The sequence below is a fragment of the Pleurodeles waltl genome, chromosome 8 (genome assembly GCF_031143425.1).
Source record: "Pleurodeles waltl isolate 20211129_DDA chromosome 8, aPleWal1.hap1.20221129, whole genome shotgun sequence".
NCBI classification, from domain to species: Eukaryota; Metazoa; Chordata; class Amphibia; order Caudata; family Salamandridae; genus Pleurodeles; species Pleurodeles waltl.
Genome location: NC_090447.1, coordinates 921,832,946 through 922,121,303, shown reverse-complemented (window position 1 = coordinate 922,121,303; position 288,358 = coordinate 921,832,946).

Here is a 288,358-nt window from a genome sequence, read left to right as displayed (position 1 = left end):
CAAATTTCCTTCTACCCAGCGTTCCCCCAAGTCTCCCGATAAAAATGATACCTCACTTGTGTGGGTAGGACTAGCGCCCACAAAAGGAAAGGGCCCAAAACACAACGTGGACACATCACATTTTTTTATAAAAAGCAGTGCCTACCTGTGGATTTTGGCCTGTAGCTCAGCCGACACCTGAGGAAACCTAGCAAACCAGTGCATTTTTGAAAACTAGAAACCCAGGGGAATCCAAGATGGGGTGACTTGCGGGGCTCTGACCAGGTTATGTTACCCAGAATCCTTTGCAAACATCAAAATTTGGCCCAAAAAACACTTTTTCCTCTCATTTTGGTGACAGAAAGTTCTGGAATCTGAGAGGAGCCACAAATTTCCTTCCACCCAGCGTTCCCCTAAGTCTCTCGATAAAAATGGTACATCACTTCTGTGGGTAGGCCTAGCGCCCACAAAAGGAAATGGCCCAAAACACAACGTGGACACAACATATTTTTTCACAGAAAACAGAGGTGTTTTTTGCAAGGTGCCTACCTGTGGTGTTTGGCCTGTAGCTCAGCCGGCCCCAGGGGGGGGGGGGCAGAAATGCCCTAAAATAAATTTGCCCCCCCAACCCCCACCCTCCCCCGCCGGGAGCGACCCTTGCCTACGGGGTCGCTCCCCCTGCGTGACATTGGCACCAAAAAACAAATCCCCGGTGCCTAGTGGTTTCTGCCCCCTTGGGGGCAGGTTGACCTAAGCTCAGCCAATCTGCCCCCAAGGGGGGCAGAAATGGCCTAAATACAATTTGTCCCCCAGGGGAGCGACTTTTGCCTGATGGGTCGCTCCCCATCTCTAAAAAAAAAACAAAGAAAAAAAAAAAAAAATCCCCTGGTGCCTAGAATTTTCTGCCCCCACCCCCCGACTTGGGGGGGGAAGGGGGGTGCACGGGGGCGCGCTAGCGCGCCCCCAAGTTCCCCTGTGCCATGGACGAGATGATCTCGTCCAAGGCACAGGGGAACTGTAGCCTTGGACGAGATCATCTCGTCCAAGGCACCCAAGAGGTTAAGGATTGGCAAGTACTTTTAAATGCCAAGTCGATTTGGCAGTTAAACTGAACACACAGGCCCTGCAATGGCAGGCCTGAGACATGGTTATGGGGCTACTTAAGTGGACGGCACAATTAGTGCTGCAAGCCCACTAGTAGCATTTAATTTACAGGCCCTGGGCACATGAGTGCACTTAACTAAGGACTTACAAGTAAATCAAATATGCCAATTGGGAATGAACCAATTGTACCATGTTTAGGGGAGAGAGCATATGCAGTTTAGCACTGGTTAGCAGTTTAAAGTGTTCAGAGTCCTAAAAGCAGCAAAACAGTGTCAGAAAAGTGGAGGGAGGCAGGTGAAAAGTAGGGGGATTATCACCCTAAGGTTGTCAGGTCTAACATATACAAATTAGAAGAATTCATGGCATTTGCCATCATATGTACATGTCAAAGTAATTTGTTTATCAATACTACTTATCTTCAGCCTACTAAAGGACATGATTGACAATGTTTAAGTCAACATACTATGATTTGTTAAACCAATTACATCAATTGACATTTTCATAGATAGCATAAAATGGTGATTGTCAAATGCATGACACTTTGACTTATGTGTATTTAGGGAAGCAAAGAGAGAATGACTAACATCTCAGAGCAATATTATTTTCCGAAGACAAAACCAGGGCACCATGGTAGTTGTAGTCATTTCTATTCATTATTAACAACATTTTAAAAATATGAATTATACAAACATAGTGCAATATCTGCAATGCCAATGAACATACATTTACATCATGTACACATGCATGAGAATAATGTAATTAGGTGAAATGACACTTATGAGCACTATTTATTCATGTGGAAATGAAAGAGATGATCCACGGAGAACAACACACATTATGATAACACATATTGATCATTGTTGAAAAGAGAAATACAACATCAATGCTACTAATCTTTTGATAATATATTGTTTAATGTATATGTTTTAATGATGATCTAAAAACATTTTCAACAGCTAACTTAAGGCCAAAATGTACATTTCTCATTAGTGAGACATACTTAAATTACCAGTCTCCACTCAACCACGGATTCCTGTGAAGCCTTCAGGGTGTAGGATCTACAAGACCTTCTCCTTCCAAGGAAAAGTTTGTAATGGGGGCTGGGTGATCCACCACCAGTCCTCTGGGCCTCAAGGTGATGCTTGGAGGCCAGGGTACACACTCTCCACTTCAGGTCATTCCACCTCTTCATAATTTCCTCCTGTGTGTGCAGAGTATTTGCTACAGCATTCACTCTGTCAACTATTCTGGCTCCCAATTGCGTTTTCTGAGATATGGTTATATTTTACTCCAAACAATTGCGTGTCAATTCTAATTATTTCACCTACCATGACTGACAATTCTCCGTCTGTAAAACATGGATTCTTTCTCCCTGTCATAGTGAGTAATTTAAAAAAAATTGTGTCCCACAAGTGGATGTAAAATTTGAAAAATCTCAGAAATGGAAAATGAACAGAGGGAGGAAAAACCATAATTTAGCCTGACTCCTGAGTGGCAAAATAGGCAGCAAAATGGTGTCCTACAGTGGAATGGCAAATTATCATGGTCTGTACTGGAGTGTGTTTTATGGTGTGGTTTGCAGGTGTTCACAATTGGCCAATAGACATCAGGTGTATGCAGCTAGCATTTATCCAATAGCCACAGCCATAGTACAATGTTGAGCAGGTCCTGCAATGGACTCCTGTCATCAGGAATCCAGTACCAGAACAATGACAGCATGAACATGAAACCTAAATATGCTCAGCACAATCAGCCCACCCCCACGGCAACAAAGTACTGTTAGCCAGCATTGGAGTCTGGCCATCGGCAGCAAGAGCCCACTTATATGGGGTCCTCCACCATGTCAATAGGGATAAAGGTTCAGCTGCCCTAGATCGAAATACTGTAGTTGGAACTCCATCTGCTTGACAGAGTACTTGAAACTCCCATCACAGATGGACGATGAAACGCCCAACATGATCTAAATCAGGCCCTTAGTACATATGGTACAATTTATTTCTCTGTTTGAAGCAAAGACTGCACAGAAGCTTTTTTGGCTGCACTTCCTTGTGTCACATTTTAATAAATCCGGGCCATAAATCCAGTATTGTTTATCCAGTTCCACTTAGCCACAGACCTTTACAATTTGCGCATAAGCTTAATACATATTAATTTTTTAGTTTCTATTAAAGAATGTGAACTATAGATTTCTTTGAGATAGGGAAAAGATGCTGCTCCTATATTGACAATTGCTGAGAGGCCTTTTTAATCAAAGAGGGATTGGGACATGTAGGAAGGCAGTACTGTAAGTCTAAATGGCACGGCCCCTATCCTAAACTGTTGCTATTGGAAATTCCTAAGGCTCGCTGGGAAAAAGCTGTCCGCCACTAACGTCCCTAACATTGCTTTCCACCATTTTGGTATTTTTACTGCATGTTTTGCACTCCGTGATAACATGCACTCTGCTTCAAGGATTCTTGTGTCTGCTAGGCAGACCAAGCTGTAAAGTGGTACTTAAGAAGATAACACGTTTTTTATTATATTGTCTATAATATAATACTATCATAATGTACCAGAATCAAATTTTAAGCTATGCTGTATGATTCTAGAATGTATAGTACCAATACGTTTTTATGAATATGTTTATTGTTAACATTTTAATTAACTGCACAATAAACTAACTGTAACTATATGTTGTAATATTAAAAATGTAGCTCTTAAAGACAGACACAGACACCCTCAGGTTTAAAATATTTTTGATCTTCAGGTTGACCATTGAGCATCATCATTTGTGTTCTTTAATGCTAAATTTAGATGTATGTAAACTAATGCTTGGTAAGAAATAGCGGGTAAAGTATATACTTTAGAGGAATGTATTCATTGTAAATCGGTTTCCTTATATGGTCAGTAGTTATCCTAAGTCATATCATGCTCCTGTGTCCTTTGCGCCACTGTTCGGAAACACTGCATTTTATCTGTTATTTAAAATCGAGAGATTATTTTATACAATTGTTCTATAAAATGAAACAAGAAGTCATAAGAACTTGCTGATAAAATATTATTGTAACCAAAGAACTATTATTTCTTCACCTTTCTAATTGCATGCCATGGGTAAGAATTGACCACAAACACACAGGTAAAAGCACCTATACAAATAATAATGCTTTCTGTTTACTAGTCATTATGTGGAGAGCAATTGTTGTGTTTCTGGAGTTGTGTAATCACCCTTCCAATTAAGAAAAGGAAATATTATTTCAATGTAGTTTTAGTATGTATAATGTAACTCTAAAAGAATTTGAGAGTATGAAAAAGGTCTTATATGACTATTTCAGAACAGGTAGTATTTGCTGGCAAGGAGAATTCACTTTCCGGATTGAACCAGTACATCTGCAAACGGCGACTTTTCTAGGTATTTTTGCAACCAAAAACAGGTAACCTTGAAGAACGCTTTAAAACATAATTTAATGAAATACAGTTCTTCATGCTTTTTGCATGCCTTAGGAAACAATAATATTCTGGCCTGTTTTTTTGTTTTTTTAATTTCACAGTCGCTCTTTATGTATTCCGTTCCATGATTTCTCGTTTGTCTGTTCCCCTTTTCAATAAAGCCAAATCAGTAACGACATTGCCCAAATGCCGCTCTTCAGACCGATATCTACTCGTTTGTGAAAGTTTCTGCTTTCGCAGTGAAAATATTCCCGTCAACAGTCGGATTGTTTATAATTTGTTTACTAAATAAAACACCCTATCTTTCAGTGGGCCACAATGATGGAAATGAGGACTACTGGGTCTGTATGTCAGTGGAAAAGCCGGAAATTAAATCATAACAGTGATTGATGAATTATACCGAGTGCAGAAGTGAACATGGACATTCTAATCACTTTCATCTGCAATATTAGATATATTGGAAGGCAGGTTTCACATCAGAGGATATGCTTGGCAGGTCTACTTTTGTACTGAGAGCTGTGTATCGTAATTAATATTTAGAACAAATAACCATATCCCTAGATCGAAAAACAACAAACCTAACCACGCTCAGTTTGAAACAGCTCTTCGTGCTGTTCTACAGTGTGCAGGCAAGTACTGCATACTAACAGAGATCAAGTGCAGTATTTCTCAGTCGGTTTTCATTCATGGCTTAGAATTCCAAAGTAGTCTATAAAAACAAACATTTATCTGAACAGCTAAACTGCGTCGCAGACCTGGCATCAGCTGCTTTCATAAAATGAATCATAATGGTGAAAAAGGATAAGCTATCATGAAAAAGATAAAAGAAAATGAGACTGAATCCCGTAAAGCGTGAAGAGAAGAGTATAGTTACAGGAATCTAAGTTTATTACATCTGTTCGTCTAGTGATAAAGTTAGGCATTTTATAGTGCGTGCATTCGATTTGGAGACGCTGCTAAAATACTTACGTTCTGTATTTCTGAGAGAACATAAGAGCTAGACCTGCACAATACTTGCTACAACAACCTTCCCACGGGTAATTTTGGGAGAGTAGAGCAATGCACAAGGTGAGTGGTAGTTTCATTATGCCTGTTTCCTAGCCTCAGAATCACAGCACAGGGAAGAGAGATAGATACATGAGTGTAGAAAAGAACAATCGGAAAGCAATCAGCAGAAAAACATTCACAAGCACACTAGAATAAAGTATATTTCCAAATCAATTTACATTTTTTTTAATTTAGTGTAAGTGTACAAAAATTGTCAAATGAACATCATAATAAAATACCACAACGTGTGAAAGAAAGTTAGTTTTGGAATACTCCCTTAAATGCAAACAATTGTACATTGTGAGGAGAGTCTGTACTCTTAGATCCAGCAAGGCTCTCCTATAATCTTGAAGGTATATGTTCGAAAACATCTACTGGGTAAGATATTTGGCAGAGAACATCCATGACTACGAATTCTCTTTATTTTTTGGATGAATCATGTATATATAGAAATAGTTGACCTGTGTTTCACTTCGGCGCATCTGCTGTAGAGCTCCTTGGACCACAAGCTGTTGGACTGCAACAGTGCGTGCACTCAACTTAAGGTACCTATGCGACAATGTGCACTGTGAATGAATACTGACATCACACAGGTTTTAAAATTATTACCTTAAAGAGGCTTTACGGCAGGTTTGCAGGAGTGAATGACAAAACATGAGAACAATGAATGAGGCATTGTTTAAAGAATCTGGAATGCCAGGATGAAGTTTGCATGTTATCGCATCTTTCATGGGAAACAACTAACCCAAATCAATAAGCATTTATCACCTGCTTGGAGTAGGTGATAGATGCTCCGGGGCCCTTTATTCTTGCTTTAGGTGGTGGATGGTGGGAATGTCTTCCTTTTATTCAGCTAGGGGATGCTTATTTGTGTACCCCATGCTGAAATGTGTGGGAGTCAAGGGGATGGCGCAGCAACTGTTTGTGGCCCCTACAGTGCCACTGATAGTTAAATGTTGGTGTCTCCAGGTTAATTATTGCCTGGTCTAGAGTTTGAGGACCTAACAATTACTGACCTGGAAATACCATAGAACTTGTAGTTGCCTGAAGTGGTATGCCACCCAGGTTGGTCCTAGCGAGTGTAGGAAAGTGGGTGAGATAAAAACGAGACCAATGTATGCTCTAATTTTTATGGTAGCTTGGTCGAGCAGTTAAGCAAATCTTGGAGAATGCAAAGCATTTGTTGTACTCACAGCATCAATAAATGACACCACACCCTCAAAAGAATAACTCCAGACCAAATAGTTCAGATTTAAAAAAAATGTTTAAGACCAAGATCATCAAAATCGAGTAAGTACTTTTTAAGTCATGAATTTATAAAGTTTAGAAAATATAGCGGTTCTGTGCGAAATTATGCACCGGAGAAAACAATGGAGGAAATACTTTAAAAATGCATATAAAATCATGCAATGCATTACCAATGTCTCCTTTTGCAAATAGGTTGAGGTTGTTGTTGGGCACTGTGGATCAGCGGGAGAAGTTCGGGTGGCTCCTGGTTTCTTCGGAATCAGCTGTGGAAAATCGTTGGAGTTGATGCAAGGCCACTGCGGGGGACCCCATGGAAAAGTTCTGCCCAGGTGGATCTTTGGTGCAGGGTACAAAGCAGCTTGGTGCAGAGCGAATCAGTGAGCCAGGAGCTGTGCACAAAGGTACCCTTGGAAGCAGGAGGTAAATCACTTTGGGGGTCACTTGCAGGTCAGCAGGGGCACTCTGGTGGGAGGTCCTCGTGTTTTGTGAAGTCCCTCAATTGGGGCTTCTTCATAGTCCTTTTTTAGTCCAAAGAGGACTGGCTTCTGGGTCTCTGATGTTGAGTGACCAGAATGTGGTGCTATTGTATGGTTCAGCCACTGGAGGATGCAGTGCCACTAAACTTGGCACACTGGTAGATTTTGTGCTTACAATTCATTGGGTCAAATTTGGTCCAGCTGTGCCGTCTGGTTCCTTGGTAAGCAGACGGTCAGTGAACTAGACTTCACTGGTCTTTTGGTCTTTGTTGAGGAAGAGTGATGCCTTCACTTTGGAGGAAGTTCTTAAGTGATTTTTAGAAGAGTAGAGGTTCTCTGGGGGTTTGTAGAGTCAGTCCGATGTCCAAGCAACCCGCAGTGTTGATTGTCAAGTCCTGGGTGCAGCAGGCAGGGTTTGGCACACTCTTCTGGGTGCAGCAGGACTTCAGTTTTCAAGCCTTTGGTTTTATTTGTTGCTGGTCTTTTTCTGTCCATGGAATCTGAAACTCTGGTCTACGGGTGCCCACTCAATACTGTATTTAGTGGACGCTCAGGGGAGTACTTAGTAGTGACCAATGGGCCATCTACCTTAGGGTGACTACATCCACTATATGACCACTTCCTGTGGGGAGAGGTCACTTCCCTACACCTGATCGGCTATTTTCCTTTCATGAAAGATGGAAGAATATAAAATGGAGGGGTCACCTAGCATGCAACACCTTATGGGTGGTGCATGCTTAGGCTGACCATTCCTCTTGTCCTTGGTGTGTTTTCCTGCCGTTACTTCCACCAAAAGTGGGTATTGCAACAGGGGCAGCCGTCTGCTGCTAGCAGCAGGCTTGGGGGTCGAGTTTTAAAGGTGTTAAGCCCTTTGAAGCTCACTAGCAGTGAAGTGCACATTCCTGAGGAGGAAGGTGGTACACCTCCACTCAGGAAGTGCTTAGTTCTGGGACCCAGAGAGCAGGAGCTCTCACTTCAGGGTTTATGAATCTTGTCTGGTGGTGGCAGGCTGGTTGTGACAGGCCAGCAACCATGCCAAGATAGTTAGCTTTTGCAGGGGGCTCCTCTAAGTTGACCACTGGGTGACCACTTTGGAATAAACCCAATGCTGGTACCAGTTTGGCTTTATCACTCTGAGTTGTTTGAGACTAAACAACCCAGAGTTCAGGGTAGCCATCAAATAGCTGTGGAACTTGTACAGCACATGCATTTAAAATGGCTGCCCTGTCCACTTACTATATCCCAGGTTTGGCAAGGACACAGTAGGGGCATATTGTTCATGCATCTATGCCCACACATACCTGTATAGTGCATTTTGCCGTAGAGCTGGAAGGCCTGCCTGAGAGGTGCCTTACCCATATTGCATGCAGTGTATGGTGGACAGAGCACACAGGCTGAGTGCCATGTCAAATTTACATTTTAGGATTACCCCAAGACAGTCAGCCTGCAATGGCAGTGCTAGGTTCATCTGGATACATGACCCTAAAGGGTGGCACAATCTGTGCTGCTGCCCTTAGGAGTCTATCCTTAGTACCCCATGCCCTGGGTGCCTATGTACCATTTACTAGGGACTTCTAGTGGCAGCTAAAGGTGTTGCCAATTGCAGCGGCGGCCGCCACATATGTCAAGGGGGGGGGGAGGGGTGACGAAGGGGACAGGGGAAACAGAAAGGAAAAAAGTAATACACTCACCGGTTCTCCTTGTCGTTGCCACCGCTGCATCATGCTGCCTCGCTCATTGTCCTCTTTGTCAGCACAGGCTCCCCATCCATCCTGGCGCTGCTTACATGATAAACATAGCATGTAAGCATCGTCGCGATTGGTCTGAGCGGCAGTGACTGCTACTCAGACACAAACCTTGGGTTAAACACAGCCGGGCTGGAAAAACCTAAGTGTGCATGTGTGTTTGGCCGGCCTGAGACGGCCGGCCAAACAAACATGCGCACTTAGTACATTCTCCCCTCCTCCCACCTCCCGTGGCCCAGTCCCTCCCCTCCCTGCCCTTGCTGGCTAAATCAGCAGACGAAAAATGAAAAATAAAACAATAGCAAGCTATTGTTTTATCTTTCAAATGCTGGCTTAGCCAGCGGGGCGACACCTCTCCACCACTGCGGAGGGGCCGCCCCTGGTAAATTGTGCTAATGCATCACAACAGCTTGGAAAAAGAGATCTCACAGGAAACCTAGGGCCAGATGTAGCAAAGGTTTTTACCCATTCTGTGTCTATGGGAAAAAGTGTTCGTACATATGGCCCCTAATTAGCAAGGGTCCTGGGCACTACCAACTTTAAGATCACATCAAATACCAGGCAAAAAGAGGGGGCTAACCAGGACAAAAGAGGCGTTTTCTCACTCCTTCAGCTAGTAATAATATCACAATCACTAATAAGATCCAGTCAGCCCTTAATAATTTAATCCTTGCTCATCCCTTGGTATTCTGGCAGTGAGCACACAGACTTAACTCAAAGATAAGTCAGTGTAGAGTGCAAAGCAATGTAAAGCATTCAATATCAGTCAAACAGTGAATAAGTAATGGACACAACACAATACAAATCCAGCACCAATTTATAAAAATAGGAAATATTGTGAGCTCTAAAAAGACACCAAAACAACAATAATCCAATGTAGGGAAAAGGAGGCATGCATTTTATTTCGGATTAGAATGTCAGATAGTGTCTAAAAGCATAAAGTGGAAACTGAGGCTATCTGGTCACTCTGGACTGGGTCCAGGAGCAGCATGCTAGCTGGAGTGGTCCTCTCATATGGCTTGCAGGTGACTTCTTCTAGCACTTTTCTTCCTTTTTCTGATGACGGAGTCCAATTATTTTCCTTTTAAGACAGGCACTGTCCTTTTCTTGTGGAGCTTTGAGAGCGGAGCAGGTTCAGTACTCATGAGTGCAGTCCTTCAGTGGGACAGTCCAGGTGTCCAGACGGACCGTCCTTCTTCTTCTGATGTTCCAGGAAGTGATCTAAAGAGCTCCTGCAACTCAGCCATATTTATCCTCCATTCTGGGCTGGTTGTGGGGTGGCTTAATCAACAGGGGTGAAGTCACCTCTCCCTACTATGACTACTTCTTGCAAAGTGTGGCATATTTTTGACCAGAAATGCACAATTCTCCAAAATCAAAAATTGACAAATTCTCTCCTTGAAGTGTGTGTCTGCGCAACCCAGCCAGAGGTGTGGTTAATATCTGACTATGGCCCTCATTCTGACCTTGGCGGTCTTTTCGCAAGACCGCCGAGTTACCGCCGCGGTAAAGACTGCCGACCGCGGCGGTATGCCGCTGCGCGTATTCCGACCGCTGGGAGCGTTCCGCCGGAATACCGCCAGCAGCCACACTGGCGGTCGGCGGGAAAGTGGAGACTGGTCAACCTCCACCGCCACGCCAGCAGAACACCGCCCCCAGAATTACGACCCACATTTCTGTGTGGCGGTCTTCTGTTGGCGGTCTTCTGTTGGCGGTCACGTCCCTATGGCTCCCGTCGCCTCCCGGAGGACCAACACACAAGGTAAGTTGATCGTCCGTGAGGGGAGGGGGTGGGGGGGTGTTGTGTGATGTGTGCGTGCATGGGGGTGTGCGTGTGAGTGTGTAGAGGGGGTGTGTGAGTGCGTGCATGCGGGCGGGGAGTGCTGCTGTGCCTATGGGCGATGTGTGTAGTTCGGCGGGTGCGCATGTCGGCATGTATGTGTGCGGGTATGTGTCCCCGTTGTGTATTTGTGTGTGTAGGGGGTGTGTATATGTGTATGTTGGGGGTGTGTGCATGTCGGGGTGCGTGTATGTGCATGTCGGGGTGGGGGTGGGGAGGGGGTTCGTACCACCTCTGGGGGGTGGCAGGGGGGTGGAGGGTGTGGGGGGAGGACTCGGGGGGGCAGTGGGGGGTGGGGGAGACCCCTATCAGTGCCAGGGAAGGAATTCCCTGGCCCCGATAGTGCCTACCGCCATGGTTCGCATGGCGGTTCCCGAACGCCAGAAACCGCGGCGGTAAGCAGGGTCATGATACCGTTGGCGGTCTTGGGTCGACCGCCGGACCGGAGTGCGCAGACTCCAGCCCGTCGGTCATGACCGCCGTGGCTGTCGGAGTGGGGAAGTGGCGGTCGGTCGCGGCGGTGACCGCCGCGGTCAGAATGCCATTTTTAATACCGCCGGTCTGTTCGCGGTCCGACCGCCGCCTCTCCGCCGACCGCCAAGGTCAGAATGAGGGCCTATATTTCCTTTCCAGACCTTCTTCTAATCTAATCGGGAGGTACCATCTGGCTGGAGTTCAAGGTAGTGGAGATTGACCTGCATTCTATGACCACTGGACTGGTGCCTTTGAGGTCCAGCTTACCTCCTCAGCCCTTTTCCTCTCTCTGGCTTCTCCCGGAAGCAAAGCTCCTCCACCAAATGGTGGTCTGGTTTCAGCCCCTTACCAGGGCATATAAAACATATTTTATATTGTTCCTGCTTTTAAAAACTAGGCATTCTATCCTTGTGGTAGCTAGGACAGACCTTAGAGGTGACTCATATGTAATAAAAAAGGTAGTTTTAGACATTTTAATTACTTTTAATCCCAAAGTCAAATTTCAACAGTTTTAATGTAAAACAAGCTTTCAAGGTAGGTCTGGCTTTAAAATGACACTAGACACCACAGTAGTGCATACTTAAGTGCATTAGATCCACTGGTGTTAGACCTGACAGCCTTAGGGTGGTCACTCCTAACTTTTTGCCTGCATCCCTCCACTTTTTAGCTACTGTTTTTGCTGGTTTTCAGACTCTGTGAACTTTAGCACTGTTAACCAGTGCTAAAGTGCTTATGCTCTCTCCCTTTAATCATGGTAACATTGGATCATGCCCAATTGGACTATTTAATTTACTTATAAGTCCCTAGTACAGTGCACTATATGTGCCCAGGGCCTGTTGAATAAATGCTACTAGTGGGCCTGTAGCACTGATTGTGCCACCCACTTCAGTAGCCCCTTAACCTTGTCTCAGGCCTGCCATTGCAAGGCCTGTGTGTGCAGTTACACTGCAGATTCAACTTGGCATTGAAAAGTACTTGCCAAGCCTAAATCACCCCTATTTATACATAAAGGACACACCTAAGGTATGCCCTAGGTAACCTATAGGGCAGGGTGCTGTGTAGGCAAAAAGCAGGACATGTACCTATGTAGTTTACGTGTCCTGGTAGTGTAAAACTCCTAATTTTGTTTTTACACTGCTGTGAGGCCTGCTCCCTTCATAGGCTAACATTGGGGCTGCCCTCATACATTGTTTGAGTGGTAGCTGCTGATCTGAAAGGAGTAGGAAGGTCATATATTATTATGGCCAAAAGGGCGATGTGAAATCCTGCTGACTGGTGAAGTTGGATTTCATATTACTATTTTAGAAATGCCATTTTTAGAAAGTGAGCATTTCTCTGCACTTAAATCTTTCTGTGCCTTACAATCCACATCTGGCTAGGTGTAGTTGACAGCTCCTTGTGCATTCACTCAGCCACATCCCAAACACAGGATACTCAGCCTCATTTGCATACATCTGCATTTTGAATGGGTCTTCCTGGGCTGGGAGGGTGGAAGGCCTGCCCACAAACAAAGGACTGCCGAACCCCCTACTGGGACCCTGGCAGACAGGATTGAACTGAAATGGGACCTGGTGCACTTCTAAGCCACTCTTTGAAGTCTCCCCCAGTTCAAAGGCACATTTGGGTATATAAACAGGGCCTCTGCCCCTACCAACTCAGACACTTCCTGGAGAAGAAACTTGAACTAGAACCTGCATCCTGCCAAGAAGAAATGCATGGCTGCCCAAAGGACTCACCTGACTGCTTTCTGTGAAGGACTGCTGCCTTGCTGTTGCCCTGCTGCCTTGCTGCTCTCTGGCTGTGGTGAAGAAGTGCTCTCCAAGGGCTTGGATAGAGCTTGCCACTTGTCCCCTGAAGTCTCAGGACCAAAAAGACGTCATCTCTTAAAGAAGGACTCCTTATGCAGCGAAATTCGACGCACATTCTGCCAGAAACGATGCACAGCCTGCACAGTGAAAATTTAACTGTATGCCGTACCACTGTAGTGACCGTAAATTCGCCGTACAGCCCAGTGGATCGACGCACAGCCGAGCCGGAACGCCGCAGCCCAAATTCCAGCGTCTGCCATGCAGTAGAAAATTTGACGCAGCGCCCAATAGATTGATGCAGCTCCTGTGATTTCGTCCTGCCAGCACAGGAAATCCACGCACCGTCCCCGGGGCGTCCGAAAACCCCTCAACCCGAAGAGGATTCACGACCAAGCGCTGGAAATTGATACACATCCGTCCCTGCGTGGAAACTAAACAACACATCGCCGTGTGCGGTCCAAGAAATTGACGCACACCTCTTTATTTACATGCTTCTCCTCCTCTGCGTTTTTTGTGGATATTTTTCACGCGAACCAAGGGGCATATTTATACTCTGTTTGCACCGAATTAGTGTCATTTTTTTTTTACTCTTATTCGGTGCAAAACGAACTCCATATTTATACTTTGGTGCTAGACCCGTCAAGCACCAAGGCCCTGATTTATACTTTTTTGTAGGGCATTAACGTCATTTTTTGATGCAAAAGTGGCGCAAACTTACAAAATATTGCCCCTTATTTATACTTTTTAGTGCAAAACTGCACTAACTCAGTTTTGCACCAAAAAGTTTAGCACAGGCTTGCACCAATTCTGTGCACCAGCCGGGCACCATATTTATGGAATGGTGCAAGGCGGTGCAAAGGGTAGGCTAGAGTAGGCTGGTGGTATAGAAGAAGGGGGTTTAGCACCCAAAAAAGATTTTAGGCAGGTTAGAGTAAAAAAAAAATACTCTAACCAGATTAGCATCATTTTATACTGCTAAACCTACCATGCCACATGACTCCTGCCTTTGAAAAGGCAGGAGTCATGTCCACCACCCTAATGGCCAGCACAGAGGACAAGGGTCCTCTGGGCATGGCTATTGCACCCTGTGCCATGATGTGGCCCCATTTCTGGGCCCCCTATGGCACTTTCAAGAATAAAATGCAACCTTACTTGTACTTACCTGGGATGGGGTCCCCCATCCTCCGCAGTCCCTCTGGTGTGGTGGGGGTGCCCCTGGGGCCTGGGGTGGGCACCTTTGGGCTTATTCCATGGTGTTCCACCATGGAAATAGGCCCTCAGGTCCCCTAACGCCTGCTCTGACCCAGGCTTTAAAATATGGGGCAAAGCAAGCTTTGCCCCATTTTTTGACCCCTCCTCCCTCCTTTGCACCATTTTTGCATGGGAGCATAAATATGGCGTTAAGGCCATAGAGTCATTTTTTGCACGGGAACGCCTACCTTGCATCTCATTAAGGCAAGGTAGGTTTCTACTTCCAAAAAATGACTTTAACTCCATTGACAGGTCTAGCACCCAAGTATAAATATGGAGTTATTTTTACGCCGAATTAGAGTAAAAAATAAATGACGCTAATTCAGTGCAAACAGAGTATAAATATGCCCCTTAGCGTCAAAAAATGACTCTAACCTGCCTAACGTCATTTTTTTTACGCTAGCCTACCCTTTGCACCGGCTTGCACCATTGCATAAATATGGTGCCCAGCTGGTGCTAAAAAACAGTGCAAGCCGGTGCAAAACATTTTGGTGCAAAACTGCGTTAGTGCAGTTTTGCACCAAAAAGTATAAATAAGGCCCAAAGTACTTTGTGCTTGAAAGAGACTTTGTTTTCTTTTAAAAGATTTAAGACACTTTTTATCACTTTTCAGTGATATCTCAACATTTACTTATTGCATCTTTAATCATTTTGACCTGCCTTTATCCAGATAAATATTATATATTTTTCTAAAGACTGTGTGGTGTATTTTTGTGGTGCTTTATTGTGTTATTTTATGATTTATTGCACAAATACTTTAAACATTGCCTTCTAAGTTAAGCCTGACTGCTCAATGCCAAGCTACCAGAGGGTGGGCACAGGATAATTTGGATTCTGTGTGACTTACCCTGACTAGAGTGAGGGTCCTTGCTTGGACAGGAAGTAACCTGACTGCCAACCAAAGACCCCACTTCTAACAACTGGGATATTTAAACCTCCCTGCCCTATTATACACTAGGGACTTACAGTAGGGTGTCTTGGCCTATTATAATCATAGCAAACACTGGCCCTGGGCCTGGTTAGCAGAGCCCGGGGCACGGTCAGAGTCAGTAACCACCAGTATCAGTCAAACAATGGGGATAATCAGGGCAAAAAGGAAGACTTTCATACAGCAACTTATATAATGGTCCTAAATGTCTCTTGAAAGATCAGTGATGTATTGCCAATGACAGGACTTGGGGGAATCACTCTATATGTAACATGAGAATACAAATCTTTAAAACAATAAAGAGCTGTAAAAGTCCCTGAAATAGAAACAAGGTAATAGAGAGGCTCCCCAAATAATAGACATTGAAGTGCAAGAACATGAGTAATCAAACAAGAACATTAACACAACCAGAGTAAAGGAAACATTTGCCTTTTATGACAGAATTAACTGTAGCATTTTATAAGCATGTGAATGGTGGAATAACAGCAATAACTGCAAACTGTCAATGCAATTAGTCAATGGAATAGGAATTAAAAATAGTTCCCATATATGTTCAAAAACAGTTATTTGGTATTCCTCTTTGTAGAATATTCCCTTTTAAGAGGTCAATTGTATCAAATTTGATGCCATTCACCCTGGGATGAGGCAAAGTTGGCCCTTCAGAGCGTAAGGATGCAAACTTTTTCTACAGCGTGTGAGGTAGCAATGTATTTATGTCAGTGCTGGATAACCTCTTTTCATGTCCAAAACATCATCTAAGATATGTAAACTTGCTGAGGATTGAAAACTGAAGCTGCTGTACACACCCATTTTTCACAATATGAGATACTTTTTCATTTTGTCACTATATGAATCATGTTTTAATATACTCAATCTAAGATGTGAAAAGTGAATTGAGATCAAACTTTCTCTTTTCTAATTTTCACAAAAATTGAGCGGCGAGGTGACTGTTGAAATTCAAGGTCAGGACTTTGTTTGAGTGTTCTTGGGGTGACATTTCATCTAGCCAATACTGGTTATCCAAACAACATGCCTTGAACACACTAAGGGGTGTATTTATAGGCCTGTAGCACCACAGGGGCGTCACTTTTTGTGATGGTCCTGTGGCGCTAAGCACGCCGTCGTATTTACAAGGTGGCGTTAAGCCACTTCTTGTGGCTTAACGCCACCTTGTAAATACGGCACCTTCCCACTCAGCACTGTGCGCGGAAAGGGTGTGCAATGGGTTTTGCGATGGATGTGCCACAGCAACACCCATTGCATTGTGACAATGCCTCAGACTTATGAAATTTCGTGAACCTCAGGCAGTGCCAAAATCTAATGCCAACCCCAGGGGTGGTATTAGGAGGGCGCAACAAGGAGGAATACCTTTATTCCTCCTCGGTTTTTGCTTTTTCTATGCATGCTGCATTTTGCACCATTAGTTATTGTTTATGTGCAGGAAGGAACACCTTCCTGCACATAACCAATCACACCCCTCAACGTAGACATCCTTGCACAATAGTGCAAAGATGTTTAGGTTGGCGCTGGCAGCTAAATTTAGCGCCAGTACAGGGGAAACACAGGGGTGCACCTTATTCAGTTAAATACAGTGGATTCCTGAATTTCTAAAGTGATGCAGCGCGGCGCTGCCAATTTTGGCACAGCACCATGCTGCATCACTTTTCCATAAATCTGGCCCCATGGGGCATATTTATACTTGTTTTGCACTGAATGTGCGTCATTTTTTAATGCAAATTTGTTGCAAAACTAACTCCATATTTATACTTTGGTACTAGACCGGTCTAGAGCCAAAGTTATGGAGTTAAAGTAATTTTTTGGACGTGGAAACCTACCTTGCATCAATAAGATGCAAGGTAGGCATTCCCTTGCAAAAAATGATTCTATGGCCTTAGCGCCATTTTCACCCCTGTTTGATAAATTTACGCATGGGGAGGAGGGTTCAAATAATGGTGCCAAGCTTGCTTTGCACCATTATTTAGCACCTGGGTCAGGGCAGGCATTAGGGGACCTGTGGGCCTATTTCCAGGTGCCATCCCGAGTGACACCCATACCAGAGGGAGAGCAGAGGATGGTGGACCCCATCCCAGGTAAGTATAGGTAAGTACAGGTAAGTATTTTATTTTATTTTTTAAAGTGCCATTGGAGGCGCTGAAATGGGCCCCCTACATTGCACTGGGTGGAATGGCCATGCCCAGGGTACACTGATCCCCTGTGCTGGCCATTGGTGTGGTGGGCATGGCTCCTATCTTTTATAAGACAGGAGTCACATGGTATGGATGGTTTTACATCAGAAAATGACGCTAGACTATTTAGAGGCATTTTTTGCCTCTAACCAGCCTAACGTCGTTTTTCGGTGCAAAACCCTCTTCTCCCAAACGTTCAACCCCACCCGGCTAATGTAATTTTTTTCACGCTAGCCCACCCTTTGCACCAGCTTGTGCCATTCCATAATTATGGCACCGAGCTGGTGCTCAGGAATGGGGCAAGCCGGTGCTAAACTTTTTGGTGCTAAACTGCGTTGGTGCAGTTTTGCATCAAAAGTATAAACATGCCTGTGAAAGCATATTTATTAGCCCCTACCACGACCTTGCTGCACATTTGCGACATTTATTTCAACGCAAATGTGGCATTAAGGTGGCAGTTCCCACATGCTATATTTACAAAGTGGTGCAATGCTTGCATTGTGCCACTTTTTAAACCCTTGTGCCACATTATTCCTGCGCCAGGCATAATGTATGTAAGGGGGCGTTCCCCCATTATGGGGACTGAAAAAATGGTGCAAGGAAATCTGTGAGAATTCCTTTTATCACTTTTTCAGCACTTGTAACGCCTGCTCAGAGCAGGCGTTAAAAGGGGGCTTCCGTTATTAAGAATGGGCCCCTATGTACTCTGCAGGAGGAGCGCCAACATTTTGGTCCTACTCCTGCAGAGTACATCAATAGAGTCACATGGAATGACACCGTTGTCCCCTACCCTGCGCCATGGTGCACCGTATTTTAAATATGGTGCACACATGGTGGTGGTAGTGGGGTGCTAAGGGGTGCAAGTAAAGTGGCGCTGCACTCAGTGGAGCACCACTTTCCATAAATCTGTCCCTAAGCCTTTTTTCTGGTCACTGAATGAACACATTTGTGACCTGGGACTTTTTCAGCAGGCCTTTTAAACGCTGAGTTCTTCACTCACCAACATTTTTCCAGAGGGCATATGTTGCTCAGATTGAGTCTGAGCAGATTTTTTTCCGGATCAATATATTTTTTTCACATTGATAGAGAAGGCATCCATTAATAAAGCGATAAAAAAGATTTTAACATGGAACAAGAATAATGTACACATAGGACATAGCGTACTCCTTGACTACAATGTGGCAATGGGGTACAGGTCTACTAGTCCATAGTTGATACCACACGCTATTGGTGTGTCATTAGTGTGGCCCTGTCAAAACCACCAGCCTTGCCCAAGGGAGGTTAGAGGGCCTTGTTCCAGTCACATTCTTTGAAGCTGTTTGAGGACCACATTTTTAACCAAGTCAAACAACATCAGGTTCCAAACAATCTAGTAGAGAACTATTTTCTTGCTAAGATCATTTATTTATCCACGTTGCTGTCCCCCTTCATCACAGGCCTCACAAGTTGCACATAGAATCAAGACAATAAACAAGAACATTAGTAACACAATAGTTTCTATTAATTGTAGGATACCCAATGTATCTATTAGGCAACAATTTCTCACCTGATCTTCCTTTGCTCTTGCTAATAGAGATTGAGGCTTCTACAGGGTAGAGGGACTTAAACAGAACTAGCTCTGGGCCTGGATCAATTAAAATGTATTGGGCATCATGGTGACTCGGGCATACTCATGTTGTTAAATTTGGTCATAGCATTTGACGCCATGGACCATAATAAATGCCAATAAAACTGTGATTCTAGTAGTTGGAAGTAATATTGAGAGCTGGCAGAGGTCTTATTGGCCTATGTCTGTGGGTAACACCTCATTCCCAGTGGCCAAGGTGAAATCATTAGGGATCTGGTTAATTGCTCAGATATCCATAGTCTCCAAGTTTAAATCTGGTGCAACTGATTTTCTTTTATCTGAGAAATCCGTTCCTCCCATTCAATATTACCCACAGGTGATAGCAGTTTGTATCTCATTTAAATTGGATTATTATGATATCTTCTATCTAGGTTTACCAGATTATGAATTAAGTCAACTTTAGAAAACAGAATATGCTTCTGTTTGTGTTACTTGGGGATTAAAGAAACTTGAATATGTCTATGTCACAGAAGCTTGTAGAGCACTGCATTCACTTCCTGTCAAGCAAAAAGTGAAATTTAAAGTATTAAATCTCATGTATAAAGTGCTCTTTGATATGGAGAATTCTCTACTTGCTGCCTCTTTTTATCTTCACAAATCTTGAAAATCTTTACCATTTTCTTTTCTATTATGGCTCTTGATCCTTCTAATAAGTACATTATAAAAGGAGGTAGATCTCTTCCATATTCTGGCTAAAGATTCTGAAATAATCTTCCACAGTAAGTACGTGGAGGAAAATTGATTCGCTGTCATTACTCATTTAAAAAGGTTCTGAAGTCCTGCCTGTTCTGTTAAGCAACCTTTGTGTTTCATAAAGTCCCAACATTCACGGCCTCATTATGAGTTTGGTGGTCCGAGGACTGCCATCATTGTGGTGGCAATCAGTGTGCCAGCAGGCTGGCAGAGAGGACTGCCAGATAATGAGTATTGCGGTGATGCCAACCGAATACATCCAAATCACCACCGGCACCACCAGTGAATTCAGGCGGCTGCAGACGATCGGAGCGACCAACAGGCTGGTGGAGAGCATGTTTCCATCAGACTCATTATGACATTGCACACCGCCAACCTTTCCACTGCTGTCCAACCACCACATAGACCCAGGAGGAAATTAATTGGATTAAAGGAGACACCTCCAAGAAATCATACTGGTCCGGAGCCAGAATCACAACAAGACATCATCCCACTGCTCCTGCTCGTGGAAAGGCAACGGAATCATCACCAACAAGGACAACAGCAACCATAAGTACACACATTCACCTGTTATATTTGTATATTGGCACATTTTGTATAGACACGTAATATACCATAGGGAGGGGGTGCAAGGACTATACTCACACGTAACAGTAAAGTGACACGCACACTCATGTACAGCAACAATACACCCACACATACACAGCACGCACACTCGAGCCAGCACACCCACACACACCACATGTCAAGAACACACAGTTATGAACCGTAACACAGTATAGGCCTAGTCTCACACAATCCCATACAACATACCAAGATGTCACAACTACACCAAAACTGCACAATCAATAACACATTTTCAAGCAATCACAAACGACATATGGTCAGGGACTCATTACACATACAACACGATGTACAACCAACTGGGAACGAACATTTACAATTACACCATCATGCAACTTAGCAATCGGCACACACATCACACACACACACAGCGCATCGTACCTATCTGAACATGCACAATAAATGCATATTCAAAGAACACAAATCCAAACACTATAATAAACACATGTCAACACAAACACAATACAGCACCATGACAACATGTCAGCAATATACAAATGCCCAACACACAACACACAACCTATCCCTGGGGACCAAAAGTACTGCACACAGCCTCACATACTGCTCAATCTACACAGGAAGCACAAGCACCACACACAAACAAACACTGGGACACAACCAATGTCATCCAGGAACAACTCAACCCTAGGAAATGACATGCAGGACAGAAAACCAACAACTGGTTGGTTATAATATATTATTCTTATTTTAAAATAAAATAAAACTCCAGGGCCATTGGCCAGTCCATATAAATAAATGTCCATTGCACCAAAGGCACAAAGTGGTGCCCCAACTTGACTCCTGACTGCCTTGTAACCTCCACAGGACTGGTCAGGGAGGGGCGGTTTGGGCTTAGGCTGGGAAGAGAGGGTTTAGGCTTAAGCTTGGGAGGGGGGCTTTTGGTTTTGGCTTGGGGAGGGTTTTTTTTTTTGAGAGGGGTTGACTTCTTGGCGAGGAGGGACATGGGTACTGGTGCGGAGGTAGGGAAGGATTTGGAGGAAAAAGGGATTTCCTTGGGAGGGAAATTTATCTTTTAGGGGTGTCACGGGGGGAGAGCAGTAGGGAAAAGATCAAACTCTGAGAGGAAAGCTTTTTTACACATACTGGGGCGGTCATAACAAAAGGGTTTGGGTGTGGAGGTAGAGGGAGTGGTTGTAAAACGTGTTGGTGTGAAAGTCTTGGGTGCATGTTTGCCGGAGGTATGCTGGTGGGTGGTGAGTGTATGTTGGGTGGGTGAGTGAAGGCATTTATGTGTCTTTGGCTGAGGGAGTGGAGGTGCTGGGGGATGACGTGGTGGGTGGGTGACTGTCTGTTGGGGTGGTGACTGCAGGTATGGTTGTGGATGCACTGCATATAGGTATGTCCGTGGTTGTGGTGTCTGCGGGTGTGGTGACTGGGCGGGATGTCCAAGGGTCTGCTGTGGTGGTGTCTGTCAGTAGGATAGGTGTGATGGCTGTAGCATTGAATGTTGGTTGGTTGTCTGCAGGTATGTTATGTGTAGTGTCTGTGATGCTGGGAGTGGTGGGGTTGTAAGGGCAGGTAGTGACTGTTGCTGTGTACGCGGATGGATATTGCTTGTGTGTATGCTGGTAGCATGTCTTGTGTTTCTTATATTTGTCTATCCTACCCTTGGAAGTTGAGGTGAATGCGTGCTTATCTGTCTGTGTGGTTTGGCTGGGTCGGGTAAGGGGGGCATTGGATTGGAAAGAGGAAAGTGGAGGGGGAGGGTAAGAAAAGGGTGACTGGGGCTGTCAGTGTGGAGGCCAGAGCCTAAAAAGATATCTGTAGGCCAGCCTTTGCACCGTAAGTGCCCTCCAGGAATACATTACTCTGTTGTATCTGAGTTGCCAGAGCATGGATGGCATTCACTATGGTCGACTGACCCATAGAGATCGACCTCAGGAAGTCAATAGCCTCCTCACTGAGGGCAGTGGGGCTAACAGGGGCTGGGGGCAGAGGTGCCTGCGGTGAAAAAGAATCACACCCTCTTGGATGGGTGGGCACTGACAACTGGGTGGGGAGCTACAGGGATGTCAGTGATGGACAGAGATGGTGTTGGGGTGGATCCAGAAGGGGACAAGGGAGTGGGCACGGACAAGTATGATGTACAGGATCTGGTCTCCCCATGGCACTCCCCTCGCCCTCCAGGCCACTGAGTCCCTTGGTTTTGGTGTTCTCATGACTGGAGGTCCTGTGACCAGTAGCTTCCCCACTCAGTTGTGCCCCATCTTCTTCACCTTACAATGCTGATGCTGCAAAAAGAAAGTGAGGTATGTTCATCACATTCTCCAAATAACACTTCTATCACACTTTACACATCAGTAACATTACATCCAGTTGAAGAACACCCCCAGGTAAGACCAGTTAAGTGCCGACCTCATGGCACAACAAGATACAATGGCCCATATTTATGAAAAATGGCACACAGCTGCGCTAACGCAGCTGTGCGTCATTTTTTAAAATTCTTGCTAGCACCATTCCTTAAAGCCATCCGTGTGCCATATTTATAAAATTATGGCCTACAGCGCTAAGGAATGGCAAGCATCACAAAAAAAGACGCTAGCCCGTGGGAGATGGCATTAGGTAAAATGGCGCTAGTGGGTCAGAAATGACGTTAATTTCTAATCAGCCTAACATAATTTTTTGACACAGAAGAAGCCAAAAAAGAACTCCTGTCTAAGTATAGACAGGAGTCATTACCCCTACCCCAATGCCGACCACAGGGGACCATTGTTCCATGGGCAAGCCCTACATACACAGTGCCAGTCAGGGGGCCCCATGTAAGGGGCCCCCATTGGCACTGAAATAAAATATAAAATATACTCACCTACTTTTACCTGGAATGGAGTCCACCCTCCTCTAGTGTCCCTGTGGTGTGGGTGGTGGTGTTGCTGAGCTTGGGGTTGGCATCTTTGTGCCCATTTCATGGTGTTTCCCAATGGAAATGGGCCTACTTGCACTTTAACGCCTGGTCTGACCAGGCGCTAAATAGTGGTGCTAACCCGGCTTAGCACCATTTTTTAGGTGCACCTCCCACCCATGTGTTGTTTTTGCACCGGGAGTTAAATATGGTGGTGTAAATAGATTGTGGATCAAGGAAGCTAAGTCATTGTCCTCCTGAAAACATGCACATCAGCCGTATAAGGGCCTAATAATCTCAGAGCATGTACCAACAGACAACACAAGCATATCTTCTATTTTGAGTCAATGAACCACTGCCATGTGCATAAAGTTGACATTCAGAATTACCTACATATGCAATTATTCCATCATTAGCCAAATGTCTGACTGGCTGGCAACATCACAATCCACACATCAGACATGACTACCCTTCTATCTGTGAAAAAATTAATTCTGAGAGACAAACCACAACTGATTCTATCATGACATGTGCACCCACCATGATGCAAGATAAATGTCTGAATACACATATCACACCACTCACATGTGTATGTGAACCACCACACCTGCACCAGATTGGTGTCAGTGCAAACAATATGTTTCCATACAGCCAGGACTCAGTAAACATAACCTATTTAGCAACAGAAAATATGCATATAACTCTTTACAATGTGTAATCATGACATGACCTTTTAATTTACACATGATGTTGGCAAAAAGAGTGTTAAGTAAATAAGATATCTTTGACTATTTATCATCCCTACAATAGTATGGATAAGTAAAAGGGTAGGTAGCCACTTACCACCTACTGAACATGAACACGATACTAACATTCATTTTCCTGACACAAATGAATGTAATCCAATAAGAGTCTAGCAATATCTCCATGGTTCCCAACACGTAGGTTGTTCACTCAGAAGAGTCACTACAAAGGTTTATGTACATCCCTCTTTTACCAAGGGGGTTCACCTTGTAACATATCTGAACAAGTGAAACTAGTATGTCATGTGAAATGTCAGATGGTCATCACAACCTCACATGATACTGTCACTCATGTGTAACCTTTTGAAAGGTAAGAATGACTTCAAATTGTCTGACTTAATGTTGCGCATTGACATAGATCAAGGGACATTGCAATGAACAGAGAGCAAGGACCTGGACAACTTGCCATTATGCTACTGGGAGTATTGATTTGTTGTTGGGAATGATCAACCACCACGGTATTAAAAGCTGTATGGTGGAACACATATGACACTGTCACATGTGTGTCATCATATGGTTTTGTACAGAATGGACAACGTAAGTGAGTAATATGTCCCCATCATATTAGAATGTGCACACCTGTGTAACATTGTTGGGGACTGTCCATCAATGTGTTGACTGGAGATCTTTGATCCTTTGCACTTCACACTTGCATTGTCAGAGCTAGCAATCAGTCTTTAGGACCCAGCATCTCAAGGCCTTCCACCTCTTCCTACTGTGGGTGCTCCGCTAGCTGTGGACCCCCAGGGTCCTCACTTTCTTTGTGATGGCACACCATATCCCCTTCTTCTGATGGGCGTTCACCTGCATGGATGACACAGACAAGAATAGAATGTCAAGTTCACATGCACCATACCAAAACAAGCAGGGTGAATAACAAGTTAGTGCAAACAGCCATAGTATGTCTTCAACATCCACTACAATGATAGATGACCATATGCAGTCAAGCCATGGTGATGTTGAACAGGCATACAATGTGCATATCCAACAACAGGTGTCAGCTTGTTACATATGACTAGACCACATGCATATCTATAATCATGGTATTCCTGGCAAAGTTTGTCATACCACCTTCAGTGATCAAGTATTACAGTCAGTAGGTGGGTCAGGGAAAACACATCACACACTCCCTAATATGTTTAAGTACTCAAAATCTATCTAAACACATGTACACATACCCATCTACCCACACATATCACAACAACCCTTCATGTTTCCACATTTCCTGAACATCATCACAGACTTTACCCATCATCCATTGCTTGTCATTACAAAGGATATATGGGGAAATATACATATATGCACATGGTGTACTTACATGTTCCTCTGGTGCACCATAGAGCTGGTCATACAGGGGTAGGACCTCCTCCTCAAGCTTATCAAGCTCCTCTGGGAGAGGGCAGGGGCCCAAACACCTGCAGGAAGTGACATGATTGCTCCCAGGGACAGTACACAGCAGCTCAGGTTGTAGAGGTCTTGCTGTCAGGAGTCAAGTGAGAGATGAAGTGTGAGATGGCGGACACATCTGCCACGTAAGACACCTTTACCACTGGCAGACAAGACTGCAAAAGACAGCAATGTGTTCCAATGGCAATGTTCATCGCAGTTGTATCGACCTACCACCATGATGACTTCCTCCGGCGGAATTAGGTCATTTGCTAATGTGCAGTACAGAAGGTCGGGCAGCTGCCATTTTAAGGCTCGTGGCTGATCTGTAAAGTAAGATAAACATTTATGTTATGACTAACATAATTTTAGTGGCATAGTCAGCACACCAATGGCAATCTGAAATATGGCATTTTTGTCTGATTAATGTGAAATATGGTAAGATTGTCATTATCACAGAGACTTTGAATGAAACCCTTCTCCATTTCTAAATTATGACTGAGGAACGGGAATGTGATTGCAGTAAGAAGCCATTACTGCCTAGGCATGTGCTGTGTACAATGTTTCCACATTTTCATGTGGCATATGTATTTTAACACTTACAATGGACAGAATGAGTGAAACATATACATCTTGGTTTTATCACACACAGTTACCCTGGCATGAGAAGAGTGAGAAAACCTTCAGTGTACCGTCCACTAGCAGACCTGCAGACCATGGAGAATCAACATATTATCCAAATATACCACCTGGCAAGGCAGACAATCATGGATCTCTGTCCTCAGTTGGAGCCAGATCTGATGCCTGCCATTCATAATCCCTGTAGCATACCACCCATTGTACAAGTCAGGTCAGTCATGCACTTCTTGGGCACAGGCTCTTTTCAAAAAAACTATGGTCCCAATTGCTGGGGTGCCTCAGCCTATGTTCAGTCTAGTTTTGAAGGCTGTACTGTCTGCATTGTTGAAAAACCAGGACAGCTACATCAAATTTCCACAACGTGCAGATTTGGCCAATGTGAGGGCTGATTTTTATGCTTTGGCACACATCTCATAAGTGGCACCCATGTAGACTTGGTTAACCCTGAAGCTAATGGACAGGTGTGTAGGAACAAGAACAGCTTCCACTTCATTAATGTCCAAGTAGTCTGTTTGGCAGACCTTTTGTGAGAGAACAGGGCTGATTGCAGAGGCCTCTTAACTTTTTGCCCCCATTTTCCACTTTTTGCTGGTGTTTTCCTGACCCTGATGGTGCCCTGGGCATTGCTAACCAGTCCCAGGGCCTGTGCTCTGTATAAAATCAGTATGCAAATTAGGCTAATTATAATTGGCAAAATTAACCTACCTATAAGTCCCTAGTATATGGTAGGACATGGAGGTTTAGGGACCCCAGCATAAGTAGTGCCCCCATAGGTGCTCTGCTGAGGTGCCATTGTCATTTTAAAGGCAGGCCTGCCTTGCTGGTTGCTTTTAAATTAGAGTTTAATGCAAATCTGACTTTAGAATTAAAAGTAGTTCCAAAGTCTTAAACTACCTTATTTTTACATATAAGTCACCCCTAAGGTGTGCCCTATGTGCCCCTAGGGCTGGGTGCCATATAACTACAAGCAGGGACCTTATAAACATAGTTTTATAAGCCCTGGTGAGGTAAAACAGCCAAATTCGTTTTCCCCTCATTGTAGTGAATGGCCTCCATAGGCTAGAATGGGGAGACTTTATTTTAATTTTAAAAGTCCCTAAAGTAACAGATACCAGAAGTTTGGTATCAAATTCATTGTTATAATAAATCCCACAACTTCCAGTTGTTGGATTTAATATAACTTGTTCAGGTAATGAGTTTTAAACTTTACCTGAAAAGTTACCAACTTCAGCCCTGCAGTGTTTTTGCTGCTGTGCTCTGATTGACCAGCCTCTGGCAGCCAGGCCAGGCTGCACTGTTGAGGTGTGAAGTAGCCTGGCTTCACACAAAGAAAGGTGCCTGTGGGAGGAGATCTCCCCTCAGCAGATGGTGAAGCAGGAAGGGGGAGGGCTGCCAAACTGGTCTTCAAAGGCAGAGAAGGACATTTGGAGCAACCCAGCAACACCCGCACATCTTGCAACCCCAGACAATTAGGTGCCCCCTTGATTAGATTAGGAGAGGTCAGGAGAGGGGTGTGTTTAGAATTTTTAGCCACACCAGTGGGTGGGCTCAGCCAGATGTAACCTCCAAAAATCACTTTCAGCCATGATGGATGTTTGAGGAATGTTGCTCCCTGGGATTGATTTTTGCCACACTTTCCAGGAAGTGGTCATCACAGGGAGAAGGACCCTGCCCCTGATTGGAGAACCGGGACCCCCCTGTTTTTCACCCAGGAGGAAGGACAACATTGGCAGACCTGCATCCACACCTCAGATCCCTATCAGATTCCAACAAGGAAGAACTACAGGAGAAGAAGGACTGCCCTGCTGGACCCCTGACCTGCACCTGGACACTGCACTCTGGAGGACTCCACCAGCTGCACACTTGGGCTTCACCACTCAAAGGACTTTACCTGTCTTCGACTGCTTCAAGAAGGGAGTTCCTGTTTGCTACAGGTACAAAGGAGCTGCCCAGAGTCCCCTGCATCAAGTCATGCAAGCAGAGCCCAGCTGACCAGCGTCCAGTGGCCATTTGAGGATTCTGACCAGGTGCATTCTGGGAATTGTAGTCCCAACTCCCAAGGAGCAACTCAGAGCTTCTGGAACCTTGGATCAAATTGTGGGCACTTCAAGGACACAGAAAGGACCTCTGGAAGAAGAGCCAGAAGTTTGGAGACATTTGGAGCAACTCCATAAGTTGAAGAGGTGCATTGTAGGAGTTGTAGTCCCAGACCCCAAGAGGCACACCAGAGCCTCTGAACCCGTGGCTGGTGCTGTGGACCACTTTCCTGAATCAAACACTTCTGAAAGTAAGTGTGACAGTGTTACCTCATGGGTGGCCTGAACTCTGGACTTTGTTCCTTTCCAGTGTGACCTTTTTTAACCCTTTGAGCACTTGTTGCTTCTACGCGCTAGAAAGCATTAATTCTTTAGAAATTCATATTTCCGGTTCCCATTATCCGATTCTATTCATTTCGGTGTCATTTTATAGATACAAATATAATCTATTTTTATAAATTGATTGTGGATTTTTCTACTGTTTCCTGTGTTTCATTTAATTACTATTTTGTGATATTTGAATGCTTCACGCTTTGTCTCCTAAGTTAAGCCTTGTCTCTCGTTGCCAAGCTACCAAGGGTTGAGCTAGGTTTAATTTACTGAGATATGACTGGACCTAATTGGAGGTTAGTAGCCTATTGCTAAGTGTAGGTACTTACCTGCCCTTACCAATAACCCATTTTCCAACACCTTTACATTTCACCAGTTTGTGCAAGGTACTGGAGGTCAGTCCATGATGCCTTCATCATGCGGAACAGCAATTTCCCACTGCTGATGACACAACAGTACACAGAGAGGGCTTGGCTGGTTGGTAAGTTATATATGTCATGTGTGTCTGTAACATTTATCTGCCTCCAAATGTGTGGATGGTCAAGATTTAAGTTTGCCTCTTTGTAACTATTCCTTACAGGAACTGAGGCTGCACAAACCGTCCTTGGTTGTTGACACCTGTGACGTACCCAACCACGCCAGGGGATGTCTGCTTCATTGAGGCCCACAGAAGGACAAGGCATGTCATGGAGTTGACTTTTGGACTCATGAAGGCAATATTCTGTAACATTGATAAATCTGGTAGAGCCCTCCTCTACTCACCCACCAAAGTATGTCAAATTATTGTTGTCTGCTGCATGCTCCACAACTTCGCCTTGAGACGTCAAATTCCATTTATACTAGAATAGGGGGAGCCAGCATTCCAGCGGGTGAGAATGTAGATGTGCCAAGTGAGGATGACTATGATGAGGATGAAGCTGGAGACATTTGAGCAGATCACATCAATTAGTACTTCACCTGACTTTAGCTATATCGTGTCCTGTAATTTTACTAACTCAGTGGGGTATGGGGGGTTGGGATGCTTGATAAGGGTATTTGTATGACCATCAGACAGGCCATAACAGGCATCACAGCACATTACTCAGATGTGCATGCAGAATACTACATTGAGTAGTGTGGAGCTTTTTGACCCCCATAGTCTACGTTTGTCACAATGCACAATCAGACTTACTGTTGTGTATAGGACATAGTTGTGTGATGCTTTACAATCAATTCCTGCTTATACCTACTATTTTTATTTTGCAGAGTACTTCACAAGGTCCTCATCATTTGGCAATATCTGTGAGTGTCACAGGAAGGTGGGATTTGCAGACTGACATTTGTAGTGAAAATGGATGGAACCAGGGGACATATTTATACTCTGTTTGCGCCGGAATTGCGTCATTTTTTTTTACGCAATTCCGACGCAAAACTAACTCCATATTTATACTTTGGCGTTAGACGCGTCTAGCACCAAAGTCCATGGAGTTTGCGTAATTTTTTAGCGTGGACACCTACTTTGCGTTAATGAGATGCAAGGTAGGCGTTCACGTCTAAAAAATCGACTCCGAGGCATGTGCGTCGTATTTATACTCCCGGGCAAAATTCACGCCCGGGAGTGGGCGGGTCAAAAAAAATGACGTACGCCGCTTTTGCGCCGTTTTTTAACGCCTGCAAAAGGCAGGCGTTAAGGGACCTGTGGGCTCTGAAGGAGCCCAGAGGTGCCCTCCCATGCCCCCAGGGACACCCCCTGTCAGCCTTGCCCACCCCAGGAGGACACCCAAGGCTGGAGGGACCCATCCCAGGGACATTAAGGTAAGTTCAGGTAAGTGTTTTTTTGTTTTTTTTTGTTGTGGCATAGGGGGGCCTGATTTGTGCCCCCCTACATGCCACTATGCCCAATGACCATGCCCAGGGGACATAAGTCCCCTGGGCATGACCATTGGGCAAGGGGGCATGACTCCTGTCTTTGCTAAGACAGGAGTCATTTCTATGGGGGTTGGGAGTCGAAAAAAATGGCGCAAATCGGGTTGAGGCGAAAAATTTGCCTCAACCTGACTTGCCCCATTTCTTGACGCCCAAGCCCCATATCCCCCTACGCCGGCGCTGCCTGGTGTACGTCATTTTTTTCCATGCACACCAGGCAGCGCCGGCGGCTAACGCCGGCTAACGTCATTGATTAAATACGGCGCCCGCATGGCGCTTCAGAATGGCGTTAGCCGGCGCTAATTTTTTTGACGCAAAACTGCGTTAGCGCAGTTTTGCGTCAAAAAGTATAAATATGGCCCCAGGTGCTTTAAGGCATGAGATGTGCCAGGCATGAGTTCCATGCACAAGCTATCAGATCAGTCGGATGCTAGTGTCCTATTCCAAACCATAGACCTGTTTACCATAGTAGGTGGGTCAAATGGTGTCATGCATGTGGTTTTGTGTCTCTGGCACGTCATCCTGCACAATCTAACCTCTCAACCATCATAATGGCTTGAATTTGGTTATACCTTATTTGTATGTAACTGTCACTGTGTTTCTTCATTTCAGTCCACAGTGCATGTGTATCAAGACTGACATAGGTGAGTAGGATGCCTACTGACACCTGCCCATGGTAAGTGAAAGGCTCCATGACTGGGGTTATTTGTACAGACCTCTGTCTGTATTATGGGGTATTGTAATTATGGAGGTATGGTATGGGCATTTGATAAGGCTTTAGCTAATGATAGAGTGAACCAGTCATTTTGCCCATTCGTATAGTGAAACACTGACATGTCTCTAACTTCTTTGGTCTGTGTTGTGCCAGTTAGTGTCACCTATGCTGAGTCATTAAAGTGAGCAGCAGTACTTTAGCATGTGAACATTTGCATTTTCACCAACCTATATGTAGGAAATTGCAATGAAAGTGACAATAAGTTTGTTCACCAGTATCATCAAATGGAAAATGTATCCTGATTAAACAGTACATGTGAGATGGGACTTCAAAAAGTTGGTACATATTTGTGCATATCATTTATGTGCAAGATGTATTACAGTTAACAGTTAAAATAAAGCTGAAAAATCACTCTCACACATGATCTGTGGTTAGTTGTGTTTAATAAGGAGTGCACATTCATCTGTGTGAATTAAATCAAATCAAATGCTTATAAGCAATGACGGGTTCAGTAATGCTGGAGGAATTCATCAAGGTAGCTGCAACAACATTTGGAGTTTCAAGTCCAGTGTTCTTGTACCATTGGAAAATGGAGATTGGTTGTAGGACAGTCAACATGGTCTATCATTGACAAACAAGGGGAAACAAACAGTAGAGGTTCACTTCCTGGCAGTGGTTGAAGTCTTGGCGCCTGCTCCTCCTGGATGTTTAGGTGGATGTCCACATTTGTGAGGGGGTTTGCTAGCTACTGAGGCAGGAGTGTCTGAGGCATGTCCTTCCCCTGTCAGCGCCTCCATTCCACTGGTTGCCACAGATGTTGAAGGGGCAGATGTCACATTGCTAGTGGAAGGGGCCAGCTGTTGTGGACAGAACCTATTCAGGGTGGTTTTCATTTCTCTCAGCATCCCTGCAATGGCAGCCAAATAAGCATGTTGGACCTCCCACTGCTGTATCACTTAGTGGTGGTTGTCCCTCTGCAACTGCATGATCTCCCCCATCATGATGAGTACCTGGCCCATCATGCCTTGGGATTGTTGGTAAGTTCCCAAGACTTGGGAGACGCTGTCCTGGGCATTGGCCCACACCATCCCTCCCATGCACTCTACCCCCACATGCCAGTGCCCCTGGTACTGTTTGCCCACTCCCACTGGTTCCAGGTCCATCATTGTCTGGGTTTATGACTGGTGTACTGTACTGTACTGTGGGGCACATGATGGTTGACACTGTCCTTGGAACACAGGATTGGGGGCAAATTGTTGCCTGTTATGTGGTAGCAACAGGGCTGGGAGAAGCCGATGTAGGCAGGGTGAGGCTGACATTTGTTGACTGACCGGGTGTCCCAGATTGGCCAGAGTTGTCCTCAATGTCCACATATCCATGGGTGATTTCCTCATTGAGGGCTTCATCCGGAGGGGAAGTGGCTGTCTCAAGTGTCTTTTCCATAGTCACAATGGGTAGGTTACCTGTAGAAGTGGAAAACAGAGTTGCTGTAGGAAAGTACCATCTTGTCTGGCATGTTACCCCCATTTTTACTTGTGTGTCAGCTTGATTTTGCCTGTCTCACTGGGATCCTGCTAGCCAGGACCCCAGTGCTCATAGTTGTGGCCTGAATATGTGTTCCCTGTGCAGTGCCTAACTGTGTCACTGAGGCTCTGCTAATCAGAACATCAGTGCTTATGCTCTCTCTGCCTTTAAAATTGTCACTGCAGGATAGTGACAATTTTCAGCAATTCTATTTGGCATACTGGAACACCCTTATGAATCCCTAGTATATGGTACCCGGGTACCCAGGGCATTGGGGTTCCAGGAGATCCCTCTGAGCTGCAACATTTCTTTTGCCACCCATAGGGAGCTCAGACCAATATTACACAGGACTGCCATTGCTGCCTGGGTGAAATAATGTCCACGTTATTTCACAGCCATTTTCCACTGCACTTAAGTAACTTATAAGACACCTATATGTCTAACCCTCACTTAGTGAAGGTTAGGTGCAAAGTTACTGAGTGTGAGGTACCCTGGCACTAGCCAAGGTGCCCCCACATAGTTCAGGGCAATTTCCCCAAACTTTGTGAGTGCAGGGACACCATTGCACGCATGCACTACATATAGGTCAATACCTACATGTAACTTCACAATGGTAACTCCGTATATGGCCATGTAACATTTTTAAGATCATGGAATTGTCCCCCCATGTCAAATCTGGTATTGGGGTGCCAATCCCATGTATCCCCGGGGCTCCAACATGGACCCTGGGTACTGCCAAACCAGCTCTCTGGGGTTTTCACTGCAGCTACCGCTGCTGCCAACCCACAGACAGGCTTCTGCCCTCCTGGGGTCTGGGCAGCCCAGTCCCAGGAAGGCAGAACAGAGGATTTCCTCTGAGAGAGGGTGTTACACCCTCTCCCTTTGGAAATAGGTGTTACGGGCCTGAGAGGAGTAGCCTCTCCTGGCTTCTGGAAATGCTTTGAAGTGCACAGATGGTCATCTCCTTGCATAAACCAGTCTACACTGGTTCAGGGAACCCCAGCTCTGCTCTGGCATGAAACTGGACAAAGGAAAGGGGAGTGACCACTCCCCTGTCCATCACCAACCCAGGGGTGGTGCCAAGAGCTCCTCCAGTGTCACCCAGACCTTTGACATCCTGTATCCAGAGGTGTGAGGGTACAATGGAGGCCTCTGAGTAGGCAGGGCCAGCAGGTGATGTCAGAGACCCCTCCTGATAGGTGCTTACCTGACTAGGTGGCCAATCCTCCTCTGAGGGATATTTAGGGTCTTTCCTGTGGGTTTCTCTTCAGACAACGAATGCAAGAGCTCACCAGAGTTCTTCTGCATCTCCCTCTTCAACTTCTGCCAAGGATCGACAGCTGACTGCTCCAGGACGCCTGCAAAACTGCAACAAAGTAGCAAAAAGACTACCCGCGACATTGTAGCACCTAATCCTGCTGGCTTTCTTGACTGATTCATGGTGGTGCATGCTCTGGGGGCTATTTACCTTCATCCTGCACTGGAAGCCAAGAAGAAATCTACCGCAGGTCGACAGAATCTTCCCCCTGATAAAGCAGGCACCAAACTTCTGCTTCACCCGTTTACTGGGTCCCCTCTCATCATGACGAGCATGGTCCCTGTAACACAGGAGCTGGATCCAAGTGACCCCGACAGTCCAGTGGTCCATCTGTCCAAATTTGGCGGAGGTAAATTCTTGCCTCCCCTCACCAGACAGTAATCCTGTGTACTGCATGAACTGCAGCTTCTAGGGCTTCTGTACACTTTTGCAAGGAATCCTTCACGCACAGCACAGCCCAGGTCCCCAGCACTCCGCCCTGCATTGCTCAACTTGCTGAGTTCAACACCGGCTTCGTGGGACCCTCCTTTGTAGTGTTGAGATGACTGACATGCTCAGTTTTCTTGAACCCATGTTCAAGTACTTCTGTGGGTGCTGTCTTTTTGTGCTGGAGCGCACTGTATTGTTGAGGGCCCCCTCTGTCTCCTCTTCCACGTGGCGACCTCCTGGTCCTTCCTGGGACCAGACAGAACCCATTTTCTTCAACCGAGACCTTTGCAGCTAGCAAGGCTTGTTTGCAGTCTTTCTGCAAGGAAACAACTCTGCATCCTCCAGCATTCCGTGGGACATCTTCTATGCAAAGGAGAAGTTCCTGACGTCTTCCGTTGTTGCAGAATCTTCAGCTTCTTCCACCTGGAGGCAGCCATTTTGTACCTTCATCCGGGGTTTAGTGGGCTCCTGCCCCCCTGGACACTTTTGTGACTCTTGGACTTGGTCCCCTTCCTTTACAGGTCCTCAGGTCCAGGAATCCATCTTCAGTGCTTTGCAGTCAGTTGTGGTCTTTGCAGAATCTCCTATCACAACTTTAGTTTGTTTCTGGGGAAGTAGTGTCACTTTACTCCTACTTTTCAGGGTCTTGGGGTGAGGTATCTTGGATACCCTTAGTGTTTTCTTATACTCCCAGTGACCCTCTACACACTACACTAGGCCACGGTCCCTAAGTGATTTGCATTCCACTTTCTTAATATATGGTTTTGTTGCCCCTAGGCCTATTGCATCCTATTGTATTCTAGAGTGTCTGCACAACTTTTCTGACTGTTTACTTACCTGATGTTGGTTTGTATGTATATTTTGTGTATTTTACTTACCTTCTAAGGGAGTATATCCTCTGAGATATTTTTGGCACACTGTCACTAAAATAAAGTACCTTTATTTTTAGTAACCCTGAGTATTGTGATTCTTATGACATAGTGTTACATGATATAGGTGGTATAGTAGGAGCTTTGCATGTCTCCTAGTTCCGCCTAAGCTGCTGTGCTATAGCTACCTCTATCAGCCTAAGCTGCTAGAACACTACTAATCTACTAATAAGGGATAACTGGACCTGGCACAAGGTGTAAGTACCCTCAGGTACCCACTATAAGCCAGGCCAGCTTCCTACATTGGTGGTGTAGCGGTGAGATAAGTACTTGTAACTGCTTTACCACTTTGTCATTGGTACTTTTCATAAGGAAAACTTATTCCAAATACTTACAAAATATATAGAGTTAACCTAAACAGTTTAACTCTCTTTCTAAAAGCTTTCTAAAAAGTTTATAAAAAGTTTTGAAAAGTTTGAAAGGTTTTTCCTCTTTCTTTAAAAGTTCTAAAAAACGTTTTCTCTCTATCTTAAACTCTTTCTTAACAACTATGTCTGCAGTAGATCTCACTCCCACAGTTGTCCATACAACCTATGGTAGTTTAAACTTTATAAGTTTGAGGGGTCTCTGCCTAGAAAGAGGTTTAAGCATTGGTAAGAACCCTACCAAAGATCTTCTCCTTAGCCTTCTCCTAGAAAGTGACCAGAACCAGTCTGGCCCATCCCAGGATCAGGAGGTAGAGGAGGGGGGTACCCAGCAAGAATCAGGGGAGGGCCCTGAGGACTCTGGGGAGGGATTCTCCAAAGATCTATCAGCCAGCAGGCCACCCAGTGACACTGGTAGTGGGAGGGGGTCACACATCAGTAGGGCACCTTTCACTCCAAAAGGCCTGGTATCTAGAGTCCAGCCAGTTTGAGACAGGTCCACTTCTGCCAATTCGCACATTTCCTCTGTGTCTCAGAATTCCCAAGCATCCCAACCTGAGGATAACACCCTATACAGGGAACTCAGAAAACTGAGGTTAGAAGAGGACAGACTGAAGCTGAGACACCAGCAGTTGGCCTTAGACAGGGAATCTCTAGATATAGAGGGGAAAGGCAGAGGTTGGGGTTAGTTCCCCATTGTGGCAGTAGCAGTGTTTTTGATAGTAATCCCGTAAGAGAACAAGATTCTAGAAATCTGCATAAGATAGTCCCCCCCTTACAAGGAGGGGAATTACATCAACACGTGGTTTGCTGCACTTGAGAGAGCCTGTATGGTACAGTTGGCCCCTCAAAGGCAGTGGGCTGCTATCTTGTGGCTATCTTTCACTGGTAAAGGTAGGGATAGACTCCTTACTGTCAGAGAAAGTGATGCTAATAACTACAACGTTTTGAAGGATGCACTCTTGGATTGATTTGGCTTAACCACTGAACAATACAGGATAAAGTTCAGAGATACTAGAAAAGAGTCCTCTCAAGAGTGGCCAGACTTTGTAGACTGTTCAGTGAAGGCCTTGGAGGGATGGTTACATGGCAGTAAGTTGAATGACTATGAAAGCCTATATAATCTAATCCTGAGAGAGCATATTTTGAATAATTGTGAGTCTGACTTGTTGCATCAGTACTTAGTAGACTCATATCTGACATTTCCCAAGAAATGGGAAAGAAGGCAGACAAATGGGTCTGAACAAGAGTGAACAGAAAAGTCCATACAGGTGGTGACAAGGATGGAAAGAAAAAGGATGGTAGGGCTTCTGACAAGGGTGGGGACAAAGGTAAAAAGCATTCTGAGTCTTCATCAGACCCATAAAAATCCTCTGGGGGTGGTGGGTCCAAATCATCTTCGAAAAATCAAAAGAAGCCATGGTGTTATTTATGTAAAAGTGAAGGCCATTGAGTAAGTGATTCCACCTGCCCAAAGAAAAACACCAAGGCTCCCACTACCACAACCTCAACTACATCCTCTAGTGCCCCTAGTAATAGCAGTGGTTGTGGGAAGTCTATTACAAATAGCCAATCAAAGGGTGTAGCTGGGCTCACCATTGGTAGTGTAGTTGGGGTTGGTCTTGTTAGGGAGACCACAGAGGCTGTTTTAGTCTCTGAAGGTAGTATTGACTTTGCCACCTTGGTTGCTTGTCCCCTTAATATGGGTAAGTACAAGCAACTTCACCTAATAAATGGTGTTGAGGTTAAGGCCTACAGGAATACAGGAGCCAGTGTCACTATGGTGATTGAGAAACTGGTTCACCCTGATCAACACCTACTTGGTCAGCAATACCAAGTGACCGATGCTTAGAACCACACTCTTAGCCACCCTTTGACTGTTGTGAATCTCAACTGGGGGCGGGTTACTGGTCCAAAGAAAGTTGTGGTAGCCACTGATTTACCTGTAGACTGCTTACTAGGCAATGATTTGGAGACATCAGCTTGGTCTGAAGTGGAGTTGGAGGCTCATGCAGCAATGCTGGGCATTCAGGGCATATATTTGCTCTCAGAAGGGCTCAGGCCCAGAAGCAAAGAGGACAGGGAAGCTTGGATCCTGGAACGATGGACCAAGTGCTCTCAAAAGCTAGGGGTAAAAAGGGTAAATCCTGGCCCACTATCCCTCCCTCTCCAGAAGATTCCCCTTTTGAGGAAGAGGAATCCTCTCCCTGTGCAGAACCTACACCAGATGAGCAGGCAGCAGACACTGCTGAGCGTTTGGGTGCAGAGGGGCCTGCTAGGGAGGAGCTGAGTGTGACACAGCAGACCTGTCCCACACTAGAGGGCTTGAAACAGCAAGCTGTCAACCAGCGGAATGGGGATATCACTGATAGCCATACGGTCTATTGGGAAGATAACCTCCTTTATACTGAGTCAAGGGACCCTAAACCCCGAGCTACCAGGAGATTGGTCATCCCTTTGCACTATAGGGAGTTTCTTCTGACCTTGGCACATGGTATTCCTTTGGCTGGGCATTTGGGCCAGAGTAAAACTTGGGACAGACTTGTTCCATTGTTTCACTGGCCTCACATGTCAGAGGACACTAAGGAGTTGTGTCGCTCCTGTGTGACCTGCCAAGCCAGTGGAAAGACTGGTGGCACACCTAAGGCTCCCTTAATTCCACTTCCTGTGGTTGGGGTGCCCTTCGAAAGGGTAGGGGTTGACATAGATGACCCCCTTGACCCTCCAACAGCTTCAGGCTGAGCAGAAGGACAATTGTATAAATCTCCTAGGTCAAATCTCTGACCTCTTCTCACTGATATCAGGTACCTGGTGTGAGCACACAATCAACACTGGAGACAGTTTACCTGTCAAAAGTTAGATTTATAGGCAGCCTGACCATGTCAGAGATTGCATAAAACAAGAGGTACAGAAAATGCTGGACCTAGGAGTGATTGAGCCTTCAGGGAGCCCATGGGCTAGCCCAGTGGTGCTTGTCCCAAAACCTCACAATAAAGAGGGTAAAAGAGAAATGAGGCTTTGTGTTGACTACAGAGGTCTCAATCGAGTAACCATAACTGATGCTCACCCTATACCCAGGGCAGATGAGCTAATCGATACACTGGCTTCTGTCAAGTATCTAAACACTTTTGACTTAGCTGCAGGGTATTGGCAAATTAAGTTGTCAGAAGATGCTAAACCTAAAACAGCATTTTCCACCATTGGAGGGCACTATCAGTTCACTGTTATGCCCTTTGGTTTGAAAAATGCACCTGCCACTTTTCAGAGGCTGGAGAACACAGTCCTGCAAGGTTTGGAAGCTTTTAGTGCAGCATATCTAGATGATATAGCTGTCTTTAGCTCCACCTGGGATGAGCACCTAGTCTACCTATTGAAAGATTTGGAGGCCCTGCAAAAAGCAGGCCTCCCTATCAAGGCTTCAAAGTGTCAGATAGGGCAGGGGAAAGTGGTTTGTCTGGGCCACCTGGTATGTGGGGAACAGATTGCACCACTGCAGGGGAAGATCCAGACCATTATAGAATAGGTTCCCCCTACAACTTAAACCCAGATGAGAGCCTTCCTGGGCCTCACAGGGTACTATAGGAGGTTCATCAAGAATTATGGCTCCATTGCAGGCCCTCTTAATGACCTTAGTAGTAGAAGATGCCTAAAAAGGTATTGTGGACAGCTAGCTGTCAAAAGGCTTTTGATGAGCTAAAACAGGCCATGTGCTCTGCACCTGTCCTAAAAAGCACTTAGTACTTCAAGAAATTCATAGTCCAGACTGATGCTTCTGAAATAGTGTCGGGGGCAGTTCTATCACAGCTAAACACTTAGGGCCAGTATCAACCTGTTGCTTTTATCAGCAGGAGGTTGACCCCTAGAGAAAAGTGTTGTTCTGCCATAGAGAGGGAGACCCTTGCTGTGGTCTGGGCAATGAAAAAGTTGAGACCATACCTGTTTGGTACTCACTTTATTGTTCAGACAGACCACAAACCTCTATTATGGCTTAAACAAATGAAAGGTGAAAACCCTAAATTGTTGAGGTGGCCCATCTCCCTACAGGGAATGGACTATACAGTGGAACATAGACCTGGGAGTACCCACCCCAATGCAGATGGACTCTCAAGATATTTCACTTAGACAATGAAGACTCATCTGGGCAAGGATAGCCTTATTGTCCCTTGTTTGGGTGGGGGGGGGGTTGTAGGAAAGTACCATCTTGCCTGGCATGTTACCCCCATTTTTACTTGTGTGTCAGTTTGTTTTTGCCTGTCTCACTGGGATCCTGCTAGCTGGGACCCCAGTGCTCATAGTTGTGGCCTGAATGTGTGTCCCCTGTGTAGTGCCTAACTGTGTCACTGAGGCTCTGCTAATCAGAACCTCAGTGCTTATGCTCTCTCTACCTTTGAAATAGTCACTGCAGGCTAGAGACCATTTTCATCAATTCTATTTGGCATACTGGAACAACCTTATAATTCCCAAGTATATGGTACCTAGGAACCCAGGGTATTGGGGTTCCAGGATATCCCTATGGGCTGCAGCATTTCTTTTGCCACCCATAGGGAGCTCAGACCAATATTACACAGGACTGCCACTGCAGCCTGAGTGCAATAACGTCCACGTTATTTCACAGTCATTTTCTACTGCACTTAAGTAACTTATAAGTCACCTCTATGTCTAACCCTCACTTAGTGAAGGTTAGGTGCAAAGTTACTAAGTGTGAGGGCACCCTGGTACTAGCAAAGGTGCCCCCACATAGTTCAGGACAATTTCACCGAACTTTGTGAGTGCGGGACACCATTACACTTGTGCACTACATATAGGTCAATACCTACATGTAACTTCACAATGGTAATTCCAAATATGGCCATGTAACATATCTAAGATCATGGAATTGTCCCCTCAGGCCAAATCTGGTATTGGGGTGCCAATCCCATGTAACCCCGGGGCTCCATCATGGACCCCGGGTACCGCCAAACCAGCTCTCTGGGGTTTTCACTGCAGCTACTGCTGCTGCCAACCCACAGACAGACTTCTTCCCTCTTGTGGTCTGGGTAGCCCAGTCCCAGGAAGGCAGAACAAAGGATTTCCTCTGAGAGAGGGTGTTACACCCTCTCCCTTTGGAAATAGGTTTTAAGGGCCTGAGAGGAGTAGCCTCTCCTGGCCTCTGGAAATGCTATAAAGGGCACAGATGGTGCCCTCCTTGCATAAACCAGTCTACACCGGTTCAGGGAAGCCCCAGCCCTGCTCTGGCGCAAAACTGGACAAAGGAAAGGGGAGTGACCACTCCCCTGTCCATCACCACCTCAAGGGTGGTGCCCAGAGCTCCTCCAGTGTGTCCCAGACCTCTGTCATCATGAATCCGGAGGTGTGAGGGCACAATGGAGGCCTCTGTGTGGCCAGTTCCAGCAGGTGATGTCAGAGATCCCTCCTGATAGGTGCTTACCTGACTAGGTGGCCACTCCTCCTCTGAGGGATATTTAGGGTCTCTCCTGTGGGCTTCTCTTTAGATAACGAATGCAAGAGCTCATCAGAGTTCCTCTGCATCTCCCTCTCTGACTTCTGCCAAGGATCGACTGCTGACTGCTCCAGGACGCCTGCAAAACTACAACAAAGTGGCAAGAAGACTAACAGCGACATTGTAGCGCCTAATCTTGCCAGCTTTCTCGATTGTTTCCTGATGGTGCATGCTCTGGGGGTGTCTGCCTTCACCCTGCACTAGAAGCCAAGAAGAAATCTCCTGTGGGCTGACGGAATCTTCCCCCTGCTAATGCAGGCACCAAATTTCTTCTTCACTGGTCCTCTGGGTCCCCTCTCATTGTGATGAGTGTGGTCCCTCTAACACAGGAGCTGGATCCAAGTGACCCCGACAGTCCAGTCGTCCATCTGTCCAAAGTTGGTAGAGGTAAGTCCTTTGCTTCCCCTCGGCAGACAGTAATCCTGTGTACTGCCTGAATTGCAGCTGCTAGGGGTTCTGTGCACTTTTGCAAGGAATCCTTTGTGCACAGCACAGACCAGGTCCCCAGCACTTTGTCCTGCATTGCTCAACTTGCTTAGTTGACCACCGGCTTAATGGGACCCTCCTTTGTAGTGTTGAGATTACCGCCATGCTTAGTTTTCTTGAACCCATGTTTAAGTACTTCTGTGGGTGCTGCCTTCTTGTGTTGGGGCTCTCTGTATTGCTGAGGGCCCCCTCTGTCTCCTCTTCCAATTGGCGACCTCCTGGTCCTTCCTGGGCCCGGGAAGCACCCATTTTCTTCACCCGCAACCTTTGCAGCTAGCAGGGCTTGCTTGCAGTCTTTCTGCAAGTACACAACTCTGCATCCTCCAGCATTCCGTTGGACATCTTCTGTGGAAAGGAGAAGTTCCTGGCATCTTCCGTTGTTGCAGAATCTTCAGCTTCTTCCACCCGGAGTCAGCCATTTTGCACCTTCATGTGGGGTTTAGTGGGCTCTTGCCCCCCTGGACACTTATGTGACTCTTTGACTTAGTCCCCTTCCTTTACAGGTCCTCAGATCCAGGAATCCGTCTTCAGTGCTTTGCAGCCATTTGTGGTCTTTGCAGAATCTCCTATCACGACTTTAGTGGGTTTCTGGGGAAGTAGGGTCACTTTACTCCTACTTTTTAGGTTCTTGGGGTGGGGTATCTTAGACACCCTTGGGCCCATATTTATAATTTTTTAGCACCGCATTTGCGCCATTTTTTTATGCAAAAGCGGCACAAACGTACAAAATACAATTGTATTTTGTAAGTTTGTGCCGTTTTTGTGTCAAAAAGTGGCAAAAATGTGGCGCTAAATGAATATAAATATGGGCCTTAGTGTATTCTTACACTCCCAACGACCCTCTACACACTACACTAAGCCAAGCATCCCTAAGTGGTTTGCATTTCACTTTCTTAGTATATGGTTTGTGTTGCCCCTAGGCCTATTGAATCCTATTGTATTCTACAGTGTCTGCACTCCTTTTCTAACTGTTACTTACCTGATGTTGATTTTTTGTGTAGTCTACTTACCTCCTAATGGAGTATAACCTCTGAGATACTTTTGGCACATTATCACAAAAAAAATTACCTTTATTTTTAGTAACCCTGAGTATTGAGATTCTAATGATATCGTGCTATATGATACAAGTGGTATAGTAGGAGCTTTGCATGTCTCCTAGTTCAGCCTAAGCTGCTCTGCTATAGCTACCTCTATCAGCCTAAGCTGCTAGAACATTACTAATCTACTAATAAGGGATAACTGGACCTGGCACAAGGTGTAAGTACCATCAGGTACCCACTATAAGCCAGGCCAGCCTCCTACAGTTGCTAAAAACAATTATGTAACAAGTGACATAAATCTGTGACCGGTAGAAATGCTATGTGAAATGCATACAAAGCCTTTACTTGATCCCATGATATGTCATTGACACCTGCTTCCAAATCTGGGTTAGAGCTATAGGAGAAACAGAGGTTTCCTATATCATACACCTTGCTAAAATATGTTGAAGAATCTTGGTGGTTAGATGTCTGTTCACAGACTCATATCTTGTCTGCTAAATGACTTCACATTTTAAAGTGATCTCTGAATTAGGTGCATGGCATCATTGAGTCGACTAACAGCTGCACAATGTACAATGGATACAGAGATGGTCAACAGTATGCGAGTATGGGTATACACCAAGTACATCAATCTTCCTATAAATGTGTACCCCCCAGGTGAGTACATTACATTGTTTGAATGGATACTTAAAGGCAAGTTTAGCAGGGAACAAAGCTTTATGTCATTAAAATAGACTGTACGATTATTGAACATTCAGGTGTGTTGAATTGTTTGCTACTTTCACATGCAAAGCAATTTTTTTTATATTACACTGTTCTGGTTTTCTTAATGGTGAAGCAGTGCCTGCTCGGAGTTGTAGTGTTATCAGTCACTATACTACCCATGCCATACACAGACACTGGGGCCCCAGGTGAGCTTAGTTGACATGTGAAATGGCAGAGAGGGGTATTTGGACATTTGGGCACAGGGGTGGTAAGTGGTTTGGCAGTTAAGATGTTGTTAGAAATGGGGTCTCTAGTTGGCAGAGGCATACAACCTTGTCCAAACAGGGACAGCAATCCTAGTCAGGGTAAATCACAACACAATCCAAATTAAATTAGAAGACTATGTGTAAAGTGTTATATAATAAATCATATAGTAACAAAGTGAAATCACCACATAAATACACCACACAGGTTTAGAAAAATAGATAATATTTATCTGTATAAAATAAGATCAAAGCAACAAAGATCCAATAAGGACAAGTTGAAATATCACTTTTAAAAGTTTTAAAATAGTCTCAAACCTCAGAAATCAATAGTTCTTTCTTTGTTACACACAGTACCTGGGGTGCACTAAAAATAATGACGCATGGGGACCGCAGAAGAGATGTGTGGAAAAATAAGATGTTGCCTCAGATTTTCCAGCGCAGCACAGATGATGCATCTTTTCTTTCCACGCTGCAAGGGGTTGCGTCATTTTTCAGGTGCAGTGCCTTGGTTCCTCACTGTGATGCGGGGATATTTTGACACCCAGAGACGATGCATTGAAAATTCTTGACATGCTACAAGAAGATCTGGTAGGTGAAGTGTCGAATTTTCCATCACAAAGCAGGCGCTGTGTCGAATTTCCACTCGGGATATCAGTGCTGCGTCATTCCGGTCGTCAGTACAGTGATTTATCAGCAGTGATGCAGACTTTGCATCGATTTCTGCAGGCGTTCTGTCGATTTTTGACACCCAAGTATTTTCTTGAAGTGGTGAAGTCTTTGTTGGCCTTGACACGTCAGAAAGAGGAGGTAAGCTCAATCCAAGCCCTTGGAGAGCACTTCAGGACACAAAGCAGAGTCCTGTAAGCAGAGTTAGAGGCCAGCAGGGCAAAAAGCAGTGCAGCAGTCCTTCTCAGCACAGCAGTCCAGATGAGTCCTTTGAGCAGCCAGGCAGTTCCCCTGACAGGGTGCTGGTGTAGGTCCAGAAGTGTCTGGTTTGGTGGGGTCAGAGACCCAGTTTACATACCCCAAAAATGGCTTTGAAGTGGGGGAAACCTGAAAGAGTGGTTTTGAAGTGCACTAGTTCCCCATTTAGCCCAGTCCTGTCTGCCAGGGTCCCTGTGGAGGGTTATCAGTCCTTTGTGTGAGGGCAGGGCACTGACCTTTGAAAGATAAGAGAGAGACCCTCCACCCTTCCTGCCAACGGAGACCCATTCAGTAAGCAGATGAATGCAGATGTGATTGAGTGTCCTGTGTTTATGGTTGTCTGTGTGGAATGCACAAGGGGAGATGGCCACCAGCACAGACCAGAAGTGGATTGGAGACATACTGTGAGGCACAGATGGCAGTCAGTACAGAGAAATACCCATTTTCTAAAAGTGCAATTTCTAAAATAGTAATATTAAATCGAACTTCACCGGTAAGTAGGATTTTCTAATACCATTCTCACAATACCAAACAAGATATGGCTACTCCTTCCAGATCAGAATCTACCATTTAAGAGTATATGAGGGCAATTCTAATGCTAGTCAATGAGAGGAGCAGGCCTCGCAGTAGTGGAAAATAAATTCATGAGGTTTTCACTACTAAGACATGTAAAACACATACGTACATGCCCTGCCTTTTACCCACGTAGCACCCTGCCCTATGAGTTACCTAGGACCTACTTCACGGGTGACTTACATGTAGAAAAAGGGAGTTTAAGGGTTGGCACACCCAGGCCTTGCAATGGCAGGCCTGAGACATGGTTAATGGGCTACTTATGTGGGTGGCACAATCAGTGCTGCAGGTCTACTAGTAGCATTTAATTTATAGGCCCAGGGCACATGTAGGGTACTTTACCAAGGACTTACAAGTAAATTAAATATGCCAATTGGCTATGAGTCAATGTTATCATGTTTTTTAAGGAGAGAGCACATGTACTTTAGTACTAGTTAGCAGCGGTAAAGTATCCAGAGTCCTAAAGCCAACAGAAATGAGGTCAGAAAACAAAGAGGAGGAAGGCAAAAAGTTTGGGGTGACCCTTCAGAGAGGCCATTTTCCAACAGATATCAAAAGGTGAACAGTGATCATGCAAGACAAAAGTTTAGGGTGACATCACAGGTGTTGTGACTCACTTGACTCCACTCCCCCAGGTATCCCTTTAAAGCACTCCGGATGCAGGATGTCCAAGACCTTCTCCTCCCATGATGTGAACTGTGGGGGAGGAGGTGATGTCCTCTTTTGTGCATGGATAGTTGCCAACAGATTCAACTCTATCGACTATTCTTTGCCATATCTCCATTTTCCTAGTGATTAATTTTTGTTGGACTTGTGCTCCAAATAGGCGTGGCTCTACTCTGATGATTTTGTCCACCATGACCCTCAATTCATCATCTGATAAATGGGGATGTTTATGTGTGGTCATGGAAATGGTGGGCAAGAAAGAAGGATGTAAAAAAAAAAAAAAGGAAATCAAATTGGTGATGATGTGTGGGTGCTGTGATGTGACTGGATGACTGGTGGTTTCTAATGTGTGAGGTACTTCTTGTTGTGTTGGGTATGTTGTGCAAGTGCATGATGTGTGCAGGGTAAAGTGTGTAGGTGTGCCTAATCTATGGATACTGATATGTATTTGCTGCTTTTTTGGAGCTGTGTATGGCGCTCTGGTTGCAAAGGATTGTGCGGTGTGAAGGAGTGTGTTTCATACTACAGTGTCTAGGTGTTTTGGATGTGTGAATGTGTGTCAAGTGTCGGGTTTTAAAATTATCCAAAGCGGTGTGATGTATTACTGTGGTGACCGTTGACCGCTACAGTTTGCACCGCCACAGTTTGCACCGCCATTGGTGTTCCACCATGGAAGAACCACTATCGTGATATTTGGGCCGTAATAGGTTTGGTGATTTTTTTGCGGGCTGGCGGTGCTGGTGGTGGGACCACCTCTTTCGCGCCCTCCAAAGTACTGTTGGTGTTGGGAATCTGTCTGTCTTTTGGCAGGTTTGGCTATGTAGCTCATAACATAGCAGTCTGTATGACCGGTAAAAGGCAGTCTTTTGGGGGCTACCACTGCAGCAGTCTTACCGTCTGACCACCAAACTCATGAGGCCCTCAGTTTATTCATTGCCAAGATGCTCTTGTACGGTGAAAGTTGTGCTTCACTGGGTAATTCGTTCATTCATTCACATTCATGAAATCAAACAGATAAAAACAACAGTAGAGGAGTTCAAGATAGATGTAGAACACATAAAACATGTAAGCTTCAGATTTTTTTTTTTTTTATGGATAAAGATGAAAAAGTAGAATGATTACCATACAGAGCTAGTCTCTTTTCAGCTTTTCAGAATCTGGAAAGACAGATGAGTTTCCTGAGGGAGAGTAAAACCAGTCCATTTTGAAACTATGTATGTTGGAAAATGGGTTATTGGTAAGGGCAGGTAGGTACCTACACCTAGCAACAAGCCACTAACCTCCACCTAGGTACAGTTAGGTCTCAGTAAATTAATCCCAGCTCAACCCTAGGTAGCTTGGCAACAAGCGTCAAGGCTTAACTTAGGAGACAGTGTGTAAAACATTCAAATATCACAAAACAGTATTTAAATAAAACACAGGAAACAGTTTAAAAATCCAAAACCAATTTATAACAATAGTTTATATTTTTATCTTTAAAATGACACAGAAACGATTAAAATCGGTTCAGGGGAACCGCAGATATGAATTTTTAAAGTATTATTATTTTTCTAGCGCTTAGAAACAAAAAGCGCCAATCGGGTCATCTGGTTGCACCAGGACCGGGGCAAAGTCAAAGTTTCAGGCCGACCGCGATGGAGCCCTGCTCGGCTACAAGTCGCGGGAGGCCTCGGTTAAAAAGTTACCTTCTGACTTAGTCTCTTTTTTGAAGTTTTTCTTCACCGGGACGAACCTGACAGTTGAATCCGACCTCCTGGAGCCCTTGTCCGGATACGCAAAGTGGGTTTCCTCGGTGGTGATTTTTACCTTCGGACTTAGTCGTTTTTTCGAGATGAAAATCCTTCGACCGGGGTAAACCTGGATCTTGATCCGACGTCCGTGGAGCCCTTCTCGGATACAATGGCTGGGAGGTCCCGGTCAACTTTTTACCTTCGGACTTAGTCTCTTTTTCGGATGTTTTTCTTTACCGGGACGAACCAAGAAGTCAGGCCGGGTCGCGGTTGAGGCAAGCCGGCTAGAATTTCCGCGGCGGGTCGGTCCCTCTCTGGAGCTTTTTTACAAAATTTTTCAAATCTTCTCCAAACTTCTGGGGCTTCACCCAGATGTTCTTTTAAGGTTCTTTTGGGGTCCACAGCTCACCCCAAGGGTCCAGAAGTTCTGTGATGGTCCTTAGGGGGTGCAGACTTCAACTCCCAGAATGCACCTGGCGCAAACTCCTTTTTGGCCACTGGACAGTGGTCAGCTGGTCACTTTTCAGGAGTTGCTGCAGGGGGACTCTGGATAGCAATTTTTCACCTGTAGCAAACAGGGAGTCCCTCCTTGAACCAGTTGAAGCCAGGCAAAGTCCTTCTTGTGGTGAAGCCCAAGTGTGCAGCTGGTGCAGTCCTTCTGAGTGCAGGTTCCAGGTGCAGGCCAGGGGTCCAGCAGGGCAGTCCTTCTTCTCCTTTAGTTCCTTCTTCTTGAAATTTGGTGGGGATCTGAGGTGTGGGGGCAGGTCTGCCAGTTTTATCCTTGCTCCTGGGTGAAAAGCAGGGGGGCCCTGGTTCTCCAATCAGGGACAGGGTCGTCCCCCTGTGATGACCACTTCCTGGGAAGTGTGGCAAAAATCCATCCCAGAAGGCAGCAGTCTCTAAAAATCCAACATGGATGAATCTGATTTTTGGAGGTTACATCTGGCTGAGCCCACCCACTGGTGTGGCTAAAAATCATAAACACATCCCTCTCCTGCCCTCTCCTAATCTAATCAAGGGGGCACCTAATTGTCTGGGGTTGCAGGATGTGGGGGTGTTGCTGGGTGCTCCAGATGTCCTTCTCTGCCTTTGAAGACCAGTTTGGCAGCACTCCCCCTTCCTGCCTCACCATCTGCTGAGGGGAGATTCTCTCCCCCAAGCACATTCCTTTGTGTGAAGCCAGGCCACTTCACACCTCATCAAGGCAGCCTGGCAGAAGCTGCTGCAGGCTGGCCAATCAGAGCACAGCAGCAAAAACAATGCAGAGCTGAAATTGGCAACTTTTTAGGTAAAGTCTAAACTTTTTACCTGAACAAGTTATATTAAATCCAACAACTGGAAGTTGTGGGATTTATTACAACAATTAATTTGATACCACATTCTTGGTATGTAACATTGAAGGAGACTTTAACATTTAAAATAAAGTCTGCCCATTTTAGCCTATGAAGGCCATTTACTTCAATGAGGGAAAAACGAATTTAGCTGTTTTTACCTCACCAGGACTTATAAATCTATTTTTATAAAATCCCTGCTTATAGTTACATGGCACCCAGCCCTAGGGGCACATAGGGCACACCTTAGGGGTGACTTATATGTAAAAATAAGGTAGTTTAAGACTTTGGAAGTACCTTTAATTCCAAAGTCGAATTTGCATATAACTTTAATTTAAAAGCAGCCAGCAAGGCAGGCTTGCTTTTAAAATGACACTGGGCACCTCAGCAGTGCACCTAGGTGTGCACCACCTATGCTGTGGTCCCTAAACCTACATGCCCTACCATATACTAGGGACTTATAGGTAGGTTAACTTAGCCAATTATAATTAGCCTAATTTGCATATCCATTTTACACAGAGCACAGGCCCTGGGACTGGTTAGCAGTACCCAGGGCACAGCCAAGAGTCAGTAACCACCAGTACCTATCCAAAAAGAGTGGGGGTGATCAGGCAAAAAAGGAGGACTTTCCTACAATGTATTTGAGGATATATTTATGTTTTACATAGTGGAGGAGACCAATAATGTTTCAGAACATCACATTCAAAGACATCTGTATTCCCTGAATATGCATGGTACTTATATAGTGATAGGTAGGGCAGTGACTCCAGGGCATCAGCAGGAAATCTATAAGAGGAGACTTTAGTGGGTGGACCACAAAGATAATGAAATTGGATTGCTAGTGGAAATTGTATATGAGATTTCATACTGACAGTGATGGGGGGAGGAAAATGCACAAGAGTCAGGCAATCAGTAAGTGTTGTAAACTGGTGTATAAGATGGAAAATGATTGAAGGGAGAAACAAAGTAAAATGGGCACACTTTACTTGATGTAATTTGAAAACATCTTTAACCAGTGGGATTTTCTTCCAATAGGAAGGCCATCAATCTTGGTGGTGGAAGTATAGTTTTTTTGACTACTAGAAAGGGGAGCAGGAAGGGGAAAGAGAGTACTCACCTTTGTATGTAACAGCATGGGTTGGTCCAATGGAATGGTGGGCATCATAAGATAATGAGAGGAGGGTGGGCCACGAGGAAGTGATTGAATCCCATTCTAGTGAGTGTGATCAATGTTATTGGAATTGGGAGAAATGCAAAAGAGGACAACCTATTATTCCTAGAAGGTATGAAGTGTCTGACAATGATCAGTAATAAAGGCCTAGATAGTGGGGCCTTGTGTAGAGATTAAAACATAGATTGCAACCATGTTGACTGGTGTCATAGAGATTCCGAACTAGAAAAACATGCTGTTCTGACAATGTAGTATTGGAATGTCAAATTATTTATGTGGTACAAGTTGTAACAATAAGGCATATGGCAGCTTGGCACTCAGACACTGTGGCAGGTGGCTAAATGACACATCTTATTTTTTAGAGGGGAATGAATCACTTCACTTTCTCTAGCAGCTAAATTCACCAAACATTCTTTGTCCTCAGTAGTCTGTGAGAGGTGGATGACTTGGTTGTAGGATAACTTTGTTAATAGAATTTCACTTTTCTGGAGTAAAGGAAGCAATACCAATTCTCAACATCAGATTTTTCCTTGGATTTGCTGTCTATAATGATAAGCATAATAGCAGCGTCAGCGCAATTAAATGTAATGTGCAGTTTCCTATGTTTAAGAGAGAGGGACAAAACTTCTCATTTCACAAGTTTGTGTTGAATGAGAAATTTACTTTCATATTTCTAGGTCTAATCTGAAGCAAAAATGTCCTGTAGCATGTCTGGTCTGGCTGTTAGTGGAATTGTGGGGACCGGTTGTTGGATCTGGCCCTTTTTGCAGTGTCATCCCCAAACTTTTTTCTCATTCCTCTTATTTTTCCTGACCTGTTTTTGTTGGCTTTAGAACTCTGAGCACTTTACCACTCCTAACCAGTGCTAAAGTGCATGTGATTTCTGTGTAAATTGTACTGTTGGTTGGTTTATCCATGAGTGGCATATTTGATTTATTAGTAAGTCCCTAGCACAGTGCACTAGAGGTTCCCAGGGACTGCAAATCAAATGCTACTAGTAGGCCTGCAGCACTGGTTGTGCCACCCACATAAGTAACACTGTACTCATGTCTCAGACCTACCACTGCATTGTCTGTGTGTGCAGTTTTAAACTGCAAATTCGACTTGGCAAGTGTACCTTCTTGCCAGGCCTAACCCTTCCATTTTCCTGCATATAAAACACCCCTAAGGTAGGCCCTACGTAGCCCTATGGGCAGCGCAAAGTGTATTGTTAAGGTAGGACGTATACTAATGTGTTTTATATGTCCTAAAAGTGAAATACTGCTGCAAGCCCTATCTCTCTCATAGGTTAACCTGGGGGCTGCTTTTAAACATGATTAAAGTGTAGATTCCCTTTGGGAGCAGATAGACATTTGGAGTTTGGGACCTCTGAAAACACAATTTAACAATACATCTTTTAGTAAAGTTGGTTTTGAGATTGAGTGTCTGAAAATGCCACTTTTAGAAAGTGGGCATTTTCTTGCTTGAACCATTTTTGTGACTCTGCCTGTTTGTGGATTCCCTGTCTGGGTTAGTTTGACAATTGGGCTGTTTTCACCTCTCTTCAGACAGTGACACAAAGGGGGCTGGGGTGTAGCCTTCATATCCTGATGAGCCACATGTGCTAGGAGGGAGAGGAGGAGTGGTCACTCCCACCTGAAAGGGCCGTGCCTGCCCTCACACAATGCAGTCTCCAACACCCTGGTGTGTGTCTGATGCCTTGCCTGGGCAAGGCAGGATTTCACAAACAAGCAAGACTTTCCTTTGAGGTATGCCTACTTCAAAGGCCAAAATGGGTATAAGAAGAGCACCCCAAACCAGACTTTAGACAATTCTTGGAGTAGACACTCTACCTCACAAACACTTCTGGTCAAGAAACCTGCTGGTGAAGAATCCATGAACCAGACCTGCCAAGAGGAACTGCGTAGATGCGCAAAGGACTCACTGGGACTGCTTTTCTGAGAAGGACTGCTGCCTTGCTGTTGCCCTGCTGCCTTCCTGTTCTCTTGCTGTGCTGAGAAGTGCTCTCCAAGGGCTTGGATAGAGCTTACCTCCTGTTCCCTGAAGTCTCGGGACCAAAAAGACTTTAGTCATGCAACTGGACTCCTTGTGTGGCAAACATTTTACGCACAGTCTGCCCCGCAGTGAGAAATTCACTGCCTGCCGAATGCGAACGACGCAGCCCGAATTCGCAAGGAGAAGATCGATGCAGCGCCTGCGTTGCGACTGGAACTACGACACACCGGATCGACGCAGCCCAACTTCCAGAGAGGAATCGACACAGCGCCTGCCATGCAGGAGAAATTTCCACGCAATGCTCACTGGATCGACGCACCGCTTGTGACTTTGCTCCGCAAGCCCGGGATTCCACGCACCATCCCCAGGGTGCCAGAAAACCCCGCAACCCGAAGAAGAACCAAGTCCACATGCCAGAAATTGACGCAAAGCCTTTCCCTGCATGGAAAATAACGATGCAAGTCAGTGTGCAAAGGGGCGAAACCAACACACATCCCCCCGTTTCCACGCATCGCCTCCACTGTGGTCCCTTGCGGAGATTTTGAACGCAAACCAGGTACTTTGCGCTTGCAAGAGACCTTTATTGTTTTTAAGAGACACTTACTTGTTTTTCAAAGAGTTAAGGCACTTTATATCACTTTTCAGTGATATCTCAACATATACTTATTGCATTTTCATTGTGTTGACCTGCATCTTATCAGGTAAATATTATATATTTTTCTAAAGACTGTGTGGTGTATTTTTGTGGTGCTATATGGTGTTGTTATTGTATGATTTATTGCACAAATACTTTACACATTGCCTCCTACGTTAAGCCTGACCGGTCAGTAACAAGCTACCAGATGGTGGGCACAGGATAATTTGGATTATGTGTGACTTACCTTGAATAGATTGAGGGTCCTTGCCTGACTGCCAACCAATGATCCTATTTCTAACACTGGTCATATTTAATGTATGCCTACTACTCTTGTGGACCCTCCAGAATTAACCTGGAGGTGGCAGTTCTAGTGCCAATGTGTGAGAAAGGTGTTTTTGCAAGAAACCTAGGCCCATATTTAACTGAAAATGACGGAGCATGACCCTGCGCCAAAATTGATAGTGCCGCGCTCCATCATTTTCACAAGGCAGGGATGCGCCATATTTAATTGAGTACGGTGCACCCCTCGGCTGGCACTTAATTGAGCTGCCTAGCAGCAATGCAGGCATCCTTGCACCATCATGCAAGGATGTCTGTGTTGAGGGGTTTGATTGTTTATGTGCGGGAAGGTGTCTCGCCCTGCATCTAAACAATCACTAATGGCGATTTGGCACTTCTGTGTGTGTTGCAGAATGCAGCACACACAGAAGTGCCAAAAAATGTCATTTTGAAATGATTGTTTATGTGCAGGAAGGGACGCCTTCCTGTTCATAAACAATCATGTCTGGAATTTTGCTCTTTCTATGTGTGCTGCAGAATGCAGCACACATAGAAAAGGCAAAAAACGAGAAGGAATAAAAGTATTTCTCCTTGTTGTGCTTTGCTAACCCCACCTCAGGGGTAGCGTTAGATTTTGGCACTGCCTCAGGTTTATGAAAACTCATAAATCTGAGGCTGCATAAGAACGCAATGGGTGTTGCTGTGGCACGCCAACAGCAATACCCATTGCATTCCCCTTCCACCCAAAGGGCTGCGTGTGAAGGAGCCGTATTTACAAGGTGGCGTTAAGTCACAAACAGTGGCTTAACGCCACCTTGTAAATACAGTGCAGGACTTTGCACCACCGGTGCATCACAAAAAGTGACACTTCGGTGGCACTACGGGCTAATAAATATGCCCCCTCGTGTCATCTCCATTTGCTTTCCCAGGAATACCCCTGAAACAGAAAGTATCTGTCCACAATCTATCTTCCATCTCAAAATATTGTCTATGCACTATGTACCGGTTTGGAATCTCAATCAGACTTTCTTCCAATTAACTGAGTCTTCTTTCAACAGAATTGAGTAATTTCTTTAAGGATACAATGTCCAAGCCCACTGATTGAATTTTTTAAAATAAATCTAAGGTACATACATTCATCAAGGCAACCTACATTCGTATTGCTGAAGTTGACATGATCATTGCAAAAATTACAAATGATGGACGGAATGCTGAACAATGCAAACATTCACCCCCAGTCACAAAGATCTGGGTTCAATCCATAGTTTGTTTTTCTCACCATGCCACCCCAGTTTGAATCCAGCCATATGCAAATCAGTCTTGACCCTGTTGCCCATGGGAACAGTCCAGCCCAAACTGCCAAGCCAGATCCTCCCTAGACCGAAAAGAAGCATCCTAGAACTGGTTTTAGGGTATCACCTTTCATCAGCCAGGCTAGCTTGAATCTAGTGACGCAGTGAGCACAGGACCCATATCTGGGCACACCCTTCCCACTTAGGGCAACAAAGGCAAAAAGAAAAGATGATAATTGCCATAATGTTGGCCTCCTAGATGCCATTGCACAATAGCGGTGGCCGAAGGAAAGTGCTTTGATGAACAACAGTTATCTAGAGCATGAGAGATAGGCATCAATATCAAACAGTTTCAGACTGCTTATCACCACAGCAAGAAGTTTCATCAAGATTAAGTTGAAGCAGTGCAGACAGTGAAGCAGTCTAGAACAGACCAATCGAAGTTTGGGGTAAGAGGGAACTCAGCTCAGTGACCTACTCTATCTCAACAAGGAAATAATTAATTTAGCCTTGGCACCAATATGGTAAAAGGACCCCCAGTTCCAGAGTGATCAGGGATGATGTGGGACAGGAGAGCTGAATAAGACAATCCAGTTATACTTCTGCAATAAATGCAGATGAAAGAGAGGGCTGTAAATATTTGCACAGAGTACAAGGAAATAGGCATTATTAGCTAGAGAAAAGTGCAGCAAGTCTTAAAAGATCAATCCATGATACATTTGGGAAGCAATAGGCTAAAGCTGTGTAAAAAAATGAGATTATTTTTTTCCCTGATAAAAAATACTGATCAGGGATATAATATTGAGGCGAGAAATATTGTGCTGCTTAATTATTACTCAAATAACTTCCTATTACCTTCCAAACACAACCAACAACTACTATATAACATTAAAAATATACTTATTATACAAGTAACATAATTATTACTCAATTAAATATTTAATAACAATTAATAACTATTTGATACGTATTATTTAACTTCCCACACTAAACCCCTACAAACTCTACAACCCACACCAAAAATATTAAATACATAATTATAATAACTCAAATTTCATATGTAATTAGCAATTAAAAATTAAATAATAATCACTTCATTTAATATCTTCCCACCCTATACTTCTGCAAACCTAACAACCTACAAATATTATATAACATGAAAAAAAAACAATTATAAAAAACTGACATATTTAAAATGCAATTAAATATTTTAATAGAAATTTACAGTTAATTTATAATTAATTATTACTTGACTTCCCACTTTATACCCCTACAAACCCAACAACCTGCACCAAAAATATACCTTAAAAAATATAATAATTACACAATTTATGCAATTAATTGTCAATTTAATAATTCATTAATAATAGTTAAATTGTAATTATTAATTAAATGTACCTAATTATTGGTCCAAACATTTACCCCTGCAATCCTCACAACCTGCAACAACACTATAAGTTACTATTAACTATTAAAATAAATTTTAAATAACTTGAAATAACAAACTAAATTTATAAATATTAACAACAATTATGCAAACAATATACAACTAAAATATGACCAAAACACATAAAGATAATTAAAATTAGTTTTAACTTTACTAACAGCACAATATTATTGAAAAAGATATGAACAACACATATATTATTGAAAACTATTTACTTACCTAACAATGTATATTTTGGTCAAGGATATTTCTGTATCACGATAATTATGTTTCACAATATTAAAATATCAATATTTCTGTGACACAATTTTATTTTTCACAATAATAAAAAATCTATATTTCTGTGACTCAATATTTTTGATTCAATATTTTGTCCAAATACCAAAAAATACACCAAACAATATGTTCAGGGAGAAACCAAGCCTCCTGAGACATAAAAGGAACTTTAGCAGATCACTATTTGCATGCACAGAGACCCTGGTCCATACAGAGATGTATTATTGCAAGGGTGGAGATAATGCTACAATCTCATAAATTCCAAGGAGCTCATCACAGTATCACTGCAGCAGTAAAAGATCTCAGGTAGTAAGAAAAGCAAGTTTAATTCCCAAAATAAAGCAGAATTTTCAACCACGTTCATGAGGTAAGGCCTCCTTAAATCCAAGAAGAACATCACAATGGTTAGTTCAGTTCTAGGCAAGTTGCAGTGCCAACAAAGTTCAGTGGATGGCAGTGTCTATTGGCATCCAGCTTGAGATAAAGATGTTTCCCACTATAGAAAGTCCAGAAAGGTCGGATCAGCAAGTTAGTAGAAAGCTAACTGCGGAAAGATTAAGGTGATGTGAGGATGCAGCAGTACATACAGGCTCTGCAGACAGATTGGTACAGGTCAGTTGGGTGAGCTGGCAGGAGGTGAGAGAAGCCATTATCATTCATTTTTCTGCCAGCATTCCCTTTTTAAGCATGGGAAGGCCACATGATGTCCCTTAATCTTTTTGACCAACATTGGGACGTGCATCCCTCAATGGTAACTTAGGGCCTGTTTCAGACTTTGTCGGTTGGACTGAGCAGCCGCTAAAGTGGCAGGGAGGAGGCTGCTGCCACACCGGCGGACTCTCCCTAGTCGTATTATGATGTTTCCACTGGGCTGACCAGCAGAAACATCTTATTTTGTTGAATTCACCAGCCAGACCCACAGAAACAGTATCACAGCATTGGCCTCGGCTCCCTTAAGGAAGCCGTGGCCAATGCGGTGGCACACCAGCAAACTGTGTGCAATCCGAGGGTGCTGGCAGGGAGGTGCTGGCACTGCCCATGCCATGAGGATGGGCACTGCAGTGGTCCCCCTTGGCCCCCAGCACTGGCTTTCCGCCAGCCTTTTCATGATGGGAACCCTGTCCTGAAAAGGCTGGCAGAAAAAGGAGCTGTGATCAGTTTGGCGGCGCTGAACTCAGCACCACCATGGCTGACCAAGACTGACCACCGCCACCCCATCGCGACCCATAATTCTGGAGGTGGTGGAGGTGCTCTGGCGGTCCAACCGTCAGGGTCGTAATCTGGCGGTCGACAGCCAGGAGTGCAGCAGTATGATCACCACCATTCATAAGACTGCCAGACTCGTAATTAGGCCTATAATCACTTAGGATCATGTGCCCCCAGGGAACATACCCTCCTACACAACAATGGTTTACTACACATGCAACATAAGCTAGGAGCAGTAGGATTCACCTTAACATATAAAACATGGCCCCACAAGAAGAAGGCTTTAATGAGCTTCAGTGAGAAACAACCATCTGGCTTGTAGATATGATAAATGGCAGTGTTATTTTACATTGAAAATACCCAGTAATAATGAAATCAGTACTATGCTGAAAAAGGGAAAAGTTGTTTGTAACACATTGTTTTTTGAGTAAAGTCTACAATTTACCATCAAATATTGATGTTACTCACACTGAATACAAACAACGTATATGAGATACTGTGCCCCATTATGAACTTAGCGGACGGACAGGATGGCCACCGCCAACGTGGCAAACTACATGTGGGAGCTATTATGGGTTTCCTACTAGGTCGGCACGTGGAAACCTAAGTTTCCACCTGGTGGCCTAGCAGGAAATAGGCGACCGCATTGTCTTTGGCTCCTAATTGAGCCAGCAGCAATACTGTCGCCTTCAGGGTGCACTAGCACCCTCAAAATGTTTAGTGTCTGCAAATCAGACAGTGAACATTGTGATGGTGTTGACAAGGGGGCCCCCTGCACCTGTTCTCCACCAGCCTTTGCGTGGGATGCTACCTCCTTGAAACCGCTGATGGAGAACAAGGTCATAATCCCTAGAGCAGCGCTGCTTGAAGCACTGCCCTGGCAGATTTGGATCTCCACCACCACCAGACTGCTGGGATCCAAGATCCTGATCGAGCTGGCAGTTCCCTGGAGGTCTGACTGTTGTAATGTGGCAGTTGGACCACCGCATTGTCAGTGGTCCGGACCTCCACCGCGAGTGTGGTGTCTATAGACTGACACATTTGTAATGAGGCCCACTGTGTACTTTCTATACTTGTTTAAGGCTTTGCATGTACTAATCTATGACAGTTTACATTCTCAGTAAAAGTCATTCAGTTGTTTGAGGTGCAGTCAGTGTGGCCGAGGGCACCAAAGGTGCACCACTATGATCCTCTCCTTGCACTGGTCCTATACTGATCACATAAACCACTTGCCATGCCGCAACTCCATTGTTAATTCAGAAAAATGTTTCTGTTATTCTGGTACGAAACTGAGAATGACCTCCTACAGTCGACATGGAATTACCTGTGACCACCTCTCTCCCTCATACGTCATGAATGCCAACAAACTCCCCATCCCTCCGATCAATCTTTATTGGATATGTACTCCTAAAAATCCCATGTTAACTTGAATCATTTTTAATCTGAGGCCTTTGAGCAACCAAAATTAAAACCCCACAACATCTCTATGGAGTGTCCATTCAACATTTTCCTTGCCACTTCAAACCTGGCTTCATGAGACCTATACCCCAAATTAGTAATTTACATGATGCCTGGCTATGTTATTCTCAGAAGAGATCAAAGAGCTAGGAAATATAGCTGTAAGGTGATCATTAGCCAATCGGATGGTTGCATAGATTAAACCCTTAGATACCTTTATTGGGGGCTGGCCTTGCTGGTCTTATTGTACTTGTTGGCCATTTTTCACAATTTCCCACATGCCATGCTTACCTCTCAGTTAAGAGAAGCAGGGTGAGATACAGTGCAATGTCTTGGGTAACTGCTTTCTTGATAGACCGAGATCAAACAGTTACTTTATTCTCCTTTCAATACATTGCTTATTCAGCTCCTTGTGTGGTTCCTCGGCGCTGCTCACTTGGCTATATATTTTTTAGGATCTATTTGAGTTCACTGGCTCAACTCATAAGGCTTTTAAGATTGCAATTCTACTGTTATGGAGAAGACACACAACTGAGTCAGTGTTTACCCCCTCAGTCTTCCAATGCATATTTCTGAATTATATGAAAGACTTTGTAGTCCGGATGCACATCACATACATAAAGCTATACACTTTTGAAATCGAGATCCTCATTTTCATCCTCCCAACATCTGCCTGGTATGATTTCAGATGGCATCATTTAATGAGAAAGACTCCAGTCCCAATTCAACAGCTCTGGTATTTAGGGATAACCTTTGACCAATACTTGACCCTTAATCTGCAATTTAGTAAGTTGACTACTTAGAGATCTGTCCCTGACAGCCCTTAAGCAAATTATTCCTACAGTGCCCAAATCCAGCAGGGTAGATCATGAAACTTTATATGAAACACCAAGGCATTACCTTGGTCGTATCCAAGACGTTATTGATTGACTGCAAATCCTACAAATATGGCTACCAGGATCCTTCTGTGATTCTCAGGGATCAAATTTGTAGACAGTATAGGCCCTTGCAGTTAGTACCCAAGTTTCCTGCACAGTTTGCAAGACTAGTAGCAGATTCTGGCCATCAAGCTATTAGTGTTACACTCCTTCTTGCCTGCTTAGAATCATCATAACTGCCACCTTCTGGTTGTAAATTAGCTTTGGACCTCTGCACTCTGCTGTCAGGACTTCGTAACCATTTCCACAATTCAATTATCACCTCAGTATATGATGTCTCTATCCTCTCATTCTGCCTTTTATAAGGAATTTCAAACCTGATTTGTCCATGCAATTGATTAGCTTTTATTGCTTTGTCTCTCTCTTACATCCTGTCTAGAACAAGGACACTTCAGGAAAGTCACCATGTACTTTGTAGGTGTCACTTTCATTCACTCTTTATGAATTACTTGTAACTCCTGATGGGGTCACTTGTATTTCCTGGGTGCAATATTATCACATCATTACATGATTTGGGCTCCTGAATGAGGAATAATTATGGAAACTCTGCACTGGTGCATTATTTATGCATGTTTTCCCTGATTTTGGGCATTGATTCCAAAACAAACATGTGCCATTTTTTTCCTGCAAAAATGCATTATGAAAATAACTGCAGAATGCAATATTGGCATGCAAGCCATTATCCCGAAGCAGCCCATAACTCCTGTAAAGTAGGGCATGTGCAGTTATTTGATCAATGGAAGCTTAAATTATGGTATTTCCAAAGAAAAATCATGGTTTTTCAGCAATATATTTCACAAAAAGCAGCAAGAGTAAACATGGACATATATTAAGTCATCACATTTGAGACTATGCACAGAATATTCTTAAAGACGTCCGTAATTATATAAGTACAGTGCTGAATTTGAGCCTGTAATTTCTGATGCTCACATCAGCACATTGTCAATGCCAACACTTATGATAGCGTGCCACATTGTGGCAATGTTTGTCTAATTCGTGATGAGAACAACAACACTTGTTTAGTAATTAAATATACATTGGAGTCGACTAATATGTGCCACCCAAGCTATTCTTATAGATTTGGGTGGCCTGAAATAGCCTGAATTTTCACACTTGCAGTAGTGAGCAGTTGTCTTGAAAAAGTCATTGGAAGTGCTGTCATGGCTTTGGGTGGCGCATGCTGCAGCTGCCTCCTGACACTTGCTCTGGCACTTTTTTTTTAACACAGCAATTTGCATATGCAAGTACCACATTGAAGCCTCAATAGTTGCAGCTTCCAGAAAAGCTTGAAACTATGATGAAAACTCATCTACCACAGACATACTTCCAACTTTCTTCCAATAACCTTTTTTCCAATTGTCTCACTTTATTGCTCTCCAGACTGGTACCTATGGTAGAGGTTTTCTAATTGCCAGTACAACAGAAATACATCTTATTTTGCTATTGCATTTCTTCATATGCAGCATAATTTTCACAGACATGGGCACAGTAAAAATCTTTGCAAAGTTGCAATGCTTTCAATGAAACTTTGCAAAGGTTGCATATTAAAACTATGCAGTTTGACTTTACACTCGCCTATTTCAAATGATAATGTAATTCATGAAAATAGTTGTATATTATAGTGCACAGTCCATTTAGTATAGAAAATAGAAGAAATGCTTTGTCTTGCTGACAATAATTATTCCATTTTAGATGTCTACTAATGTCATCAATGATGTAATTTAACATGCCATGAGTAATATAATACATGAGGCCATAAGCAGTGCATGGTGGAGCTGCAAACAACACAGAAATTTGTCAGTTACAGTTCAGTGAACTATAACTGGTAAATGTCAGTGTTGTTTTTTATTAATAAACATTAGTTTTTATCCTACTTCAGCACCTAACTATGACAACAGTTTCAAGTATGTTTTTCAGTGAATATCTGGGAGTTTAAAGCAAGGGAAAATCATATTACGATACCTACATAGAATGTATGTTTAACTTTTTTTAGTGCATTTTTCGGTTTTTGAGTATCTTCAGGCAATGCTCCACTTGCACACAGCCTTTGGCCATGTGCAGAGGGCAAGGTCCTTCAGTGGCCACCCTACAGCAGCCTAGCCTCTGTGGTCAGCGTGTCTTCCCTGCATCTGCCCCCTCCTGTCTGGCCTCTGTCCTCAGGCTGAAGGCCCCTGCTATCTCTCTTCTGCCCCCATTGTCAGATTGTGCCGCTCTCTATGCTGTCCTGCCCCTATTAGTCAGCGTGCTGCCCCTGCCATGTACCCTCCAGCTTGCCTTCTGTTATTCATCTTTGTGCCCTGCTCTTCGTGGTCATCTTCCTGGCCCTGCCCATGCCAGTTTGCCCTCCGTAGTCAGCTTGGTGCCATAACCCTCCACCCTCATACTTGCCCTCTGTTCTCCATATGTGTGTGCCTGCACCCACACTTCAGACCTTTGTGGTCTGTTGTGCTTTTCCTACTAATGCTGGGCTGCCCTCTGTGGTCATCATGCTCTTCCTGCCCCCTTATTGGGTAGCTTCTCTTCAACACCTGAGTACTTCTATCCCCTCTGACCTGCCTTTCATTGTGAAGTTGGTGTCCTTGCACCAGCCCCCACTCTGTGCCCCCCATTCTCAGTGTGCATGCCCCTGGCCCTTCCCTACTGCCTTTTGTGCTGCCACAGTCCATGCCAGCCTGCTCTCTGTGGTCACCTTGCTGACCTGTCCCCCTCTACCCTGCCTTCAGTTGTTCATGTGTGTGCCCCTGCACTCTCCCTCCTGATTTCCATGGTTCTTTATGCTGCCACTGCCCCGCCACCCTCCTGTCCTCATTTTAGCTTTCTTGAGAACTACCAATGTTTTCTATGGCAAACTCACTCATTTTGTTCATTTTCAAAGGAAATGCTTTAAATTTTACTGCTTTGAGTCTATCAAAATGGCTATGGGAGTGTCACATTCTTTTAATAAAGACTAATGAGTTAGTTGGCAGACTGCTGATGGTGTTGAAAGTACATTTCAGTCAGCATGCCAGAATGCTTTACTGACATGGATGAGAAATATATTTGAGAACTAATGGAAAATGTGTCCTCAGTTTAGCTTGCTAGAAGCACTAACCATAATTTCAATAAATATGCACCCCCTCATTTTGTTCATTTCTAAGGAAATGCTTTAAATTTTACAACTCAGTACATGAAGATGGCTTCAGATCTGCCATGTGTCTATCATACACATCATAAAAAAGTATTTTATTGTTAGCACTCTAGTTGTTCATCAGAACAATGTGGAAGGCTGCAGTAGAACACTGGGAACTCAACAGGCTGCGGCATCTGTTGGAAGTATATCTTTTACTCACAATGTGAGACTTAATTCACACATGGCAGAGAATGATAGTGTAAATTTAAAGAAAGTGTTCTCATTTTAGCTTCTGGACTACCTTCTTTAATCTCTATGAGAAAATCATGAGAAAAAGCATTTTCCTCTTAAAAGTGGTTCATCAGTGGTGATCAGAGTATCAGTAGCTTTCCTTGGGTAAAGTCACTTACATCTAACTACAATTCTTAAAATGAGTATGGCACCACCAAAAATGATTTATATTGCAACTGCAATATTCTATCACCACTTAGAATATCCTCCTTTTTCTGATCCTAAAAACCTGTCATTTACTACAAAGCATTTAGTGGTGACAGTGACCCTGAACTCCATAATGGATGCCACAACATGTTTGTCATGTTGTAGCCAATCATTCGAGAGGGTGGATCCTCATGCCCCTTAGGGTCAGGGTGTGTTCACCCTCACCTTTTATATTTTATGTTTTCAAATTTATTTTCAGCTCAGGCCCTGTGTCCCAACCCCAGCCTCATGGCAAAAAGAGGTGCTCAGTAGGGGAGGTGGGGGATTATGACCAAAAAACACTGAAATTCAATGAAAACCAAAAGTATAAAATTACAATATAGTTATGCACTGTGTTAGACCTTTCAGCCTTAGGGTGGTATTCACCAAACACTTTTGCCTGTTTGCTAATTACTTTTGTTGGACTTAGGACTTTGAGGACTTTACCACAGCTGATGGGTTCTAAAGTGCTTGTGTTCTCCCCTAAAACATGGCTTGAATTATGTATCAAGTTAGCATAGTTAATTTACAGGGCCTGTGAATTAAATGTGACTAGTGTAACTGCACCACTCAGGTAGCCCTTAAACATGCCTCAGGCCTGCCATTGCAGAGTCTGTGTGGGCAGTTTACACTGCAATCTCAAATTGACATTTACAACCTCTTACCCCCCCTTGAACACTCCTTTTGTTACATATAAATCACCCCTAAGGTGGGACCTAGGAAGCCCACATGGCATGGTGCTATGTAACTAAAAGGCCTTTAAACTTTAAAGACCTTTTCTTTGAAGTCACCCCAACTTCAAAGCCACAACTGGGTAGTGGACATCTGAACCTACCAACTCAGTACACTTGTGGACCTGTGAAGAATTGCCATGCTGCTACAAGGACTGCCACTCTGGACTACTGCTCTGTAAGAACTGCTTTTCTGCTGTGCTGCTCTGGTGCCTGCTGCCCTCTGCCATGCTGAGGAAGGGCTGAACCCATCTCACTTGAACCCAGAATGACTCCAAGGACATGTTGGCTGGCTTCCTGTCTCAGAGACACAAAAGACTTCCAAAACAACCTGCAACAGCACCTGGTCTTTGTTTCCTGCACGTCTTGCCCTGACAAATGGTGCTAATCATTTGTGGGCCCTTGGAAGTGGGTAGAAAGTGCTGCAATTGCCAAAATCCATGTATTACTGCTGTTTCACTGACCGGAAGCAATCTCCAGCCCAGCGGCCGTCACTGTACTGTCTGCGGGATAATGACCCTGCCTACCACCATGGTTTCTGTGGCTTCCTTACCACCACAAAAACCATGGCTCACACACTGCATCACTCATAACAAGTAAATTACATCATGGACAACATAATTAATTACATCAATGATGCTGCCATGCAATCATTGTGACATAATCCTATAGGGTTTGTGGCTTGGAGTTCTTCAACACATTACATCTATGAACACTTTCCTATTCACCTTTATGGGATTACCAACATAAAGACTTCACGTGATCTGCAATTTTAATTCTAGAATTTGACAGATATACATTTGCCACTGAAAATACACCTGCTGTGAAGCCCTATGGATAACTCTCCGTAGTTTACTAATGTACTCTATACACCTTCCTGAGAAGGGCACAGTGCCATACCATCTTAGAGCTATGCTTGCAATAGAAGTGTGGAAGAAACCACCTCTAAGTAGCAAAACCCCACATTCTGCATTATTTAACAATCTTGAGTGCTTCAAACTCTTCAGTGAAGCTCTGGAAATAAACAGGCATACCTTATAAATGTACTCACTACGTAGAATTTGTATGTGGGACTGTATTACCGCTATTTAATATGGGTGTATGGCCAGATATCCACTGATGGATAATGTATTGACAACAGAACATTAAGATTTCCCCACAGATTTTTGGAACAGGTGTTGTCTTTAAGCCATAGCCCACATGCAATTATAGCTCTACAAGCCACATCAGTGGTATTCAGCCTTTATTTTGCTTAACTCGTAATGCTAATTAAAACCAAAAATGTAGTTATTTCTAAATGATGCACCTTATCATTTATCAAAATGGAGCTATTTTCTCACTCCCACCTGGGCCAGGGCAGAGCTGTGTTCTCTGCACTGGAGAGTATGTTCAGAGAATATAGTTTATAATACATGCTTGCACTCCTCTGGACAGGGAACAATACAGTCCTGCGGGGGTCCCCAGGACCCTTCTCTGTTGTAGGCCAATGGGATGGAGGTCCCGAGGGCAGTAGTACTTGGTCACATATCCCATTCCCCAAAATTGAAATTTCGTCCGCAGGGGTGGGTCTCAGGTGCATTTATGAAGCCAGGGGTGAGCAACTGCACGAAGGATGGGGCCTCCCTAAAGCTCGGGGAGGGAAGCCGTACATCCCTATCCCCATTCATTTATGTATCATGCCCAGGGAATGGGGCCCCCAGCCCACTACAAACTTTATGTGGAGCCTTATCACCCAGGCCCATCTCAGTGGACTTCGTTTTTACAAATTTACCACAGATCCACAGATGCAAGCTATATTTATCAAAGTCCTCTCTCAATGCTGAATAGCCTCCCAAAATTGTCCAGCTGGACAAGCCTGAAGCTCTATCTGAAATCGTGCAATTTTTGCCATAAGGTTCCGCTCATGCTCCAGAATTTTTGGAAGCTCAAACTTTTCAAAGTTTCTGAAGCAGCTCCTCTTGGTCACTTCCAAGGCTCCCAGGTTCTCAAGGAGAGCAAGTTAAGATCATGAGTCACTTTAGCAGACATCACTAAGTCCATTTTAGTTCCAGCTTCTATTGGTCAGTGGCCAGTTCAGGAAAAAGGTCTCTTGCAGCTTGCTGTGTCCCTGTAGCCACACAAGAGGTGAGCCAATTGACCCTTGAAGACTACTTCTTAGTGTTTTGTTCCAGTGGGACAATCTTTTTAGTCTAGACATAAGACACAGACAGCAGGTCCACTTCTCTTCTATTTTCCACAAGTCTATAGAAGATTCTGCTGAGCTGTGGGTTAGGTGCCACATTGTAGATTTCAACAGTCATTGGGTGGGGATGACCCCTTGCAGGAAAGTGTCATTTTTGTATGGTCACCCCTCACATTTTCCCCCAATGCTGATGTTTATGACTCTCTCCCTAAAAGAAGATACATGTAACTTGGTAACCCCAGTTGTCAAGGACTTTAACCCTCTTACAAGTCCATGGTAAATTGTACCAATGGTACCCAGGGCATAGAAGGTTAAGGGGTCATCAGGGACTGAAGCAATGATTGTGCCATCCTGAGTGACCTAAGTAAACAGATGATAGCAGTCCTGCCACCGCAGACGGCATGAGCAGTGCAAACTGACTAAACATGACTGTGCCCCTACCATGAGTGGCAAGTTCATAACAAAATTTTTAATATATGTCATTCACCCCTAAGGTAGGCCCCCTGAGTGCAGGGTGCATTGTATTTAAAGTGGGGACATATAAGTACAAACTTCTATTTCCCTATTGTAGCCTCTTTCCATTAAGGACTTCCATAGGTGTTCAGGGGGCCATACGATAATATGGTCTGGCACCTGGACATTCAGAGGTTGACAGCTCCTTTATGGTCCCACTGAAAAGTGTCATGTTGGGTATCATACAACTTGTCTTATCAAACTTGTTACCCACATTGGAGTTAATGTGACATGCACCCAAGTGGCTACCTTAGAGATGGCCTACTTGGTCCCCACAGCCTTTCCTGTGCCCTGCCTGACAGCCTGCTGAAACCAAGACAGGAATCTGACCACCTGTCAGGAGGTGGGAACATTCTCAGGAGTCAGAAACAAAGGCCTGCTTGAGCAGGAGGTGTCACCTTCCTTCCTGGCAGGGTGGTTAGTGAAATGGCACAAAAGGCGGTGAGCTTCAACACCCACACTGTTAGAACTGACAGCTGTAGGGTGGTCTTCCCCCAAATATTTGCCTGCCTCCCTCTATTTTACTGATCTAGTTTTTGCTGATTTTAGGACTCTGCACACTTTACCACTGCTGACAAGTGCTAAAGTGATTTTGCTCTCTCTCCCCTAAACATGGTAAAATTGGCTCCTACTCAAAAGGCATGTCCAATGTACATATAAGTATAGTAAAGTGCACTATATGTGACCAGGGCTGTAAAGTAATGCCACTACTGGGCCTGCAGCATTGGTTGTGCCATCCACATAAGTAGCCCCTTAACCATGTCTCAAAACTGTCATTGCAAAGCCTCTGTGTGCAGTTTTATTGCCACCTCGACTTGGCATTTAAAACCTCTTGCCAAGCCTTAAACTCCCCTTTTATTACATATGTCACCCCTAGGGTATGCCCTATGTGACCCACAGGGCAGGGGGCATTGCACTTAAAAGGAAGGACATGTATGTTTAGGTTTTACATGTCCGAGTGGTGAACAACTCCCAAAGTCATTCTTCACTATTGTGAAGCTTGCTCCTCTCACAGGTCAGTATTGGGAATTTCTTAATCTACTTTTAAATTGTGGTTCCTGGTCAGGAAAGAGTAGCTACATCATGCTTCATATCTTTGGAATGATAAAGATAAATCATTAACATTACTATTTTAGAGATGCCACTTTTAGAAAGCAACATTTCTCTGCTCTTACTACTCTATGTACTTACACTCTGTTTCCAATCCACATCTGGTCTGTGCTGGGTGACAGCTTCCCTTGTGCGTTCCATCCAGACAGCCATAAACACATGACACTCACCTGCATCTCCATTTATGGAAGGGTGAAGAGGGTCTCACTTACACATCAAAGGATAGTGGCCTGACCTCACAAGAAAGGACTAATAAACCCCCACAGATTTCCTGGCAGACAGGTCTGTACAGAAAGGGGAACGGATGCACTTCAAAACCACTCTTTGAAGTCTCCCCCACTTCAAAGGCACATTGGGGTATAAGTACTGGGTCTCTGACCCCATCAAATCAGACACTTCTGAACCTGGAACTGAACCTCTGTCAGAAGAACTGCTGTGCTGTACAAAAACTCACCTTGACTGGTTTAATGCATGGACTGCTTTTCTGCTTGTTGCCCTGCTGCTCTCTGACACTGCTGAAAAGACTCTGCCTTCCCTCCAGAATGATCACCAAGAGCTTGCTGGCTTGCCCCCTTGTTCTCCTGAAATCTCAGGGACATTAAATACTGCCCACAACTCTCCTGGTGCTGCTGGACTTTGCTTCCTCACTTGCCTGAGGCACCCAGTCCATAATCTGGGTCTCAGAAGTCGGTTCTGGAGCTGAACTCTGCCAAAATCGATGAATCACACCAAGCACGGCAGAAAAATCGACACATTACCCCTAGTGCGAAAGAAAAATCCGTGCGTCACTCTGAGTGAGGTGGAGAAATTGGTGCATCGCATCTTCAATGATGATGCTGCAACTGCCTGGAACTACACATTGCGTTTACCTTACCGGAGCCCGCTGATGATGCAGTGACCTGACTGTAAGGAAAATACTGATGCATTGTGCCCTCAGCATCGCTACATCGCTCCACCAAAGGTATTGTTTCAGAAGGCGCTGCATGGGTTTTCTAGATGGCCTGCCCTTCATTGCAGTTGGACTGGATTTTGGATTTGCACTGGTCCCTCTCAACCTCAAGTAACCTTTGGACCGTTAGTGACTTCTAAGCACTGTTTTCACATTCAATCTTTAAAAATTCATATCTCGTATCTTGTAGTGGAGGTTTTTGTGTCATTTTGGTCTTATTTTAATCAGATAAACACAACTGACATCGCCTTCTAAGCTAAGCCTGACTGCTCTTTGCCAAGCTACCAGAGGGTAAGCATAGGATAATTTAGGATATGTAGTGACTAGGATTGTGGTCCCTACTTGGACAGGGTGCAAACCTCTGCCAACTAGAGACCCAATTTCTAACACACACCACCTCTGATATGCAAGTAGGCTACCTCCCAGAGGAGGACAAACCACCTCCCTGCCTCAGGCACATTTGCAACCCAGGCATATAGGAAAATTAGGTAGTCAGAAGGTGTACACTCCTAAAAAGCTAGCCACACACCTAGGGGTTTTAAAAATGGCAGAATAGAGTCTTCTGGTTAGAAAAGGTGCCAGACTCCTCCCTAAGTAATCAACTCAGGGGAAAATTAACCACTGGGGCTAGTAGCCCTTAGGCTACTAGCACCTACAACCCTAGCACCTTCAAATCTATGAGATAAGGGCTCTCCTGGCACTGGAACCTCAGATCGGATTAACTTGCAAAACAGGACAAAGAGGCTTGAGTATGCGACCCTAGGGCCAGCCCAACGGAAAAGGTGCCAAAGTCTCCTCCTGTGGCTACCATTCTGCAACTTCATGACTGTGACTCATCCTGGACCAGATCCCAGTTCAAAAGGAAAGAGAAATCCATCTGCATGCCAAAGGCAGCACCAAAACTTTCTTAGACTAGAGGTACTAGTCACCCACAGTCCTCAAGCAACTTGCACTCCTAGAAACCAAAGAATTATTGACCATTGGGCCCGCCAATACTTTGCACAAAGTAAATTGTCTAGTGTATTGTGGGAAACATAGTTCTGACCTCCAGCAAGTTTTAGGCAGCTATTGTTTTCCCCTGTCCTCCACGATGTCGAAGTAATCAAAAGCTGAATTTGCTATTGCCTAGCCTTGTTGGTGGCCAGTTGGATTACCACTACCTTTGCTTGACACTGTGCCTCATGGAAATCATACAGCAGCTTCAACTTGATACCTCAATGGCCCCATTGCTAGATTTTCCATCCCCTTCCCCACCAGCAATGTTCAAGCAGCAAAAACATCAACCCCGGCACCTGCTTTCAACACCAAGGATAGCCAGGGCAACTCTGCACTCAGGCTGTACAAGCCAGGTAAAATTAAACTGACTATTGGACCTTGGTCTTGGGACTCACATGACCTGACTATCAAGTGGTTTCCACTGAACTCAACGTTTAAGTGACCAAGTGTCACTAGTCTATTCTCCCATTGACCTCAATGTTATTGTTTTGCAAGAGTGAAATGCACTGATTTATTTTTCCTTTAAAAAATCCCTAACTACAGTTATACTCATCATATTGTCTTCATTATGGTGTCTAAAACTATCTAGAAATCTGCTTGAGTTTTATAAATTGGTGTCAGATTTGATTTGAGTCACGTCCATTACTTATCACCTACTTTGGTACTCTGAAATTTTTAACACGTGTTGCTCTAGTAAAGCCTGAGTGCTCTGTTCCTTATTGCCAGGACTGAGCTAGAGATTTAATAGTGTGCATCTAAATAGCTTATTGGGGGTAAGATAAAGGTACTGCATAGTGAAGCCTAACAAGCTTCACTGCATAAAACCTCACTTTCCTACACCCTTGAACTCTTTTTAACAATTGAAGAAAACATTCCCAGGGGGAACCCTTACACTTTTGAAGCACATATTGTTTGCCTTAATGTAAATGTTCCCACATTGCACTATACTAAGATAAATCAAAGATGGAACAGACCTTCTGCCTATGAAGGGAGCTTGGGGGTCAGCCATGGGCTTGATCCTGGATATGAGTATTTTGTTCCTCCTTAGCCACACCACACTGGTTCTGTAACTAGCACACCCTGCCTCTGGACTAGTGACCAAACCAGACCAAAAGGTCAACCCTTTTATTATTGTATGAATGGGTAAGCCTGACTCTTGCCTCTTTAAAGTAGATTAAAATCCTGAACTCTGCCAGCTGCTCTTCTTGAGCTAACAGGTAACACATACCTCATTACAATTCTATCCTGCCCAACAGGCTTAAGTCTTTGTCCTGCTCTGTGAGTAGTTTTCACACTGAGATGAAGCACCAGCAGAGCTAGGTGTTAGCCGACTAATGCACTTAGGCCCTGATTTATACTTTTTTTGAGCTGCATTACCGTCATTTATTGACGCCAATGCAGCGCAAACTTACAAAATACACTTGTATTTTGTAAATTTGCACCGCTTTTGCATCAAAAAGCGGCACAAATGCAGCACTAAACAAAGTATAAATATGGGCCTTAGTCTTCAGGAATATCACACATTGAGAAGGTCACTTTCTAAAATATAATTTTTCTAAATATGTATTAAAAGTCTAACATCACCATTGAATTAGATTTTGTATAAATACTTAAATATTGAACATAGTGGTTGAACCATTTCTCTAGCCTGTCCAAAATCTCATGTTCAAAAATTAATAGATGAATCTGTCCTTTAGTTTTTCCCACAAGACAGCCAGAGCCCTCCACAATGAAAATAGCTTTAGAGGGCTTTTCACTGAAGGGACATGCCAACATTATATTTCTACATGCCCCATTTAAAAAAAACTATGAATGCTACCTTTGGGGCTAGAAGACCTAGTTAGGGTGACCTATTAGTATTTAAAAAGAAAGATTTTCCTCTGCCAAAAGAGTCATTCTGAGAGGGTGGACTCCATATGTAAGCTGCAGCGGTCAGGCTACATTAATTGACCTGAAGCCATGCTTTCTTATCACATAAGTGGATGGAACTTTATGTGCTGTGATTCTTAAATGACATTTAACTGCCCATGCCATGGGGTGGTTTGTAGATCAGATACGAAAAGGAAAGGTAAATGTGCCAATATTGTTTAGCCAATATTTACATAGTGGTCAGAGCCCAAAGACTGTAAGAAAGTACATAAACAGCAATAAAGGTCAGCAGAAAATGGTCGGGCCCGCACAAACGGGTAATTTTCGATAAAGAGAAGGGCATGGTAATAGTCAAGAAATAAACTTTTGCTACAACGAAGGTGTTTGTGGCATAAATTCTTTCATTAAACAAAAAATATTGATGTGAGTGAAACAGTGACAAATCCAATAGCCTGTTAATTATGATTTATTCACAATGTCCCCATTTTGTGTTTATATGCTTGTAAAGATAAATATGCTGATCTTATTGACATGTGAGAATCTATTGCATTCATATTAATTATATCCTATAGTAAAAATTCTACAGAGATTTCAGTTATTGTTTATGATTTCTGATGATCAGAAAAGGAAAACAGAAAGAGCTAGAAGTCTGTCTGGCACAGTAGTGAACATGAAGAAGGACAGAAAAAAAGAGAGAGGGACAGGTTCAACAGAGACTAATCTAGAAAAGAGAAGGAAGAGATTTTCAAAAGCAGTGGAGGGGATGAGAAAGAAACAAAGATGGATCAGAATATTAAAACCACACAATGTAACTAGCAAAGAGCTGAATGTGAACTGTAGAATGCAGCAAATTACATAAACACAAGAGAGAAATAGGTGAACCAAGTAAAGGACAGTGTGTGGCATGCACAAAGAAATGGTCTATGGAAATACAGTTGTACTGCTTAGAAGGTTTTTAAAAGAAGCCAAAATTCAGATGAAGTGAATTTATGGGGCAGAAATTAGGGGATAGAATTGTGGAAGAGGAAATAAAAGCTTCTATATTTTCTACCAAAAGGTTTAATTTGGAGTTTTTAAAATGCATCCGGTGCTGTATTACACTAAGGTTCTCATTATGAGTTTTGCATTCCGAGGACCGCCATGTTGGTGGTAGCTGTCAAACCGCCAGAAGGCTGGTGGAGAAGACTGCCAAATTATGACTTTGGCACTGATGCAAACAGAACACAGCCAAAGCACGACCGGCACACCAGTGTTGTCAGACCCCCACAGATGATTAAAGACACCGGCAGGCTGACGGAGACAAAGTTCCCATTTGATCCATTACGAGGTTGCACACCACCAACATTTCTGCCCGGTCAGACCACCACAGAAACTGAGGCAGAAACTGACTGAATAAAAGGCGTCACTCACCTCCACGAAGCCATACTCATCTGGAGTCATCATGGAACCACAACTAGACGTCATCCTGCTGCTGACAGAAAGACAATTGAATCTTCGCCGACAATGAAGACAGCAACCATAAGTACACACACTCACCTGTTATACTTGTGTATTGTGCCATTTTTTAGAGTAAAATGGCATACCATGGGGAGGTGGCTGCGAAGGCAACACTCACAAGTAATAGTGCACTGACACACACACCTGCATACAACAAAGACCCTCACACATACACAGCACACACACTGCAGCCAGTATACACACACACCACACGTCAAGAACACTTATGCACATCAACACAGCACAGGCCCAGTCTCACACAATCCCACACATCATACCAACATATCCTAACAACACCACAACCACAACATCATAAACATATTCTCAAGCACTCACAACCGACACTGGCCAGGGACTCCTCACACATACAACACAATGTGAAACCAACAGGGAAAAAACACACATAATTACACAATCATATAATTCAGAAATTTACATACACAACACACACACACAGCACATCATACACATCATACCATGCAGAATAAATGCACACTCATACAGTCAAAGCAAACAAAGCCACACACCACAACAACAAACACATGTCAACACAAACACAACACAAAACCATCCCTATACCGTGTCTGCAACAGACATGTGCCCATAACACAACACACACTCTATGCCTGGGGGATGAAAGCACTCCACGCACCCTCACATACTGCCCAAACAATACAAAAAGCACAAGCACCACACACGCACAAATACTCACACACAACCAATGTGAGTCAGGAATGACTCAAACCTTGGAAAAGAAAAGGAAGACAAAGTTGTAACTAGTAATCCAACAACTGATTGGTCTGAATATATTATTATCAATATCAAATTAAAGGCCATTGGCCAGTCCAATATAAAGCAAAGTAGTGCACCAAAGGCACTACATGGTGCCTCAACGTGACTCCTCACTGTCAAGTAACCTCCACAGGCATGTGCATCAAGGGGGCAGGCAGGCACCCAAGGGGTGATCTGGGTGGGTGGTGTCGGAGAGGGCACTAGGGCTTCGGCTTCAGAGGGGGTTTTTGGGCTTTGGCTTGGGGGTTTGGTGTAGGCTTGGGGGAGGGTTGGGTTTTCTTGGGAGGGGTCGACTTCTTGGCAGGGAAGGGGCATGGGTACTGGCAGGGGGGCAGGTGAGGTCTTGGAGGTGGAAGGGATGGCCTTGGGGAGGGAAACTGAACCTTTACGGATGTCAGGGGGAGGAGCAGGTAAAAGGTCAAATTCTGAAAGGATTTTTTTTTTGCACATATGGGGATGGTCATAACAATAGGATTTGGGTGTGGTGGAAGAGGGAGTGGTTGTATGAGGTATTGGCGTGGATGTCTTGAATGTGTGTTTGTGGGTGGTATGCTTGTGAGCGGTGGGTGTCTTTTGGGTGGGTGAGTGAGGGTGTTTATGTGTTTTGGGCTGAGGGGGTGGAAGTGCTGGGGGATGCTGTAATTCTGTCTGTTGGGGTGGTGACCTTCAGGTATGATGGATTTACTGCATGTAGGCATGTCTGTAGTTGTGGTATGTAGGGTTATGGTGATTGGAGTGGATGTCTGATGGTCTGCAGGGGTGCTGTCTACGGGTAGGATGGGTGGGGTGGCTGGACCTGTGAATGTTGGTGTGGTATTTGCAGGTGTGTGAGGTGTGATGTCTCTGATGCTGGGGGTGGAGGGAGTGTCAGGGCAGGTTGTGACTGTTGCTGTGTGTGCAGGTTTATGTAGCTTGTGTGAATGCCAGTGGTGTGTCTTGTGGTGTTTTGTTTTGTCTGTGGTATCCTTGGATGTTGAGGTGGATGCATGCCTGTCTGTTTGTGTGCTTTGGCCGAGTCAGGGTTGGGGGGGTTTGGGATTGGGAAGAAGAAGACGAAGGTGGAGGGGGGACAGTAGACAAAGGGTGACTGGCTGCCATCATTGTGGAGGCCAGAGCTTGAAATGATCTCTGTAGGTCAGCCAGTGCACTGTGAATGCCCATCAGGAACGCATTACTCTGTTGCATCTGTGTTGCCAATCCCCGGAAGGCATTCACAATGGTCGACTGACGCACAGAACTAGACCTCAGGAGATCAATAGCCTCCTCACTGAGGGCAGCAGGCCTAACAGGGGCTGGGGAAGAGGTGCTTGACGCAAAGGAGAAGCCCATCCTCTTGGGTGAACGGGCAGAGCCAACTGGGTGGAGAGCTACAGGGAGGGCAGTGATAGAAAAGGGGATTGCAGACAGAGATGGTGCTGGGGTGGTCCCACATGGGTCCACCACTGCCTGGGAGTGTCCACTGGAGAAGGATTCTGAGGATGATGAACTGGATCCGTGGCACTCCCCTCACCCTCCAGGCCACAGAGTACCTCACTGTTGGTGTTATCTTGACTGGAAGTCCTGTGGCCAGCAGCTTCCCCACTCTGCTGTGTCCCGTCTCCTTCATCTGCCAGTGATGGTGCTGGACAACAGAGAGTGAGGTAGGATCACCACATTCTTTTCATACCACTTACAGCACATTGTACACATCGGTAACATCACATCTGGTTGTACAACACCCCCAGGTAGTAACAGTTTAGTGCCAACATCATGTCACAGCAAGATATGATGTACACCCCTCAATAATGACAAAGCCACACACCAGCTAAGCTACCTATCTCACACCTACAATACTATTATATCAGTAGAGATATCACATTAACCACTCCATGACAAGGTGACTTGGCCACAGAATACTGGGTCCCTAGCCACAGCAACATATTCACCCAACAATCAAACAATTGGAAATAGGGGTAACATTGATGTGCACATAAGACATACACAAACTCAACACATACTAGCGATTTGGCCTGATGTCATGTACCAGGCAAGGAAGCTCATGGTATAGTAAACACAAGACACCATGTTTTATACAAGCCATACCCACTTATATGTCACTCAATCCACAACCTTCACAATGGAAATTCACAAACATGCAACTACTCTATTTGGCATAACCGAATGTTAGATGTTGAAAGAGTCAGAACACATGTCACCTAAACATGTACAAATAGTGATGTAGGAAAGGATGATAAGTACTATGTGGACCAAGTAATTTAAGTCTTGTCCTCCTGAAAACAAAGTATGCGCTTATATAAGAGTGTAGGAAGCTCAGAGCTGTTACCCACACACAACAGCATGTAGTGTTTCTACTCATTCAAGTCAGTGGACACCTGTGATGGGCATGAATGTGGCATACAGTCCAACATATCTTGATATAATTCCAACAATAGCCCATAGACTACTGGCAACATCACTATCCACACATTAGACATGACCAGCCATACATCTGTTTTGGGAAGACTCAGATACACAAACTACATCTGAGGCTACCATGACAGCTACACCCACCAGGATGCAAGCCAAATGGCAGAATACACATACCATTCCACTCACATGTGTATGTGAACTACCACACCTGCACCATATTGGTGTCTGTCTAAACAAGAGGTTTTAAAAAAACAAGGAGTCCAAATATATCCAAAAGAACAACAGAAAGTAAATTGATAACTCATGACAATGTGCATTCATGACAGAACCTTACAATGTACGCATGATGTTAGCAATACCCAGTAAAGATTGTAACTGTGAATAATATCTCTTGGCCTATATAGCATGCCCACAATGCTATGGGTAAGGAAATACCTGTGTATCTAGTTCCCACCTACAAAACATGAACATGGTACTAACATTCATTGCTCTGACACCAAGTATGTGATTCAATAGGAGTCTAGCAATGCTTCCATGGTGACCAACATGTAGGATGTCCACTTAGTTGACACCGTTCAGAGGCCTAATTACAACCCTTACTTACCAAGGGGTTCACCTTGTAGCAGGTCAGAAGGCATGTGAAATGTCACATGGACATCACAGCCTCATATGATGCTGTCACACATCAGAATTCTTATGAAAAGTTGGAATTACCTCAAATTGTCAAATTCTATGTTGCACGTAGACATGGATCAAGGGACATTGGAATGGACAGAGAGCATGGTCCTGGACACCTTACTATCATGATATTGTGACTAAAGACCTGCAGGTGGAAAGGAACAACCAGCAGGGTATGAAAAGCTTTATAATGGTATACAGATGAAACAGTCGCAAGTGCATTATCATATGCTTCTGTAGAGAGGGGACAACATAGGATAGCAATATGCCACTGTGCAAATCAGTATGTGCTCACCTGTGTACCATTGTTGGTTATTGTACATCAATGTGTTCCCTGGAGATCTTAGACCCTTTAAACTTACCACATTGTCACAGCTTAGACTTTTTCATATCTGACACTAACCTGGTAAAGGGGTGAAAAAGCATTTAGGGGGTGATTCCGACCCTGGCGGTCCTTGACCGCCAGGGCCGGGGTCGGCGGGAGCACCGCCAACAGGCTGGCGGTGCTCCTAAGGGCATTCTGACCGCGGTGGTATGGCCGCGGTCAGAAACGGAAAACCGGCGGTGTCCCGCCGGTTTTCCGCTGCCCTGAGGAATCCCCCATGGTGGCGCAGCTTGTTGCGCCGCCATGGGGGATTCCGACCCCCTCACCGCCATCCTGTTCCTGGTGGTTTCGACCGCCAGGAACAGGATGGCGGTGAGGGGTGTCGTGGGGCCCCTGGGGGCCCCTGCAGTGCCCATGCCAATGGCATGGGCACTGCAGGGGCCCCGTAAGAGGGCCCCACTTTGAATTTCAGTGTCTGCTTAGCAGACACTGAAATTCGCGACGGGTGCTACTGCACCCGTCGCACACCTTCCACTCCGCCGGCTCCATTCAGAGCCGGCTTCCTCGTAGAAGGGTGGTTCCCACTGGGCTGGCGGGCGGCCTTTTGGCGGGCGCCCGCCAGCCCAGTGGGAAACCCAGAATGACCGCCGCGGTCTTTTGACCGCGATACGGTCTTCTGGCGGTTCCCGCTTGGCGGGCGGCTCCCACCGCCCGCCAAGCTTGGAATCACCCCCTTAGTCTGTACTTATCCCTTTGTGGCTGTTGTGCTGCCCTCAAATACCCATCCAACTCCAGGTAGGCCACCACCAATATGTGGGCCATTAGGGAAGTCAAGGTCTGAAAGGTACTCTGTCCTCCTTGGGAGGACATCCCCTGCTGGGGCTCTGTGGTCTTCAAGGCCCAGTGTTTCAGGTTCTCTCATTGCTTCCTACAGTGGGTGCTCCACCGGTTGTGGACCCCCAGGGTCCACACTTTCTTAGTGATGGCACGCCAAGTTCCCTGTTTCTGATGGACATTGACCTGCATGAATGACACAGACAAGAAGAGATTGGCATGCCCACAAATTCACAGTTCCTAAGCAAGCAGAGTGAAAATACAAGTTAGTACAACAAGCCATACTCAGACTGCCTTGAACATCCCCTTCAACGAGGGTTGACCATCTGCAGTCAGGCCATGTGCTATGTTGCTACAGGCATACTATATGCATTTCCAGCACCATGTGTCACTTGAAAGATTTAACCAGACCATAAGCATGTCTCTATACATGGTATATCTTTCTGAAAATGTGCACACCCCCTTCAATGATTATGTATTACAGTCCGCAGTTTGTCAGGGTACATACTTCACACACTCTCTACTATGTTTCAGGACTCTATATCTATCTTTACAATATGAACATGCCCATCACCCATATATATTACCACAATCCTTCATACTGACACAATTCTTGGACATACTCATACACTTAAGCCTGCAAATGTTGCACTTGCATTGCAATTACCTGTTCCTCTGATGCACAATAGAGCTGCTCATAAAGGGGTAGGACCTCTTCCACAAGCTTCTCAACCTCTTCCTGGGAGAAGTTAGGAGACCTATAACCTGTAGGATGTTGCATGATTGCTCCTAGGGGCAGTACACAGTGTCTCAGGTCGTAGAGGTCCTGCTAGCAGCAGTGTCATGAGTCAAGTGAGAGATGAAGTATGAGATGGCGGACAGAGCTGCCACATAAAATACCGTTAACACTGGTGACATCATCCTTGGCCCAAGACTGCCAAAGACAGCAATGTGTTCCAATGGCAATGTCCGCCACAGTTGTAACCGCCTACTGCCATAATAAGGTGGCGGAGTTAGGTCACTTCCTAATGTCCAGTACAGTACGTCAGGCAGCTGTCATTTTAAGACTCATAAATGAACGACAAAGTATTCAAAGCTGCAGCACAAGCTGTGAAACATATCTACAACGTTGTGTTCACTGCTGGCTATGAGCAAACATGTAGAAATGTGCATGTATTAAGTACAGGATGAGAAATAATGTGTATTGAGTACTTTACATGTAGTGGCATAGGCAGCATAGCAATGACAATCTGAAATATGGTATATGTGTACCACATATGTGTGATATGTCAAGAATGTGATTTTTACACAGACTGTCAGTGACATGGTTCTCCATTTCTAATACATGATAGAGGAAAGGGGATGTAAATGCAGTAATAAGCCATTATTTGGCTAGGTGTGTACTGTGTACAACATTTTAACAGTTTCATGTGGCATTTTATAGCATTATATGTGACACAGGTGTTATCATACTTATACTGTGCAAAATACACATATATAATGGTTTGCACCCAAGTAGTTACCCTTGTCTGAGAAGAGCAAGAGAACCTCTAGTGTACTGTCCACTAGCAGACCTGCAGACCATGATGAAGCAACATTTGTTTCAAATCTACCAACTGGATAGGCATACAATCACGGATCTCTTTCCTCAATTGGAGCCGGATCTGATGCCTGCCATTTAGAATCCCTATAGCATACCACCCATTGTACAAGTCATGTCAGTGATGCACTTCTTGGCCACATGGTCCTTTCAAAATGCAGTGGCCTTAACTTCAGGGATGTTTTAGCCTATTTTCCGTCTGGTCTTGAAGGATGTACTCTCTGCATTGTTGAAACACCTGGGTAGCGACATCAGATTTCCATAATATGAAGATTTGGTCCACGTGAAGGCTGACATTTATTCTTTGGGACACATTCCACATGTGGTTATAGCCATAGATGGCACCCATGTAGCCTTAGTTCCCCCAAATGCCAATAAACAACTGTATAGAAACAGAAAAAAATTCCACTCCATTAATGTTCATGTGGTCTGTTTGCTGACCTCTATATTTCACAAGTTTATGCAAGGTACCCGGGTCAGTCTATGATTCCTACATCATGTGGAACAACAACATCCAACTGCTGATGACACAAAAAGGCAGACAGAGGGCATGGCTGGTTAGTAAGTCACATTTGTAATGTGTGTCTTTAACATTTATCTGCTAACAAATGTGTGGATGTCCGTTACCTATGTTTGTCTTTCTAAACTCTACTTTGCAGGGGACTGAGGTTACCCAAACCATCCCTAGTTGTTGATAGCAGTCAGGGATCCAACCCTGCCAGGTAAACTCTGCTTCAGTGAGGCCCACGGAAGGACAAGACGTGTTGTGGAATGGACTTTTGGGCTCCTGAAGGCAAGATTCTGTTGCATCGATAAGTCTGGTGGAGCCCTCCTCTACTCAACTACCAAGGTATGTCAAATTATAGTGGCCTGCTGCATGCTCCACAACATCACCCTGAGATGTCAGATTCCATTTAAACCAGATGAGGGGGAGTCAGAAGTTCTTGTGGCTGAGAATGCAGATTTGCCAAGTGAAGATGAATATGATGACGATGAAGCTGGAGACATCAGGCCTGATCCCATCATGCACAACTTCATCTGACTTTAGGTATGTGATGTTTCATAATTTAAGTGACTCAGTGGGGTATTGATGAGGTTGGCAATGCTTGATGATGGTCTTAGTATGACCATCGGAGAGGTCATGAGTATCTTCAAAGCCTGTAACTCAGATGTGCATGCAGAGTGTTACATGGAGTGGTGTGCAGCTGTTTGATCAACATAGTCTACGTTAATCACAATGCACATTCAGGGTTACAATTGTGTAAAGGAATTGGCTGTGTGATGGTTTTGTTTCAATACAGCCTATACCTTATGTCTGACATTTATATTTTGCAGATTACTTCACAAGGTCATCCTCATTTGGCAATATCAGACAGTGTCACAGGCAGATGGGATTTACAGACTGACATGTGAGGTGAACATGGATTGAAACACGTACTGTAAGGCATGAGATTTGTGGTGTGTGAGTTCTATGCTCATACTTTCAGGACAGTGGGAGGGTAGTATCCTATTCCATGCTGTAGACCTGTTTGTCATAGGAGGAGGGCCCAATGGTGCCATGTGTGTGGTCTTGTCTCTCTGACACGTCATCATGTGCAATCCAAACCCTCAACCATCTTAATGGATTGAATTTGGTAATACCTTATTTGTGTGTAACTTTCACTGTGTTTCCTCATTTCAGTCCATTGAAGTGAGCAGCATTACTTCACTGTGGGATCATTGTCATTCTCCCAACCTGTATGTGGGGAGTTCAATAACAGCGATTTTAGTTATATCTATCATTAGTAGGCACTGCAAAATCTAGCCTGAGTAAAGAGTACATGTGAGATAGAACTTAACAAATGGTTTACATTACAAAGATACTTTTTTGTGCTGGAAATGTTATAGATGACAGTGAAATATGGTTGATAAATGACATTCAGACCTGATCTGTGGTTAAGTTGCATTTATTGAGGATTGCACAGCAAAATGAGTGAATTGGATCCAATGTAACACAATCTAAACAGTGAGGAGTTCATTCATGGTAAATAAAATCATCAGGGTAGCTGCAACAACATATGGAGGCACAAGTCCATTGTCCTTGTTACATAGGAAAATGGAGATAGGTTTCCGAGCAAGTCGAAAGGGTGTATCTATGCCACACAAGGGTAACCAATCAGTAGAGGTTCACTTCCTGGAAGTGGATTTGGTCTTCGCATTTGCTCCTCCAGGATGTTTTGGGGTACGTCAATGTTTGCAGGGGACATTCTTCAGTTACAGAGGCGGGGGTGTCTGAGGCATATCCTTCCCCTGGCAGGGCCTGTAGTCCACTAGCTGCCACAGATGTAGAAGGGGCTGATGTCTCAATGCCAGTGAAAGGGGACAGCTGTTGGGTACAAAATCTACTCACTGTAATATTCATGTCTCTCAGCACCCCTGCAAAGGAAGCCAAGTGGGCATTTTGTACCTGCCACTGCAGCTTTACTTCTTGGTGGTTGTCCCTCTGCAGCTACTTGATCTCCCCATCATGGTAAGTACCTGGTCCATCACACCTTGGGATTGTTGATAGGCTCACAAGACTTGGGAGATGGTGTCCTTGACAGTTGTATCCCTAAGATCTGCCATCTTCTGGCCATTGCCATCCCTCTTATGCACCTTACCCCCATGTGCCTGTGCTCCTGGCACAGAGTGCCCACTCCCACTGGTACCAGGTCCATCATTGTCTGGATTAAGGACAGGAGACTCAGGTACCTGTACTGTGGGGCACAAGATGGTAGACACTTTCAATGGAACACAGGTTTGTGACCGAATGGTTATCTGTGATGTTGAAGAACCCGGGCTGGGAGGAGTCAATGTGAGCAGGGTGAGGCTGGCAGTTGTTGACACATCCAGGGGTGAATTCCTCACTGGGGCCTGCATCCCGAGGGGCAGTGGCAGTCTCTAGTGACCTTTCCATGATGACACTGGCTAAGTTACCTATAGGAAAAGTGGAACACACAATTGCTGTGAGTAATGCAACAAGTGATAAAAACGTTTGACTGTTAGGCATGCTATGTGACATGCACACAAAACATTTACATAATCCCTACACATGACAATGACACCTGCTTCCAAATATGGGTAAGAGCTATATGGGACACAGAGTTACAAATTTCATACACCTTGCTACAAGATATTGGTGTGTCTTGGTGGTTAGATGACTATTCTTTGAGTCATAGTTTGTCTCATCAATGAGTTGACAATGTATTGTCAGCTCCTGGTTTGGTGTATAGCATCATTGAGTCAACTAGCATCTGCACAGTGTACTATGGAAAACAGGTGTGACCATTATACCTGGGCCTCTGTATGGGTGCATTGCAAGTAGATCTAGCTTCCTATATTGAGTTTAACATGTAAGGCTATTTGACTTGCAGTAAACTGTTCTTGTTTTCTTACAGGTGTAACAGTGCCTGCTGGGAGTTGTAGTGCTGTCAGTACCTGTGCTACCCATGGCATACACAGACAGTGTGCCCTCAGGTGAGTTTAGTTGACATGTGGTATGCCAGAGGGGGGTATTTGGACACAGGGGTGGTAAATGGTTGCCTGTTAATATGTCTAAAGTTGTTCAGTGAGCATACAAGACAAAACCTTTTGGTGACGCTATAGGTATTATGGTTTACCAGACTCCACACCCCCAGGTATTCCTGTCAGGCCCTCGGAATGCAGGATGTCCAAGACCTTCTCCTCCCATAATGTGAAAGTTGGGTGAGGACCGCCAGCTGGTGCCTCACGGCCATGGAACAAACCTTCCCCCTGAGGTCCTTCCACCTCTTCAGGGTGTCCTCCCTTGTGAGTGGATAGTTGCTTACAGAATGGACCCTGTTGACTATTCTTTGCCACAGCTCCATTTACCTGGCTATGGATGTTTGCTGGATTTGTGCTCCAAATAGGTGTGGCTCTACTCTGATGAGTTCATCCACCATGACCCTCAATTCATCATCTGTAAAACAGGGATGTTTTTGTGGGGACATGGAAGTGGTGGACGAGACTGTGAGGTAGTGAAAAAATTGGCAAGGTAAAACAATTTGTGATTAGGTGAATGCTATAATTAGAGCTGTTGGCCACTGGTATCAAATTAGTGGGGTACTAATGTATGTGTTGGGTGTGTTGTGCAGTTGCGGGATGAGTGCAATGTGAAGTGTGTAGGTGTACCTATTCTATGGTTAGTAATATTTTTGTGCGGCCTCTATCTGGCAGTGTATGGCATTTTTGTTGCAAAGGATTGTGGGGTGTGAAGGGGTGAGTTTTATAGTGCATAATGTAGGTGTGTGGATGTGTGTCAGGTGTGGGTTTTTCAAACTATCCAATGTGGGGTGGTGTATTACTGGTGTGACCGCAGCGGTTTGCACCACCATTGGTTTTCCACTATGAAGAACCGCTGTTGTAATTTGTGTCTCGTAATAGGATAGCATTTTTTTTTGGCTGGCTGGTGGTGGGACCACCTCTTTCTCGCCCTCCAGTGTACTGGTGGTTTTGGTATTTTGGCTAGATTTGTGCAGGTTGTGCTGTGTGAGTCTTAATATGACCATTGGGTGACCACCAACATGGCAGTCTTTCTGCGGCTGCCACCGCGGCGGTCTTGCCATAAGACCACCAAACTCGGAATGAGGCCCTAAGTGTACACTGTCCTGTTCAGACCCTGGCAAAGCTGTAACTCAGTGAGATGAATACAAACAGGGACAGCATACTCTTAAGCTGATAATGACCTGCTCGCTGAGCAGCCACAAACTTGCTTGCTGGGAAGGCAAAGAATAAGTGCATTTTCGAAGTTGCCACATATTGCTGTGTCTTCATATATTATTACATTAAGCTAGTGTCCTTAGAAATATCTCTATTGCAAACAGTTAGGTTAAAGAAAGTATTTTTTCACTCCTGCATTAATAAAAGTTATGTTTATGTTGGACTTTAAGACGTACATGTGTAGCCCCTCTGTAGGTTAAGAAAATTAATTGAATTAGTACATTTAATTGACATCTCATAAGATAAGCACTGCTTAAGGGCAGATATAGCATTTTAGCTAGCAGCATATGTGCAACACTTAAATACACCTACCTAACCGGTTTGCAGGAATCATTTGTATATATCATAATAAATCATTTCTATCTCAAATTGTGCAAGGACGTTAATGTTATTGCAGTATAAATGTTATAGTCTTAGGCACAGAGGACAAAGGAGTGAAGATGGGAGCAAGGAGAGACGGAATCAAGCAATACTTAATATGAAATTAAATAAATTATTATTCAAGAAACAGCATCTCGTGCCTCCATGAACAAAGGAAGTATATTTTGTTCTACAAATGTGGTAACAAAGGGCACTTGTGCATTATTGTTCCTTCTTCACCTCTCTTCACAATGCTGATGAAGCAGATCCACAATGATCACAGGACTAAAACCATCTGTGTTCTAGTAAGAAGTTAAATATATCCATCAAGGAATATGTCATTTAGGACCTTCACAATAGCCATATCTAGGAAGACACATCTAGGAAGAAATAATCTGTAATTTTCCATCTAATATGGCCTGACGTGCTCTCCTGAATCAGACATCTCAAACAGAATTCCAATTCTTATAGACATTATAGATCAATTCTTTCTTCCTCTCCCATTACCAAATGGATCTTGACACAAAACCGTGCATCCTACAGGTACAGCAATAACAATGTATCGACCTCTAAATGTCATATAATCATATTTTCTTGAGAATTTATGAAAGATGTTAAACTTGGGAATTGACAGTTGTAAGGTGATACAAAAGGGCCACCAACATTTCTGGTGTTGTCTAATTGATTGGTAACTGGAGAGATCTCAGTGTGTAGTAGGAAGACACCCCTATCAAGATAAAGATATTTTTCCGGATAGAGATATCTTGTGCATGTAAAAGTTGGGTCATGAACTAAACAAAGAGTAGCTCGACCCTTGCATCCTAAGCATGGATGAGTGCAGATGGGCTTGTTTTTGACTTGTGCACAACCACTGGACTAAGCTTCTGTGTGGATGCTCAGCATGTATGTTTAAATGCATGGGTATAACAAGAGGGGATATGTTAGAAATGGGGTCTCTGGTTGGCAGTCAGTTTGCACTCTGTCCAAACAGGGACCCTCAATCTAGTCAGGGTAGGGAGATACACACCTAGGATAACCCCTTCTTACCCCCAGCAGTCAGGCTTATCTCAGAGGCAAACTGTAAAGTATTTGTACCAACACACACAGTAACACAGTAAAAACACCACAAGAGGACTCCACACCAGTTTAGTAAAATAGCCAATATTTATCTAAATCAAACAAGACCAAAACAACAAACATCCAACATACACAAGCAAATATATGATTTTTTAAAGTAAAAATAGTCTTAATCCATAGAAATTAACGAATGCATTGTTTTAGCACAAAGTACCTGGTATGCGGCAAAAATAAAACCGCACAGATGAGCCTTCTTTGGAAAAACAAGTGATATGTCGATTCCTTACTTGCCAGTGTGGCCATGCATTGATTCTTTCCTCGCAAGGAAGAGATGTGTCAATTTCCAGGCAAGCAGCCTCAGGTCGGTGCAGTGAAGCTGCAGGTTTTGATACCCATGCGTGGAAAATCCGGATGCACAGCAGCAATGAATCAGTGCTGATCTGGCGATGCATCTATGTTACCGGCGATGCGACGATTTTTCACCTGCAGTTCAGGTTATGCATCGATTTTCCTGCCACTCGGCTCTGTTGTGTAGATGTTCACCTTGGGTTCACCAGATTCTCCTTTTAACAGCCAGGGACGGATGTGCCACCACTTGGCAGACTAGTGGTCTCAGCAAGAGAGCCCAGGTGCTGGCAGATGAAGTATTTGATGTCCCTGATACTTCAAAACAGGAGGCAAGCTCAGTCTAAGCCCTTGGAGAATTTTCACAAGCAGGATACACAGCAAAGTCCAGTCTTTGTCCTCTTTAAGGCAGAACCAGCAACTGCAGGCCAACCCAGCAAAGCACTCACAGCAAAAGGGAAGTACTCCTCATCTCTTCTCCTTGGCAGAGGTTCCTCTTGTTCCAGGAATATTCTAAAAGTCTGGCCTTTGGGTACACTACTTTTACTCATTCCTGCCTTTAATGTAGGCATCCTTCAATGTAAAGTCTCTGTTGTTCACAAGATTCTGCCTTGCCCAGGCCTGGCCCCAGACACTCACCAGGGGGTTGGAGACTGCATTGTGTGAGGACAGACGCAGCCCTTTCAGGTATAAATGTCAGCTCCTCCCTCCCCACCCTAGCACAGGAGACTCATCAGGATATGAGAGACACTCCTCGCATCCCTTTATGTCACTGTCTTCAGGGAGTTCACAAACAGTCCAACTGTTAGTCTGACCCAGACGTGGATTACACAGGCAGGCAGAGGCACAGAATGGTTAAGCAAAAAAATGCCCACTTTCTAAAAGTGGCATTTTCAAGCTGACAATCCGACAACCAACTTTACCAAAAGATGTATTTTTAAATTGTGAGTTAAGAGACCCCAAACTTCACATATCTATCTTCTCCCAATGGGAATTGAACTTAAAAGATATTTAACGGCAGTCTTCATGTTAACCTATAGGAGGGATAGGCCTTTCAATTGTGAAAAACAAATTTGCCAGGATTTCACTATCTAGACATGTAAAACACACCAGTACATGTCTTACCTTTTACACACACTGCACCCTACCCATGGGGCTACGTAGGGCCTACCTTAGGAGTGATATAGGTAGTAAAGGGAATGTTTGGGCCTGGCAAGTGGGTACGTTTGCCGGGTCAAATTGGCAGTGCAATACACACACAGACATTGCAGTGGCAGGTCTGAGGCATGTTTACAGGGCTACCCATATGGATGACACAACCAATGATGCAGGCCCACTAGTAGCATTTGATTTACAGGCCCTGAGCACCTCTGGTACACTTTACTAGGGACTTATTAGTAAACCAAATATGGCAATCAGGGATAAGCACAATTTGCACAGGGAGCACTAGCATTTTAGCACTGGTCAGCAGTGTTAAAGTTCCCGGAGTACCAAAAACCACCAAAAACTAAGTCCACCATATAGTCAAAAATTCAGGAAGCAGAGGCAAAAAGACAGGGGAAACCACAACACAAATGCCAGGTCTAACCGGATGAAACCTACACTACCAACCAGACACCACTTAACACAGCTGATACGCCCCACACTTCCTAAGGGGGATGCACAAGTAGTAGCCTGGGCAAGTGTTGTCCTCTCTCAATTTTTGCCTTTGATGAAGCACTAAGCCACGTTCTTGTAAATATGCTCCTAAATGAGCACCTCTTTATAGTTAGCCCCTTCAAACAAGCTGAGCACGTCTGCAGATGTGTCAGTAATCTCCGGTGCGTAATGCATGTTCTCATTTGTATGAGTCATTGAGTCCTTGTAAAAGATGTAATACCCTCTTGCTATTGCACGAGCGAGAAATGTTCACCTGTCCAATTGGTATAACAGAAGGAATCACACTAGAGTGTACATCCGCTCATGTAATAACTATCCTGAGGGCAACAATGATGGAAAAAGAACTGCAGCGCCAATGGCACACTTCAGTAATTGTGCTCTGGATGGCTAAACGAAGAGTGACCGCTTGAGCTAAGGTCTTGAACATTCCTCGAGTGCAGGCCAAATTGATACGTTTGTTCCTTTTTATTATCTCTACTAGCAATTTACTGGAAAGAGATTGTAAAATGTATGTTTTACAGCTTGCAACTTACAGTACTTTTAGATGTATGCATTTCTGTCCATAAGTGTAAATACATGTAACCCTACTGAGAAAACCAGGAAGCAATATAATATGTTTCAAGATCCAGCATAGTAAGAAAAGGAAAGAACCCATAAAGCGTCGTAAAAGAGTGACTTAGAAAATAGCTGACAGCTGCAAGCACATAGGGGCAATCACAGCGCGCGAGAAAGCCGCTCCGGGGGTAGGAACGATGGGGTTTTCAATTGGTGGTCCTCAGGAGTGCGATAGGATTCCTGCAGTTACCACTGTTGCTAACTTTTGCACATTGCGCCCAAAAGCAGCTTTCAACACCTGCAGAGTCAGGAATAGATTCAATGCCATCTGAAATCTCTGTTGTATGCTTCTTCCCAGTTAAAAGTGAAAAACCTCATGCTGGCTTCCAAAGAGCTCGGAACTTGTAAACTGTCAGCACAGCGCAAGATGCCTGTAACTACCCGGTCTACATTTCTTCGAGTGCGTTTCATAAATACATTTTATTAACTGTATGACTACCACAACTCAGTGATTCAATTGTAAAATATGTTTTTCATAGAATACTACATTGTTTCTGCTGCCTATATATTATCAATTCCATCTCATGCCTTCTACCCCTCCTACCCTGGTTGGCTAGAGTATAAATCGTTTTTGGAAGGTGTACACGTCGCTAGTGGTCAGTAAGTCAGTGCATAGTGCAAACACATTTAACTCAGTATTATGAAACGTGATTTGTGGAGGTGGTACTGTGGGACCTGGAATGTTTGTGCATACTTGTGTTGCATTGTGTTGTTGTTATGTGCTGTTGTTTTGTGTTGTTTTGTTTTTGTGCTGCATTATTGCAGTGTGATGTGTTGTGCTCTGATTGTTATGCAACATTCTAGTTTAATTGATTTTGTACCACTTTAATGTGTTTTGTTGTGCTGTGATATTGCTGTGTTGTATCATTGCGCAATGCTCTGTCGTTTACTTTAACGCTGTTGAATCTAAATTTCCAGTCAATAGCAGCACATTATTTTAAAGCTCAAGTGATAAACAACCATTCAGCTATATTCCCCATTACAGTCAGTACTATGTTAGGCGCTCCACCTCTTCGAGACACAGTATGCTAAAACTACCAAAAAACAGGTCTTTCTTTAGTTTTTACCCAAACTCCCCTCTGCTGCCTTAAAAATAACTGCGCCCCCACCAGCTTAATTTGTGCCTCCTTCACTGAAAAGTCAGATGGTGGCAGGTAGGTGAGATGTACTTTCTTTACCTTTAGTGCTGTTGTTGCTTTCTATGTTATGGGACAGCTTTTCGCTTTACCAGGAGCTGACTTTAAGGCGGTGGTCCATCCCACACCCTTGGTCCATGTGAAGAACTGGGTTAGCCAGGGAGTTCGCAGCAAGACTGTCAGGTGAGCTGTGGCCAATCCCTTCACAGTGGGAGAAGAATGGGTCTCCTTACAGGGCACCAAAAGAGCACACAAGAAGGCAAGTCTAGTACCGGGGAGATTTCTACGGTGTCCAGATCTCAAAAGCAGATATTTGATTTCTTTAGAAATCCCCTGCAAATAGTAATTGCTGTCTGTAGCTCATATAAGGGCATAACTTTACTACTCATGCAGCAGGCTAAGTGTTTTCAAAAGAGATACAATGCAGAAATGTAGGCGAATGGCCAGGCGGTCTTATCTTTAACAAGAATGGACTTGCAGTCAGTGATCACAAGGCATTAGCTTAAGCCTTGAGTGAAAGAGCAACTACGAAACAATTAATGGGCTGTGCTAACGAGGGAAACCGGGTCATTGGCCCTACAGGGATTTATGTTCAAGGAGCTCATTTTCTGTAGACGTTGAGGCATACAAGAAGAAATACTGAGTTTAGAGGCTTCCTCCCAGTTACCAAAAGAGGGCTTCTATGTTCAATATAAACTACAAGATGCGTGGCGTGCACCTTATTAAGATTTATTAAACAATATTGCCCCTAAAGACTGTCAGGGGATAGATAATACACATTTTCTTTGTTTCCTAAACAAAGGATATCCTTTGCAGAATTTTGTTAATAGTTTTCATCAAATCCAGAAGGTGAACTCAGTCCTGTCCTGTATAGCTTCCTCATCCATTTGGGCCTCAAAGACTAATACATGTGATAAAACAGTATAAAGTGCTGTGAAACAGGTTTTTGGTGCCTTGAATTTTTACTATAAATATATACCCAAAGACTATTAAGTGACTTTCAATCCTCATGTAACTCTTTCCAAGAGGGGTATGATTCTTCAGTAATTGTAGTGAATACGGAATTACTTGAAAAATGTTTATTGTACACATTATTCTATTCGTGATGATCCTTTGCACCTGTGGCAAATGCTTGAATAGCAGCCAGGATGTTATCGGATGAGAATATAAAGCTGGATGCAAGTCAGCATTCTCTAATTTGTCTTCCCTTTTTTGAGCCTCAAGCTTTTTGATGACCAGTGGACAATATCATTGCTAAAAGTAGGTTATTCAGTAGTTTTAAAACAGCAACTATAATCAACGTTTGAGAAATGCTGATTCCGGCAACACAAGTAAAAATAGACTTTCTTTTAGAAGGCTTTACAAATCTTTTATTACAGGGAGAGCTCATGTAACTACCCAAAGAACTCATGGGGTGTATTCAAAGCTATTTTTGGTTGCATTACATTACATTACATTACAGTACATTGTCACCTCTACAGGACTTGAAGTGGTTGATCCACTTTGTTCATTACATACAATTCCGACTGATGACAAGAGATGATTCATCTGATTTCAGAAGGGGATGATATGATGGCTCTCGATCTCCAGGATCTCTGTTTTCTTGTTCCTATCTGCCAGAAAAGTCAATCAATTCTAATATTTGTGGTAAGTGGCCAATATTTTAAATTCAAAGCCCTCCCCTTTGGCCTTTCCTCATCTTTGAGAATTTTCACAAGGGACCTGTAACCAGCATGGCATTTTGGGGTTTAGAAGGTATTGAAATCATTACATACCAGATGACTGCCTAATATGCCCCTTCTTTTTCCAAGGCACAAGTCAACATGCAGAGAGTGTCTAAGAGTCTGTCCTATGTGGGAATTATGTTTGTGCTCCAATCAACAGGTCTAGGCTACTTGACTTGCTGGAATTAAGAGCATAGCGTTTACATGATGCCCTTTTGGAATTGTTTATTTTTTTCACTAGCTCTTCTAAAACTGTTTTTGAGAGTTCAGGGGTTAATGGCAAGCAAAAACAGTGGAGGTCCCATGGTCACATTAATCTCAAAACCATTCAACTCCAACTTTTAGCCAACTAGTGTCTAGTCCTCTAGACTTTGTAAATGTGATTCTGATATCTCAGACCATAGCAAAGGACCTCAGCTAGTGGTTAAGTCCAGAAAACCTTCTTAAAAGGAATGTCAGTGGTTCCGCTAGCTCCAGTAGTTCTGACAACTGGTGCAAGTCATTGGTTTTACTGATGCTATGATGGAGCAATGGGAGGTTAAGGACAGCTGAATGCAGGAAGAATCTCTTCAACCCTCAAATTGGAAGGAACCATCAGCAGCGTATAGAGCCCTTCAGTTCTATCTCCCCGACATTCAGGAAAAAGTGGTGGTGGTCAGTACATCCAGCCAGGTGGCTAAGAGCGCCATCAACTAAAAGGGAGGCAACAGGGCCAGACCTCTAACTGAACTAGCACAAGATATCTCTGTATGGACTGAAACACAGTTCCCTGTCCAATAACAGCAATGTATTTCATAGGGAAGGACAACTTGTAAGCCAGCTAGAGAAGTAAGCATTCCAGCAAGTTGCAGAGAAATTTGGTCTCCTGTGGTTGGATAATTTCGCATCCCAGTCCAATGCTCCCTTCATCACTTTCTGATTGGAAATTGTGAAATTGTAAAGCAATCAAGTATGTGGGCAATAAATACTCTTTCTAAAAAGTTCTGCTCCGTGCCTATTCTCCCATTCCCACTCTCTGCAGGTTACTTCAGAAGATTCCTGAGGAAATGATTACAATAATCCTGATACCTCCATTCTGGCACAGAAAGATATCGGGCCACATTTAAAAGGCCCTATTGCCACCGGAACATCACTTTTAGTGATGCTCCATTGATGTTATTCACTGCGCAGTATATACAAGGTGGCGTTAAGCCACTTTTTGTGGCTTAACACCACCTTGTAAATATGGCCCGTTCACACTCAGCACTTTCGTGGAAGGAGCATACAATGGGTGTTGCTGTGGACATGCCACAGCAACACCCATTGCATTTTGACACTGTCCCAGATTTACTAGTTCTTGTAATCTTGAAGCAGCACCACAATCGAACGTCACCCCAGGGGTGGTATTAGCATGACGCAATGAGGAAAAATACATTTATTTCTCCTAATTTGTTGCTCTTTCTATGTTTGCTGCATTCTTCAGCACACATAAAAACAGCAAATCGCCATATAAGACTGTTTTTGTGTAGCAGGGTGTCCCTTCCTGTACAAAAACAATCTCCCCCACAACACAGCAATCCTTGCACCATGGCGCATGAGTGGCTGCATTGGTGCTCAGCAGCAAATTTAGCATCGGCACAGGGGGCAACACAGAGGTGTTTGCCATATTCTATTAAAAACAGTGCATCCCTGTGTTGTGAAAATGGCGAGGCGCTGCCAATTTTGGTGCAGCGTTGCACTCCACCATTTTCTTTTAAATCTGGGCAATACTCTCTGACTCTAAATCAACTGGACTAACAATGTATTTGTTTTCTGCTATGTCCTGCTCCTGCAAGGCATCTTCTCTTCACTCAGCAATACATGTTCTAAACCTGTTGGAGTGGAAGGTGAGAGGATCACGTTACAAAACCAAGGTTGTTCTAGGGAATAAGTGATTTCAATTTAAGAACCCAGCACAACATTATCTTTGTCCTTGTACTCAAACCACTGGAAACATTTTGAAGAGTAGTGTAAAATCAAGAACTACGTTACTACCTCATGTGATCCTTTTTATATTCGGGATTGTCCAAAGGAGGGGGTTTAAAAAGGTTTATCTCCTTCATCCTTGTCTTCCCAATAGACAGCCATAAGGGCTTTTTAGGGAGCACTCCTCGGAAATCATTCATCTGGTCCTACTCAGGAATTTCAGACTTATGAGACCTCTTCAACTTTCAGTTGGTCCTCCATGAGATCTGCTGACTTTTCCTAAATGTCTTCAGGGCCCCCTTTTGAGATTTTAAGTGTGGCAAATCTACAATGGTAAACACCAAAGGTAGCTTTCCTAGTGGTTATTACTTCAGCTAGGTGTTTAGGTGAAATAGGGGCATTGTTAGCATCCTTTATTTATGTCAGATTGTTACTGAATAGGAAGGTTCTAAATTCTGACCACAAGTTTAAGCCCAAGATACTCAGTTTTATACATAGCAGGAAATTGTGCTTCCAAATGTTCAATTTGAACTGGACGACCAGGCCCCTTTATTGTTGGATGCAAGAAGTGCCTAAGAAAATTATTTTAAGGGACCCAAGACTTTTAAAAAATGAATTTTCTTTTTGTTTTCTATTGCCCAGCCAACAAGGGTAGAAATATTTTTACTGGTTTCCTCAGCAGGTGGCACAACAGGCAATTGAAAAAGCATATTCTATTGAAGTTCAGGTGCCGGGTTGCATCCAAGGAAGATTCACTGGGCAAAGCAGCAGCATCATACTCAGAAGTACACACATTTCTCCTGTGCATGACAGCAGCATGGCCTTCTTTAAATACCTTTCTAAAACACTTTAGTTAGAAAATGGTGTTATTTGGGTGCAAAGGTATTACAATCTGTTATAAAGTAAATAACACCATTCCTTAAAAATAGCATTAAAATTTTGTTTCTTTTCTGTAAAACTGATGCTCTAGTTGTTCATTGAGTGACTGCAGAAAAAGGTGAGCTTTGGGATATCCTCACATGGTGTGAGATGGGTGAATGGGTAATGAACATATTACTTACTGGTGATCTTCATTACCCTGAGCCTTAGTCTTCCCCATCACAGATCTAGTTTCCGCTCTCCCTATCACCTTGTCTTTATCCTTCAATGTAGCTTGTTAACTGTGCAAGGGAAAGGAGAGAGGCAATAGCTATTTGTAAGAGGAAGCAGGGGTGTTGAGTTAAAACACTAAAGAATCACTTGTGTTTGGTAGCTCTAGCACATTCTGGCTTACATGTAAGAGGGCCTAACACCTCCTTGTGCCACATTTTTTTTTCCGTCAATGTGGCCCAATGAAGCCAAAATTGCCATGCAAGGTTTACAAAGTGGCACAATGCATGCATTGCGCCACTTTGTAGACTCTTACGCAACATTATGCCTGCACCAGGCATAATATATGCAAGGGGAGTGTTCCCCTTTTGGGGGGGGGGGATGGCACAAAGAAATCTAAAGATTTTTTCTGCATTTTTAATGCCTGCTCAGAGCAGGAGTTTAAAGGGGGAACACCACTGTTTACAATGGGCCCCTATGTACTGTTCTGGGTTAGCACCAACATTTTGGTGCTGACCCTGAACAGTATATTAATAGCATCAAAACTTCTGATGCTTTTTCCCCCTTCCATGTGCCATGGTGTGCCTAGTTTTAAATACGGCGCACACATGGTGGAAGTAGGAGGGTGCTAAGGGGCAAAAGGAAAATAGCACTGCACTGGGTGCAGCACCACTTTTCTTAAATCTGCCCCTCTATCTCAAGATGTTGAACTATTGATTAGAGTATTGAAGATCACCAGTAAGTAATATGTTCATTCATTACTAGTTATGGTATTAAAGTGCTGTTCAAGCTTTTCAACTATTTAGGGCTCCAGCTAGCCTTAACGTATGCCAATGACCTATCTTGTATTAGCACTTACAATTCTCACTTTATGCCTCTTCACCTTTCTCTCACAGGTTTTTATTACCCATGCTTCTCATTTCATCACATTGTTCCCATTGTTCTCCTCATTTTGGTGTTTTGTTTCCCGCCTTTCTAACTCTGCTTCTCTGGGTCCAACCATAATAATGAATGATAATGTGCAAGTGACATACGTACTTTAAGCCTAGAAAGGGGTATGGGAAGTGGTATACAAACGCCAACGCAAGAGAATATTTCCAATAAATGTATTTTAAAAAGGCTTGTTAAAAAGAAAATATGTACAAATTGTCCTGTAAGCTTGATACACAACAAGGACAATTTACAAATGACAGGTAACATGGATCCAGGGCCGGCTTTAGGACTGGTGGCGCCCTGTGCGACAGTTTATAGTGGCGCTCACAACCCCATGGCCTTCTCGGTTTCACTCACTACCACCCGGCAAATGTGCCCCTCATCTCTCCCCTTTCCCATACATTCATGTAAGTTAAAGCACTTGTAAAGGCTGGCTTTACTAATCCCCTTAACTAGCCACAGAAAACATAAGGGCATATTTGAGAGCCCCTAGTGCCATTCTAACGCCACATTAGCGTAATTTTTTTTTACGCTACTGTGGTGTTAGGAGGCCGAAAACGCTGTGCCATATTTACAAAGTGGCGCAATCAATGCATTGCGACAGTTTGCATCCAGTTGCGCTTCATTATGCCTGCGCCAGGCATAATGTATGCAAATGTGGGATTCCTCCATTAGGGAGGGCCCAAAAAATGGCGCAAAGAAATCTGACAGATTTCTTTGCGCCATTTTTTTCTGACACTTTTAATGCCTGCTCAGAGCAGGAGTTAAAAGGAGGCGTCTGTTGGTTTCAAAGGACCTCTGCAGGATTAGCATCAACATTTTTTACGCTAATCCTACAAAGCACCGGACCAGCATAAACATTTCTGACACTAGTCGCCTAACTACCGCCATGTTGCACCATATTTTAAATACAGCGCACACATGGTGGCGTTAGGGGAGCGCTAAGGGGTACAAGAAAAGTGGTGCAGCCCTGTGTTCAGCACCACCTTTTTCAAATATGCCCCATAGGGGCATATTGAAGAGCCCCTGGTGCCATTCTAATGCCACCTTCATGTAATTAACCCCTTCGTTGCCAGGCCTTTTCCCCCTCCTGTGCCAGGCCTTTTTTTGCCTATTTGGAATAGTTCTTGCTTAGGCCCTCATAACTTTTTGTCCACATAAGCTACCCATGCCAAATTTGTGTCCTTTTTTTCCATCATCCTAGGGATTCTACAGATACCCAGACTTTGTGGGTTCCCCTGAAGGAGGCCAAGAAATTAGCCAAAATACAGTGAAAATTTCTTTTTTTTAAAAAAAATAGGAAAAAATGGCTGCAGAAGAAGGCTTGTGTTTTTTTCCCTGAAAATGACATCAACAAAGAGTTTACGGTTCTAAAATCACCAGCTTCCCAGCTTTGAGGAATAGGCAGACTTGAATCAGAAAACCCAATTTTTCAACACAATTTTGGCATTTTACTGGGACATACCCCATTTTTTTGTGCTTTCAGCCTCCTTCAAGTTAGTGACCGAAATGGGTGAGAAACCAATGCTGGATCCCAGACAGCTAAACATTTCTGAAAAAGTAGACAGAAATCTGAATTCAGCAAGGAGTCATTTGTGTAGATCCTACAAGTGTTTCCTACAGAAAATAACAGCTGAAATTAAACAATATTGAAATTGAGGTAAAAAAACAGCCATTTTTCTCCACGTTTTACTCCGTAACTTTTTCCTGTGATGTCATATTTTTGAAAGCAATATACTGTTACATCCGCTGGACTCTTCTGGTTGCGGGGATATATAGGGCTTGTAGGCTCATCAAGAACCCTAAGCACCCAGAGCCAGTAAATGAGCTGCACCTTGCAGTGGGTTTTCATTCTATACCAGGTATACAGCAAATCATTTGCTGAAATATAAAGAGTCAAAATTAGGTATCAAGAAAACCTTTGTATTTCCAAAATGGTCACAAGATAAGGTGTTGAGGAGCAGTGGTTATTCGCACATCTCTGAATTCTGGGGTGCCCATACTAGCATGTGAATTACAGGGCATTTCTCAAATAGACGTCTTTTTTACACTGTCTTATATTTGGAAGGAAAAAATGTAGAGAAAGACAAGGGGCAATAACACTTATTTTGCAATTCTATGTTCCCCCCAAGTCTCCCGATAAAAATGGTACCTCACTTGTGTGGGTAGGCCTAGTGCCCGCATCAGGAAATGCCCCAAAAAATGCCCCAAAACACAATGTGGACACATCACATTTTTCCACAGAAAACAGAGGTGTTTTTTGCAAAGTGCCTACCTGTGGATTTTGGCATCTAGCTCAGCCGGCACCTAGGGAAACCTACCAAACCTGTGCATTTTTTGAAAACTAGAGACCTAGGGGAATCCAGGACGGGGTGACTTGTGGGGCTCTCACCAGGTTCTGTTACCCAGAATCCTTTGCAAACGTAAAAATTTGGCTAAAAAAACACTTTTTTTCTCACATTTCGGTGACAGAGAGTTCTGGAATCTGAGAGGAGCCACAAATTTCCTTCCACCCAGCGTTCCCCTAAGTCTCCCGAAAAAAATGGTACCTCACTTTTGTGGGTAGGCCTAGTGCCCGCGACGGAAAATGCCATAAAACACAAAGTGGACACATCACATTTTCTCAAAGAAAACAGAGGTGTTTTTTGCAAAGTGCCTACCTGTGGATTTTGGCCTCTAGGTCAGCCGCCGCCTAGGGAAACCTACCAAACCTATGCATTTTTTAAAACTAGAGACCTAGGGGAATCCAAGACAGGGTGACTTGTCGGGCTCTCACCAGGTTCTGTTACCCAGAATCCTTTGCAAACCTGCAAATGTGGCTAAAAAACACTTTTCTTCACATTTCGGTGACAGAAAGTTCTGGAATCTGAGATGAGCCACACATTTCCTCCCACCCAGCATTCCCCCAAGTCTCCTGATAAAAATGGTACCTCACTTGTGTGGGTAGGCCTTGTGCTCGCAACAGGAAGTACCCCAAAACACTGTCTGGACACATTGAAATTAGCAAATAGAAAACTACCTGTTTTTGCGGGGGAGGCACCTGCGTTTTTGGTCCAGGGCTCAGCAGCCATCTAGGGAAACCTACCAAACAAGACATTTTTTTTAAACTAGACACCCGAGGGACTCAAGGGAGGTGTGACTTGCGTGGATCCCCCAATATTTTCTTACCCAGAATCCTTAGCAAACCGCAAATCTAGCTACAAAAATCACATTTTTCCCACATTTCTTTGTGGGATCACTGCACCGGGACAAATTTCCTACCACCCAACGTTCCCCTCAGTCTCCCGGTAAAAATGATACCTGACTTGTGTAGGTGGGCCAAGTGTTTGTGACAAGGAAGAGCCAAAAACAAGTTGAAATTAAGGGGGATCCAAAGTGGGTCCAAAAGGACAGTTTGAAAAAAAAATATTTTTAGACTGACAAGTGCAGCAGAAATTTTATCGGTATAGATGAGACAATGCTGGGTGGTAGGAATTTTGTGGATTACTGCAGATTCCGGAAGGTTCAATCACAAAACTGGGGGAAAAATGTGTGCTTTCCAGCAAAGTTGCAGGTTTGCAGGGCATTGTGGGTAAGGAAATGGTGCATGTGAAGCACACCACCCTGGAATCAACTAGATGTTTAGTTTTCAGCTGTGTCTAGGTCTTGTGGATTTTTGTACATGGCAGCGTCCCAAAGTAAAAAAACAGTGCAGCCCTCACCATTCCAAGTGGGACAATTTTGAGAGTTACCAAGCTCTCATGGCCCAAATGTAAAACAAAAAACAAAAATAATCAAATATCCTCTTGCTTGCCATGGGATAAGATGTTTTAGTGTGCGGGGGAGAGCTGAAAGACTGTTAGCCGCTTCAGTTCGGGTGGGGGCATAACCAGGCCCATACTGGTTGGTAGCCACCACCCCACTATTTTCTTTTATTTTTTGCATTCCCTGGCATCTAGTAGACTTTCTGTCCCCCTGGGGTGTGGATCAGGGGTAATTGCCCAATCTGCCCACTGGCCATACCCCCAACCTCTTATTTTGAAAAAAAAATCTTCCCTGGTCTCTGGTGGGCTTTCTGCCCCCCTTGGGGGCAGAAGGGCCTTCCAAAATAGGCCAGTCTGCCCCCAAGGGGGGCAGTTATGGCCAACAGTAATGTGCCCCCATGGGGAGAGACCCTTGCCCAAGGGGCTACCCTCTCCAAACAAAACACACACATACACACACACATCAATCCATGGTGTCTAGAGGTTTCTGTCCCCTTTGGGGGCAGATTGGCCTAACAAAAATAGGCTGATCTGCCCCAAGGGGGCAGAAATGGCCTAAATACAATTTGTCCCCCAGGGTAGCGACCTTTGCCTAAGGAGTCGCTCCCCATACATAAAAACATAAAGTAAATAAAAATACATATCTATCCCTGGTGTCTAGAGATGTCTGCCCCCCGGGGGCAGATCCGCCTAATTATATTAGGCTGATCTGCCTCCGGGAGGGCAGAAAAGGCCTAAAAATATTTTGCCCCCACCCCAGGGAGTGGTCCTTGCCAAAGGGGCCGTTTCCCCTATGCGTTAGTATAAAAAAAAAAAATAAAAAAAAATCCCTGGTGTCTTGTGGTTTCTGCTCCCCTAGGGGCAGAAATGGCCTAATAATAATTTGCCCCCCCACCCCGGGAGTGACCCTTGCCTAACCGGTCGCTCCCCAAACATAAAAAAATAAACGTCAACAAAAAAAAATATTCCTGGTGTCTAGTGGTTTTCTGCCCCCATGGGGGGCAGAAATGGCCTAGAAATAATTTCCCCCCGAGGAGCAGCCCTTGCCCAAGGGGCTGCTCCCTTTACTTCAATTAGCCCACAAAAATGTATATTCCCTGGTGTCTAGTGGTTTCAAGGCCGATCTGCCCCCAGGAGGAGCAGAAATGGCCTAATAACAATTTGCCCCCCCTGGAGCGACCCTTGCCCAAGGGGTCGCTCCTCAAACGTAAAAAAAAACAATAAAGAACATTTTCCCTAGTGTCTAGTGGATTTCTCCCCCCCAGTGGCAGATTGACATAATAATTTTAGGCCGATCTGCCCCCGGGGGGGCAGAAACAGCCGTAAAATTATCTGCCCCCCTGGGGAGATGCCCTTGCCCAAGGGGCCGCTCCCCGTATGCGTACATATAAAAAAAAAAAATCCCTGGTGTCTAGTGGTTTCTGCCCCCTTGGGGGCAGATTTGCCTAATAAAAATAGGCCGATATTGGGGCAGAAATGGCCTAGAAAAAATGTTGCCCGCAGGGGAGCGACCCTTGCCTAAGGGGTCGCTCCCCACAAATAAAAAAAAAAAAAAAAAACAATCCCTGGTGTCTAGGGGGGTTTATGCCCCCCCCCCCGGGGGCAGATCAGCCTAATTGTATTAGGCCAATCGGCCCTCAGGGGGGCAGAAACAGTCAAAAAATATATCCCCCCCTGGAGAGCAGCCCTTGCCCAAGGGGCCGCTCTCCTTATGAAATAAACCAAAATAAATTGCGATTGGCAGCAGAAATGCTCAGAAAAGCCTGAAAGGAGAGGAAAGGTCTTTCCTCTCCTTCCAGGCTTCTCTGACCCCCTCCACATGATCAGAGGAGAAATGCTGAGGAGTGTGCAGAACCACTTTTCTTAGATATCCCCCATAGTTCAGTTTTTTTGCAGCAGGCATATTAACCCTAGATGCTATTTTATGTTGAGTCAAAGCTGCCATTGGGCAAAATTCCCATCTCTCTCTCTAGCAGGAACATTAATCACAAGAGGTATCTTGACATTTTAATTGTTTCTTGAAGACTAAAGCACAAGGAACTTTTCAGCAAGTGCTTTTAAATCGCAAGTTCAGCACCCGGTGCGGCCACACCGCTAGCATCGACCAAAAGCCGTCCCTGCATGGATCACAAATTCTAGCCAGCAGTATACCATTCTGGACAATTCATAGGCCAGTGCTTCTAGATCCGAAATGAAAATTTATATTTAAATTCGAGAATGATTTGTTGTATTTGTCGCCCTTTTTACCCATAGAGGCGAGGGTTACTTACAAAAATAATCACATTACTTTTTATGCTTACTAGTGCAAGCAAATAAAGTGCAATGTACGCCCATTTCTTGAGAGAGTTAAAATGTGAGAACGTGCCTTTGTGTCAATTGTAGCTACAGCACATGAGCCTCGAGGACAGAGAAAGGCTAGGAGTTTACTGGTATCTTCCGCAGTTTCTTTCAAGCACTCTACTATGTGCACACACTAAGGTGTTGCATTTTCTTAAGCAGAATACAACTTCAGTACACGTAATATTGTGCAATAGTTGTGAAATTTCGAAGCCGTGTAATGTTTTCTTGGAAACTGAGTCACTATTATCAATTGTCTCGTCCAATTAAACAGTTTTGACAAATCTCTGCGGTCGATAAAGTCTTGACTGAAGCCTCTACTATTTAGATAGAATACCAGTTGGTACGATGCATTTTTCACATCATTTTGCTCTGCTTGAATATGTTTATTTACCTTTCTCCGAACATCAGCTGCTGGGAAGCAGTGTGACTGCAGAGGTTTCCAGGAAAGCTGTCTGTGCCTGTGCTGCTTTGAAGCATTCTCTGGCACCACCTAAATTGTCTTTTGGCTGCACTTCAGAGTGGCAGCTTCCCAGTAAAGCACTCAACTCGACCATGTGTAGGCATCATGAACACTTTGTTCCTGGACACGTTGTGTGCATTGGTTGCTTCTGCTGAAGGTGTCTCGCTACGCTTTAAGGAATTAAAGCTGGCGAGCTCCTAAGTGAGACAATATCGGCGAGAGGAAGACACTCGGAAGAACTTGTGGAGAAGTTCTAAGGCTGTCAACAACTGTACATCAAGGAAAGAGTATTTTCAAAGGCACATATTATTCCGTCGTGGAACGGGCAGAAATACATATAAAATAATGGGTCAATGTAGTAAAATAAAACCGTGCCATATCAAAATGAAGCAAAACAAATAAAAACAGTGCAGTCCTTTAAATTACTGTATCACTTTCGCAATATTGATCTTCCATTGCAAATCATTGTCACTTTATCTGCCCATGCAATAACTATTAACATCCAGGAACAACTTAACCCTTCTTAAAATAAAGATGGACCTGTGGTAGAAAGAGAGAACAAGAGTTGGGGGTTCAATAACTAAATGGTAAGGTAATGTCCATGAGGAGCGTCAAGTTCTTGTTCAAATTCGATTTGTTTGGATTGAAAGGTGACTGATTTGCATATGGCTGGGTCTGAACTGGAATGTCATGGGTAGCAAAAAACATGGATTTAGTTCAAAATCCCTGTACTGGGGGAGAATGTTTGACACTGTTCGGCATTCCATCCATCACTTGTTCTTTTTGCTTTTAGAAAGCTGGCATTTTCCTGCCTTTGCCATTTAAGCCTTGATTTATACGAAAAAGTATATGGCCGGCTAGTGCCATCCCAAGATGCCAGCCAGGCGTCATATTTATGTTATGAAGGTAGCCAGCGGTAAGGCCCAGCTAGCGTCCTGAAAAAGGACGCTAGCCTGGTAGAGGAGGCACAAGGGGAATAGGAGGTTGTGTGTCCAAGGATGACGCTAGTCTGGTAAGAGGCATAAAAATGCCTCTAACCAGACTAGCGTCATCCTTTGACGCACAACCTCCATGGACATGACTCCTGCCTTAGTAAAGACAGGAGTCATGCCCACCACGGCAATGGCCATTTATGGGGGCCCAAGTTAGGCCCCCCTATGGCAGTTTAAAAAAATGTTTAAATACTCACCTGAACATACCTGTCTGACTTGGGATGGGGTTCCCCCCATCCACTGGCGTCCCTCTGGTGTGGGTGGGGGTGTCCTTGGGGCTAGGGAATAGTACATGTGGGCATTTTCCATGGTCTCTGAACATGGAAATAGGCCCACAGGTCCCCTAACGCCTGCCCTGACTCAGAATTAAATAATGGTACTAAGGAAGCTTAGCATAATTATTTAAGATCCCCTTCCCCCGTGCTTCATTTTAGCACAGAGGGATAAATATGGCGCTAAGGCTATATAGTAATTTTTTGCACGGGAAAGCCTACCTTGCATCTCATTGAGGCAAAGTAGGTTTCCATGACCAAAAAATGATGGGTCTAGCGCCAAAGTATAAATATGGAGTTAGTTTTGCACCGAATTTGCATTAAAAAATAACGCAAATTCAGCTCAAAGCAAGTTTAAATATGCCCCTTAAAAGCCCAACAGCTCCAATGGCTTGACGGATTCGCTTCCAACAGTCAGGCACCACCCCCACAAGGGAGTGCAGTCAGCTACAGAGTTGTGTAGGTCCCAGTCACCATACTTTGGAAAATGATGAGGAAGCAAAGACGTGACACAGAGTCTGAGAGGTGAGGCGTCGTTGGAGTCAGTGCAGCATTGGTTGTCTCCTGTCACCGGGGAGGTGAGACATTGGTTCTTTATTGCTAGGCAGGGGAAGTGAGGCATCAGTTCCTTACGGTTGCAAAGGAGGTGATGCTGCGTTGGCAGTGAGACATCATTTCCTTAAGATAGGGCGATTAATTCAGCTGGTCAAGACACAAGGTCTTGACTTTGCGGTGTTGTGATCACACCACAGTGTCACAGGTGCTGTGGTGGAGTCGGGTGCCACGGACATCGGTGATAGCGCATTCTGGACTCATGCTGTTCTGTGGCTTTGGAAGTGCTGCGGTGGCCCCAGGCCTGTATTGTGGGCCATGGTCATTGCACTCAGCAGGGACCATGGCTCCGATGCAGGCAGTGGCATGGGATCAGACAGTAGCACTGGTTCCAAAGTTGTTCTTGAAGTTGATGCACTAGTATTTTCTTTATTGCACCAGAACTTAGCCGCAGGACTCTCAGCAAGAGAGCCCAGGCACTGGAAGGTGAAGTATTTGATGCCCCTGAGACTTCTTAGCAGGAGGCAATCTCAGTCCAAGCTCTTGGAGAACCTTTGGAAGCAGGATGTAGAACGCTCCCAGGACAGAGGCGGCAAGCAGCAGGCTAGCACAACAAAGTAACAGGAAGAGTGCCAGTCCCTCTTACAGCATCCAACTCTTCTTCCTGACTGAATTTACTCAGTCCAGAAGGATTCCATCTATGTGGTGTCAAAGGCCCAATACTTATACCAATTTCTGTCTCTAAAGAGAAGTCTTTGTAATGCACAAGACCATGCCTTTCCTTGCCCTGCCCCCATGCACACTCCAGGGGTTTGGAGACTGCTTTGTGTGAGGACAGGCACAGCCTTATTCAGTGCAAGGGTCAGCTCCTCCTACCACTCCAGTTCAGGAAGACCCATCAGCATGGTGATGGGCCATCAGGATATGCAGGGCACATCTCAGCTCCCTTTGTGTGACTGTCTAGAGTAAGTCCACAAACAGCCCAACTGTCATCCTGACCCAGATATATGTTCAGCAGACAGGAAGAGGCACAGAATGGTTTTGCAAGATATTGGCCACTTTCTAGAAGAGACATTTTCAAACTATCAGTTCAAAATCCAACTTCACCAAAAGATGTATTCTTAAACTGTGAGTTCAGAGACACCAATCTCCATATCTCAATCTGCTCCCAATGGGAAATTACACTTAAAAGATATTTCAAGGCAATCCCTATGTACCCTATGGGAGAGATAAGCCTTGCAATTGAAAAATGAATTTAGCAGTATTTCACTATCAGGACATGTAAAGCAAACCAGTACATTGCCTACCTTTTCAATACACTGCACCCTGTCCATGGGGTTGCCTTGAAACTTTATCAGGGGTGACTTTCTGGGTAATAAAAGAGACAGGTTTGGGCCTAGCAAGTGAGTGCACCTACCAGACCAATATGGCAATTTAAAACTGCACACACAGACACTGCAATGGCAGGCCTGAGACATGTTTGCAGGGCTGTTAAAGTGGGTGGCACAATCAGTAATGCAGGTCCACTAGTAACATTTGATTTACAGGCCCTGGGAACACAGTTTGCACTGTACTGGGACTTACTAGTAAATCAAATATGCCAATCATGTAGAAACCAATCACCAATACAATTTAGAAGGGGAACACTTGCACTTTAGCACTGGTCAGCACTGATAAAGTGCCAAGAGTCCTAAAGCCAGAAGAAAGAAATTCAGCACAGGATCAAAAACAGGAGGCAAAAAGTTTTGAGATAAACCTCCAAAGGACCATTTACAAACAACCGGCATCTATTGAATCCAGGTCCCCAAACTGACTCCTCTGGCTAGTTGGCTGGACTCCGGACTTCAGGGACAGAAGGCTCCAACAACCGTGAAACTACCACCTGGACGCTGCTGTTTATGAGGCTACCCTGGCAAGTGGGGCCACCCCAGTCCTGGACCTTGGAAGTGGGCGTAAGATGGTCTGCCAGCCTTTGTGGATACAGCAGAACCAATGCATCTCCTCGGCTGCAGGAGGCAACTCCAGCAGACCCGACGCATCCCTGATGCTGCATGGATCAGAACCATTGCAAACACCTGCATCGCACTGCAATCTCTTGTCTCGTAAGAACTAGCGGTGGGTGATGCATCCTCCGCACAGGACCTCGCATCTCTCATCGACTGCAGCCTTGACTAGGATGCTGGACTCCACATAGCAGCCTTGCAGGTCCTTGGAACCAATGCATTGCCCTGACTGCTTGACACATCCTTGACACAGGACTTCACATCACAAACCCTTGTGGACAGGATCCTTGACAATGATGACAGGAACTCACACCACAGCAACTTGAAACTGATAAATCGATTCGGGTGTGCAATGCATCATCAACACAGATTCTCATAATGCTCTGCACACCATGGTTTTAAGGTACTCTGTTCAGTGGGCCTGACTGGGTCCCTGTAGCTAGCCTGCTCTCCATTGTGTTTGGCCTGAAACTCTTGACTTTGTACTGGTCTGTCTCAACAGGATATTCACAGTTGCCATTTTGTTTTGCTTTTTGGAGCTATTTCAACAAAATCTTTAATTCTGCATGTCTCCAGTTCTGCAGTTTTTGTAATCTGGTGAGGGTTTTATTTCTGGTGTGTTTTCACTGTGTTACTGTTTGAAGTCTTACACATTGCCTCTAAGTTAAGCCTGACTGCTCAGTGTAAAGGGGGCTGAGCAAATGTTAATTTGAGATTGACTTGTGCCTCACACTGACAAGGATTATGGTTGCTGCTTGACCAGAGCTCACAACACAACCAACCAACAACCCAATTTCTTACAAAGCCAAACTCTCTATATACACTGGAAATTAAGTTAACCACAGTCAGTGCACCTCCTAAGGACACTTTGTAGAAGGGGTTGGCACAGCCCTCTCTAGGACCAACTGTTATGTTCTGTCTCTTGGATACCATAGCATTTATGTCTTTACTGCATTTGTATGAAAAGAATGGAGGTAAATTGAACATGCTCTTAAAAACAGGTTTATTTTAAAGAACAGGCCAATGTTTCAGTATTGTTTGTTTGATTTTTCTGCTTTCAGTAGAATCTTTGTAAATTAAAACCATACACGTTTGCTTTCTGTCCCATGTAAATGTGTGATCACCTTTACCTCAGTTTCCATGACAAATTACAGGTGAGGGTGTAATGGAAAACTGGCTGTTAGAAGGCAAACTCTCTATAAACCACAAATCAAGTGGGGCACTGTCAGTGCAGCCCCTGAGGATACCGCTCGTAACGGGTGGCACAGTGTTCTCTGGGACCAGCTATTGTTTGAAAAATGCTTTATTTAGACAATCAAGTCCATTAAAGTGCCAACAACATAATTATATATATATATATATATATATATATATATATATATATATATATATATATATATATATATATATATACAAATACATATATATATATAGATAGATAGATAGATAGATATACATATATATATATATATATATATATATACATATGTATCCAAGAAAGAAGTGACTCAAACAGATGATCTCACCAAAGAACAACAATATATTTCTACTACTTTCTACCTCGGGTAGTATAAGATGGTTTGCTCAGTGGCTGCACAGCTGACACTGCTGGATTTTCAAAAAGCATCATGAATGAAGAATCCAATTGGAATGTGGAATCAATGCAGTCCTGAAAACTCTTCAGATATGCAGAAATCAAGTGGTATAGTCAGTAATGTTTAGTCCATCTGTTTTTCTCTGATGTCCAGTAGTTTTTCCTTTAGAACATGTAGCACAGGGAAAATCTTCAAATCTGATAGTAAATGGTCCACAAGTTTAAGATGAATGGCGGCAGGCTGGTCAAGTTTCTTGTTAATTATTGCTTATTTGTGGTTCCTGAATCGTGTACGGAGGTCATTCACTGTTTGGCCTACATATTGTTTTTTACAGCTTTGGCGTTGGCACTCAATCACATAAATAATGCATGTTGATCGACATGTAAGATGCTGTCTTATTCCATAGGTCCTTCTTGTAACAGAGCTAGTTACTGATGATGTTTGTAAAAGGTATTCACATGTGATGTGCCTCAGAGAATCACAGCAATTAACTCCTACGTTTGTTACAGCTTGCTTAAGTTCACCTCTCACAATAAGCAATCGTAAATTGGGAGCTCTGCGGTAAACAATGATTAGTGGTTTTGGAAAAAGGTTTTGCAATTTTTCACAAGTGGATAGTAAGGGAAAAGTTGTTTGTATTATATTTCTGAAGTTGGGAGCTGATGGATGACAGTCAACCACAAATGGGATTCTGTCACTTTTGTTTCCAAAAGAATGCTTCCCTGTGTAACTGCAAAGACTTGTCAATTTGTTGCAGAATGATATGCAGAAGATAGCCTTGCTTTTTAAATAATGTAACAAGCTCCTGTAGATGGTCTTTATAGTGTCTTCATTGCTGCAGATGCGTATTATTCTGAGTGCTTGGCTGTAGATGATGCTGAGTTTAGTGTGGCATGGGTGACATGAAGTCCAGTTTGGATACAAATGACCCTCTGTAGGTTTGTGGTACAGATCAGTTATAATGTTTTGTTCATGAATGGTAAGTAACACATCCAGAAAAGGGAGATGACTCTTCTGTTTAGTATTGCTGCCAGTGAATTTGATGGTAGGATGGATACTGTTGATAAAAGCTGTAAATTGCTCCAGTAGTCTGCTTCCTGCATTCCATATTATAAATATGTCATCAATGTATCGTAGCCATACCATTGGTTTGATATTCGTACTCGCAAATATATAGGGCCATATTTATACTCCGTTTGCGCAAGGATTAGCGTCGTTTTTTTAAACGCAAATTCGACGCAAAACCAACTCCATATTTATACGCTGGCGTTAGACGCGTCTAGCGCCAAAGTCCATGGAGTTTGCGTCATTTTTTAGCGTGGACACCTACTTTGCGTTAATGATATGCAAGGTAGGCGTTCCCGTCTAAAAAATTGACACCGAGGCATGTGCGCCGTATTTACACTCCCGGGCAAAACTGATGCACGGGAGTGGGCGGGTCAAAAATAAAAATGACGTCCAGCCGCTTTTGCGTTGTTTTTTAGCGCCTGGTCAGGGCAGGCGTTAAGGGACCTGTGGGCTCAGAAGGAGCCCAGAGGTGCCCTCCCATGCCCCCAGGGACCCCCCCTGTCACCCTTGCCCACCCCAGGAGGACGCCTAAGGATGGAGGGACCCATCCCAGGGAACATAAGGTAAGTTCAGGTAAGTAATTTTTTGTTTGTTTTTTGGGTGGCATAGGGGGGCCTGATTTGTGCCCCCCTACATGCCACTATGCCCAATGACCATGCCCAGGGGACATAAGTCCCCTGGGCATGGCCATTGGGGAAGGGGGCATGACTCCTGTCTTTGCTAAGACAGGAGTCATTTCAATGGGGGTTGGGAGTCTAAAAAAATGGCGCAAATCGGGTTGAGGCGAAAATTTTGCCTCAGCCTGACTTGCCCCATTTTTTGGCGCCCAAGCTCCATATTCCCCTACGCCGGCGCTGCCTGGTGTACGTAATTTTTTTTCACGCACACCAGGCAGCTCTGCCGGCTAACGCCGGCTAACGTCATTGAATAAATACGGCGCCCGCATGGCGCTTCAGAATGGCGTTAGCCGGCGTTAGATTTTTTGACGCACAACTGCGTTGGCGCAGTTGTGCGTCGAAAAGTATAAATATGGCCCATAGTCCTCTAGTTTGCCCATGAAGATATTTGTGTAGGGAGGAGCCATCCGAGTGCCCATGGATGTGCCTTGTATCTTCAGATAGTGTTTACCATTGAAGGTGAAATTGTTGGATTTAAGGATAACTCTTGCAAAGTTGGTAAGCACATTTGTTGATGTTTTTTTCACAGTTTGTTTATTAAGAGCTCCAGATAATGCCATAAGCCCATCATCATGTGGTATATTAGTGTATAATTATGTAACATCAAATGTAGCCAGAAGAGTGTCATCATCAAATGTGTTGGTTTGATTTAATTTTTCAATAATCTGAAGAAAGTGACTGGTGTCCGTAAAAAATTGATGGAAGTTCTTGGACAATGGGCTGGAGGTGCAAGTCGACAAATAAAGATAGTCTCTCAGTGGCTGTATCAATGCCAGAGATGATGGGGCGGCCAGGATTGTTCATTTTGCGAATTTTGGGAATTATATAAAATCTTCGAGGCCTTGGTTTGGGGTGAACAAGTATATCTGCTGTTGCTTCATCAATTAGGTTTATAAAGTGATGGTTACCAATCATAATGTTCCTGATAGCGGCAGGATAGGTACGGTTGTCACATTTAAAATAATAATCATCTGTTGATGATTTTAAAAGTCAAGATAAAAATGGCAGCCTTTCCCTAACAGCCTTGCTGCTTTGTTCACACATGGTCCTTGATTCTTCAGATAATAGCCACAGATATCAGGGAGGATGGATAATAAAGCTGAGTTCCTTAATGCTTTGTCCACACTGCTCCGATATTTTGGGAAGCTAGCTGTTGTTTGCAGATGGGCTTCATTCAGCAGAAATGTGATTGCCATCAGAATCAACTGTGTCCCTTGATTATAAGAAATTGTCAAAGAAACCTTCTGCATTCATCAATAATGGAAGGACAGATGCAAAGAAGATGTGGGAACATATCGTGGGCCAGGCCTCATAAACTGCACTTATTGGACGCTAGTTGAAGCACCCAGGATGGCAGGAAATCTAATGATGAAAAATATCACATGAATAAGTGGCAAAACCTGATTTTATAGTAGGTGAAAATGGTTCAGTAGTGGACTTTTGAATCCCCCTTTGGACATAGCTGTTGATGACAAAGTCAGCATGTTTTCTTCTCATGAAGTTCAGAGGATCTGTCATGAAAGAGGATTTAGAGCTGCTTTAAACTGCTGGTGAGGTAGGTGCCAGCTCTACAAAGTGTCAGTGCCATTCAACTCCAAGGCTGGAGTGAGGGCATTTGACCAAGGGCTATGGGCCAGCGTGCTGCTTGCAGACATTACTTCCACCCAGTTTAAGTTCTTTAGGGGTCCTGCTTTAGCGACTCATGTTGAGTGCATATCATTCAGGAGGCTAGCTTTCTGTGCCAGGTGCTGATCATTCAGTCTGAACTCCATCCCGGTCTGGGCTGGTGAAGTGTTATGTGGTTATTTAAACATGGACCTAAAAATTGTGATCTGTGCTATGTTCAAGAAGTCACCACATTTCCCTGGAAATGCCATTGTTCCATATGGCAGTGTAGAAATACGTTTGACATGAATTATGTTCAGCATTTGTTCCAGTGTAGGCTGTGTTGTGGACTTAAATTATTTGAAAAGCAAACTGCATTGAAACAGATTTTGACTTCAGTGAATTGAGAAGTGTTTGGTGGCCTCCTTTATCGTCCAATTACCACTCAAGATAATTATATTTGTTTGAATTAGGCAAACAGTAGTTATTCAGAAACTAGGCACCTTCTTTTTTTTCCTTTTTCTGACAAATATTACAATATTTGCTTTTTTGAGGTTAATTGTCATTACGTTTGAACTGCTGTGTTTATATAGTATGTTAATCCCTGTTTCCGTTTGACTTAAAAAGACTACATCTCCATCCGCATCGAGCAATAAAGTTTTGGGTCGATTCGCTAGTTTCGGAGTATGACTGACAACCACGTCCAATGCAGGTACCAGGTCACACATGTACAAATTAAAGAGAGCTGCGGAGATTACGCACTATTGTTTATTGCCATTATTGTTTTTTATTTAGCTTGAAAGTGATGTTTTCCAATTTTTACTCTCAACCATGTAAGGGAATGTTTGATCCAGATGCTCCCAATAGTATGCAGTTTTATGTAACAGGGACCTGGTTGTACTCACAGGTGTGCTTATAATCTCTTTTGATGAGTGTGCTGGCATTAAAATGTCTTTTGAACTGCAATCTTGATAAAAATTCAACATTAAATGCAAAAACATATCTCGTGGTGTGAATAAAACTATACAGACTGGGACCCAACCAAATTATTCAAAATGTGGAGCCCTAGAAAGAGTACAATATTGTGATGTCAGAGAAGGCAAATTAAAAACAGACAACTAAAAAAATTAAAGAAGTACCCTTACACACCAATCGAGGTGTCAGGCTCCATTGTTCGGCTCTCCACATTCACCAATAATTTGTATAATGGTAAAAGGGCTTCCAATATAAATAGGAAATACATAACGGGGGAGGAGGTCCTTCAGGTCAACATAATTCTGCCAAATACCCCATAGAGTTCTGTGCAATTAATCAGGATGAGCATTCCTAATACTGTAATGATTATCCTTACATTCATACCACATTCATACAATCACACCAAGAGGTTGCTCAAATAAAGTATTGATGTATACTCATGATTAGCATTAATTCATGTGATGCCTGCCGAGAAATGCATAAATAGTAACTTGACAGACATACTTGACAAACTGAAATTGATATAGAAAATAAAATAAAGAAAAGTACATGCAAGATGGAGGTGCCAATGACTACCAGTCGCCAGTGAGTTTCATTACTAATACCATTTTCGAAAATATATCATAGCAAACAATGTAGGAACACGTGAATGGTAAATCGCTACGAAGGTCCATCCACTTCACACATACACAACCCTATCCTAGTGACCAGATTTATAGGGCCATGGCGGATCATGGGCGAGGATCACTTGTAATCACACACCAGTTGGAAATACGAAGGAGGTTGCGATTAGAATGGAAAATGAAATAGTTGGTCAGAAAATCTCCAAAGGAGTGAATCACTTACTTCATCATGGGAGAGCACCCTGATTGGGTTCTAGAGACTACTAGATGACTTTTAATTCACTTTGAAGGAACAGATTTCCCTCTCCTTAACCTGCTCCTATTCATATAGGAAGCCCATTTGCCATTATAAGAATTATTGGCAAATGAGGAGAACCTTTGGTTGAAGCATGAAATTGCAACAGGTGTGTCAGGGTTTTCCTTTGTTTTATTTTTTAATTGCCTGTTCTGACAATACAATAATAATGGATATTTTCTAAGGTGTCCTAGTCTGTGTAGGTTTTCTTATTACACATAGAGAGAGAGAAGTAAGATTAAAGTCCCCATACTACCTCCCAAAATCAAAAAGCATATACACAAAATTATGGGCGGGATCTAAAGAACATACTTGCAGGACCTGTTCAACCTGTGATAAGACCACTCTTTTCCATGATCCAGTCAAAATAAAACATGATTGTAATAACCATGTATTGGGAACCTATCTCAAGGGTTCCTTCTTTTGGAATAGGTGGTCTCACACACATTATAGTGCCATGCTTCATCATTTGTCCTCCCACCCCACCTAGGTAGGATAATACCACCTGGGCAGACTCAACCTCATGGTTAAATGAACCTTGAGGAAGTGCCGAAATAGTGTTTCTCTGGATAATATAGGGATCCAGTTATATGAATAAAATTACCTAGCAGATCACCAGTGTGGATCACACCTTTTAGTAATGGTGCCTGAATGACATGCAAAGTAGGGGCTCCCATCCAAAAAATGACTTAAACACCCATGCGCCACATTTATCCAACCGGGCAAAAATGGTGCACAGCTGGTAGGCGGAGCTGAAAAATGAAGTAAATCCTGATTTGCGTAAACAATTATTGCCTGGGTCAGGGCAGGTGTTAAGGGACCTGTGGGCTCTTCTCCATGGTGGGAGACAATGGAAGCAGTCAACAGGTGCCCTTCCCTGCCCCCAGGGACAGCCCCTGCCACCCTAGCCCACCCCTGGAGGACACCCATGAATGGGGGTACCCATCCATGATGAGTGCAGGTAAGTGCAGGTAAGTATTTTTTTTTTTTTTTTTTTAAGTGGCATAGGGGGGCCTAACTTGGGCCCCCTACATGCCACTGTGCCCAATGGTCATGCCCAGGGGACAGAAGTCCCCTGGGCATGGCCATTGGTAGGGGCGTATGACTCCTGTATTTGCTAAGACAGGAGTCATTTCCATGGGGGTTGTGCGTCAAAAAATGGCGTAAGTCAGGTTGATGCCAATATTTTTGACTCTAACATGACTTGCACCATTCTTTGAAGCACAACCCCCAGTCTTCCCTTTGCCTCCGCTGCCCGGTTTGAGTCATTTATTTTGATGCACACCAGGCTGCAGCGCTGGCTAACGTCATTCCATAAATAAGGCTCCCGGCTGGCGTGTTGGAATGGCGTTAGCCTGCGGTAAACTTTTTGACACAAATCTGCCCTGGCGCTGATTTGCGTCAAAAAGTATAAATATGGGCCTCAGTGCCTACCTGAGTATTTACTCAAAACTGGGAGACCTATGAAAAGAAAAGGAGGAAGGAAGATTAAAACATGACATGCATAAAAGGCTATATATACGTACCACTGCACAAAGAGTCCTATCACAACCATGCAATTATTCATTGTTGTGAACGCAGTGCCTAGAAACATTATTTATTATATCCTCTGCATCTGTAAAGAAAAATTTGACTTTTTTCTCTCTTACCCAAACATTAAGGGCAGCTGGCCCCGGATCTGGGGGGGATGATGCCCCTTATAGTCACACACTGTGAAAGAAATTAAAGGGAAGCAAATGGAAGGAAGCAAATGCCATAGAGTAGTATTACACGTGTCACAGTTTCCCGACCTCCTCCCACTGAAGCAGGGGGAAGAGATGATCCGGCAGGAGAAAATCCAGAACCATGCAAAATGCCTGGCCTCTCATCAAATTGTAAGTAGTAGCCTTTAGTACAATTAAATAAATCAACACGCACACTGGGTGTCTATCTAGATTACTAAGGAGAACAAATAAACTTATTATGTTAATTAATGGAAAGGCAGTAGGTCACAAGTGTGCATAATTAAATAAATTAACAAACTGAGCCTCTGCAGGTGGGAAAAGAAGCTCTTCTGGAAACCTCACTTCCACATGCTTCTTTCTCACAAGATTCTTGGTGTGAAAAACAACACAGACCAAATGAGACAAAAATAAAGGAGAAATACAAAATAAGACAAAAACGAAGGAGACTCATCTTTTCTCCCATTACGAGTATGGAGCTCACTAGCTCCCGAGCGCCTTCAAGATGCAGCTCCCCTGGGGGGGCCGAGACTTACTTCATCAAAGGCAGCGATTTCCTGTTGCACCTATTAGGGCCCCTTCCCAGCCACTTGTGATCGTGAGCTGGAGAGCAGCGCCTGGTAATGTAACCGGTCAGAGTGTGACCGGTGTTAGTCTGGCACAAGGGAGACGCGTCATCTCCATGCCTCCCTAGAGTGAAGATTCATGGAAACAGTAGTCTCATGGGTAGATCTACACAGCGCAATGGTGAGCGCTAAGAATAGATTAACTGAAGAAAAATAATAGAAAGAAGAGGGAGCTGGTGGGTGGGTGGGGGGGTAAAGGGGAAAGGAAAAGGGAGAAGTTTGAAAAAGAAAAGGGGGCAAGGGGAGAGGGAGGGGGAAGACAAATGGGGAAAGAGGAGACTAGAACAGGGAAAAAAAGGAAAAACAGGGTGAAGAAAAGAGAAAGAGGGGAAAATGGGGAAGAAATGAAAAAAGGGAAAAAGTGGATAAACTTAAGCGTTGCTATGTGTAAAAGTATTGGTGCAGAGGAGGCCAAGTCTTTTTCAGAGGGTGCAAAAAAAGAGAGGTTAACATAGGCTTTGCTATGTAAAAAGGTTCTACTGCTGAGGGCACCAGCAGAGCTAGGTTGTCCTCCTCTATATTGTACTGCCTCAGGTAGTTAGTTAAGTATGGTCATCATCGTCTTCTCACTCTAGTTATATAACAATGACCATTATATTTCATCAATCAGCCCATTAATATCTGTTTGTAGTTGCCAGACCCATCACTGCTCATATCGCAGGAGCTGTTGATTCATATTAGTCCTAGGGGCATATTTCTATTCTGTTTGCACCCAATTAGCGTAATTTTTTTTTTACTCTAATTCAGTGCAAAACTAACTCCATATTTATACTTTGGTGCTAGACCCATCTAGCATCAAATTTATGGAGGTAAAGTCATTTTTCAGAAGTGGAAACCTACCTTGCCTTAATGAGATGCGAGGTTGACGGTCCCGTGCAAAAATGACACTATGCCCCTAAGGCCATATTTATACTCCCATTCAAAAATGTTGCACGGGAGGGAGGAGGTGTCAAAAATGGTGCAAAGCTTGCTTTTCCCCATTTTTTTATGTCTGGGTCTGGGCAGGCATTAGGGGACCTGTGGGCCTATTTCCATGGTGGAACACCATTGAATAAGCCCACAGGTAACCTCCCCAGGCCCCAGGGACACCCCCCCCCCACACACACACCAGAGGGGCTGCAGAGGGTGGGGACCCAATCCCAGTTAAATACAGGTAATTATAGCATTTTATTTTTGAAAGTGCTATAGGGGGCCCTGACGTTGGATTGGGTGCAATGACCATGCCCAGGGGACCCTGGACCACTGTGCTGGCCATTGGAGTGGTGGGCATGACTCCTGTCTTAGAAAAGACAGGAGTCATGGGGTATGGATGGTTTTGCATCAGAAAATGACTCTAGGCAGGTTAGAGTCATTTTTTTTTTACTCTAACCTGCCTAACGTCATTTTTTGGTGCAAAACCCTCTTCTTCCAAAGCGCCAGCCCCACCTGACTAATGTCATTTCTTTTTTTCTTTACGCTAGCCCACCCTTTGCACTGGCTTGCACCATTTCATAAATATGATGCCTGGCTGGTGCACAGAAATGATGCAAGCTGGTGCAACACCTTTTGGTTGAAAACTGTGTTAGTGCAGTTTTGCACCAAAAGTATGAATCAGGGCTTTAGTGTGATTCAGTTTGTCAATAACAAACCACTCCATGTCATCAGCCAAGTGGTTATTCTTGATTTAGTGGCTGGTAAGTTTGGTGGCATCGCGTTTACAGCAAATAGTGCTCCTATGTTCACAAATGCATGTGGCAACTTTTCTTGTCATTCCAATATATTGTAGTTTGCACAAGCATCTGATCATGTAGCCAACATTCTTGCTGTTGCAGTTGAAAACGTCTTTAACTTCCAGGAGGTATGCAGGCCTAGGTCCAAACTACTTGTCTTTTGGTGAATTGGCACACGCTGCATCGCCACACGGGTGATGACCTGAAAGTGGATGTAAATGCCATAAAGTCAGTTGTTTGTCTGTAGGTGCTTTAGCCCGAGGTTGTGTATGGACTATCATGTCTTGAATACTTTTGGCTCTCTTGAAGGCATGTAGTGGTTAATCAAAGGGAAGTCTTCCTGATGTCAATATTTTCCAGTCATCCCTAATTTTTTTTAGTACCTTATTGGATAGGGGATTGAAAGTGGTAACACAGATTATTTTATCTTCACCCTTAGTTTTTTTAGAAGGTTTTAACAGTTGGTGATTGTTGTGTGCCCTCTTGTCAGCTTTCCTAATAAGGTAAGCTGGGTAGTTCTTATCAAGAAGTTTCTTTGTAAGTCTTTGGGCGTGTTTAGTATAGTCTGTGATACTGTAACAGTTCTGTCTCAATCGCAGGAACTGACCCACAGATACATTCTCTTTTAAGGCTCATGGCTGAAACCTATAAAACTGGAGGAGGTTGTTCTGATCAGTAAGTTTGTGATATACTTGTATTGCCCAAAAACAATTTCTCTTATAGATCAGAAGGTCGAGGTTAGGTATTTCTATGCCTCCTATGGTAAACCTTAAGTAGGGGTTCAAGGCATTAAGCCAGTCTGATGTGTTTCAGAAATGGGTGATAGTGCTGTACCACATTTTGCCTCTTAAAGGAATCGATGTTGAGACAGGCTAGAGTAGAGGCAAATGTACTGCCCATTGAAGCACCATGCACTTGCAGGTAGTTAGTGTTCTCAAATTCAAAATAGTTCCTAGTTAGTGCTAGGTGGGCTAGGTCTAGGATAAACTTCAGGGGGGTTATTGATTCCCCCTTTATGCTGTCAAGGAGTTTCTCAATCACCTCTAGGGTAGCATCTGGGGTAGGTTGATATACAATGATTCTACTTCCAGGGTAATCAAGAGTTCAGTATTTTTATCACAGTGCATCCCTTTAGGAAGGTTTAGGACATCTTTGGTGTTTTGTAGGTAAGTTGGTATTTTCTTGACAATTGGTTGCAAAAATGTATCACAGAATTGTGACAATGGTACTAAGACTGACCCAATCCCCGAGACAATAGGTCTACCAGGGGGACGGTTTTTCTTTTTGTATATCTTAGGAAGGATGTAGAAATATGGTGTTTTGGGATTGCCTTGGATAAGGAAAGATGCCTCAAGTTTGGTGAGCCACTTATTGTCCAGACCTTTGGAAACTAAGAAGGAAATCTCTTCTTAGATATCAAGGGTGGGATCTCTTGGTAGTTTCTTATGATATTGTGTGTTGCTCAATAGGTGTAGGCATTCATCTTTATACATTGTTTACGGCATGATCACAGTAGCTATACCCTTGTCTGCTGGTTTAATCACAATTGTTGCGTCTGATGTAAGACGTTGCAGGGCTGCAAATTCTTGTGTGCTGGTGTTATGAAAAATGTGAGTTTGTATATGTTGCAAGTTGTCAATCTTGTGACTGACTGATTTCTCAAAAGCCAAAACTTTTGGTGGCATTTGACTGGTTGGGGGAAAAAATGTTGATTTTGGGTGTCGGCCTATGTTCCTGTCAACCCCAGTGTTAAAGATGGGATGTTCCCAGGAAAAAATTATTTTGTGTAGGTTTCCTTCACACTATGAGCAATGTTTTTTTGTGGTAGTGATTAATGATTTAAAGCAGTGGTTCCCAACATTTTGACTTCTGTGGACCCCCACCTTATCATTATTGGAACTCTAGACCCCCACTGAATGATTATTGGAAACCGGTGACCCCTTCACTGAGTCATTACTAAAAGCTGGGGACCTAATCTATTCATATTATTTAATTTTCTAAGCAGTCATGGACTCCCTGAGGAGGCTTCGCGGACACCCATGGGTCCCCGGACCACAGGTTGGGAACCACTTATTTAGAGGGCACATCTCCTGGTGGCCTATCTCCCTCTAGTTCTTTTCTCCATAGAATTTGTGGGGGGCCTGTTACATACTCAATTAAATGTTCCGTTGCGGCTGTTTATCTTTTTCCTTGGCATTGAATTCTACATTAATTTCTATATTTTCTTCCTTTACATTTTGAAATGTATTTTACAATACTCCACCTGTGATCTCTTTTTGATAAGAGCCATGCTCTGACACGTGCCGTAGGCTGCATGGTGTTCCAGAAAAGAGTTTCTAAAGCACATTGTTAATTTATCCTACCAAACAAAACTTCCCAGTTCACATTCGAAGCTACAACAGACAATGACAGAAATATAGTAGCAATCCTTTTTCTTTAACTGTTTATTTAGAGACCTTTCTTTTTTTTTTTATGCTGGTCCTTAGTGCTCCTGTTGTCTGAGGTGTTAAAGTACACCCTGGGGGATTTTCTGGTTGGGAATCTTATTGGAGGAAACAAGACACACAAATTTGGGGTATTTTTATGGAAAATGGCGCTGCACCTGAGAGCATCACCCCTTTTCTTGTGCCACTTAGCGCCCCTCCAACACCACCAGGGTAGCACCGTATTTGTAATACGATGCACCATGGTGGTAGTTAGGGTGACTAGCAGTATAATTTGTGATGCTAGTCCAGCGCTTTGCAGGACTAGCATCACAAATTATGATGCTAATCCTGCAAAGCACCTAGAGGCCCATTGTAATCAGTGGAAGCCTCTTTTTTAACACCTGCACTTAACAGGTGTTATAAAATGCCAATAAAAAGGGTGCAAAATAATCTCATAGATTCCTTTGTGCCACTTTTACTCACCTCCTTCCCCCGTGCTGGAACGCCTTACTTGCATACATTATGCCTGGCACAGGCATACGGTGGCGCAAAGGGTGACAAACTGGCTCAATGCTAGCATTGTGCCACTTTGTAAATATGGCACATGGTAAATGCCACCTTAACGTCACAGTTGCATCTCAATAGCAATAAATTCCGCAAATGTGGTGCAAGGTGGCAATAGGGGCTCATAAATATGCTGCTTTGCTTGCTATCCCACATTATATTTGTTCTTACAATTTAAGCAATAGTGTTCTTGCTTATTCTTCATTTAGGTGATGTTTCTTTACATGCTGGGATGAAAAAAGGATTTTCAGCACTCCCTCTGCAAAAGGAACATTTTTATCACATGCTTTTAATATTTTTTCAGCATTATTCCATGGCTCCATAAGGCTATTGCATGATCTCTCCTTATGGAGAGGCCAGTCATAATCTGCGCTCCCCTATTAGTGGAATTCATCACTCATAGCCTGAAGTTGAGTATCACTTGGATGACCTAAGTTTAAATATGCGTGGTTAGTTTAAGGAGCTCTTTACCTGAATGACATCACATTGTACAGATTTTTTACACTGATATGATATAGCACTTACGTATGTAGATAATCTTCACCTTCATCAAGAAACATTGATGATTGTGTGCTATATCGGAAGAATTTTCAATTGAACCTTTACTACCATGCATGCTCTATATTCTGCTGATAACTATGACACTTCTGGTTTCCCAATACCTTTAAATATAAATCTTAATAAAGTTTGTGTTCTGCCATAAGAAAGTATGTTATGTCGTACATCTAAACAAAATATAGATATTTAAATTAATGTATATGGACATCAAATCTCACATCAATAAATTCTTATGTTGCACGAAATATATTCACCACTTGACTAAATAAAATAGTAGGAATAATAAGATTTCAGTATCAGTTTAACAAATCACCGTCATGGGTTGCTTTTAATATACTTGGTATGTTTAGGTTTAGCTTATAGTGAAGTTAAAAACCTGGGAATCTGTTTCACTAAATTATGTATCATCTGAGACAACTATGTTGCACTGACATGATTCTATGATATTTTCATATTCCTCTACTAATTGACTCTAATATAAGTGATAATGTTTAAATATGCTTCCTTCTACAGATTACAGAGAAAAAACATCAATTATCATCCTGAGAAATCATTAATTTTCTTTGAATCAAGGGTTCTGAAGTATACTCTGCTGTGGTTGACAGCATTTGTTAGTGAAAAGGATGTATTGGCTTGGTTAATTGCACGAGAGAACTTAAATCTTCAATTATCATTATTCAAAGAGTTGGACCAGTTTTCCATAAGAAGCTAAGGGCTCACAGATTTGGTAGCTGCACAAAACTTAAGGCTTCAGCACCTCAGCCAGCACTGACGGATCTACAGTGGCTCCATCTCCATGACTACATCATGGTGAAGGCTGGGCTAATGTACACAAAGCCACCAAAAACAGCATCCCTTCTACTCTCCACTGTGGCCCACAGGAAGTGAGGACACCCCCAGAAATAAAATAAAACTATAAAATCAAATGGAAAAACAGTATTAGTAAAAAAAAACAGCATCTTACCATTTGTTCTTTTCCATTACGGAAAAAAATCCTGTTCAACTTCAGAAATGCTCCTGCTTTCCTGCAATTCAGGAGTGAACTGAAGTCTCTCCCCTTCAAAGAACACTACATCCATTCACAATAGGAATTTCTACTCATGAAGGTCCTGCCTTATTGCTAGCAATCCTGAATAATATCCCAGGTCTCTCGCCCATCGCTCCAGTGCTTTTGAGCTAGGTGTGTTCATATAAATGTCTATTCCTAACAGATACAACCAAGAAGCTAATTTGTGTAATAAAACTAATTATCTCACAATGTTAAAAGAAATTAAAGCAATAATAGGAATTAGGTTTTAGACACTACACTATATAAAAGATAGTCAGCTAAAGGAATGGGTATTGCTACCTTATAATATTTATTCAGGTATTATTAAATTTAACAGACAGTAAAAAATGTATGAAAAATAAATATGTCTTTACAGGAGTTTTAGTGAGTCAAAGGATAGCGGTGGACAGTACCAAAGGGTCGCTCAGAGAAGCAAAGATTACTGTAGGATGTAAGCCCTCTTTTAGTGAATGCATCCATGAGATATCCACAAAAAACAGACAGGACCCTTTCATCACCATTCTTCAGTCTCAGTTACAGAACAAGTAACGGAAAAGGCCACTGGGTCCTCCATAAGGAGCAACCGTTTGATGACCGTGATATCCTCTTAAATGGTTTTGTATGATCTGTCTAAAGAAAGAGTAGCTGTTTCATTTCATTTTCTATAACATTGCTTCTGTCACAACTTTCATGGTTGACAAAGAAACACAGAACAGCGTATTAAAGAGCTGGCACTTGGGTGAAATAATACAGCGGTAGAGTGCAAAAGACCAGAGTCTGCGACAGACATGCCATGGGTAGGCAGAACTTGGGGACAGAGGGCGAGTCCATTTAATCCTGCATCACCTAGAATTGTAACATCATCCAATGCAGTGGAAAACTCAATTTGGTGGACAGGCCACTGTTTTTCTGTGCGCCAGAGATAGTGTATTAACTGTCACAAAACTGTAAAGAAGGTATTTAAGGTGTTCAGCATGGAGCAAAACTCTTTCCAGCAGTACGAGGTGGAGGCTTGTGCCAACCAGGCTACTATTACTTTAAATATTCAGAACAGGAGGCCAACAAAGAATTGAAAGAGATAAAAGCTAAAGTTGAGTGAAAGGTGACTATTGGCAGCCGTTGCATAAAGCAAAGTCAATAAATGTTGCTTTTCCTCCTCACGCAGCATGTTCTCTCTTCGAGGATTTGCTGGTGCTAGCACAAGCTCACCAGTTGAAATTAAGGTTGGATAGCCAAGAAAAAAACATATAATTGGATGTCAGTCACAAGGTCTTTTGTGGAGCACATTTTGTGAGCTTGGAGACTTTAAGCGCAGGACAAAAGCGTCTACTAGCTCCTGTCTGGCCTCCTGTGGCACTCTCATTAAAATATGACAAGTCCATTATGCACAGAAGAAGGTGTTACAATCATACTTTCCATGCCCTTATTATGCTCTCTTGTTTGACCAGGAGGTGGGATTTGCTCTACCTTTCATTATCCTACACTTGTGGGAAGATTATTATGTTCCTGTCGTTACCTGGGTGGTCTTCTGCATTACCAGGTCTACAAATATACTACCTTATACATTGCTACTAAGTTATCTGATATACTGAGTTCATTTACATTTTACCTAAATAGTTGTATCATTAATAAGCAGCGGTCGGACCCAGAAAACAGGTCGCGCTAAGTATTATAATACGACAAAGTCTGCACTTCATCACTTTTCAATCAAATTGTAGTCGGACATAATGTCACCTAGAAGCAATATCTCCATATTCAATCGCAACTATTTGGATTTCATGTCTTGGATCCAATACTGAGGGCGAATCATTACTTCAGAACAACTGTCAGAATTATTTTTTAACCACGTCATTTGTATACAATTTTAACAGCATAATACATTTTAGAACAATGGCCCCTCTCACCGCCGAAGACAGGACAAAGGTCAGGCATTTTTCTATTCAACCTCAAGTTCCTTAGTATTTTACCCTCACCCGCAACGCACCATTACATCAAAACTACAGTGCTTATTTAAAAATGGGACAAGATAGGCTTGCAAACTGGGGAAGGCATTGTGATAGACATAATAACGCTTTGAAAATACCTCAAATGACCCGCAGGAATATGAAATGTTAAGGAAGCCTTCACCCGTTCCATTGCCAAAATATTCCAGAATCGTGAATTCCAGAATGCGATAGGCAGAAGCTATTTTCTTCCAGGAAGCTGCCAGAGGAGTCTTGGTGGATCCCGGGCAGCCTCCATATTATTACTCCATTGGCTTTTGTTTGATGCTGAGATACTGGGGCCTACAACCGATCTATCTTTATAGGCGGGCCATCCCAGCGTGTATATGCAAGATTCCCCTGCATGCCACACCGCCTCCAAAATACCGTATTGTATGAGTGTAAAATTGTTGACATTTGATAGAATGTAAGTATCAATTATATATTAACTTCTAATAACTATTAAGGCTACTGAAATATCATTATAATAAGAACTGAACTATATCCTTATTACAAGTGTGTTCTGACGCCAGAACGCGCCTGTAATAAGGAAAGAAACATTAGAAGTCGCTTTTAATAAGTTATAGTCGTCCATTTCTGTCGCCACGCTTCATACACTCACAGGAGGCCACCTTACCTCGTTCAGCTGTCAGACGAAAACAACATGGTATGAAAATATGCATTCTTTGTAGCTGAACAAAACAAGTACAAAGGTTAATTGCAGGGGGCTACGAGAATAATCGACTATAAGGAAGCGTCCTTCACTGCTGTGCAAAGTACTGCGAACAAAGCTTCTGAAATCCTCCTCACGAAAAGTGCTGCACCGCTTTGGCAGCAACAAAACCTGAGCTGTGGTCAGGGCGTCGAAAAAACCTCCAGCAAAACTCCTTTCAGCATTTAAAAAAACACAAACAAAATCTGCTTACTTTTTTTGTCCCAGCCCACGCTATTTCTTTCTCCTACTACATTCTAGGGGCCAAGGAATTTAACGACGCAGCATCAGTTTTTTTTTCAAGGGCGCTGCATTGTGAGCAAATGCAAAAGGCAACACATTTAGAATATATTTTTTATTTAAAGATACAATTATACGGCAAGGTAGTGTGTGAAAGCAAAATGAATGAATGACTTGAAACTTTGCTGGTTTGTTTCAAGGGAGATCTTTTTGCTACAAGGCACGGAGATGCTTCTGGATATTACATCAATGTCTTGCGTCCTTTGTATTTACCCTGTGTAATAATATATGAAAGCGCTGTGCAGCTTCGTGACTCTGTACTTGGCAAGGTAGGAAATTACTGTGTCTTTCTTTTATGTTGTATGTTAGACCCGGCAGTCTTGGTATGGTATCAATCTTAATAAAAATACCATAATTATCCTTAGTAATATATGGGATAAAGTTCCCTCTACTGTGCATTTTAAGGGTCTGGAATTCAGCTCAGAGTTCCATGACCTCATAAAGGCAGTTTGCCTGCGGCCCTGTGCCTCTATATGTGATGAAACTCCCCATTGTCTTGCAATATATTTATAACAGTAGGTTTTACTTTATCCAATATATAATGTGTTCCCCTTCCAACAATACTGTGGGAGTTTTCAAATGCATCTCTCCATTTGAAATATTTTATGTCTGTCCTAGTAAGTGTTGACCAGTATGTTTTGAGGGGCTGTGACTTAGGAGGTGTTACCCACAAAAGGATATCATATAGAATGTTGATCCAGTGTCTTGTTTCCCCAGTTGAGTTCACAAATTTCTCTAATGAGAATGAGAAGCTTGTAGAAACGTGCCATTTATTTGATGGCCAACCCCATTTTTGTGGATTGATGCTAGTGGTTTTAGTGACTTTTGGGTTTCAAATATCTCCAGAGGACCAGGACAGAACTACCTAGTTGAACTGTCCAAGGTTCACTGCCAGTGGGATAAAGGTTCAGGTTTCTCCAGCTGAGAGCTTTTTCTCATCAGCAAATGCCCTCCTCTCTAAACCAATGGCTTCACTGTGACCTTAGCCATCATCAATACAATTTTGTGGTGCACTCGTCAGATATAACCTGCTGCCTTGCCCCGTTAAAGGATTTTGACTTCCAGAAAAAAGGGCCTGATTTAGATCTTGGCAATATTATCACCAATCCACTGCGGTGGTAGATTCGAAAACACCATCAAGTCGAAGGTGTAACAGTCACATGATTAGATGTAATGCAGCTGAGCAGCAGACCACCACAATAGAGTGCTCCATGTAGCTGTCAGGTTGGCAGGTTACCCGTGTCCCTATTTAGATGTTAAATTCCTGCAGATGGTGTACTGGCGGCGGATTGCTGATGGAGGGAGACGATAGCAGGAGCCACTGGGTACTGTGCAATGGCAGTGACTATTGTTTAGCGGTAAGTGATATCCACACACTGTACCTTAGCCATTTGTTTATGTCGTAGTTGGACTCTCACTCCTAGGCGAGACTGCTGGTTTAGGGATGACAGCACTTTTGTTTGTAGGCGGCTAAGCCACTCCTACAACAAGTCAGAACTGTTGTCCCAACCCTCCCAGCTCACAAGCAGTACCTCACCAAAAACCCAAACAGTAAAACGTGATTTCTGGCAGCCTTTTTGCATGGACACCTGCACAACACACAACACAACGCACAGCATACACGCTATTATCTGGCACCATTCCACCACAACACAACACGTATCTGATGAAAAAACACATTGCAAGACATCTATGACACAACAAACACACACTGTTGATACTGTACACACATACAACACAACCACAACAACCAACACATAGATACACCCATGTACACAAACACATACACACAAAAGCACAATTGCACACACCACAACAACCAACACACAACACACACCTGAATGTTACTCACAACCCAAAACACAAAACACAGATCAGACCCACATGCACCTGGCACACATACAGACACAATCACTTCATCCACTCCAGTGTGCTCCACCTCGAACAGCCAATTGAATAGCACATGCACATACATGTACTGACTCACATACAGAACTGGACTCACAATATCATACGTACATATTCAGTTGCAATGTTCTCACATAGACATGGTGCCAAGTGTGATGCCATTGTTATTGTGATGCAAGCATTCATTTGGCAATAAGAAGTACTGACACTACAGTAACTAATGTGTATGGGTGCGGTATGTGCCTTGTACCTGTGTTTCCCCATCAATCACTGACACAAGTGTGTTCCCGACATGCATGTCAGAGGTATCTTAAAAAAATACATGTGGCTTGTATATTTCTGCAGAGGTCCCAAGTTCATATGCAGTGCCCACACGACGTACACTGTACATTTAAGTCTGGCATTGACGGGGTTGTGTGTTCTCGGTGGTCCTGTGTCAGCAGAGACACAGGTGATGTCCAGTTGGGCCAAGTGCAAAATGGAAACTAAAACATTGAAAAAGGTAGGTTTTGTGCCCCTTCCCACTGTAATCCACCAACTCAGATGTGTAGGTCAGACCGCCACAGTTGACTTGGTGGTAAGGCACAATCCAAATCTACTGGGCGGTGAAGGTGGCTGGAGTCCAACCAACAGCCCCTATTCCCAATGCCACCTTTGACTCAGCTGGAGATTCCTTGCTGAGTTGGCAGGACTCGGACGGGGTTTTGCCTATGATCCAGCCAACATTTAAATAGGGCCGATGTACCGACAAGTTTCAGGAAACTGGCAGCGGAACCATTACTGCCAAGATCTAAATCAGGCCCTAAGTCCTAAGGTAAAACCTTTAACATGATCGAGCCTGGCTGGTGTATCTAATCCGTACTCCATCACTTTCGGCCTCGAATCACGCCTAAACCCAAGACTACTGACACCAGTTGACCCACATTAGCTCAATGTTTTTTGGCTCTATTTGTAGTTAAAAGTTCAAAAGAGATATCTCCAGTTTCCCTTATTGGATTTTTGTAGTTTTGGTGTCATTTTGTTCATAAAAGTATTCTCTGTTTTTATGGATTGGGGTGAAATGCGTATTGTGCTTTATTTCTGACTTTTGGCTGTTTTGGTATTTCTGAATGCTTCCTACATTTTCTGAACATAAGCTTGTCTGTTCTGTGCCCTAACTACCAGCAGTTGAGATCATGTCCAAATTACTGAAGTATTTACTGGATTTAACAAGATAGTAACATTATTACTGGTTGTTCACTCCCATCCACCCCAACTAATAAACCACTTTCACACACTGCGTGTACCTGGTGCTTTTATAAGTGGATGTAGTACCTAGTGCCACAACTGTATAAATTGAAATCACCCACATTCATCTAAGAAAAAAAGCTTGTTTAGAACATTCAAATAATAGCTACAGATTTTTAATAGATAGGAAGCAGTTGAACAATCTCTTAATCTCCAGCAATCAAATGGCCCTGGATTTAGGGCTAGAGTGAAGGTGAGATTAAAATGTGTGTGAATATGAGGAGAGGAGAAAGACGTTTCCCTCATGATTAGGGAAAGTATCAATTACGTCTAAGGATGTTTTTATGAGTGCACTAATATATGGATTGTGGGGTTATCTAATTTTAGCTTCCATACAAGGTCCCTTATCATTCTACCACCCATGTTCTGGTCCATGTGTCTATTGCTTGTCTGAAGCCCTGAGCAAACCCTCGAAGTATGATCCTAAATTGGGCCTCTCTCTAATGTGATAAAACATCTGGGAGGGCTAATACCACTGCTGCTTTGGGAGTCTTAGTATTTTAATGCCTAATTTTGCTCTTGTCACTGCCAAATGAGGTGCACTATTAGCGACTTGAGCTAAAAAAAAAGTCTTTATGAGCTGAATTCATAAGAGAATGAAATATGTACAGGACTCTAGGAAACACAACCCCTTTGACAGAATTAATATTTCTAGCCAATACAAAAATATAGGGGACCCTCTCCTGTAATCATCACGTAAAGTAGACTATAGCTCGGCATAATTAGATCAGGTGGATTGGGAGTAATCTGAAAGCCCAAGTATCAAATATGTTTTATAGCCTATTGAAAGGGAGTCTGGGAAGACAATGCCGTTGCATAGCCTCATTTTACATAAAGATTTAGGGGCAGATTTAAGATCCCCTGGTGCATCTTTGTGCCACAGTAGGGTCATTTTTTTTACGCTAATGTGACCCAATGAGGCAAAAATCGCCACACCAAATTTACAAAGTGGCACAATGCATGCATTGCACAACTTTGTAACCCTTTCAGCTACATTATGCCTGTGCCAGGCATGATGTATGCAAAGGGGGCCTTCCCCCCTTAGGGGGGCCGAAAAATGGTGCAAAGAAATCTAAGAGATTTCTTTGCCTCATTTTTTTCGGCACTTTTAAGGCCTGCTCAAAGCAGATGTTAAAAGGAGGCACACCATTGTTTACAATGGGTCTAAGTGGATTTTGCAGGATGAGTGTCAAAAATGTTTATGCAAATCTTGCAAAGCTCTGAACTAGCGTCAAACATTCTGATGCTAGTCCCCTAAATACTTCCATAGTGCACTGTATACACATGGTGGTGTTAGGAGGAGGTGCTAAGGGGTGCAAAAAAAGTGGCGCTGCACTGAGTGCAGGGCCACTTTTCTTAAATTTGGCCCTTAGAATTTCTGATTTACTATACTTATTTTGAATCCTGCCACTACTTCTTTTTCTCAGAGCTGTCAAATCAGTTGCTTTAGGGATATAACAGGACCTCCTGATGATACATAATGAAAATAGTCTAATTTTATGGTCCTTATTATCGTATGTATTAGACCTTTTATCTCTCCATCTACTCTCTTTTTTGCCACAAAGGTTTCAATGCTCAACACAAAAAGTAGTGGGGAAAGTGGGCAATCCTGCTTGTTCCTCATCTTATTTGAAAGTACTTCAATCAGCCCTAGTTTACCTACACTTTTGAACTGAGTAAGTTACACCTCTTCTTTAACATCTTAATGAAAACTGGAATAAAGAAAAAAAAAGAAATTCAAAAGGAATCCTCAATTCACCAGTACAAGGTCCTTCCCTGCTTCTACAGAAGCCCTGATCACTGGAGTTGTCTTTCTGTTTGAATTTTCAATCTGCTGAACACCCCTCCTGATGTTATCATGTTTGCCTTGCTTTTTTAAAGCCGGATTTGTCAGGATGGATGAGTGATGGGAGTAGCCATTCCAATCTAGAGGCCAATATGTTTGTATATAATTTAGTAACCGGATTGAGGAGTGCATTGGACCTATAGGAGGCAAATTATGCGCACATAATACTCCTATTCCAGAGATGTAAGCTTCAGCCATGGTCTGGTATATGGTACCATCCTATCTAATGACATTAGGTAGTTGAGTTAGATGGGGAGCTGAGGTGTTATAGAACACTTTATAAAAGTGTTTGGTGTATCTGTTTGGCCCCGGGACCTTAAGAAACTTAACAACCTTGATACCCAATTTAAACTCTTCTTTGGAAATAGAGGTGTCCAGATCTTCCCACTGATCTGCGGTTAGCTGTCATAAGGTGGTTGATTGTAGGTATGATATCTGTTTGGCCTTTCGCGGGGTGTTGTGTGTGTAGAGTGCAAGGTAAAAGTCATGGAACTCTGAGTTTATCCATTTCAGTTTCTGCTATGGGGACGAAGGAAGTTTAGTATCCCAATATAATGTCACTCTTGTCTTGTCAAATGTATACTAAATGTGTTACCTTGCTCGTACAAAATCTTTTTTTAATCATAGAAGAGTATGCTTTTATCTATTTTAATCAATTGCTTTGAGTTTCCCTTTTTTAGGGGAATATTGACCTCTAAAATCTATGATCTTTCTCAATTTTAGTAATTTGTTGCTTCAGCAGGGTGCCTTTCTTCTCAGTTTTCAATGGAGGCTGAAACGCCAGTGCATTGCTGAGCAATATGCAGTCTATTCTGGAGTAGGTTCTTTGGGTGTGAAAGATTATCATCATTGTGCTCTATGCAGGGATTTCTAGGACCAACATTTCTAATGTTTTTATGCCTTTTTGAGAAGGCCCCATAAATGAAAGAAGCATCGTCTTTCCCATATGCTGAGGGGTCCCATATGGATTTGAAGGCACCAGTAACTATCAGGTCTCTATATGCAAAAGCTCCCAGAACAGTAAGAAATGTAATAAGAGTTATGGGTGTAAACTTATAAGGTACCAGAAATAATTTCCGCTTTGTGGACCAATGGCTTAACCCCTTCGCTGCCAGGCCTTTTCCCCCTCCTGTGCCGAGCCTTTTTTTGGCTATTTGGAGCAGTTCGCGCTTAGGCCCTCATAACTTTTTGTTCACATAAGCTACCCACGCCAAATTTGTGTCCTTTTTTTCCAACATCATAGGGATTCTAGAGGTACCCAGACTTTGTGGGTTCCCCAGAAGGAGGCCAAGAAATTAGCCAAAAAACAGTGAATTTTTTTTTTTTTTTTTTTTAAATAGAAAAATGGGCTGCAGAAGAAGGCTTGTGGTTTTTTCCCTGAAAAGGGTATAAACAAAGGGTTTGCGGTGATAAAATCACCAGCTTCCCAGCTTTCAGGAACAGGCAGACTTCAATCAGAAAACCCAATTTTTCAACACAATTCTGGCATTTTACTGGGACATACCCCATTTTTACGATTTTTTGTGCCTTCAGCCTCCTTCCAGTCAGTGACAGAAATGGGCATGAAACCAACGCTGGATCCCAGAAACCGCAACATTTCTGAAAAGTAGACAAAATTCTGAATTCAGCAAGGGGTAATTTGTGTAGATCCTACAAGGGTTTCCTACAGAAAATAACAACTGAAAAAGAAAAATATTGAAATTGAGGTGAAAACAACATCACTTTTTCTCTACGTTTTACTCTGTAACTTTTACCTGCAATGTCAGATTTTTGAAAGCAATATACCGTTACGTCTGCTGGACTCTTCTGGTTGCGGGGATATATAGGGCTTGTAGGTTCATCAAGAACTCTAGGTACCCAGAGCCAATAAATGACCTGCACCCTGCAGTGGGTTTTCATTCTATGCCAGGTATACAGCAATTCATTTGCTGAAATATAAAGAGTAAAACATAGCTATCAAGAAAACCTTTGTATTTCCAAAATGGGCACAAGATAAGGTGTTGAGAAGCAGTGGTTATTTGCACATCTGTGAATTCCGGGGTGCCCATACTAGCATGTGAATTACAGGGCATTTCTCAAAGAGACGTCTTTTTTACACACTGTCTTACATTTGGAAGGGAAAAATGTAGAGAAACACAAGGGGCAATAACACTTGTTTTGCTATTCTATGTTCCCCCAAGTCTCCCGATAAAAATGATACCTCACTTGTGTGGGTAGGCCTAGCGCCCGCGACAGGATATGCCATAAAACACAACGTGGACACATCACAGAAAACAGAGCTGTTTTTAGCAAAGTGACTACCTGTAGATTTTGGCCTCTAGCTCAGCCGCCACCTAGGGAAACCTACCGAACCTGTGCATTTCTGAAAACTAGAGACCTAGGGGAATCCAAGATGGGGTGACTTGTGTGGCTTGGACCAGGTTCTGTTACCCAGAATCCTTTGCAAACCTCAAAATGTGGCTAAAAAAACACATGTTCCTCACATTTCTGTGGCAGAAAGTTCTGGAATCTGAGAGGAGCCACGAATTTCCTTCCACCCAGCGTTCCCCCACGTCTCCTGATAAAAATGATACCTCACTTGTGTGGGTAGGCCTAGCGCCCGCGACAGGTAACGCCCCAAAGCGCAACGTGGACACATCCAAATTTGTGAAGGAAAACAGAGGTGTTTTTTGCAAAGTTCCTACCTGTAGCTTTTGGACTGTAGCTCATCCGCCACCTAGGGAAACCTACCAAACCTGTGCATTTCTGAAAACTAGAGACCTAGGGGAATCGAAGGTGGGGTGACTTGTGTGGCTCGGACCAGGTTCTGTTACCCAGAATCCTTTGCAAACCTCAAAATGTGGCTAAAAAAACACATGTTCCTAACATTTCTGTGGCAGAAAGTTCTGGACTCTGAGAGGAGCCACAAATGTCCTTCCACCTAGCGTTCCCCCACGTCTCCCGATAAAAATGATACTTCACTTGTGTGGGTAGGCCTAGCGGCCGCGACAGAAGACGCCCCAAAGCGCAACGTGGACACATCCAAATTTGTGAAGGAAAACAGAGGTGTTTTTTGCAAAGTGACTACCTGTAGATTTTGGCCTGTAGCTCAGCCGCCACCTAGGGAAACCTACCAAACCTGTGCATTTCTGAAAACTAGAGACCTAGGGGAATCCAAGGTGGGGTGACTTGTGTGGCTCTGACCAGGTTCTGTTACCCAGAATCCTTTGCAAACCTCAAAATTTGGCTAAAAAAACACATGTTCCTAACATTTCTGTGGCAGAAAGTTCTGGAATCTGAGAGGAGCCACGAATTTCCTTCCACCCAGCGTTCCCCCACATCTCCCGATAAAAATGATACCTCACTTGTGTGGGTAGGCCTAGCGCCCGCGACAGGAAACGCCCCAAAGCGCAACATGGACACATCCAAATTTGTGAAGAAAAACAGAGGTGTTTTTTGCAAAGTGCCTACCTGTAGATTTTGGCTTGTAGCTCAGCCGCCACCTAGGGAAACCTACCAAACCTGTGTATTTCTGAAAACTAGAGACCTAGGGGAATCCAAGATGGCATGACTTGTGTGGCTCGGACCAGGTTCTGTTACCCAGAATCCTTTGCAAACCTCAAAATTTGGCTAAAAAAACACATGTTCCAAACATTTCTGTGGCAGAAAGTTCTGGAATCTGAGAGGAGCCACAAATTTCCTTCCACCCAGCGTTCCCCCACGTCTCCCGATAAAAATGATACCTCACTTGTGTGGGTAGGCATAGCGGCCGCGACAGGAAACGCCCCAAAGCGCAACGTGGACACATCCAAATTTGTGAAGGAAAACAGAGGTGTTTTTTGCAAAGTGACTACCTGTAGATTTTGGCCTGTAGCTCAGCCGCCACCTAGGGGAACCTACCAAACCTGTGCATTTCTGAAAACTAGAGACCTAGGGGAATCCAAGGTGGGGTGACTTGTGTGGCTCGGACCAGGTTCTGTTACCCAGAATCCTTTGCAAACCTCAAAATTTGGCTAAAAAAACACATGTTCCTAACATTTCTGTGGCAGAAAGTTCTGGAATCTGAGAGGAGCCACAAATTTCCTTCTACCCAGCGTTCCCCCATGTCTCCCGATAAAAATGATACCTCACTTGAGTGGGTAGGCCTAGCGGCTGCGACAAGAAACGCCCCAAAGCGCAACCTGGACACATCCAAATTTGTGAAGGAAAACAGAGGTGTTTTTTGCAAAGTGCCTACCTGTAGATTTTGGCCTGTAGCTCAGCCGCCACCAAGGGAAACCTACCAAACCTGTGCATTTCTGAAAACTAGAGACCTATGGGAATCGAAGGTGGGGTGACTTGTGTGGCTCGGACCAGGTTCTGTTACCCAGAATCCTTTGCAAACCTCAAAATGTGGCTAAAAAAACACATGTTCCTAACATTTCTGAGCAAGAAAGTTCTGGACACTGAGAGGAGCCACAAATGTCCTTCCACCTAACGTTCCCCCACGTCTCCCGATAAAAATGATACCTCACTTGTGTGGGTAGGCCTAGCGGCCGCGACAGGCAACGCCCCAAAGCGCAACGTGGACACATCCAAATTTGTGAAGGAAAACAGAGGTGTTTTTTGCAAAGTGACTACCTGTAGATTTTGGTCTGTAGCTCAGCCGCCACCTAGGGAAACCTACCAAACCTGTGCATTTCTGAAAACTAGAGACCTAGGGGAATCCAAGGTGGGGTGACTTGTGTGGCTCGGACCAGGTTCTGTTACCCAGAATCCTTTGCAAACCTCAAAATTTGGCTAAAAAAACACATGTTCCTAACATTTCTGTGGCAGAAAGTTCTGGAATCTGAGAGGAGCCACGAATTTCCTTCCACCCAGCGTTCCCCCACATCTCCCGATAAAAATGATACCTCACTTGTGTGGGTAGGCCTAGCGCCCGCGACAGGAAACGCCCCAAAGCGCAACATGGACACATCCAAATTTGTGAAGGAAAACAGAGGTGTTTTTTGCAAAGTTCCTACCTGTAGCTTTTGGACTGTAGCTCAGCCGCCACCTAGGGAAACCTACCAAACCTGTGCATTTCTGAAAACTAGAGACCTAGGGGAATCGAAGGTGGGGTGACTTGTGTGGCTCGGACCAGGTTCTGTTACCCAGAATCCTTTGCAAACCTCAAAATGTGGCTAAAAAAACACATGTTCCTAACATTTCTGTGGCAGAGAGTTCTGGAATCTGAGAGGAGCCACAAATTTCCTTCCACCTAGCGTTCCCCCACGTCTCCCGATAAAAATGATACCTCACTTGTGTGGGTAGGCCTAGCGGCCGCGACAGGAAACGCCCCAAAGCGCAACGTGGACACATCCAAATTTGTGAAGGAAAACAGAGGTGTTTTTTGCAAAGTGACTACCTGTAGATTTTGGCCTGTAGCTCAGCCGCCACCTAGGGAAACCTACCAAACCTGTGCATTTCTGAAAACTAGAGACCTAGGGGAATCCAAGGTGGGGTGACTTGTGTGGCTCGGACCAGGTTCTGTTACCCAGAATCCTTTGCAAACCTCAAAATTTGGCTAAAAAAACACATGTTCCTAACATTTCTGTGGCAGAAAGTTCTGGAATCTGAGAGGAGCCACGAATTTCCTTCCACCCAGCGTTCCCCCACGTCTCCCAATAAAAATGATACCTCACTTGTGTGGGTAGGCCTAGCGCCCGCGACAGGAAACGCCCCAAAGCGCAACGTGGACACATCCAAATTTGTGAAGAAAAACAGAGGTGTTTTTTGCAAAGTGCCTTCCTGTAGATTTTGGCTTGTAGCTCAGCCGCCACCTAGGGAAACCTACCAAACCTGTGCATTTCTGAAAACTAGAGACCTAGGGGAATCCAAGATGGCGTGACTTGTGTGGCTCGGACCAGGTTCTGTTACCCAGAATCCTTTGCAAACCTCAAAATTTGGCTAAAAAAACACATGTTCCAAACATTTCTGTGGCAGAAAGTTCTGGAATCTGAGAGGAGCCACAAATTTCCTTCCACCCAGCGTTCCCCCACGTCTCCCGATAAAAATGATACCTCACTTGTGTGGGTAGGCCTAGCGGCCGCGACAGCAAAACGCCCCAAAGCGCAACGTGGACACATCCAAATTTGTGAAGGAAAACAGAGGTGTTTTTTGCAAAGTGACTACCTGTAGATTTTGGCCTGTAGCTCAGCCGCCACCTAGGGGAACCTACCAAACCTGTGCATTTCTGAAAACTAGAGACCTAGGGGAATCCAAGGTGGGGTGACTTGTGTGGCTCGGACCAGGTTCTGTTACCCAGAATCCTTTGCAAACCTCAAAATTTGGCTAAAAAAACACATGTTCCTAACATTTCTGTGGCAGAAAGTTCTGGAATCTGAGAGGAGCCACAAATTTCCTTCTACCCAGCGTTCCCCCATGTATCCCGATAAAAATGATACCTCACTTGAGTGGGTAGGCCTAGCGGCTGCAACAAGAAACGCCCCAAAGCGCAACCTGGACACATCCAAATTTGTGAAGGAAAACAGAGGTGTTTTTTGCAAAGTGCCTACCTGTAGATTTTGGCCTGTAGCTCAGCCGCCACCAAGGGAAACCTACCAAACCTGTGCATTTCTGAAAACGAGAGACCTATGGGAATCCAAGGTGGGTTGACTTGTGTGGCTCGGACCAGGTTCTGTTACCCAGAATCCTTTGCAAACCTCAAAATTTGGCTAAAAAAACACATGTTCCTAACATTTCTGTGGCAGAAAGTTCTGGAATCTTTGAGGAGCCACAAATTTCCTTCCACCCAGCGTTCCCCCACGTTTCCCGATAAAAATGATACCTCACTTGTGTGGGCAGGCCTAGCGGCCGCGACAGGAAGGGCCCCAAAGCGCAACGTGGACACATCCAAATTTGTGAAGGAAAACAGAGGTGTTTTTTGCAAAGTGACTACCTGTAGATTTTGGCCTGTACCTCAGCCGCCACCTAGGGAAACCTACCAAACCTGTGCATTTCTGAAAACTAGAGACCTAGGGGAATCCAAGGTGGGGTGACTTGTGTGGCTCGGACCAGGTTCTGTTACCCAGAATCCTTTGCAAACCTCAAAATTTGGCTAAAAAAACACATGTTCCTAACATTTCTGTGGCAGAAAGTTCTGAAATCTGAGAGGAGCCACAAATTTCCTTCCACCCAGCGTTCCCCCACGTCTCCCGATAAAAATGATACCTCACTTGTGTGGGTAGCCCTAGCACCTGTGACAGGAAACGCCCCAAAGCGCAACGTGGACACATCCAAATTTGTGAAGGAAAACAGAGGTGTTTTTTGCAAAGTGACTACCTGTAGATTTTGGCCTGTAGCTCAGCCGCCACCTAGGGAAACCTACCAAACCTGTGTATTTCTGAAAACTAGAGACCTAGGGGAATCCAAGATGGCATGACTTGTGTGGCTCGGACCAGATTCTGTTACCCAGAATCCTTTGCAAACCTCAAAATTTGGCTAAAAAAACACATGTTCCTAACATTTCTGTGGCAGAAAGTTCTGGAATCTGAGAGGAGCCACAAATTTCCTTCCACCCAGCGTTCCCCCACGTCTCCCGATAAAAATGATACCTCACTTGTGTGGGTAGGCCTAGCGGCCGCGACAGGAAACGCCCCAAAGCGCAACATGGACACATCCAAATTTGTGAAGGAAAACAGAGGTGTTTTTTGCAAAGTGACTACCTGTAGATTTTGGCCTGTAGCTCAGCCGCCACCTAGGGAAACCTACCAAACCTGTGCATTTCTGAAAACTAGAGACCTAGGGGAATCCAAGGTGGGGTGACTTGTGTGGCTCGGACCAGGTTCTGTTACCCAGAATCCTTTGCAAACCTGAAAATTGGGCTAAAAAAACACATGTTCCTAACATTTCTGTGGCAGAAAGTTCTGGAATCTGAGAGGAGCCACAAATTTCCTTCCACCCAGCGTTCCCCCTCGTCTCCCGATAAAAATGATACCTCACTTGTGTGGGTAGGCCTAGCGGCTGCGACAGGAATCGCCCCAAAGCGCAACGTGGACACATCCAAATTTGTGAAGGAAAACAGAGGTGTTTTTTGCAAAGTGACTACCTGTAGATTTTGGCCTGTAGCTCAGCCGCCACCTAGGGAAACCTACCAAACCTGTGCATTTCTGAAAACTAGAGACCTAGGGGAATCCAAGGTGGGGTGACTTGTGTGGCTCGGACCAGGTTCTGTTACCCAGAATCCTTTGCAAACCTCAAAATTTGGCTAAAAAAACACATGTTCCTAACATTTCTGTGGCAAAAAGTTCTGAAATCTGAGAGGAGCCACAAATTTCCTTCCACCCAGCGTTCCCCCACGTCTCCCGATATAAATGATACCTCACTTGTGTGGGTAGGCCTAGCGGCCGCGACAGCAAAACGCCCCAAAGCGCAACGTGGACACATCCAAATTTGTGAAGGAAAACAGAGGTGTTTTTTGCAAAGTGACTACCTGTAGATTTTGGCCTGTAGCTCAGCCGCCACCTAGGGGAACCTACTAAACCTGTGCATTTCTGAAAACTAGAGACCTAGGGGAATCCAAGGTGGGGTGACTTGTGTGGCTCGGACCAGGTTCTGTTACCCAGAATCCTTTGCAAACCTCAAAATTTGGCTAAAAAAACACATGTTCCTAACATTTCTGTGGCAGAAAGTTCTGGAATCTGAGAGGAGCCACAAATTTCCTTCTACCCAGCGTTCCCCCATGTATCCCGATAAAAATGATACCTCACTTGAGTGGGTAGGCCTAGCGGCTGCAACAAGAAACGCCCCAAAGCGCAACCTGGACACATCCAAATTTGTGAAGGAAAACAGAGGTGTTTTTTGCAAAGTGCCTACCTGTAGATTTTGGCCTGTAGCTCAGCCGCCACCAAGGGAAACCTACCAAACCTGTGCATTTCTGAAAACGAGAGACCTATGGGAATCCAAGGTGGGTTGACTTGTGTGGCTCGGACCAGGTTCTGTTACCCAGAATCCTTTGCAAACCTCAAAATTTGGCTAAAAAAACACATGTTCCTAACATTTCTGTGGCAGAAAGTTCTGGAATCTTTGAGGAGCCACAAATTTCCTTCCACCCAGCGTTCCCCCACGTTTCCCGATAAAAATGATACCTCACTTGTGTGGGCAGGCCTAGCGGCCGCGACACGAAGGGCCCCAAAGCGCAACGTGGACACATCCAAATTTGTGAAGGAAAACAGAGGTGTTTTTTGCAAAGTGACTACCTGTAGATTTTGGCCTGTACCTCAGCCGCCACCTAGGGAAACCTACCAAACCTGTGCATTTCTGAAAACTAGAGACCTAGGGGAATCCAAGGTGGGGTGACTTGTGTGGCTCGGACCAGGTTCTGTTACCCAGAATCCTTTGCAAACCTCAAAATTTGGCTAAAAAAACACATGTTCCTAACATTTCTGTGGCAGAAAGTTCTGAAATCTGAGAGGAGCCACAAATTTCCTTCCACCCAGCGTTCCCCCACGTCTCCCGATAAAAATGATACCTCACTTGTGTGGGTAGCCCTAGCACCTGTGACAGGAAACGCCCCAAAGCGCAACGTGGACACATCCAAATTTGTGAAGGAAAACAGAGGTGTTTTTTGCAAAGTGACTACCTGTAGATTTTGGCCTGTAGCTCAGCCGCCACCTAGGGAAACCTACCAAACCTGTGTATTTCTGAAAACTAGAGACCTAGGGGAATCCAAGATGGCATGACTTGTGTGGCTCGGACCAGGTTCTGTTACCCAGAATCCTTTGCAAACCTCAAAATTTGGCTAAAAAAACACATGTTCCTAACATTTCTGTGGCAGAAAGTTCTGGAATCTGAGAGGAGCCACAAATTTCCTTCCACCCAGCGTTCCCCCACGTCTCCCGATAAAAATGATACCTCACTTGTGTGGGTAGGCCTAGCGGCCGCGACAGGAAACGCCCCAAAGCGCAACATGGACACATCCAAATTTGTGAAGGAAAACAGAGGTGTTTTTTGCAAAGTGACTACCTGTAGATTTTGGCCTGTAGCTCAGCCGCCACCTAGGGAAACCTACCAAACCTGTGCATTTCTGAAAACTAGAGACCTAGGGGAATCCAAGGTGGGGTGACTTGTGTGGCTCGGACCAGGTTCTGTTACCCAGAATCCTTTGCAAACCTGAAAATTGGGCTAAAAAAACACATGTTCCTAACATTTCTGTGGCAGAAAGTTCTGGAATCTGAGAGGAGCCACAAATTTCCTTCCACCCAGCGTTCCCCCTCGTCTCCCGATAAAAATGATACCTCACTTGTGTGGGTAGGCCTAGCGGCTGCGACAGGAATCGCCCCAAAGCGCAACGTGGACACATCCAAATTTGTGAAGGAAAACAGAGGTGTTTTTTGCAAAGTGACTACCTGTAGATTTTGGCCTGTAGCTCAGCCGCCACCTAGGGAAACCTACCAAACCTGTGCATTTCTGAAAACTAGAGACCTAGGGGAATCCAAGGTGGGGTGACTTGTGTGGCTCGGACCAGGTTCTGTTACCCAGAATCCTTTGCAAACCTCAAAATTTGGCTAAAAAAACACATGTTCCTAACATTTCTGTGGCAAAAAGTTCTGAAATCTGAGAGGAGCCACAAATTTCCTTCCACCCAGCGTTCCCCCACGTCTCCCGATATAAATGATACCTCACTTGTGTGGGTAGGCCTAGCGCCCGCGACAGGAAACTCCCCAAAGCGCAACGTGGACACTTCCAAATTTGTGAAGGAAAACAGAGGTGTTTTTTGCAAAGTGACTACCTGTAGATTTTGGCCTGTAGCTCAGCCGCCACCTAGGGAAACCTACCAAACCTGTGCATTTCTGAAAACTAGAGACCTAGGGGAATCCAAGATGGCGTGACTTGTGTGGTTTGGACCAGGTTCTGTTACCCAGAATCCTTTGCAAACCTCAATATTTGGCTAAAAAAACACATGTTCCTAACATTTCTGTGGCAGAAAGTTCTGGAATCTGAGAGGAGCTACAAATTTCCTTACACCCAGCGTTCCCCCACGTCTCCCGATAAAAATGATACCTCACTTGTGTGGGTAGGCCTAGCGGCCGCGACAGGAAACGCCCCAAAGCGCAACGTGGACACATCCAAATTTGTGAAGGAAAACAGAGGTGTTTTTTGCAAAGTGACTACCTGTAGATTTTGGCCTGTAGCTCAGCCGCCACCTAGGGAAACCTACCAAACCTGTGCATTTCTGAAAACTAGAGACCTAGGGGAATCCAAGGTGGGGTGACTTGTGTGGCTCGGACCAGGTTCTGTTACCCAGAATCCTTTGCAAACCTCAAAATGTGGCTAAAAAAACACATGTTCCTAACATTTCTGTGGCAGAAAGTTCTGGAATCTGAGGAGAGCCACAATTTTCCTTCCACCCAGCGTTCCCCCTCGTCTCCCGATAAAAATGATACCTCACTTGTGTGGGTAGGCCTAGCGGCCGCGACAGGAACCACCCCAAAGCGCAACCTGGACACATCCAAATTTGTGAAGGAAAACAGAGGTGTTTTTTGCAAAGTGCCTACCTGTAGATTTTGGCCTGTAGCTCAGCCGCCACCAAGGGAAACCTACCAAACCTGTGCATTTCTGAAAACTAGAGACCTAGGGGAATCCAAGGTGGGTTGACTTGTGTGGCTCGGACCAGGTTCTGTTACCCAGAATCCTTTGCAAACCTCAAAATTTGGCTAAAAAAACACATGTTCCTAACATTTCTGTGGCAGAAAGTTATGGAATCTGAGAGGAGCCACAAATTAACTTCCACCCAGCGTTCCCCCACGTCTCCCGATAAAAATGATACCTCACTTGTGTGGGTAGGCCTAGCGGCCGCGACAGGAGACGCCCCAAAGCGCAACGTGGACACATCCAAATTTGTGAAGGAAAACAGAGGTGTTTTTTGCAAAGTGACTACCTGTAGATTTTGGCCTGTAGCTCAGCCGCCACCTAGGGAAACCTACCAAACCTGTGCATTTCTGAAAACTAGAGACCTAGGGGAATCCAAGGTGGGGTGACTTGTGTGGCTCGGACCAGGTTCTGTTACCCAGAATCCTTTGCAAACCTCAAAATGTGGCTAAAAAAACACATGTTCCTAACATTTCTGTGGCAGAAAGTTCTGGAATCTGAGAAGAGCCACAAATTTCCTTCCACCCAGCGTTCCCCCACGTCTCCTGATAAAAATGATACCTCACTTGTGTGGGTAGGCCTAGCGGCCGCGACAGGAAACGCCCCAAAGCGCAACCTGGACACATCCAAATTTGTGAAGGAAAACAGAGGTGTTTTTTGCAAAGTGCCTACCTGTAGATTTTGGCCTGTAGCTCAGCCGCCACCTAGGGAAACCTACCAAACCTGTGCATTTCTGAAAACTAGAGACCTAGGGGAATCCAAGGTGGGGTGACTTGTGTGGCTCGGACCAGGTTCTGTTACCCAGAATCCTTTGCAAACCTCAAAATTTGGCAAAAAAAACACATGTTCCTAACATTTCTGTGGCAGAAAGTTCTGAAATCTGAGAGGAGCCACAAATTTCCTTCCACCCAGCGTTCCTCCACGTCTCCCGATAAAAATGATACCTCACTTGTGTGGGTAGGCCTAGCGCCCGCGACAGGAAACGCCCCAAAGCGCAACGTGGACACATCCAAATTTGTGAAGGAAAACAGAGGTGTTTTTTGCAAAGAGACTACCTGTAGATTTTGGCCTGTAGCTCAGCCGCCACCTAGGGAAACCTACCAAACCTGTGAATTTCTGAAAACTAGAGACCTAGGGGAATCCAAGATGGCGTGACTTGTGTGGCTCGGACCAGGTTCTGTTACCCAGAATCCTTTGCAAACCTCAAAATTTGGCTAAAAAAACACATGTTCCTAACATTTCTGTGGCAGAAAGTTCTGGAATCTGAGAGGAGCCACAAATTTCCTTCCACCCAGCGTTCCCCCACGTCTCCCGATAAAAATGATACCTCACTTGTGTGGGTAGGCCTAGCGGCCGGGACAGGAAACGCCCCAAAGCGCAACGTGGACACATCCAAATTTGTGAAGGAAAACAGAGGTGTTTTTTGCAAAGTGACTACCTGTAGATTTTGGCCTGTAGCTCAGCCGCCACCTAGGGAAACCTACCAAACCTGTGCATTTCTGAAAACTAGAGACCTAGGGGAATCCAAGGTGGGGTGACTTGTGTGGCTCGGACCAGCTTCTGTTACCCAGAATCCTTTGCAAACCTCAAAATTGGGCTAATAAAACACATGTTCCTAACATTTCTGTGGCAGAAAGTTCTGGAATCTGAGAGGAGCCACAAATTTCCTTCCACCCAGCGTTCCCCCACGTCTCCCGATAAAAATGATACCTCACTTGTGTGGGTAGGCCTAGCGGCCGCGACAAAAAGCGCCCCAAAGCGCAACGTGGACATATCCAAATTTGTGAAGGAAAACAGAGGTGTTTTTTGCAAAGTGACTACCTGTAGATTTTGGCCTGTAGCTCAGCCGCCACCTAGGGAAACCTACCAAACCTGTGCATTTCTGAAAACTAGAGACCTAGGGGAATCCAAGATGGCGTGACTTGTGTGGCTCGGACCAGGTTCTGTTACCCAGAATCCTTTGCAAACCTCAAAATTTGGCTAAAAAAACACATGTTCCTAACATTTCTGTGGCAGAAAGTTCTGGAATCTGAGAGGAGCCACAAATTTCCTTCCACCCAGCGTTCCCCCACGTCTCCCGATAAAAATGATACCTCACTTGTGTGGGTAAGCCTAGCGGCCGCGACAGGAAACGCCCCAAAGCGCAACGTGGACACATCCAAATTTGTGAAGGAAAACAGAGGTGTTTTTTGCAAAGTGACTACCTGTAGATTTTGGCCTGTACCTCAGCCGCCACCTAGGGAAACCTACCAAACCTGTGCATTTCTGAAAACTAGAGACCTAGGGGAATACAAGGTGGGGTGACTTGTGTGGCTCGGACCAGGTTCTGTTACCCAGAATCCTTTGCAAACCTCAAAATTTGGCTAAAAAAACACATGTTCCTAACATTTCTGTGGCAGAAAGTTATGGAATCTGAGAGGAGCCACAAATTTCCTTCCACCCAGCGTTTCCCCACGTCTCCCGATAAAAATGATACCTCACTTGTGTGGGTAGGCCTAGCGGCCGCGACAGAAAGCGCCCCAAAGCGCAACGTGGACACATCCAAATTTATGAAGGAAAACATAGGTGTTTTTTGCAAAGTGCCTACCTGTAGATTTTGGCCTGTAGCTCAGCCGCCACCTAGGGAAACCTACCAAACCTGTGCATTTCTGAAAACTAGAGACCTAGGGGAATCCAAGGTGGGTTGACTTGTGTGGCTCGGACCAGGTTCTGTTACCCAGAATCCTTTGCAAACCTCAAAATTTGGCTAAAAAAACACATGTTCCTAACATTTCTGTGGCAGAAAGTTATGGAATCTGAGAGGAGCCACAAATTAACTTCCACCCAGCGTTCCCCCACGTCTCCCGATAAAAATGATACCTCACTTGTGTGGGTAGGCCTAGCGGCCGCGACGGGAGACGCCCCAAAGCGCAACGTGGACACATCCAAATTTGTGAAGGAAAACAGAGGTGTTTTTTGCAAAGTGACTACCTGTAGATTTTGGCCTGTAGCTCAGCCGCCACCTAGGGAAACCTACCAAACCTGTGCATTTCTGAAAACTAGAGACCTAGGGGAATCCAAGGTGGGGTGACTTGTGTGGCTCGGACCAGGTTCTGTTACCCAGAATCCTTTGCAAACCTCAAAATGTGGCTAAAAAAACACATGTTCCTAACATTTCTGTGGCAGAAAGTTCTGGAATCTGAGAAGAGCCACAAATTTCCTTCCACCCAGCGTTCCCCCACGTCTCCCGATAAAAATGATACCTCACTTGTGTGGGTAGGCCTAGCGGCCGCGACAGGAAACGCCCCAAAGCGCAACCTGGACACATCCAAATTTGTGAAGGAAAACAGAGGTGTTTTTTGCAAAGTGCCTACCTGTAGATTTTGGCCTGTAGCTCAGCCGCCACCTAGGGAAACCTACCAAACCTGTGCATTTCTGAAAACTAGAGACCTAGGGGAATCCAAGGTGGGGTGACTTGTGTGGCTCGGACCAGGTTCTGTTACCCAGAATCCTTTGCAAACCTCAAAATTTGGCAAAAAAAACACATGTTCCTAACATTTCTGTGGCAGAAAGTTCTGAAATCTGAGAGGAGCCACAAATTTCCTTCCACCCAGCGTTCCTCCACGTCTCCCGATAAAAATGATACCTCACTTGTGTGGGTAGGCCTAGCGCCCGCGACAGGAAACGCCCCAAAGCGCAACGTGGACACATCCAAATTTGTGAAGGAAAACAGAGGTGTTTTTTGCAAAGAGACTTCCTGTAGATTTTGGCCTGTAGCTCAGCCGCCACCTAGGGAAACCTACCAAACCTGTGCATTTCTGAAAACTAGAGACCTAGGGGAATCCAAGATGGCGTGACTTGTGTGGCTCGGACCAGGTTCTGTTACGCAGAATCCTTTGCAAACCTCAAAATTTGGCTAAAAAAACACATGTTCCTAACATTTCTGTGGCAGAAAGTTCTGGAATCTGAGAGGAGCCACAAATTTCCTTCCACCCAGCGTTCCCCCACGTCTCCCGATAAAAATTATACCTCACTTGTGTGGGTGGGCCTAGCGGCCGGGACAGGAAACGCCCCAAAGCGCAACGTGGACACATCCAAATTTGTGAAGGAAAACAGAGGTGTTTTTTGCAAAGTGACTACCTGTAGATTATGGCCTGTAGCTCAGCCGCCACCTAGGGAAACCTACCAAACCTGTGCATTTCTGAAAACTAGAGACCTAGGGGAATCCAAGGTGGGGTGACTTGTGTGGCTCGGACCAGCTTCTGTTACCCAGAATCCTTTGCAAACCTCAAAATTGGGCTAATAAAACACATGTTCCTAACATTTCTGTGGCAGAAAGTTCTGGAATCTGAGAGGAGCCACAAATTTCCTTCCACCCAGCGTTCCCCCACGTCTCCCGATAAAAATGATACCTCACTTGTGTGGGTAGGCCTAGCGGCCGCGACAAAAAGCACCCCAAAGCGCAACGTGGACATATCCAAATTTGTGAAGGAAAACAGAGGTGTTTTTTGCAAAGTGACTACCTGTAGATTTTGGCCTGTAGCTCAGCCGCCACCTAGGGAAACCTACCAAACCTGTGCATTTCTGAAAACTAGAGACCTAGGGGAATCCAAGATGGCGTGACTTGTGTGGCTCGGACCAGGTTCTGTTACCCAGAATCCTTTGCAAACCTCAAAATTTGGCTAAAAAAACACATGTTCCTAACATTTCTGTGGCAGAAAGTTCTGGAATCTGAGAGGAGCCACAAATTTCCTTCCACCCAGCGTTCCCCCACGTCTCCCGATAAAAATGATACCTCACTTGTGTGGGTAAGCCTAGCGGCCGCGACAGGAAACGCCCCAAAGCGCAACGTGGACACATCCAAATTTGTGAAGGAAAACAGAGGTGTTTTTTGCAAAGTGACTACCTGTAGATTTTGGCCTGTAGCTCAGCCGCCACCTAGGGAAACCTACCAAACCTGTGCATTTCTGAAAACTAGAGACCTAGGGGAATCCAAGGTGGGGTGACTTGTGTGGCTCGGACCAGGTTCTGTTACCCAGAATCCTTTGCAAACCTCAAAATGTGGCTAAAAAAACACATGTTCCTAACATTTCTGTGGCAGAAAGTTCTGGAATCTGAGAAGAGCCACAATTTTCCTTCCACCCAGCGTTCCCCCTCGTCTCCCGATAAAAATGATACCTCACTTGTGTGGGTAGGCCTAGCGGCCGCGACAGGAACCACCCCAAAGCGCAACCTGGACACATCCAAATTTGTGAAGGAAAACAGAGGTGTTTTTTGCAAAGTGCCTACCTGTAGATTTTGGCCTGTAGCTCAGCCGCCACCAAGGGAAACCTACCAAACCTGTGCATTTCTGAAAACTAGAGACCTAGGGGAATCCAAGGTGGGTTGACTTGTGTGGCTCGGACCAGGTTCTGTTACCCAGAATCCTTTGCAAACTTCAAAATTTGGCTAAAAAAACACATGTTCCTAACATTTCTGTGGCAGAAAGTTATGGAATCTGAGAGGAGCCACAAATTAACTTCCACCCAGCGTTCCCCCACGTCTCCCGATAAAAATGATACCTCACTTGTGTGGGTAGGCCTAGCGGCCGCGACGGGAGACGCCCCAAAGCGCAACGTGGACACATCCAAATTTGTGAAGGAAAACAGAGGTGTTTTTTGCAAAGTGACTACCTGTAGATTTTGGCCTGTAGCTCAGCCGCCACCTAGGGAAACCTACCAAACCTGTGCATTTCTGAAAACTAGAGACCTAGGGGAATCCAAGGTGGGGTGACTTGTGTGGCTCGGACCAGGTTCTGTTACCCAGAATCCTTTGCAAACCTCAAAATGTGGCTAAAAAAACACATGTTCCTAACATTTCTGTGGCAGAAAGTTCTGGAATCTGAGAAGAGCCACAAATTTCCTTCCACCCAGCGTTCCCCCACGTCTCCCGATAAAAATGATACCTCACTTGTGTGGGTAGGCCTAGCGGCCGCGACAGGAAACGCCCCAAAGCGCAACCTGGACACATCCAAATTTGTGAAGGAAAACAGAGGTGTTTTTTGCAAAGTGCCTACCTGTAGATTTTGGCCTGTAGCTCAGCCGCCACCTAGGGAAACCTACCAAACCTGTGCATTTCTGAAAACTAGAGACCTAGGGGAATCCAAGGTGGGGTGACTTGTGTGGCTCGGACCAGGTTCTGTTACCCAGAATCCTTTGCAAACCTCAAAATTTGGCAAAAAAAACACATGTTCCTAACATTTCTGTGGCAGAAAGTTCTGAAATCTGAGAGGAGCCACAAATTTCCTTCCACCCAGCGTTCCTCCACGTCTCCCGATAAAAATGATACCTCACTTGTGTGGGTAGGCCTAGCGCCCGCGACAGGAAACGCCCCAAAGCGCAACGTGGACACATCCAAATTTGTGAAGGAAAACAGAGGTGTTTTTTGCAAAGAGACTACCTGTAGATTTTGGCCTGTAGCTCAGCCGCCACCTAGGGAAACCTACCAAACCTGTGAATTTCTGAAAACTAGAGACCTAGGGGAATCCAAGATGGCGTGACTTGTGTGGCTCGGACCAGGTTCTGTTACCCAGAATCCTTTGCAAACCTCAAAATTTGGCTAAAAAAACACATGTTCCTAACATTTCTGTGGCAGAAAGTTCTGGAATCTGAGAGGAGCCACAAATTTCCTTCCACCCAGCGTTCCCCCACGTCTCCCGATAAAAATGATACCTCACTTGTGTGGGTAGGCCTAGCGGCCGGGACAGGAAACGCCCCAAAGCGCAACGTGGACACATCCAAATTTGTGAAGGAAAACAGAGGTGTTTTTTGCAAAGTGACTACCTGTAGATTTTGGCCTGTAGCTCAGCCGCCACCTAGGGAAACCTACCAAACCTGTGCATTTCTGAAAACTAGAGACCTAGGGGAATCCAAGGTGGGGTGACTTGTGTGGCTCGGACCAGCTTCTGTTACCCAGAATCCTTTGCAAACCTCAAAATTGGGCTAATAAAACACATGTTCCTAACATTTCTGTGGCAGAAAGTTCTGGAATCTGAGAGGAGCCACAAATTTCCTTCCACCCAGCGTTCCCCCACGTCTCCCGATAAAAATGATACCTCACTTGTGTGGGTAGGCCTAGCGGCCGCGACAAAAAGCGCCCCAAAGCGCAACGTGGACATATCCAAATTTGTGAAGGAAAACAGAGGTGTTTTTTGCAAAGTGACTACCTGTAGATTTTGGCCTGTAGCTCAGCCGCCACCTAGGGAAACCTACCAAACCTGTGCATTTCTGAAAACTAGAGACCTAGGGGAATCCAAGATGGCGTGACTTGTGTGGCTCGGACCAGGTTCTGTTACCCAGAATCCTTTGCAAACCTCAAAATTTGGCTAAAAAAACACATGTTCCTAACATTTCTGTGGCAGAAAGTTCTGGAATCTGAGAGGAGCCACAAATTTCCTTCCACCCAGCGTTCCCCCACGTCTCCCGATAAAAATGATACCTCACTTGTGTGGGTAAGCCTAGCGGCCGCGACAGGAAACGCCCCAAAGCGCAACGTGGACACATCCAAATTTGTGAAGGAAAACAGAGGTGTTTTTTGCAAAGTGACTACCTGTAGATTTTGGCCTGTACCTCAGCCGCCACCTAGGGAAACCTACCAAACCTGTGCATTTCTGAAAACTAGAGACCTAGGGGAATACAAGGTGGGGTGACTTGTGTGGCTCGGACCAGGTTCTGTTACCATCCTTTGCAAACCTCAAAATTTGGCTAAAAAAACACATGTTCCTAACATTTCTGTGGCAGAAAGTTATGGAATCTGAGAGGAGCCACAAATTTCCTTCCACCCAGCGTTTCCCCACGTCTCCCGATAAAAATGATACCTCACTTGTGTGGGTAGGCCTAGCGGCCGCGACAGAAGGCGCCCCAAAGCGCAACGTGGACACATCCAAATTTATGAAGGAAAACATAGGTGTTTTTTGCAAAGTGCCTACCTGTAGATTTTGGCCTGTAGCTCAGCCGCCACCTAGGGAAACCTACCAAACCTGTGCATTTCTGAAAACTAGAGACCTAGGGGAATCCAAGGTGGGGTGACTTGTGTGGCTCGGACCAGGTTCTGTTACCCAGAATCCTTTGCAAACCTCAAAATGTGGCTAAAAAAACACATGTTCCTAACATTTCTGTGGCAGAAAGTTCTGGAATCTGAGAAGAGCCACAAATTTCCTTCCACCCAGCGTTCCCCCACGTCTCCCGATAAAAATGATACCTCACTTGTGTGGGTAGGCCTAGCGGCCGCGACAGGAAACGCCCCAAAGCGCAACCTGGACACATCCAAATTTGTGAAGGAAAACAGAGGTGTTTTTTGCAAAGTGCCTACCTGTAGATTTTGGCCTGTAGCTCAGCCGCCACCTAGGGAAACCTACCAAACCTGTGCATTTCTGAAAACTAGAGACCTAGGGGAATCCAAGGTGGGGTGACTTGTGTGGCTCGGACCAGGTTCTGTTACCCAGAATCCTTTGCAAACCTCAAAATTTGGCAAAAAAAACACATGTTCCTAACATTTCTGTGGCAGAAAGTTCTGAAATCTGAGAGGAGCCACAAATTTCCTTCCACCCAGCGTTCCTCCACGTCTCCCGATAAAAATGATACCTCACTTGTGTGGGTAGGCCTAGCGCCCGCGACAGGAAACGCCCCAAAGCGCAACGTGGACACATCCAAATTTGTGAAGGAAAACAGAGGTGTTTTTTGCAAAGAGACTTCCTGTAGATTTTGGCCTGTAGCTCAGCCGCCACCTAGGGAAACCTACCAAACCTGTGCATTTCTGAAAACTAGAGACCTAGGGGAATCCAAGATGGCGTGACTTGTGTGGCTCGGACCAGGTTCTGTTACGCAGAATCCTTTGCAAACCTCAAAATTTGGCTAAAAAAACACATGTTCCTAACATTTCTGTGGCAGAAAGTTCTGGAATCTGAGAGGAGCCACAAATTTCCTTCCACCCAGCGTTCCCCCACGTCTCCCGATAAAAATTATACCTCACTTGTGTGGGTGGGCCTAGCGGCCGGGACAGGAAACGCCCCAAAGCGCAACGTGGACACATCCAAATTTGTGAAGGAAAACAGAGGTGTTTTTTGCAAAGTGACTACCTGTAGATTTTGGCCTGTAGCTCAGCCGCCACCTAGGGAAACCTACCAAACCTGTGCATTTCTGAAAACTAGAGACCTAGGGGAATCCAAGGTGGGGTGACTTGTGTGGCTCGGACCAGCTTCTGTTACCCAGAATCCTTTGCAAACCTCAAAATTGGGCTAATAAAACACATGTTCCTAACATTTCTGTGGCAGAAAGTTCTGGAATCTGAGAGGAGCCACAAATTTCCTTCCACCCAGCGTTCCCCCACGTCTCCCGATAAAAATGATACCTCACTTGTGTGGGTAGGCCTAGCGGCCGCGACAAAAAACACCCCAAAGCGCAACGTGGACATATCCAAATTTGTGAAGGAAAACAGAGGTGTTTTTTGCAAAGTGACTACCTGTAGATTTTGGCCTGTAGCTCAGCCGCCACCTAGGGAAACCTACCAAACCTGTGCATTTCTGAAAACTAGAGACCTAGGGGAATCCAAGATGGCGTGACTTGTGTGGCTCGGACCAGGTTCTGTTACCCAGAATCCTTTGCAAACCTCAAAATTTGGCTAAAAAAACACATGTTCCTAACATTTCTGTGGCAGAAAGTTCTGGAATCTGAGAGGAGCCACAAATTTCCTTCCACCCAGCGTTCCCCCACGTCTCCCGATAAAAATGATACCTCACTTGTGTGGGTAAGCCTAGCGGCCGCGACAGGAAACGCCCCAAAGCGCAACGTGGACACATCCAAATTTGTGAAGGAAAACAGAGGTGTTTTTTGCAAAGTGACTACCTGTAGATTTTGGCCTGTAGCTCAGCCGCCACCTAGGGAAACCTACCAAACCTGTGCATTTCTGAAAACTAGAGACCTAGGGGAATACAAGGTGGGGTGACTTGTGTGTCTCGGACCAGGTTCTGTTACCCAGAATCCTTTGCAAACCTCAAAATTTGGCTAAAAAAACACATGTTCCTAACATTTCTGTGGCAGAAAGTTATGGAATCTGAGAGGAGCCACAAATTTCCTTCCACCCAGCGTTTCCCCACGTCTCCCGATAAAAATGATACCTCACTTGTGTGGGTAGGCCTAGCGGCCGCGACAGAAGGCGCCCCAAAGCGCAACGTGGACACATCCAAATTTATGAAGGAAAACATAGGTGTTTTTTGCAAAGTGCCTACCTGTAGATTTTGGCCTGTAGCTCAGCCGCCACCTAGGGAAACCTACCAAACCTGTGCATTTCTGAAAACTAGAGACCTAGGGGAATCCAAGGTGGGTTGACTTGTGTGGCTCGGACCAGGTTCTGTTACCCAGAATCCTTTGCAAACCTCAAAATTTGGCTAAAAAAACACATGTTCCTAACATTTCTGTGGCAGAAAGTTATGGAATCTGAGAGGAGCCACGAATTTCCTTCCACCCAGCGTTCCCCCACATCTCCCGATAAAAATGATACCTCACTTGTGTGGGTAGGCCTAGCGGCCGCGACAGAAAACGCCCCAAAGCGCACCGTGGACACATCCAAATTTGTGAAGGAAAACAGAGGTGTTTTTTGCAAAGTGACTACCTGTAGATTTTGGCCTGTGGCTCAGCCGCCACCTAGGGAAACCTACCAAACCTGTGCATTTCTGAAAACTAGAGACCTAGGGGAATCCAAGGTGGGTTGACTTGTGTGGCTCGGACCAGGTTCTGTTACCCAGAATCCTTTGCAAACCTCAAAATTTGGCTAAAAAAACACATGTTCCTAACATTTCTGTGGCAGAAAGTTATGGAATCTGAGAGGAGCCACAAATTAACTTCCACCCAGCGTTCCCCCACGTCTCCCGATTAAATTGATACCTCACTTGTGTGGGTAGGCCTAGCGGCCGCGACGGAAGACGCCCCAAAGCGCAACGTGGACACATCCAAATTTGTGAAGGAAAACAGAGGTGTTTTTTGCAAAGTGACTACCTGTAGATTTTGGCCTGTAGCTCAGCCGCCACCTAGGGAAACCTACCAAACCTGTGCATTTCTGAAAACTAGAGACCTAGGGGAATCCAAGGTGGGGTGACTTGTGTGGCTCGGACCAGGTTCTGTTACCCAGAATCCTTTGCAAACCTCAAAATTTGGCTAAAAAAACACATGTTCCTAACATTTCTGTGGCAGAAAGTTCTGAAATCTGAGAGGAGCCACAAATTTCCTTCCACCCAGCGTTCCTCCACGTCTCCCGATAAAAATGATACCTCACTTGTGTGGGTAGGCCTAGCGCCCGCGACAGGAAACGCCCCAAAGCGCAACGTGGACACATCCAAATTTGTGAAGGAAAACAGAGGTGTTTTTTGCAAAGTGACTACCTGTAGATTTTGGCCTGTAGCTCAGCCGCCACCTAGGGAAACCTACCAAACCTGTGCATTTCTGAAAACTAGAGACCTAGGGGAATCCAAGATGGCGTGACTTGTGTGGCTCGGACCAGGTTCTGTTACCCAGAATCCTTTGCAAACCTCAAAATTTGGCTAAAAAAACACATGTTCCTAACATTTCTGTGGCAGAAAGTTCTGGAATCTGAGAGGAGCCACAAATTTCCTTCCACCCAGCGTTCCCCCACGTCTCCCGATAAAAATTATACCTCACTTGTGTGGGTAGGCCTAGCGGCCGGGACAGGAAACGCCCCAAAGCGCAACGTGGACACATCCAAATTTGTGAAGGAAAACAGAGGTGTTTTTTGCAAAGTAACTACCTGTAGATTTTGGCCTGTAGCTCAGCCGCCACCTAGGGAAACCTACCAAACCTGTGCATTTCTGAAAACTAGAGACCTAGGGGAATCCAAGGTGGGGTGACTTGTGTGGCTCGGACCAGGTTCTGTTACCCAGAATCCTTTGCAAACCTCAAAATTGGGATAAAAAAACACATGTTCCTAACATTTCTGTGGCAGAAAGTTATGGAATCTGAGAGGAGCCACAAATTTCCTTCCACCCAGCGTTCCCCCACATCTCCCGATAAAAATGATACCTCACTTGTGTGGGTAGGCCTAGCGGCCGCGACAGAAAACGCCCCAAAGCGCAACGTGGACACATCCAAATTTGTGAAGGAAAACAGAGGTGTTTTTTGCAAAGTGACTACCTGTAGATTTTGGCCTGTGGCTCAGCCGCCACCTAGGGAAACCTACCAAACCTGTGCATTTCTGAAAACTAGAGACCTAGGGGAATCCAAGGTGGGGTGACTTGTGTGGCTCGGACCAGGTTCTGTTACCCAGAATCCTTTGCAAACCTCAAAATTTGGCTAAAAAAACACATGTTCCTAACATTTCTGTGGCAGAAAGTTCTGGAATCTGAGAGGAGCCACAAATTTCCTTCCACCCAGCGTTCCCCCACGTCTCCCGATAAAAATGATACCTCACTTGTGTGGGTAGGCCTAGCGCCCGCGACAGGAAATGCCCCAATGCGCAACGTGGACACCTCCAAATTTGTGAAGGAAAACAGAAGTGTTTTTTGCAAAGTGACTACCTGTAGATTTTGGCCTGTAGCTCAGCCGCCACCTAGGGAAACCTACCAAACCTGTGCATTTCTGAAAACTAGAGACCTAGGGGAATCCAAGATGGCGTGACTTGTGTGGCTCGGACCAGGTTCTGTTACCCAGAATCCTTTGCAAACCTCAAAATTTGGCTAAAAAAACACATGTTCCTAACATTTCTGTGGCAGAAAGTTCTGGAATCTGAGAGGAGCCACAAATTTCCTTCCACCCAGCGTTCCCCCACGTCTCCCGATAAAAATGATACCTCACTTGTGTGGGTAGGCCTAGCGCCCGCGACAGGAAATGCCCCAATGCGCAACGTGGACACCTCCAAATTTGTGAAGGAAAACAGAAGTGTTTTTTGCAAAGTGACTACCTGTAGATTTTGGCCTGTAGCTCAGCCGCCACCTAGGGAAACCTACCAAACCTGTGCATTTCTGAAAACTAGAGACCTAGGGGAATCCAAGATGGCGTGACTTGTGTGGCTCGGACCAGGTTCTGTTACCCAGAATCCTTTGCAAACCTCAAAATTTGGCTAAAAAAACACATGTTCCTAACATTTCTGTGGCAGAAAGTTCTGGAATCTGAGAGGAGCCACAAATTTCCTTCCACCCAGCGTTCCCCCACGTCTCCCGATAAAAATTATACCTCACTTGTGTGGGTAGGCCTAGCGGCCGCGACAGGAAACGCCCCAAAGCGCAACGTGGACACATCCAAATTTGTGAAGGAAAACAGAGGTGTTTTTTGCAAAGTGACTACCTGTAGATTTTGGCCTGTAGCTCAGCCGCCACCTAGGGAAACCTACCAAACCTGTGCATTTCTGAAAACTAGAGACCTAGGGGAATCCAAGATGGCGTGACTTGTGTGGCTCGGACCAGGTTCTGTTACCCAGAATCCTTTGCAAACCTCAAAATTTGGCTAAAAAAACACATGTTCCTAACATTTCTGTGGCAGAAAGTTCTGGAATCTGAGAGGAGCCACAAATTTCCTTCCACCCAGCGTTCCCCCACGTCTCCCGATAAAAATTATACCTCACTTGTGTGGGTAGGCCTAGCGGCCGCGACAGAAAACGCCCCAAAGCGCAATGTGGACACATCCAAATTTGTGAAGGAAAACAGATGTGTTTTTTGCAAAGTGACTACCTGTAGATTTTGGCCTGTAGCTCAGCCGCCACCTAGGGAAACCTACCAAACCTGTGCATTTCTAAAAACTAGAGACCTAGGGGAATCCAAGGTGGGGTGACTTGTGGGGCTCGGACCAGGTTCTGTTACCCAGAATCCTTTGCAAACCTCAAAATTTGGCTAAAAAAACACATGTTCCTAACATTTCTGTGGCAGAAAGTTATGGAATCTGAGAGGAGCCACAAATTTCCTTCCACCCAGTGTTCCCCCACGTCTCCCGATAAAAATGATACCTCACTTGTGTGGGTAGGCCTAGCGGCCGCGACAGAAGACGCCCCAAAGCGCAACGTGGACAAATCCAAATTTATGAAGGAAAACAGAGGTGTTTTTTGCAAAGTGCCTACCTGTAGATTTTGGCCTGTAGCTCAGCCGCCACCTAGGGAAACCTACCAAACCTGTGCATTTCTGAAAACTAGAGACCTAGGGGAATCCAAGGTGGGTTGACTTGTGTGGCTCGGACCAGGTTCTGTTACCCAGAATCCTTTGCAAACCTCAAAATTTGGCTAAAAAAACACATGTTCCTAACATTTCTGTGGCAGAAAGTTATGGAATCTGAGAGGAGCCACAAATTTCCTTCCACCCAGCGTTCCCCCACGTCTCCCGATAAAAATGATACCTCACTTGTGTGGGTAGGCCTAGCGGCCGCGACAAGAGACACCCCAAAGCGCAACGTGGACACATCCAAATTTGTGAAGGAAAACAGAGGTGTTTTTTGCAAAGTGACTACCTGTAAATTTTGGCCTGTAGCTCAGCCACCACCTAGGGAAACCTACCGAACCTGTGCATTTCTGAAAACTAGAGACGTAGGGGAATCCAAGGCGGGGTGACTTGTGTGGCTCGGACCAGGTTCTGTTACCCAGAATCATTTGCAAACCTCAAAATTTGGCTAAAAAAACACATGTTCCTTACATTTCTGTGGCAGAAAGTTCTGAAATCTGAGAGGAGCCAAAATTTCCTTCCACCCAGCGTTCCCCCACGTCTCCCGATAAAAATGATACCTCACTTGTGTGGGTAGGCCTAGCGCCTGCGACAGGAAACGCCCCAATGCGCAACGTGGACACATCCAAATTTGTGAAGGAAAACAGAGGTGTTTTTTGCAAAGTGACTACCTGTAGATTTTGGCCTGTAGCTCAGCCGCCACCTAGGGAAACCTACCAAACCTGTGCATTTCTGAAAACTAGAGACCTAGGGGAATCCAAGATGGCATGACTTGTGTGGCTCGGACCAGGTTCTGTTACCCAGAATCCTTTGCAAACCTCAAAATTTGGCTAAAAAAACACATGTTCCTAACATTTCTGTGGCAGAAAGTTCTGGAGTCTGAGAGGAGCCACGAATTTCCTTCCACCCAGCGTTCCCCCACGTCTCCCGATAAAAATGATACCTCACTTGTGTGGGTAGGCCTAGCGGCCGCGACAGGAGACGCCCCAAAGCGCAACGTGGACACATCCAAATTTGTGAAGGAAAACAGAGGTGTTTTTTGCAAAGTGACTACCTGTAGATTTTGGCCTGTAGCTCAGCCGCCACCTAGGGAAACCTACCAAACCTGTGCATTTCTGAAAACTAGAGACCTAGGGGAATCCAAGATGGCGTGACTTGTGTGGCTCGGACCAGGTTCTGTTACCCAGAATCCTTTGCAAACCTCAAAATTTGGCTAAAAAAACACATGTTCCTAACATTTCTGTGGCAGAAAGTTCTGGAATCTGAGAGGAGCCACAAATTTCCTTCCACCCAGCGTTCCCCCACGTCTCCCGATAAAAATTATACCTCACTTGTGTGGGTAGGCCTAGCGGCCGCGACAGCAAGCACCCCAAACCGCAATGTGGACACATCCAAATTTGTGAAGGAAAACAGAGGTGTTTTTTTCAAAGTGACTACCTGTAGATTTTGGCCTGTAGCTCAGCCGCCACCTAGGGAAACCTACCAAACCTGTGCATTTCTGAAAACTAGAGACCTAGGGGAATCCAAGGTGGGGTGACTTGTGTGGCTCGGACCAGGTTCTGTTACCTAGAATCTTTTGCAAACCTCAAAATTTGGCTAAAAAAACACATGTTCCTAACATTTCTGTGGCAGAAAGTTATGGAATCTGAGAGGAGCCACAAATTTCCTTCCACCCAGAGTTCCCCCACGTCTCCCGATAAAAATGATACCTCACTTGTGTGGGTAGGCCTAGCGGCCGCGACAGAAAGCACCCCAAAGCGCAACGTGGACACATCCAAATTTGTGAAGGAAAACAGAGGTGTTTTTTGCAAAGTGCCTACCTGTAGATTTTGGCCTGTAGCTCAGCCGCCACCTAGGGAAACCTACCAAACCTGTGCATTTCTGAAAACTAGAGACCTAGGGGAATCCAAGGTGGGTTGACTTGTGTGGCTCGGACCAGGTTCTGTGACCCAGAATCCTTTGCAAACCTCAAAATTTGGCTAAAAAAACACATGTTCCTAACATTTCTGCGGCAGAAAGTTATGGAATCTGAGAGGAGCCACAAATTTCCTTGCACCCAGCGTTCCCCCACGTCTCCCGATAAAAATGATACCTCACTTGTGTGGGTAGGCCTAGCGGCCGCGACACGAAACGCCCCAAAGCGCAACGTGGACACATCCAAATTTGTGAAGAAAAACAGAGGTGTGTTTTGCAAAGTGACTACCTGTAGATTTTGGCCTGTAGCTCAGCCGCCACCTAGGAAAACCTACCAAACCTGTGCATTTCTGAAAACTAGAGACCTAGGGGAATCCAAGGTGGGGTGACTTGTGTGGCTCGGACCAGGTTCTGTTACCCAGAATCCTTTGCAAACCTCAAAATTTGGCTAAAAAAACACATGTTCCTTAAATTTCTGTGGCAGAAAGTTCTGAAATCTGAGAGGAGCCACAAATTTCCTTCCACCCAGCGTTCCCCCACGTCTCCCGATAAAAATGATACCTCACTTGTGTGGGTAGGCCTAGCGCCCGCGACAGGAAACGCCCCAATGCGCAACGTGGACACCTCCAAATTTGTGAAGGAAAACAGAGGTGTTTTTTGCAAAGTGACTACCTGTAGATTTTGGCCTGTAGCTCAGCCGCCACCTAGGGAAACCTACCAAACCTGTGCATTTCTGAAAACTAGAGACCTAGGGGAATCCAAGATGGCGTGACTTGTGTGGCTCAGACCAGGTTCTGTTACCCAGAATCCTTTGCAAACCTCAAAATTTGGCTAAAAAAACACATGTTCCTAACATTTCTGTGGCAGAAAGTTCTGAAATCTGAGAGGAGCCACAAATTTCCTTCCACCCAGCGTTCCCCCACGTCTCCCGATTAAATTGATACCTCACTTGTGTGGGTAGGCCTAGCGGCCGCGACGGAAGACGCCCCAAAGCGCAACGTGGACACATCCAAATTTGTGAAGGAAAACAGAGGTGTTTTTTGCAAAGTGACTACCTGTAGATTTTGGCCTGTAGCTCAGCCGCCACCTAGGGAAACCTACCAAACCTGTGCTTTTCTGAAAACTAGAGACCTAGGGGAATCCAAGGTGGGGTGACTTGTGTGGCTCGGACCAGGTTCTGTTACCCAGAATCCTTTGCAAACCTCAAAATTTGGCTAAAAAAACACATGTTCCTAACATTTCTGTGGCAGAAAGTTCTGAAATCTGAGAGGAGCCACAAATTTCCTTCCACCCAGCGTTCCTCCACGTCTCCCGATAAAAATGATACCTCACTTGTGTGGGTAGGCCTAGCGCCCGCGACAGGAAATGCCCCAAAGCGCAACGTGGACACATCCAAATTTGTGAAGGAAAACAGAGGTGTTTTTTGCAAAGTGACTACCTGTAGATTTTGGCCTGTAGCTCAGCCGCCACCTAGGGAAACCTACCAAACCTGTGCATTTCTGAAAACTAGAGACCTAGGGGAATCCAAGATGGCGTGACTTGTGTGGCTCGGACCAGGTTCTGTTACCCAGAATCCTTTGCAAACCTCAAAATTTGGCTAAAAAAACACATGTTCCTAACATTTCTGTGGCAGAAAGTTCTGGAATCTGAGAGGAGCCACAAATTTCCTTCCACCCAGCGTTCCCCCACGTCTCCCGATAAAAATTATACCTCACTTGTGTGGGTAGGCCTAGCGGCCGGGACAGGAAACGCCCCAAAGCGCAACGTGGACACATCCAAATTTGTGAAGGAAAACAGAGGTGTTTTTTGCAAAGTAACTACCTGTAGATTTTGGCCTGTAGCTCAGCCGCCACCTAGGGAAACCTACCAAACCTGTGCATTTCTGAAAACTAGAGACCTAGGGGAATCCAAGGTGGGGTGACTTGTGTGGCTCGGACCAGGTTCTGTTACCCAGAATCCTTTGCAAACCTCAAAATTGGGATAAAAAAACACATGTTCCTAACATTTCTGTGGCAGAAAGTTATGGAATCTGAGAGGAGCCACAAATTTCCTTCCACCCAGCGTTCCCCCACATCTCCCGATAAAAATGATACCTCACTTGTGTGGGTAGGCCTAGCGGCCGCGACAGAAAACGCCCCAAAGCGCAACGTGGACACATCCAAATTTGTGAAGGAAAACAGAGGTGTTTTTTGCAAAGTGACTACCTGTAGATTTTGGCCTGTGGCTCAGCCGCCACCTAGGGAAACCTACCAAACCTGTGCATTTCTGAAAACTAGAGACCTAGGGGAATCCAAGGTGGGGTGACTTGTGTGGCTCGGACCAGGTTCTGTTACCCAGAATCCTTTGCAAACCTCAAAATTTGGCTAAAAAAACACATGTTCCTAACATTTCTGTGACAGAAAGTTCTGGAATCTGAGAGGAGCCACAAATTTCCTTCCACCCAGCGTTCCCCCACGTCTCCCGATAAAAATGATACCTCACTTGTGTGGGTAGGCCTAGCGCCCGCGACAGGAAATGCCCCAATGCGCAACGTGGACACCTCCAAATTTGTGAAGGAAAACAGAAGTGTTTTTTGCAAAGTGACTACCTGTAGATTTTGGCCTGTAGCTCAGCCGCCACCTAGGGAAACCTACCAAACCTGTGCATTTCTGAAAACTAGAGACCTAGGGGAATCCAAGATGGCGTGACTTGTGTGGCTCGGACCAGGTTCTGTTACCCAGAATCCTTTGCAAACCTCAAAATTTGGCTAAAAAAACACATGTTCCTAACATTTCTGTGGCAGAAAGTTCTGGAATCTGAGAGGAGCCACAAATTTCCTTCCACCCAGCGTTCCCCCACGTCTCCCGATAAAAATGATACCTCACTTGTGTGGGTAGGCCTAGCGCCCGCGACAGGAAATGCCCCAATGCGCAACGTGGACACCTCCAAATTTGTGAAGGAAAACAGAAGTGTTTTTTGCAAAGTGACTACCTGTAGATTTTGGCCTGTAGCTCAGCCGCCACCTAGGGAAACCTACCAAACCTGTGCATTTCTGAAAACTAGAGACCTAGGGGAATCCAAGATGGCGTGACTTGTGTGGCTCGGACCAGGTTCTGTTACCCAGAATCCTTTGCAAACCTCAAAATTTGGCTAAAAAAACACATGTTCCTAACATTTCTGTGGCAGAAAGTTCTGGAATCTGAGAGGAGCCACAAATTTCCTTCCACCCAGCGTTCCCCCACGTCTCCCGATAAAAATTATACCTCACTTGTGTGGGTAGGCCTAGCGGCCGCGACAGGAAACGCCCCAAAGCGCAACGTGGACACATCCAAATTTGTGAAGGAAAACAGAGGTGTTTTTTGCAAAGTGACTACCTGTAGATTTTGGCCTGTAGCTCAGCCGCCACCTAGGGAAACCTACCAAACCTGTGCATTTCTGAAAACTAGAGACCTAGGGGAATCCAAGATGGCGTGACTTGTGTGGCTCGGACCAGGTTCTGTTACCCAGAATCCTTTGCAAACCTCAAAATTTGGCTAAAAAAACACATGTTCCTAACATTTCTGTGGCAGAAAGTTCTGGAATCTGAGAGGAGCCACAAATTTCCTTCCACCCAGCGTTCCCCCACGTCTCCCGATAAAAATTATACCTCACTTGTGTGGGTAGGCCTAGCGGCCGCGACAGAAAACGCCCCAAAGCGCAATGTGGACACATCCAAATTTGTGAAGGAAAACAGATGTGTTTTTTGCAAAGTGACTACCTGTAGATTTTGGCCTGTAGCTCAGCCGCCACCTAGGGAAACCTACCAAACCTGTGCATTTCTAAAAACTAGAGACCTAGGGGAATCCAAGGTGGGGTGACTTGTGTGGCTCGGACCAGGTTCTGTTACCCAGAATCCTTTGCAAACCTCAAAATTTGGCTAAAAAAACACATGTTCCTAACATTTCTGTGGCAGAAAGTTATGGAATCTGAGAGGAGCCACAAATTTCCTTCCACCCAGTGTTCCCCCACGTCTCCCGATAAAAATGATACCTCACTTGTGTGGGTAGGCCTAGCGGCCGCGACAGAAGACGCCCCAAAGCGCAACGTGGACAAATCCAAATTTATGAAGGAAAACAGAGGTGTTTTTTGCAAAGTGCCTACCTGTAGATTTTGGCCTGTAGCTCAGCCGCCACCTAGGGAAACCTACCAAACCTGTGCATTTCTGAAAACTAGAGACCTAGGGGAATCCAAGGTGGGTTGACTTGTGTGGCTCGGACCAGGTTCTGTTACCCAGAATCCTTTGCAAACCTCAAAATTTGGCTAAAAAAACACATGTTCCTAACATTTCTGTGGCAGAAAGTTATGGAATCTGAGAGGAGCCACAAATTTCCTTCCACCCAGCGTTCCCCCACGTCTCCCGATAAAAATGATACCTCACTTGTGTGGGTAGGCCTAGCGGCCGCGACAAGGGACACCCCAAAGCGCAACGTGGACACATCCAAATTTGTGAAGGAAAACAGAGGTGTTTTTTGCAAAGTGACTACCTGTAAATTTTGGCCTGTAGCTCAGCCACCACCTAGGGAAACCTACCGAACCTGTGCATTTCTGAAAACTAGAGACGTAGGGGAATCCAAGGCGGGGTGACTTGTGTGGCTCGGACCAGGTTCTGTTACCCAGAATCATTTGCAAACCTCAAAATTTGGCTAAAAAAACACATGTTCCTTACATTTCTGTGGCAGAAAGTTCTGAAATCTGAGAGGAGCCAAAATTTCCTTCCACCCAGCGTTCCCCCACGTCTCCCGATAAAAATGATACCTCACTTGTGTGGGTAGGCCTAGCGCCTGCGACAGGAAACGCCCCAATGCGCAACGTGGACACATCCAAATTTGTGAAGGAAAACAGAGGTGTTTTTTGCAAAGTGACTACCTGTAGATTTTGGCCTGTAGCTCAGCCGCCACCTAGGGAAACCTACCAAACCTGTGCATTTCTGAAAACTAGAGACCTAGGGGAATCCAAGATGGCATGACTTGTGTGGCTCGGACCAGGTTCTGTTACCCAGAATCCTTTGCAAACCTCAAAATTTGGCTAAAAAAACACATGTTCCTAACATTTCTGTGGCAGAAAGTTCTGGAGTCTGAGAGGAGCCACGAATTTCCTTCCACCCAGCGTTCCCCCACGTCTCCCGATAAAAATGATACCTCACTTGTGTGGGTAGGCCTAGCGGCCGCGACAGGAGACGCCCCAAAGCGCAACGTGGACACATCCAAATTTGTGAAGGAAAACAGAGGTGTTTTTTGCAAAGTGACTACCTGTAGATTTTGGCCTGTAGCTCAGCCGCCACCTAGGGAAACCTACCAAACCTGTGCATTTCTGAAAACTAGAGACCTAGGGGAATCCAAGATGGCGTGACTTGTGTGGCTCGGACCAGGTTCTGTTACCCAGAATCCTTTGCAAACCTCAAAATTTGGCTAAAAAAACACATGTTCCTAACATTTCTGTGGCAGAAAGTTCTGGAATCTGAGAGGAGCCACAAATTTCCTTCCACCCAGCGTTCCCCCACGTCTCCCGATAAAAATTATACCTCACTTGTGTGGGTAGGCCTAGCGGCCGCGACAGCAAGCACCCCAAACCGCAATGTGGACACATCCAAATTTGTGAAGGAAAACAGAGGTGTTTTTTTCAAAGTGACTACCTGTAGATTTTGGCCTGTAGCTCAGCCGCCACCTAGGGAAACCTACCAAACCTGTGCATTTCTGAAAACTAGAGACCTAGGGGAATCCAAGGTGGGGTGACTTGTGTGGCTCGGACCAGGTTCTGTTACCTAGAATCTTTTGCAAACCTCAAAATTTGGCTAAAAAAACACATGTTCCTAACATTTCTGTGGCAGAAAGTTATGGAATCTGAGAGGAGCCACAAATTTCCTTCCACCCAGAGTTCCCCCACGTCTCCCGATAAAAATGATACCTCACTTGTGTGGGTAGGCCTAGCGGCCGCGTCAGAAAGCACCCCAAAGCGCAACGTGGACACATCCAAATTTGTGAAGGAAAACAGAGGTGTTTTTTGCAAAGTGCCTACCTGTAGATTTTGGCCTGTAGCTCAGCCGCCACCTAGGGAAACCTACCAAACCTGTGCATTTCTGAAAACTAGAGACCTAGGGGAATCCAAGGTGGGTTGACTTGTGTGGCTCGGACCAGGTTCTGTGACCCAGAATCCTTTGCAAACCTCAAAATTTGGCTAAAAAAACACATGTTCCTAACATTTCTGCGGCAGAAAGTTATGGAATCTGAGAGGAGCCACAAATTTCCTTGCACCCAGCGTTCCCCCACGTCTCCCGATAAAAATGATACCTCACTTGTGTGGGTAGGCCTAGCGGCCGCGACACGAAACGCCCCAAAGCGCAACGTGGACACATCCAAATTTGTGAAGAAAAACAGAGGTGTGTTTTGCAAAGTGACTACCTGTAGATTTTGGCCTGTAGCTCAGCCGCCACGTAGGAAAACCTACCAAACCTGTGCATTTCTGAAAACTAGAGACCTAGGGGAATCCAAGGTGGGGTGACTTGTGTGGCTCGGACCAGGTTCTGTTACCCAGAATCCTTTGCAAACCTCAAAATTTGGCTAAAAAAACACATGTTCCTTAAATTTCTGTGGCAGAAAGTTCTGAAATCTGAGAGGAGCCACAAATTTCCTTCCACCCAGCGTTCCCCCACGTCTCCCGATAAAAATGATACCTCACTTGTGTGGGTAGGCCTAGCGCCCGCGACAGGAAACGCCCCAATGCGCAACGTGGACACCTCCAAATTTGTGAAGGAAAACAGAGGTGTTTTTTGCAAAGTGACTACCTGTAGATTTTGGCCTGTAGCTCAGCCGCCACCTAGGGAAACCTACCAAACCTGTGCATTTCTGAAAACTAGAGACCTAGGGGAATCCAAGATGGCGTGACTTGTGTGGCTCAGACCAGGTTCTGTTACCCAGAATCCTTTGCAAACCTCAAAATTTGGCTAAAAAAACACATGTTCCTAACATTTCTGTGGCAGAAAGTTCTGAAATCTGAGAGGAGCCACAAATTTCCTTCCACCCAGCGTTCCCCCACGTCTCCCGATAAAAATGATACCTCACTTGTGTGGGTAGGCCTAGCGGCCGCGACAGAAAGCGCCCCAAAGCGCAACGTGGACACATCCAAATTTGTGAAGAAAAACAGAGGTGTTTTTTGCAAAGTGCCTACCTGTAGATTTTGGCCTGTAGCTCAGCCGCCACCTAGGGAAACCTACCAAACCTGTGCATTTCTGAAAACTAGAGACCTAGGGGAATCCAAGGTGGGTTGACTTGTGTGGCTCGGACCAGGTTCTGTGACCCAGAATCCTTTGCAAACCTCAAAATTTGGCTAAAAAAACACATGTTCCTAACATTTCTGTGGCAGAAAGTTATGGAATCTCAGAGGAGCCACAAATTTCCTTCCACCCAGCGTTCCCCCACGTCTCCCGATAAAAATGATACCTCACTTGTGTGGGTAGGCCTAGCGGCCGCGACAGGAAGCACCCCAAAGCGCAACGTGGACACTTCCAAATTTGTGAAGAAAAACAGAGGTGTTTTTTGCAAAGTGACTACCTGTAGATTTTGGCCTGTAGCTCAGCCGCCACCTAAGGAAACCTACCAAACCTGTGCATTTCTGAAAACTAGAGACCAAGTGGAATCCAAGATGGGGTGACTTGTGTGGCTCGGACCAGGTTCTGTTACCCAGAATCCTTTGCAAACCTCAAAATTTGGCTAAAAAAACACATGTTCCAAACATTTCTGTGGCAGAAAGTTCTGGAATCTGAGAGGAGCCACAAATTTCCTTCCACCCAGCGTTCCCCCACGTCTCCCGATAAAAATGATACCTCACTTGTGTGGGTAGGCCTAGCGCCCGCGACAGGAAACGCCCCAAAGCGCAACGTGGACACATCCAAATTTGTGAAGGAAAACAGAGGTGTTTTTTGCAAAGTGCCTACCTGTAGATTTTGGCTTGTAGCTCAGCCGCCACCTAAGGAAACCTACCAAACCTGTGCATTTCTGAAAACTAGAGACCAAGTGGAATCCAAGATGGGGTGACTTGTGTGGCTCAGACCAGGTTCTGTTACCCAGAATCCTTTGCAAACCTCAAAATTTGGCTAAAAAAACACATGTTCCTAACATTTCTGTGGCAGAAAGTTCTGGAATCTGAGAGGAGCCACAAATTTCCTTCCACCCAGCGTTCCCCCACGTCTCCCGATAAAAATGATACCTCACTTGTGTGGGTAGGCCTAGCGCCCGCGACAGTACACACCCCAAAACGCAACGTGGACACATCACATTTTTTCATTTAAAAAAGTGCCTACCTATAGATTTTGGCCTCTAGCTCAGCCGGCACCTAGGGAAACCTACCAAACCTGTGCATTTTTTAAACCTAGAGACCTAGGGGAATCCAAGATGGGGTGACTTGCGGGGCTCTGACCAGGTTCTGTTACCCAGAATCCTTTGCAAACCTCAAATTCTGTCTAAAAAAACACATTTTCCACACATTTCGGTGACAGAAAGTTCTGGAATCTGAGTGGAGCCACAAATTTCCTTCCACCCAGCGTTCCCCCAAGTCTCCCGATAAAAATGATACCTCACTTGTGTGGGTAGGCCTAGCGGCCGCGACAGGAGGCGCCCCAAAGCGCAACGTGGACACATCCAAATTTGTGAAGAAAAACAGAGGTGGTTTTTGCAAAGTGACTACCTGTAAATTTTGGCCTGTAGCTCAGCCACCACCTAGGGAAACCTACCGAACCTGTGCATTTCTGAAAACTAGAGACGTAGGGGAATCCAAGGCGGGGTGACTTGTGTGGCTCGGACCAGGTTCTGTTACCCAGAATCATTTGCAAACCTCAAAATTTGGCTAAAAAAACACATGTTCCTTACATTTCTGTGGCAGAAAGTTCTGAAATCTGAGAGGAGCCAAAATTTCCTTCCACCCAGCGTTCCCCCACGTCTCCCGATAAAAATGATACCTCACTTGTGTGGGTAGGCCTAGCGCCTGCGACAGGAAACGCCCCAATGCGCAACGTGGACACATCCAAATTTGTGAAGGAAAACAGAGGTGTTTTTTGCAAAGTGACTACCTGTAGATTTTGGCCTGTAGCTCAGCCGCCACCTAGGGAAACCTACCAAACCTGTGCATTTCTGAAAACTAGAGACCTAGGGGAATCCAAGATGGCATGACTTGTGTGGCTCGGACCAGGTTCTGTTACCCAGAATCCTTTGCAAACCTCAAAATTTGGCTAAAAAAACACATGTTCCTAACATTTCTGTGGCAGAAAGTTCTGGAGTCTGAGAGGAGCCACGAATTTCCTTCCACCCAGCGTTCCCCCACGTCTCCCGATAAAAATGATACCTCACTTGTGTGGGTAGGCCTAGCGGCCGCGACAGGAGACGCCCCAAAGCGCAACGTGGACACATCCAAATTTGTGAAGGAAAACAGAGGTGTTTTTTGCAAAGTGACTACCTGTAGATTTTGGCCTGTAGCTCAGCCGCCACCTAGGGAAACCTACCAAACCTGTGCATTTCTGAAAACTAGAGACCTAGGGGAATCCAAGATGGCGTGACTTGTGTGGCTCGGACCAGGTTCTGTTACCCAGAATCCTTTGCAAACCTCAAAATTTGGCTAAAAAAACACATGTTCCTAACATTTCTGTGGCAGAAAGTTCTGGAATCTGAGAGGAGCCACAAATTTCCTTCCACCCAGCGTTCCCCCACGTCTCCCGATAAAAATTATACCTCACTTGTGTGGGTAGGCCTAGCGGCCGCGACAGCAAGCACCCCAAACCGCAATGTGGACACATCCAAATTTGTGAAGGAAAACAGAGGTGTTTTTTTCAAAGTGACTACCTGTAGATTTTGGCCTGTAGCTCAGCCGCCACCTAGGGAAACCTACCAAACCTGTGCATTTCTGAAAACTAGAGACCTAGGGGAATCCAAGGTGGGGTGACTTGTGTGGCTCGGACCAGGTTCTGTTACCTAGAATCTTTTGCAAACCTCAAAATTTGGCTAAAAAAACACATGTTCCTAACATTTCTGTGGCAGAAAGTTATGGAATCTGAGAGGAGCCACAAATTTCCTTCCACCCAGAGTTCCCCCACGTCTCCCGATAAAAATGATACCTCACTTGTGTGGGTAGGCCTAGCGGCCGCGACAGAAAGCACCCCAAAGCGCAACGTGGACACATCCAAATTTGTGAAGGAAAACAGAGGTGTTTTTTGCAAAGTGCCTACCTGTAGATTTTGGCCTGTAGCTCAGCCGCCACCTAGGGAAACCTACCAAACCTGTGCATTTCTGAAAACTAGAGACCTAGGGGAATCCAAGGTGGGTTGACTTGTGTGGCTCGGACCAGGTTCTGTGACCCAGAATCCTTTGCAAACCTCAAAATTTGGCTAAAAAAACACATGTTCCTAACATTTCTGCGGCAGAAAGTTATGGAATCTGAGAGGAGCCACAAATTTCCTTGCACCCAGCGTTCCCCCACGTCTCCCGATAAAAATGATACCTCACTTGTGTGGGTAGGCCTAGCGGCCGCGACACGAAACGCCCCAAAGCGCAACGTGGACACATCCAAATTTGTGAAGAAAAACAGAGGTGTGTTTTGCAAAGTGACTACCTGTAGATTTTGGCCTGTAGCTCAGCCGCCACGTAGGAAAACCTACCAAACCTGTGCATTTCTGAAAACTAGAGACCTAGGGGAATCCAAGGTGGGGTGACTTGTGTGGCTCGGACCAGGTTCTGTTACCCAGAATCCTTTGCAAACCTCAAAATTTGGCTAAAAAAACACATGTTCCTTAAATTTCTGTGGCAGAAAGTTCTGAAATCTGAGAGGAGCCACAAATTTCCTTCCACCCAGCGTTCCCCCACGTCTCCCGATAAAAATGATACCTCACTTGTGTGGGTAGGCCTAGCGCCCGCGACAGGAAACGCCCCAATGCGCAACGTGGACACCTCCAAATTTGTGAAGGAAAACAGAGGTGTTTTTTGCAAAGTGACTACCTGTAGATTTTGGCCTGTAGCTCAGCCGCCACCTAGGGAAACCTACCAAACCTGTGCATTTCTGAAAACTAGAGACCTAGGGGAATCCAAGATGGCGTGACTTGTGTGGCTCAGACCAGGTTCTGTTACCCAGAATCCTTTGCAAACCTCAAAATTTGGCTAAAAAAACACATGTTCCTAACATTTCTGTGGCAGAAAGTTCTGAAATCTGAGAGGAGCCACAAATTTCCTTCCACCCAGCGTTCCCCCACGTCTCCCGATAAAAATGATACCTCACTTGTGTGGGTAGGCCTAGCGGCCGCGACAGAAAGCGCCCCAAAGCGCAACGTGGACACATCCAAATTTGTGAAGAAAAACAGAGGTGTTTTTTGCAAAGTGCCTACCTGTAGATTTTGGCCTGTAGCTCAGCCGCCACCTAGGGAAACCTACCAAACCTGTGCATTTCTGAAAACTAGAGACCTAGGGGAATCCAAGGTGGGTTGACTTGTGTGGCTCGGACCAGGTTCTGTGACCCAGAATCCTTTGCAAACCTCAAAATTTGGCTAAAAAAACACATGTTCCTAACATTTCTGTGGCAGAAAGTTATGGAATCTCAGAGGAGCCACAAATTTCCTTCCACCCAGCGTTCCCCCACGTCTCCCGATAAAAATGATACCTCACTTGTGTGGGTAGGCCTAGCGGCCGCGACAGGAAGCACCCCAAAGCGCAACGTGGACACTTCCAAATTTGTGAAGAAAAACAGAGGTGTTTTTTGCAAAGTGACTACCTGTAGATTTTGGCCTGTAGCTCAGCCGCCACCTAAGGAAACCTACCAAACCTGTGCATTTCTGAAAACTAGAGACCAAGTGGAATCCAAGATGGGGTGACTTGTGTGGCTCAGACCAGGTTCTGTTACCCAGAATCCTTTGCAAACCTCAAAATTTGGCTAAAAAAACACATGTTCCTAACATTTCTGTGGCAGAAAGTTCTGGAATCTGAGAGGAGCCACAAATTTCCTTCCACCCAGCGTTCCCCCACGTCTCCCGATAAAAATGATACCTCACTTGTGTGGGTAGGCCTAGCGCCCGCGACAGTACACACCCCAAAACGCAACGTGGACACATCACATTTTTTCATTTAAAAAAGTGCCTACCTATAGATTTTGGCCTCTAGCTCAGCCGGCACCTAGGGAAACCTACCAAACCTGTGCATTTTTTAAACCTAGAGACCTAGGGGAATCCAAGATGGGGTGACTTGCGGGGCTCTGACCAGGTTCTGTTACCCAGAATCCTTTGCAAACCTCAAATTCTGTCTAAAAAAACACATTTTCCACACATTTCGGTGACAGAAAGTTCTGGAATCTGAGTGGAGCCACAAATTTCCTTCCACCCAGCGTTCCCCCAAGTCTCCCGATAAAAATGATACCTCACTTGTGTGGGTAGGCCTAGCGGCCGCGACAGGAGGCGCCCCAAAGCGCAACGTGGACACATCCAAATTTGTGAAGAAAAACAGAGGTGGTTTTTGCAAAGTGACTACCTGTAGATTTTGGCCTGTAGCTCAGCCGCTACCTAGGAAAACCTACCAAACCTGTGCATTTCTGAAAACTAGAGACCTAGGGGAATCCAAGGTGGGGCGACTTGTGTGGCTCGGACCAGGTTCTGTTACCCAGAATCCTTTGCAAACCTCAAAATTTGGCTAAAAAAACACATGTTCCTTACATTTCTGTGGCAGAAAGTTCTGAAATCTGAGAGGAGCCACAAATTTCCTTCCACCCAGCGTTCCCCCACGTCTCCCGATAAAAATGATACCTCACTTGTGTGGGTAGGCCTAGCGCCCGCGACAGGAAACGCCCCAATGCGCAACGTGGACACCTCCAAATTTGTGAAGGAAAACAGAAGTGTTTTTTGCAAAGTGACTACCTGTAGATTTTGGCCTGTAGCTCAGCCGCCACCTAGGGAAACCTACCAAACCTGTGCATTTCTGAAAACTAGAGACCTAGGGGAATCCAAGTTGGCGTGACTTGTGTGGCTCGGACCAGGTTCTGTTACCCAGAATCCTTTGCAAACCTCAAAATTTGGCTAAAAAAACACATGTTCCTAACATTTCTGTGGCAGAAAGTTCTGGAATCTGAGAGGAGCCACAAATTTCCTTCCACCCAGCGTTCCCCCACGTCTCCCGATAAAAATTATACCTCACTTGTGTGGGTAGGCCTAGCGGCCGGGACAGGAAACGCCCCAAAGCGCAACGTGGACACATCCAAATTTGTGAAGGAAAACAGAGGTGTTTTTTGCAAAGTAACTACCTGTAGATTTTGGCCTGTAGCTCAGCCGCCACCTAGGGAAACCTACCAAACCTGTGCATTTCTGAAAACTAGAGACCTAGGGGAATCCAAGGTGGGGTGACTTGTGTGGCTCGGACCAGGTTCTGTTACCCAGAATCCTTTGCAAACCTCAAAATTGGGATAAAAAAACACATGTTCCTAACATTTCTGTGGCAGAAAGTTATGGAATCTGAGAGGAGCCACAAATTTCCTTCCACCCAGCGTTCCCCCACATCTCCCGATAAAAATGATACCTCACTTGTGTGGGTAGGCCTAGCGGCCGCGACAGAAAACGCCCCAAAGCGCAACGTGGACACATCCAAATTTGTGAAGGAAAACAGAGGTGTTTTTTGCAAAGTGACTACCTGTAGATTTTGGCCTGTGGCTCAGCCGCCACCTAGGGAAACCTACCAAACCTGTGCATTTCTGAAAACTAGAGACCTAGGGGAATCCAAGGTGGGGTGACTTGTGTGGCTCGGACCAGGTTCTGTTACCCAGAATCCTTTGCAAACCTCAAAATTTGGCTAAAAAAACACATGTTCCTAACATTTCTGTGACAGAAAGTTCTGGAATCTGAGAGGAGCCACAAATTTCCTTCCACCCAGCGTTCCCCCACGTCTCCCGATAAAAATGATACCTCACTTGTGTGGGTAGGCCTAGCGCCCCCGACAGGAAATGCCCCAATGCGCAACGTGGACACCTCCAAATTTGTGAAGGAAAACAGAAGTGTTTTTTGCAAAGTGACTACCTGTAGATTTTGGCCTGTAGCTCAGCCGCCACCTAGGGAAACCTACCAAACCTGTGCATTTCTGAAAACTAGAGACCTAGGGGAATCCAAGATGGCGTGACTTGTGTGGCTCGGACCAGGTTCTGTTACCCAGAATCCTTTGCAAACCTCAAAATTTGGCTAAAAAAACACATGTTCCTAACATTTCTGTGGCAGAAAGTTCTGGAATCTGAGAGGAGCCACAAATTTCCTTCCACCCAGCGTTCCCCCACGTCTCCCGATAAAAATGATACCTCACTTGTGTGGGTAGGCCTAGCGCCCGCGACAGGAAATGCCCCAATGCGCAACGTGGACACCTCCAAATTTGTGAAGGAAAACAGAAGTGTTTTTTGCAAAGTGACTACCTGTAGATTTTGGCCTGTAGCTCAGCCGCCACCTAGGGAAACCTACCAAACCTGTGCATTTCTGAAAACTAGAGACCTAGGGGAATCCAAGATGGCGTGACTTGTGTGGCTCGGACCAGGTTCTGTTACCCAGAATCCTTTGCAAACCTCAAAATTTGGCTAAAAAAACACATGTTCCTAACATTTCTGTGGCAGAAAGTTCTGGAATCTGAGAGGAGCCACAAATTTCCTTCCACCCAGCGTTCCCCCACGTCTCCCGATAAAAATTATACCTCACTTGTGTGGGTAGGCCTAGCGGCCGCGACAGGAAGCACCCCAAAGCGCAACGTGGACACATCCAAATTTGTGAAGGAAAACAGAGGTGTTTTTTGCAAAGTGACTACCTGTAGATTTTGGCCTGTAGCTCAGCCGCCACCTAGGGAAACCTACCAAACCTGTGCATTTCTGAAAACTAGAGACCTAGGGGAATCCAAGATGGCGTGACTTGTGTGGCTCGGACCAGGTTCTGTTACCCAGAATCCTTTGCAAACCTCAAAATTTGGCTAAAAAAACACATGTTCCTAACATTTCTGTGGCAGAAAGTTCTGGAATCTGAGAGGAGCCACAAATTTCCTTCCACCCAGCGTTCCCCCACGTCTCCCGATAAAAATTATACCTCACTTGTGTGGGTAGGCCTAGCGGCCGCGACAGAAAACGCCCCAAAGCGCAATGTGGACACATCCAAATTTGTGAAGGAAAACAGATGTGTTTTTTGCAAAGTGACTACCTGTAGATTTTGGCCTGTAGCTCAGCCGCCACCTAGGGAAACCTACCAAACCTGTGCATTTCTAAAAACTAGAGACCTAGGGGAATCCAAGGTGGGGTGACTTGTGTGGCTCGGACCAGGTTCTGTTACCCAGAATCCTTTGCAAACCTCAAAATTTGGCTAAAAAAACACATGTTCCTAACATTTCTGTGGCAGAAAGTTATGGAATCTGAGAGGAGCCACAAATTTCCTTCCACCCAGTGTTCCCCCACGTCTCCCGATAAAAATGATACCTCACTTGTGTGGGTAGGCCTAGCGGCCGCGACAGAAGACACCCCAAAGCGCAACGTGGACAAATCCAAATTTATGAAGGAAAACAGAGGTGTTTTTTGCAAAGTGCCTACCTGTAGATTTTGGCCTGTAGCTCAGCCGCCACCTAGGGAAACCTACCAAACCTGTGCATTTCTGAAAACTAGAGACCTAGGGGAATCCAAGGTGGGTTGACTTGTGTGGCTCGGACCAGGTTCTGTTACCCAGAATCCTTTGCAAACCTCAAAATTTGGCTAAAAAAACACATGTTCCTAACATTTCTGTGGCAGAAAGTTATGGAATCTGAGAGGAGCCACAAATTTCCTTCCACCCAGCGTTCCCCCACGTCTCCCGATAAAAATGATACCTCACTTGTGTGGGTAGGCCTAGCGGCCGCGACAAGAGACACCCCAAAGCGCAACGTGGACACATCCAAATTTGTGAAGGAAAACAGAGGTGTTTTTTGCAAAGTGACTACCTGTAAATTTTGGCCTGTAGCTCAGCCACCACCTAGGGAAACCTACCGAACCTGTGCATTTCTGAAAACTAGAGACGTAGGGGAATCCAAGGCGGGGTGACTTGTGTGGCTCGGACCAGGTTCTGTTACCCAGAATCATTTGCAAACCTCAAAATTTGGCTAAAAAAACACATGTTCCTTACATTTCTGTGGCAGAAAGTTCTGAAATCTGAGAGGAGCCAAAATTTCCTTCCACCCAGCGTTCCCCCACGTCTCCCGATAAAAATGATACCTCACTTGTGTGGGTAGGCCTAGCGCCTGCGACAGGAAACGCCCCAATGCGCAACGTGGACACATCCAAATTTGTGAAGGAAAACAGAGGTGTTTTTTGCAAAGTGACTACCTGTAGATTTTGGCCTGTAGCTCAGCCGCCACCTAGGGAAACCTACCAAACCTGTGCATTTCTGAAAACTAGAGACCTAGGGGAATCCAAGATGGCATGACTTGTGTGGCTCGGACCAGGTTCTGTTACCCAGAATCCTTTGCAAACCTCAAAATTTGGCTAAAAAAACACATGTTCCTAACATTTCTGTGGCAGAAAGTTCTGGAGTCTGAGAGGAGCCACGAATTTCCTTCCACCCAGCGTTCCCCCACGTCTCCCGATAAAAATGATACCTCACTTGTGTGGGTAGGCCTAGCGGCCGCGACAGGAGACGCCCCAAAGCGCAACGTGGACACATCCAAATTTGTGAAGGAAAACAGAGGTGTTTTTTGCAAAGTGACTACCTGTAGATTTTGGCCTGTAGCTCAGCCGCCACCTAGGGAAACCTACCAAACCTGTGCATTTCTGAAAACTAGAGACCTAGGGGAATCCAAGATGGTGTGACTTGTGTGGCTCGGACCAGGTTCTGTTACCCAGAATCCTTTGCAAACCTCAAAATTTGGCTAAAAAAACACATGTTCCTAACATTTCTGTGGCATAAAGTTCTGGAATCTGAGAGGAGCCACAAATTTCCTTCCACCCAGCGTTCCCCCACGTCTCCCGATAAAAATTATACCTCACTTGTGTGGGTAGGCCTAGCGGCCGCGACAGCAAACACCCCAAACCGCAATGTGGACACATCCAAATTTGTGAAGGAAAACAGAGGTGTTTTTTTCAAAGTGACTACCTGTAGATTTTGGCCTGTAGCTCAGCCGCCACCTAGGGAAACCTACCAAACCTGTGCATTTCTGAAAACTAGAGACCTAGGGGAATCCAAGGTGGGGTGACTTGTGTGGCTCGGACCAGGTTCTGTTACCTAGAATCTTTTGCAAACCTCAAAATTTGGCTAAAAAAACACATGTTCCTAACATTTCTGTGGCAGAAAGTTATGGAATCTGAGAGGAGCCACAAATTTCCTTCCACCCAGAGTTCCCCCACGTCTCCCGATAAAAATGATACCTCACTTGTGTGGGTAGGCCTAGCGGCCGCGACAGAAAGCACCCCAAAGCGCAACGTGGACACATCCAAATTTGTGAAGGAAAACAGAGGTGTTTTTTGCAAAGTGCCTACCTGTAGATTTTGGCCTGTAGCTCAGCCGCCACCTAGGGAAACCTACCAAACCTGTGCATTTCTGAAAACTAGAGACCTAGGGGAATCCAAGGTGGGTTGACTTGTGTGGCTCGGACCAGGTTCTGTGACCCAGAATCCTTTGCAAACCTCAAAATTTGGCTAAAAAAACACATGTTCCTAACATTTCTGCGGCAGAAAGTTATGGAATCTGAGAGGAGCCACAAATTTCCTTGCACCCAGCGTTCCCCCACGTCTCCCGATAAAAATGATACCTCACTTGTGTGGGTAGGCCTAGCGGCCGCGACACGAAACGCCCCAAAGCGCAACGTGGACACATCCAAATTTGTGAAGAAAAACAGAGGTGTGTTTTGCAAAGTGACTACCTGTAGATTTTGGCCTGTAGCTCAGCCGCCACGTAGGAAAACCTACCAAACCTGTGCATTTCTGAAAACTAGAGACCTAGGGGAATCCAAGGTGGGGTGACTTGTGTGGCTCGGACCAGGTTCTGTTACCCAGAATCCTTTGCAAACCTCAAAATTTGGCTAAAAAAACACATGTTCCTTAAATTTCTGTGGCAGAAAGTTCTGAAATCTGAGAGGAGCCACAAATTTCCTTCCACCCAGCGTTCCCCCACGTCTCCCGATAAAAATGATACCTCACTTGTGTGGGTAGGCCTAGCGCCCGCGACAGGAAACGCCCCAATGCGCAACGTGGACACCTCCAAATTTGTGAAGGAAAACAGAGGTGTTTTTTGCAAAGTGACTACCTGTAGATTTTGGCCTGTAGCTCAGCCGCCACCTAGGGAAACCTACCAAACCTGTGCATTTCTGAAAACTAGAGACCTAGGGGAATCCAAGATGGCGTGACTTGTGTGGCTCAGACCAGGTTCTGTTACCCAGAATCCTTTGCAAACCTCAAAATTTGGCTAAAAAAACACATGTTCCTAACATTTCTGTGGCAGAAAGTTCTGAAATCTGAGAGGAGCCACAAATTTCCTTCCACCCAGCGTTCCCCCACGTCTCCCGATAAAAATGATACCTCACTTGTGTGGGTAGGCCTAGCGGCCGCGACAGAAAGCGCCCCAAAGCGCAACGTGGACACATCCAAATTTGTGAAGAAAAACAGAGGTGTTTTTTGCAAAGTGCCTACCTGTAGATTTTGGCCTGTAGCTCAGCCGCCACCTAGGGAAACCTACCAAACCTGTGCATTTCTGAAAACTAGAGACCTAGGGGAATCCAAGGTGGGTTGACTTGTGTGGCTCGGACCAGGTTCTGTGACCCAGAATCCTTTGCAAACCTCAAAATTTGGCTAAAAAAACACATGTTCCTAACATTTCTGTGGCAGAAAGTTATGGAATCTCAGAGGAGCCACAAATTTCCTTCCACCCAGCGTTCCCCCACGTCTCCCGATAAAAATGATACCTCACTTGTGTGGGTAGGCCTAGCGGCCGCGACAGGAAGCACCCCAAAGCGCAACGTGGACACTTCCAAATTTGTGAAGAAAAACAGAGGTGTTTTTTGCAAAGTGACTACCTGTAGATTTTGGCCTGTAGCTCAGCCGCCACCTAAGGAAACCTACCAAACCTGTGCATTTCTGAAAACTAGAGACCAAGTGGAATCCAAGATGGGGTGACTTGTGTGGCTCGGACCAGGTTCTGTTACCCAGAATCCTTTGCAAACCTCAAAATTTGGCTAAAAAAACACATGTTCCAAACATTTCTGTGGCAGAAAGTTCTGGAATCTGAGAGGAGCCACAAATTTCCTTCCACCCAGCGTTCCCCCACGTCTCCCGATAAAAATGATACCTCACTTGTGTGGGTAGGCCTAGCGCCCGCGACAGGAAACGCCCCAAAGCGCAACGTGGACACATCCAAATTTGTGAAGGAAAACAGAGGTGTTTTTTGCAAAGTGCCTACCTGTAGATTTTGGCTTGTAGCTCAGCCGCCACCTAAGGAAACCTACCAAACCTGTGCATTTCTGAAAACTAGAGACCAAGTGGAATCCAAGATGGGGTGACTTGTGTGGCTCAGACCAGGTTCTGTTACCCAGAATCCTTTGCAAACCTCAAAATTTGGCTAAAAAAACACATGTTCCTAACATTTCTGTGGCAGAAAGTTCTGGAATCTGAGAGGAGCCACAAATTTCCTTCCACCCAGCGTTCCCCCACGTCTCCCGATAAAAATGATACCTCACTTGTGTGGGTAGGCCTAGCGCCCGCGACAGTACACACCCCAAAACGCAACGTGGACACATCACATTTTTTCATTTAAAAAAGTGCCTACCTATAGATTTTGGCCTCTAGCTCAGCCGGCACCTAGGGAAACCTACCAAACCTGTGCATTTTTTAAACCTAGAGACCTAGGGGAATCCAAGATGGGGTGACTTGCGGGGCTCTGACCAGGTTCTGTTACCCAGAATCCTTTGCAAACCTCAAATTCTGTCTAAAAAAACACATTTTCCACACATTTCGGTGACAGAAAGTTCTGGAATCTGAGTGGAGCCACAAATTTCCTTCCACCCAGCGTTCCCCCAAGTCTCCCGATAAAAATGATACCTCACTTGTGTGGGTAGGCCTAGCGGCCGCGACAGGAGGCGCCCCAAAGCGCAACGTGGACACATCCAAATTTGTGAAGAAAAACAGAGGTGGTTTTTGCAAAGTGACTACCTGTAGATTTTGGCCTGTAGCTCAGCCGCTACCTAGGAAAACCTACCAAACCTGTGCATTTCTGAAAACTAGAGACCTAGGGGAATCCAAGGTGGGGCGACTTGTGTGGCTCGGACCAGGTTCTGTTACCCAGAATCCTTTGCAAACCTCAAAATTTGGCTAAAAAAACACATGTTCCTTACATTTCTGTGGCAGAAAGTTCTGAAATCTGAGAGGAGCCACAAATTTCCTTCCACCCAGCGTTCCCCCACGTCTCCCGATAAAAATGATACCTCACTTGTGTGGGTAGGCCTAGCGCCCGCGACAGGAAACGCCCCAATGCGCAACGTGGACACCTCCAAATTTGTGAAGGAAAACAGAAGTGTTTTTTGCAAAGTGACTACCTGTAGATTTTGGCCTGTAGCTCAGCCGCCACCTAGGGAAACCTACCAAACCTGTGCATTTCTGAAAACTAGAGACCTAGGGGAATCCAAGTTGGCGTGACTTGTGTGGCTCGGACCAGGTTCTGTTACCCAGAATCCTTTGCAAACCTCAAAATTTGGCTAAAAAAACACATGTTCCTAACATTTCTGTGGCAGAAAGTTCTGGAATCTGAGAGGAGCCACAAATTTCCTTCCACCCAGCGTTCCCCCACGTCTCCCGATAAAAATTATACCTCACTTGTGTGGGTAGGCCTAGCGGCCGGGACAGGAAACGCCCCAAAGCGCAACGTGGACACATCCAAATTTGTGAAGGAAAACAGAGGTGTTTTTTGCAAAGTAACTACCTGTAGATTTTGGCCTGTAGCTCAGCCGCCACCTAGGGAAACCTACCAAACCTGTGCATTTCTGAAAACTAGAGACCTAGGGGAATCCAAGGTGGGGTGACTTGTGTGGCTCGGACCAGGTTCTGTTACCCAGAATCCTTTGCAAACCTCAAAATTGGGATAAAAAAACACATGTTCCTAACATTTCTGTGGCAGAAAGTTATGGAATCTGAGAGGAGCCACAAATTTCCTTCCACCCAGCGTTCCCCCACATCTCCCGATAAAAATGATACCTCACTTGTGTGGGTAGGCCTAGCGGCCGCGACAGAAAACGCCCCAAAGCGCAACGTGGACACATCCAAATTTGTGAAGGAAAACAGAGGTGTTTTTTGCAAAGTGACTACCTGTAGATTTTGGCCTGTGGCTCAGCCGCCACCTAGGGAAACCTACCAAACCTGTGCATTTCTGAAAACTAGAGACCTAGGGGAATCCAAGGTGGGGTGACTTGTGTGGCTCGGACCAGGTTCTGTTACCCAGAATCCTTTGCAAACCTCAAAATTTGGCTAAAAAAACACATGTTCCTAACATTTCTGTGACAGAAAGTTCTGGAATCTGAGAGGAGCCACAAATTTCCTTCCACCCAGCGTTCCCCCACGTCTCCCGATAAAAATGATACCTCACTTGTGTGGGTAGGCCTAGCGCCCCCGACAGGAAATGCCCCAATGCGCAACGTGGACACCTCCAAATTTGTGAAGGAAAACAGAAGTGTTTTTTGCAAAGTGACTACCTGTAGATTTTGGCCTGTAGCTCAGCCGCCACCTAGGGAAACCTACCAAACCTGTGCATTTCTGAAAACTAGAGACCTAGGGGAATCCAAGATGGCGTGACTTGTGTGGCTCGGACCAGGTTCTGTTACCCAGAATCCTTTGCAAACCTCAAAATTTGGCTAAAAAAACACATGTTCCTAACATTTCTGTGGCAGAAAGTTCTGGAATCTGAGAGGAGCCACAAATTTCCTTCCACCCAGCGTTCCCCCACGTCTCCCGATAAAAATGATACCTCACTTGTGTGGGTAGGCCTAGCGCCCGCGACAGGAAATGCCCCAATGCGCAACGTGGACACCTCCAAATTTGTGAAGGAAAACAGGAGTGTTTTTTGCAAAGTGACTACCTGTAGATTTTGGCCTGTAGCTCAGCCGCCACCTAGGGAAACCTACCAAACCTGTGCATTTCTGAAAACTAGAGACCTAGGGGAATCCAAGATGGCGTGACTTGTGTGGCTCGGACCAGGTTCTGTTACCCAGAATCCTTTGCAAACCTCAAAATTTGGCTAAAAAAACACATGTTCCTAACATTTCTGTGGCAGAAAGTTCTGGAATCTGAGAGGAGCCACAAATTTCCTTCCACCCAGCGTTCCCCCACGTCTCCCGATAAAAATTATACCTCACTTGTGTGGGTAGGCCTAGCGGCCGCGACAGGAAGCGCCCCAAAGCGCAACGTGGACACATCCAAATTTGTGAAGGAAAACAGAGGTGTTTTTTGCAAAGTGACTACCTGTAGATTTTGGCCTGTAGCTCAGCCGCCACCTAGGGAAACCTACCAAACCTGTGCATTTCTGAAAACTAGAGACCTAGGGGAATCCAAGATGGCGTGACTTGTGTGGCTCGGACCAGGTTCTGTTACCCAGAATCCTTTGCAAACCTCAAAATTTGGCTAAAAAAACACATGTTCCTAACATTTCTGTGGCAGAAAGTTCTGGAATCTGAGAGGAGCCACAAATTTCCTTCCACCCAGCGTTCCCCCACGTCTCCCGATAAAAATTATACCTCACTTGTGTGGGTAGGCCTAGCGGCCGCGACAGAAAACGCCCCAAAGCGCAATGTGGACACATCCAAATTTGTGAAGGAAAACAGATGTGTTTTTTGCAAAGTGACTACCTGTAGATTTTGGCCTGTAGCTCAGCCGCCACCTAGGGAAACCTACCAAACCTGTGCATTTCTAAAAACTAGAGACCTAGGGGAATCCAAGGTGGGGTGACTTGTGTGGCTCGGACCAGGTTCTGTTACCCAGAATCCTTTGCAAACCTCAAAATTTGGCTAAAAAAACACATGTTCCTAACATTTCTGTGGCAGAAAGTTATGGAATCTGAGAGGAGCCACAAATTTCCTTCCACCCAGTGTTCCCCCACGTCTCCCGATAAAAATGATACCTCACTTGTGTGGGTAGGCCTAGCGGCCGCGACAGAAGACGCCCCAAAGCGCAACGTGGACAAATCCAAATTTATGAAGGAAAACAGAGGTGTTTTTTGCAAAGTGCCTACCTGTAGATTTTGGCCTGTAGCTCAGCCGCCACCTAGGGAAACCTACCAAACCTGTGCATTTCTGAAAACTAGAGACCTAGGGGAATCCAAGGTGGGTTGACTTGTGTGGCTCGGACCAGGTTCTGTTACCCAGAATCCTTTGCAAACCTCAAAATTTGGGTAAAAAAACACATGTTCCTAACATTTCTGTGGCAGAAAGTTATGGAATCTGAGAGGAGCCACAAATTTCCTTCCACCCAGCGTTCCCCCACGTCTCCCGATAAAAATGATACCTCACTTGTGTGGGTAGGCCTAGCGGCCGCGACAAGAGACACCCCAAAGCGCAACGTGGACACATCCAAATTTGTGAAGGAAAACAGAGGTGTTTTTTGCAAAGTGACTACCTGTAAATTTTGGCCTGTAGCTCAGCCACCACCTAGGGAAACCTACCGAACCTGTGCATTTCTGAAAACTAGAGACGTAGGGGAATCCAAGGCGGGGTGACTTGTGTGGCTCGGACCAGGTTCTGTTACCCAGAATCATTTGCAAACCTCAAAATTTGGCTAAAAAAACACATGTTCCTTACATTTCTGTGGCAGAAAGTTCTGAAATCTGAGAGGAGCCAAAATTTCCTTCCACCCGGCGTTCCCCCACGTCTCCCGATAAAAATGATACCTCACTTGTGTGGGTAGGCCTAGCGCCTGCGACAGGAAACGCCCCAATGCGCAACGTGGACACATCCAAATTTGTGAAGGAAAACAGAGGTGTTTTTTGCAAAGTGACTACCTGTAGATTTTGGCCTGTAGCTCAGCCGCCACCTAGGGAAACCTACCAAACCTGTGCATTTCTGAAAACTAGAGACCTAGGGGAATCCAAGATGGCATGACTTGTGTGGCTCGGACCAGGTTCTGTTACCCAGAATCCTTTGCAAACCTCAAAATTTGGCTAAAAAAACACATGTTCCTAACATTTCTGTGGCAGAAAGTTCTGGAGTCTGAGAGGAGCCACGAATTTCCTTCCACCCAGCGTTCCCCCACGTCTCCCGATAAAAATGATACCTCACTTGTGTGGGTAGGCCTAGCGGCCGCGACAGGAGACGCCCCAAAGCGCAACGTGGACCCATCCAAATTTGTGAAGGAAAACAGAGGTGTTTTTTGCAAAGTGACTACCTGTAGATTTTGGCCTGTAGCTCAGCCGCCACCTAGGGAAACCTACCAAACCTGTGCATTTCTGAAAACTAGAGACCTAGGGGAATCCAAGATGGCGTGACTTGTGTGGCTCGGACCAGGTTCTGTTACCCAGAATCCTTTGCAAACCTCAAAATTTGGCTAAAAAAACACATGTTCCTAACATTTCTGTGGCAGAAAGTTCTGGAATCTGAGAGGAGCCACAAATTTCCTTCCACCCAGCGTTCCCCCACGTCTCCCGATAAAAATTATACCTCACTTGTGTGGGTAGGCCTAGCGGCCGCGACAGCAACCACCCCAAACCGCAATGTGGACACATCCAAATTTGTGAAGGAAAACAGAGGTGTTTTTTTCAAAGTGACTACCTGTAGATTTTGGCCTGTAGCTCAGCCGCCACCTAGGGAAACCTACCAAACCTGTGCATTTCTGAAAACTAGAGACCTAGGGGAATCCAAGGTGGGTTGACTTGTGTGGCTCGGACCAGGTTCTGTGACCCAGAATCCTTTGCAAACCTCAAAATTTGGCTAAAAAAATACATGTTCCTAACATTTCTGCGGCAGAAAGTTATGGAATCTGAGAGGAGCCACAAATTTCCTTGCACCCAGCGTTCCCCCACGTCTCCCGATAAAAATGATACCTCACTTGTGTGGGTAGGCCTAGCGGCCGCGACACGAAACGCCCCAAAGCGCAACGTGGACACATCCAAATTTGTGAAGAAAAACAGAGGTGTGTTTTGCAAAGTGACTACCTGTAGATTTTGGCCTGTAGCTCAGCCGCCACCTAGGAAAACCTACCAAACCTGTGCATTTCTGAAAACTAGAGACCTAGGGGAATCCAAGGTGGGGTGACTTGTGTGGCTCGGACCAGGTTCTGTTACCCAGAATCCTTTGCAAACCTCAAAATTTGGCTAAAAAAACACATGTTCCTTAAATTTCTGTGGCAGAAAGTTCTGAAATCTGAGAGGAGCCACAAATTTCCTTCCACCCAGCGTTCCCCCACGTCTCCCGATAAAAATGATACCTCACTTGTGTGGGTAGGCCTAGCGCCCGCGACAGGAAACGCCCCAATGCGCAACGTGGACACCTCCAAATTTGTGAAGGAAAACAGAGGTGTTTTTTGCAAAGTGACTACCTGTAGATTTTGGCCTGTAGCTCAGCCGCCACCTAGGGAAACCTACCAAACCTGTGCATTTCTGAAAACTAGAGACCTAGGGGAATCCAAGATGGCGTGACTTGTGTGGCTCAGACCAGGTTCTGTTACCCAGAATCCTTTGCAAACCTCAAAATTTGGCTAAAAAAACACATGTTCCTAACATTTCTGTGGCAGAAAGTTCTGAAATCTGAGAGGAGCCACAAATTTCCTTCCACCCAGCGTTCCCCCACGTCTCCCGATAAAAATGATACCTCACTTGTGTGGGTAGGCCTAGCGGCCGCGACAGAAAGCGCCCCAAAGCGCAACGTGGACACATCCAAATTTGTGAAGAAAAACAGAGGTGTTTTTTGCAAAGTGCCTACCTGTAGATTTTGGCCTGTAGCTCAGCCGCCACCTAGGGAAACCTACCAAACCTGTGCATTTCTGAAAACTAGAGACCTAGGGGAATCCAAGGTGGGTTGACTTGTGTGGCTCGGACCAGGTTCTGTGACCCAGAATCCTTTGCAAACCTCAAAATTTGGCTAAAAAAACACATGTTCCTAACGTTTCTGTGGCAGAAAGTTATGGAATCTCAGAGGAGCCACAAATTTCCTTCCACCCAGCGTTCCCCCACGTCTCCCGATAAAAATGATACCTCACTTGTGTGGGTAGGCCTAGCGGCCGCGACAGGAAGCACCCCAAAGCGCAACGTGGACACTTCCAAATTTGTGAAGAAAAACAGAGGTGTTTTTTGCAAAGTGACTACCTGTAGATTTTGGCCTGTAGCTCAGCCGCCACCTAAGGAAACCTACCAAACCTGTGCATTTCTGAAAACTAGAGACCAAGTGGAATCCAAGATGGGGTGACTTGTGTGGCTCGGACCAGGTTCTGTTACCCAGAATCCTTTGCAAACCTCAAAATTTGGCTAAAAAAACACATGTTCCAAACATTTCTGTGGCAGAAAGTTCTGGAATCTGAGAGGAGCCACAAATTTCCTTCCACCCAGCGTTCCCCCACGTCTCCCGATAAAAATGATACCTCACTTGTGTGGGTAGGCCTAGCGCCCGCGACAGGAAACGCCCCAAAGCGCAACGTGGACACATCCAAATTTGTGAAGGAAAACAGAGGTGTTTTTTGCAAAGTGCCTACCTGTAGATTTTGGCTTGTAGCTCAGCCGCCACCTAAGGAAACCTACCAAACCTGTGCATTTCTGAAAACTAGAGACCAAGTGGAATCCAAGATGGGGTGACTTGTGTGGCTCGGACCAGGTTCTGTTACCCAGAATCCTTTGCAAACCTCAAAATTTGGCTAAAAAAACACATGTTCCTAACATTTCTGTGGCAGAAAGTTCTGGAATCTGAGAGGAGCCACAAATTTCCTTCCACCCAGCGTTCCCCCACGTCTCCCGATAAAAATGATACCTCACTTGTGTGGGTAGGCCTAGCGCCCGCGACAGTACACACCCCAAAACGCAACGTGGACACATCACATTTTTTCATTTAAAAAAGTGCCTACCTATAGATTTTGGCCTCTAGCTCAGCCGGCACCTAGGGAAACCTACCAAACCTGTGCATTTTTTAAACCTAGAGACCTAGGGGAATCCAAGATGGGGTGACTTGCGGGGCTCTGACCAGGTTCTGTTACCCAGAATCCTTTGCAAACCTCAAATTCTGTCTAAAAAAACACATTTTCCACACATTTCGGTGACAGAAAGTTCTGGAATCTGAGTGGAGCCACAAATTTCCTTCCACCCAGCGTTCCCCCAAGTCTCCCGATAAAAATGATACCTCACTTGTGTGGGTAGGCCTAGCGGCCGCGACAGGAGGCGCCCCAAAGCGCAACGTGGACACATCCAAATTTGTGAAGAAAAACAGAGGTGTTTTTTGCAAAGTGACTACCTGTAGATTTTGGCCTGTAGCTCAGCCGCTACCTAGGAAAACCTACCAAACCTGTGCATTTCTGAAAACTAGAGACCTAGGGGAATCCAAGGTGGGGCGACTTGTGTGGCTCGGACCAGGTTCTGTTACCCAGAATCCTTTGCAAACCTCAAAATTTGGCTAAAAAAACACATGTTCCTTACATTTCTGTGGCAGAAAGTTCTGAAATCTGAGAGGAGCCACAAATTTCCTTCCACCCAGCGTTCCCCCACGTCTCCCGATAAAAATGATACCTCACTTGTGTGGGTAGGCCTAGCGCCCGCGACAGGAAACGCCCCAATGCGCAACGTGGACACCTCCAAATTTGTGAAGGAAAACAGAAGTGTTTTTTGCAAAGTGACTACCTGTAGATTTTGGCCTGTAGCTCAGCCGCCACCTAGGGAAACCTACCAAACCTGTGCATTTCTGAAAACTAGAGACCTAGGGAAATCCAAGATGGTGTGACTTGTGTGGCTCAGACCAGGTTCTGTTACCCAGAATCCTTTGCAAACCTTAAAATTTGGCTAAAAAAACACATGTTCCTAACATTTCTGTGGCAGAAAGTTCTGGAATCTGAGAGGAGCCACGAATTTCCTTCCACCCAGCGTTCCCCCACGTCTCCTGATAAAAATGATACCTCACTTGTGTGGGTAGCCTAGCGCCCGCGACAGGAAACGCCCCAAAGCGCAACGTGGACAAATCCAAATTTGTGACGGAAAACAGAGGTGTTTCTTGCAAAGTGCCTACCTGTAGATTTTGGCCTGTAGCTCAGCCGCCACGTAGGGAAAACTACCAAACCTGTGCATTTCTGAAAACTAGAGACCTAGGGGAATCCAAGATGGAGTGACTTGTGTGGCTCGGACCAGGTTCTGTTACCCAGAATCCTTTGCAAACCTCAAAATTTGGCTAAAAAAACACATGTTCCTAACATTTCTGTGGCAAAAAGTTCTGGAATCTGAGAGGAGCCACAAATTTCCTTCCACCCAGCGTTCCCCCACGTCTCCCGATAAAAATGATACCTCACTTGTGTGGGTAGGCCTAGCGGCCGCGACAGGAAACGCCCCAAAGCGCAACGTGGACACATCCAAATTTGTGAAGAAAAACAGAGGTGTTTTTTGCAAAGTGACTACCTGTAGATTTTGGCCTGTAGCTCAGCCGCCACCTAGGAAAACCTACCAAACCTGTGCATTTCTGAAAACTAGAGACCTAGGGGAATCCAAGGTGGGGTGACTTGTGTGGCTCGGACCAGGTTCTGTTACCCAGAATCCTTTGCAAACCTCAAAATTTGGCTAAAAAAACACATGTTTCTTACATTTCTGTGGCAGAAAGTTCTGAAATCTTAGAGGAGCCACAAATTTCCTTCCACCCAGCGTTCCCCCACGTCTCCCGATAAAAATAATACCTCACTTGTGTGGGTAGGCCTAGCGCCCGCGACAGGAAACGCCCCAATGCGCAACGTGGACACCTCCAAATTTGTGAAGGAAAACAGAGGTGTTTTTTGCAAAGTGACTACCTGTAGATTTTGGCCTGTAGCTCAGCCGCCACCTAGGGAAACCTACCAAACCTGTGCATTTCTGAAAACTAGAGACCTAGGGGAATCCAAGATGGCGTGACATGTGTGGCTCAGACCAGGTTCTGTTACCCAGAATCCTTTGCAAACCTCAAAATTTGGCTAAAAAAACACATGTTCCTAACATTTCTGTGGCAGAAAGTTCTGAAATCTGAGAGGAGCCACAAATTTCCTTCCACCCAGCGTTCCCCCACGTCTCCCGATAAAAATGATACCTCACTTGTGTGGGTAGGCCTAGCGGCCGCGACAGAAAGCGCCCCAAAGCGCAACGTGGACACATCCAAATTTGTGAAGAAAAACAGAGGTGTTTTTTGCAAAGTGCCTACCTGTAGATTTTGGCCTGTAGCTCAGCCGCCACCTAGGGAAACCTACCAAACCTGTGCATTTCTGAAAACTAGAGACCTAGGGGAATCCAAGGTGGGTTGACTTGTGTGGCTCGGACCAGGTTCTGTGACCCAGAATCCTTTGCAAACCTCAAAATTTGGCTAAAAAAACACATGTTCCTAACATTTCTGTGGCAGAAAGTTATGGAATCTCAGAGGAGCCACAAATTTCCTTCCACCCAGCGTTCCCCCACGTCTCCCGATAAAAATGATACCTCACTTGTGTGGGTAGGCCTAGCGGCCGCGACAGGAGGCACCCCAAAGCGCAACGTGGACACATCCAAATTTGTGAAGAAAAACAGAGGTGTTTTTTGCAAAGTGACTACCTGTAGATTTTGGCCTGTAGCTCAGCCGCCACGTAGGGAAACCTACCAAACCTGTGCATTTCTGAAAACTAGAGACCTAGGGGAATCCAAGATGGTGTGACTTGTGTGGCTCGGACCAGGTTCTGTTACCCAGAATCCTTTGCAAACCTCAAAATTTGGCTAAAAAAACACATGTTCCTAATATTTCTGTGGCAGAAAGTTCTGGAATCTGAGAGGAGCCACAAATTTCCTTCCACCCAGCGTTCCCCCACGTCTCCCGATAAAAATGATACCTCACTTGTGTGGGTAGGCCTAGCGCCAGCGACAGGAAACGCCCCAAAGCGCAACGTGGACACATCCAAATTTGTGAAGGAAAACAGAGGTGTTTTTTGCAAAGTGCCTACCTGTAGATTTTGGCTTGTAGCTCAGCCGCCACCTAAGGAAACCTACCAAACCTGTGCATTTCTGAAAACTAGAGACCAAGTAGAATCCAAGATGGGGTGACTTGTGTGGCTCGGACCAGGTTCTGTTACCCAGAATCCTTTGCAAACCTCAAAATTTGGCTAAAAAAACACATGTTCCTAACATTTCTGTGGCAGAAAGTTCTGGAATCTGAGAGGAGCCACAAATTTCCTTCCACCCAGCGTTCCCCCACGTCTCCCGATAAAAATGATACCTCACTTGTGTGGGTAGGCCTAGCGCCCGCGACAGTAGACACCCCAAAACGCAACGTGGACACATCACATTTTTTCATTTAAAAAAGTGCCTACCTATAGATTTTGGCCTCTAGCTCAGCCGGCACCTAGGGAAACCTACCAAACCTGTGCATTTTTTAAACCTAGAGACCTAGGGGAATCCAAGATGGGGTGACTTGCGGGGCTCTGATCAGGTTCTGTTACCCAGAATCCTTTGCAAACCTCAAATTCTGTCTAAAAAAACACATTTTCCACACATTTCGGTGACAGAAAGTTCTGGAATCTGAGTGGAGCCACAAATTTCCTTCCACCCAGCGTTCCCCCAAGTCTCCCGATAAAAATGATACCTCACTTGTGTGGGTAGGCCTAGCGGCCGCGACAGGAGGCGCCCCAAAGCGCAACGTGGACACATCCAAATTTGTGAAGAAAAACAGAGGTGTTTTTTGCAAAGTGACTACCTGTAGATTTTGGCCTGTAGCTCAGCCGCTACCTAGGAAAACCTACCAAACCTGTGCATTTCTGAAAACTAGAGACCTAGGGGAATCCAAGGTGGGGCGACTTGTGTGGCTCGGACCAGGTTCTGTTACCCAGAATCCTTTGCAAACCTCAAAATTTGGCTAAAAAAACACATGTTCCTTACATTTCTGTGGCAGAAAGTTCCGAAATCTGAGAGGAGCCACAAATTTCCTTCCACCCAGCGTTCCCCCACGTCTCCCGATAAAAATGATACCTCACTTGTGTGGGTAGGCCTAGCGCCCGCGACAGGATACGCCCCAATGCGCAACGTGGACACCTCCAAATTTGAGAAGGAAAACAGAAGTGTTTTTTGCAAAGTGACTACCTGTAGATTTTGGCCTGTAGCTCAGCCGCCACCTAGGGAAACCTACCAAACCTGTGCATTTCTGAAAACTAGAGACCTAGGGAAATCCAAGATGGTGTGACTTGTGTGGCTCAGACCAGGTTCTGTTACCCAGAATCCTTTGCAAACCTCAAAATTTGGCTAAAAAAACACATGTTCCTAACATTTCTGTGGCAGAAAGTTCTGGAATCTGAGAGGAGCCACGAATTTCCTTCCACCCAGCGTTCCCCCACGTCTCCTGATAAAAATGATACCTCACTTGTGTGGGTAGGCCTAGCGCCCGCGACAGGAAACGCCCCAAAGCGCAACGTGGACAAATCCAAATTTGTGACGGAAAACAGAGGTGTTTCTTGCAAAGTGCCTACCTGTAGATTTTGGCCTGTAGCTCAGCCGCCACGTAGGGAAACCTACCAAACCTGTGCATTTCTGAAAACTAGAGACCTAGGGGAATCCAAGATGGAGTGACTTGTGTGGCTCGGACCATGTTCTGTTACCCAGAATCCTTTGCAAACCTCAAAATTTGGCTAAAAAAACACATGTTCCTAACATTTCTGTGGCAAAAAGTTCTGGAATCTGAGAGGAGCCACAAATTTCCTTCCACCCAGCGTTCCCCCACGTCTCCCGATAAAAATGATACCTCACTTGTGTGGGTAGGCCTAGCGCCCGCGACAGGAAACGCCCCAAAGCGCAACGTGGACACATCCAAATTTGTGAAGGAAAACAGAGGTGTTTTTTGCAAAGTGCCTACCTGTAGATTTTGGCTTGTAGCTCAGCCGCCACCTAAGGAAACCTACCAAACCTGTGCATTTCTGAAAACTAGAGACCAAGGGGAATCCAAGATGGGGTGACTTGTGTGGCTCGGACCAGATTCTGTTACCCAGAATCCTTTGCAAACCTCAAAATTTGGCTAAAAAAACACATGTTCCTAACATTTCTGTGGCAGAAAGTTCTGGAATCTGAGAGGAGCCACAAATTTCCTTCCACCCAGCGTTCCCCCACGTCTCCCGATAAAAATGATACCTCACTTGTGTGGGTAGGCCTAGCGCCCGCGACAGCAGACACCCCAAAACGCAACGTGGACACATCACATTTTTTCATTTAAAAAAGTGCCTACCTATAGATTTTGGCCTCTAGCTCAGCCGGCACCTAGGGAAACCTACCAAACCTGTGCATTTTTTAAACCTAGAGACCTAGGGGAATCCAAGATGGGGTGACTTGCGGGGCTCTGACCAGGTTCTGTTACCCAGAATCCTTTGCAAACCTCAAATTCTGTCTAAAAAAACACATTTTCCACACATTTCGGTGACAGAAAGTTCTGGAATCTGAGTGGAGCCACAAATTTCCTTCCACCCAGCGTTCCCCCAAGTCTCCCGATAAAAATGATACCTCACTTGTGTGGGTAGGCCTAGCGGCCGCGACAGGAAGCGCCCCAAAGCGCAACGTGGACACATCCAAATTTGTGAAGAAAAACAGAGGTGTTTTTTGCAAAGTGACTACCTGTAGATTTTGGCCTGTAGCTCAGCCGCTACCTAGGAAAACCTACCAAACCTGTGCATTTCTGAAAACTAGAGACCTAGGGGAATCCAAGGTGGGGCGACTTGTGTGGCTCGGACCAGGTTCTGTTACCCAGAATCCTTTGCAAACCTCAAAATTTGGCTAAAAAAACACATGTTCCTTACATTTCTGTGGCAGAAAGTTCTGAAATCTGAGAGGAGCCACAAATTTCCTTCCACCCAGCGTTCCCCCACGTCTCCCGATAAAAATGATACCTCACTTGTGTGGGTAGGCCTAGCGCCCGCGACAGGAAACGCCCCAATGCGCAACGTGGACACCTCCAAATTTGTGAAGGAAAACAGAAGTGTTTTTTGCAAAGTGACTACCTGTAGATTTTGGCCTGTAGCTCAGCCGCCACCTAGGGAAACCTACCAAACCTGTGCATTTCTGAAAACTAGAGACCTAGGGGAATCCAAGATGGTGTGACTTGTGTGGCTCGGACCAGGTTCTGTTATCCAGAATCCTTTGCAAACCTCAAAATTTGGCTAAAAAAACACATGTTCCTAACATTTCTGTGGCAGAAAGTTCTGGAATCTGAGAGGAGCCACGAATTTCCTTCCACCCAGCGTTCCCCCACGTCTCCTGATAAAAATGATACCTCACTTGTGTGGGTAGGCCTAGCGGCCGGGACAGGAAACGCCCCAAAGCGCAACGTGGACACATCCAAATTTGTGAAGGAAAACAGAGGTGTTTTTTGCAAAGTGACTACCTGTAGATTTTGGCCTGTAGCTCAGCCGCCACGTAGGGAAACCTACCAAACCTGTGCATTTCTGAAAACTAGAGACCTAGGGGAATCCAAGATGGTGTGACTTGTGTGGCTCGGACCAGGTTCTGTTACCCAGAATCCTTTGCAAACCTCAAAATTTGGCTAAAAAAACACATGTTCTTAATATTTCTGTGGCAGAAAGTTCTGGAATCTGAGAGGAGCCACAAATTTCCTTCCACCCAGCGTTCCCCCACGTCTCCCGATAAAAATGATACCTCACTTGTGTGGGTAGGCCTAGCGCCCGCGACAGGAAACGCCCCAAAGCGCAACGTGGACAAATCAAATTTGTGACGGAAAACAGAGGTGTTTCTTGCAAAGTGCCTACCTGTAGATTTTGGCCTGTAGCTCAGCCGCCACGTAGGGAAACCTACCAAACCTGTGCATTTCTGAAAACTAGAGACCTAGGGGAATCCAAGATGGAGTGACTTGTGTGGCTCGGACCAGGTTCTGTTACCCAGAATCCTTTGCAAACCTCAAAATTTGGCTAAAAAAACACATGTTCCTAACATTTCTGTGGCAAAAAGTTCTGGAATCTGAGAGGAGCCACAAATTTCCTTCCACCCAGCGTTCCCCCACGTCTCCCGATAAAAATGATACCTCACTTGTGTGGGTAGGCCTAGCGCCCGCGACAGGAAACGCCCCAAAGCGCAACGTGGACACATCCAAATTTGTGAAGGAAAACAGAGGTGTTTTTTGCAAAGTGCCTACCTGTAGATTTTGGCTTGTAGCTCAGCCGCCACCTAAGGAAACCTACCAAACCTGTGCATTTCTGAAAACTAGAGACCAAGGGGAATCCAAGATGGGGTGACTTGTGTGGCTCGGACCAGGTTCTGTTACCCAGAATCCTTTGCAAACCTCAAAATTTGGCTAAAAAAACACATGTTCCTAACATTTCTGTGGCAGAAAGTTCTGGAATCTGAGAGGAGCCACAAATTTCCTTCCACCCAGCGTTCCCCCACGTCTCCCGATAAAAATGATACCTCACTTGTGTGGGTAGGCCTAGCGCCCGCGACAGCAGACACCCCAAAACGCAACGTGGACACATCACATTTTTTCATTTAAAAAAGTGCCTACCTATAGATTTTGGCCTCTAGCTCAGCCGGCACCTAGGGAAACCTACCAAACCTGTGCATTTTTTAAACCTAGAGACCTAGGGGAATCCAAGATGGGGTGACTTGCGGGGCTCTGACCAGGTTCTGTTACCCAGAATCCTTTGCAAACCTCAAATTCTGTCTAAAAAAACACATTTTCCACACATTTCGGTGACAGAAAGTTCTGGAATCTGAGTGGAGCCACAAATTTCCTTCCACCCAGCGTTCCTCCAAGTCTCCCGATAAAAATGATACCTCACTTGTGTGGGTGGGCCAGGTGCCTGCAACAGAATAAGGCCCAAAACTTGTAGAGATAGAGGGGATAGCACAGCAAGTTTATAAGGACATATTCTTTTATACATCTTTAGACTGACTCTGCTTTGGGGACCCACATAAGTGAGGTGTCATTTTACTTGGGATACTGAGGGGAACACTGGGGAGTAGGAATTTTGTGCTGGAGTGGTGATCTTACGAAGAAAAGTAATGAAAATATGCTTTTTTAAGCACATTTTGAGGTTTACAGAGGAGTCTGGGTAAGAAAATGTTGGGGGATCCACGCAAGCTGCACCTCCCTGGACTCCTTGGGGTGTCTAGTTTAAAAAAATGTCTGGGTTTGGTAGGTTTCCCTAGATGAAGGCGGCACACAGGACCAAAAACATAGGTGCCCTCTCCCTCCCAAACACAGGTAGTTTTGTAATATATCGTTTTGATGTGCCCACATACGTCCGTGATGTGCCAAACACTAAAATTTTGAAAAGAAACACACTTAGGTTATGTGAAAAAGACCCCTCACCCACCAACCAAGTTGGTGGCATGCTTCATCATTGGGGTCCCACCTGAGGCACCTAGCGTGTCACAGGTGTGCTGCGACGCCTGATTACAGCGGAGCAGGTTTTGTCATTTTTACCACACATACTGGTTGGATTTGGCACGAGGGTGAGTGATCTTTCAGTGGATCAAATTTTACTAACAGAAGAGCTTTCCCAAAAATGAAATGAACTGAAAGGCAAAAAACTGAACCAATGACTCACAGCTCGTGAGCTGTAAAGCCGCGACAAGGCACCAACCGCTTTACAGTCCATTCACACAACTTTCATATATGACACACACAAGGCCATTCACACCGCCAGCCACGGGCCCAGCACATTACAACACTCACATCGACAGACAGCGCCACTCAAGGGCCCATCAGTTACATACGCCCACATGCCTGATACAACAATCACACCAGCTGATGGGAGTGTGTGGACTGGTGTTTGGCTGGCAGTGTGTTGCAATAGCCAACAGCAAGTCAATATGTACACTCTCAGCCAAGCCCCACTCCACACACAATGGCATCATTTTTTTTTTTTTTTTTAACAGAGGCACCCCTAACTAAGTAGAAAGAATTAAAAAACTACAAACACAAAAGCTCTAACTAAGAACATGACAGAAATGCTAACCATGAAACTAAACACATGAAAATACAAAACAGACATGAGTTTACACTCATGGTTGTTCCCAGAAATTCTTCTGGGTGTGGTAATTCTTAAAACAAGCACCGACACACAGCCCAGGCTTTGAAGGACAATCTGGGCAGTACATTCGAGTCTCCCTCCGGATACCTCTTCGAAAACACACTCTACATTTCTTAGCTGGAAAGTCTTTTTTGGGTGTGGGAGGAATGTGCTCAGCAAAGTGGCGATCTTTCAATCTAGCCACATCCTCCACCACTGCTTCTCTAGGAACTCTGGCCTGTTCCTCACAATAAGGCTCTCTATCACTGACTCCTGAAATTTCACAAATGTCATCTTCGACTCTGGAGACCTATCCCTAAACACAATAAAAGCATTGAAGGTTGCTAAGTGGAAGAGGTGAAGTGCTAACTTCTTATACCAAACGTAAGACTTATGAATAGCAGTATAAGGTTCCAACCTCTTGTCAACTCTATCTACACCTCCCATGTGCTTATTATAATCTAAAATGCACACAGGTTTGCGCACTTCAGCAACCTGGCCCCAAACAGACACAGGGGAAGTACTCTCATCATGGATGGTACTTAGCATGTAGACATCCCTCTTGTCTGAAAATTTCAAAGCTAGCAGCTCCTCGTTCCGCAAGGCACAGCACTGTCCTCTCTCAAGTTTTTTACAGACAAGCTCCCTTGGATAGCCTTTCCGGTTAGAACGGATTGTGCCACAAGCAACTGTGTCCACTCTAAACAATTCCTTGAACAATTGCACACCAGTGTAGAAGTTATCTACATACAAATGGTGACCTTTGTTGAACAGTCGTCTACCAAGATCCCACACAATTTTCTCAGTAACTCCAAAAGTGGGAAGAGAACCAGGGGGGTCAATATTGGAATCCCTACCAGTGTACACACGGAAACTATACACATATCCTGTCCTACTTTCAGACAGCATATACAATTTAATTCCATATCGTGCCCTTTTGCTAGGAATGTACTGCCTAAAAACCAAACGACCCTTGAAGAGGACCAAAGACTCGTCCACACTTAACTCTTTGCCTGGAACATAGACCTCCGAAAACTGATCTACAAAATGATCAAGTACAGGCCTAATCTTAAAAAGACGGTCAGAATCTGGGTGATCTCGTGGCAAGGCTAATGCATTGTCAACAAAATGCAGCATCCTAAGAAGAAGCAAATACCGATTACGACTCATGGTCGCTGGAAATATAGCTGTTGCCATCAAGGGACTAGTAGACCAATACGAAGCCAGTGACGGCTTCCTTATCAACCCCATCAAAAAAGTCAAACCCAAAAACTTTTTTAACTCCTCCAAATTTGTGGGAATCCAGTGGGCAGCTCTAGAGTGTGGCCTAAGTCTAGCAGCGTTGTCCCTCAAATGCTGCTCCGCATACAAATTAGTCTGCTCAACAATCTCTTGCAAAAACATATCATCCATGAATAACTCAAAGAAATTGATAGGCATAAAGTTCTCTGTATTGGCGTTACACCCCGGGAGACCAGTAAAGGCAGGCAACTCTGGCTGCTCCATGTTTGGGGCAACCCAGACATCAGGTCTTATAACGGGAAACCTTTCAGCCCCAGGTTGCTGCACTATTGGCACATCAATGTCCTCCTCTAAAACAGGCCCTTCATCTGCACTGAGTGTCGCTTCATCATCAGAAGATTCCCCTCCAACAGAAACATCACTGCCAGAATCTCTGACTTCCTCCTCTGCCTCAGATGCAGAGTCCGTCTCATAGTCATGATCAGACTGTGACTCAAAAAGCATACCAACCACCTGCTGAGCGGTCATCCTGCGGCTAGCCATAATCTCTCTTGCTAAAATTAACTGGACAAATTCACCACCAACAACCAGCCCTGTGTAAGACAAGTAACAAAGTGTAGCTTTGTTAGTAAGAGTTATAAACTCACAAACTATACCGCTCACTTGCCTGAAAAAGCTTGATTCACCAGCAACTACACAGCAATCACCAATGATATCCCACTAAAAATAAAGAAAGAAAGGCAAATTAGAAATAAGACAAAACAAATATCATTGTGCACAAACCTAAGGACAATTTCACACACAATCCTGCATTTAGTACACCCCCTACAAACATGTCATTCATGCACTGCAACAATACTCCTTTGGAGTAAATTGTTTTTACTTACCTAAAACATGCAACTGTGCAAACTGCAGGTCAACCACCGCCAAAACCGCAAGGAGCCACAGCAAATAAAGCAAAAGCTTTGAACTAGAACAAAAAGGAGGAAAACATTTTTAATCACAAATGCAAAGACTTCTTCAGTGGACAAACACCCCACCATCAAACATTTAGAAATTGGTGCCTAAGTGGATTCTGCCATAGGGGCAGATGGGCCTACTAAAAGAATAGGCCTGTCTGCCCCAAGGAAGCCAGAAAATACCTTTAGTAGTGTGTCCCCATGGAGAGCGACCCTTGCCAAAGGGGACAGCCCTCAAACAAACAAAAAAACACACACAACACTATCCCTGGTGCCTAAGTGGCTTCTGCCCCCCTTGGGGGCAGGTGGGCCTAAGAAAATAGGCCCATCTGCCCCCAGGGGGTGTAGAAATGGCCAACAGGTCAATGCCCCCCTTGGGGGGGCGCCCCGTGACCAAGAGGACGCCCCCCCACAAAAAAAAACAAATACAAAAAAAAACTGGCATTCTAGTGGTTTCTGCCCACCTTGGGGGCAGACCAGCCTAAAAATAATAGGCTGATCTGTCTCCAAGGGGTGCAGAAATGGCCTGGGTACATGTGCCCCCAAAGTGGGGGGCGACCCTTGCCCAAGGCCCCCCTCCATCCACTAACACACACACACACACACACTATCCCTGGTGTCTAAGTGGCTTCTGCCCCCCTTGGGGGCAGGTGGGCCTAAGAAAATAGGCCCATCTGCCCCCAGGGGGTGTAGACATGGCCAACAGGTCAACTCCCCCCTTGGGGGGGGCGCCCCGTGACCAAAGGGACGCCCCCCCCAAAAAAAACAAATACAAAAAAAACCCTGGCGTTCTAGTGGTTTCTGCCCACCTTGGGGGCAGACCAGCCTAAAAATAATAGGCTGATCTGTCTCCAAGGGGTGCAGAAATGGCCTGGGTACATGTGCCCCCAAAGTGGGGGGCGACCCTTGCCCAAGGCCCCCCCCCCATCCACTAACACACACACACACACACTATCCCTGGTGTCTAAGTGGCTTCTGCCCCCCTTGGGGGCAGGTGGGCTAAGAAAATAGGCCCATCTGCCCCCAGGGGGTGTAGAAATGGCCAACAGGTCAATGCCCCCCACAAAAATAAACAAATAAAAAAAAAACCCTGGCGTTCTAGTGGTTTCTGCCCACCTTGGGGGCAGACCAGCCTAAAAATAATAGGCTGATCTGTCTCCAAGGGGTGCAGAAATGGCCTGGGTACATGTGCCCCCAAAGTGGGGGGCGAACCTTGCCCAAGGCCCCCCCCCATCCACTAACACACACACACACACACACTATCCCTGGTGTCTAAGTGGCTTCTGCCCCCCTTGGGGGCAGGTGGGCCTACAAAAATAGGCCCATCTGCCCCCAGGGGGGGCAGAAATGGCCAACAGGTCAATGCCCCCCTTGGGGGGGCGCCCCGTGCCCAAGGGGACGCCCCCCCACAAAAATAAACACATAAAAAAAATCCCTGGCGTTCTAGTGGTTTCTGCCCCCCTTGGGGCAGATCAGCCTAAAAATAATAGGCTGATCTGCCCTCAAGGGGGACAGAAATGGCCCTAAAAGACATGCCCCCCAAAGGGGAGCGACCATTGCCCAAGGGGGTGCCCCCCCATCCACTACACACACAATCCCTGGTGCCTAAGTGGCTTCTGCCCCCCTTGGGGGCAGATGGACCTAAAAAAAATAGGCCGATTTGCCCCCAAGGGGGGCAGAAAAGGCCAACAGTTCTCTGCCCCCTTGGGGGGGCACCCCTTGCCCAAGGGGGCACCCCCCCACATAAATACACATAAAAATAAAAAACCCTGGTGATCTAGTGTTTTCTGCCCCCCTTGGGGGCAGATCTGGCTAAAAAGTAGCCAATCTGCCCTCAAGGGGGGCAGAAATGGCCCTAAAAGACATGCCCCCCAAAGGGGAGCGACCCTTGCCCAAGGGGGCGCCCCCCCATCCGCTACACACACAATCCCTGGTGCCTAAGTGGCTTCTGCCCCCCTTGGGGGCAGATGGACCTAAAAAAAATAGGCCGATCTGCCCCCAAGGGGGGCAGAAAAGGCCAACAGTTCTCTGCCCCCTTGGGGGGGCGCCCCTTGCCCAAGGGTGCACCCCCCCCACATAAAATGCACATAAATATATAACACCCTGGTGATCTAGTGTTTTCTGCCCCCCTTGGGGGCAGATCCGCCTAAAAAATAGGCCAATCTGCCCCCAAGGGGGGCAGAAATGGCCGTAACGAATTGCCCCCCAAAGGGGAGCGACCCTTGCCCAAGGGGCACCTCCCCGCCAACAAGAAATAGGTAAGTAAACAAAAAAAAAGAAATCCCTGGTGTCTAGTGGGCATTCCTGCTGCCCGATCGCAATGCGATCGGGCAGCAGGAATGCTCAAAGAGACACCGGGGGAAAGGAAAAGCCTTTCCTTTCCCCCGGTGCCTCTTTAGCTCAAACCCCCCACCCACCGGGAAGAGGAACTCACCTCTTCTCCGCTCGCCGCACAGGAAGCAAATGGCTTCCTGTGCGGCGAGAACCCCATAATGAAGTCAGCGTGCGATCGCGCGCTGACGTCATTATGGGGGGTTGGGGGGGTCGGGGGTTCCATCCCTGACTTTGGGGGGTGGGGGGAAGCACACAGAGGGAGCGAGAGCGCTCCCTCTGGGCTGTGTGCCGAGGACGTAGTGGTTACGACCTCGGCACAGCAGCACTGTGCCGCGGGACGTAACCACTACGTCCGCGGCACAGAAAGGGTTAAAAACAAGAAATATAAGGAAGAAATAGTAGAGTCCAATTGTGCTTTGTCATCTCCGAGGAGTAAAGGGCAATGGTTTCCAATGGGATCCTGCTGATGTTTAAGCCAGTGCTCTTTTAACCCTTCTAAACTGTATCTCCTAAAGAGCCACAGTATTATATTGTCCTTCCCAAATCTGTTGCCAGATTTTGTTTTATTAGGCTCTAATTAGGAAATTTGAGCCCCTTGGTGTTCAAAGACATGATTTTATGTGTCACAAAATAGTGTAATACTTCCAGCTTCTAGCTGAGGTTGCAAACTCATTACTATCTCTGTCTATGAACTCCCCATGATCCACCAGGGCCTCTCAATTCCTTAAATTCCGGGAAATAATATTAATCTAACACAAGGCTTCAGGGGTCTTGTAAAATTCCCAGATGACTATGGCATACCTACAACCAGAATCGGAACTGTTGTCAGGTAGCTGCAAAGGGGAAAGAGCTAAAAAAGGATTTGTTTATATCCTTTTGATGTCTTTACTTCCACTTATTCTCTAGGTATTTTTGAGCAAATGGTTTATGCCATGTTCCCATTGGCCCATCCTCCAGAGAAGAGCCATCACTCTCCTCTTGATTTCACAGGACGCTCCTGTCATCTAAGAGAGGAATGTATCTTGATAGAGTTCACATGTGTGCTCTTGGAGGAAGATAGGTTTCATTTTCCTATCTGTCTGCAGTATTTGTTATTTCCTCCTGAAGCTAGGAAGCATGATCCAGATATCCCAGTGCATTCTCAATACTTATGTTGGTCTTGGGCATACTCTGAGTATTCTCTCTATGATAAGGTCCAATTATGAGTCATTTGGAACATAAAAAGGCCAATTAAGAAGGCCTCTAGATCAGTACCCGCTGCTCATTCTGTCAGAAGCTTAGTGCAGATACTTTTGTACAATTACCTAGTTTCAAAGTCGTCACATTTTAGGGCTGTTGCATCTACTTGTGAAGTCAAGCAAAACAGCTCTTTTCTCATTACTCAATCTATCTTAATTCTTCATCTCTGTGTTTATTAGTCAGGAGCATACTGTGTCCAGAACAGTTCTAAGCAGGCCGACCTAAGAGCATAAGCCCTCTTTCAAGCTTTCTAGGCATTTTGAAATATACACTTTCATTATTATTATATCTCAACCTAAAAAGAAGAAAGACTTTAAAGTAAGATAGATTTGCTGAGTGCCATGATGGTAGATTTTTTTGTCACTGTTCCAGTGTCTAGTGAGTTGCTTTGTTCCCTGCCAGTCATCTGAGAGGTAACAAGAGTAGTGATGGTTGAGATGGGAATAACTCCTGCATGATGTAGAGTCATGTCCCATGCAATGCATTCCCAACTGCATAACGTGGTTCCTGTTTTTTAACTTTTTGTCATAGCACACTCTAAACCTGTGTGCCTACATTGACCTAGGCCTGTTCCTTTAACAATGAAAGGTTCTGGACCTTGTCCTAAATCAGGAAGGGTGCACCAAACAGACACTCATAGTGACAGAGGGCTACTGTGACTGTCATGGGTCGCATGCATGGAGTGCAGTGGTGGCAAAGTACTGTGGTTCTTGAGTTATTGTGACAGACTTTACTTACAGGCACATTCATATACATTTATACTGCTCACAATGAACCAGACTTCGTGAACATGACATCCTGTGTGTTGTACATGTTTGTGTGCACTAGACATGCTAGTGTACCATAAACATGTGATATAGGCCTGTGGGTTCCATTTTCAAAGCTCACACTACAAAATGAAGGAAAAGTTAGTTTCTCCAGAACACACGTGTATTGCTAGCATCTCGTAGATAGGTATGGTGAGGAAAAAGGAGAAAGACTTTCCTAAGAAGTGACTGGATTCTACCTGATACTTTGCCCAGTAAATGCCTCTGATTGAAGCTTCTATTTGGTAGATGGGAAGGAGCTGAATGTGCGGTCTTCAGTATAATTTTTTGATGAAAGTGGCCCTTTGAAGAGGCACTGATTTTTGTCTTTCTTCCTGATTTCTGTGAGGAAGGGGTCATAAATAGCTGGATGCACATTTCTTTGTGCCTCTGTGATGGGTAATCTGTCCTGCTGGAGAGAGTATCATTTCAGGCAGAGACTATGGCCCTGATTCTAACCCCGGCGGTCTTCGACCGCCGGGGCGAGGGTCGGCGGGAGCACCGCCGACAGACCGGCAGTGCCCCGCAGGGCATTCTGACCGCGGCGCTTTGGCCGCGGTCAGAAAGGGTAAACCGGCGGTCTCCCGCCAGTTTACCGCTGCCCTCAGAATCCCCCATGGCGGCGCAGCTTGCTGCGCCGCCATGGGGGATTCTGACCCCCCCTACCGCCATCCTGTTCATGGCGGGAAAGCCGCCATGAACAGGATGGCGGTAGGGGGGGTCGCGGGGCCCCTGGGGGCCCCTGCCGTGCCCATGCCAATGGCATGGGCACGGCAGGGGCCCCCGTAAGAGGGCCCCGCAAGGTATTTCAGTGTCTGCCTTGCAGACACTGAAATACGCGATGGGTGCTACTGCACCCGTCGCACCTTCCCACTCCGCCGGCTCGATTACGAGCCGGCATCCTCATGGGAAGGGAGTTTTTCCCTGGGCTGGCGGGCGGTCTTTTGGAGACCGCCCGCCAGCCCAGGGAAAAACTCATAATACCCTCCGCGGTCTTCTGACCGCGGAGCGGTATTATGGGGGCGGAATTCTGGTGGGCGGCCTCCGCCGCCCGCCAGAATTAGAATGACCCCCTATGCCTGTAAGGTGGCATGGCCTGTGCATTTGAAAGGGGAATTTACCCAAGTTAGTTCCAAGGAAGCATGCCTGAAATAATCATCCTTTGTCTGTTGAACTAGGACAAAGAAGGGGGATCAAGATGTATAATTTTTCATTGTTGTAGTCTCTTCTACTAAGAAGGAAGTACTCCACAGAGCACTCAGGGATTACCTTGCAGCCAAGGGCTGGTATCATACTGACAGCTCACTCCACAGAGGCTAGAAGCATCACTTGGAGTCTGAGCTGAAGAATAAATTACTGTCCTGCCTAGATGCCAAGTCATTCTACATGTGGAAGAGAGATAACCCAACACTGCAGGAGGAGGAGGGGTGAAAGAAGGGACTACTGCAATAAGCCCTGGCTAAGGGTCTACCTAACATAGTCTTGCTAAGCAAGTACACCAAAGGACTTGCAGTGCTGCTGGACCTGGAAGTTCAAATGATGTATGATTTTCTCGAAGAAATGCAAGGATGTCTGCGTTGAGGAGTGTGATTATTTATGTGCAAGCTGTCAAAGGCTGACCAATCAGAAGAGGCTGCTACTTGGCTGCTCTTTGTAACTTCAGGATAGTAAGTTCTAAAACTACTTTCCTGTAATAGTTATTTAAAATCTGACCTTTGCAAGTTGTTTGATATATTTCAACCATTATTTTGATACTTAGAATGGTATAGCTAGCTAGCTCCACTGCAACAATAGACATTTAATAAAGTCTTCCCCACAGTAGCCTATGAGGCTAGCAGCACTACGATAGGGAAAAATTATGTTGTCCATATTTCCTTCTTAGGGTATATGAAACATATTTTATATTGTCTGTGCTTTTTTTATCACAATGCCCCCTATCATGGGGTACGTTGGGCAGACCTTAGGGGCATTTTGTAAGTAATAAAAAGGTAGTTTTGGACTTTGTAAGTAATTTTAATTCCAAAGTCGAATTTGGACATAGTTTTAATATAGAACCAGCCTGAAAAGCATGTTTGACCTTATAATGACACCAGACCCTACAACAGTGCATACTTAAGTGCAAAAAGTGCACTGGGGTCTTAACACCTACATGCCCTACGATATACTAGGGGCTAACATGTAGCTTGTCTTTGGCAATTAGAATTAAACCAATGACCTAATACTTTTAGAGGACAGAGCACTGGCACTGGGCCTGGTTAGCACAGCCCAGGGCACTTTCAGAGTCGGTAACCATCAGCACCAGCCAACAATGGGTGTGATCAGGGCAAAAAGGATGACTTGCCTACACCAACAAAAACGAATTCAGAAAACAGGAGGGGTGAAGCCAAAAAGTTTGTTAGTGACCCTGTACAGAGAGCGAGGTCCACCACTCTCCTTCACTGATTTCAGATTTAAATAAATGATCTAAATATAATCTCGTCATAACAACAATTTGGGAACAGTCTTGTTCTAAGACAGAGTCTTAACATGGACAGGCAATATATATCAACCCACAACACTGTGGATAATTAACTGCTTCAGGCACAGCTACTTATATTGAGTGAAAATCATACTGAGCTACTGATAAGTGCTGTAAAAGTGACCACATGAGACAAGTTAACATTAGTTGCCACCATATGCACAATTTCTGTCTCTGAACACTTCAGTTTATCAAGCAGGATTGCCAGCAGTAATGTAAAAATGGATGTATCATTCAAGAACTCCTCTACATTCGTAATACATGTGCCTGGCACCAAAGTAACAATTTAAGTCATGTGTTTCCTCCAGTGCCAACTGGTTTATTAAATATGAGAGATACATTTGTTTTTTAATTCAACTTTTTTTCTCCAAAATGTGGGCTTATAAATTCAAAAAATGCACATATTTCCATCTCAAATGCATGCTTGTCATCAGTTTTGCTGTGGATATATTATTTCAACGACGCATATGTTTCTAATTTAGCAGCCCAGCCGACATGAGAGCTACTTCCAGCTAGACAGCTACCAGTTGGTCTCAAGATACTCGTTAGAGTGGCCTGTACTAGACACTACTACTGTGTTATTAATATTTAATGATGTTCATCTTCTTAAAAAATTAGTGGTTGGGAATTGATATTAAGGGGATTATTTTGTAAATCGAATGGTCCACATATCTGCAAAATGTAACAAAATAACTCTCATGTGCACGCGGTTTTGGTGCAGCACAAATATTTCCAACCTTTATTGGACACCATTCATAATGTTAAATCTTGTCTTGTTAGGGCATCAGAGGTGCTGGAAATGGCAAGAAGCACAGATTGCCCGCTTATGTTTTTAAGTTCTTAGGGGCATATTTATACTCTGTTTGCGCCGGAATTGCGTCGTTTTTTTTTACGCAATTCCGACGCAAAACTAACTCCATATTTATACTTTGGCGTTAGACGCGTCTAGCGCCAAAGTCCATGGAGTTTGCGTCATTTTTTAGCGTGGACACCTACTTTGCGTTAATGATATGCACGGTAGGCGTTCCCGTCTAAAAAATTGACTCCGAGGCATGTGCGCCGTATTTACACTCCCGGGCAAAATTCACGCCCGGGAGTGGGCGGGTCAAAAAAAATGATGTACGGCCGCTTTTGCGCCGTTTTTTAGCGCTTGGACAAGGCAGGCGTTAAGGGACCTGTGGGCTCGGAAGGAGCCCAGAGGTGCCCTCCCATGCCCCCAGGGACACCCCCTGTCACCCTTGCCCACCCCAGGAGGACACCCAAGGCTGGAGGGACCCATCCCAGGGACATTAAGGTAAGTTCTGGTAAGTATTTGTTTTTTGAGGCATAGGGGGGCCTGATTTGTGCCCCCCTACATGCCACTATGCCCAATGACCATGCCCAGGGGACAGAAGTCCCCTGGGCATGGCCATTGGGCAAGGGGGCATGACTCCTGTCTTTGCTAAGACAGGAGTCATTTCTATGGGGGTTGGGAGTCGAAAGAAATGGCGCAAATCGGGTTGAGGCGAAAAATTTGCCTCAGCCTGACTTGCCCCATTTTTTGGCGCCCAAGCTCCATATCCCCCTACGCCGGCACTGCCTGGTGTACGTCGTTTTTTTCCACGCACACCAGGCAGCGCCGGCGGCTAACGCCGGCTAATGTCATTGATTAAATACGGCGCCCGCATGGCGCTTCAGAATGGCGTTAGCCGGCGCTAATTTTTTTTACGCAAAACTGCGTTAGCGCAGTTTTGCGTCAAAAAGTATAAATATGGCCCCGTATGATGGTTCCCATCAGTTTAAATTTGATTTAAAATAGTGATCTGAAAATATCAACAGTGTTCTCTGCAATGAGCACTAGTAGAAATAGGAAAACAACTATGACTATAACGAGGTCTTATGGTGGAAAAAACAAATCAACCTGAGAATTTGGAAATCCATTCACAAACCACATACTGAAACCTACATTCTGGAATTGGCATATTGAGAGCAAATAGCTTAATTGAAGCTCTGAGGTCAGTTGGGTGTATTTTAATCTACGTTAGGAGCAGTTTTACCTCTTTATTATTAGTAACAGATTGACACAGTAAAAAATAATGTTACTGGTAAATAATTTGTGCTAATAATATGATTAGTATGCACATTTGAAGTCAGAAATAATTATATACTTTTGGTACGTCATAGAATGTATTTCAAGCACTTGTGAACAGTATGAGTACTACCTGTTTTTTGCTCAATAGTGCTTCTTTTATGAAATTACTTGTTTAATTCACAATTAAACTGGCTAGCAAAGAGTTTACACTTTTCAAGGGTAATTTGACTTTTTCATTTTATTTCTATTTGATGTATATTACATGTAATTATTGGAATAAAAGACATTGCCTGACAGACATAAAGGCATAACATATATGAGATTGTTGCTCATTTCTTATAAAAGCCATTTTGCACTCTCCCGTTTCCTCTCTGGTGTAAGCAAGGTGTAAATTAGTTTTTGCAGTAGGGCAGTAGTAGGGGCGGATTTAAGTATAGTGGTTTGTGGTCCATGAACTTTAACAGCATGTGGGAGCTCTCTTAAATCTTTTTCATAGTAAATGGTCCTAGACTAAATTTAAGAGTAGACAGAGGTTGCGGCTGCAACCCCTGGCTTGCCCCTTGCTACCCCTGGCACTGTCTTTGAGATCCATAACTTCAGAGGTAGCAAAGAGAAGGCAACATCAATGCCAGGAACACAGGCCCAGCTTCTCCTTACAGTTGTCAGTTGGAGCTTCAGTTGTTTTGTTTTCTGACAATAGTTTTATTACAGTAATAGTATAATATATTAGCTATGAAAGTAATAAAACATGGAGTACAATTAGCTGAAATGTGACCTTCCGTTTTAGCTGACGAAAATGCTTTAAAATGTATTTTGTGTGTGTCCTTGTGGGTGAGAATGTGTTTATGTGAAAGACAGTGTATGTATGTATGAATGTGTGTGTAAGTCAAAGTACAGTTCGACCGGTGTGTGATGTTGCTCCTGCTACCCTTGTAATTTTGGTGAATTGACATCCATGTAAATAGCTCACCTTAATTTCAACATATCTAATTTATTTGCTACAGATATTCCAATTCTATACTGCTTTCAACAAAATACTAATTTGAAGTTTCTTGTGTCTTTATTTTGCCTTTTCTTGAATCTGTCTTGAGGACGCTTTGTGCTAACTTATACAAGTCCCGATTGCATCAAAGATTGCTGCAGAAGAAAGAATTCATCAATTTCGGAGGCCTTTTGTGGATGTATTTTACATAGTGCTCCAAGGGTGCAAGCCCTCTTTCTGCGATCAGCAACACTTCAGTGTTGGAGAAGAGGCTCAGATGCTTGTATGTAATCTTCTGTAAACAGATTACACCAGTGACTTCCTTAGGGGATGTTCCCTCATCAGAAAAGGTCTGTGATTCCATGCCAAGAGAATCATTTTGGCACTGCGCCTGTGCTATATTATGGACACTAGTGCAGAGGCAAGCAGACCATCATAAGGAACATTGAGCATCGAAAAGATGTGATGCACAGTAAGTGTGGACCCTAGGGAGCCCAGTAAAAAGGTTGAAGTAGATCTCATAGATCACCCAAAAATCCCCATACAGAGGTGTGGAGTCACAGATGGATCCCTGACCTCTTTTGTAGTGGAGGCCAGATCCTGCCTCAAGTATGAAAGACTGATCGACTGCTTGAAGCTGCCAGTCCATCTTTCACAAATGTGCTCCCCCCCCCCCTCGGGGCATGCAACATTTTGTGGCACTCCTGAGGGCAGTTATTCATCTTTACCACGGTACCACAATGGAAAGAAGGACAGTGTATGCTATGCATGATACAACCCCTGCTGTTTTAATCATTTACCCTATGTGTTCTTCTCCTTTTACTACCCTTACAGTTTTTATGAATGAATTAGTACTGTAGAAGCTATAGTTTAGTATTTTGGCACCAAATGTTAACAAAAAAGCCATAACCTTGGTTGTATACTTGTATAAGTGACACTTAGGTCCATATTTCTTCTACCTCGTGCAGGACTGTGAAACCTGCATTGCTGCATTGGCTGATTGTCTTCCCATGGAAATTTGTACTGGAATATGTACCTTGAGTTCAAATCTTATGCAAGACAATGCTGACACACCATTGAGACATGGGGCCATAATTAGTGATGCAGTATTTTTCAAAATCAGTATTTTGGATGAGCATAGCTGATGGGTACCTGTACACTTTAGCAGTAATTTTGGCAGCAGCGGCTCTTCCGCCTTGGCACAGGAGCATCGCCCCCTGGCCAGCAGCAGCAGCTGTAAAACCTTTAAAAGTAAAATGATAATAATTGATGTTTATTATTGTTTTTTTTTAAGGAGTAGGGCCATGGGGGATGACAGGCAGGGCGGTGGAGTGGTGTTCACTCCCCACAGTGCGCATGTGTGTTTGGCCGCCGTCTAAGGACAGCCAAACACACATGCACACTGAGATCTCTCCAACTCTGCACTGTGTTGCCGGGTTGGAGACAGCAGGCCCAGACTCTTAGTCAGCCTGGGAGCGCAAAGCCAGGGCACTCAGGACAACTCTCACGCTGCTCTCATCCTGCCAGCAGCATGAGAGCACGGTAAGGATTGACAACAGGGAAGGCTGGGAGCCTGTGCCTGGAAGTCTGCAGTCCAGTGGAGTCCTGAAGAGCGGTGGTGTAGCGGGGTGCACCAAGTTTTTTTATTATCTATTTGTTTTGTTCATCATCCCTTGACGGCCCCCGCCCTGCCACTCTGCTCCACTGCCAGCCACAACTGAATTTTGGGCATTGATTTCATGTCAAAATCTGTTTTTATTCTGATATAGCGCTGTTGATTATGGGCTTGATTTAGGAACACACACTGTAAAACCGCATCTAGGGTACAATTCAGGTCAAATGCTACTATTTGACAAACTAGATCATAAATAATGTGCAATTTCCAGAAGAGAAATACAATTTTATTTGTGAATCTGAATTAAAATGTGTGCATTTTTAATTGGTTTAAGATTAGAAGAACACATAGAGAAAATGCATGTGTTCCTAAACACTGGATTGGAAGAAAATATTTGTTTAGAGATTATACCATAATTGAATTGCAAGGACATACTTACATTGATTTTGCAGCTCATGAAAGTCTATTTCCTTATCTTAATTAAGCTGAGCTCCACTGTCACTCGTAAAAGCCCTGCTGTGTGAACATACATACTGCTACCCTAAGGGCTGCATTGTCAGACTCATAAGGTCAAGTCACAACTGTCTGTCTATCAGTCCTTAAGCTGTTCTCTGAAATGTAGAGATGTGCGAGTCACTGAAAGCTTGAGACAGGCTCGAGGCAGATGTTCAGCTCTAGCTCAGTTTGTGGTTTTATTGGGCCCTCGAGCCTGATACAACTGGATGTTTCATGTGACTTCTGCGTGCCACCTTGCTCTAAATTCATGCATAAAGAACTGAAGACAATGCATTAATTGCTGATGTAAAACAGAAGTCTGAAAATGCTACCCATCTATTGGTTGAACTGCACAATGTACAACACGTAAACCTTGCACCCATGGTTCCAAATTGGGTGGTCCTAAGCAAATATTTGATTTCACCCAGACCCTTTTAGGTGTTGCCTGTATGGCGCACACTTGCCTGCTATGCTTGTGAAGTCTTTTGTTAATTAGAAAAAATCTCAAAAGGGGCTTAGAACCTGCCTCCATACTTAACATTTGTAGGCTTCCTAGTCACTCGTATTTTCTGTCTTCTGTTTGGTCAGTAGTCTTTGAGTCATGTTCTCAAGGTTCACTTCTGCTTTCTCTGCTCTTTCTGAATAAGTACAGTTTCTGTGGCACACAGTGGTTGACAGCAAATATCCTTCCACAGCTGCATGCTTCTCAAGGTTTAAATTACTTTTTAGGGCTCCATAAATGTGTTGTTGTTTTCAAATGGTCTATTTGTGCATATATCACCCCCAACCACCTCACTGATTTCACGTCTTTTAGTTTTCCCTGTTCATTCTGCCCTCTCCCTCACATCACTGTTTGCTGCCTTGAACCCCCCGGTGCTTGCCATGTGCACAAATCACCCCGACCCCCTCACTGATTTCACTTCGATTTGCTTTTCATGTTCCTACCACCCTCTCCCTTCCCACACCAACAAGCTGACTACAGACACTTGTTCCCTGTTGTAGACATATCCACTGCCCTTATGTGATTAACCCCTTAGCTTCTGGGCCTCCCGCCCCCCCCAAAGCGCTGAGGCCTTTTTTGTCTCTTTGGGGTAGTTTGCACTTAGGCCATCATAACTTTTTGTTCACATAATCAATGCATGCCAAGTTTGTGTCCTTTTTTCCAACATCCTATAGATTCTAAAGTTACCCAGAGTTTGTGGGATCTCCTGGAGGAGGCCAAAAATAGCCAAAATACAGCTAAAATGTTATTTTTTCCAGACAAATTGGAAAAAAGGGCAGCTGAAGAAAGCATGTTTTTTTCCCTGAAAATGACATCAACAAAGGGTCTGCAGTGCTAAAATCACCATCTTCCCACCCTTCAGGAACAGGAAGACTTGAATCCGAAAAACACATTTTTCAACACAATTTTGGCATTTTACTGGGCAATACCTCATTTTAACTAATTTGTTTTGCTTTCATCCTCCTTCCAGTTAGTGGCAGAAATGGGTTTGAAACCAATGCTGTATCCTGGACAAACAAGCAGACAAAATTCTGAATTCATCAAGGGGTAATTTGTGTAGGTCCTACAAGGTTTTCCTACAGAAAGTAACAGCTAAAATAAAAATATATTGAAATTGAGGTAAAAAAGAGCCATTTCTGGCCACATTTTCTTCAATATCTATTTCCAGTTACGGCAGATTTTTTTAAAGCAATATACTGTTACATCTGTGGGACTCTTCTGGTTGTGGGGATATATAGGGCTTGTAGGTTTATCAAGAACCCTAGGTGCCCATAGCCGATAAATGAGCTGCACCTTGCAATGGGTTTTCATTGTATACTGGGTATACAGCAATTTATTTGGTGAAATATAAAGACTGAAAAATAGGTATGAAGGAAACCTTTGCATTTCCAAAATAGGCACAAGATAAGGTGTTGAGAAACAGTGGTTATTTGCACATCTCTGAATTCTGGGGATCCCATACTAGCATGTAAATTACAGGGCATTTCTCAAATAGACTTCTTTTTTACAAACTGTTTTACATTTGGAAGGAAAAAATGTAGAGAAAGACAAGGGGGAATAACACTTGTTCTGCTATTCTGTGTTCCCTGAATTCTCCAGATAAAAATGGTACCTCCCTTGTGTGGGTGGGCCTACTGCCCGCAACAGGAAATGCAACATGGACACATCACATTTTTTACATTGAGATCTGAAATGTTTTTTGGAAAGTGCCTAGCGATGGATTTTGGCCTGTAGCTCAGCCGGCACCTAGGGAAACCTACCACACCTGTGCATTTTCAAACTAAGCACCTAGGGGAATCGAGGATGGGGTGACTTGTGGGGCTCTCACCAGGTTCTGTTACTGAGACTCCTTTGCAAACCTCAACATTTTGCAAATAAAACAATTTTCCCTCACATTTTGGTGGTGCAATGTTCTGGAATCTGAAAGGAGCCACAGACTTCCTTCCACCTAGCACTCCCCCAAGTCTCCGGATAAAAATGGTACCTCACTTGTGTGGGTAAGCCCAGTGCCTGCGACAGGAAATGCCCCAAAACGCAACTTGGACACATCACATTTTTCCAGTCAAAACCGACGTATTTTTTTAGAAAGTGCCTAGCTGTGGATTTTGGCCTCTAGCTCTGTCTGTACCTAGAAACTAGACACCTAGGGAAATTAAGAATGGGGTGACTTGTGGGGCTCTCACCAGGTTCTGTTACCCAGAATCCATTGCAAAGCTCAAAATGTAGCAAAAAAACAAATTTTCCTCATATTTTGGTGCTGCAAAGTTCTGGACTCTGAGAGGAGCCACAAACGTCCTTCCACCCAGCATTCCCCCAAGTCTCCTGATAAAAATAGTACCTCATTTGTGTGGGTAGGCCCAGTGCCCACGACAGGAAATGCCCCAAAACTAACCTGTTTTTTGCAAAGTGCCGAGCTGTGGTCTTTGGCCTCTAACTCAGCCAGCATGTAGGGAAACCTAGCAAACCTATACATTTTAAAAAACTAGACATGCAGAATGGGGTGACTTGTGGGGCTTTCACCAAGTTCTTTTACCCAAAATCCTTCGCAAACCTGAAAATATGGCAAAAAATCAATTTTTTCCTCACATTTCGGTGATGGAAAGTTCTGGAATCTGAGAGGGCCGCAAATGTCCTTCCATCTAGCATTCCCTCAAGTCTCCTGATAAAAATGGTATTGCACTTGTGTTGGTAGGCCTAGTGCCCGCAACAGGAAACGCCCCAAAATGTAACATGGACACATCACATTTTTACATTGAAAGCTGCCAAGTTTTTTTAGAAAGTGCCTAGCTGTGGATTTTGGTCTCTAGCTCAGCCGGTACCGAGGAAAACCTACCAGACCTGTACTATTTTCAAAACTAGACACCTAGGGGAACCCAGGATGGGGTAGCTTGTGGCGCTCTTACCAGGTTCTGTTACCCAGAATCCTTTGCAAACCTCAATATTTGACAAAAGAAACAGTTTTTCCTCACATTTCTGTGATAGAAAGTTCTGGAATCTGAAAGTAGCCACAACTTTCCTTCCACCCAGCATTTCCCCAAGTGTACAGATAAAAATGATACCTCACTTGTGTGGGTAGGCCTAGTGCCCGTGTCTGGAATAGATCACACAACGGTAAATGTTGGTCCTTACATGAGGGCAACTGTTGACCCAGGTGTGATCCATTCCTGACTCAGGCACTAGGTACAGGCACTCAAGTGGGGTAGCATTTTTATCAGGACAGGTGGGGAAACACTGAGTGGTAGGAAATTTGTGGATCCCACAAACTTCCTGTAGTTTTTGTGACAGAAATGCAGGATAAAATAACGTTTTTATTCAACATTTCAGCTTTGCAGGGTATTCTGGGTAAGAAAACATTGGGAAATCCACACGTCACACCTCTGTGGTCTACCCCAGATGTCTAGTTTCCAGAAATGTCTGAGTTTGGTAAGTTTCCCTATATGGCCGCTAAGCCCAGGACCAAAAACGCAGGTGCCTGCCTTACAAAACCAGGTTGTTTTGTGATGGATAATTTTGATTTCTCCACAATACGATTTGGGCCCTGTAATTTGGGGATGATCAAAATTGGGGCGCTCCTAAGAGAGCACTCTCTCTCTGCTTGCCACCGCATGCACCTGCTCTCTGGGTTGGGCTAACCCGCTATTGTCCCGCTGCACAGACTGTGCTTGCGAATGGACAGCAGGACTGTCCTCATCACCTCCCTCATAATCACCGGAAGAGGGGTTATAGAATGGGACTCCTCTGACTGAAAACTCACTCCCAGAGTCTGCCTAATTGTGCTATCCCTCAGATGCTGTCTCAGTATCTGCTGTCTAAGTCTCAGATCCTACATCAGAGCTGTCCTCTGTAACCCGAGTTAGGGCTTGAGCAGCAGTCATCCAACGAGATGCAATCTCTGCTACTGGCTAAACTGTCTTTCTAAAACATGGATAGTCACAAAATTGGTCGTGGGTGGGTGTGCGATACCTGCAACAGTCACCTTCTTCCCTCAATCAGCATGTTCTCTCAAGAACATGAAAAAAAAAGACACACTATTACTTTACCTTGTCACAAACTAGTCAGAACAGTCTTTAGCGCCTCTTGCGGCCAGTCCAACAATCATTATTGGTTCTCCCACTCTCATTACCTCCTCCTCCGATTCCCTCACTACCACCCAGCAAAAGTGCATTTCATCTATCCATAGCCCCCCTTGCACATACAGTTCATTTTTATTCTAGTGCAGGTAATGGCTGGCTTTACTAATCCACTCAGCTGTTCACATATAATACAGTTTTGATCCTTGCAGTAGGCATATAAACCCTCTGTGCCACTTTAAGGCATCAAAACTGCTACTAGACAAAAGTCAGATCCTTTTTTAGCAGAAACATAATCACAAGAGTTACTTGACTTTTTATTGCTGCCTAAAAGCTACAGTTGTAACACATCAGTTGAAGTATGTGCATTGTTTTTAAGACAGGTGTAAAGAGATCACTTTCATATGTGGGTGTGCTTTTCCTGGGGGCCGATCACAGCCCCCAGGGAAACCACAGACGTGTTGACAAAAGTGATTCCTATTTATCTATCTATATATCTAAATATATAGAGATATAGATCTGTCTATAGACATATCTATCTATATAGATATATTTATACATCTATATATAGATATACATAGCTACATGGATATGTATATATATATATATATATATATATATATATATATATATGTATATATATATATATATATCTACATGAGACAACTCTATTACGGAAGGAAACTTCGACTAACAGCATCTTGCATGGAGAGAGCTTCCATCAAATGTCATTGAAAAAGAGTATACCTTATGGAGAATTTGTCAGAATAAAATGTAACTGTTCCACGGAAAGTGAAATGGAACAAAAATTCACTGAAACAAGACAGATATTTCTTCAAAGAAAATACAATTACAAAGATATTAGAGCTGGGGAACTAAAAGCAAGAGCTCGAACCAGAGATAATATATTGAACAAAACAATGATGAAAAAACCTCAGGAAGATACAAATATCAGATTTGTAATGACATACACCAAGGAGAGCCATTTAATCTCGAAAATTCTGAGGAAATATTGGTACATTATAAGGAAGGACCTAGAGGTGGGAAAGTTGATTGGGGAAAAACCTATGGTTACCTATGAAAAAGTACCATCTCTACAGGACCTTTTGGTTAATAGTCACTTTCAGATCAAAGAACAGTCAAACTGGCTCTCGAGCCAAACAAATGTTTTTTTTTGCTGTAAGAAGTGCAAAGCATGCCGCATTGGGATGAACGTGAAGGAAATTGAGGACTCTGGTAGTAACAATATGACTATCAACAAAAAGATCACATGTGATTCCAATTATGTGGTATATGTGATTCAATGCACATGTGGTCTGCGTTATGTGGGCAGTACAATTTGTCCTTTAAAAAAACGCATTTTGGAACACATTAGAGCCGTGCAATATAAGGATACAACCTATGCTATGGCAAAACACCTTATGACTCATGATGGAGCTAAATGGACAAACATGAGATTTTTTGGTATTGCAAGTGTAGATAGCAATGAAAGGGGAGGAGATAGAGAGTTACAACTGAGACGTTTGGAGTCACGGTTCATACTACAGCTCAAAACAAAAAGCCTGAGGGGTCTGAATTGGGATGAAGAATTGCATTATCATCTGTAGGTCGAGGATATATAACGCTCTTGCTAACAGTTATTAGATAAGATTACCTGTGGATGTGTGGATAGAGGAGATTTATAGATAAATATCAAGGAGAAAATGAGGTAACTTTAGGATGTATATGAGAAAGTATGAAAACAATAATAGATAAGTGCACCAATCTATTATCAGGTACATATAACAATCACAGAGGTAATTGCATTAAGTAAGGTTAATAGTTCCAACAGAATAGAAATGGACATAATGATTGTTGTGAATAGTGATAGTCTTTGCACATATTAATTTAGACAATTTGTGTAGCGTGGGGCACGTTCTGTGGTGGTGGGGAGCTTGGTTTTTAATGCACAAGATTTAATTTATTTTTAATAGACTACATGTCCCACAATGCACTAATAGGGGTCATAGGAGAGACACTATAAATAGGGGACATGGAGATAGGACTAATTTACTGTGATCAAGACCAGTAGGTCGAAACGTGTCGGTGGTGAAGGATGGTGATTTAATCTTGACTACAATAAAAATAAATAACTTCCTCCTGGAGTGCGGTGGTGAAGTTGCTTGCAACTGTTTGTTTTTGGATTTATGAGAGGAAATGGTCCATTCCTCACACCTGCACCAACATGAAAGAGCGCGCCAGAAGCAGGACCAGTTTGTTTTCTCATATATATATATGTATATTCGCCAACGAAATGATTCATGGTCATATGCGGCACTCACAGAATACTTGGATATTCTTTTTAATTATATTATGAATCAATTACATCCAACACCAACGTGTTTCAATCCACAAGGTCTTGATGACAAGTTGAAATTTTTCAGTGCATTTTTATCCTCGTTGTACCACATTACCATACAAAAATTACGCTAATGTGGTGCAAGGGGGTGCTAGGGGATCTTAAATCTGCCCTTTAATGTTTTAGTTAAGCAGTCATTATCTCACTCCTGGTCCATCCTTATACTCTATCCCCACTTCTTCTTATCTCCCCAGCCCCCCCTCTCTGTTTTTTTTAAATTTGTTGCTGTACTCAGCCCATTGCTCTTTGTAACTCAATTGTAAAGTGGAGGCTGGTCCACAGATAGTTTTGTGGTTACCCACCTTTACATCTGGACTGATGGGGGTTAGGTATTTAAAGTTGTGGTTCTCATGAACTGCTAGATAATGAACACATTTTGCATGTTATTTATATATATATTAACTTCAATTTATATTTCCTATCTCATCTATATTATTGTGACAGCTATTAAATCATTACCTGTCTGTTTTTCGTGACTTACTTTTTCTCAATCTCATTACTCTCTGCCCAGCTGCTCAAAGTTCAGAAAGTAATTTGATATTCTCGAAATCCAGTGTAAACATTTCTCAGGTTATAGCTCTGTAAAACGTTAACATTTTAGTTCACTGTTTTTAGTTCTTGTGCTGATGTTTTGTTACCAAGTAAAAAACTTTCCCTGCTGCTGTGAACTAACCTTAAGGTATGGTTCTCAGCACTTGGTTTCCATGATATTAACTGAGTTTCAGTTTGTTTATTTGTTTTCTTAACTAACCCATTTATTTTTTTATTACTAAGGTTATGAATTACCGAAAACTAAAGTCCGGTGTGAACCTTGCTTTCAAAATGAAGAAGGTTTTAGCACACCAGTCCTAGTACACGCAATTCAGATCTGGCTACTTCTGACTGAGCACGCTACCGACAACAGAACAGAAACCTGCACACTTGCTGTGAAAATGAAGGGGCATATTTAAGAGTCCTTAGCATCGCCTTAGTGCCACCATAGCATGATTTTCCTTTACACTAAGGTAGCGCTAAAGTGGCTTTTCTGCCGCTCCATATTTAGAAAGTGGCGCAATGCATGAATTGTGCAACCTTGTAACCCCTTGCGCCACATTATGCCTGCACCAATGAAATTTAAAGATTTCACAGAACCATTTTTGATCTAACCTATGGGCCTCATTACACTTTGCTGCACTAACATTAACATTTTTGGCAATAGTGTTAAAAACTGTTGACGCTATTGTGTGAACTACCATCATGGTGCACTATATTATAAATATGGCACAACCATGGTGTCATTAGGTGCCGGTAGAGGGGCGCAAGAAAAGTGGGGCATCATAGCTGATGCACCACTTTTTCTTAAATATGGGCCGAAGACTTCTGACGGACTTGTTTCAATTTCTGCACCTCTTACACTTATATAGTTTAGGTATACCTTTAGTAATGGAGAGGTGAATGGGACAGATATTCAAATGTTTTTCTTTAACAACAAAGCTACAACTATGTGGATGTTCACATGATTTACATGGCCATCTTTCCTGACACTCCCCTAGCAGTACAGATTCTGAATCAATCTGAATTATTGGTCAAAACTGATCACTCTTTATGCAGATTCTGCTTGGAAGGCCCAAATTAAATGTAGCACCTTGTTTTCATAGCAGATTACCTAAAAATGCAGAACATACTTTTTGGAACAACCCACCTTTAAATACACAAATAAATCCAAGCCAACAATATTACCAATTACATACATATATTTCCAAAATATATGTCTATTTCAAGCATATGCTATCAAGCGTGTCAACATGTATATGCTTGCATTTCATTCACTAGATCTGAATGAAAATTCAGTCCATAGATTAGCCTGTAGTGTGATGAAATATGTGCTGTACTGTTGTTACATGTTAGTCTATGCTAACATAACATTTACACAAGCAAATCCGAAATATCAGTGTAGATTTAAGAAAATGTACAGATTGTACCCAAACTCGTATTAAATATTTGGCATTAGATGTATCTGTACTTGAAAGCAATGTCACAAAAACATTGGCACCTGCTCATCTTAAGCACTATATGTATCTATGAGATAATGGATTTAATGTGTGTTGATTCAGTGTGGTTTGAGATGTAAAATACAGTAGTCCCTCTACATAAACTCTACATACCTATGAGGATTATAGATACACAAAGCTGTCAAAAACATTATGTAAGACAGAAATAATCTTCTGCGTGATGCCAAAAACCTCTTTATGTTTATTGTAAAGTATCAGTAACAATAGGTCGGACATCTAGCTATACTTCAGCCAAACCAGATAAAGAAAGGATAGGATAGATGGCATGCATTAGGGCAAACATGCTTCTAAACTTAAACACAGAAGTGAACTGTTTTCAGCCACTTCATGTATAACAGGAGCATGGATTCATTTCTTAGGTCAGATGGGGGGACTATATGAGTTGATGGTAACCGAGGGGACATTTGCTCACATACAACTGTGAATCATACCTTGAATTTTATGATACGTTTTGATTTCTTGCATCTTGTTTTGCATTCTGTAATCATGCAAAGTCTATGATGTGCTGATGACTTGATCACATATTTTTAAGGGTTATACAGAATTTGTTGTCTTGGATCCCATCAGGTTGGCTTTGTTACAGGTATTCTCTTATAGGTTGTGTATTTACCCTTAAAATTTTGGTCTAAAAATTATGTTAGTGCTTGATTTTGTAATTAACATGTAAATGTGTCAAAGGGTGAAATGATTACTAATATCATGCTTATCCAGGCTTTTGTGTTTCTGAATGTAAACTTTGGCGAACTAGAAGGTGTACAAGTGTTGGCTTTTAGTGTGCTGTGCATCTCCATTTTTGCACATGTAGCTACTGGGCATGTTCCTTCTGATGAAGTTTGTGGGAGTGCATCATTATGTACATTGCTTGCAGGATGATATCAGTATTGCATGTCATAGCACATGTATGGTTTTGTTGTATACTGCATGCCTTGGATAAAATGCTTTTCACAGGTGGGTTCTTTCAGAGGCATAAACTCCTTATAAAAGCACCCATGAAATAGCAGAGGTGCACAATTAGTCACTCATTGTGAAGGAAGTTGCCCATCTGGGTGTCTTGGCTACTTCCACTGCAGTTCCATTCCCACTGAGGTAGTGCTCTATGGCCTTTTCCAAAGTTGTGGTTATCATAAAGGGCAATGTTTTATTCCACCTGCAGAATTGCCGGAATTTGGTGACTTCGCATAATTCTTGTAACTCGGAGTTCCAGCCAAATTCCACAAATCTCCATGTGGCAGAATTTTATCCTGCGAGCCTCCAAAAAAGCAAGCCCGAGCAGGTATGCAAGCACGAGTGAGATTTGGCATCCCCTAGCTCCATTTTCTAAAGTCGGTGATCCTGATCGGAGGGCTGCTTCTAGAGCAGATTTTCTACTCAAGTAGCAGCAAAATCAACTCGAATGGCAGTGCTCTCTTGCACACTGCATGATGCCATTTGCACTGGCTTTTCAGCACTGCTTTTGCAGCTAGCTCTAAATTGGAGTGTGAGCAGTGCAACTTTCATATTTCCACCTATTGCAGACTCCACAGAAACTTGCAGTTAACTCCAGGGAATTCTGTGGAGTGAAACTCCACAAGTTCTGTTCACCTGTAATTAGAAGGCACATTGTATGTTGTGGTAACAGTAGTCAGTGCTCCTTCAATGCCCCCTATGGCAAGATTTGGTGAATTCACAGCATGTTTGTCAGGTTTGGAACAGGCCTCTGCTCAAAGTCATTTGATTGTGGGCAGATTTTCCTTTTATCTCAAAATTCTACATTATTCACTAAATCTTTTAATAAATGTTGAGCCACAAGTAGCCTGTTTCTGGTGTTAACTGCATGAGCGTGTGAATAGCCTAAGGGCCATAAGTGAGGGGTCAACTGGGAGTGACGAGGGTTTGAGACTGGGGGCCAAATGTATAGATGGCCTACACCGCCAGACTGTCACTTTTTATGACGCTCCGGTGACGCAAGCCTCACAATCATATCTATGTATTGTGTATTTTGTTCTGATGTTGAAGAACCACAGACAGCGGTTGATGGTACAGGAAAAGCCCTGCACATACAATGATAAACGTCCAATATCAACCCAGTCAAGGAGCACAAATTGAAGTTGTGATTCTGCCTCTCAACAGTGTGCTCCTTCTGCACTTGCTTAATGTCCTGAAACTTTGTTAGAATCTGGTCCATCATGTCTTAGGACTGCTGTAGTGCTCCCAAGACTTGGTCAATGGTAGTCTGGGTGACAATGATGTCAGTGGCCTCACTTCGCTGGCACACAAATTCCCTCCCACAACGCCTATGCCTACTCCCCTGTGCCCTTGAGACAGTGTGGCTCATCCTATAGGGTCCTGATACAACTGGAGTTGGTGGTGGTGGATTCTCAACACTAGCCAGGACTGGGGGCACAGGATGGTTGTTATTTTCCTTTGAACACTGGAAGTGGAGGTATCCTGAGACCGAGGTGTTGTAGCAGCTGGGGTGGGAGGTGTAGGTGTGGGCCGAGCGTGACTCGGATCTCTCTCCCAGACATTCCAGATGGACTAGGCATGTCCACATCCTCCGGACTTGCAGGAGTGCACTCCTCACTGAAGGCTTCACCCTGTTCTTAAGTGGAGGTGTCTTCTGTTGCAGACGGTGGTCCCAGGCCCTGGGTGTTTGGACCAAAGGTGAATTACACAGAAAATAAAAGGTCTGTATTGTACTTCAAATGTGTCTTAGGCTACAAATGAAGGAGCCTAAAAAAAGAAAAACATAATTAATGTGATGATTAGGATGTGAGTGATTTTTAACTTTCCACATGGTCATTTTAATTTACACAGATGCAACTTCAGTAACAATGATGGAGGGATGTCCTGAAATGTAAAAGTTATATAGAACATGCAACTCAACACAGTAGAGAGGAGGTTTGAGAGATCAGCTATTTCAATGCCTAGCAGCCTCAATAACAAACTATGGGCCATATTTATACTTTTTGACGCAAAACTGCGCTAACGCAGTTTTGTGTCAAAAAAATTTGCGCCGGCTAACGCCATTCTGAAGCGCCATGCGGGCGCCGTATTTAATCAATGACGTTAGCCGGCGTTAGCCGCCGGCGTTGCCTGGTGTGCGTGGAAAAAAACGACGTACACCAGGCAGCGCCGGCGTAGGGGGACATGGAGCTTGGGCGTCAAAAAATGGGGCAAGTCAGGCTGAGGCAAATTTTTCTCCTCAACCCGATTTGCGCCATTTTTTTCGACCAACCCCCATAGAAATGACTCCTGTCTTAGCAAAGACAGGAGTCATGCCCCCTTGCCCAATGGCCATGCCCAGGGGACTTCTGTCCCCTGGGCATGGTCATTGGGCATAGTGGCATGTAGGGGGGCACAAATCAGGCCCCCCTATGCCACCCAAAAAAAAATAAAAAAATACTTACTTGAACTTACCTTAATGTCCCTGGGATGGGTCCCTCCAACCTTGGGTGTCCTCCTGGGGTGGGCAAGGGTGACAGGAGGTGTCCCTGGGGGCATGGGAGGGCACCTCTGGGCTCCTTCAGAGCCCACAGGTCCCTTAATGCCTGCCTTTTCCAGGCGCTAAAAAACAGCGCAAAAGCGGCCGTATGTCATTTTTTTTGACCCGCCCACTCCCGGGTGTGAATTTTGCCCGGGAGTGTAAATACGGCGCACATGCCTCGGAGTCAATTTTTTAGACGGGAACGCCTACCTTGCATATCATTAACGCAAAGTAGGTGTCCACGATAAAAAATGACGCAAACTCCATGGACTTTGGCGCTAGACGCGTCTAACGCCAAAGTATAAATTGCGTCAAAAAAAAACAACGCAATTCCGGCGCAAACAGAGTATAAATATGCCCCTATGTTTCAACTTATTAGCATTAATGGCATTGGTCATCATATGAACACTGCAAAGTAAATTGTGTATTAATATTACTTATATTCAGAATACCCCAGAACATTATTGGAAACCTTTGAATCAGCAAACAATGATTTATGTAAGAATGTAGATCAATTCAGTGGGGTAACAAGAATGTGACAACATACTGGATCAACACAGCAGATGAAATTTTCATACATACAATCAAATGGTGAATGACAAATATATTAAAAGTTGAAATTTTTTGGAGGAAAGGGAGGTTGGGCATCATCACATTGCCCCATTGTTTTCCAGAGACAAAAACAGGGCATCATGGTAGTTGTAGTCATTTGTTAATACTATTGACAATGCTTGTTAAAAAGTAGAATACACATACCTATTTAAATTATTACAGTGAAAATAAAGATTTACAAAATGTACACACATATGTGTATAATGTAAATAGGTGAAAATAGCACTTGCTACCACTATACCTTCATGTGCAAATAGATCGAGTTTGGAACCAGTTTTTGGGGTACAACAACCTACTTTGAGATGAAGCAAGGGTCTAGGCAAATGCAAAGGGATGATCCATGGAGAATAGCACACAATCTTGCAAAACATATAATTCATAGCTAAAATGAGAGTGACAACCATTATCTAGTAATTTGGATGAAACAGTCTATTTTGGAGACTCAAGTTTAGATACACATTTTGTGGTAAGGATCTTGTACCTTCAGAACAGCTAACCTAAGTGCAAAACTCTATTTGTGATTAGTGTGACATTGCAAACTTCAATTAATCAGTCTCCACTCGACGAGGGATTCATGTCAAGTGTTCATGATGTAGGATCTGCCAGATCTTCTCTTCCCAGGGAAATAGATGTAGGGGGTGCTGGGAGAACTACAACCAGTCCTAAGGGCCTCCAGGCATAGGTATAACAAAGGCCCCTGTAGCACCTGCCTTGTGGGGGGCACCAGGCTCCAGGGGGCCCCCTCAGCACAGTATCAGGGCGAGAGAATAAGTCTGGTTGGGACCACCTCCAAGTACTTCACAGGGGGGCCCTCTCGAGTTTTGTTATGCCACTGCCTCCAGGTGAGGCTACGAGGCCAGTGAGCACACTCTCCTTGCAGGCCATTCCACCTCTTCCTAATTTCCTATTGTGTGCTCAGATTGTTAGCTACTGCATTCACTCTGTTCACCATTCTGGTCCACATTTTCCATTTGAGATATGGTTCTATTTTGCAGTTGTGTTCCAAACAATTGTGGATCTATGTTAATAATTTCATCAACCATGACTGTCAAATCTCCCTCTGTAAAATGTGGATTCTTTCTCCCTGTCATAGTAAATGTCTATAAAAATTAACTGGTGCCCCAAAAGTTGATGCAAAATAATACAAATGTTTGAAAAGTAAAAAGAAAAGAGGGAGCGAGAGTGGCAAAATCTGCATCAAAATGCTCTGCTGCAGTGGAATGGTAAAGGATCATGGTCTGAAATTAAGTGTGTTTTATAGTGTGCTTTGAAGGTGTTCACAATTTTCTAATATCAGATGTGGGCTGCTAACATCTATCCAATAGCCTCAACCATAGTAGAATGCTGAACTGATCCAGCGACTGACTCCTGCCATGATAGGACTTCCGCCTGTACACCGCCAGCAGAAATGTGTAATCTAAATATGGTCGTTGGACTTCAGTTTTAACGCTATAGATCTAAATATGGTGAACAGAACTCCATCAGCTTGATGGAGTACTTGGAACCCCACCACCATGGCAGAACGGCAGAATTACTGTCAAGATCTAAATAACGCCCTTAGTAATTTAGACAGATAGGTATGAAGGTTCACATACGGGTTGCAGTGTTGAATGGGAGAATGAATCATGAGAAACTAGACAAAATAGTTACACGATAAGACATAGTTTCAGCTTTAGAAGTTGCTGTCTGAGGTTTATTGTGTTCCTGTGAGAAGACGGGGAATGAAAGCAGTCTTACAGGCACATCGGAAGCTGATTGTTCAAGTGAAGAAAGAAGAAGCAAAAAAAACTTGCACCACTGATTTTGTGTGACTATAATGCTGCATGTTCTTAGAAGAGGATTACTGCTTTGTTACTTTACCAATATGCCCCTGTCTATGCCCTTGTTAGCATTCTGCTCAGAGACTCTACTTAGTTTCTGGAAACTCTCATCATGAGAAGTCCTGCTATGATTGATTACTGAACTATTGAGATGACTTTTGATGTGGGAACTTTATGCTTTATGAGCTCTCTTGAATTCAGAACTTTTAGACTGACACCTTTTTCCTTCTCATATCCTAGAATAGAGATTCTTTCCTTTCTGGAACATGCTGAATGCATTTCATTGTGATGTATTGATGACTTATTTGATTATTGATTTCTAATAAAACTCTAATAATTGAAATTAATGACTTCTATCTTGTGTCTTTAAGGAAGATGAACTACTAAAGGATTGGAATAATAATAATACCATTTAACTCATCCTAAGCTCTCTTTATTGACTCAAATAGAATAGAAATTGTTATGATAGTCTAATGCAACATGTAGCTCCTAATTATTCTGTATTAACATCAAAGATCCATTGACCTGAGACGAGTAGATAGCTGGGGTTTTAACTGATGATGGTATACCAAATTTTTAAATGAACAATAATTATTCATTGAGAGGTATAAAAGGTGTGAAAACTCCACTCAAGTAATAAACACAATTCTTGACAGGGGGAATCACAAAAGTCTCTGAGTAAACCTGTGCTTAACCCTCTGGTAGCTTGGCACAGAACAGTCAATTTGATGAGTATTTATGCAACACTCAAACAATAATAATGTAAAAACACAACACATGAAAAGTCTAGTGCCTAAAAGATAAACATGTCAACTGCCGACATCTAGTCAGGTGAGACTACAGACTACAATGGAGCACGAGACAGATACATAACATGGATTAGGCCCAGTCGGTGCTTACCTTCAGACTTAGAAGAAATATGAAGAAAAAATCTCTGAGAAGATAGAAGTTCAGTAGGGCAAGGCTGCAGGTTGTATTTGAGGAGGAGGCACTGTTGTTAGGGAGTCACTAGACAAAGTTGCATTGAAGATTTCTATGTTTGGACTAAGAGCCTGATTTAGATCTCAGAAATATTACTGCCAAGCCGCGGCGGTGCCTGGCTTGAGAAGACCATCAAGTCAGCAGTGTTCCACCCACAGTATTTAAATGTAGCAGTCCTGCAGGTGGTGTACTGGTGGTGGTTTGCTGATGGTGGGAGACTGCGTTGGGACTCAATGGACTTCATACAAATGCAGCAGCTATGGAAGGGAGGTAAGTGGCATATACACTGTCCCTTAGTCAAATGTGCACCCCGCACTACAAACTACACAACACGTACACACAATTACCCATTGCCAGTGCGACACATCACAACATGTACATGATCAAATACACATTGACACACACCCATGACACAACATACACACATCATTGACACTGCATCCACATACCACACAACCACAACAACACACTCAACTAGACAAACCTATTTACACACACCCGCACCTCACTCAGTCAATCGCATCACATACACACTAACAGATATGGTCACAAACACACAACTTGCAGCACAGCATGAACGGTCCTGGCAATGCGCATGCGTAGACACAGTTGACAGGTGTGAACGTACCATCATTCTGGTGCAAGCATTTATTTGGCAATGAAGGGGCACCATAATGATAGCTGTGTATATGTGCGATATGTGTTATGTACCAGTGTGCCCCTACTTGTGTCTCCGACATATGGATGCCACATTGATTAAAAAAATTACTGTGACATGTATATGTCTCCAGTGGTCCCCAACTACCGTGCATTGCCCACCCAACATACCGTGGCAATTCAGCATCCCTACCTTATAGTCTGTTGACAGAGGGGTTGTGTTTTGTCCATTGATCAGTGGCAGAAGTAATGGGAGGTGTTTTGTCCAGTCATGTCCAATCAAAGACAGGGGAAGCAGTAAAAGTTGAGATTTCCCCCCTTTCCGCCCACAATCGGCCAACTGAGGAATGGAGCTTAGACGGCCACTTTTTCCTTGGCAGTTAGCCTCACCTAAATCTACACAGTATGAAGGATGGCTGTGGTCCTGCTGGCATCCCCTTTTCCCTTTCCTGCCGTTGACGCAGCAGGTGTTTCTTGGCAGAGTCTCTAGTTCAAATGCAATCTTTTGACTATGGGATGAAACATCCAACATCTAAATATAGTGGGCGGACCATTGTGCTTGCGGGCGGGCTTGCAGTCATAAAGGTGATGTTGTAACCATTACAGTCAACATCTGAATCTAAATTTTGGAAGCTGAAAATTTGCAGTGGAACAAAACTGAAGGCTGTACGATGAGAGTTCCCCGAGACTGGATACCCCTTTGGTAAAGGACAGTTGAACAGGATTTACCTCTGTGTAGAAGACTGTAGCGGGAGCTGCCACAAAGTCAGGCCAACAGGTCACGCCCCTTGGGCGGATAGATGAACAGGTTGATCTCGGTCTCCTCTCAGTACTCAGATCAGTTTCTATCCAAAAAAATCTAATTTCCAAGTTTTGCAAGTTCTAGATTGTGGCAATCTGGGCACCTTCAACACCACCACCAAGGGTCCAGGAGTCAACGGGCATCACTTCAGGGTTAGGGTTAACTCAGGCTGGGTCCAGGTGCAGGTTAAAGCTTGTTGAAGCTTTTTGTGTCCCTGAGACTGTGATCACACCACTAGTCCTTAGAGTCACACTGGTAGTCCTGGGATAAGCAGTAGAACAGGGCTCAAGCAGAAATACAGGCCTCTAAGGGTTCAAGGCAGGCTTCAGGCAGCAAAGGAGTCCTTCCAGTGAAGCAAAGCAGTTTTTCATAAGTAATTGCGAGCTCTTCCACAGGAATGCCTGGTGCCTGCTTTGAAGTAGGAGAAGTATCTAGAGAATTCCCTTTAAAATGCTTGAAGTTTCCTGCTATCCCTCGATCAATGCAGGGGTGACACATCATTTGTGTGAAGACAGAGCACAGCCTATTCCTTTGCAAGTGGGACTGTGCAGAGTTCTCCCCCCTTCTTGACAGCGATGTCCTTTCTAGTCACTCCTAATCACTCTATTGTGTTGTTGCCTTGGAGGAATAAGCAAAGTCCAGCTGCCAATTACACCCAGTCATATGACACAACATTCAAAATGTAAAAAATGCAAAAAGAGCAGTTGACGGATGGAACAGTCTAGCCTGAACTGCCAGGCCAGATCCTCTTTGGACCCTTAAACAAGCATCTTGGAACCATTTTCGGACCATATCTCCTCATCAGCCAGGTTAGCCTGAAAACAGTGGCTCAGTGAGCCTGAGACCTATGTCTGGGCATACCTGACGCACTAAGGGTGACAAATGCAAAAAGAACAGAAGACAGACAGGATGCTGAAAAATATCAAACATTCACACCAAGTCAGAGATCTTGGCCTAAAGCCATCATTGTTTTGCCTACTATGCCACCCCAATTTGGACCCAGCCACATGAAAATCAGTCATGACCCCACTCCCCATGGGATCTGTAACTGGAGGTGAATGTTTGACATTATTCAACAGTCCATCCTTTATCTGTTGTTTTTACATTCGTCGCCATAAGCAGGGAGGGTATGCTAGAAATAGGTCCCATTCTTGCTATGCCACCAAATTCAAGTCAGCCTGGCTGATGCTTGTTTCCAATCCAGGGAGGTCCTGGCCTGGCAGTTTGGGCTGGCTTGTTCCCATGGAAAGCAGGGTCAGGACTAAGGGGTCATTACGGCCCCGGTAGTCAGCGGTAATATGAAGGAAAGTACTGCCAACAGGCTGGCAGTACTTTCCTCCATATTATGACATTGGCAGTTTGGCTTCTGAATTACGAGTCACCAACAGAACACCACCAAAAAACAGTAAAAAATCCAAAATTGTCAGCCTGACCGATGGCGGGAGAGAGACGTTTTCACTGCCAGCACTGCCACGCCAAAAACTTCCCGCCCTCGAAATTATGACTCACAAATCAGTACTGCGGTCTTTACACGGCTGTAATCCGTTGGTGGTCCGAACCACTGCAGTCAAAAACACACCTCCACAAGAACACAACACCCCACTGAACAATACGAATACCCCACACCTGATACACATACACACATCATACACACCGGAACACAACACTATATAACACATCCCTACACACACCCACAATCCTTTGCATCAGCAACACAACAAACACATCACCACTGCATACAAACACCACAAACCGCATGCACACCTTAGCACACAGCCTCACCCCAACAAACAGCGCACCCAGCCTCCCTGCATATCACACACCCCACCACCCGCAACACAACCACCATGGCACCACAAAAATGCCCACGATTCACAAAAGAGGAGTTGAGGGTCATGGTCTACAAAATCATCAGAGTGGAGCCATCACTTCGTGGAGCACAGGACAAGCAGACATCCATAGCCTGGAAAACTGAGTTATGGCAGAGGATCATCAACAGGGTGAACGCAGTGGGAAACCATCCACAGACAAGGGATGACATCAGGAAGAGGCGGATTGACCTACGGGGGAAGGTACAGTCCATGGCCTCATGATACCAAATTGCCATGATGAAGACTGCTGGTGGGCCCCCAGCTCCTCCCCTAGAGCTCACATCGTGGGAGGAGAAGGTTTTGGCCATCCTACATCCAGAGGGCCTGACAGGAATACCAGGAAGACTGTACTCTAGTAAGGCAACAACACGTCCCGGGCATTATGTACTGCTACACAGAGTGTACCCGCACCACCCTGTCGACCCCACACACCAGCCTTACCTACACCAATCCACCCTGAACCGAATATACTCCCTTGCATGCCATGTGCTCCCCACTAACACCATTCCCACACTGGCCAACACAGTGCATGCATTTCTCACACTGCAGCAAGTACTACAACTACCACAATGCAACACTCCCGACCATTGTATAACTGCTAATTCCACTCCACATTTAGACAACTGCACATATAACTATGTCACACCTCTTCACAATCAAGACATTTAGGGGGTCATTCCAACCCTGGCGGTCGGTGTTAAAGCGGCAGGCAAACCGCCAACAGGCTGGCGGTAAAAAAAATGCAATTCCGACCCTGGCGGAAACCGCCAACAGAGACCGCCACTTTAACACAACGCCCGCCATGGCGGGACAAACAAACATCGCGGCGGTCACCGCCAACAGACAGGCGGGAGACAATGTACCGCCCACCCTATCACAACCCACCAATCCGCCACTTTTTCCGGGGCGGTAGCCCCGCCGATAAAAACACGGCGGAAACAGCCATTTCAAACGGAAAACGCTCACCTCCATACACCCCACGAGGAATCTGGACAGCATGGAACCCGAACTACACATCCTACCAGCCATTGTCTTCCTGCTCCTCTACCAGGAGCACGAACGCCGGCGCAGAAGACAACAGTGAGTATTGCACCTACGACACAGAGGAGGGGGAGGCAAATAATTACGGGGACACACATATGCGACACACCCACCCTCACCCTCAACCACTACAACACACATACATCAATGCATAGCAACACATTACAGTTACACCCCCAAACCCCCCGGAAGAATGCAAAGGAAAAAGGAAATGATTATAAATATAGAATTATATTGTAAAACTGAGTATAAAATATATCACACATCTATAACTTTATATACATAAATTGTCCAGTCCGATATGTCTATCAGCCATTGTTCGTGGGCCATGGGGCCAAAACACATGGGCAAAGCCCACACAGGATACCTGCCTCCAACGGAGAGAACACTGCAGGGGCATCAGATAGGAAAACTACAGGCACCTCAGGGGGAAGGGAAGAGGGGGCACCTCAGCCAGATGAGTCCACGATGCCAGATCCACGAGGGGCCTCCATGGCCACTGTGCCATCCTGGGGAGTGCAAAGCCACAGTCTCACAAGTCTCTACAGTGGGTGGGTTGCCCACTGTGCCATCCTGGGGAGTGCAAAGCCACAGTCTCTCAAGTCTCTACAGTGGGTGGGGTGCCCACTGTGCCATCTCCTGGGGAGTGCAAAGCCACAGTCTCTCAAGTCTCTACAGTGGGTGGGTTGCCCACTGTGACATCCTGGGGAGTGCAAAGCCACAGTCTCTCAAGTGGAAAACAGTCTCCACTGGTACTGGAAGGGGACTAGTGCCCAGAGTGCTTCGTGCAGCCCTGCCTGACACAGATGCGGGCCTGCCCCTTCCGCCAATGGGCCAGCGGTGCTTGAGATGAAGGGCCCAGCTCAGCGGTGCTTGAGACGGCGGTGCCCAGCGGAGCAGTGCTTGAGATGAAGGGCCCAGCGGAGCGGTGCTTGAGATGAAGGGCCCTGTTCAGCGGTGCTTGAGATGAAGGGCCCAGTTCAGCGGTGCCTGAGACGGCGGTGCCCTGTTCAGCGGTGCTTGAGATGAAGGGCCCTGTTCAGCGGTGCTTGAGACGGCGGTGCCCTGTTCAGCGGTGCTTGAGATGAAGGGCCCAGTTCAGCGGTGCTTGAGACGGCGGTGCCCTGTTCAGAGGTGCTTGAGATGAAGGGCCCAGTTCAGCGGTGCTTGAGACGGCGGTGCTCTGTTCAGCGGTGCTTGAGATGAAGGGCCCAGTTCAGCGGTGCTTGAGACGGCGGTGCCCTGTTCAGCAGTGCTTGAGATGAAGGGCCCAGTTCAGCGGTGCTTGAGATGAACGGCCCAGTTCAGCGGTTCTTGAGACAGCAGTGCCCAGCGGAGCGGTGCTTGAGATGAAGGGCCCTGTTCAGCGGTGCTTGAGACAGCGGTGCACTGTTCAGCAGTGCTTGAGACAGCGGTGCCCTGTTCAGCGGTGCTTGAGACAGCGGTGCCCTGTTCAGCGGTGCTTGAGACGGCGGTGCCCTGTTTAGAGGTGCTTGAGATGAAGGGCCCTGTTCAGCGGTGCTTGAGACGGCGGTGCCCTGTTCAGCGGTGCTTGAGACGGCGGTGCCCTGTTCAGCGGTGCTTGAGACGGCAGTGCCCTGTTCAGCGGTGCTTGAGACGGCGGTGCCCTGTTCAGCGGTGCTTGAGATGAAGGGCCCAGTTCAGCGGTGCTTGAGACGGTGGTGCCCTGTTCAGCGGTGCTTGAGATGAAGGGCCCAGTTCAGCGGTTCCTGAGACAGTGGTGCCCTGTTCAGCGGTGCTTGAGACGCGGTGCCCTGTTCAGCGGTGCTTGAGATGAAGGGCCCAGTTCAGCGGTGCTTGAGACGGCGGTGCCCTGTTCAGCGGTGCTTGAGATGAAGGGCCCAGTTTAGCGGTTCCTGAGACGGCGGTGCCCTGTTCAGCGGTGCTTGAGATGAAGGGCCCAGTTCAGCGGTTCTTGAGACGGTGGTGCCCAGCAGAGCGGTGCTTGAAATGAAGGGCCCTGTTCAGCGGTGCTTGAGATGAACGGCCCAGTTCAGCGGTTCTTTAGACAGTGGTGCCCAGCGGAGCGGTGCTTGAGATGAAGGGCCCTGTTCAGCGGTGCTTGAGACAGCGGTGCCCTGTTCAGCAGTGCTTGAGACAGCGGTGCCCTGTTCAGCGGTGCTTGAGACAGCGGTGCCCTGTTCAGCGGTGCTTGAGATGGCGGTGCCCTGTTTAGCGGTGCTTGAGATGAAGGGCCCAGTTCAGCGGTGCTTGAGACAGCGGTGCCCTGTTCAGCGGTGCTTGAGATGAAGGGCCCAGTTCAGCGGTTCCTGAGACGGTGGTGCCCTGTTCAGCGGTGCTTGAGACGGCGGTGCCCTGTTCAGCGGTGCTTAAGATGAAGGGCCCAGTTCAGCGGTGCTTGAGACGGCGGTGCCCTGTTCAGCGGTGCTTGAGATGAAGGGCCCAGTTTAGCGGTTCCTGAGACGGCGGTGCCCTGTTCAGCGGTGCTTGAGATGAAGGGCCCAGTTCAGCGGTTCTTGAGACGGCGGTGCCCAGCGGAGCGGTGCTTGAGATGAAGGGCCCTGTTCAGCGGTGCTTGAGACGCGGGGTGCCCAGCGGAGCGGTGCTTGAGATGAGTGTCCTGGTCAGCGGACCCGGCCCAGGCATGGATGTCACTCGCCACCTGACATGTGGCTGGCGGGGCCTTCCTGCCCATCTGTCTGGTGGCTTGCGGGGCCCTCCTGGGCTGCAGTTCTTGGCCTGTGGGTGTCCTCCTGCCCACCTGGGACGTGGCTTGCGGGGCCCTCCTGGGCTGCAGTACCGGGCCTGTGTGTGTCCTCCTGCACACCTGGGATAGGGCTGGTGGGGCCCTCCTGGCCAGCTGGCCTGCTGCCGGACTTGTCGGGCATGCTGCCCTTCCCACCCTTCCCTGCACGCTTGTGGCCCTTTCCCACCTTTGGCGGTGTGCAAGGTGGCACCCGACTTCCTGACGGAGCCAATGTAGGGATTTTTGTCCCTGGGGTCTTTGGTCGCTCGCGCCGGGCACTGGCAATCTTAGGATGCTTTTCCGGTGGTGGGCTGGTCGTGCCTTGGCTCCTAGCTGAACTGGATGCCCTTGAGGGTGGGGGACTCCACAGTCCATGGACAACAGTCTTCACAGGTCCCGGTTTTGTGGTGGCTGAGGTGCTGATTGGAGTCTTATGAGATGGACAGGGTGGGGGAGTTGTAGGAAAGAGGTCAAGTTTGGAAAAGAAAAGCAATTTGGAAAGAGAGGGACGGGTAGGTGTAGTGGGTATGGGAGTGGAGGAAGAGGATGTGGTTGTAGGAGTGTGAAGTCTGGTGTCTTTGGGTGCAGGTGCTTGGGCTGGAGGCTGTCGTGAGGTGGATGGCTGTTGGGTGGGTGGCTGCCTGCGTTTGTGTAGTTTGGAGGAGGGGGTGACAGACACACTTGGAGAGGACACAGGGGACGTGTAAATGGTAGTGGGGGTGGTGACTGCACGTGTGCGGAGTGTTCTGGTGGGTGTGCTGGTGATGGACGTAGTGGCTGAAGATGTTGTGCATGCAAGTGTGAGTGGAGACGTCACAGGGAGGGAGGAGGGAGACGAGGAGGAGGGGGACACAGTGGAGGCAGTGGCTGTTGGTATGTCTGCATGTGGATGTTGCTTGTGTGAATGTTTGTGTGATGTGTGGTGCTTATGTCTGGATGAGCTTCCCTTGGGTGTTGAGGTGTGTGCAGGCTGGTCTGTAGGTGTGTCTGGGATAGGCAGAGGTACAGGGGATTGGGTCTGGGTGGAGGAAGTTGGAGGGGGGAGGCTAGAGACAGGGACAATTGCTGCCGTCAGTGCTGAGGCCAGAGCGTTGAACGATCGCTGATAGGCAGCCTGACCCGAATGAATGCCCTCCAGGTATGCATTACTCTGGTGCACCTCTCTTTGTACACCCTGGATGGCATTCAAAAGGGTAGACTGCCCAATTATGGTCCTTAGGAGGTCAATGACCTCCTCACTGAGGGCAGCAGGGGTGACAGGGGCAGGGCCTGAGGTGCCTGGGGCGAAGGAGATGCCCACCTTCCTGGGTGAGCGGGCACGGGGCAAACGCTGAGGGGCTGCTGGGAGGCCGGTGCTGGTGCGCTGGGTGGCGGCTGTACCTGTTGTTGCGGGGGCACGGATGTTGCCGCCACCACAAGGGAGCTCCCTTCAGAGGACGAGTCGCTGTCACTGACATCAGCACGAGTCCCCGCTGTGGAGCTCCCCTCGCCCTCCGTCTCACTGATGAAATCCGAGTCAGTTGCATGGCCCGCCATGGCCATGTGAGATGCAGCTCCCTCGTGCTCCGATGCCACTTCTCCTCCGCCTGATGATGCTAATGCACACATGAACAGGAAGACCACAAAAAAGGGGGGGAGGAGAAATAAAGACATGTTGAGTGCATGGATTACCGCTACCGTTGGCGGACAAGACAGACACAGAAGCCCCCTGCACTACGCTGCGCACTTGGGGTCCACTACGCAATCCGTGGGACATGGCCTACAAGCCTATGGAAGACAACTGCACACATAGATGACACAGGGCCATGGATACCTGTACTTGGCACCCTACAGAGGTGGGGCGCGGGGGCACAGGGCCATGCCTTACGGAGGGGCCTAGCCTACAGAATTCGCCCTGGCCTAGGGATACCCACAGCCCTTCTCCCCCACCCAGACACCTCCACTGCGCGCAAAGTCAGCAGAATGTATTTGTACTCACCCCCTTGTGTCTGCTGTGATGTCCTCACGCGCCCATCCAAATCGGGGTAGGCCACTGCCAGGATCCGGGACATCAGGGGGGTCAAATGACGACTGGCACCCCTCCTACGTTGGGAGGCCATCCCCAGCTGAGCCTCCGCCGTCTTCCTGCTCCAGCGTCGGATGTCCTCCCACCTCTTCCGGCAGTGGGTGCCCCGTCTGTTGTGGACCCCCAGGGTCCGGACGTCCTTGGCGATGGCACGCCAAATCGCGACTTTCTGGTGGGCGCTGACCTATGTGACATGTACAGGGAGAGAAAAATTGTCATCAACTTCTGTATGCTCGATGTGAGTGGCCCCCACATCCCCACCCTTGCCATGTGGCACATGCTCTCATCTGTCGTTTGATGCATGCCTCAATCGCTCCCCTCCCCACCATCTTTCATCCACCCCACTCAACCCAGGCATTGCCCACTAAGCATGGTCCCAGTGTACTTACCTGTTGGTCTGGAGGACCATAGAGTAGCGCATGCTGGGGGAGGACCCCATCCACAAGTTTCTCCAACTCCTCCGCAGTGAAGGCAGGGGCCCTTTCCCCAGTCGCATGAGCCATTGTCTCTTCCAGACCGAGGTCACAGCAGCACTTGCAGTGTAGGTCCTCTCCTGTCGAAGATCAGGTATCGAGTGATTAAGCAGATAGAAAATGGCGGTCACGCCCGCGGCAGTGCGTACCGCGGCGGTGCGTACTGCGACCGCCGGCGCACATCGTCATTGGCTCCTGAAACCCATAGGGTTCAATGTTAACCAATGCGGCTTAGCGCCGCGGTCTTCGACCGCCTACCGCCACGGTGTGCCACGCCAGCGCATTGACAGGTCAGGCAGCCGCCATTTCAAGGGCCCACATGGCCTAATTACCAACTGTGTCACGCATACCTAGGCCATGCACCAACACTCATACAAGCCATTCAATGCATTGGGAATCGTGTTATGTGCAAGCTGTGGTTACGTACCTGTGGGTTGCTTGACTCTGTGCTCGCTGTTGTCCTTCATAGGCACCGTCCGCTGGGACATGCGAGGAGATGGAGGAATCTTCCCGTGTACAGACCGCTGGTGGACCTGTCGACAATGGAGGAACGACATGTCATACTGACATACAGGCTTCACCGAGCCACTATACATGAACTGTGTGCCCAGCTGGAGCCAGACCTGATGTCACCCATCCGCCAACCCACAGGGATCCCCCCTCTAGTGCAGGTGCTGTCAGTAATCCATTTCTTAGCAAGTGGGTAATTTCAAACAACAGTGGCCATATCATCAGGGATGTCCCAGCCTATGTTTTCCAAGGTGTTGTCCAGAGAGGTTGTCTGCCCTGCTGAAACACATGCAGAGCTACATTGTTTTCCCTGAGGTGGGGGATTTGCCTACAGTGAAGGGTGATTTCTATGCCCTTGGACATATCCCCAACATCATAGGTGCCATTGATGGGACACATGTTGCTTTGGTCCCCCCCAGCAGGAGTGAACAGGTGTACAGGAACCAGAAGAGTTATCATTCCATGAATGTACAGATGGTGTGCTTGGCTGACCAGTACATCTCCCATGTTAATGCCAAGTTCCCTGGGTCAGTGCATGACGCCTACATCCTGCGGAATAGCAGCATCCCGTATGTGATGGGTAAACTCCAGAGGCACCGGGTGTGGCTATTAGGGGACTCTGGTTACCCCAACCTGTCCTGGCTACTGACCCCATTGAGGAATCCCAGGACAAGGGCAGAGGAACGGTACAATGAGGCCAATGGGCGGACTAGGAGGGTGATCGAGCGAACCTTTGGCCTCCTGAAGGCCAGGTTCAGGTGCCTCCATATGACAGGTGGATCCCTAATGTACTCACCAAAGAAGGTGTGCCAGATCATCGTGGCCTGCTGTATGCTTCACAACCTGGCTTTGCGCCGCCAGGTGCCTTTTCTGCAGGAGGATGGTCCAGATGGTGGAGTTGTAGCAGCCAGCTGTGGAGCCTGTGGAGAGTGAAGAGGAGGAAGCCGAAGAGGACGACATAGAGAAACAGGAACACAGTAATACAGCAGTATTTTCAGTGACACACAGGCAAGAGTAGACACCGGCATATTACATTTACTTAATGACTCCTACCTCTCTACTGTCTGACTTTTTCCCCCAGTGTATGGTAACTGTGTTGTGACTTTCCCTTCCGTTTTCAGAGATGTGGGCCCCACTGCGTGACATCTGCTTTGTTTCCCCATGGACTACAGCTGTGTGACAGCGGTTTGTTAGCATCACAATGTGAATGGACATTTTGGCTCGGTCATGTCTAATACATTTGTTCTAAATCACAGCCAGACTCCAGATTGTTTTGTGCAATAAGTGTTTTTATTCAAGTGCTCTAAATTGGATGGGTGATTGCAAATCGGTGAGGGGTGATGGTGGAGGATTGTCCATGGCAGAGTCCAGACTATCAGTTTCACAGGTGCATTGTCCAAATGCCTGTGGGAAGTGGAGCAGGTGCAGTTTAAGGTTGGACAGGATGACAATGTGGGACAGTGGGATGACAATCAGGGCGGTATCCTTTGCTGGCGGGGGTCTTGACATCTTACTCTGTCTTCTTCCTGGATCTCAGGGCCAGCTTGCGGGGTGGTTCTCCTTCTGCAGGGGGTGGGGTTCTGGTGGCCTGTTGGTCTTGTGTCGGGGCCTCCTGTCCACTAGCGCCGGCGGAGGTGGTAGGCAGTTCTTGGTGCATACTAGTGTCAGGGGCCCTTCGAGGTGCCACAGTGTCCCGCAATGTCGTGACTACCTCATTCAGGGCCACTACGATGGTACCCATGGTGGAACTGATGTTTCTTAGTTCCTCCCTGAACCCCATATACTGTTGCTCCTGCAGAAGCTGGATCTCCTGAAACCTGGCCAGGACCGTCGCCATCGTCTCCTGGGAGCGGTGGTATGCTCCCATGATGGAGGAGAGGGCCTCGTGGAGGGTGGGTTCACTGGGCCTGTCCCCCCCCTGTCGCACAGCAGCCCTCACAGTTCCCCTGTTTCCCTGGGCCTCTGTCCCCTGGACCGTGTGCCCACTACCATTGCTCCCAGGTCCCTGTTGTTGTTGGGGTGGTGGGTTAGCCTGGGTTCCCTGTAGTGGTGGACACACTGCTGATTGACGTGTCCTGGGGACAGAGGTATGGGCCCGCTGGGTGGGTGCTGTGCTGGTGTTCCCAGAGGGGGGAAGGTCTACTGTGGCCTGTGGCTGTGTGAGGGGAACCGACTGTCCCGAGGTCCCCGATGGACCGGGCTGGTCATCTAGATCCAGGGAGACAGAGCTGCTGTCATCACTGTGGGCCTCTTCTGGGGGTGGAGTGGACATTTGTGGACCCTCCTGCGCGGTGATGTGGCGTTGGGGTCCTGCAGGGGTATAAAAGTATGGTTATTGCTTCTGTGTGTGTCATAGCGCGCAATGGGTGTACCCCAGTGCTGGCATTCCTTTGTGGGGGCTGTTGTGACAGTGGTTGGGGGGGGGTTGTATGTGTATGTGCAGTGGGCATGTTTAGGTGATGGGTGTCCACGCTTTGTGGACGCATGCAGGGCTAGGTGTTGGGATGGGTGGGTTGTGATGGTGAGACAGTTGCAAGGAGTAGGATGTGATGGGGGTGAGGGTGAGGGTGAGGGTGGGGGTATGAGTTAGCATGCAGGTGGGGTGGGGGGAAGTAGTAGTTAAGATTTGCCTTACCAGAGTCCATTCCTCCGCCTACTCCAGCGAGGCCCTCAGGATGCAGGATGTTCAAGACTTGCTCCTCCCATGTTGTAAATTCAGGGGGAGGAGGTGGGGGTCCGCCGCCAGTCCGCTGCACCGCGATGTTGTGCCTGGATACCATGGAACGCACCTTCCCCCGTAGGTCGTTCCACCTCTTCCTGATGTTGTCCCGATTTCTTGGGTGCTGTCCCACAGCATTGACCCTGTCCACTATTCTGCTCCATAGCTCCATCTTCCTGGCAATGGTGGTGTGCTGCACCTGTGCCCCGAACAGCTGTGGCTCTACTCGTACAATTTCCTCCACCATGACCCTGAGTTCATCATCAGAGAACCTGGGGTGTCTTTGCGGTGCCATGGGGTGGTGTGGGTGATGTGTAGGGTGGATTGTGTGGTGCTAAGTGTGGTGATGTGTATTGTTGTGTTGTGTGAAGTGCGTGCAAATATTGCTGGGTGACAGTGAATTGGGCGTCTGGGTGCTCGGATGTCTTTTGTCGGTGTGTGTTCACGAATCTCTAGGAGTGGAGGTTTGTGGGTGATGTGAGTGTGTTTTTTATATTTAATTGGGTGTGTGGGAGTGGTGTGTGTATGTGTCTCTGGTGTGTGTATTTTGAATTGTCCAATGTGGTTGTATTTTGTAAGTGTGTGTGTATTTTGAGCGCGGCGGTGTGTACCGCAAATGGAATACCGCGGTTGAAAGACCGCCGCGTGGATTCATGTGTCGTGATAGTGTGGGCGTATTTCTGTTGGCGTGACGGTGGAGGTTTGGTCATCGCCAGTTTCTCGCTGCCCTTTGGTGTGGCGGACTTTTGTGGATGTCTGTATTTTGGCGGTTTGCCTGTTGTGGGTCAGAATGACCGTGGCGGTTTACCGCGGCCTTCGGTGGTGTTATGGCGGTCTTCTGAACGGCGGTAAGCGCCTTTTACCGCCGAGGTTGGAATGACCACCTTAGAGTGCACATCAGTACGTGGCAATGACAGCAGTCAAGACCTTCATCAACTAAATAGTAAACAATTACAATAGCAACTTCAAACAGACCCAAAAACTAGCAGTTGTCAAGAAGCTGTCAATAACATTACTGGTCATCAATTGCAGTCAATGATAGTAAACAACCATGTGTACCACAACTGCTATACCATTATGTAATACACTTTTCACTCCACAGGTATCCCTAGTACTGCCACACAGCAAAGAATGCCAGAGACTGAAGCCAGCCCCTGAAAGTAGGTCAAATAGAGGAACAATGCCCTGGATGTCTGGAAAGAGACTACTTACCTGGACCACCAGGCATAACTGGTCAGTCTATTACCACCAGCCTCACCCTGCCCAGAATTGAAGCCCCCTCCCTTGCGGCACCTACACCACAGCAGAGTCCACCTGTCCAAACCTGTGTCCCAAGGACAGATGATTCATCAGTGTGCTCCACAGTACAGGGACCGGAGTCAAAACCCCTAACCCAAGACAATGAAGGTACTGGTGTCAGTGGGAGGGGGCACAGGCACTTGGGGAAGGGACAGTGGGAGGGCAACTATGGGCCAAGGGATGAGGCAGCAACAACACACGACTGGCCAGGGTGCCACCTCCAGAGTCCTGGGAGCCTACCAGCAATCTCAGGACATGTGGACCGGATACTGACCACCTTGCAGGAGAACCAGAGGCTGTAGAGGGAATACCATCAGGAGGCTATGCAGCAGTGGCAGGCACACAATGCCACCATGGTCTCCATTTTAGGGGTACTCACTGATCTAACAAGAATCTAGCATGTCTCCTTCACCCAACAGCAGGCCTCATCCAGTAGCCTTACAACACCTATACCCTCAACATCTGCCCCAGCTACTGGAATGGAGGCCCAGCAACAGGACCTACAGGCCACTAGCACCCCTGTCTCTGCAGCTGAGGAACCCCCCCCCCAAAGAGGTTGTCCATCCACACATCCTGCTGGGCCTGAGGCCAAGACCAAACACACCACCAGGAAGTGATCCCTCTCATGAACATGCTCATTTGTGTTCCATAGATAGATCCTGTTGACTGTCCAATGGCAAACCCCATTATCCCCAGGGTCATGGATACTGGACCCGTGGAACTAACAGCTGGGCCACCCACTCTGATGATTTCAGAAACCATGACCCCGCTCCTCAGAACTGTGATGTGAAATACAAAATAAACGAAGAAAAGAAGTAGTGGCCTATGTGACTTCATTGTTTAAAGTGATATCTTAGGTAACAAACAGTAATCATGTACACATATCTGTACAACAAGTTTGTCAGAGTGACAGATGTAGCATGAATTCCAGCAGGTGTGTCAGTACATCCATATGGTAGTAACATCCAATGGCAAGGGTGCCAATAGTCATGTCAGGAAACAGAGTGTAAACACATGTGACCTGGTTAGCAACCAAAGTGGGGAAAAGGTTAAAATTAATTAACTTATGTACGTCATTATAATTCACATACAACAGTATATCACATACACAGGATACATGCTGCAGTGGGTAGGACACCACATATCTACAGGCTACGACTGTCAGTCACACACATGCAAAGGTATAGTATCAATCGATATAGGTGACATCCACAACAGCACACCACCTTGCATTGTCAATAACAGGTAGATGATAGACAGCAGCTCAGAGTACAAAATGATAGGTCTGTTGCACAGGACAATTCACAGATGTGTACATTCCATTGTCTCATAAATTCAGACTTGGGACCATACAACTTGTGTACATGTATGAGGATGAGATGTAATGGCACCAGTATTTATCACATGTAAATGGTAGCATTGTATTTACACTTCCCTCATGTTAAGGTAGCATCCCTTCAGGATTGAAAAGAAAGATGGAAGGCAGCAGTCTCCTCATACACCTTGATGCATACAACATTGATGGACAAAATTACATCTCCAATGCAGGGTTTGACTGTTCATCAAACATCAGGCCACACATACCTAAGAATCATTGAAAGTATTGTCGAATTAGGTCAGTCCTGTTGTCAGCTGCCTCCTCCCCGTCTGCCCCTCCTCGTCAGTACCAGGTTAACTAGCCTCAGCTGCAGCTCCTGCATTATTGTCCCCATCCTCCAACAGTGGAATGTGCCTTGTGAGGGCTAGATTATGCAGCATGCAGCATGCAACAACGATCTTCCAGACCTTCCCTGGTCAGTACTGTAGGGCACCACCATACAGTTGGAGGCAACAAAATCGTACTTTCATTAGGCCAAAAGTCCTCTCTATGACGCGCCTCGTCCAGCTGTGTGCATCACTGTACCTGTTCTCCCCATCTGTTGTTGGATATCTAACTGGAGTCAGAAGCCAGGGCAGTTTGGGGTATCGGGATTCACCTGTATAGACATGGGAACAGTACATTATGGAACTGTGATAGGCATAGAGCTAACTGTGTAGCGAGGTAGTGCATACTGCTGACATCAACAGCAGTAGACTTATCAATCAGCATGACCCTTTCTCGCTGTAGATGTAACATCAGTGCAGGAACACTGTTGTTCCTCAGGCTGTAGGACTCATGTACCGAACCAGGGGATTTCACAGTCACATGTGACATATATTGGTCTGCAAGACACACAATTTGAACATTAATTGAATATGTACTCTTGCAGTTTCTGTACACCTGTTCATTGGCCCTGGGAGGTACCAAAGAGATGTGAGTCCCATCAAAGGCCCCTATTACATGTAGCACGTGAGCAATGTTGTAAAATGCAGCCTTCAGTTCTGGTCATTGTGGGACCCTTAGTTACCTCTCCATATGCTGTAGTAGGGCATACAGCACATCCTGTAACACTACAATGAAAATTGGCTGTGATAACCCAGAAGCCAGTCCCACAGTCACCTGAAACAAGCCACTAGCCAAGAAATGCAGGACAGACAACACCTTGATTGTTGGAGGGATAGCATGGGGATTCCTTAAGGCTGGCACGAGGTCTGGCTTCAACAGGGTAACCAGTTCCCTGATGGTGAGACGATTCAGTCGATATGTCATCATAATGTGCCTCTCTTCCATGGTTTCTAGGTCTACTAGGGGCCAGTAGACTGGTGCATTTCTCATCACTCTGATTTAGCGATATCTAGGCAGGGGGACAAACAGTACTCAGTACATTTCTTACAGTGTTGTGACCCATAAACATCATAGGACAATCAGCAAGGATTGGCCCGGTAAGTTGTCAGGCATGTTCCAGATGGAAACATTAATCCACACGCCATCCCTACCCAGACATAATGGCAGTACCTTATATTGCCATCCTTGTGAGAGAGGGATGTGTAGAGTAAATAAAGTCATGAACAAACAATAGTTTCCCATATGGTACACGTTACGGAATGTGCTTACACGGATGTAAACATACACCTGAAGTATTGCCAGCTGACACCCACTTCATATGTGAGTTTCAATGAGTTGACACATTACATTAAGCACATTGTGCAAATATTAAAGTAATTACGCAGTGGGATCACAGAAAATTTATATAAACATGTAAAATGGCAGCAGCCTGTCCTGCATGCAGAGGACTGGTGGAAGTGACCTCATTCCGCCTCCTGGAGTCGTCATTGAAGAAGGCGGTTGGAACCGCCGTGCAACTCCCTGTTGGTTAACATTGATGTGTATGGGAAACTGGAGCCAATGATGATCACTGCTGGCAGCAGCGGTCATGACCACGGCAGCCGTAACTGCCATTTTGTACAACCCAGCTCATTCGACTCCTGACACTCAAGCAAGAAAGACGTCCACTGCGTGAGCTGCTGTGTTTTGTACCTTGGAGCCACAATGGTACGTACTGTAAGGGGATAGAGCCCCAGCCTTCAGTCCAGATGAAGTGGAAAAACTGGTGGCAGGGGTCCTACTCCTGTATGGACAGTTATTTGGGGCTCCAGATAAACAGGTCAGTACAACATATGATTACTTACATCTCAGGTGGTATTTGAGGCCAAAAGTGTGTGCACATCGAAATGGGATGCCTGAAAGGTGGAATAGTTTGCTAATCACCAAAGTGTGGACCCTGGGGTCCATAACTGGTGGAGCACCCACTGGAGGAAGTGGTGGGAGGACCTGAGACGCTGGGCCCAGAAGACCAGAGATGCCCAGTTGTGGACAGCCTCCCAATGAGAAAGGGGTGCCCATCGGACCCTGACTCCCCAATGGCCCACATACTGGCAGTGGCCTAACCCAAGTTAGATGGCCACTTGAGGGCAGCAGAGCATCCTCAAGGGGTTAAGTGCAGACTTCTAGGTGACATTTGTATGGTTTCCTACTGTGTCCCTTACAAGACTTAGGTATTGACAAGGTCTAATGGAATTAGAGGAGTATACAGTCATGGTTGTCACACCAATTGTGTTGCAGTGATGTGCATTAGCTTTGTAAAGCCATGCAAGCATTGATGTGGTAGTGCTGTATCAGATTGTCTACTGCAATTAAAGACAAACTTCAATGTTGAGACATTCTACAACCTTCATTCTCTATTCCAGAGTCTACTTAACTCAGCTAAAGTAATCCTATTAAGTCTGTATTTGGATTATTACAAGTGTGTGTATTGTACATTGACAGAGGATTCATTGCAATACAAAAGGACATCTGTATAAAATATATTACACACATACCTAGTATGTTCAATATTGTCTCTTGGGTGAAGAAGTGAGGTACTAAGTTACATAATTGGTTATGGCTACCTGAACTATCTTTATAGCATTTGTATTATTGCCACTATTCGTCACTGCCGGGAGAGTAGATATTTTGTTGGTATGTGTACAAGATGGGTAGGTCTTGACCCTTTCCTCCCTTTCTTCTTCTCCCAACCTCCTCCTCTCTCAACCTCTGTCTATGTGTGCATTAGCATCATCTGGCGAAGGAGAAGGGGCACTGACGAGTGGGAAAGATGCATCTCACAGGACCCAGGAGGCAGAGTCCACTGATGCTGAGGGGACCAGTGGGAAGGGGGGCAAGGAGAGCATCACAGGGGAGACTGGAAGAGCTAGAACATCATCTTCGGATTCCTCCTCCTATGGTGGCTCCCTGGCAGTGGTGGACCCATCTGGGACCAGTCCAGTGTCATCCTTGTCCGCCACCCCCCTTACCAGCACCGCCCTCCCTATTGCTTCTCACCCAGTTGCCCTTGCCCGCTCACCCAGGGGGGTAGGCGTCTCCTTCGCCACAGGCCACAGGCACCTATGCCCAATTCAGCCCAGCTGCCCTCAGTGAGGAGGCTATTGACCTCCTGAGATCCATGTCTGTGTGCAGATGCAGCAGACCAATGCATACCTGGAAGGCATTCATGGTGCCTTGGCCGGCCTACAGAGATCAGTTCAGACTCTGACCTCCTCTTTGATGGCAGCTAGTGTCCCTTCATCTTTCGTCCCCCCTCCAGCTACCTGTTTCCAATCCAAGACCCCTCTCCCTTCACCTACTACAACAGACAAGGTGTGCAAAGATAGACAGAGGCACCATAAGGAACACCACAAGCATGCACACAAACAAGACACATCAGCAAACATGACAACAGACACTTCCTATACTGTCCCCCCACCACCTCCTCCCTTACAGTCACATCATCACTCACACCTGCTGTCACTACATCATCACACCCTGATCCTGCACTCGTCCTGTCATACCCTCAGACACCACAAGAGCAGTCACGCAGACACCCCCTCACACCACATCCACACTCACCACGACCACCTTCACTACCACATGCAGCACATCCACCTCACTTGCAGCCACTACCCCAACATACACTCTCACATCTTCCATTCTTTCGCCCTGCATCTCATACAACCACTCCCTCTACCTCCACTCCTAAATCTGTTTCATAAGATTGCCCCTGTGTCCCTTAGAGAGTTTTCCTTGCCTCCCTTGACCTGTGTGTGTTGTTTGTGTATGGGTTGTGTCTGTGTTGTTGCATTCGCTGGGTAGATGACTTGTGACATGTGCATGTTGTGATGTGTTTGTATGCTGGCTTGTGGCATTGTATGGTAGTGGTGTGTGAGTCCATGTGTGTAGTACTGCATCTGTGAATTCCTTTGTATGTTGGTTGTATGTGGCATCTCACCTGTGTCATTGTTTGGATGTCTGTTCGGTGATATTGATTGTGTGTTCTTGCTATGTGCAGCTTTTTGTTTGTGTGGTTGTGTGGTGTTTCTCTATGTGGCTGGCTATGAATGTGTTTGTGTGTTTGTGATGTTGTAGTTGTGTGATTGTGGGGTGTTGTATATTGGTGTGTATGACTGTGCTGGTGGTGTGCGAGTGCGTTGTGCTGTGTGTTTATGGCACATGTCTGTTTGGCATGGTGTGTGTATTTGGCTTTTGAGTTTGTGTCTTTTGTGTGTGCGTGTAGATGTGTGTGCTGCTACGGTAAGTTTGTTTGCGTGTGTGTGTGTAGCCTTCGCTGTCCGTGCCAGGTGAGTGTGTTGTGTGTGGGTGTGTAATGCTGCATTTCTCTCCAGTGTGTGCTTGGTGGGGGAAATTATGGTTGTCTTCTTCATCATTGTCGCTGGTCCTGAAAGTGTATGGCGAGATACAATGCTGGGAAGACTTGCAGTTCATTTGCCATGGTGGCTGCGGATACGTCTGTGTACCTGGAGGTGAGTGTCTCCTTTTATAGTTTTGGTTTCTGCCAGGCTTTTTGTGGCGGTGGCACCGCCCCGGAAATCCTGGCATCGGCTGACTTATAATATGGTGGGCGGTGAATCAGCCCCCGACGGCCTGGAGATGGCTATCCCCATCGGCAACAGTCCAACCACACTGGCGGTACTGGTGGTGTCTTGGCTGTGTTGCGGTTGGATCACCGCTGTGGTCGTGATATGGCGGTCTGCATCGCCGGCCTGGTAGCTGTGTGACCACCAGCGTGGTGATCCGGTGACCCCCAAACTCATAATGAAGGCCTAAGTCACCCATCCCAGGTTCAATTATCATTCAAATATTAACTTTAATTTGTTTTGGAATTGCAACCTTTTGAAATTGTCAGCATATCACTTGCAGAAGATGCACATATCATTCCATCAAATGCCACTTTCCATTCTGTGCAATGAAACTCAATTTTTCAGGAGAAACCTTTTCTGAAAAAAAATAGGGACTTATTTACAAGCCCCTAACACTGCTGTAACATCACTTTATTTTTGCACTGCAGTGGCGCAATCAGTACACTACCATGTGCCACATTTACCAACTGGCACAATGGGACCATTGTAAAGCCCTGCACCACATTATACCTACGGCAGGTATAATGTATGCAGGGTAGGCGTTCCCACGTTAAAAGCCACGCAGAACTGGTGTAGTGAAATTTACTACATTTCACTGCGTCGTTCTGTGACTTCACTGACTCAAAAACTTAACGCCTGCTCAGAGCAGGCATTAAACTGATGCAGGGCTCTTTACCATGAGGGCCTTCCATGCATTGCTGGAGCAGCATCATTTTTTTACGCTAGTCCAGCAATGCATCAGTTTAGCGCAGCAGATGCCTCAGAATTTCTGAAGCATCTGTGGAAACATGCGCCATCGAGTGCTGTATCATAAATACAGTGCTACCATGGCGTTGATAGGGGCTCCCATGCTGGTGCAAGAAAATTGGTGCATCGATTCCGATGCACCAGTTTCTTGTAAATGAAGCCCATAGTATTTTCCTTTAAAATGTAATTGTAAGAAACTGGATAATTATCTGGAGTTGATGAATACCCATCTTAAGTAATATTCACAACCCTTGTCGTGTTGAACCCTCAAAGTCACTAAATAATCTGAGCGCCTGCCCCTGCTTGCTACAGCACAGAGCTAACAGGCTTAGTTTAGGGAAAGGTGTAAAATATTTATGCAGTATCAAAACAGTAAGGAAGCCAAAATGCAAAAAAAAAAAATCCCAAACCAAATTAGTAAAATACAGTAAATACAGTAAAAGTAAATATATAACATTAAATATGTTGTGAACACCCATTGAAAAACCAAAATGTCTGACTATATTTTTCATAAATCAGGACCCTGTTTCTTGATATTTTATGGGTTAGGGCCTGGTGTCGCACAAACTATCAAAGGTGGCTTAGACATAGGTGGTCGGGCCTGCATTTGGAAGGTTATTGGATGATTGTGGTCTTTACAAATTGAACACTGCATGCAATTTAGGAGCCCTTTTGGGGGGTTGTTCTTATTGTTTGTTTTACCTGCCATTATTATATATATATATATATATATATATATATATATATATATATATATATATATATATGTAATTATTTTGTGTGTAGCATTTATTTTTCTCTGTATTAAAGTACTTTAAACAAAAAGCACTAACTGGAGAATGATTAATTGTTATTTATTGTGACACTGAGTTTGGAGTTTCGAGCTACAGATTCTCACTGAGTAAGCCTTGGACTGCCCTGCCTTGCTATCATGAGAGTCAACATTTTCATGGTCTGTAGTATGAGGGTCACAGGACACCAGAAGTGTCAGCCGGATGAACACCTCTGGATCAGGTTGATGCTCAAAAATGGTCCAGCTCTCGATTTTCCAAAATTCCATATTCTATTGTAGCACAGAATATTGGGATGATCAAGCGAGGTGAGGAACGGGGCGATTGGGAATAGTGGGAAGAAGACTTAGGGGCATATTTATACTCCGTTTGCGCCGGAATTGCGTCATTTTTTTTTACGCAATTTCGACGCAAAACTAACTCCATATTTATACTTTGGCGTTAGACGTGTCTAGCGCCAAAGTCCATGGAGTTAGCGTAATTTTTTTAGCGTGGACACCTACTTTGCGTTAATTATATGCAAGGTAGGCGTTCCCGTCTAAAAAATCGACTCTGAGGCATGTGCGTCGGATTTATACTCCCGGGCAAAATTCACGCCTGGGAGTGGGCGGGTCCAAAAAAATGACGTACGGACGCTTTTGCGCTGTTTTTTAGCGCCTGCAAAAGGCAGGCGTTAAGGGACCTGTGGGCTCTGAAGGAGCCCAGAGGTGCACCCCCATACCCCCAGGGACACCCCCTGTCACCCTTGCCCACCCCAGGAGGACACCCAAGGCTGGAGGGACCCATCCCAGGGACATTAAGGTAAGTTCAGGTAAGTGTTTTAAAAAAAAAAAAATTGTGGCATAGGGGGGCCTGATTTGTGCCCCCCTACATGCCACTATGCCCAATGACCATGCCCAGGGGACAGAAGTCCCCTGGGCATGGCCATTGGGCAAGGGGGCATGACTCCTGTCTTTGCTAAGACAGGAGTCATTTCTATGGGGGTTGGGAGTGAAAAAAAATGGCGCAAATCGGGTTGAGGCGAAAAAATTGCCTCAACCTGACTTGCCCCATTTCTTGACGCCCAAGCCCCATATCCCCCTACGCCGGCGCTGCCTGGTGTATGTCGTTTTTTTAACGCACACCAGACGGCGCCGGCGGCTAACGCCGGTTAACGTCACTCAATAAATACGGCGCCCGCATGGTGCTTCAGAATGGCGTTAGCCGGCGCAAATTTTTTGGACGCAAAACTGCGTTAGCGCAGTTTTGAGTCAAAAAGTATAAATATGGGCCTTAATAACCAAAGGGAATTGTTAGTGCATTCACCTTTCTAAAACTTCCAAAAACTATCCCCCTTTCTTCTCTGCAATACCTGAAAAGGAATCCATATTGGATCACCAAACACCTTGTGTGTCTATGTATTCTTCTGTTATAAGGGGAAGGGGATGTTTCTATTAAACATAAAACACACTATTGTTGCAGATCCCTTCCTCTAACAAGTCACTCTTTCTTGCAATTTACATGCATATGATGCTTGGAATGGTCCAGACCATGATTATGCTTGCTAAATAATCATAGGGTATTCTTCGATTTTGCTGGTGTTTAATCTCACCACCCCTGCTAAAGCAATACCAAAACACAAGTGTAACTATCAGCTGTTATGTCATCCCAGTGAATAGCCGAACTCTAACATTTTTCGTTGATTCTTCATCAACATGTCATTGTTTGTAACTACAGTGTACCTGTAGCCTCTAACTGTCACTTGCCACTACAGCACAATTTCAAGGTCAGAGGTCACTAGAGGCATTGGGTTTGACCATCAAACATATGCCCTCACTGGGCACACAATTTACCCACACAGAGTGTACAACTAATTTCTTATTACATCATGATATGACGACAGATATGCCCAATCAGTACCATACAGTTTTCCTTAGGTAGCCAAAATTACTAGGCAAACATGGAGATCAAAATGCACCCAACCAGGGTGTAACAGAGTCTGTAAATCAACTGCTGCAATGTTTGTTTGGTGCAGGTGCACCGTTTAATACCGTCCCCATGATATACCTCTGTAAAAAAATTGTGGTCCAGAGATTTTCCTTTTTGATTTGTGTTTTTGGATTATTAAAGAAGTAATTTAGTTTTTTTTTTTTTGGACAGCATTTTTAAAGATGGTGGATGTGTTGCAGTGATGATGTGATATTTCAGGAACCATGACACCAAACATAGGTTAGGGGGCTCAAGCAGTCTTACAGGGACAGAAAATAACTCCTCGGAGCAACCCTTCGACCATTTTCAAAAATGGTGGTTATATTAGCAGAAGAAGAAACATATATTATAACAAATAATTATGGTTTTTAATCCCTTTATGTATGCACCAAACTATGTTTACGATCTGAATATAAAAATAATTATGTTTAACACACCTTTTTTAAGCACATTTTCATAGTCTACTTTATTTATTTGTTTCAGCAATCGCTTGTGGTACATTTGCATAATGTTGAACATTTGAGAAGAGCATATCGACATGGACATCTTTTTGTAGCACAGATTTTGCAAAGAGATGTACATGTAAGCTCTGTGGGTAAAGGCTCAAGGAATTTTTTAGGTGTTAGCACCTCATCAATATCTTCCCAACCAAATTCACACAAATCTTTCTCTGCATATGCATGATCCAAAACATGTAAACATCTTCTGATCAAGTAGAATGCCCTTTTAATGTGTCCATGCTGAGAATATGATGTCCGTGAAAGGTCACTTAGTGGGACTAATCTCTTGAACTCAATTTAGCGAAGATCAACACATGTGTGACAGTCAGAACTCGATTACCACAATCGCACAAGGTATTTTTCCTTCATCTTTAAAGACACATTCTTCTTTTGTCTCAGCAAATCCTTTTAGAAAATTCACAGGTTCAGCAGCACTGCTCCACACTTTGTTCCTATTGTGCTCATAGTGTCATCACCTGTAAGAATATGTGCCTTCATTAGAACACTGGGCATCTCTGGGTCAAGTTTCTTGTACAGAAGATGAAGCGGGATTATGTTTATTTTCTTGCTTGTTCCATAATGTATCCATAACTCCGACAATCCTTGACTTATGAACATTGCAACAAATCTATATAGCACAATAATGACATCTGTGTCACTTAACAGTACAATGACTCAATTGGAACCATTTTGAACAGCCTACTCAACATGTGGCACAATACAAATGTCAGCTTCCTGCAAATTGCTGTCAAGATCTTAAACAATATGGCCTGTACCTTTTGAAAATAGTTCTGCAGGCACCAACTCCTTGTTGACAATCATTCCATTTGCAATAATTGGAAATCCAGTGTTCACTGAAGCATCAGCAATGTTTTGGTGAGTTAACATCTCTAAGTTCATCTTGTTCGATGTTGATGACCAGAATTTATCAATTTGTGGAGTTATAGGTGTGGAATTTTTGGTGCAGTCACATTCTTTGACAGATAGTTCGAGATAACTGTCAAAGACAATGTGCAGTTCTTGCAAGGTGCACACTGACTTTGATATCTGTGGAACTGTCTGAACGAACACTCCAAAATTTTGCATGGATGAAATCTTGACCATTCGCAATTGTGACAAATAGTCCACAACAACAGTATTGTCAATGAGGACAACTTTTCAAATTGGAATTCTTCATGTCAAAGTTTTACTAGAGCTTTTGATCGAGTTTGTGCTGCACTGGTTTTGTTGCAGCATCCCCATCAAAAAATGTGATTGTTGGAAGAAGATCATGCGACAGAATGTCCTTGATAAATTGACCAGTTTCTTTTGCTACATCAATCTCTCTATGTGCTGGCGAAAGTTGTTTTTTTGTAACCTGTTTTGTAGTGGCCGGTTTGATGAAACTCTTCCTATGGCAATTAAAGCGTGGCAAGTTAGCTTTAATGATTATGTCAAACTGCTTGTTGTCTTTCAATACATATCTCTTCTGCTTTAGTTCTTCCTATAGTTTTGATCCATGTTCAAGGGCATCTAGTAGACATGTCTCTATATCATTATCCACAAATTGTTTGGTCACAAAGTTGCATAGTCACACAGGCTCAGTCATTTCAAAGGGATGTCTTTGCTGCTGCACGAAATGAAGAAGGCTGTCAACATGTTTATTGAAACGTTCCCCTCTACTTCCCACAGGGTTGTGATGAGGAACAGTTTCACAATAGTCCATTAATTTTGAATTTGGCAGCTCTCTGAAAACATTGCAAATGGAAAGGACTTCATTGTAAACTAGCTGCCATTTAGCAACATATTCACCTTTAGGTGTCTGACCAACAATTCCCTTGGAGCTCTTCTGTGATCTCAGGATCATCTGTAATAGTTTCATATCTAGAGCCCCAGCATTGAACCATCCCTCTCTGTCTTTCACCACAAAATGTCTTTGGATGAATTTACTGTAAAGGTATGGTTTTCCCACCTCTAGCTTCTTCACTCTTTCCAAATGCCAGAGTTTTAAAATTGTCAAGCAGGCAATTAAAGAACTAAAGATACAGTGAGAAGAAAATTCTATATTCACAGATGCCTGGGGAAGGGTCCTCTTAGAAATAGCAAGGATAATGGTTCCATGATTGGACTGGGTACTGGTGAGAAAGTTGCAGTTCATCGTTTCTGATCTCTCTTTAACTCTTACAAGAGTGGGTTTTATTCTATATGAACTTGCTTTAATTTAAATAGTACTCACAGTAAGTATGGAACATCTCTGCAAGAACTGCTGCCTAAGCTCCTTCATTTTCTCTTTTCCTACTTCATCCCATTTCTAATTAATTCCAAGGCTCCATTCACATCCCACCTCAGCTGCATCAATTGACCTTCTCTACACTGTGTTTTCTTTATTTTGCTGCTAAATGTTGGCATTTCTTTCTTCTCTGATCTTTCCCTATGGTTTACTGAGCTGATGCTTGGATACATTTAGCAGTGTTTGATCCTTATGTGTAATTTAATTTCTTGTCTGACCATTCCTCTCAACATTCTATGGACCTTGCACATCTAAGATCCCTGACTCATCTTGCACTTGTCCTTATTCTGGACGTGTTAGTGTGTATTGATACATTGTAACAAAAGTGTGGAATGCTTGTTTTGAGAATGTCCTTTAGATTGGTAATGAATACACACTGAGGTCTATTCATTCTCAACTCTGAATACAATCACAATTTGCACCCACTTTACTGCTTACTTAAAAGGCCCAAAAAAAATTAAATTAATATCTGAGCTTAGAGAACCTGAAGTGTTTTCTATTTCAGCAGGTACATATCGTAAATAAGTTCTCACTCCACCTGAGTTTTAGTATCCAAGGCATTCTGTATATGGCGGGTTAAGGATGGAGGAGCGGGCAATATATCTTGTGGGGTTTTTTCCGAAACGATTCCCCTGAAATGTAGATTTTCCAAATAAATTATGATGGAAAGTCTTAATTTTATTAAAAACATTGAGGCAAGTATTATGCTTACTTTTCCTGCTTTAATATCAAGAGCAGCAGTAAAGAGTATTAACCAATCCCAGAAGGTTAGCAGAACAAGCTACCAATGGGAGATAAAGAGTTAAAACAAACTAATCAGAATGCAATGCACATAAAGATATACTCAACTTGACTGCAAGCAGCCCTCTCTTCTTCTGTGAGAAGTCATTAGTAAGTTTGAAATAAAGGAAATATAGAAGCAATTATGCAAACAGCTAAATTTAGAGAGAACATTTCTTGGAACCAGTCCAAACAAAAGTAGAGTCTGGTTTGAGGCGAGGAAGATGATAGTGATCCATAGATATGGTGGGCGGAGTGGTGCTTTGACCCATGGTGGAAGCAGAGCATGGGATTCTATCCTGATGTCATAGTTGAAGCATTTGTAGAAACTAGAGGGAGGGAAAAAACAGAAACGCATTATCGTGGCTGAGTGGTGGGATAATACATGCCTCCGTGTCTTTAGTAAAATTAAGACTTTCCATCATAATTTATTTGGAAAATCTACATTTTATGTCAAGACCGGAGGCTTCTATTATGCTTGTTTAAAGCATATCAATCACAACTGAAGAAGCAGTATTAACAGGTTTGCCATAAAAAGTACAAAAGGTAGAATCATTTGACCAATCTGCAGATCTCAGAGTGTCTTGCAAACAGGAGCCAGCCCAAAAGGCTTTAGACGCCATAGCACCTCGGGAGGAATGGGCTCCAAATTTGGAGATATCAATTCCAGCAAGGGACATGATCGATTTAACCTAACGGGCCAAGGTAGGAGAGGAGACTGGTTTAAAGGGTTTTCGAAAGGAAATTAAGAGTTGGGTGGTGGAAGACATTCTGAGATCCATAGTCTTTTGTTCATAGACTTTTAGACAGTTACCTACCCATAACTTAGGTTAGCTGAGAAAGAAAAGGTAGAACACTGAGGAAATGTTGGTTTGTGTACGTCTGGTAACATTAAACAGTACACCAGTATGGGTGAAATGTTGAGCAGAAACATCTAGAGCTTTAACATCAGAAAGACGTTTAATTGAGACTAAACACAATAATATTGTTAATTTAGCAGAGAGCATTTTAAGAGACGACAATTCATTATCTTGCCAAGATAAGAGCATTTGTAAAACAAGATTAACATCCGATAAAACAGAATATTTGGGTAGAGGTGGATTGGAAAATTTTACTCCCTTTAATAACCGGCAGAGAAGAGGATGTTCTCCAACTGGTTTACCGTTAATAAAAGGATGGTGAAGAGAGATAGCTGAACAATACAAATTAATGGTTCTGTAAGATTTTCCAAAGCTGGCTTGTGAGGCGAGAAAATTGGCTATTAAGCTTAAATCTTCTGAAAAGGGATTACAACATATTTCCATACACCAGCTAGACCTGATTGACCAAGCGGAGTTGTAAGCTTCAGATATACCGGGGGCCCAGGAATTGTTGATATAGACTGAAGCTTCTAGCGAAATTCCTGGATAAGAGGAAGTAGTCCTGACACTTTCCAGGCTGATAAACGCAGGGATTGGTTGAGGATCAGATCGTGGGGAAGACCCTGGGGATTAAGAAGTATGGATGGGAAGGAGGAAAGAAGGACCGGAAAGTCTATGCATAGTTCTAGGAGGGGAGCAAACCAGATTTGGGACTGCCAAAATGGGACTATTAAAATTATTGTGGCTTTTTGTCGACGTACTTGTGCAAGCACTCTGTTGATCATGATGAAAGGAGGGAAGGCATAGTTTATTGCATCTGACCAGTTTTGAAGAAAGGCATTGGTTGCCAGAGCTTGGGGATCTGGTCTCCAACTGAAGATTTGGGGAAGTTGAGTATTTAGTCAGGTCTATCTGGAAGGGACCCCATTTGCGATGGATGAGATTGAAGACGGAAGAGAGAAGTTTCCAATCACTGTAATCTAAGAGATGAAGAGAGTACCAGTCTGCAGCTGAATTGAGAGTACCTGGCAAGTATTCTGCTTGAACTGAGATTTTGCGATTGAGGCAGAATTCCCAGAAGCTTTTGGCCAATTTGGCCAGAGGTTTGGATCTGGTACCGCCAAGGTGATTTATGTATCTGACAGCTGACAGGTTGTCCATACGTAGAAGGACGGAACACTGAACCTTGTTTTTGGTAAAACTTCTGATCGCTAAGGAGCATGCAAGCATCTCTAAACAATTGATGTGCAATGAAGACTCCTGAGGAGACCACATGCCTCCATTCGATATTTGACCACATCTTGCGCCCCAACCTGTTAGGCTTGAATCTGATTCTAATACAAGATCTGGGGCTGACGCAAAGATAGTCCTTCCGTTTCAGGCTTCCAGGTGGTCTAGCCACCATTGGAGTTCTGTACGGGATTCTTGATTGAGGGGGATGGAATCTCAATAAGCAAGACCCTTGCGTAGGTGTTGAATTTTCAACCTTTGGAGAGCTCGATAATGGAGGGGACCCGGGAAGATCACCTGAAGCGAGGAAGAAGACCTACAATCCTTGCAAGAGACCAAAGGGAGAGAGAAGTCGGCCGTAAAGATTGGGTTATTTCTGATTTGATAGATTTTATTTTCGAATCTGGGAGCTGAAGGATTCCTTGAGGGGAATTTACTAGAAATCGTAGAAACTCTGTGATTGAGATGGTGTTAGAACGTATTTGTCTGTGTTGATGATGAACCCTAGATCTGATAGGAGAGCAGTAGTGTAAGAATGTGACAGCGTAGTGTGATGGGATTTTGATGCATGAGAAGTATATCGTCTAGGTAAATAATTAGACAGAAACCTTGTGCTCTGGGATGGGCTACTACTGGTTTCATTAACTTGGTGGAACACCAAGGAGCTGAAGAAAGACCGAAAGGAAGGCAAGAAAATTGGTAGGTGTGTTGTTGCCATTGAAATTGGAGAAGTTTCCTGTGAGATTGAAGAATGGGTATTGTTAGATAGGCGTCTTGAAGGTCTAGACAAACTAACCAATCATTCAAAAGGAGAGAATCTCTGAGGTGCAGGATCGTCTCCATTTTGAAATGAGGGTAAACTACGAATTGATTGAATTGCTTGAGATTTATAACTGGTCTGATCTTTTTGTTTTTCCTGATCACTAGAAAGATGGTGCTTAAGAAACCCGTTTGATGAGGTGGAACTAGTTGACTAGCATGTTTGGTGAGAAGAGATTGGATTTCTGAAGATACAAGATCTGCCATTTCTGAGGAGAATTTTAGAGGCAGCGGGCGAAAATGTTGATAAGGGGTTTCACAAAACTTTATTGAGTAACTTGTGACTGTGTCGAGTACCCAAGGGTCTGACGTAAGTTGCTTCCACTTGTGGAGAAAAAACCTTAGACGACCCCCTATTGAAAGATGGCCAGAAAAAGGGCTTACCTGCGGGAGAGTAGGTCTTGGAATTACATTGGTTTCTGCCCAAGAACCCTCTGGCTCACTGAGGATAGAATTGCGGTCTGAATTCTTGTGGTTGGGAACTGAAGGAGCCTCTGTAGCCTTGAAATCTGGCGTTACGGCCGGTAAAGCGACCCTTTCCTCTACCGGTCCTTGCAAAAACACAAGTGTTAAAGACTTTCTTGAGCAATTGTTGTGCTTTGTCAAAGGACACAAAGGTAGTAACGTATTTGCTTAGTTCCTTAATGAAGGAATCGCCAAACAGCAAGCCGTCAGCTTTGGGACCTGGGTCCAGAACAGTGAGATTAGCTAACTTGGGGTCTTGTTTGAGTAAGAGCCCCTTTCGCCGTTCGTGGGTCATTGCCAAGTTTGTGTTACCCAAAAGACAAAATGCTCATTGGATCCAAAGCCAAAGTTCTTCTGAATCAATTGAATCGTTGTTTAAACGTGCAGATTCAGCCATGTCGAAAATGCGGGCTAGAGTGCCTACAATATCTAATAGTTTGTCTTGACAGACTGACCAGGCTCTATCAACCCCTTTGCGTGGGTCTTTCCCAAATTTTGAGAAAAACGTTATCATACATGTAGCTATGGAAGGGGTAGAGGTAATGTGTAAAGGTAGAGAAGGTCTAGGGCATTCTGATTTAAGCTTAGCGCGCACTTGTTTATCCAGAGGCAGGTGTAGTTTTGCTGATATGTAATTAGCAACATGCACAGATGGGAGCCACTCAGTGGAATTGGGATGATGAATCAAGAGTGGATCGAACATAGGCATCCCATCAGAGTGAAGAAGAGTGGAGGAGTTGAGATCTCCTGACGCTGATTTAACCTTCTTGGCGGGAGGGCCAATCCAAAAATCAGAGTTACTGACGTCATCTAAGTCTTTATCTGAGAGTAAATCTTCCATGTCGTCATCCCTGTCATTTATTTTATTAATCACAATTTTATGGGTTGAGAGTAAATGTTTTGATTTTGCTTTGCTTTTAGAACCCATAGATGTTTTCCCCTCCTTACTAGGAGGCCTGTGAGGCACGTCGTCCTCCAACCTGTATGAGGTAGACTCACTGTCCAGTAGCCCAGAAACATTAATGTGGTTATCATTAGAAGCCTCTTTGACGTTGCGCTTTCTGCTTTCCCCTGCAGATAGGGCCAATTGAGATTGAGTTAGACAGGATGAAACAGTGTTTTCTAACTGTTTAGAAATGTTGGACATGGAGGCAGAAACAGCCTTTGCCACAGAAAAGTGTATGAATTTGTTTAAGTTTTCTGAAAATATATCATTGTCATTATTAATGTCATCCTTATTTGTATCAAAAAAAGAGGAAAAATCAATTTTAAACTAGTAAAAGTTTATCCTGGAAAACACAGGGTTAAATTTAGTAAGATGTAATAATGGGCGTGTAAAGAGAAAATTCCCTGCCAACCGTAACGAGAGGCAGAAGGAAGCCGTGCCCCAGGAAGCAGCAGAATCGAAGTCAGTCCGGGTGCGAGGAAAACAGGCCAAAAATAGCCATGCACCAGTGAAAAACACAGAATTGAGGCAGTGAAGCGTCGGAGAATGATGCGGGTGGTGAGGTGAAGGGCGTCGGAGCGTTCTGAAGCGAGTATCAGAACACTCAGAGTGCGCGGGGAGCGCGAGCACAACGGTCACGACGACCGTATGAGAGGAAAAAAGGTATTTTTTTTATATAAAACGGAAAGAACAAAGCCAGTACATGCATAACAATGCTAAAATACATTGGAATATATAATAAAATAGAGAATATTAAACATTATAGATTACGCTTGTGAAGAACGCTATAAAGATATACTTATCTTGACTGTGAGCAGCAAGAAAAGAATGGCTGCTTACAGTCAAGTTGGGTATATCTTTATGTGTATTGCATTCTGATTGGTTTGTTTTAACTCTTTATCTCCCATTGGTAGCTTGTTGTGCTAACCTTCTGGGATTGGTTAATACTCTTGACTGCTGCTATTGATATTAAAGCAGGAAAAGGAAGCATAATAGGAGCCTCCAGTCTTGACATAAAATTATAACTCTATTCGGGCTATCCACTGAATTAATCCAATGAAATGCGAAAGCAGGAACAAGTCTCTACTTAAACTGTTTATAAATTACACATCGAGATTTTATGCTACATGGAATAGGTGTTCATCTAAATTAGTACTAATTAATGTCTGGAACGTATGACAATAAGTTCAAAACTGTGGTAAAATATATTGATCCAGCAACAATGAAACGCTGATAATCAGAATTTAAAAATGCACTTTGAGTTCTAATACTGAACAATGCATTTGCATAAACTCGCAGAATACCTTTTAATCAGGAAAAAGCTTGTTGCGAGTTAAATACAATTATCATGAAGGAAGCATGAAAGGTCTGTCGTGCAATCTTCTTTATTGCTCATTTACTTATGACGATATTCATTTTATTAAAAAAATAGCCATTTAGACATGCTACAACGTGCTCTGGCACGAGTAATTTTGCCTCTAAGGTTAATAATTCCTGCATTTCATATCAGAGGTGGTGGGCAGGGGAAAAAATTAGCATCTGGGTTTGGATATTTGTGATAATGAGTGTCAGTCCCTAATTCCCTTTTCCAAAAATCTGCATTTATGAATCATCAATATATTTCCATTGGTACATGCATATCTCTTTTCTGCATAATTTATAAAGCGGCGCATGATTTAGTTTGAGGAGAGCGACTTATAGAGAAATCGAGTGTAAATTAACTTTTTGAAAAATGATACAATTTTAGGCAATGTAATACCAAGCACAATACTTCTAAGGCACGGGTATAATTTTAGTGGAAAAGATTTCAAAATATGCTTTATTTCGGATGTCTTCATGCGTTTCTTTTCTATCTCTCTTTACAGATGTTTTTGTCAATAAAGAAAAACATGCCCTGAGAAAAAAGCATCTGATCCCTTCCCTAAGGTATTTTTATGTTATGGTTTAAAGCTTTGAGCACTAGCTGTGCTTGTCTTGCATGACAGCATTCTTTATCACACAGATACTTAGAACCCACACCAGATTAGGATGAGCAGGTTGTGTTCTATGCATTCACTTGCCTTCATTAAACACTGTCTTTGCTCTCATAACGCTATCAACAAGGCCACTGGAATTATACAGTAGGAAAGGACCAAATAATGTGGCAGTGCTGACTAAATAATGCGGCAAGGAAAGGCAGAGTAAGTATTCAGCATTATGCGGCTCATTTTTTGATAGTATTACCTCGTTATTTTGCAATTTTTAAACAAAACTTTGTCTGGGCTAAGCTACCACCTCTTCCAGTTTGATACTCAAACAGAAATTAGGAACACCCTTTGTGAAGGGCCTTTCACTGCGCGACAACATGTGCCACCAATTTTTTTGTAATTTTTGATCAATTGGAGCTGGAAACCAAAATTCTTTTGACAGAGGCTGCAGATGATGCCCTATGTTGCAAATGTGGCACATCGATAATTTTAAGGAAACGACGCAGTCGTACAATTTCAGTGGCTGTGGCTATCTCCCATGTGAATGGGGCTCTCTGGGAATGAGCTTTGTATACGTAAAGTTCTTTCTCTAACCAACAACTGCATTTGTATATGTATTTAATTAATATGAATTAACATTTCAACCAGAAGCACAAAATATATTTCAAGAAAAGATGAACGATAGGAGAGATGGTTTGATGGAAACTCAAAGGACCGTTGTAGGAGTTTCTGGTGGGGCCGGTAACTCAAAGGACCGTTGTAGGAGTTTCTGATGGGGCCGGTAAAAGAAGTAAACGCCTGCATAAGATGTTCACCCTGGGACTTTAGCTTCTGAAAGTAGCCAAACTCTGTGAGTGAGAAAAAGGAATTAACCATAGAATCACGTGAGGTGCTCCAAATGTCCTCGTTAATTTGTCATTGGAACCTCGGGGCTCCATTTGAAACCGCAGAAACTCTACACCCCTGAAATTCATAGTACCTCTGGTATTGGCAATTCTGGTGGTTTCAGAGTCACCCAGATAAATGTAGGGCGCTTAAAATGAAGTCCTCAGCGAAGTCATATAGGGAAAAGAGTCCTCAATCGTTAAGTAAAAAATCTCCTTGGTGCAACTATTGAAATATTTTGCTTTTCATGGGCAAAAAAATAATGTTTCAGACTGCCTGGAATACTCAATTGGGGATCTGTATTCTCGCCCCTTCTGGGGACAGCACAGTAGGAAGGTCTTGAGGAGGAAGTCTTGGAGTAAGTAGATTTATTAACTGAGGGCCATATTTACAAAGTTTTGACTTGCAGGGCAGCGCTGCAAGCCTTCTTGCTGCGCTACCCTGCATTGAAACAAAAGGGCAGGAAAGCACCGTATCTACAAGATGGCACATTCCTGTCCTTTTCCCCAGCACTGGCACACAATAGACTGCCATGCGTCAACGCAGGCACCCTTGCACATGGTGCAAGGGTATCTGCGTTGTGAGGACGATTGCTTTTTGTGCAGAAAACAACACCGTACTGCACAAAAATAATCACAAGACGCGTTTTCCTCTTTTGATGTGTGCAGAATGCAGCACAGATAGAAAGAGGAAACAACAATGGAGAAATAATGTTATTTCTCCTCTTTGTGCCTCCCCTGGGGAGGCATAGGCTTTTAATGCATTCCCAGGTTTACACAACCTTGTAAATCTACGAATGTTTCAAATGCTATTGGTGTTACGAAGGAACTGTAACACCCCTGGCATGCCTCCTTGTACCAGGGTGAGGCAACACAGCGACATGAGCCGGATTGCCTCAGTCCATATTTGCAAGGTGATGAAAAGCCACGCAGGGTGGCTTTACATGGCTTTGTAAATGTGGCCTGAAGTGTGGACTGCCAGATGGTCATTAAAAGTCATATTCCGGTGGAACAATGGGCCTTGCAAATATGGCCATGAATGTTTTAGCAGTGGCACAGGGATGCTGGGTTGCAGATCTGTGAGTCTGGGTGGGATCTTAATTAGGGAAGTGATTGAGTTGTCCTGCACCTGAATAGCCTTGTACATCAGGTTGAGAAGCTTAAGAAGTGACTTCAAAGTTGCATCACAATGTTTTTAAGAACTACACCTTTTGTTATTATGTGTCACAACCTTGCAAGCCACAGGAAATCCCAATTCAGCCTTCATAATCTAGGCACACCATGTTGCTGAACTAGGAAGGTCTAATATATTTCATCACTATCCACACAAGCCAGGAAACATAAACACAGAAGAAAATCCAAGTACTTAACAGGCCTCCAATTATATAACAATCTGGATCCAAACACTATTTTCAGTTCCCGAAAGATGTAATAACATTCCATTTGAAAGACACCTTTATCAACACCAAAAGCCTTAGGTCAAGGTGCATGCCCTAGCTCCTCTAAGCTAACCCATTATTTTGGATTTTATGTGGAACTACCTCAACCTACTTTTCTATAATTTTGTACTGGTTTTCTCTTCTCTTACTTTTTTCTGTCATTTAATTCCATGGTACACCACCTTGATTTTCCTTTGGCATAGTTTTCCGAAGAAACAATTAGATGGAATTGTAGATATAAATAAATAAATAAATGAGACATGATTATGGGGGTCATTCCGACCCCGGCGGTCAAGGACCGCCGGGGCCGGGGATGCGGGAGCACCGCCAACAGGCTGGCGGTGCTCCTCAGGACATTCTGACCGCGGCGGTTCAGCCGCGGTCAGAACAGGAAAACTGGCGGTCTCCCGCCGGTTTTCCGCTGGCCTGCAGAATCCTCCATGGCGGCGCAGCTTGCTGCGCCGCCATGGGGATTCTGACACCCCATACCGCCATCCTGTTCCTGGCGGGTCGCCCGCCAGGAACAGGATGGCGGTATGGGGTGTTGTGGGGCCCCTGGGGGCCCCTGCAGTGCCCATGCCAATGGCATGGGCACTGCAGGGGCCCCCGTAAGAGGGCCCCACTTTGTATTTCAGTGTCTGCTTCGCAGACACTGAAATACGCGACGGGTGCCACTGCACCCGTCGCACATACCCACTCCGCCGGCTCCATTCGGAGCCGGCTTCCTCGTGGGGAGGGGTTTCCCGCTGGGCTGGCGGGCGGCCTTCTGGCGGTCGCCCACCAGCCCAGCGGGAAAGCCAGAATGGCCTCTGCGGTCTTTCGACCGAGGAGCGGCCATATGGCGGCTCCCGCCGCCCGCGGGGGTCAGAATGACCCCCTATATGTTAGATATACTACCCTTGCTGTGTAAGGATGTTGCAAGTCACCAAGGAGCTCCATGACCATTTAGTGGAATGAGACCAAAAGCTGAGTTCCTTTATAAGGCTATGGAACTTCGAGGTGACTTGTAATATCTTTATGATGCACAGCAGGGGGTACTTTACTCCTTATAATTTAGGATCACACCATCACCTTACCTACAAATCACTGAAATCCTCGGGATTTAGCTCTTTCCCATGAAAGACTGGACATTTTTGCTAACATGAAGAATAAAAATAGAATGTCTAGTGTAAAATTAAACACTTCAAAAAAACTGTTGTTTCAGATGGATATTAAAAGCATTTTACTGTTAGTTTTTCTAAAAGAACACAGGGGAAACGTGAAAAAATGCAAGCTTTTAGATAATTTTCCAAGGAGTTAAAAAATAAATAAACATGATGCTGTAAGAGCATACTTTCTGCTTGTCAGTGTACAGCTAGAAAAACAGAAGAAAGAAAATTGATGTTTTATTTTCATTCTTCAAGCAGTGCTTTCATTTTGGTTCATGACCTGACCTGCCTTTCCTTTGGCTAGCTCTGGCAGCAGGTATTGTGACATCAGAACAGTAACAGTAATAAGTTATTTCATTTGAGATCAGACATCATTTCTTTATAATCTGTGACTTGGTATGTTACAAGTTGCCAATTTTAAAGAAATCAGAGTCAGGTTTGTATACAGATATTGGAGAATCCTCTATATTATATTGACCTCTCTAATGATAATTTACACATGCTTAAACTACTACAGCATCCTTCACTAAAATTCTGCATCTTCAGAATATGATGCATATATATGTGGCATTGCTTTCTAATATATCTAGCATGGTTTCTTCACCCTCAAATTGACCACTTTTGCACTGCCTCTGTCATGCACTGATAGTGATTCCAACTGGGGAGACAGCACTGATGCTGATGATGAACCTCTGCTCCCTCTCAGGAAAATGCAGGACCAAGGGACGCTAAACTAGATCTGTCGGCTTCCAGACAAGGGAGGGGAAAGAGACAAAATAATAAAAGAAACGTGCGGTACAGGACCTGCTCAGTGCCAATACTACACTTCATACAGAATGTGTTGTTCCTGAGACCTTCTTGGACTGCAAAGGTGGGCGTTTACAGGACAGCACCTCAGGATTCATGAAGACACAGTATTCTGGGAGCAACAAGAAGACGCAATAACCATCAGTACATCAATAAACTTCTTCAATAACTAACACTTACAGGTTTCTTCATAATCAGAGCATAAGAGCAAAATAACCAGATTCTGGGAAGAGAATCTTTTGAGACTCTCGACGAAGAACTTGAAATACTGATTAGAGCCTATGCCACTCCCTGGGTAAACTCAGAACATAGATTGGAGTTACTGGCACTTCCAAGGTTATACTCAATACATGGATTGGAATTGGGGACACTCCCAAGGCATACTAGAAACAAATCTGATCTCAGTACATAGGTTGTACTTTGAAGAAACTCTCAAGGTATGCAAGAGACAAGGTGACACTTACAACTAGGTTACACTGAGAACAAGTTTATACCCAGAACAAGGTTATACTCTGAACAAGGTTAATACTCAAATTACACTTGGAACAAGGTTATGCTCAGAACAAGATAATACCTGGAACACGGTTATACTCTGCACAAGGTTGCAGTTGCTAGACACTTTCAAGATTGTACTTGAACTCCCAAAGTTACACTCGCTACATAGATCACACTGAGAACAAGATTATACCCGGAACAAGGTTTCACTCGGAACAAGGTTGGAGTTACTAGGCACTCTCAAGACTGTACCTGAAATGTGGGTTTGGGACACTCCCATGGTATACTAGAAACAAGGCTATACCCGGTACAAAGGTTGGAGTCAGGGACACTCACAAGGTATGCTAAAAACAAGGTTACACTTGATACATAGATTTCGAGATTTGGAGTTACAAGGTTCATTCAGAATTCAGTCTCTGCCAAGTTTTGGAGAGAGGGTCTGGAGCAAGCACAAGCAAGGAGCGCTGAAGAAAAATTGCAAAGAAGGAACTGGAACAAAGTCAAGAGTCCTGAAGAGGCTAACAAATGGCCCTTCTACTACTATTAAGGATTGGTGCACACTAACCTGAACAAGAAGTAGTTAGCTTTGTCTAACACTTTTACAAGAGTTTGAAGACGGCAGGCAGCTGGGTGCTAGAAGCTCAAGAGGAGGCAGGATCATAGCTCATAAAGGGAGACACTGGATGTGTTGCAGATGTCAGGATTACGGAATCATTAGGAAGGATTGGAAGACTAGAGGATTAAGAAATTTAGGCGACTCAGAACATGAGTGCAGGGATGAAGCTTATGCAGGGCTGGAGCACTGAAGGTCCGGGCAACTTGGGAGATGAGTGCAGGGATGAAGCTTGCACTGTACAGTAATGCAGGAAGATCAAGTCAACTCAGGAGGTGAATGCAGGGGTGTTGGTTATGCAGGATGCAAATGGGTTCGAGCAGATGTAGGTTCGGAAGGGTAATTTATCAGCAGGGAAAGTGTGTTCCAGAAAGGCACCTGTCCCACATGTCAGCGTGGAATCTTCCAATGAACTTTGGGAATATCACATGTTATATACAATGGATATGATGACTAGCAGGTGCAAACAGTAATTGACAGCAATAACAAGTACAACGGAACCCCAAGTTTATGATGGTACAATTCACTGGTTCACAGTGTAAATGTGACTTTTCTAAAAAGACGTGATATCTGCAGGTGTAAACTAGATGAAACTTGCATAGCAAAAGAACAGGAGGGTCAACAGTTTAGGCTTCCTGGTAGGGGGAGCAATGAAGTACTTGAGAATTAAAGGTGCCACAGGGGAACGAATGAAATGAGGCTGGCAAGTAATACCCACTGAAAATTGGGCAAAAGATGGATTTGTGACAGACTCTAGCCTTTCTTTTTTCTCATTAAGGTATGGATGCAGACCTGGAACATTATTGTATCACAGCCTTCCATAGCTAATTGTATATTTGTGTATGCATAACATAGCTGTATTTTGGTGATGAATTAATTTGCCTCATAGCTTACTGTTCCATGACAAGCCTTGCTGCTCTGTAATATTGCCATAATGTTAAAAGGCAACACTTGCACTGAGGAGGCAAACACTTGCCTTATAATTAACAATGTGAGAAAGTGCCTCTTTTCCATAGTTTATAAAATTTGTGTGTTGAATGGTATTGCTCAATTTTGAAGTAAATTATTAATTCCAAATTGACATATTTAACTTGATAGTAAGGCTATAGTATACCATGAATGAAAACACATTCATGGGCAGTTACATGTCAGCTAGGGACTGCAGCACTTACAGTGCCATCCACTAGAGTGACAAAGAAAGCAGTGCTTCGGCCCTACCTGTGTAGCCTGGCTACAGCAACACTCTAATCCTTTTTTACAGGAAACCCTACTTTCAAATATTAAATACATCACTCTTCTGTAGGACTAGTAGATCATGAGGTAGGGTTCCTAATATTTAAGAGTACTACATTCACACATTTAGGGGGTCATTCTGAACATGGCGGTAAATACAGCTGTGTTCATGCTGGCTGTCTTTTCATAACTGCCAGCCCCCCTGCGACCCCACTGGCCGCATAAAGAACATTCTGTTGGGCCGGCGGACTGAAACATTGTTCCCGCCCAGCAGAATGCAGGGACAGGACATTGCCGATGGCTTCACACGTAAATCGGGCAGTGATCTGCGCGACGGGGCACTGCACGGGGGCACCTGCACTGCCCATGCCAAGTGCATGGACAGTGCAGGGGCCCCCAGGGGGGGCCCAGAGCACCCCCTCTGCCAGCCATTCACTGGCGGGGGAACCCGCCAGAGAAAGGTTTGGGGAATCAGGGTACATTATCCAGAGGGCAGCGCTGCTTGCAGCACTGCCCTGTTGGATAATATAATCGCCATCGTCAGGCTGCCTGACGGCGGTAGCCTGGCGGTGGCGGATGGCCGCCATAGGCGGCCCTCCCTGTGTTCATTACATGGTGGTTCAGACCGCCATGCCGGTGGCTGTCCTTTCTGCCGTCGCTGGCATAGCGGTCTGAACTGCCAAGTTCATAATGAGGGCCTTAGTGTTGGCATATACCCACAGTTACTAGCTCCCAACACCTATTTTCACTGTGAAGGTTTGTTGCTGTCCTATGGCAAAGTATAAATCTAAAAATAAAATCATAATCAAACATTGGGTTGGGACAAGCTTTGAGAAAAATTCAAACACTATTTGTAATAATTATTAAAATCAAATTCAGTGGTAAAATCACATGAAAAGTTTTAGGAAAAGTGTCTAACTCTCTAGTAGGCTGAAGGGCATGCAAAGGGTTGGGTACACATGCAGGCTGTACTCAAAGCTTGGCCAGACTACAGGCCACATGGCCACACCCTGCTGCACATGCAATGCACTTCAGAGGTTTGGATTCCCCTGCGTAGTTGGACACAGGTTCTGGCTGGCACAGCTTGATGTTGGGAGCCCACAAAGGTTTGACCTCCCATGGGGAAGGAGTGACTTTTGGATGCAGTAGCAAAGGCCAGAAGCAGTGGCCTTTGGGACCCAATGGGGAGTTTAGTTTAGGACCTGGCCAGAGACTTGTACCAAATACTTCTGCACATGGCCAAGAGTGCACACAGATAGGGTTTGATGCCCAAGGGGACTTGAGAGCAAGGCCTGCACCCAACGCCACTGTCCATGACCATCGAGCATGCAGCAGGGTAACAGGTGGTTGTCACAGGGCCTTTAACCAAAGACTAAAATGCCAATACAGTTAGGTATGGCCATAAGATCTTAACTTACACTAAAAAATACAGAAATCCACTGAAAAAACAAAGGTTAAAGTTACATTATTGTTAGATATTGTTATGAGATAAGAATTTATTTGCCAGTTACATTTTAGTGAACGAACTGCACCTTGTGCCTGACATCTCTGACACATGAAGTGGGGTTGGGTGGAGTGCATGGCCCCTGTCCCGGCCCTGCAGCTAACCCTTTCACTGTACAGAGCTGAAGGCTGGTTGCAGCAGCTGATTGTTTGCTCAGTGGGGGTTTATAGAAAGGGCCTGTGGGAGGCCTGGCCCTTAGGCTCATCCTACTGCAGAGCTAAAGGTCATGTGCAGTGGGGATGGTCACCTGTTGGGAGTTGGAAAAGTACACAGTGCAGGGTATGGTGCCTTTAGACCGTTGAACACGGAACCTGGCTAGATTCCCTTGGATTTTATGGCTCATGCTAGTGCTCATTTGGGGGTGTTTGATGCAAGGGCTGGTCTCAGCCAGGCCCTGCACTCAACCACTTCTGTGTGTGTGGCTGGAGTTGTTGCTCACTTAGCGGTTATTTATGTTTTTTAGAATAACATTGGTACAATGGTACTTCCACAGTATCAGAATCAGGAAGGGAGCTGCCCTTACAAATATGGTCATAACAAGTATTTGTGAGTACAGTGGGAGCACTGCAGGGCCCAAAACATATACATTTTTTTTATCAGAAATGAAATTTACACGGGGCGTGGTTAGACAGGGATGAAGATGGCAGCATGACTTGGCCACATCGTCCTACACTATTACTTCTTCCAGCTCAGTATCAACATACTTGATTCTGTCCCAAGGATCTGACTCGAACACACTAATAAAATGATTGACAGACTAATGGTATGGTAAAATATAGAAAAATAAGTCGGCACAGAGATAGACCACAAGACCTCGAAAGTGGTCTAGCATGGCCTGTGCGGTCACTGGAACCTGATTCATCCAAGAGATCTCCTAAACTTCTTTGAGTTCTAGAGAGTCTTTGTTCCCAACCGGCTGCACACTGATGGCATGCTGATTAGGAGCTGAACCCCCACACAGATCTTGCAATCCTTTTACCTTATATTTTCACCTTCTTGCAGTTCAGAATGGGAAATGCAGTGTGTGCAATCTAATACTGCATAAGCCCAATTCAAGATGGTGGCTGCAATGTGCGAGCCTTTGCTTTAACAAGATATTACCTCTAATCTGTGTACTGGGGAAATTAATTCTTCTAATTTAATACGAATTTGTCAAGTTACACAAGAGGATACCTGTACAATTATTCTCTTATAGTACTGTAGTAATACATGTTTTCGTGGTATTGAAGATGTTGTATCTGAAACTAAAATAGCAGATAGACGAGTAGTCTCTCTGTTTTGATATCAATAAAATTCAGAGGATTCACAAAATGCAGTGCCATGATCCACTTGTGTCTAGACCTCTCCCTCAAGAACAAACTTACAAAGCACAGGATTATATCATCTGACAAAACAGGATTCTGCAATCATCTCTCAGTACTTGCAGCTCACTATCCAGACCCAATTGGGACCATTCACGTCTCTGATTTCATCAATATTAGTACCACAGCACACATATCACTAAGTTCAAGCACAAGTATAGAGATTATTCACATAAAGTTGCCTAGACAATAGTTTATTCTTCCAAGGATTATTAGATAGTAGCTGCATCCTTAGTGTTTTCCAGAATGTGTCACATAGTTTAGAGAGGCAGCCAACTCTAAAAGTGACTTTTTCAAAGCTGTAAACATATGGGTAAGATATGAGTATTTCATCAGGACCGGGACAACCCTTATATTCTATATACGTATAAAGGAAAAATTAAGTGCTAATTATATTAACCATAAGTTTAATTGATAGCACTTTCTTCCTCAGCATCAGGGAATGTTGGCACCTATAATACAATAGATATGGTCCTTAAACCCTTCGCTGTCAGGCCTTTTCCCCTCAGGTGCCGAGCCTTTTTTCGGCTATTTGGGGTAGTTCACATTTAGGCCCTCATAGCTTTTTGTCCACATAAGCTACCCGCGTAAAATTTGTGGCCTTTTTTTCCAACATGCTAGGGATTGTAGAAGTACCCAGAGTTTGTGGGTTCCCTTGGAGGACACCAAGAAATTAGCCAAAATACAGCTAAAATGTTGTCTTTAAAAAAAAAATGGGAAAAAAGGGCTGCAGAAGAAAGCATGTGTTTTTTCCCTGAAAATGGCATCATCAAAGGGCTTGTGGTGCTAAAATCACCATCTTCACAGCTTTCAGGAACAGGCAGACTTGAATCAGAAACCCACATTTTTCATTCCATTTTGTCATTTTACTGGGACATACCCCATTTTTCCTATTTTTTGTGCTTTGAGCCACCTTCCAGTTAGTGACAGAAATGGGTGTGAAACCAATGCTGGATCCCAGACAGCTAAACATTTCTGAAAAGTACATACAATTCTAAAGTCAGCAGGGGGTCATTTGTGTAGATCCTTCAAGGTTTTCTTACAGAAAGTAACAGCTAAAATAAAATAAATATTGAAATGAACTGAAAAAAGAGCCATTTCTGTCCAAGTTTTCTTTTGTAACTTTTTCCGCCTATGGCAGATATATATATATTTTTTTTTTTAAGTTTCAAAAGTTTTATTAAGAATATATAAGGCGGTACATACAGCATATAAATAAACTGGTTAGCTTTCAAAACATTGTTTTTGTTCTTTTACCACAATTATTTCCATTGTGAGCATATATGCATGTACTGTCAGGCAAGTAAAAATTCCCAGTTGCATAGTTGAGTTTTGTACCCTTATTTTGAAGAAAAAAGGAAGACAGGTGGGGGGGTGGTAAGGGGAGGAGGAGTGAGGATAGGGTTGTGTGGGGGGGGTTGATCTTGGTATAGGGGAGAGATGAAATAGTCATATGAAATGGGGTGTGGGAGAGAAGGGGGAGAAAGAGGAAGGGTAATCGCGGGGGATGTAAGATGAAGAGACTCGGGGTAGGCAGGGGGTCTTTGTATCCTGAGACTAGCTTGTTCAGGCCGAAGAGTAAATCGTTCTGTACTTCTCCGTCTGTAGCAAGTTACTATCTAGGGGTAGATAGTATCTATGTTAGATATGGTGAGGTCGGTTGGAGAGTGTCTACGTCTTATATGAGTTGATTTCTCCGTCCTTGTTTGTGTTAGGGAGCGACTTGTATTATTATGTTGGGTAGTTCAGGGTCTCAAGCATATGTCAAAATTAGAGGCCTGTGGGTTGATAGAGAGAGAGAAAAAAGAGAGAAAGGGGAGGGGAGAGGAGAGCCTAGCTAGGGAGAGAGAGAAGGGACAGTAGGAGATTAAATATGTTTCCGGGGTCTAGGATTCTCAGAGGGTGATTGGTAATTGATATTCCCTAATCATTGATCATTGACCATTGGTCATCCGTTGGTCATCCACCAGCCGCTTCATGGTCTCATCAAGAATGGGCGCCAGACCTCCGCAAATAGTTCTGCTTGGTCCTGTAGGTTATAAATCACTCGTTCATGGGTAGCCGTTTGATACATGGCCGTCATCCATTCTATCGGTGTGGGGGCAATGCTAGATCTCCAGTGCCGGAGTATGCATATTTTGGCCGTGGCAAGCGCCGTGTGGATTAATCGTTTATGTGCCCGCGATAGGGAGGGATACGGGCGAATGTCATGCAGAATGATAAATGCTGGTGGGGTTGGTTTTGGTATCTGGATGAAGTCCGATAAGGCGAGGCGTACCGCGTCCCTTAGGGACTGTACCGTTTGGCAGTGGCATAGAATATGTAGTTGGTCACAATAGGGCTCTGTGCATCTCCAACAGTTCGCGTGCGGTATCAACCCTGCCCTGAAGAGTTTAACGGGGTCCAGTACCACCCCTGAAGGATTTTAAATAGGCAAAATTTCAGGCGTGCTTCACGTACGCCCCTGTCGAGGGCTTCTAGTATGTCTGGCCATTCTTCGTCCGTGTAGGTTATCTCTAGTGTGTCCTGCCATTTTAAGCGTAGTCGTTCAAGTAGAGGCTGAGAGTAAAGGTGGTTAGTTAATTCGGCATAGAGGCCAGCCATGACGCCTTTTTGTCGGCCCCATTTCTGAAGATAGGTGACGATGGGTGGGGTTTTGAGCATCCACGGGGGGGTTCCTAATGTTCTCCGCATACTGTGTTTGATCTGTAGATATCGCCACTCCTGGTTACTTCGGATACCGAATTCTTCCTGAAGGGAGGCGAATGTGCAGAAGCTATCTCCATCTATTATGTGAGATATATTGTGGATACCTGCCTCGGACCATTGGGGCCATCTGAGAATATTCCCTCCTATTTTGATGCTTTTGTTCCCTGCTATGGGAGCCTGAGTATGCAGAGAGGGGTGTACTCCTAGTAGTCGATGGGCTCTGCACCACGCTGTGTTTGTGGCCTTGAGGATGGGGTTAGCTAAGGGAACATGGTCGGCGTATGTTCCTCCCATCTCCGTATACTGTCCATATAGGAGTTTCTCTGTGATCACCCATTGCGGTGGATCGGCTATATCCGGAAGTGTGTATATTAGCTGTGAGAGTTGTAGGGCCAGAGAGTATTGTTCTACCAAGGGTAGTCCTAATCCTCCATAGGGCCGTCGTGCCAGTATTGTTGCAGGTTTCAGTCTTGGGTGTGAGGAGCCCCAGACGAAGGCCCTTATGGATGTGTCTATTAGTTGGAGTGAGGAAAGAGGTATCTGTAGGGGGAGCATGCCTAGCACGTATGTGAAGCGTGGTAAGGTGACCATTCTGACCGCCTGTGTCCTGCCCCACATGGACAGGCCTAGTAGGGACCATTTGGCAAAGTCTTGTTTCATTTTAGATATAAGGGGGTCTATGTTGTCCCTGACCATATGTTCTAGACCTCGGTTAATGAACGTTCCTAAATATTTAAGGCGGGTCGGGGTCCATTTGAATTGGAGGCCATGTATCGCTGCCCTCGTCGTTATGCGGGATAATGGTAGTGCCTCGCTTTTATCCCAGTTTACCCGATATCCGGATAGGGATGCGAAGTCTTCTATAGTGGAAAGTAGTGCTGGGAGCGAGGTTTCTAGATCGGACATTGTTAACTGAATGTCGTCTGCGTAGAGATAGATTTTGGATATGCCCCCGGTGATGTGGATCCCTTTTATTTGGTGAGAATTTCGTATGGTGGCAGCTAGGGGTTCCATGGCCAATAGAAATAGAAGTGGCGACAAGGGGCATCCCTGCCGTGTGCCCCTTCCAATAGGGAATGGGTCTGACATGATGCCCCCACAGTAAACCTGTGCTGTGGGGTGGTCATATAATAAACGTACTTTAGAGATAAATTGTTCCCCCAGGCCAAAATGCTTCATGGTTGTGAATAGGTAGGACCACTCAATGCGGTCGAATACTTTATGGATTCTAACAGTGTATGGCAAAGAGTTTGCATATGATTTCTGGAGGTACGGCCTGGTACAAATCCTACTTGGGTATTGTGAATCAATGATGGTATCACCTTGCGGAGCCGCGCTGCTAGAACACTGGCTAGGAGTTTGACATCCCCATTCAAAAGGGAGATAGGACGGTAACTGCCGCAGAGAAGGGGGTCCCTCCCTGGCTTAGGCAGGATGACAATCGTGGCTTTATTGGATAGAGCGCCCAGGGAGCCTTCTTGACATGCTTCCGTCAGTGCTTCATGTACTGTGGTTATTGCCTCCTCCCCAGCCCATTTATAGAATTCCGCAGGGAATCCATCTTCTCCTGGAGATTTATGGTAGAGGAGGCTTGTTATAACTTGGGTTATCTCTTCTTTGCTTATATTACCGTCTAAGAGGGCCCTGCCTGCCTCAGACAGACGAGATAGATTGGCCGCGGTAAGTAATGTCTCCATTTGTGTTTGATCTGTCGTTGTTTCAGGAGTGTACAAATGTCGGTAGTACTTGGCGAACTCGTTTACAATGTCTTGTGGGCGAGTTAGCACTTCTCCTGAAGAAGATGTTATGGCCGCAATGGCAGAGGCTGCCTCTCTTTGTCGGAGCTGCGCCGCTAGGAGGCGACCTGCTTTTTCTCCTTGTTCGTAATGGCGGCCTCGCAATTTTTGCAGTGCGTATTCTGCCTGAGATGTATAGAGTTCGTTGTGTGCCATGCGGGCCTGTTCTAGGGCATGTCGCAGCCTAGGGGATGGTTGGGTGGTATATTGTTTAGTGAGGTCCTGTATCGTGGTCTCTAAGGTGGTTTGGCGGGCTATTCTGTCTTTGTTGGCCAGTGCTGCGTCTCGCATCATATTCCCTCATAGGGTTGCTTTTGCTACCGCCCATAGGATCCTTTTTGAGGATACAGTGCCTGTATTCTCGGCCATGTATGTAGCTACATGAGCTTTTAATTGTTCCTTCCCTTGGGGAGAGCGGTATCTGTGTACAGCCAATCGCCATGGTTTTCGACCAGAGAAGGAAAGTCCCACCTGGATCCGGATTAGTATTGGGGAGTGATCTGAGAGCCCGCTGTCTAGGATGCAGGTGTCTTGTATATGAGGGATTACAGTGTGTGATACTAAGAAATAATCCAGACGCGATTGGGTGCCATGGACGGTGGATAGGAAAGTAGGGGCCAGATGTAGCAAAGATTTGCGAGTCGCAAATGGCCCGATTCGCTATTTGCGACAATGCAAAATCGGAAATGGGATTCAAAAACCCCATTTCCGACTTGCAAAAAGCGATGCGAGCCGTTTGCGACTTGCAAAAATTGCGACCCCATTTTGCGACCCGCAAATAGCAAGTCGCAATTTGTGAGTCGCAAAGCTTATGCAATTGCAACTCGCAAATTGCGACTAGTCGCAAAAAGCCCAGTTTGCATGTCCCATTTACCACTAACTCAGAGCAAGTGGTAACCATAACCAAAGCATAAAAGGAGACCCAGAAAGCATCTGGGTTACTCAAGATGGCAGAGATATACCTGATAGCAGTGAGGAGGAGAGTCCACGCCGCACAGCAGAGGAGGAGGAGGGGCCACAGACAGGAGAAGATATATAGAACAAGGCAGACTCTTTTTCAGCAAACTGAGGATGAGATATACGATAAATATCACCTTAGCAGCGCAGCCATACTAGAATTAATTGATTTACTGAAACCACAGCTAGAACACCAGACTCTGCGTGGCTGCGCCATCCCTACGCATGTGCAAGTGCTATGCTCACTGCACCTCTTGGCCTCAGGGAGCTATCAGGGGGTCATTGCTGTGGCAGGTGGGGTATCCCAAAGTGCAGTGTCAAGGTTCCTCAGGGCATTCCTAGATGCCTTAGTCACACACATGGCACGCTTCATATACCTACCAAGGAATGAGGCAGAAATAAACAGCACCAAGCTGGACTTTTACAGGATTGCAAACTTTCCCCATGTCATAGGATGTGTAGATGGGACACATATTCAAATATGCCCCCCTGGAAACCTGGAACATATTTTCCGCAACAGAAAGTGTACCCACTCTCTGAATATTCAGGTTGTTTGTGACGCCCATTATATCATCACTGACATTGTAGCTAAGTTTCCAGGCAGTACCCATGACTCATACATTTTTAGGCATAGTGGGATACATCAACGCCTGGAACGTGGGGAATTTGGAGACGGATACCTCCTAGGTAGAGCTACAGACACCTTGCAGACATACACACAGGTCACTGTGCACACCAATCAGGACTTCCTAACAGTGTACTTTTTGTGCCCAACAGGTGACAGTGCATATGCTCTAAGGCCATGGATTATGACTCCGTTTTTAACACCCAGCAATGAATGTGAGAGGCGATACAACAATGCACATAAGAGGACCAGGAACATCATAGAGCGCACCTTTGGACTCCTGAAAACAAGATTCCGATGCCTCCACCGCAGTGGAGGTGCCCTCCAGTATACCCCCATTACAGCATTCAAAATTGTGGTCGCATGCGCCATCCTCCACAACATAGCCACCCGACGTGGGCTACCTCTCACCCCTGCAGACCCAGATCCTGATGATGAAGAGCAAGAACAACCACATCGCCATCATGGGGATCGGAGTATAGCTAATCAAGGCAGACTGAGACGGGAACATATCGCAAACCAATACTTTGGAAGGTACGTGTCAACTCCAACCATACTCACCTATTGACCAAAAACACCATTTGTTAAGTGCAACAAATAAACTATTTAATTAGTGCAGAAATTGAACTATATACAAGTAATGATTGTCCATGGGCATGAAAATGCAAACCAGGCATGTGGCACATTGACGTCATGTGCCACTTCAACAGGACCAGGGTTATCTCTATGACCTTCTGCCCCTCCTGCCAGCCTGGCTGGTCCCTGGTGCTTCTGCTGTGCTCTGCCTGGTACTCCTGAGCACCCTACTGTCAGTGGCAGAGACACTGCTCACTGTAGAGCCCTCCTCACTGTCCTGGGGTGTTTCCCCTGTGCCCCTAGACAGATGCTGTGCCTCCATCAAGTCAATGACGTGGGTGAGACGTCCCAGGCCCCTAGCCACATCCCCAGCGAAATGGCCCATTTCCACCTGCAGCCCAACTGTCCTCCTCGACAGGCCTGTGGTGTTCATAGCCAGCCTGCCGATGGATGTGGCCATCCTGTCTAGTCTGTGCAGGAGCTGACGGTCCCTGCGCCGCCCACCCTCGGCCTGGGCCAGTAGTCCTCCCGCCAGTTCCCTCATGGCTAGGGCAAGGTCCCCAGTATTCGTGCATATCATGTCCATCCTGGAGTTCAGTTGCTGCATGCTGGCCTCGTTATTGCGCACGAAGCGGTGCAGCACACCACTAATCCTCCCTAAAATTCTATTTTGTAGGCGCTGACCATGCAGCAGCTGTGCCTCACTGGTGCTGGGAGGTTGTTGGCCGGACTGCAGCCCTGATGTCCTGGACCTGCGTCACCTGCGCAGCGGTGGCTGCCCTGTGTGTTCCACTGCCTCACTCCTGCCTGTTGCTGGCGCAGCCTCTTGGGATACAGTTGCAGCAGGTGTGGATACTGCAGGGATAATGTTGGCCGTGCAGGTGGGAGTGCTGGTGGGTTCTGAGGTGTCCTCATGGGGCTGGCTGATTTGAGTAGTGGTGGTGTCTTGTGGGAGACCTGTGGGACATGGGGAACAGACTGTCAGTGTCTACTATCTGTTGCACACTTCCTAATAAACATTTGCCTATGAACTGCCTACTTGACTACATTTCCCATAATGCATCATTCTGGTGTTTGCTACCCTGAAATGGAGCTATCTTGGTTGAGCATGCCCCTGTGTACATGGTGGGTGGGGGTATGGCCTTGATAGGGGTACAGGCATGTCACATGGTACTCACCGGTTGATGTGCTGGGCTCTGAGGTGTCCAGGTCCCCAAATCCGGATACTGCCTCCTGCTCCAGGGTTTCCTCCACCCTTTCTTCCAGGGGTGTGGGTGGTGGCACTGACGATGGTCCCCCTCCTGTGCCTCTCATCTCCCGGAGCCTTTCAGCCACCCTCTCCTTGGTCCGGGAGCGGAGGTCATACCACCTTTTTTTGATGTCATCAATGCTCCTGTGGCTCACCCCCAGGGAATTTATTTTGTCCTGGATGTCCTGCCACAGCTGTTTCTTGGTGGCTTCAGGCACATTTAGGGCTGCCTTGCCAAATAAATCGTCATAGTGCTGACAGCATTCGTCTGTCAGCACCTCCAGCTCCCTCTCTGAGAACTTCAGCTTTCTCTTCCTTGGAGTTCCTTCCATGGCAGCTGCTGTTTCTCCTGTGTGCAGTTCAGCAGTTATAAAAGGGTGTGGTCCTCCCTCCTCCCAGGTGTATTAGTAAACTTCCTGGCTGTGATGTCATCATCATGTGCCAGGAAGTGTTTCCAGAGTGTTCTGGAGTGCTTCTTGGAGTGTTCTGCAGCACCTGTAATCAATTTACATGCAACTTGCAATTTGCGACACCCACTCGCAAATTGCGAGTTCGTTTTTTGCACGGTCGCAAAAAGCGATCTCGCAATCGGCAGACTCGCACACTGCGTTGCGACTCCGGGTGCGAGTCGCTATTTCGGCACTGTTGTTTTGCCTGCATTTCGATTTGCGACTCGCATTTCGCGAGTCGCACAAACTCGCAAAATGCGAGTCGCAATATTTTTTTTCCCTAAATCTGGCCCCTAATTCCTTATCTTTCGGGTGTTGTATTCTCCAGCAGTCCACTAGACCGACGTCGGTGGTCAGGTCTGTCAGAAGCGCTCTGTCATGATTGTTACATATATCAACATGGCCTGTCCTATCCATTATGGCGTCTTGGACGAGATTCCAGTCTCCCCCGATTATGTATCGAGTAGTTCTGATTTCTGTCAGGAGGCGATTTAGCTGTAGAAGGAATGGGCGTTTTGGGCCGGTTGGTGCGTAAATGGATCCCACGCATAAAACAGTGTCCCCTATTTTTAGTTTAGCAAATATATACCTTCCTTCCGCATCATTCCAAGTTTTAATGATAGTGACCGGGAGGGATTTACGCACTAGTATCGCCACTCCACATTTGCGGGGCCCGTTACTTCCAGATTCCTGACTCGTTGGACGGCAGCTGAAGGCAACCCTCCCTACCCAATCCCGTTTAAGTTTACTGGATTCCAGGGTGTCAAGGTGAGTCTCTTGAATCAGAGCTATATCTGTTTTTTTGGATTGAAGATAGGACAGTATCTTTTTCCACTTAGCATAGCTCGTCATGCCGTATACATTCCAAGAGAGTATACGCAATGGTCGCGTCGCTTGAGGGTGGGACTTCGACATCTTGGATAATTGTGAGTAAGCACCCTCGTTCCGGGGTTGGTGTTGGTCGGGGGGGGAGGGAGGGTGGGAGATATTGACTTAGTTGTTAGAAGTGGGAGTTGTGTTTCGATATGATACAGTATTTTATTTTATACGGGGGTTAGCAGCTGGTGGAGGCCAAGGGAGTCCTCTGGAGAAGAAAGAGAAGAGAGAGGAGAGGGTGAAGGAAGAGAGGCAATATAAGTAGGACGAGAGCCAGATGGAGGGGAGATATGAGGGGAAAAGAAGACAAGGAGAAATGAGAGGGAGAAGAAAAGAGGGAGAAGGAGGGGGAAGGGATGGATGCGTGTGCTGAAGTTGAAATTGGGAGTATAGCAAGAGAACGTGCAATTGGGGGGGAGAAGTGGAGGAGGATAGGGATGAGGGAGGTTAGGAGCCCAACCTCCTTCGTTCGTTAGGTCTGTAAACGGCGGGTCCGATTTCTCTCGGAGCTCTCGTGCCGTCGGGCGATCTCGATCGGGGGGGGCAAGGGGGAAACAACAGACAGCCAGTTGTCGATATGTCGGTGATAAGTAGGGGTGGGGGGTACACAGCAGTGCTTATGTTTATGGATTCAGAAGTGGGTCTGTTCATCGATGATTAGTGGCTAGTGTATTAGTTATATAACTAAAGTGTATATTGGCAGAAGTAATGGTCGGTTAATAACTATAGTACCTGGGCGGCGCTGGAGAGGAGGGGGAGGGTGTCGGGTGTTGATGGGGTATGGTGTTTAGGATGTTGTGCCTAGTACTTGATGTTGTATGGTATCGTAGGGTGTTTAGGAGTTCATAAGATAGGGTCGTAAATCAAAGTAGAGACTGGGCAGACAGAAGGACAGAGATCAGCTGGCGAGGGGGGGGCAGGGCGAAGGAGGGGGGAAAGAGCTCAAACAGAGTATTACAGTTCTCGCGTATGTAAGGGTAAATAAAGATACCAATATACAATATAATATAATACTTCCTGAGCATTTCTTTTCAACTATAACACTGCCTCGTCTCGCCTTACAACGTTTCAATGACATATTAGGTTGATCAACATAACATATCCTGGTATCTTATCACATTATCATGTTAAGAGCCATTATGCCAAGCGTCTCTCTATTAATCGTAGGATAGGTAATGGGTGTAGCTGAGCCCCGGGTTACGCGAGGATAATGCGTATCTCATCCCATTACCAACTCCTTGCCGTGTATTATTACATCATAATACTGACCTACTAAGGTCTTACTTGGTATGTGCCACCATCATAGTCGTTCTGTTGTAGATGATAGTTTAAGATAGTAATAATGATTAGGATGGGGGTAGGTACGAACGTCTGGGGAAAGGAATAGCTAATAGTTTATAATTTACATTGTGATGTTATAATGTGGTGTGGTGTGGCAGTGTAGGATGTCATAATATTTCGCTTTGTTATGCGGTATTATGTTGTATTATGTCCTTGTGTTCTATTTATTTATTTTTTTCCATTTTCTTATTGTAGAATAAAGTAAAGTCAAGTAATGGGAGCGTTAATATGTCTCAGGTTATATCGTGTTGTGTGTCCCTGTTTTGGAATTAATTTATCTTTACGTGGTCTAGTCCCATCCCTTGGGGTGATAATGGGGGCTAAACGGTTCTAATGTCAGCGCTGGTCGAGTGTGGTGTGTATTAGGAAGATTTCACATACTTTGTTGTTTACTACCGTGAGATATTTTGTAGTGTGTGGAATATAAGGCAGGTTCCATGATAGTTAGTTAGTGTTTATTTTTTGTTATCTGTTTAATGCCCCTGTTACCTTGTTATAGGGTTATAGGGTCGGGACTGGGCCCTTATTCAACGTACAGGGAGTCGGTGGGGTCTGATCCCTGTTCTAGTAATCATCATCTGTCGTGTACTGAGGGCAAATAACGATTTACTGGTAGTTTTCCATTATAGGGCCTCGGCTCTAGTCATAAAGAACATAGATTTTTCAGGTATCTGGTTTTAACATTGATACTAGCAGTCTTAGACAATTACAATAGTAATACACATATGATCTGGAAAGGTACTCATCCTTCCGCGGGTTCTATAGTTGTTATTTTCAACTCTCTAGCGATAGTCCCACAAGTCGTCTTGTCGCGTTGCCTTCTCAAGAAGATCCAGTTGTAGGCTTTAAAGGGGAGCGGGATTTGTCTCTCTCCGATAGTTGGGTGTGGGTTACTACTACGTGTAAAATCTGACCCCTGTCGTCATATGATCTGGTTAGTCTCTCTATGTCTCTACCTCTATGACTGGCTCCGGTGTCGTGTAGAGCCGTCTTCGCCTTTTCCATTCCCGAGTGGGGGGTTTCGGCCCTATCACTGCCTCCTACAATGTCATGCTCACTGTCTATGTTGAGAGAGTCCATAGGCTGAGATTGGAAAGAGTAAAGGAAGAGTCTCAATTCGTCGGGGTTATAAAAGTCCTTGGATACTCCATTCTTGGTAACCCACATTCTTGCAGGGTCAAAGAGACCGTATTTCATCTCTAGTTTGTGAAGTCGGGGTCGTAGGGCTAGGAAAGCCTTTCTACGTTCGTTGGTTTCCTTGGAGTAATCAGCGGTTATTCGGATCTCGTGCTGGTCTATTCGGAAAGGGCCGTGGTTGCGTGCTACTTGGAGTATTTGTCGGGTTTGATTATGCCGCAGCAAGCATGCGATGATTGGGCGGGGCCTTGAGGAGTTGTCAGAGCGTTTTGGGCCTATCCTGTGTGCCCGTTGGAATTCTAGCGGCGGGTCAAAGTCCAACGAAATCATTTTTGGAAGAGTGGAGGTCAGAAAAGCCTGCATATCCGAGCCTTCTTCGTTTTCCGGGATCCCAAGTACGCAGATATTGTCTCTCCGGCTCCTGTCCTCCATGTCCGTTAGTTTGCTCCTGAGGTAGAGGAAGTCTTGTTCTCGCTCCTGAGACGTGTTGATCTGCGTCTCAAGTGATCCCATGCTTTGCTCTAGCCCTGTCACTCTATATTGAAAGCCTGCAATGTCAGATCGCATGGATTTGGTTTCTAGTGTCAATGAAGTTATAGAGGCGTCCATCCCCTCTATGCGGCGGCTGACGGTGGTGATCTCTTGTAGTATCCTGTCCATAGTTGTGGGTTGATCTTTATCAGACATCGTGGTGGACTCGTTTAAAGGTGGCGATGTTTGAGGATTTATCTTTGTGGGGGTTAGGCGTTTGTGTTGTAGCGCTTCTGAGAATAATAGTTGTCGTGCAGGCTTGCTGACAGGTTTATGGTTCGGTTTGTTGCCAGGCATCGCCTCAATTGTCTGCAGAGTCTGGCCACGTAGGGCCCGGGTCTCCCTCCGTGAATTCCGATAAGGATATAGATGTTCTGTGCCAGCCTGGTCTCAAATTTATATTGTCTCTTCTCATTTTTCTGGGTCCTAGGTTGTTGGTGATAGACTTGACTTCCCCCTCTTTCCCTCCTCCTGTCTCTGCGTCCACTTATTTATTGTTCTCCGTATATCTTTTTTGCCCTCATTCTCTTTAGTGTATCCTCCTAGCGTTTTTTGTAAATGGCAGAGGCCTGTCAATGTCAATGTCTATGGGGCAGAGAAGGTTATATTCAAGGAGTTGCCATGGGGTCGTTGTAGAGCCTACTGTGGCCCTTATTGTTGGAAAGCTGTGGCTTGTGTCTGCCAAGGTTGATTCTTCAGTGGTTGACGTTGTTTGCGTTGAATAGCTAAGGGGGGGGGAGGGGCTGATTTACTTTCCTCCAGGTCTTTTGCCGTCTGTCTGATCTGACTGATCTGAGCAGGGGTATGTGTGGCTCTTTGGCTGTCGCCGTGAGTAGCCCGCGCTAAGTATAAGTATAAGTATAAGGGGCGATGAGGGCTTTGATTTCTTACACTGGTGCCAGTCCTCTCCCTTCTCCTGTATCTCTGTTCTCTTGGCTTCCTCTGGCTCCCCTCATCTCCGATGCCCCTCCGGTCGCTCACCCCCCTTGCCTCTCTGCCTCCACGTGCCTCCCGTCGTGCCCCTGTGCCCTCCTCAGTATTAGCTGTCTTGAGGGGGGAGAGGGTTTATTATCCCAACGGGAGAGTTTTGTTGTCCCTCTGTGATGGAAAAGAGGGGAGAAGTCGTGCCTCTGCCTCCGGTGATGCTGTTCTTATTTTGAAGAGGCTCGATCCTACCTCTCTGGCCGGGTTCCTCTCCCGGCTGTCGAAGGGGCCGCACCCCTTTGCTGCGTCTCCCCATGTCCCTGTGGGGGGTCGAAGGTCCGCGGATGTTTGTTGGCGTTGTAGGGAGATGGATGCGGATCGTCACGGCTCCCGCAGTCCCCACGGCCTGTTCAGCTGGCTCCTTGCCGCTGCGGGCACGCCGCCCCCGGTCTTCCGAAGACGCGACTCCGCCCCTTTTGCCAGGCCTTTTCGGCCTGGGGCGAGTCGCGAGTTTCCTGTCTTGCGTCCCGCTCCTACGGGGTCCCCGGGCATGATTCCGTGTCGCCGCTGCTGTAGGGGTGGAGGGGCTCCGGACCCGGTGTGTTGTCCGGCTGTCTTCTCGCCCCGTCGCCCCTCCGGGATCGCCACGGCACAGAGCTCTCGCTCTAAGCGGCCATCTTGTTTCGTGGCCCGGCCACGCCCCCCCATGGCAGATATTTGAAAGCAACATACCATTATGTCTGCTGTACTCTTTTGTTTGTGGGGACATATAGGGCTTGTAGGTTCATCAAGAACCCTAGGTACCCAGAGCCATTAAATGAGCTGCACCTTGCAATAGGTTTTCATTCTATACCGGGTATACAGCAACTCAATATAAAGAGTGAAAAATAGGTATCAAGGAAATCTTTGTATTTTCAAAATGGGCACAGGATAAAGTGTTGAGAAGCAGGGGTTATTTGCACAACTCTGAATTCCAGGGCCCCCATACTAGCATGTGAATTACAAGGCATTTCTCAAATAGACTTCTATTTTACACACTGTCTTACATTTGGAAGGAAATACTTTAGAGAAAGACAAGGGGCAATAACACGTGTTCTTCTAGTCTGTGTTCCCCCAAGCCTACCAATAAAAATGGTACCTCGCTTGTGTGGGTAGGCCTAGTGCCCGTGACAGGAAATGCAACATGGACACATCATATTTTTACATTGAAATCTGACGTGTTTTTTGGAAAGTGCCTAGGTGTGGATTTTGCCTGTAGCTCAGCCAGCACCTAGGAAAACCTGCCAAACCTGTGCATTTTTGAAAACTAGATAAATAGGGGAATCCAGTATGGGGTGACTTGTGAGGCTCTCACCAGGTTATGTTAACCAGAATCCTTTGCAAATGTCAACATTTGGCAAACAAATACTTTCTCCTCACATGCTGGTGATAGAAAGTTCTGAAATCTGAGAGGAGACACAAATTTCCTTCCACCCAGCATTCCCTCAAGTCTCCCGATAAAAATGGCACCTCACTTGTGTGGGTAGGCCTAGTGCCCGCGGCAGGAAAAGCCTCAAAACCCAACTTGGACACATCACATTTTCCAAAGAAAACTGACCTGTTTTTTCAAAGTGCCTAGCTGTGGATTTGTGACCTCTTGCTCACTAGGCACCTAGAGGAACCTTGCAAACCTATACATTTTTGAAAACTAGACACCTAGGGGAAATTAGAATGTGGTAACTTGTGAGGCTCTCACCAGGTTCTGTTACCCAGAATCCTTTGCAAACCTAAAAATTTGGCAACATTTTTTTTTTCTCAAACTTCAATGGCAGAAGGTTCTGGAATCTGAGAGGAGCCACAAATTTTCATTCCTCCCAGAATTTGCCCAAGTCTCCCGATATAAATGGTATCTCATTTGTGTTGGATGGCCTAGTGCCTGTGACAGGAAACAAACACAACATACACACATCAAATTTTTACATTGACAAATGACGTATTTTTTGGAAAGTGACGTAGATTTAGATGTCTAGTTCAGCCGGTACCTAGGAAAACCTACCAAACCTGGGATTTTTTTAAAACTAGACACCTAGGGGAACACAGGATGGGGTGACTTGGCACTCCTACCAGGTTCTGTTAACCAGAATCTTTTGCAAACCTCAAGATTTGGCAAAAAAAACACTTTTCCCTCACATTTCGGTGATAGAAAGTTCTGGAATCTGAGAGGAGCCACAAATATCCTTCCACCCAGCATTCTCACAAGACTCACAATACAAATTGTACCTCACTGGTGTGGGTAGGCCTAGTGCCTGAGGCAGGAAATACCCCAAAACACTGCATTGACACATCAAAATGATCAATTACAAAATAACCTGTTTTTGGTTGTGGTCGGGCTCAGCAGCTATCTACGGAAACCTACCAAACCAAGACATTTCTGAAAACTAACACCCGAGGGAGTACAGGGAGGTGTGACTTGCGTGTGTCTCCCTGTGATTTCTTGCCCAGAAACCTCAGCAAACCTCAAATTTAGCTAACAAAATATATTTTTCCCACATTTCTGTGTGGGATCACTGCAACAACACAAATTTCCTACCACCCAATGTTCTCCTCAGTCTCCTGATAAAAATGATACCTCACTTGTGTAGGTGGGACAAGTGCCTGTGACAGGGAAGAGCCAAAAACATGTCAAAATTGAGGGGGAACCAAAGCGGGTGCAAAAGGGCAGGTTGAGAAAAAAAAATTTTAGACTGACAAATGGGGCGGAATTTTTATCGGTATAGATGCGAAAATGGTGGGTAGTAGGAATTTTATGTATTCCTGCAGATTCCGGAAGGTTCCATCACAAAAATGTGGGAAAATGGGTGATTTCAAGCAAAGTTGGAAGTTTGCAGGGCATTGTGGGTGTGAATATGGTGCGGGGTGCATGTAGAGCACACCACCCTGGACTTTGAGTTTTCAGATGTGTCTAGGTCTTGCAGATTTTTCTACACAGCAGCATCCCTAAGTCCAAATAGTGCAGCCCTCACCATTCCAAGTGGGACAGTTTTGAGAGTTAGACAATCTCTCATGGCCCAAATGTAAAACCAAAACACAAAATAATCAAATGTTCTCTTGCTTACCGTTGGGATACAATCTTTTAGTGTGCGGGGGAGAGCTGAAAGACTGGTACCCTTCAGTTGGGGTGAGGGCATCACCATGCCCATACTGGTTGGTAGCCACCACCCCACTATTTTTTTTTAAATTCCCTGCCATCTAATAGGCTTTCTGCCCCCCCCGGGGAGTGGATAGGGGGTAATTGCCCCATTTTCCCAAAGGTGACACAGAACAGCTATGTCCCCATCTATTTGGGGTGGGGGTATGGCAATGCCCTCACCCTCTTTTTTGGGAAAAAAAGTCTTCCCTGGTGACTGATGGGCTTTCGCCCCCTTTGGGGGCAGATGGGCCTTACAAAAATAGGCTGATCTGCCCCCAAGGGTGGCAGACATGGCCAACAGTATGGTACCCCCACAGGGAGTAACCCTTGCCAAGGGGCTGCCCCCCCAAACAAAACACACACACACACCAATCCCTGATGCCTAAGTAGTTTCTGTCCCCCTTGGGGGCAGATCGGTCTAATAGAAATAGGCTGATCTGCCACCAAGGGGGCAGAAATGGCCTAAAATACATTTGCGCCCCAGGGGAATGAACCTTGCATAAGGGGTCTCTCTCCTTGCATGAAATTAGCACCATAAAAAAAGAAATCCCTGGCGTCTAGTGGTTTCTGCCCTCTTTGAGGCAGATTAGCCTAAGAAAAATAGGCCGATCTGCCCCCAGGGTGGGTAGAAATGGCATAAAATAAAATTTCCCCCCAGGGGAGCGACCCTTGTCTAAGAGGTAACTCCCCAACTGTAATAAATAAAAAAAGATCCCTCATGCCTAATGGTTTCTACCCCCCAGGGGAACAACTCTTGCCTAAGGTCGCTCCCCTTTCATGAAATTATCATATAAAAATAAATCGCTGGTGTCTAGTGGTTTCTGCCGCCCTTAGGGAAGATTGGGCCAAAAAAATAGGCCGATCTGCCTCTAAGTGAGGCAGAAATGGCCTAAAATAAATTTCCCCCCCCAGAGGAGAGACCCATTTCTAAGGGGTCGCTGGCCACCTGTAAAAAAATAAATAAATAAACAATCCCTAGCGTCTAGAGGTTTCTGCCCCCCCTTTTGGGCAGATGGGCCTAATTAAAATAGGCCGATCTTCCCCCAAGGGGGACACAAATGGCCTTCTTAGAAATGCCCCCCTTGGGGAGCAACCCTTGCCCAAGGGGCCTCTCCCCTTATGTCAATTTCATTAAACAAATAAACTCCCTGGTGTCTATGGGCATTTTTGGAGCCCGATCGCTATGCGATTGTGCTGCAGAAGTGCTCAGACAGACATGAACAGAAAAGAAAAGCCTTTCCTTTCATGCCTCTCTGATCTCCCCCACCCCCACATCAGAAGAGAAATGCTTTCATTCTGAGCTTCCAGTGCGATGGGGGCGACCTCTAATGGGGTTAGTGTGCGATTGTGCACTGAATTCATCACATGTCGCTGGGGGGGGCAGGGGGTGGGGGTGTAAGGGGAAGCAATTCCCCTTCCATCCCTGCCCAGGTGAGGGGTGCTGGAAGGCTCACAGGGGAGCGCTAGCACTCCCCCCTGTGGGCCGGGAGCAGGACGAGCTGGTCTCGTCCTTGGCACATGATAACTGTCATGAGAAAAATCAATACAGGCTTAATGCAATTGAAAATCATGACTATATGATCTGCTATGAAACAATTAAACAAATAAATTTGTGAAAGCGGAGGATACAGTTAATTAACTTAAAGGCTCCAATGCTAACATGAAATAAACCTCTCTTTTATTATCATAAGGACACTACACTTACAAAGACAAATGGTGGATCCGGAACATAAAAACCAAAGAGGAAATCTGAGAATTTTCAGAATTACTTAAGGAAATAAGGACTCAGCCTGTTCATGCAATAACTTCAGGAAATCATTTATTAATATCCACTTTACTAAGGACCTTGAAATAGAAAGAGCAAACCATGTTCCATCTCAAAGAATATTAACAAGCATTGGCAAAACCAATAGGTCTCCCCTTTAAAAGAGTTACTGGCTTTGGCAATGTGTTTTTTCCATTTTGTGCATCAGTGTGGCTGCTGTTCAGCATAGCTAACAGTTATTGGAGTGGAGTGTTGTAAAATGTAGTGGGGGAGTGGGCAGTTTTCGAGAGAAGTAAGAGGGGGAGTAGAGTGGGGTGGATTGATTGAGAGTGGGGTGGATTGATTAAGAGTAGATGTTGGGTGGATCGAATGAAGTGGGATGGATTAGAGTAGGGTGAATTGGATTGGAATGATTATATTGGACTGGGCTGAGTGGACTGGACTGAAGTGATAGGACTAGGGTGGGGTGGATTAGATTGAAGTTGTTTTGAGTGGGGTGAACTTGAGTGGGGTGGACTGGACTGGAATTGGGTGGATTGGACTGGAGTGTGGAGTGGATTGGACTGGAGTTGAGTGGATGGATTGGAGTGGGGTGTCGGGGTTGTAATGGGCATAGTAGGATCAAATGGACTAGGGCGGAGTGGATTGGAGTAGAGTGGGATGGACTGGAGTGATGTGAGGTGGATTGGAGTGAGGTTGACTGGATGGAATTGCGGTGAGTTGGTCTAGAGTGGGGTAGATTAGAATGGATTGGAGTGGGGTGAATTGGATTGGAGTGGGGTGTATTGGATTTTGGGTGGGGTGTATTGGATTAAGTTGGGGTGGGGTTGTTTCAGTGGGGTGAATTACACTTAGGTGTGATGAACTTGAGTGGGGTACTTTAGACTGGAGTGAGATTAATTTGACTGGAGTGGGATGGATTGGACTGGAGTGCAGTGAATTGGACAGGCGTGGGGGGGGTTGGACTGGAGTGGACTGAAGTGGGGTAGAATTAAGTGGGGTGAATGGAGTGGGGTAGATGATACTGAGGGGGTGGACTGAATTTGGGTGGAATGGTTTGGGGTGGATTGGGGTGGGGTGGATTGGATTGAGATAGACTAGATTGGGGGGGTGGATTGGAGTGGGGTGGGGTGGATTGAGTGAAATGGATTTTGGGATTGGATTTGAGTAGGGTGGATTGTGAGGGATTGGAATGGAGTAAAGTGAGCTGGACTGAATGAGGGTTGAATTGGATTGAAGTTGGGTGATTGAAGTGGGGTGGGTGTGATTGGTGTGGGTGGGGTGGATTGGATTGGGGTGGATTAATTTGGGTTGGATTTGATTGGTATGGGTGGATTAAAATGTTGTGGGGTGGATTGGATTCCTGTGGGATGAATTGGATTGGCTTGAGTTGGGGTGGGTTGATTTAGGATGTTTTTGAGTGAAGTGGATTGACAGGACTGGGGTAGATTACGGTGCACTGCATTATGCTGGAGTGGGGTGGATTGGAATGTGGTGGTTTATAGTGGGATGGGTTGGATTAGAGTGGGTTGGTTGTAGTGGAGAGGGTTGGATTGTGGTGAATCGAACTAGGGTAAATTGGATTGGGTTGGAGAGGGGTAGATTGGATTGGGGTGGATTGGACTGGTCTGGATTGGGGTGGATTGGATTGATGTGGTGTGGATGGTGATGGATCGTAATGGAATGATTTTGGATGAACTGCAGTGGATTGGGTTGGAGTGGGGTGGATTGGTTTGGGGTGAGGTGAGGTAATCTGGATTGGAGCAGACAATGTGGAGTTGGGCAGACTGGAGTGAGGTAGATTGTTTTTGATTGGAGTAGAGCAGATTGTTTTGGATTGGAATGCAGCATATTGTTTTGGACTGGAGTGTGGCAGATTGTTTTGGATTTGATTGGGGCAGATTAGAGTGAGGCAGAATGTTATGGTTTGCAGTGAGACCGATTAGGGCAGATTGGAGGGAGGAAATTGTTTTGGATTGGAGTGTGGCAGATTGTTTTGGGTTAGAGTGGGTACTGACTGGTTTGGGGTTGATTGGTTTGGATTGCAGTGGGGTAGACATGAGTGGTGCAGATGATTATGGATTCGAGTGGGGCAGATTGTTTTGGATTGGTGTGGGGCATATTGGTTTGGATTGGAATGGGGTACATTGTTTTGTATTGGATAGGTCTGATGGTTTTGTATTGGAGTGGGGCAGACTGGAGTGGTGCACATCACTTTAGGTTTGGCTGGGCGGATTGCTTGGATTGGAATAGGGTAGATTGCAGTGGGTAGATTGGTTTGGACTGCAATGGGGCAGATTGCAGTGGGGCAAATTCTGTTGGATTGTAGTGGGGCAGATTTTTTTGGAATGTAGTGGGGCATACTGGAACGGGGCATACAAAGTTTAGACTAAAAGTCTAAGTTTACGACTTTTCAGTATTCACAAAGGTAACTTATGTGTAGTATCTTTACGATAGCACTAGGGGTGGATTGGAGTGGAATAGGTTGGTGTGGATGTGAGTGCAGCAGGTTATTTGGGAGTGGAATAGGGCAGGTTGCTGTGGATTGGAGTTGGCCAGATTGCTTTAGGTTGCTGCATTGGAGTGGGGCAAATTGTTTTGGATTAAAAAGGGAAGATTAGAGTGGGTGGGTTGGGAGTATTGGAGGGTGGTTGATTTGGATGGAGTGAGCAAGATCAGATTGGAATGCGGTGGATTGGACTGGAATGGGGCTAATTGGAGTGGCGCAGATTGTTTTGGAGTGGGGCAAATTGGTTTGGATTGGAGTGGAGCACATTGAAGTGGAGCTCATTATTTTGGATTGGAGTGGGGTAGATTGGAGTGGGGCAGTTTGTTTAGGATTAGAGTGGGGCAGATTATTTTGGATTGGAGTGGGGCAGGTTGGAATGTGGCAGATTGTTTTGGATTGGGGTGGGCAGATTGTTTTGGATAGGGGTGTGGCAGAATGTTGTGGATTGGAGTGCGGCATGTTTGGAGTTGGGGTGGGTTGGGAGGATTAGAGTGACGTGGACTGAAGTGGATTCGGGTGGATGGTTTGGATTGGATAGGGTAGGTTGAGTTGGAGCAGGGTGGATTGGGGCATCTTGCATGAATATGTGTTAAAGTATGATTTTGAATATTACTTTGCTTTGCAATATTTAGAACAAGATAGTAGTCATCTTTTGAGAACAGCACACATGAGCAACGACAACACAAAACATAAGATCAAAGTGAGAAGAGAAGACTTGGCCCAATTAAAAAAAGCTAATTATAGAAAATATAACTTTGCAATTTTGTTTGCCCTGATAGGCACAATTTTGCCAGTCATGCACCTTCAGTTTGCAGGGCACTAGAAGTTAATAAAACATAAGAGTAGTGCAAAGTGAGAAAAGAAGATTTGAAGACTTGGCAAAATAAAACTGTTAACTTTAGAAAATAAAACTTTGCAATTTTATTCATCCTACTGGCCACATTTTTGCCAATTACATGCCTTCTGTTTGCAGGACACTAGAAGTTAAAAGAAGAAAATTGTATTTCAAACATGTCAGGAGCAGTGAACAGCACATATTAAGTTGATGTAGATATTTTTCACCCACTAGGTACGGTGATTTGTACATTACTTTCCATTGTATTATCTCGAGCTAGCCTTAACTAGTAGTTAAGCCTCATAGAGCCTTAATTTTGCTACACATGTTGCTGGGTAAGACTTTACAGTAATTCTGAACAAAGGACTGAGATAGTTCCCTCTATCTCCATTGCC